Source organism: Miniopterus natalensis, chromosome 18 (genome assembly GCF_054644295.1).
Source record: "Miniopterus natalensis isolate mMinNat1 chromosome 18, mMinNat1.hap1, whole genome shotgun sequence".
Classification (NCBI taxonomy): domain Eukaryota; kingdom Metazoa; phylum Chordata; class Mammalia; order Chiroptera; family Miniopteridae; genus Miniopterus; species Miniopterus natalensis.
The window spans coordinates 16,882,289-17,164,842 of record NC_142098.1 but is presented as its reverse complement, the minus strand read 5'-3'; the positions used below and the strand labels follow the sequence as shown (position 1 = coordinate 17,164,842).

The 282,554-nt window shown below is 48.3% G+C and overlaps 11 protein-coding genes across 14 annotated transcripts; 5 read left to right on the top strand and 6 right to left on the bottom strand.

Moving 5' to 3' along the window:
- The first annotated feature begins 24,281 nt into the window (after positions 1–24,281).
- MLYCD (malonyl-CoA decarboxylase) lies at positions 24,282–37,445 on the top strand. The gene is made up of 5 exons (XM_087826869.1): positions 24,282–24,821; positions 31,278–31,390; positions 32,385–32,541; positions 34,070–34,219; positions 36,281–37,445. Exons 1-5 carry the CDS (start codon positions 24,282–24,284, stop codon positions 36,812–36,814), a joined length of 1,494 nt encoding a protein of 497 aa, XP_087682995.1. The 3' UTR covers positions 36,815–37,445.
- Positions 37,446–64,122: 26,677 nt separating this feature from the next.
- On the top strand, positions 64,123–69,507 carry OSGIN1 (oxidative stress induced growth inhibitor 1). Its single transcript, XM_087826871.1, has 5 exons — positions 64,123–64,189; positions 65,357–65,493; positions 66,353–66,544; positions 66,793–66,884; positions 68,449–69,507. The coding sequence occupies exons 1-5, from the start codon at positions 64,123–64,125 to the stop codon at positions 69,395–69,397; spliced, it is 1,437 nt and encodes a 478-aa protein (XP_087682997.1). The 3' UTR covers positions 69,398–69,507.
- Positions 69,508–70,951: 1,444 nt separating this feature from the next.
- On the top strand, positions 70,952–99,148 carry NECAB2 (N-terminal EF-hand calcium binding protein 2). Of its 2 annotated transcripts, XM_016197525.2 has the most exons (13): positions 70,952–71,185; positions 73,679–73,703; positions 79,142–79,250; positions 81,525–81,550; positions 81,678–81,775; positions 87,713–87,849; positions 91,145–91,263; positions 91,469–91,548; positions 94,575–94,628; positions 95,226–95,338; positions 97,072–97,149; positions 97,703–97,794; positions 98,554–99,148. In XM_016197525.2, exons 1-13 carry the CDS (start codon positions 70,952–70,954, stop codon positions 98,580–98,582), a joined length of 1,194 nt encoding a protein of 397 aa, XP_016053011.2. In that variant the 3' UTR covers positions 98,583–99,148. The 2 variants fall into 2 exon arrangements, with proteins under 2 accessions (XP_016053011.2, XP_087683651.1); XM_087827525.1 differs by lacking the exon at positions 97,703–97,794.
- A 4,405-nt stretch (positions 99,149–103,553) lies between these two features.
- On the bottom strand, positions 103,554–124,827 carry SLC38A8 (solute carrier family 38 member 8). Its single transcript, XM_016197038.2, has 11 exons — positions 123,811–124,827; positions 123,248–123,432; positions 119,567–119,765; positions 115,921–116,062; positions 114,985–115,086; positions 111,528–111,585; positions 108,826–108,940; positions 107,337–107,484; positions 106,730–106,938; positions 105,211–105,262; positions 103,554–103,819 (listed from the first exon to the last, which is right to left on the bottom strand). The coding sequence occupies exons 2-11, from the start codon at positions 123,428–123,430 to the stop codon at positions 103,726–103,728; spliced, it is 1,302 nt and encodes a 433-aa protein (XP_016052524.2). The 5' UTR covers positions 123,431–123,432; positions 123,811–124,827; the 3' UTR covers positions 103,554–103,725.
- A 4,649-nt stretch (positions 124,828–129,476) lies between these two features.
- Positions 129,477–179,475, bottom strand: MBTPS1 (membrane bound transcription factor peptidase, site 1). Its single transcript, XM_087827230.1, has 23 exons — positions 179,330–179,475; positions 167,395–167,880; positions 166,418–166,675; positions 163,195–163,398; positions 162,557–162,667; positions 162,002–162,111; positions 160,582–160,698; positions 160,048–160,115; positions 156,880–156,982; positions 155,047–155,198; positions 152,637–152,798; positions 148,187–148,331; positions 145,016–145,204; positions 144,296–144,468; positions 142,781–142,896; positions 142,088–142,244; positions 141,515–141,639; positions 140,769–140,846; positions 137,944–138,084; positions 135,897–136,028; positions 134,343–134,469; positions 131,108–131,238; positions 129,477–130,359 (listed from the first exon to the last, which is right to left on the bottom strand). The coding sequence occupies exons 2-23, from the start codon at positions 167,561–167,563 to the stop codon at positions 130,163–130,165; spliced, it is 3,165 nt and encodes a 1,054-aa protein (XP_087683356.1). The 5' UTR covers positions 167,564–167,880; positions 179,330–179,475; the 3' UTR covers positions 129,477–130,162.
- A 1,481-nt stretch (positions 179,476–180,956) lies between these two features.
- Positions 180,957–196,948, bottom strand: HSDL1 (hydroxysteroid dehydrogenase like 1). 2 transcript variants are annotated; one of them, XM_016197061.2, is made up of 5 exons: positions 196,886–196,948; positions 186,779–187,004; positions 185,663–186,108; positions 185,226–185,453; positions 180,957–183,702 (listed from the first exon to the last, which is right to left on the bottom strand). In XM_016197061.2, the coding sequence occupies exons 2-5, from the start codon at positions 186,996–186,998 to the stop codon at positions 183,604–183,606; spliced, it is 993 nt and encodes a 330-aa protein (XP_016052547.1). In that variant the 5' UTR covers positions 186,999–187,004; positions 196,886–196,948; the 3' UTR covers positions 180,957–183,603. The 2 variants fall into 2 exon arrangements, with proteins under 2 accessions (XP_016052547.1, XP_016052539.1); XM_016197053.2 differs by lacking the exon at positions 196,886–196,948 and adding an exon at positions 191,193–191,375.
- A 288-nt stretch (positions 196,949–197,236) lies between these two features.
- DNAAF1 (dynein axonemal assembly factor 1) lies at positions 197,237–216,903 on the top strand. 2 transcript variants are annotated; one of them, XM_087826861.1, is made up of 12 exons: positions 197,237–197,372; positions 199,390–199,525; positions 199,984–200,075; positions 201,651–201,872; positions 201,998–202,164; positions 205,257–205,378; positions 207,697–207,863; positions 210,154–210,420; positions 212,780–212,889; positions 214,514–214,570; positions 215,487–215,850; positions 216,707–216,903. In XM_087826861.1, the coding sequence occupies exons 1-12, from the start codon at positions 197,237–197,239 to the stop codon at positions 216,808–216,810; spliced, it is 1,944 nt and encodes a 647-aa protein (XP_087682987.1). In that variant the 3' UTR covers positions 216,811–216,903. The 2 variants fall into 2 exon arrangements, with proteins under 2 accessions (XP_087682987.1, XP_087682986.1); XM_087826860.1 differs by having other exon boundaries at positions 215,484–215,850.
- Positions 216,904–217,561: 658 nt separating this feature from the next.
- LOC107524990 (TATA box-binding protein-associated factor RNA polymerase I subunit C) lies at positions 217,562–224,281 on the bottom strand. Its single transcript, XM_087826859.1, has 13 exons — positions 224,144–224,281; positions 222,959–223,040; positions 222,643–222,740; positions 222,478–222,567; positions 222,301–222,374; positions 221,425–221,663; positions 220,965–221,282; positions 220,810–220,881; positions 220,507–220,642; positions 220,213–220,356; positions 219,346–219,520; positions 219,120–219,257; positions 217,562–219,042 (listed from the first exon to the last, which is right to left on the bottom strand). The coding sequence occupies exons 11-13, from the start codon at positions 219,476–219,478 to the stop codon at positions 217,940–217,942; spliced, it is 1,374 nt and encodes a 457-aa protein (XP_087682985.1). The 5' UTR covers positions 219,479–219,520; positions 220,213–220,356; positions 220,507–220,642; positions 220,810–220,881; positions 220,965–221,282; positions 221,425–221,663; positions 222,301–222,374; positions 222,478–222,567; positions 222,643–222,740; positions 222,959–223,040; positions 224,144–224,281; the 3' UTR covers positions 217,562–217,939.
- On the bottom strand, positions 219,617–224,281 carry LOC148091019 (TATA box-binding protein-associated factor RNA polymerase I subunit C-like). The gene is made up of 10 exons (XM_087827401.1): positions 224,144–224,281; positions 222,959–223,040; positions 222,643–222,740; positions 222,478–222,567; positions 222,301–222,374; positions 221,443–221,663; positions 220,965–221,082; positions 220,507–220,642; positions 220,213–220,356; positions 219,617–219,736 (listed from the first exon to the last, which is right to left on the bottom strand). The coding sequence occupies exons 1-10, from the start codon at positions 224,279–224,281 to the stop codon at positions 219,617–219,619; spliced, it is 1,221 nt and encodes a 406-aa protein (XP_087683527.1).
- Positions 224,282–229,619: 5,338 nt separating this feature from the next.
- On the top strand, positions 229,620–234,634 carry ADAD2 (adenosine deaminase domain containing 2). Its single transcript, XM_016197546.2, has 10 exons — positions 229,620–230,073; positions 232,080–232,220; positions 232,566–232,616; positions 232,707–232,832; positions 232,927–233,077; positions 233,163–233,330; positions 233,455–233,699; positions 233,800–234,043; positions 234,327–234,447; positions 234,530–234,634. The coding sequence occupies exons 1-10, from the start codon at positions 229,620–229,622 to the stop codon at positions 234,632–234,634; spliced, it is 1,806 nt and encodes a 601-aa protein (XP_016053032.2).
- Positions 234,635–245,270: 10,636 nt separating this feature from the next.
- KCNG4 (potassium voltage-gated channel modifier subfamily G member 4) lies at positions 245,271–257,593 on the bottom strand. The gene is made up of 2 exons (XM_016197939.2): positions 256,716–257,593; positions 245,271–246,047 (listed from the first exon to the last, which is right to left on the bottom strand). The coding sequence occupies exons 1-2, from the start codon at positions 257,463–257,465 to the stop codon at positions 245,271–245,273; spliced, it is 1,527 nt and encodes a 508-aa protein (XP_016053425.2). The 5' UTR covers positions 257,466–257,593.
- Between the last annotated feature and the right edge of the window lie 24,961 nt (positions 257,594–282,554).

Below are 282,554 nucleotides of genomic sequence, written 5' to 3'. Positions count from 1 at the left end.
CCCCAGCCCAGGCTGCTTCCCTGCCAGCCACATTGCTGATCCCAGGGCACTCCCAACAGATGACTGACTGCATATCGGCCCCTTCCCAGAGTCAGTGTCCCAGGGGTTCCAATCTGCCATAGACGCCCTTCCCCATCACCTCCCCTCACACAGCCACACTTCCACTGCCACCACCATCCCTTATCCTTCACACACATCACGCACCATGGACATTTCTTTCTTTAAAGCCATGTAATCTGAACTATTTCCTACATACAGACAAAAAGAGAAAACAAGATAATGAATGCCTGTGCGCCCCCACACAGCTTTATCAAGTCTTAGCCAAATGTCACATTTGCTCAAATCTGTTTGGTTTTTTCCCTTCCCCGATTTGGCTGAGGTCTCCCAAGTGCCCGCCTCCAGTCCCTTCCCACCCGTCTCTCTCCTGAGGTCCTTCCATCATCAGTTTGGTGCTTCTCCTTCATGTGTATGTTTTTATACTTTTCGTACATATTTCTGCATCCATGAACAATATATGCTATGGTTTTTAGATTGTAATTTTATATATATTATCATCCAGACTGTATCATTTTACAGCTTGCTATTTCAGCTCCATGTTGTTTGTGAAATGCATCCGTGTAGATATACATGGTTCTAGCGCATTCAGTTCGCCTTATGTTTCATATTCCATTGCATTTTAATATACCCTCTAGGTTTTGTTCTTTCTCCTGTGGATGGAGATTTAAGTTGTATCAAATTGTTCCTCTTTACAAGCAGTGCTGCGATTATAGTCCTCACCCACGGCCCCTTGAGCACCCATAACAATGTAACAATGGTGTATTTTCCTACCAGGGAATACACCTTGGGTGGGGGCATTTAGCAGGCACCCACCTTCTGAATCTCAGACAAAGCCCATGGCTCAGAGTTTGGGCCCCATGAGGTAGATCCCCATTCTCGCTGCCTTCTCCACCTCTTACTTCCTATCACCCAGCTCCTGATACAGCTCCTGTAGCAGTCAGGTTTTGCTGCAGTAATGCCGTGTAATAAACAATCCCAGGTGCCGGGGACTTACAGGCATTTATTTCCCTTTCATGCATCAGCAGGTGGGCTAGGCTCAGCTCTGTTCTGGCCGTGGGCAGGGTTTCCATATACATCATGTATCTTTTTATTCCTGAAGGCCATGCTCTTCTTGAAAGTTGAGGGCACATGAGGCCAACCTAAACCACAAAAGCACATATAAATACATACTCTGGTGCAGTTGGCATATATTATGCCTGCTCATATTCCATTGGCTAAAGCAAGTCACATGACTAAGCCCTAAGTCAGCAGAGGGGAGTTGACTCTACCTACAATGATGTCTTGGCAAGGGCAGGAGGGAATAGTAGAATTGTGTACAAATAATGCCATTTACCACAGGCACTGACCTTCGACTACTTCCTATGTTCCTCCTGCCACACACACACACTCACACTCTCTTTCAGTCACAGCCTCTTCCTCCCCGGTTACCTCCTGCCCACTCCCCCCATTCCTGCCAGTTGTTTCCAGGGCTGAATGGGGTTGGGGAGTGATGAGCCAGACACATGCCTGGTGCACTGATAAATAAGGAAACAGAGGCAAGTCAGTCAGGGTTCTCCAGAAAAACACAACCAGTAGCAGATACATATATATACGTACTTATCATGAGGACTTGGCTCAAGCAGTTATAGAGGCTAAGAAGTCCCATATACTGCCATCTACCAGCTAGAGACTCAGGAGAGCCTGTGGTGTAGTTCAGTCCAAGTCCAAAGGTCTAAGAACCAAGGGAGCCAATGGTATAAATCCTAGAATGAGGGTAGAAGATGAGATGAGATGTCCCAGCTAAACCAGTGAGGGAGGAAAAAAGGAGTGAATTCTTCTTTCTTCCTCCTTTTGTTCTATTTAGGACCTCAAGGGGTTAGCTGATGCCCACCCACATTGGAGAGGGACATCTATTTTACTGAGTCCAGTGATTCAAATGCTGATCTTATCACAGACACACCCAGAAATCATGTTGAATCTGGGCACCCCATGGCCAGTCAAGTTGACACAAAATTAATCATCACATGTTCCTCTTGCCTTATGATATGGAACCAGAGTTATTTACTATGGATTGGAAAGGAGTCTGTCTTCTGCAGGAAGTGGAACATGAGCTATGAATTCCACTCTGAATTATCAAGGAGCCACAGGCTCCCACTCCCACAGAGCTGTGACAAGTGTACGATAGCTCATACACCTTCCCATTTAGCTAGTTAACCCACAAGACACCGGTTCGCCAGTGCATACTCAGGGGCTGTGGTTTGTTTAATTAAACAGTAAGAGAATGGTATAGAAATCAATACTCAGTTCCATTCTCAAAAGCCAGAGACACCCAGATTCCATATAGGTCATTCATGCTTTGGATTAACATGCTCCCAAATCATAAGCCAAGTAGCCACCTTTTTCAACACCCTTTGCCCTCTTCATTTAGTCCTGGCTGGGAAAAAACAGGAGCCATTAGCTGCATTATTCAGAGTTAGGAAATCGATGATGGGCCAATCATTGATAGACACATACTGCTAAGCAGACTGGAAAAATTACATGAGGTCTTTAGGGGAAGGATGGCTGTGTTCTCTAAAGCCATGGCTGTACAATTTCAGCTTTCAATTTCCTATGACATATTCACCAAGATTTATGGGGCTTTTGTAATATCTAATTGGGATTGGTAACAAGACCCTTGCTTTCACTCTGTGGAACGTTTTAAGCATTCATCAAATTTAGATGAAAACGAAAGAAGAAATAAAATTGCACCCAATCCTAGAAATTATAGGGGAGGGACCTCAGAGTAATTGAAGGCTGACCTCATACTATATATAAATTGTTTCCTTCAGTCCTCATATTGTTATCTCCACCTCACAGGTGATGGAACTGGTGTTCAGAAAGATGAACTAACTTGACCAATGTCATTCAGCTAAACAGTGGTGAAACGGAGATTTAAAAAGACAGCTAATTAGGAAGGACACTCCCCTTTCATTGGGCTTTATCCCAGATTCTCTCAAAGTCCACAAATTTTAGTGATGTCAATAGGATGTTCATAGAACGCGAGGGGCAACATTAATGGGGAAGATCAGGGACTCAGTAACGTAATAATATGATTTGCATTAGGAATAACTGCCTCTCCAGTGAGACAATCCCCTCCCTGCATCTGGACCCAGTACCTTTTTCATTATAGCCAAAGGGTTGCACTTACTTTATGGCCCCCACATCCCATTGCTGTTATCGAGGTACCTAAACCTCTCGGGATTCTTCATATGAACTTCTCTTAAGCTAGGTCTCCTTTGTCCTATATTTGTGGGGGTTGGGGGTATATAAGACTAATTCTTAGCATTTACCTCATTGGATTTATTCTAGTTATTCTCCGACCCTCCTTTCAATCTGTTAAGATTTTTCAAATCTTAATTCTATCATCCAGTATAAGGGCCATCTCTTTTCCTTCTCATCTCCAAATCTGATAAATACGCCTTCTGTTTCATCTGAGATGGGCAGACAGATACATGTACACGTGAAAATGAGCTGTCAGCCTCATCTCCTACACAATGCACCAGCACTGTGCCACGAAGGTCAGAGTCCTGCCGAAGTTTGTAATTCCTTCCAGCACCTCCTAACCTGTGGTGGTGCAAAGCTTCTATCCATCTACGTATCAAAGACCCTCCCTATAGCCTGTGTTATAATCCTGGCTGGGAAGCCCCACGAAGGCAGGGACCACATCAGGTTTTGCTCACCTGTGGGTCCTCAAAACGCAGCCTGTGCGACTATACATACAAATAAGTGTTGAATGAATGAATGAATGAATGAATGGGTGAAGGCGTGCCACTACATTGTCACTCCTCAGTCTCTACCCATGATGTACATCCCAGCAGATTAGTCTCTTAGGATGTAGCCAATTCTGTTGGGTTTCTAGAGTGGTGGCTCTTGAATGTGGCAGTTGCCGCCACCCGGAGGGTGCTCTGGAAGTTTGGGGGTGGTTTCTGGTTGTCACAATGCCTGGCATGAACAGTAGCCTTCAAAGAGATGCTAGATATCCTACAGTGCGTGGGGCAGTCAAGAAAAGGCTTTCCAAGTCCTTTGAGACCTTCTGTTATCTTGATGGGCATTCACAAAGGTGGATGCTTTTGTTGATATGTAAACACAAGGCATCTTTTACAGTTTTAATATGCATAAAATACACTAATTTCCATTCTCAGGTGAATGAGTACCAAGAGGAGCAATAGAGATACAGTGGAGGCCTTCAGGGAACTGTCACTCTGGTTAAGGAACTGTGTAATGAGAGTACATAAGAGGCACTCTGACCCCTCCCAGTGGAAAGGAAGTGATGATAGAACGTGGAGGGATGAGTAGGAGTCAGCTAGGTGCAAGGGGAAAGAGAGTGGATCAGGCAGAGGAGGCATCATGTGTAAAGGCCCTGTGGCAAGTAGGCATTTAAGTAACATTGTTTTCCATTCTATCTTCTGTTGCTGTTTTCTGTCCATATGTGACTCTCATGTTGGATTGAAAGTTTCTTGAATCTAAGACTGTATCCTCTAAGCACCTTGCACAGTAACCAAAGCCCAGTACATGCTCCCCAACAAAGTGTTAGTTTCACTGATTGGAAGTCAGTAGATACTATAAAGACCAAACCATACTTTGGGGGAGGGTCCCAGGTTCCCTTGCATAACCTCCTGCTTCTCTAGTCTGTTGAATCCTTTCTTTGGACCTCAGTTTCCTCTTCCATAAAATACAAGCACTAGGTCAGCTGATCAGAAAGGCCTTTCCTGCAATAGCAAGTAGACCTCATTGCTCATTGCCTAGAGTTTCCTGAAACATATAGATCTGTGCCTTGATTGAGAGTGAACACAACTTTTGTGACATTTGAATACAAATTAAAATGCGATCAGACACAGCTCTCTCTCTGGAATGGAGCTGACTGTTCGAGAGGGGGGCACAGGGAAAGGCGTAACCAGCCACTGAGGCCACTCTGCCGGTGGTCAGCTCTGGGGCTTCGTCTTCTGCTTCTCAGTCCCTCTGTGGAAACTGGAGGGCTTTCTCAGGTTCAGAAGGAGCTGCAGAGGGGCCAGGAGAATGTTCTGGGGGTTCTTTGTGCCGCCCCACAGGTTTTCAAATGCTTGTCACGGCCTTATCATAACGAGAAGGCTTTTCTGGAGATCTCTGCATTAATTATCATCATTGGAGAGACATTATCTATATTTACATAATAGCTTCCCAGGTTTTGCTGGTTCCGAGTCAAGCTAACAAATCTGCAGCTATTACGGAACACAAATTGCTCTGGTATGTTTTAAATTCTGCAAATGAAAAACTGTCTGGAGAGGTGGCTAGAACCCAGGGCTATTAGTGTCTAATAATTTGTTAATGTTGGAGACACCCAAAGATACTGTTTAAAATGTTTGCCTTAATGCCTTAAGTGAAAAAAGAAAGGCATGTGAAGAAACCATAATCAGGTTAGGCATATTTATATAATAGCATATTTTTACAAAACATAAAAGGCTCCTGTTATGACGTTAAAAGGGACAACTAACGCTGCATCCTTATTTTTACCACGTAATTGCTGTCTTGGAGACTAATGATCAACTGATTGTGGTTTAGTTATGGAGGGACGGAGGTGGGGAGGCCTGGATTGGGAGGGAAGGGGTTGGGTTGAAAGACACCTGGTTGGGAGTGTGCTGAGCATCGGGCCGCTCCACCCCACCCCGTGCACCTGTCTTGGTGGCGTCTTGTAAGCTCCCAACTTGATGAAACGTTACGAGAACTCATGCTAACCGGGTTCAGGGAGGCTTGTGTGGTGATGGGTAACAATGCACCGTTTGCTGCCCACAACCCTTCTCTTCCTCTAGAGAGGGCAGCTCCCCTAGGCCAGTGATTCTCAACCTGGGTGCCTCAAGAATTTTTAACACATGCACTACCTGACTCTTTAGTCAGGGGCACTGACTGCTTTTCCCATAGATTGTCATTAAAAAATGACAACAGTCAACACAACAATAGCCGTTTGGTGTGAGTGAATCAAAATTATAGCCATTTTTTTGTGAGATTGGCAAAAAATATATTTTTTTGGTTTGTCACAGAATTTTAGTAATTTATGTGTGGCGTGAGATGAAAGGGTTGACAATCTAGGGCAGTGGTTCTCACATCTGGGCATGCCTCAGAACCAAGTGGAGGCTTGTTAAGGCAGATTCTTACTCAGTGCCTCCGAGGCAGCCCTGGATTCCCATGGACGCTGCCCTGCCGCTGCCGCTCTGGGGACCACACTTTTGAGGACCAGTGATGTGGAAATTGCTTCCCTGTGACCTAAAATGAGCTTTTCTATGACTGTTCTCCAGTCTGAATAAATGAAGACGCCCCTCTGTTGCTCATGGTAAAATGTGACCCTGGGAGCTAGGAGTGGAGTGGTCTCTTCCTGTGAGAGCTGGCGGGACAGTGAAGAGGAAATAGTAAGAGCTTAGGATTGCATCGCCAGACAATTCAGGATGCACAGCTAAATTTCAATTTCAGATAAATAATGAATAATGTTTTAGGATGAATATGTCCCAATATTGCATGAGGCATACTCATCCTAAAAAAGCATTTGTTTTTTATCTGAAATTCAGATTCAATTACATGGCCTGTATTTATTTTTTTAATCCTCACTTGATATTTTCCCATTGCTTTTCAGAGACGGGGGAACCAGGAGGGGGTGGGGGGAGACAGAGAAACATCGATCCATTGCGTCCCACACTCACCCTGACCGGGACTGGGACCCAGCCTGCAACCCAGGCACATGCCCTTGGCTGGCATCGCACCTGGGACCCTTCCATTCAAGGGTCAACACTCTAACCATGGGGCCACCCTGGCCAGGGCTATTTTTAAGTTTCTGAGGAACCTCCATACTGTTTTCCATGGTGACTGTACCAATTTACCTTGTCACCAGCAGTGTGCAAGGGTTCCCTTTTCTCCACATCCTTGCTAATGCCTGTTATAATTTTTTATAATAGCGGTTCTAACAGGTGTGAGGTGATATTTTACTGTGGTTTTGATTTGCATTTTCCTGCTGATTAGTGATTTTGATGTTTCTATTGACCATTTGTATGTCTTCTCTGGAAAAATGTCTTTTCAGTTCCTCTGCCCATTTCTTAATTGATTATTTGTTTATTGTTCATTCTTTTTAATTGCTGAGTGGTATTCCATTGTCTGAATATGTCACTTTTTTTTAAATTATCCTTTTGTTGATGGACATTTGGGTTTCCAGTTTGAGGCTATTCTGAATAAAGCTATGGAGACATTTGTGTACTTGTCTTTGTGTAAAATGTTTTCATTTCTCTGCAGTAAAATTCTAGAAGTGGAATTGTTAGGTTGTAGGGTAGGAGAATGTTTAGTTTTAAAAGAAACTTCTAGATCTTTTTTCTAAAGAGTTTTGCCATGAAACTGTATTGTGAGCATTGAATTCCTGTTAGGGTGACAAAAGTCCTCTGATTGTGAGGCTACACATCAGAATCTCTGAGGTCCTTTCAAGTTTGGGTTCTGTGCTTCTCTTGCAATGCCTTGTCACTGTTTTAACACGATTCTCCAGGTAATTAGGTGCACAGAAGGTTGCTGAGTTGGCAAATCCTCCCTCTTCCCAAAACATCTACAGAGGATTAGAAATAAAAGGCAAGAACCCTCACCACAGTGTTTTATGTTTTTAAGCTTTACCGAAGTATAATTGGCAAACAGAAATTGTATACATTTAAAATATGCAACCTGATGTTTCGATATACATACACATTGTGAAATGATCACCACAATCAAGCTAATTAACATATCCATCACCGCACAAAGTTGCCATTTTCTTTGTGTGTGTGTCAAGAACACAAATTCTACCCTCTTAGCACATTTCAAGTATACAATAAGTATTTTTAACCATTAATACACTTAATTACCGTAGTTTGGGAGGGGGCATGAAGCTGGTGAACTCCCGTTTGATGCCATCAGCTCAGGCTTAGAGAGCAGCCTGTGTGAAGGGCCTTTCCAGTCATGTCACCTAGAAGCCTGCAGGTAATCGATAACCCACAAGAAAGCCTCAGCTGATGCAGTCACTCTGTCCTGGAGATCTTTATAAACAGGAAAACAACCTTGAAAACAAAGAACATGTGTAGTGGCTCCTCAGATTTTTTTAAATTTGAAAATGACCATAAATAACCCAAATAGCCATAAACAAAAAAGGGGAGCATTTTTTGGCTCACATCATGGAAGGTAGGCAGGCTGAAGAGGGAACTCAAACTAGGGTATCAGGCCTCCTGTGTTTTTAGGCACACTGCCTTCCCTGGTGGTGCAGGCTTACAACCCCAGGCTCAGGTTTAGCAACCCCAGGGGAAAGGGAGCTTCTCTTTCCTAATATTCCAATAAAACCCTAGAAGTGAGTCTCACTGTCCTGGCCTGGGTCATGTGCTCACCTCTGGATCACATTGACTGGTGTCAGTTGCACAAAAACACCTGCTGAGAGTAAAAGGGGGTGATTACTCCAAATAAAATCAAGGCGTGATGGCGGGAAGGAGGAGTGGACACTGGGTCAGGAAAGCACACCCCTTTCTCAGTGTACCAGCTGTTAACACCAGTAGCTGTTAGCTGGTGAGCATCAAAGCCGTGAGGATTAACAAGACCTTGAAAAGCCAAACATTCAGGACATGAAGACAAGCCCCCCCAATTTTTTTCAGTAATATGTAAAATCAGACAATAGTCTAGTACTTTATAAAATTTTACTGCATGTCATTATAAATATACAAAAGTCTCTTTTGAGATTTCTTAGTAAAAGGCAAAACTGACACATGCCGTTGGGGAAATGCTTGTTCTGCTGCTGTGGTAGAAATGAGTAAAATAATATAAAGAAAAGTGCAGAAAGTAAAATCCATCCTTTTGTCAGCATTGCCATTGCAAAAGGCATAGAAAACACTGAAGATCTGAACAAACTAGAATTAAATGTATCTTGTGTGGGAGTTTTCTATACAATTGAATGAGAGCACAGATATATATTTTTTAAACTTGTAGTTAATAGTATTTGTTAGATTTTGTTTCAAAAAAGAAATACACAACAGGCCACTTTTTGTAAGTCATTAAATGAAAAATGTACCAGGGCATATATATTCTCAATAGTATATTACTTCTTTTAAAAGAATATTTTATGGCCCTCGCCAGTGTGGCTCAGTTGGTTGGGCACCGTCCCATGCACCAAAAGGTTGCTAGTTTGACTCCTGGCTAGGACACATTCTGGGGCACATGTAGGAGGCAGCCAATTGGTGGTCCCCTCTCATATCGATGTTTCTCTCTCCTCCCTTCCTCTCTCCCTAAAAATCAATTAAAAAAAATTTTTTTTTTTTTAATCCACACTTGAGGATATTTTTCCATTGCTTTTCAGAGAGAGTAGAAGGGGGAGAAAAAGAGAGAGAGAGAAACATCAATGTGAGAGAGAGACATCGATTGGTTGCCTCCTTTACATGCCCCAACCAGGGCCAGGGATCGAGCCCATAACGGAGGTACATGGTCTTGGCTGGAATCAAACCTGAGACCCCTCAGTCCGTGGGCTGATGCTTTAAGAGCAAAACCAGCTAGGGCAATTTAAAAATTTTTTAAAAGAATATTTTATGGAAAAGCTAAGTATAACTAGTGATGGAATAGAAGAGAGAGCTCAGACGTGTGTGTGTGTAAAAATTTCACATACAATAAAGGTAGCACCACAGATTAGTGGGGAAAAGTAGATTGTTTAATAGATGACCTAAGGAAACCCCACTAAGACAAGATTTCCACATAACACTTTACATAAAAGTGGCCTCCAATGAATTAAAGAGTTAAAAGTAGAAGATGAAACTATAAAGCTAATAGGAGAAATTTAGGAAAATATCTTTGTGAGCCAGGACAGAGGAAGAAATTCTCAAAACACATTTCAGAGCATCAACCATAAAGCAACAAAGCGAATTTGACTACATCAAAATGAAGGCTTTTTCAGAAATAAAGGACACCATGAATAAAGTTGCTTTAAAAAGGGGGACAGGGTGGGAGAAGGCATTTACAGTGTTTCAGATGGGCAAAGGCTTAATATCTAGCCCAGACTTTTCCCTAGAAATACAATGCAAGCCACTTATGCAATTTTAAATTTTCTAGCAGCCACTTTTAAAAATAAATTAATTTTGATAATATATATTATTTAACCTGATCTATCCAGAATTACCACTTTGACATGCAGTTAGTTAAAAAATTATTAATGCAAATTTTACTTTCTGCTTTTCATACTGAGCCTTCTAAATTCTAAGTGTATTTTATACTCTTCAGCGCATTTCAGGCGGGACCAGCCACATTTCAAGCACTTGGTAGCCAGATGTGCTTAGGAGCAACCATACTGGACAGCACAGTCACAGACTGTTCACAGGAACCCCGAAAATCAGTAGGAACAGAGAGTAATCCCAGTGGGAAAAGGACAAAAGGCATCAACAGGCAACTTGTGAAAGAGGAAACCCGAAAAGCTCACAAGCATCTGTAAAGATGTTGGAATCAAAACAATGAGGGAGCATTTTATATGTGTCCGACTGAACTGGAAGGCTCGGCAGTGCCGGTGTTGGTGAGGCTGCGGGCACCGGCTCCTGTCCCGTGGGCAGGAGAGGATGGCACAGCTGTCCTGGGCAGGAGGAACCAGCGCTCAGGCTGCACATGCCCGGAGACCCAGCGGCGCTCCTCGGGGTCTGTATTTCAGGGAAGGGCTCATACAGCTTTATAAAGGGCAGGTACAGAGGTGGCCAAAGTATTATTTTGTTATGGTGGCCAGGAGTCAGAGGCAAGCTGGATGTCCATCGAGGGGGAGAGAGAAAATACAGGTTTCCTACCGGGGCCTGGAGTTAGAAGGGATAGTTTAGATGCACGCACAGCGGTATGAATGAATTTAAAAACAGATGCTCAGTGGAGAAGTAATGAGATAGAATACCATTTATGTACATTAAAAACACATCACACACAGCAACAAGATATATTTTTCAAGGGCACATACCCCAAACCTCACATTAAACGCAGGAGAATTTCTTGGTGGACTAGAGAAGTGGCCATGACCTGTGGGGGATACAGGGGGTAATTTTTTTGTTTAATGAGAGATCTTGGGCAGGCCAATGATGATGGTGTGGTATGAACTGAGAGGTATGTTTTACCCAATCATCTCTGCTCAAGGTCAACAAAGGAGACAGGGAAGAGAGGCAAAGGAGAGGAAAAGAAATTGAAGTCAGAAGTGCACCGTGCATCAGTGCCACTAGAGGGCGCTGGCGCAGTCACCCTGAAACCCAGAGCTCACAGCAAGCGGGGAGCAACCTTACAGACGCGGAGTACCTGTGCCAGAGGCCATAGAAGGGTTGCGGAACTTAAAAGTATAACACTTTTTAAAAAACAAAATGACAAATGTGTAAATTTTCTGAGATTTTCTGTCATGATAGGTAGCTTTGAAGAATATATAATGCAGCAAATAATTTCAAAAGAGTAGATGTATCAACCTGGCACCTAAAGATGCCATTCTTTTTAAAGTTTTTTTAAATTAACTTTATTGGGAAGATATTGGTTAATAAAATTCTATAGGTTTCAAGCGTACAATTCTATAGTACATTGTCTGTATATTGCATTGTATGTTTACCACCCAAAGTGAGATCTCCTTCTGTCACCACATATCTGGCCCCTTTCACCCTCTGCTACCTCCTTCCCCCCTTCCCTTTGGTAACCACTGTACTGTTATCTGAGTTTATGAGTTTTTCTCTGTCTTGTTTGTTCATTTGCGGCTTTGAGTTTTAGATCCCACATATGAGTGAAATTATATGGTTCTTGATCTGACTTATTTTTCTTAGCATGATATTCTCAAGATCCATCCATGTTAAATGTAACAAAGGATGTGAAGGACCTATACTCTGAAGACTGCAAGACATTGTTAAAAGAAACTGAAGAAAATACAAATAAATGGAAAGAATTAATATAGTTCAAATGACCATATTACCCAAAGCAATATACAGATTTAATGCCATCCCCGTCAGAATCCTAATGGCTTTTTAAAAAAGAAATAGAACAAAAAATTATCAGAATTGTATGGAACCACAAAAGACCCCAAATAGCCAAAGCAATACTGAGAAAAAAGAATGAAGCTGAAGGTGTCACACTCCCTGACTTCAAATTATACTACAAAGCAACAATAATCAGAACAGCATGATACTGCTCTGGCCAGGGTGGCTCAGTGGTGGAGCACACTGACGGGTCATGGTTTCGATTCCCAGTCAAGGGCATGTACCTGGGTTGCAGGTTCATTCCCCAGCTCTGGTCAAGGCGCATGCAGGAGGCAGCCAATAGATGTCTCTCTCTCTCTTTCTCTCCCCCACCCCATTCTAAAAAAAGAAAAAATCAATGGCCCTGGCAGGTATGGCTTGGTTGGAACGTTGTCCCATGCACCAGAAAAAAAAAATCAATGGAAAAAATATCCTCAAGTGAGGATTAACAAAAAACAAACAAAAAACAGCATGATATTGGCAGAAAAGCAGACACACAGACCAGAAAAATGGAACAGAATTAAGATTCTATTATTAATACAGATGAGAATGGGGTTGCTCTTCTAAAGAAACTCCTATGGGGAAATTTTTCACCATGTTGCTTTTTTTTGCAAAAAACCAAAACACTTTAATATATCACCTATAAAAGTGCTCATAGCTGTGTGCCAAAAGAGCTTGAAAATAAATCATTCTAATTATTTATAAAATTTCTCAAAAAGTTTTATTGGCTTTTGAATTCACTTGTTAAAAATATCAAAAGAAGTAAGTACCTTTCAATTAGTTTTCAATAACAACATCAAGATCAGGAAGCATGGAAATTTACTAGCCAGATGCCAACAGAAATTTTTGCATAATTGGTGATTGGGATTGAAAAATAAACATCATCATCATCTTACATAAAGATCTGATGCTGTTGTAATAACCTGGTTATTATTTAACAGGAAAGAAGGAAAGGAAAGACTAGATATAGGCATGCCATTTATACAGCTTTGCCGAAAGCTGCATTTAACATTCTCCAAATCTGTTCCGCACTAATCGATGGGGACTGGACAATAGGCCCATGTCCAGTAAGGTCTGAGTGATGGAAGGTGCCTACCTGTCTGTCATACCTGGGAACAAATCAGTGGCCAGGATGAGCATGGCCACTGCAAGCATGCAAAACCCGAATAAACTTCCAAACAAAGGAAGTTGGCTTGCTGTCTCTCCCTGCCCCCCACGCTCACAGCCACCAGGCCCTCTTGGGACTCCTGCTGCGTGGGGCTGTGCTCCCCTGCGCCACGAGGTGCGTGGCCATGTTGGACTCCACACATGGACTGATGGCTTTAATGAGCTGGGATGCTGAGTCACACCCAGCTGCAACGTGGAGCGGAGGCCCTGGACACTGACCCTCCTTTTGGCTCTGCTGGACTCCCAGCTGCCCCTCTTTCAGGACCAGCTTGGGGGAAATGGGACTTTGGAACATGAGGTGTGTAACCATGCCAATGAAGCTTTTTCCACATCCCATCTTCCTATGGGGCTTCTGAAAATGCTTATTTTAGCAGTACCCCAGGAACATCACTCCCACTCGTGTCTGGGAAATCTGGCCCATTAATTCCTCCTGCAACAGATCCACGAATCTTTGTGTGGAATATTTTTAAGTTATGATAGTCTTTCAAATGATCTATTAAAATCTACTGAACCTTAGAATCAGGTCCTTAAATTGTGATATCAAAAAGTGTTAAAGTGCCCTGGCCAGTTTGGCTCAGTAGTGTCAGCCTGCAAACCAAAGGGTCACGGGTTTGATCCACAGTCAAGGGCATGTACCTGGATTGCAGGTTCAATCCCTGGCCCTGGTCGGGGCATATGTGGGAGGCAACCAGTCAATGTGTCTCTCTCACATCGATGTCTCCCTCCCTCCTTCCCTCCCTCCCTCCCTCCCTCCCTCCCTCTTTCTCTCCCTCCATATCTCTCTCTCTCTCTCTCTCTCTCTCTCTCCCCCCCCCTCTCCCCCCCCCGTTCCCCCCCTTCCATCCCTTCCACTCTCTCAAAAGCAATGGGAAAAATATCTTCAGTGAGGATTAACAACAACAACAAAAAGATTAGAGAGTTTAAAATGTAATGAAGCATATTCAATCTTTCACTCTAATTTAAAAAATTAATAATACAAATAATTTTAATGATAACAAAAGAATTTTGTACTGTTGATACATTTAACCTTAAAAATGCATTTTGAAATATTTTTATGTCCTATTTTATCCTTTTAAACTTTTATGTTTTTATTTGCTTATAATATACAGGATACATCTGTGCAGTACAAATTTTTTTTACCGATGGGTGTGTATGATCAAAAATGTTTGGAGACCGTGTCAATTTCCTATGGCTGCTGAGACAAATTATCGTAACCTTAGTGGTTTAAAACAACACGTAACTGTTGTTTTACAATTCTGGAGGTCAGAAGTCCAAAATGGGTCTCACTGGGCTAAAATCAAGGTGTCAGCAGGGCTGGGTTTCTTCTGGAGGCTTCAGGAAAGAATCACTTCCTTTTTTCAGCTTTGAGAAGTGACTCCATCCCCTCTCCCCGATCTTGATCTCCACACTGCTTCCATCACCACATCTCCTCCTCTGACTTTGAGTCTCTTACCTCCTGTTTATGAGAACCCTGTAATGACACTGGGCACACCTGGTTAACCCAGGGTCATCTCCCCATCTCAACGTCCTTAATTCAACCACATCTGCAAAGTCCCCTTTTTCATGTAAGGAAACATTCACAGGTTCTGTGGAGTAGCATGTGGACATCTTTAGAGGTGAGCTGTGCATTGAGGGGCACGTGACCTTCTCTTCAGCTAACGCATGTGATAGTTCTTTTGTCACATTTCTGCCCTTTTGATTAAAAGTAATAAACCACCTCTTGTTTAGGTAAGGTTGGGATGATGATTTATTTTGCTTTCTACTGGGTCAGCTAGACCAAGGTTCAGATCACGATTCAGGCACGTGCTCAGTCCCTGAATGATCTGGGCGATTTTCCTAGCCTCTCTGATCCTGAGCTCTCCTCTCTTTAAAACTGAGAAACTAAGCCAGACTTTGCAGAGTGGCTGGGAGAGCTAAAGGCTACAGCATATACATTGCTTGCACAAGGCTACTGCTGTTTCTCTCCCTCTTCCAGTTAGAATATCTGTCCATGCAATTCTTCATGCAGGGAACAAGCCTCAGCCATAAAGATGCAGAAAAGTGACAGCAAATTGAGTCGAAGAGTGAATGCCATTTTGCTACAGTTTCTGGATTTCTGGGTTCATCTAGGGATTAAGAAACACAGTTTCTTTCATTCACAGCTTCCTCAAAACAGTGCTAGGCATGACAATGAAAGTCAACTTAGAATGAAACACTTGACATGGCAATGGGTGTCAAAATAATTTCCTTAAAAACAAAGATCTTCCTAATTTTACAGCATTGTGCTTTGACAGTCTTCCAAATTCTTGGAACATGAACAAAATTGGCCTGTATTTGTCCTACAAAGTGCCTCAGTTCTCTTCTGAGATCTCTTAAGACAGTGTGTGGTGGAGAAACCCTTTCATAGGTGGACATCCTTTCAAAGGAAACATTTTCATTTTCTTGTTCTAGAAAGTGAGGCTTGTCAAATCTCATTTTCCAGCCAAAGACCTTTTCTGTCATGCAGCAACATCCTCCTCTGCTGGAACTTGTAGGTTTTGCTACAGCATTTATTAATAAAAATTGAATAGGAGATGCATTTTGCATCCAAATGGGTGGCTCTTAAATTTTCACGTGTTAAGAATCTTTTGAGGTGCTATGTTTTTTGTTGTTTTGTTTTTAATTGAATTTATTGGTTAATAAGATTATATAGGTTTCAGGTGTGAAATTCTATAATATGTATATTGTACTGTGTTTACCACCCCAAATCAGGTCTCCTTCCATCAGCATTTATACCCCCATACTGTCTTCTACCTCCCTCCACCCCCCTTTCCAAGGTGCTGTTTTTTAATAGAGATTTTTATATCCTGTGCCCGTCTCCTAAGATTTAGAGTAAGTGTAAAGTAGGGCACAGATACACATTTAAAGCCCCCTTGACCACCGCCTCCTTCTGTCCATTATTCTGAAGCATGTGAACCTCCCCAGGAAATTTTCACTGAACTCTAAAATGATGCAGCAAAAGTTGGGAGATTTTCAAGCTCAGGAAATCTGTATTTTCTCAGCTTCATTGAAGTATCATTGATATATATAAAAACTGTACATATTTAGTGCATACAATTTGATGAGTTTGGACATATGCATACAGCAATGAAACCGTCACAATCAAGGTAATAAACATATCCACCACCTCAAGTACTTGCTTGTGTCCCTTTGGTTTTTTTATTGTTTGTTTGCTTGTTTTGGTTTTATTTTGTTTTCATTGTTTCCTTTTTGTTTTAAGAACACTTAACATGAGGCCTACCCTCTTAAATTTTGAAGTGCGCAGTACGCTGTTCTAACTATGGGCACGATGTTGTACAGCAAGCACATCTCTAAAACTCATCTTGCAAAACTGAAACTTTAAGTCGTCTCCTCATTTCCTCTTCTCATTTTCTGGCAACCATCAGCCTATTGTCTGCTTCTATCAGCTTGATTATTTTAAGTAGTTCCTATCATGGAACCAGGCAGTATTTGTCTTTCTGTGTCTGGTTTGTTTAACTTAGCATAATGTCCTCCAGGCCCATCCATGTTGCTGCAAATGGAAGGATTTCCTTCTCGTTTAAGGCTGAGTAATATTTAATTGTACATACACACCAACACGGACATTCGGGTTCTTTCCATACCTTGGCTATTATGAATACAGCTGCAATGAACATAGGAGTGCAGATATCTCTTTGAGATCCTAATTTCAATTTTTTTTGGAAACATACCCAGAAGTGAGATTGGTAGATCATATGATAGTTTTATTTTTAATTTTTTAAGGAAGTTTCCTATTTTCCATAGCAGCCGCATTCCCACCGACAGTGCAAAAGGGTTCCAGTTTCTTCACACCCTCACTGACACTTGTTAACAACTCTGGTCTTTTCTATAATAGCCATCCGAAGTGTGTGAGGTGGTATCTCATTGTGGTTTTGACTTGTATTTCTCTGATAACTAGTGATGTTGAGCACTTTTTCATATAACTTTTGGTCATCCATATGTCTTTGGAGAAATGTCTATTCAAGTCCTTTGATCATTTTAAAAATCAGGTTATTTAGGGTTTTTTGCTATTGAGTTGTAGGAGTTTCTTATATATTTTGGATATTAACTCCTTGTCTGACATATGGTTTACAGATATTTTCTCCCATTCCCCAGGTTCACTTTTCACTCTGTTGATTGTTTCTCTGCTGTGCAGAACCTTTTCAGTTTGATGTAGTCCCACTTGTTTATTTTTGCTTTTTGGCCTGCTCTTTTGGTCTCGTATCCATGAAATCATCGCTAAGACCACTGTCGAGAAGCTTTTCCCCTGTTTTCTTCTAGGAGATCAAGTTTCAGGTCTTACATTTGAGTCTCATCCATTTTCATTTGCCTTTTTCGTATGGGTCTCTCTCTTCATGAAGGCGGACAGGAAAAAGAGAAGGGAGAGAGATGGAAAATAACAACAGCAATCATCAGAACAGCTGTGCGAGTTCCCTACAGCTGCCGGAACAAGTGACCACAACCTGGTGGTTTACAGCAACAGAAACATTCTCGCTCAGTTCCGGAGGCCAGAAACCGCGGGGGGTGTTCAGGGAGCTGAAAGTAAGAGTTGCGGGGGTAAGAAGGGGCCAGATCACACTGGGCTTTGTGAAGTCACTGTTTCCTCCAGGTCCAGGGTTCCAGCTGTTTAACAGATGGACGGACAGTATTCCCACAGTCAGTGCAGCCTCTGTGGACACTCCACTTTCGTGCGACTCCAAACACACTAATTCTAGCTTCACCCCTTCTTACTCCCTAGAAGCTTTTCAGAATGCAGGTGGGAGCTTTGGGATGATTACCATGTGGACGACTTCAAACCCACCGTTTTTGTGGGGCTACAGTGTGCAGACCTTACGGGTCCATGCCATGGTTTTCACAGAGATAGACATCTGTGTAAGCCTCTCAGATAAAAATACAGAACCTTCCCGACACCCCGGGAGGCTCCCTTCCCAGTGAATACACCCCGCCCCCAGAGGTAAGCACTGTTCTTTTATTGCCATAGGTGATTTGTCCCTCACCTGTCATTTCATATAAATGGAGCATACAGTGCACAGCCGTGGTGTCTGGCTTCTTTGGCTCATTATTGCGTTTATTAGAGTCATCAGTGCTGTCGCTTGCATCAGTAACTCGTTCCTTAGTGCTGAGTAGTAGGTCCCATCGTATGATTATGCCACAGTTATTATTTCCTGTTACTTTCATCGTTCTCTGTTAGGTGTGGACATCTGGGCTGTTTACAGTTTGTGCTGGTGTAAAAATACATATTTCTAATTTTTAAATTTCTAATTAAAAAAATCAAATATTTCTCATTTTAAAAGTTTTAAATCATCTGCAAACAGCCATATTTTAACTTTTAAGAGTAACAAGTTATTTGGGACACAACTCACAACCTCCCCAAACCCAAAATGCTATAGCTTCAAACCACCGCTGAGAACTCTACTTAGGGTGACAGAGGGGGTTGAGAAGCGTCGAGCAAGAGAGTGATGCAGTGGTTTAGAATTCCAGAACGATGCCTTCAGTGGCTGGCCACCACCAGTCCTGGGGCTGAACCGATGGCCTTGTGTAAGGCAGCCCTGAAAACACACAGGATATCATCGAGAAAAGAGAAAGCCCGCTACCGTTCGTTTGCTCGCTTTGCTTTTTACTCCTGCCATTTCTCATCCCATTTTGGAAAAGCCTACAACCTTCACCTCAAGGAGCAGATCTGTTTCGTTTTGCCCTGTGTCTGTCAGAATTGACATTGAGTCAGCTGACTAGTGTCCTGTCCCTGTCCCGTGGTGACAGTACTTTGCCTCCATCTCCACGGCCATGCCCTGGAGGACAGCATGGAGCAGAGAGCTCTCGCTGCCTGCAGCCTGTGCCGGTGCCTCCTGGGAAGAGGAGATGTAATGAGAAATGTTGGTTTCACCAGAGAAACCTAAGCTGAAAGGGTAGGCAAGGAGTTGGCTTAGGCTCGGAGGGTGGAGAAGTGTGTAATGGGGAAGCTTTGGGGATGTCACTGGAGCCATCTGCAGCTCCTCCCGCCGCCTTCAGAAGGGAGGGGCACTGTCAGCACTGCACCCATTTACAGTGAGCAAGTGGTGACTCTCGGATTTGAACGCAGGAACGAAAACTCAGTGTCTCTCTCTCAACCACTTACCTACCACTTTGCATTGCAGAACCAGGAAGGGGCAAGAATGGAATATATTTCTCATACTTTCCCTCGTGCCACCAAAATGCCAGCCCTTTGAGGTGGAGTTGTGTGGTTTTGTTTGTTTCTGGTGAGGAAACTAAATCTCAGAGAGGTTAAGTAACTTGCCTGGAGTCTCACAGTTAATAAGCCACAGAACCTTCATTCCGACCCTTTCCTGCCTGATACAGAAGCTTGTTTGCTCTACAATAACACAAGCTCGCTCCCCTCAACACAGTTGTCCCATGGTCATACCCACCACATATCTAAAAGGACTGTGGGCTTACCAGAAAGAAACTGACCTTTGAGTAACCAGTCACAAGCATGGCAGTGTATTACATGGACTATGGAATTAGACTGCCTGGGCAACCTTGGACAAGTTACTTTACCTCTCTGTGCCTCAGTTTACTATCAGTAAAAATGCAGATAAAAATAGAATGTACTTCTCAGAGTTGCTGTGAGGGTCGAAGGAATGAGTTTATGTGAAGTGCACAGGATAATGTCTGGCACCTAGCACGTACAGTATCAAGTATTTGCTATTCTTATTAATAAAGACCAGAGTTTGATACAAAACATACTTTCCCCATTGCATTTCCTTTGGAAGCAAACCTTGGAAGGTATGTATATAAGTTTCCTATGGCTGCTATAATAAATGACCACAAACTTAGTGGCTTAAAACAACATAGATTTATTCCCTTATAGTCTGGAGGTCAGAAATCCACCCTGAGTCTCACAGGATATAATCACACAGGCTGGTTCCTTCTGGAGGCTCCAGAGGACATTTTGTTTCCCTGCCTTTTTCAGCCTCTAGAGACCACTTGCATCCCTTGGCCTGTGGCTCCTCCCTCCATCTTCAGGTCTCTCCCTCTGCTTCTAACTCTTCTGCCTCCCTCTTCCACCTGCATAACTCAGGATGCTCTCCCCGTCTCAAGGCCAGCTTCTCGGCAACCATAATTCCATCTGCAGCCTTACCCCCTCCTTACCATGTAACCTAGCATTCACAGGTTCCAGGGATTCAGACACGGACATACTTGAGGGGACCACAGACTGGTCTCTAGGAGTTCCTTCATCCCAGTCTCCACTCAACTTCTCTTTGCTTGGGCCTCCCCATCACAGTCCTGAGTCCTTCCCACCAGTACCCAGCAGCCCCTTATTCCTGCACCCCTTCCGACAGCAGGGAGTACTCAGAGGCATCGGAATGAAGCATCTACAAGTCCTCCCACTTGCTGACATTGACCACCTTTCTCAGCTTGACAGCGAGGAATGTGTTAAAGACTCCAGGGGGTGCCGACTCCACATCCAGTCACTGTAATTCTGCTGCTCTCCCTACTGGGTCCAACAACGTGTTTTTAAATTGCAGCAAAATTATAACACATTCCCAACCATTCAGCAAGTATACATTAAGCAGCTACTATGTACCAACTACTGGGTTAGGCAATAGTTATCTTAAGATAAATGAGGCAGACTCTGCCTTCACAGAGCTCAGCACTGGAGGCAGGGAGAGGGGAGGAAGGCAGACATAAATAAAAGACAAAGTGATTGGAAACAGTTTTCCATTACTTAGTAAAGTGCAGCCTGCGGCCCAGCATTTGACCCAGTGTTTAAACCTGAATATACATTAGAATCACCTAAAGTTTCACTTTTAAAAATCCCAATGCCTGGGCCCCACTCCAGACCAATTAAATCAGAACCTCTGGGTTGTGCCCCAGGCATCAGTATTTTTTAAAGCTCCCAGGTGACTTTGGTGTGCAGGCAGTGTGAAAACCAGTGCCAGCAGTGTGCCCCAGGAGTTCTGATTTCATTGGACCGGGTGCAGTCTGGACATGGAATATTTTAAACACTCCACCATGTGATTCTAAAGTGCAGGAAAGCTTGAGAATCACTGGTCTAGAGCAGTGGTTCTCAACAGTGGGCAGGTTGCTTTGCCGCCCACCGAACATTTGGCAATGTCTACAGACATTTTTGGTTGTTGCAAATGGGGTATGCTGCTAAATATCTCACAATGCACAGGGCAGCCCCCATCACAAAGAATAATCTATCCCCGCATGTCTAGTGTGTCAAGGTTGAGAAACTGGTCTAGAGAGACCCTTGCATGTGTACCCCAGGACCAAAAGACATGTCTAAGGATGCTTGGAGTAGCACTGTAATAGCAAAAACCAACCAACCTGGCCTTGGCTGATGTGCTCAGAGGTTAGAGCATCGGCCTGCACACTGAAGGTCTCGGGTTCGATTCTCAGTCAAGGGCACGTCATTCCTGGGTTGCAGGTTTGATCCCGGGCCTCAGTTGGGGCATATGTGGGAAGCAACCAATCGATGTGCCTCTTTCACATTGATGTTTCTCTCTCTCTCCCCGCTTCTCCCTCCCTCCCTTCCACTCTCTCTAAAAATCAATGGAAAAAACATCCTTGGGTGAGGGTTAACAACAACAAAAACCAACCTGATATAACCCAAACGAAGAGATAAATCTACATTAGCATTGTATATTCATACAAGAGATGACTTCATTGAACTATTGGTGGGGAAAGACACACAAACACACCAGTGAGAACAGAAACTTCCCTGGGGGTAGGAGGGAGTCCCCAGGAATTGTGACTGCATTTTCAGCTAGTTCAGTGAGTTCATGAGTCTCTTTTTTTTCTAGGTTTCTTGTTAGTTTGACATTTCATGGGAAAATTTATCCCATTTGGTCTTTTTAAGCAATGTGGGCAACTCCAGCAAAGAAAAAAAATCAGTATGTATGAAAGTATTTCCTGCAGTATGATTATAAATATATATTAAACCAAAAAAATTAGAAACCATGTAAATATCCAGACATGGCAAAGTGATTAAGAGATTATGGTACATTAACTCAGTCGAATGTTATGCAGCCATTAAAAAGGATAATTATAAAGGTGATTCAGAAACATGAGAAATATTTGTGATATGATGGGAAGTGAAAACAACAGGAAATAAACAGCACAAATACAGTGATTACAACTTGGAAAAATATGTTGGTCTGTGGGCAAATACTGGAAGGATTTGCAGAAATAAAAATTGTCATAATTAAGATACTTGAATTTTGGATAAGTTTTCCCCAAGATTTTCTGTAACACTATTTTTTTTAATACTTAAAGTAGACATTTCTTGGGACAACTGCCCAGAACATGGTGCCTGCACCCAAAAGGATGACTCCCTCTCAGCCCTGCTTGGTCCATATGACCCTGTATCCCAGCCTGGGTACCTGATGCAAGCTGGACCTATCAGATTCTCTCTACTGATTGGCTAGAGAGATACTAATCCCTCTGGGGCAGTCTTTTTTTTTTTTTTAAGACAAAATTTACATAACAAAATTCACCATTTTAGCCATTTAAAAGTGTACAGTTCAGTGTTTTTTAGTACATTCACAATATGGTGCAATCTTCACCACTATCTAATTCCAGCACATTTTCATCACCAAAAAAACTCCATAGCTATTATCAGTCACTTCCAAATCTCCCCTTCCCAAGTGCTAGGCAACCATTAATCTATTTTCTGTCTATAGATTTGCCTATTCTAGATAGTTCATATATATGGAATAATACAATATGTGGTCTTTGTTACCCAGCTTCTTTCACTTGGCATGTTTTCAAGATTCATCCACGTTGTAACATGTATCAGTATTTCATTCCTTTTTATGGCTGAATAATATTCCATGGTATAGATATGCAGCTTTTGGGTTGCCCCATTCATCAGTTCATTGCCATTTGGGTGGTTTCTGCTTCTTGGCTATTATGAATAATGCTGCTGTGAAAACTCATTTACAAGATTTCCGTTGAACATATGTTTACAGTTCTCTTGAGTACCTAGGAGTGGAATGACTGGGCCATATGGTAACTGCTTAACTTTTCAGGGTACTGCGGGAATGATCTCCAGAGTGACCGCACCATTTACATCCCCCCAGCAGTGTATGAGAATTCCATCTCCTCAGCACCCTCACCAACACTTACTTCCCTTTTAAAAAATGGGTATTGCCAGGCCTTCTCAGAGAGGCCTTCCCTGATGACCCTGTTCACAGTGGGAAGTCCACCCCGGCCCTGCCCTGATACGATTCCGCCCGTTATTTCCCTCATAGAACTTACCACGATGTTTAGTTATGTTATTGTCTGTCTCCTCCATTAGACCGTAAACCCCACGGGGCACTATTAGGTCTGTCTGGTTAATTATTTTATCGCCGTGCCTGAAGTAGGACCTAGCACATACCCAGCGGTTGATAAACATTCTGTTGAACGAATGAATGAACGAAAGAACCAACACTAAGGGGGAAGAACCCGGCAGGGAAGCGGTGCTCGGGCCCCATTTGCCACATCCATGAGCAGCGCTCCGGCAGGCGGCCCGACGCTGGGTCCCAAGCCCAGGAGAGGGGAGGGCTGCCGCTCCGGGAGTCACTTTTATAATCAGACCCTGACGACGAACTGAGGGCGCCTAGGCTGCCTCGTCAGAGGCGACCGCCGCGAACACGCAGATTCCCGACGCCGCCCCGGCCACGCTGGGGCAGGATCTCTGGGACTCGCGGGTAGGAATCTGCACGCGTAACACGTTCCGCGGGTGACTGATGCGCCTTGAAGTTAGAGAGCTAAGCATTAGAGAATAGACGGCGCACGCGGCGGGGGACGAGGAGAGGCGAGGCTGAGACGGTGACTTCGGGTGACCAGGCAACAGGTCGGTGGAAAGAGGCTGGAAGCCGCTGCCAGCCCCGCCTCCGGGGCCCGGACCTTTGGTCTCACTTGGCCTCTGGCCGCGCTCCGCCCCGCCCCCGCCCCACCAGCCCCGCCGCCGCACCCTCCGATTGGCCACCGTCCCGCCCGTCCCCGGGCCTCGGCCAATGGGGCTGGCGCGCGCCGGAAGCCGGAAGCGCGGCATCAGTGGCGGCGGCGTCACCTGGGCAGCTGCCGCCAGGCGCCATGCGAGGCTTCGGGCCAGGTCTGGCGGCGCGGCGACTTCTCCCGCTGCGGCTACCCCCGCGGCCGCAGCGGCCGCCCGGATCCCGGCTGTCGAGCGGGCCGGCGGCGGTGGGCGCCCTGGAGCGGGCCATGGACGAGCTGCTGCGCCGCGCCGTGCCCGCCACGCCGGCCTACGAGCTGCGGGAGAAGACGCCGGCGCCAGCCGAGGGCCAGTGCGCGGACTTCGTGAGCTTCTACGGCGGCCTGGCCGAGGCGGCCGAGCGCGCCGAGTTGCTGGGCCGCCTGGCGCAGGGCTTCGGCGTGGACCACAGCCAGGTGGCCGAGCAGAGCGCCGGTGTGCTCCAGCTGCGCCAGCAGTCGCGGGAGGCGGCCGTGCTGCTGCAGGCGGAGGACCGGCTGCGCTACGCCCTGGTGCCGCGCTACCGCGGCCTCTTCCACCACATCAGCAAGCTGGACGGCGGCGTGCGCTTCCTGGTGCAGCTGCGGGCCGACCTGCTCGAGGCGCAGGCCCTCAAGCTGGTGGAGGGGCCGCACGTCCGGGTAAGGCCCCGCCCGGGCCGCCCCGAGCCCCTGGCAGCGGGGACAGCCCGGGTTGCGCCCCCGCCTTGCTCCCAGGCCTGCGGGCCCTTGGCAGCCCCTATATAGTCCTCACTGCCCCAAACATTCCGCTTTCCCTGCCTGAAGCTGGGCACACTTCACTTTGAGTTACAGACTCCAACCTCCCTCCACTTCCTTCCCACGCTTTCTGAATCCTTAGCTCCCTCTAGTCATGTCTTGCTCCAGTCCTTACTGTGTAGTGTTTATTAGATAAGGCCATCGCCTCCTTTTAAGAGACTGTCATGCCTCATTCATGGTTAGTATGCTTCATAAAGACTTATTATTTTAGCCGAGAGGTTTCATCTATGTGGTATACTTGAACGAGTACCAAAATGAGCACCAGGGAGCCTTTCTGAAAACCTGGATTGTGTCAGCAAAAGTTAATTGTGCACCCATTACGTGTAAGCCATTTTCCTAAGAAGTCCTGTGAAATGCACAGAGATGACTAGAACTTGAAGCCTCCACTGTCTTAAGAGTCTGATGACTTCTGGAACTTGATTCTTACTGCATAGGAGTCGAGTGACTTAGGTAGAAGGTCACCTGTCTCGGAATGAAATTATCCACCCTTCCATCCATCCTTCAACATGCGGCTGTCAGTCCAGTGTTTATCTTGTGTGAGGCAGGCTCTAGGCTCCCAGGTCACTTGTCCGGGAGCTTCTGTTCTAGAATGAGAAGAGTGCTTTTCATACACTTGCTCATTTGGTCCTCTGCAAGCCATGGGGAACTGCTATAGGTGAGGTGATGAAAGCTTGTTGAGGTCCAGTGCAGTGCCCGGAGCACAGAGCTAGCGAGAGAGCCACAACTCAAGCCAGGCTCCATGTCTCTACAGTTGTGTACTTCATCACTACCCAGTGACCCTCGGAGTTGACCATTTAACTGGAGCTAAAATGGATTTGTCTTAGAATTTGCCTTTTTCTCTAAAGTGGAGGGCAGATAAAACCCAGTTTATTTAGTTTCTCTAGTTGTGACTGTGTATTTACTCTGAGACTGTGCAAGCTCCTGTCTTACCAGCAATCCCATTCCCCATCTTTCTCTAAAACCACAGTCAGCCTTTACTCCCTTGTTGAAAAGTCATCAAGCCACACATGCCAGAAGGATCACATTTAGTGTCTTTCATTTGGTATTTATGGTGCACACCAAACCATCCTGGACAACGTTTCCTCTTTACTCGCCATTACTCTCCTCCATAGACTCACTCACCTCTTCAGCCAAGCTGACTCTTGGATGAAAAGTTCCTAAACCCATGTTCCCTGTGTTATTCCTGCTTGGGAGTCCTGGTAGCATAGGAGCTGCCTCCATCCTTAGGTCATTCACTCAACTTTTCCAGCCACTCCAGCTCAAAGTGGTCTTATCCACTTTTGAGCTTGATAGCATGCATTGTTATCTGCACCCCTTGCTTGGATTTTATACATAAGCCACAGAATTTAGTGTTTGAAATGTATTCTTTTCCCTACCCCCAACTAAATGATCAGCTCCTTGAAAACTGGGAAGCTTGTCTTAAATTTCTGGAAGCATTAAGATAGACTCCTGGGTACCCTGCTCTAAGACAAAGTCAGCACACTAATCATTCCCATTTGTCTTGATGTCAAAGCGCTCCACTCACAGTTTTGAGCCTAGAAGGAAGCCCAGAGGGCTTGGGAGGTTTCTGCACAGCTGAGAGAGACATCAGACATTCAGACTGCCCTTGGTAGATTTCAGCATGCATTGGCCCTGGGTGGTTTCTAATGCCTCTGACAGTTCTAAATCTCTGATTCTCTGACACTACTGAATGCATCCCCTTGCTCTTGCCCACACAAGAAAACAGTTATCATGCAGTGGAGAAGGAACATTGTGGCAGCTGAAAGCTGTGACATTGAGACTTGACTTGGAAGAGAAGAGCTTGCCCCAGGGAAGTCCAGAGCTACCAGCAACACCAGGTCCTCAGATGTTCAGGGTTCCTTTGTTTTTTTAACCAAGTTGTCCACACATGGGAGGGAAGAAAACATATACCAGGCAAAAAGCCACATGCAATAAAGATATATTTTGAACAAAGGGTAAATAATGATAGCTTGACCTTTGCTTCTGCACATGGTCTGGACACATCAGGTTCAGAAGCCTTTTCTAGTTTCTATCGTGCCTCCGTTTACCTAAAAATCCTATTCTTTTATCTAGTATGTCTGTTAGTAGCCAAAACTGGTGATTCCCTTCTCCTTTGCTCTTCATAGTTACATAAAATTTCTAAAAATCCCTATCATTGAAATCATTCAGAGAGTAGTTTTTTTTAATCCATAAAAATTGTCACTGGGATCTGATATTGTAATCTATCACCAGAGTCAATGTCCATCGTGATTCCCTTCTAGATCATTCTGGATTTTGTATCCAAGTTAAAGAGGTGATGCAGCTAGAACTTTTTACTTTCAGGAATTCAGTATTAGAAACCACCAGAAGTTTGGCATGTGAAGCTTTAGGGCAGGAGTCCCAGACCCTCAGGGGCCTGTGATGCCGTGACCCTGGGGGAATGGGGAGCTCCTCTGCAGTTGTCCCAGATGTCAGCACCACTTACTGTGTGCACACAACAGACACCCTGTCACACAGGCATGCTACTTGCCTGGCCCCTGCTGACCTTAGGACTTGCTAGGTAAAGTCAAGTGAACATGCACTGGTTTACATGAGGTGCTGTGGGCTCGGTCCTGAGCATTTACCCTGGAGTGGATTCACTCCATTGCATACCTGGCATGGGTTCTTGTTTACTGGAGCCCGTAAGGTGCAAAGATGCTTTAAAATAACCAGCAATGTGAGGCCAAACAGGATGCTGATTCTCAGTGCCTTTGACCAGACAGTGAGCATAGTGGAAGCAGCACTGGGTGGGGAGACAAGGCAGGTTCCCATTCCTGTCTTTGCCATCCACTGGTTAGAGGCATGATTTCAGGTGACTTTAGCAAGTCACTTAACTCCCTGGGCCCGTTGGTTCTGCACTGAGGTGAGAAATTCAGCTGATGGTATGCTCAAGGTCAACCAGCTTCTCTTCTAAGAAATGCCCTGAGGGATATGGAGCTTTGCTAAAAATCTGTTTTACAAGTGGGGGTAGGTTTGTCAAGACCTTGGCTCTGACCAAGGGTTGTGATTTTTGGAAATGTGGGAAAAATCCAGAAGACTGACACTTCCATTTCAAGTATTGCCAGGCATGAGGCCAGGTGGGTCTGTGTCTTTCCTTGGAGAGTGTAAGTCAGACAGGTTTCTTTTTTCTTCTATGGGGATCTTAATCCTTTTTGATAAGAAGTTCAGAGTCAGGTTCACATCTCTGCTGGGAGGATACAAGGGCTACGTTGAAGGAAGTGTTTACAGCCTGGCAAAGGTCAAATATGTGTTGTTTTTTTTGACATAGCTAAACGGATGCCTCCTGAACACAATGCCCTGTGAATTTGTAGGTGTGCACCCAGCTCTGCTTATGGGGTGTGAGGGTGTGTGTGGAACATGGGGAGGGGAGTATGTGGTTCTGTGTGTGTTGGTTTATAGGCTTTTTGTTTTTTCCCCAGAGACATTCGCAAAGGCCCATTTGGGTTGAAGAGTTAGGTTTCTTAGATAAAATCCCCAATGAAACTGAACTGAAGCCCATTATAGCAGGTCTGAGTGCAGTTCAGCGATCTGTGGGCACTAGGGGGAAACTGGCATTTAGAAAATGAAAGGGTTTCTTGATGGGTGATTTAAACATAGAAATTATGGCGAAATGAGAGGTGTGCAAGCCTGAACAGAAGCATGGGTGGAACGTAAAAGAAGGGACTGAACTTGTGTCAGACACGGTCAGCATCCTCACTGTTGCAGCGCCCAACCCAGGTAGACTCTGTCATACAACCTTGTTTGGCGGCTTGTCTTGCTTTTAAGATAGTCTAGTGGTTCTTGTTGATTCTACTAAATTCTGTGCTTAGCTAGACTGAAAAAGAACTTATTTGTAGATAGGAAAGTGGGCCCCAGCCGCCTGGGGGAGGCAGCAACTTGCATGAGTTGGAATTGTACCTAAAATGTCGTTAACTTCAGCATGATGACACTTTCCTATAGCTTTCAGCTCCCTTCCCCAGGGCTTCCAAGCAATGAAAAGTAACTCTTCTTCACATACCAAAGAATGAGGAGGTCTTGAGAGCCAACAGTTTCAGAGGAGAGTGTGAAGACAGCTTTTTCTCTGCTGAAATAGAGTTGGCTGGCCTTCTGAACGGTGTCATCCGATAACTAGAATTGGCAGTACAGAGAAACTGAGACCTAGCACTGACTTTGGCATCGCCACAGTATTCCCAGCAGTTGTGTTTCTGAGCCTTGGATTGTTGCTAAATGATTGCAGGATTAATGAGCAGAAAGCATAAGTGAGTTCTTTCCCTCCTGCTCCCTGTGAGCCAGTATCCTTGCTGCATGGGGTGGCTCATTCCAGCCTGAACAGCTTCTTGTCGTGTCAGAGCTGAGCAGTGGAGACTTGTGACCTTTAACCCAGATTCCCAGTTCTTGTGACCAGTGTCACATTTTATAGCTGTCAATAGCCCAAAATAGAATAAAGAGACTTTTAGACGGGGAGCTTTCATCAGCCAAATCTTTTCTTTAATAATTAATACTGAATTAATACTGAAACTAGATAGTTCCAGCTTTTTCTATTATGAATGTAATAGGGATGCCAGTACATCTTACATGTACCTGGACTAATCCATTTCTAACCATTTTGTACAGAGGTCCCAACCTGGGGTCCAAGAACCCCTGGGGATGAGTCCGTAGATATATTTCAAAGGGTCTGTGAACCCCAGGAAATTGTATGAAAATTTTAATTAATGTGTTTGCATTTTTCTGGGGAGAAGGTCCCTGGTTTTTAGCACATACTCAAGAGAATGTGAAGACCCCAGGAAGATTAAGAACCATTGTAGTCAAATAGCAAATGACACCTCATAGCCTCCTTTCCTGCTACTTCCTAATCCCCACCCCAGCATTTCTTCTCTTTTCATTTGATATCAATCTATTAGCCATCTTCCACATGGAAGGCCCCACTAGATGCTTTGAGAACTAGAGGAATTAATTAGAAATGACCTATGCCCTTACAGAGCTTAGAGCCAAGCAAAGGAGGCTAGATTATGGAATCAATCGAGAGTTAAAAGGAATTGCAAAGGTAATCCAGTCCAGCTGCCTATCAGATGCTTAAATCCTTTTTTTAAAAATCCTCAACCGAGGATATGTTTTTATTTATTTTTGTAGAGAGTGGAAGAGAGAGAGACATCTATGTGAGAGAGAAACGTTGATCTGTTGCCTCCTGTGCATGCCCCAAACAGGGACTGAACCTTCAACCTAGGTATGTGCCCTGACTGGGAATCGAACTCACAACCTTTTAGTGTATGGGATGATACTCCAACCAACTGAGCCTCTGGGCCAGGGCACTTAAATCCTTTTCAAAACAGCTTCACCAAGTAGTTGTCGACCCTGTGCTTGGTCACTGTCATGGGGAGATTCACACACTCCTAGGATGACATCTGTGGACAGCCCTAGGTATTCAAAAGCTCTTTAAGTTCAGTCTGAGTCTGACTCTGTCTCTCTCAGTCAGTCCTAGATTTAGCCCCTTTCCTCGCCACTCTGGCTATGAGAAAGCTTACTGCTGCTACATGTTCAGTGTGGTCACAGCAGGCTAAACTGAGAAGGGTCTGCTCCTGTCCCTTTCTTACGCACCGCTTGTTCTGTTCTTGCTTGGAAGGTTTCAGTCCAAATTATTTTTGATGGTAAAGTTGACTCAGACTCTTCAGAAATAGATATAAGTAAGTGAAGTGAAATTAGACTAATTTCATCACATCTGAATGCATGGATTGCCAGATATAATATTATTTTATGTGCTATTAAGGGAGGAAAAAAAAATGCTACCTGTTAAATTGTGACCCACTGTCATTTGAAAGATGCATCCTGACCTCAAAGATGTTAAAATATGAAAATGCTCACCTTAGAGTTGATGAACTATGGTACCTGGGCTCAGTACCTGCTTCTCCTAGGAAACGAGGAATGATGTTTTGGCTGAACTATCAAAAACCGTTCCTGGGGGCATGGGGGATTTGAGCTCTGTGCTGCCTGAGTTAGCACTTCCTTTATGGAACCATTCATTGTTCTAGTAACTATGTTTTTAGTTGTGTTCATTTCAGTGAATGAATTGGGACATATTATTTGATTTGGGAAACTTAATTCAAGTTGAACACTCTCATTCAGATATCTTACAGATTGAAGTAGTAGAGTCTAAAGGAAGCTCTGAATTCTGTGTAACTTGGTTGAGGTAAGAGTTCAGTCGCATTGTCTCAGGAAAGGCTGTCTAGAGAAGCATCTTGCACAGTCTCCTTTGATCTTATATTTTCGTGTTTTAACTCACTGGGCTGGTGACGATGCAGAAGAGCTGACACTTTCTCTTCTTTCCAGGAGATGAATGGAGTGCTGAAAAGCATGCTCACAGAGTGGTTTTCTTCAGGGTTCCTAAACCTAGAGCGGGTGACCTGGCATTCACCATGTGAAGTACTTCAGAAAATCAGTGAGTAAGTATTCAGGTTTTCATATTTCTTATATCTTAGCTGAAAGCCAGTCTCCATTCACATGCATGTTTTGTCCCAAGCCTGATAAGACCCAAACACAACATTCACAAATGTCGTGGCCGTCCCAGCAGGTGATGTCGAGATCACGGAGGAGGGAAGTGCACACATAGAAACTGGTTATCCTCCCAGCAAACCTTCATGCGAGGTCTCATTTATATTCCCATATTTAAAGCACATGGCCCCACTTTTTCCCAAGACCTCATTATCAGAGCTGTATGAATCCACTGGACCAAGTGTTTGCATTAGTAATCCAAACAGCATCTATCTCATCATTAAAATTTCTCCCTTGGATAAAATCTCTAAATTAACTATCACGCCTAATTCCAGCATGCCCAAGACACAGTCAAATTCAGGCTAGCACATCACAGTTCTCACAAAAGGGGAGAGCTCTTCCCGCCTCAGGATCTTCACACTCCTTGCTGTCTTACGTAATCCGAGGTTGGGGAAATGTACTGTCTGAAGTGTAACTGACTGGAGGGGCTGCTGCCATTGCACGTGCTGAAAACAAAACAGTGGTCGCCTGAGGTTGCCAGCCAGATGGAACCAAGGAATGGTGTTTGTAACATTGACTTCAAACTGCAGAGATTCAAAGGAAATAAAAGACATAGAATGTTCAATGACTAAGCATCTGGTTAGTTTCTGTGTTACAATCTGCTGCACAACTACTTCCCAAGGGCCTCGCAAACTAGTTTTAGGACCGGGTATTAAAAATTAGAGCATAATTTTGTGTGTAAAATGGTCGTTAATTGTAGTTCCTTTTAGTCACTGCTGTTTCACATTAAAATGATTTTCTTTAAATTTTCCTGAAGAGGCAATTTAAGCTGTATTTAAGGGATTTATTTGACTTTAGTGAATAATATAAATCAGAATCAGCAAAGGTTATTTAACTTGTAAATTGAACATTTGTCTTACTTACCTCGTTACAATCTTCTGTCAGGTCTGAGGCTGTGCACCCTGTAAAGAATTGGATGGACATGAAACAACGTGTCGGACCATATAGAAGATGTTACTTCTTTTCTCACTGTTCCACCCCCGGGGAGCCCCTGGTGGTTTTGCATGTGGCACTGACAAGTGACATCTCCAGCAACATTCAGGTACCTGCGGATGGGCAGTTCAGGACAAGGCAGGTGTCCTGCAGAGCCTCTTAAGGTTTTTAAACTTGGTTTTATGCCTTTTTTTCAAAAGCTTAGGCTTTTGTGGATTTTTTAATTGGCTACATAAAGCCTCTAATTTTGTAGCTACAGAATGTAGATGTGTAGTATGTACATGGCTTTGAAATGAGGAGAGTATTCATCGGGGTCTACTGACTTTGAGCTGAGAAAGGGGGACGTCTATGACAGAACATCTTTGTGAGGTAGAAAGAGCTGCGAGGGCAGAAGAGAAGGAAGCATGCATGGTTCAGCTTTTCAGCATTTGTTAAGTGCCTCTGGGTAGTTTTAAACAACATGTGATTGAAAAAGAGACTCAGTGCTGTGTCCCTGATACAGGCCCAGAGCTCTGCCCTGTGTGAGTGGAGGTGTAGGAGGGAGGCCTGGCACAGCCCAGGAGGTGTCACTGCCTCTGCTTTACCATCTACCCCACTTTCCTTATGACAGCAGTTCTGACCCTTTCAGGAGTCACAGAAAAGACCCTTTGAGCATCTTAAGGAGATGAAAGCCAAGGATGTTTTCCCCAGGGGCATATGTGCAGAACGCACATTCCGTCCACCATTTCAGAAAGTTTATGGACTCTCAGACCTCATCGTGGGTTCTGGGCGAGCCACCCCAACCTCAGGAATCAAATGTAGCTGGCATTTCATCAACTTGGGCTTTCTCATTGTTGGAGGGAGTGTCAAGGTTAGACCAGGCAGCTTAAAGAGTAGCCTAAATGTGTTCAGAAGCAAGCTGGTGGGCCTTTATCAAAGCCAACTGAAAGGTAACCACCCACTATTCCACTATTCCACTGTTGTCAAGTGACCCACAGAATATTAAGGTTTTGAAAACCCCGCAGTCAAAACTTAGAGCTAATAAAAGCAGACTTGGCAAGTCTTAGCTCAGATTGCTTCGTGGCTGTGTTTTCACTGAGGAAAAACAAGAATGGGGCACAAAATCAAAAAGGTACATAGAAAAGCCAGGAAAAGGTAAGTTTCCTAAAAGAAAAATTATGTAGGACTCGCTGGTCTCTTGAGAAATCAAAAACATTGTAGTTCAGAGCAGAGAAAAGGAGTTGAAGTAAATAAAGTGGGGAGCAAGCAGGCCTTTACAGAGAGAGGAGCCATGTGGCCTACACAGAGGGTCGAGAGTTCTCTCTGGGAGTTGAAGGGGCGTAGATCAGTCACGTTTCAGTTTGCACAAAGGCCTGAAAAAGACAAAAAGGATATAAATTGCTCTTCAACAAAGTTTGCATGAGATTTCCAAAGAGAGATGACACAACACTGAGCGCGCACCTCAGGGAAGTTGTGAGTTGCCACCTTCAGGGAGATTTCAGACCAGGCCAACCAGTGTTCAGTCTTCATAGCCTGGTCCTTGAATGGAGGGGATGCAGGTCTCTTTCCTCTCGCACCCTGTGAGGATTTTCTTATGGGTGAGATGCAGGGTGTGAGAGCATCCAGGCCCATTCACCACCGTCCTTTGTGTTTTGCAGTCCATAGTGAAGGAGGGTCCTCCCTCGGAAACGGAGGAGAAGAACAGGATCGCCGCAGCCATGTTTTATTCCATCAGCCTGACCCAGCAAGGCCTGCAGGGCGTGGAGCTGGGGACCTTCCTCATAAAGCGCGTGGTGAAGGAGCTTCAGGTGAGCGCGGCACCCGCCGGGGTGGTGTGGCTTGGAGACCCCCTCTTACCCTGCTGCGGTGCAGTTGGTAGCCAGGTCTCGGGACTGGTGATGGGCAGGTGATGAAGATCGAGCTGGGAGGAGGGAGGAGGGGTTAGAAAAGGGCTCCAGGCACTTCCCAGGAGCCCTGAGACCACTCAAGGGAGGAGCAGAAGGGTCAGGAAACTAGCCTCTCCCACTGGCCACAAATGCACATGTGTTCTGCGGACATCAGTGTTCTGATTTGCATATGTTGTCGCTGCATAATCTTGAGGAGGGCCACCTTCCATTCTCACCTGTCCCAGTTTGGATGATACATTTTATGTCATTCTAGCCACACCTGACCGTCCCCCCACCCCCTCACCCGTACTCTCCAGGCTTCTGGCCCCTGACGTTTCATCAGCCTGGGCTTTCTCATTGTTTGAGGGAGTGTCAAGGTTAGACCAGGAAGCTTAAGAAAGACTGGATTTATAAAATACATTTGTAACTTCCTTCTCTTTAACCATCCTATAGCATCGGTGTACAGGTTCACTCCAGGTCCAGGCTTTTTAAAACTATCTCATAAGAGGCTAGGGTAAACTATAATGAGTAGAATCTAATTATTAGTAAAATAATTAGATTGTTAATAATTGCCTCTGAGAGTGGTGTTCTCTGCTTTGGGTAGTTTCAACACAGCTGTAGCTAAAGCTTTTCCTTAGAGAGTGACGGAGTGGAATTAAAATATTTATGTGCTTTGTATTAAATTCACAATCAATTTTAAACCTGAGGACTTGGGACTCAGGGGCGTATCAGCTTCATTAGAATCACTCTCTGCCACCTTCCCCAGAGGTGGCAGGAAGCCATATCTAATTAATATCAGTCTCTTCCTGTTTCCTCCTTCTCTGCTGAAGGTGTAAATGACTGGGGCAGGGAGAGGGTGGCTCTGCTGAGGGTAAGACAGGGGAGCAGAACCCGGGGTTCGGGGCACTCACCCACAGGCTCTGTTTGTCAGTCAGTCAGAGTTAGCCCTTTGGCCCAGGAGTCATCCTGACAGTTGGCTGCTCACCCACCACTTGGCTCCGTGCCGGAAAGTCATCAGAGGCCATCTCGAGGAAGCGTAGTCCTCCTGCACAGTGGCAAACACTAAGACAACACGGTGCAGGAACATCGTCAGGAAAGCAATGGTGTAGGTTCGTCTTTTGACATTATCCTGTTGTTAAAATTGTGTGCATTTTAATGAGAATGAGGAAATGGCCATGCTCTAAGTTCACAAGGCATGATATAAATAAAAGTCTCACCTGTGTAAAGATTGACCAGAGAAAGGCCAGAAGGAGTTACACTATCAAACTGTTGAGAGTGGTTATCTCAGAGAGGCGGAGTGTTAAGGTTTTCTTTGCTTCTGTCATAAATCTTTTAAAATTTTTTCTATAGTGAGCACATATATTACATTTATAAACCAAAAGTACTGGATTTTTAAAATTGAGCATTAAGATCTGTGTGATTTGAATAATAATGATTGATCTTTATCAGCCGATGTGGAGAAAGACCCATTATCTCCCCTTCTATCCCATCCTCTGCACCCACTGTGGTGTAGCTGGGCAATCAGTTACTTACTCAACAAACAGTCATTGGGTACTTGTGTGCCAAGCACCAAACCAGATTGTGTGGCTACAGAGATGTCCATGGGAGGAGAATGGTGTGCCAGAAAGACAAGATCTATAGTCAGAAGACTGCATACCAAGTCCTACTTCGCAGCAGCCCAGCCTTGATTTCCAGCAAGTCCCCCAACTTGCCACCATGATCAGTGGTACAGATGGAGACAGGCTTGCCTTGGGGCTCAGGATGCCTCCAGGACCTGGCACACATCAGATTCTTAATAAATGTTCCTTGAAAGAAGAAAATTAATGCATATCAAATATCACTTTGTAAGCTACACAGCATACACAGGTTAATGATACGTAAATGATAAATGGACAGGTGTTTCTGAATCAGTGACACCTGCTGAATTCTCTGTGTGTGTGTGTTTTCTCCACCTTCCTTCCCCCACCCCACCATGCCTTACAGAAAGAGTTTCCTCACCTTGGGACATTTTCAAGTCTGTCTCCTATACCTGGCTTCACCAAATGGCTCCTGGGGCTTCTGAACTCACAAGCAAAGGATCATGGGAGGAATGAATTATTTACAGATTCTGAGTGTAAAGAAATCTCTGAGATCACAGGGGGCCCCATTAATGAGACCCTCAAGGTCTTTCTCAGCAGCAACGAATGGGTGAAGTCTGAAAAGCTGGTCAAGGCGCTCCAGGCCCCCCTGATGAGGCTCTGTGCCTGGTACCTGTATGGAGAGAAGCACCGAGGCTACGCCCTAAACCCTGTGGCAAACTTCCACCTGCAGAACGGGGCTGTGATGTGGCGCATCAACTGGATGGCCGACCTCAGCCTCAAGGGCGTCACTGGCTCGTGCAGCCTGATGGTCAACTACCGGTACTACCTAGAGGAAACGGCCACCAACAGCACCACCTACCTCAGCTCAAAGAACATCAAAGCTTCTGAGCAGGTCCTCAACCTGGTGGCCCAGTTCCAGAAGAACAGCAAACTGTAAACCTTTCCTGAATGGGTTGGAGAGTGATGTATCTAAAGGGAACTCTCTTAGTAAAGCAAAGTCACAAAGTCACAGTGTTCTCTTGCCCTCAGCAGGGTTATACTGGCAGGCTGGGCCCTAACTTCTGTGGTGCAAGGAAAGGTGCAGGCCCTGACTGTGTGACAGTGGCAGGTACAGGTGGACACAGACTGGGGGGGATGCAGTGCTCTCCAAAAGATTCTCTTGTTGCCTTTGGCTTGGCTCCCTGCCTAGGGTTGGTGCTATGGCACCTGTGTCCTCAGGAAGCTTTAGAGCCCTTGCTGGCTGTCATCCCAGGTAGATTAGTCAGCCTCACCAGGACTCAGGCAGGCAGTCCAGGCGAGAACAGATTTTTCTTTAAGCTTGAACATAATTTGGCCATGGTGACTTCAGCCATTGCTCTCCACTCATTGCAAAGGGATAGAGGGCTATGCTACATTTTACTAATTATATTTTGGAGATCACAAATGTATGGGAAGGTTCATGACTTTGTTGTTGCTTAGGGCTTAAATTCAGTTATGGACTTTTAAATGTATAGTGATTCAAGTTCATAATGAACTTAATAGTAAAGAACAAGTTTGTTCTGTGAGGCATTAAACACATGGTTATTTAAGGTCGCGTGGTGGTTGTCTTTGAGATCTGAGACCTCACAAGCTGGAATCAGCTCTGAAGTGTCAGCTGCGCCTCTGGTCCTCAGCCAGCCTGTTGGCATCCGTGGGCGCTCCATGAAGAAGGCCTGGAGTGTGTGGCCTCCATCAGAGATGAAGGGAGAAGTAATACTATGGTTATGGGAAGAAGGCGGGCAGGTGTGTGTCTCTGTGTGTCTGTGTCCGCAGTGTTTGCACAGTTCTCAGACAGGTCGCCTTGCCTTCCTTTTCATTTTCCACACTCGTCCCCTGATCCTTCTCTGTCATCTTCTGTGACTTGTTGCCTGATGACAGTCAGCATGGCAGTAGTCACTGCTAGAACTTGTGCTTTTCTGAATCCTGGTCAAAGCTGTCTCATGTTTCTGTGCATTGCTTTGAGCTAATTCTGAAAGCCTGTGTGTTCAAGAGTTACTTGCAGGACCCTGGCCAGCAGTCCTTTTATCCTGTTGGGCCCCCTTTTAAAGACAGAATTCCTCATGGTGGTGATGGGGCCTGCCAATGTCCCAGGCCCTTTGGGTATCTATAACCACTACTGTGCAGAGCTTGCACCTGTGTCAGTCACCTCCCCAGGCTCCAAGATCAGCTGCTTCTCTGTGTCAGGCATGCCATAGAGAAGGTGAGTGGATATGGATAGTGCTGTGGTCTGAATGTTTGTGTGTGTGTGTCTCTCCTCCCCCCCCCAATTTACATGTTGAAATTCTAACCCCCAGAGGTGGTAGTGTTAGTGGGTAGGACCTTTGGGAGATGTTTAGGTCATAAGGGTGGAATCCTCATGAATGGGGGTAGTGCCCTTATTAAAGAGACCCCACAGAGCTCCCTCACCCCTCCACCATGTGAGGATACAAGAAGTCTGCAATCCAGGAGAGGGTCCTCACCCAACCATGCTGGCACTTTGATCTCTAATTTCCAGCCTCCAGAACTGTAAGCAATAAGTTTCTGCTACTTATAAGCCACCCCAGTCTGTGGTATTTTATAGCAGCCTGAACGGACTGAGATTAATGGATATGGATGGGTAAGGATGGATGGGTCTCCCTTCCCTGTACCTCAGTCCAAATCGCTGAAGGGAAAGAGCTTACGATGCCTCTATTACACCGCACTGAGCTGAAATTCCCCTGCCTCGTGAATGTTGCAGGAAACCCCTCATTGCTTACTTCTCACAGCCTCTGAAAGCAGAAGGTCTAACTGGCCTGGTTCCCACTTCCTCTGAGGGATTAGACTGTCCAGCTGTACATACGTCGTCCTTTGCACAATGATCACAGCAGAGCAGGAGTCAAAATCAGACAGCGGCTGGTTTGAAGGCAACAAAGAAAGGTTCCTCACTGGATCTTACACCCAGTGTTGGGAATTTATACCCTCCAGGAGACCCCTGCCTATGGCCCAGATGACGTCCCAGGGGTGACCCAGTAGCTATGGTGTACGCGCTGCCTCCAGGCCTGGTTTCCATCCCACTTGCTCTTAGCAGATCCTGGCAATCACTGCGACCACAGTATCGTCTTCCGGAAAATGCCCCACAGTGTGACGGGCTCTCAGTAGGTGCTCAATAAGCTGTCATTAGTAGTTTTCGTAGCTCCCTGGATTCAAAGCTGAACCCATATTCAGACATATTCTATAATTCAGACAGACCCCAGATCTTTATCCATTCAAGGGAGTTTCCCTTAAGGCTCTGCCGGAAAATGGGATAATTCTGATTCAAGGGGTGCTAATGGACTTGGGGCTGACCTGCTGTGGCTTGTTCATGGGTCCCTTTTTGTTCTGAAAGGCAGTGCATGGCAAAATGGCATAATGATTGATGCTACCAGTTTTGGCTCCAGCCAGTGCCCAGTTCAAATCCCAGCCCTACCAATTCCCAACTGGGTGGTCTGGGGCAAGCCGCCTATTCTCGCTTTGCCTCCATTTTCCCATCTGTAAATGTGGGTAACCATAGCACCTACCACCTCGGGGGCTGCTGAGAGGCTCAAAGGAGACAACATACACAAGCATTTAAAGCGCACAGTTACTGTCCTTATCACAAAGGTTCATACATCTAGACTTGGAACTACTGTTGCACTTACCTTAACATAGGTTCCCGAATCTATCACCTTATTTGGCAGTTAAGAGTGTTTGGCAGTTTTCGGGCTTCTGTTCACAGCTCTACAAGGTGACTAAGTGGAGTAACTCACTCAGGAATTCCTACCCTGCACACTGCATGAGTGCTTGAGGCATCCTAAGCACCCCTGATAACAAAGCAGCACCCCACTTCCAGTTGGGGAGCCCCAGACTAAGCAGCATGGCCTCAGCTCTCCCAGGTGGTACCTTGTCCAACAAGCCCCCAACAGCTTGGCCTCATTGTCTGGAGTCACTCTGGCGCCTGCTTTCCCCACCCCTTTTCCTCCATCTCCCCTACTTCTCTCCCAGAGCTGCATCTTCCCTGCATCCAGATGCAACTAAGGGCTGTGTAGCTCTGCCCTCTCTTGGTCATCTGAGGGCATAACACCTGCAAGAAGGGCCCACTTCTTGTTCTGTATGTGGCTTAAAAGGAGGTGGGGGTATCTTTTTAACATTTTGCATCAGCTTGTTCTGGACTTTGTTTGAAATTAAGCATAAGGTACACTTAAGACTTAAATGGAGCAAACATCTGATTTTTAATTGGATTCGAAGACGTTCATTGGAATGTGAAATCCATTTTTACCCATTCTTAGATAGAAACAAAAGCCACCCAGTGGTTTCTATTCATCACAGAACATTCCGAATTATTTGCAGTTTAGCAAAATCAATAGAAGTGAATCCAGGTCTCTTTCTCGCCTTTGTTTTTTTAAATTTTTTTCTGAACTACATTTGCATTTCTCGAATAGCTATTACTTAATCATCCAGGAGAGAAGAAAGAAACAGCATTTACTATCAGATGTTCTCCACACTGGCACCTGAGGGTGTGTTTCTCACTAACAGATGAGGAAACTGAGGCTCAGAGAGGGCTGAGCATCTGGCAAGGGTGGACCAGCTCCAGAGTGTACTTTTCCACTGCACTGACCTGCCTCCCAACCAGACAGCCCAGGCAAAGCTGCAGAGGAGGAGCCCAGAGGGCCTGGCTCAGGAGCTCCTGCTCTTACAGAGCTGCTGTGTGACCTAAGACCTATCAGGGAAGTTTCCTTCAAACACAAAATTTCTTTTTAATTAAGAAATTAAAAACCCATACTTCTTTGCAGTCTCACTCACACCTCTCCCAAACTAGATAGTGTCCCCAAGCACCTCCCTCCCCAGGTTAAGTGGGGCTGCCTGAATGGAATGCTGATGTTGCTGGCTCCCTCCTGGGATTGTGAGGGGATTTGAGGAGACAGGCAGATCTGGAGTCTAGCGTGGTGCCTGCCACACAGCAGCTGGCTCCCCGGGTGGTGACAGTGCCCTGGCTGGACAGACAAGGAGCCTGCAAATACCCCTGCTGCCTTGGGTCACTGTCACTCGGGGTCAGACACTCATTCTGGTGCTAAAAACTGTTGAGCCTAAACAACTGGATCCAGAATCAGCTGTCATCGTGTGTGCTGTGCACCCACTTGCCACTAGGTGGCAGTGTTGTCTCTTCCTTTCCTGAACTCGGAGCTTAACCTAAGTTCTTCGCAGGTACAAACCAACCCTGGTATTAAACCTGTACCCAGATCCTGCGCATCAGGCTCCCCATTCTCTCACGGGCATGGATCTGGGGCTGCCCACCCAAGCCTGCTGCTCTCCTGCCTTTAATGGACCTTCCCCAAAGGTTCCTGGGGGCTCCCCAGTCATGGACTCAAAAGGTCCTCAGAAGACTTTTGAAGGAACAAGAATTGTAAAAGGATGAAATGAGATGATCACTTTGTCCAAAAGCCACCAGAGTAGCACACGTCTCACAAGGGAAGCACTTGGAAGGATCATGTCTCTGGACACACGGTGAACTTTTCCCTTGGGCTTCTAAGGCAGGTTCTTCAGATATGTTCTCTAGAGCCCAGCAATAAGTACGAGGACCAGAAGGAAAGCCACCTGCAGGCAGAACTCAGAACCTAGCATCCTGGCCAGAGGAAGTGCCCTTGATGGCCAGGAGGTGGCTGCTTCCCAGTGTGACCTGGTAACTGCTTAGCACAGTGATGTTGGGGGACTGGCCAGGCCCTGTGCCTTCCAGAGCGACACAAATACTTTATTAAGCTTTCACTTAAAAATCGTATTTGTAACTTTTTAGCTGCAGCCAAAACAATCTACTTATCAGTGTGACATATCAGATATCAGCACATTGGCACCACCAACCTGTTAGCTGGTGGTCCTAGCTCATCTCAGCTTCATTAAACCCTGAGAATACCCCAGCTTCTCCCAAAAATCTGTTGAGTTGAAGCACCTTGAGAGAACTGTCTAAATCTATAATAATTTGCAACTTTTTATCAGCGTGACTCAGGATTCTCTAATGTGCGACCACAGACACAGATAAGCTTCTCAGAACAAGCACCGGACATCCCAAGCCCCTCGTTTCCAATGTTTGCTTTTTAAAACAACCGTGTTGCTAAAAGTTAAGACTTTTACCCAAGATCTCAGGACCATGCAGCCCCCGCCCTCCAATGAAGGAGCTGAGAGCTGAACTTCTGAAGAGGAGTGTGATGTATTAAAGACAACAATAATACCAGTCCTGGTCTTAGACCGAGGCAGGGCCCACACTTTAGAGGGCCTTACGCACCACACACACAGAAGAGAAATTGATTAGCAAACACATGGCACCTTTGTCCCTCCAAACTAAACCTCCACCTGTGCACTGACATCAGTTGAGCCCAGAGAAACACTTTCCACGTGCCTTGCTTTCTGTCCTTGAATCGAAGGCCAGTGTGCCCAAACATGGGGGAGGTGGTGGGCTGTGCTGCCATCAGGCACCACCAGAGAGCGACCCTGCTTCAGAGCAGAGGGAGGATTTAAGTGGTGGGAGAGATTAGGTGAGAGGGAAGACACATCCATTCAGTTGCAGGTCCTTCCTTTCCATGAGAGGAAACCCAAGAGATTCTTGCAGGACCCAGCGTAGCTTCCCACGGCCGGTACAGTTTATGAACTATGTATGCCTGTACTTTACTACTCATGCAGACTCACCAGCCCATCCACAGAACCCCAGACAAGATTCTATTCTGACGACCTTCGGACGCAGAGAAACTATAACTTTTATCGTTGTTTTCAATTTTCTCATTACAAAGGACTGCTTGTTATGGTAGAGGCTTGGACATATTTTATTTAAACCCAGACATGGGTTCTAATCCTGACATCATTACTTGTGAGCTGTGTGGCCATTCCTGAATTTACAATAAGTAAATGTATTCATTTTAGTTTATAAAACAGACATAAGCCAGTAAAATAATTATTTAAATTTAGAATTTTTTATACTGGTACTCCAAGTGAGATGTTTTTGTTTATTAAAAGCCTCTGCAGCTGCTGGGGGGAAACATTTGGCAATGTTGAATGAGATGATTTGCAGGCCCTTCTTAATGGCAGTGGTGACCCTGGCACCTGGGCAGCCTCCCTGCACGGGGCTATTCTCACCTCTGCCCTCGGGGCAGCTACCAGCTCTGCCTCCTTTTGGAATGCTCTGTGATCTTGCTTCTCCTTGGCAGCTCCCTCCAGAAAGCTGCAGTAAATAAAGGCACAGGTGTGAGGCCGCCTGTCTGAGGTGCCCAGGGCACATATGCCTGGCATCCTAGGTGCACTCCCACAGGACAGATGAGGAGAGTGTGTCTTACAGAGCTTCAGACCTTGGCCCCAGGCCATGCTGCAAGCAGGTGTTGGCGCTGGCTGACCCTAGTAACACCTGCCCCCAGACCAGAGTTTTGAAGCATCCAATTGTAGGGCCTCTCACCTGGCAACCTTGGGCTCACCTTGACAAGATGTGCCCATTTTTAGGCTATCCCCACTGAGGCTGCAAGTGCTCTGGTGGAGCCACTGCAGAAGGAGGGACCTGGGCCTCTCCAGGCACCTAGGGCAGAGCCTCTGTGAGCCGTCCCCCTACTCAGCCCCCAGCCAGACTAGGGCAGGACTTTGTGATGCAACAAACAGGCCAGGCTGGCCCTCTTGTCGTCCCCCCTCCCCCACTTTCCTGTTGCTACATCCAAGTTGGGGGCGGGGGGCCAAGGGAGGGCCAGCTTCACTGTCCCTGTTGCTCTCCATCTACACTGGTCACCTGTCAGCCCCACAGCCCCCAGCCTGTGTGTCATCAGGTAAGGAAGGGGGCTGGAGGCATGGAAGGACAGGGCCTTCTCCAGGGGAGCCTTGGGTTCTGGTGTGGGAGCCTGACCGGGCCAGAGAGGAGGAGGGTCTCCAGAGGGCTGGTCCTCTGGCCTGGGAGTGGAGAGGGTTAAGCATGTGTGCCGTAGAGTCAGGGAGCCTGGGTGGGAGTCCCAGCTCCTCGCTGGCTGTTCTGCGATCTTGGGAAAGTGCTATGACCCCTGAGCCTCAGTCTTCCCAGTAGTAAAATGGGCTAATTCTGGTTCCTTCCCCTCACCTGCAACTCTGTGCTTCAGTGTGGGCCTCTAGTCCTGCAGAGGAGATGCAGACCTGGCAGATGCCCAAGCCCCTCCCCCCCACCTGCAGTCTCGCTGAGCTCCCCATTCTCAAAGGCTCACTCCTTACCTTTGCTCACGCTGTTTCCCCAGTCTGGGTTTGTCTGTTCACACCTGGATTAGCCCTCTTCCTGTCAGGTTACTGCAGCCCCACTCCCACCCCTCCCAACCCTTGTCCTCTGCTCCCCCTAAACCCTTGACCTTTGCTCCCCCTGAGCCCTTGACCTCTGCTCTCCCTGAGCCCTTGACCTCTGCTCCCCCTGAGCCCTTGACCTCTGCTCCCTCTGAACCTTGACCTCTGCCACCCCTCCCCTTCTCAGCTGCTCTGCCAAGGTTGAGCTCCTCTGGGTTCTGAGCCCAGTCCTACCACTTATGGGGGCGAGGGGTGGGGGTGGCAGATGACCTTGGGAAGGAAGCTGCGACACCCTGTGATGTAATGCATGTGACATGCTAAGCTCTGTGGGCAGGGTGAATGCTCCATACATAAATGGTGCCCCCATTTCTCACCCCTGGCCTTGTGGCACCCCCCCCAATACCTTTTCAGGGAGCAGCATGCCCCCTTGAACACAGATTCACCCCGGAGTGGGGCGCCCCACCCATAAATGGTAGAACGTCACTCCCTTGTGATCTGTTTTCCTGCTTTAAATGGCCTCCAAGGTTGACAGCAAAGCTCCTGGGGTGCCAGGCCGCAGCCACGGCAGATACAGTCAAGCAGAGCCAGGCTGCACTCCACATGCTGTCCTGTGTCCCCTGACCTTGGGCAAACTCAAAGCCAGGCTCGGAGGGGGAAGAGGCACCTGCTGCCTCGCTGCAGGGAGCCTCATGAGGGGCTCATTCTCTGCTCGAGCATGCACATGCCTCCCGACTCCCAGGGCAGGAGCAGGGTACATAGCTGGGCAGGAACCACACTTAAGCCCAAACCTGAAACTTGGAAGAAAAGCTAATCCTAAACAAAACACCTTTCAGTCAGGTTTTAATCTCCCTGCAATCCTTCCTGTAGGAGTGTCCTGGGGCTGCCACAATAAAAGACTACAAATGGGGGGCCTAAAACAACAGACATGTATTCTCTCTCTTCTGGAGGCCAGAAGCCCTAAATCAAGGTGTCTGCACCCTTCCTGCCTCTTTCAGCTCCTGGAGGCTCTAGGCATCCCTTGGCTTATGGCTACGCCACTCCAGTCTCTGCCTCCTTCCTCAGGTAGCCTTCCCTGTTTCAGATCTCCCCTCTTATAAGGACCCTTAACTTGATTTTGTCTGCAAAGACTCTTTTTCTCAATAAGGTCACATTCACAGGTTCCTGGGATTAGGACTTTGGCATATCTTTCAGGGGCCACCCTTGAAGCCCACTATTCTCTATCTCCTCTCTCCAAGATATGATGGTGTCTGAACACCAACTTGGAGACGCATGGGGTTTGCATTGTGACAGTCATGTGGATAAGCTTACACTCTTGATGAAAAGTTCCTATTACATGCTCCCGCCGCTTCCCAAGCCACTTGACATTAGAAAGGGGGAGGTGGTTGGAAGAACAGACTTCTGGGATATCAGAGATGGAAAGTCCCGTGGAGAGAACCCAGGCCGGCTCTGCCAACACTGCCTCCCCTAGGAGGCAGCCTCCCTCTCCCCCAGTTACTCTTGCAGAAAATGTGCCAACTGCTAGCTGGGGTCGCAGGCTTCCTCATCTGTCTTTCATTTGCCTTTTGCTTTCCACACTTCCCTCCCCTGATCGGTGAGCTCCCCAGGCAGTGGGCACTGCACTGTGTTCTATCTCGGGCACAGAGCACTAGCCCCACTGGCTGGATGAATGAAATGGGACCTGCCCAATCAGTGGCCAGAAAGAAGCACAGCTCCACCCTCCTGGCTCCCACTCCAGTGTTCTCCTGGGCCTCCTCTGGAAGGAAAGCCTCTGACACTGTGTCACCAGGGACAGAAAGGCCAGTCCCAGAGAAAGGAGCCCAGGAGACTGTGGTCCTAGTGTTGTCTTGCTTAAGGAATGCTAGTGGCTCAATTCATGCAGTGGTATTTATTGAGCACCTACTATGTGTCAGGCCCTATACTAGGCTTGAGATGCACTAGAGAACAGAACAGAAAACAGCCTACCCTCTGGGAACTTGCATCCCAGTGTGGGGATTCAGACAAACAAATGAACAAGTAAGCATGCAGTATGCAAAGTGATGGTAATGGCCATGTAGAAACACAGCTGGCTGAGGAGGGTAGGAGATACTGTTTTATATGGGGTGTTCTGGCCACTGAGAATTCATTTGAGCAAAAACCTGAATGAATGGAGGACTGAGTCACCTGGTAGTCTGAGGGAAGAGCAGTGCAGGCCCAGGGAATAGCACGTGGAACAGCCCTGTGGTGGGAGTGTTTGGGGACAGCGAGGGGCCCAGGAGGCCCAGGATGGGAGGGTTCAGACCAGACAGGTTTATACCCTGGGTGAGAGGTAAGTCAGCGCAGGACTAGGGACGCCACCTGGCTTCCTGTGATCATGCCAGCTGCTGTGTGGAGAGTGGACTGTGGTTAGGAGGCTTGGCAGCAATCTGGGACCAATCATGGCAGCAGCAAGTATGGTGCAGGGGGGGTCAATTTCCAAATACATTTGCAGATCGAGTTGGTGGGGTCTGCTATAGGTTTGGGTGTGAATGAAGAGGAGTCGAGGTTGACTCTTTGAGCAGCTGGAAGGAAGAGTGATTCCGGGGGGCCAACTTTGGCACCCAGAGAGGGGCAGGCTTCCTGGTGCAAGAAGTGGAGGCACCAGGCAGGTCCTGCCTCCAAGATTCCCCTTCTCCTGGCTGCACCTTCCCTCTGCTAGTCGCTGCCTGCCCCGAGCCAGCAGGTCAGGCCAGTGAGTCAGGCAGCCACCCAAGGCTCAGCCCCACCCAGTGCCTGCAGAGCTCAGAGGATCATGCAGAGGGGCACCGTGTCCCTGAGCACCTGGGGCACCTCCCCACTGCCCTCAGAGCCCCAGCAAAGCCCCTGGGGCCCCTGCACATAGCCTGGGGCTACTCTCCAGCTCCTTCCTACTCGGAGCAGGAGGTGGCAGGCTGGGGCACTGGAAGCCTGCAGGGATGGGCAGGCACACTGAGCCCTCTTTCCAGGGATGTGGTCATAGTGCTAGAGACACAGAAGCTCCCAATTAGGGGCCTGGACAGGATCCAGACCCTGGGCCTCTGCCAATTGCAGACTCTTCCAAATCGGGTTGTGTGCAGGGAGAGGTAGAATGGAAAAGACCCAGAACCCCAAGCCAGTTGACTTGGTTTCTAGGCCTGGCTCTGTCTCCTGGGGTCCTCCAATAATAATAATAATAATAATAATAATAATAATAATAATAATAAATAATAATAATAATGCAGCTAGTATTTCTGCAGAGCTTACCATGTACCAGGCACAGTGCTCAGTGTGATACGTCGTTCTCAATCCTGTGCAGTGGTTCCTACTTTCATCCCCATTTTCCCCATGAGCAAACAGGCCCAGATCAGATCAGTCCCATGCCTCAGGTCACACAGCTGGGAAGTGGCTCCTGAGGCAAGTTCCTCCCCACACTGCCTATCAAAGCCCTCCCTGTGTGGTTGGTCCTCTGCCCACCTTTTGAACATCCCCCAGCCTTCATCCCAGAGCTTGGACCCCTTGGCCCCACTGCGATCTCCCACACACCAGCCCTTCCAGCCCCAGGGCCTTTGTGCTCTGCCTGAAATGCTCTTCCAGTGACTGCCTTCTCACACATCCTTCAGGTCTCAGTGGAAATGTCACTTCTTCAGAGGTGATCCCTGACAACCCCAAACCCCAATCCAGACCCCTTCCTGCTTCTCCCACGCCCGTCATTCAGTGCAGCCCTTCCGGGGCTGGGAATGCAGCAGTGAACAGGAGAGCGGGCCCCTCCTCACCCCTGGGGGGGGGGGGGGGGGAAGCGGACTCCGCCCCCTTCTGACGTCTGTGTCCACTCGAGACTATGGTGCACCTTTCATATCATTATGTAAAGAATGGCTGCAAAGTGTTCCGTTTACAAATCTGCCAGAACCTATTTAATGAGCATCTTAATGATTGGTATTTGCGTTGTGTTAGTCTCGGCTCTTCTAAGCAGTGCTATAATGAGTAACTTTAGACAGACATCCATCATTTTGCATGGGTGCGAGTCTGTCTCTAAGACAAACTCACAAGGCATTGCCAGGTCCAAGGTCATGTGCCTTGGTGTCATGACAGATGAGGCCACGTGGCCTCCCAACAGGGCATTCCAACCGCCACACCTACCCGCCACGCCTGGGGTGCAGTCGCTTTTACTGAGTACCTTTCTGTCCTCAAGAGCTCGCCATGCCCCCAGGGATTTCTGGTTCTGGTCTCAGATTGATTTCTTCCTATGACATCTTATGTAGAAAGTGGATAAGTTAAGAAAGATGGAAGTGAGTGTCTGCTCTGTTGTTCCCCACCCCCGGGACACCACCTTTGGTTACCCAACAAAGGAACAAGGAGAGCCACTGAGTCACTGATAGCACTACAGGAAGCCAGACCTTCTCGGCTGCAGGGACAAGGGGAGTGAGAACAAGAGGTGGGAAGAGGGAGAGAGGGAAACACTCACTCAGGGGCTATCAGAGACATCGCCATGGAGGCAGAGGGGTTCAGGCCCAGGGACCCTCCTCTCTGAGTAGGAGTCTGAAAGGAGCAGAGAGCATCTGTGTGATCCTTTTATAGCAAGTTCAAGAGCAGGAGGCACTAATCTGTGAGGACAAAAATCAGGCCAAGAGCTGGGCATTTCTATGCCTGGACCATGGTCACACAAGCACAGGCATCTGCAAAAATTCACCAGGCTGCATGTTTAAGATGCATGTGCTCTACCACATGGAGGTCACACCTCACGTGTCCCCTAGACTCAGCCTCGCTGATTCATTTACTGCACATCTGTCAAGGCCTCCTGTGTGCCGGGCACCCTGCTTGGCTGTGCAGACATGGCTAGGAGGAGAAGCCCCCATTCCTGCCCTGCCCTGAAGGCTTCTCCACCACAGTGCAAGCCCAGTTTACTCAGAGAGCCCCAGCAAAGATGGCTTAGAGGAGACAGGTGGATATGGACCTAAGGACATCTTAGAAAACAAGGAGGCTGTCCCTGAGAGGGCAATGGAGGGACATGTGCTCCAGGCAGAAAGGACAGTTCGTGCAGAAGGACAGAAATGACGTGTGTTCGTTCGTGGGCCTTCGCCACGCCTGGAATGTGAGGTTCAAGGTGGAAGGAGGCCAGAGATACGGCTGGGCGATAAGCAGGACTGGTGGTGGAGGCCGGTGGTGCTGCTGGGTTTGAATGTTGTCCTGAAGGCAGGGGCTGCCTTGGAAGCCTGGAGGGGGCGCAGCCAGGAGGAGGGGGTGCCCCACACTGGGCCACCGAGTGCAGTTTCTCATAAACTCGTACACTCGCCTTCCCTGCGACCTCGCAGTCCTGCTTCTAGGCATTTACTCCAAATAAAGGAGAGCGGATGTCCACACAAAACGAAAAAGACGGAAGCAGCCAAACAGCCAGGAAATGGATAAACAAGCTTTGGTGCTGGCAGGCAGCGGCCTCCGTTTAGTAAGAAGGGGGGAGCAGTGCTGACCCCACACTGCGCCGTGGGGTCCCAGGGCCACGATGTGGAGCAAAAACCCCAACAGGGAGCATTCTGAGTGATCCCATTGAAGACAACATCAAAAGCAGGCAACACTAACGTATGGGGATCTAAGTCAGAAAAGAGGGATGTGCTCTACTCTGCGTCTGTCACAAGTTGATGATGCTAATGCAGGCGAGAGGTGAAGGCCTCAGGGATGGCATGGGTGGAGGGATGTGAAGGGTGAGGGAGCAATAGGACTTCGTGCCCCATTGTGTATGGGCCCCCTCCTGAGGAACGATGCGTTCAGCTATCGAGTCCCAGGCACCCAGTGCGGACGGTGCTAAGGAAAATGCCCAACACGGCACTCTGGGCTGGGTGGGTGTTGGGAGGCCCGGAGAGGAGGAGTCCTTGGGTGCTCACCCAAGGCCAACGTAGGACCAGTGTGGCTCCCATCTCAGGGCCTCGGTGGAACTTGGTGCCTAGCAGGAGCTCAGAACCTGAAGGAATGAGTGAGTGAATGAGCAAATGAATGAATGAGGGAAGGTCAGGGCCAGACTCCCGGCAAATTCTTTGGCTGTGAGGCATTTCTTGTCCTGAAAATGACCGGCCGGCGGACCCACTCCCGCGCCTCTGAATGAAGCCAGGGCCACCTTCATGGCTTGAGGCTCTCAGAAGGGCCCCACGCTGGACTTAATGCTCAGCTGTTGCTGCTCCACTCTCTCAATCATTGTTGACCAAGGGGCGCCGCATTTTCATTTGCACTGCGCCTGCATATTCTGTAGCCTGTCCGGGGTTTGGTCCAGGGAGAGGGGCCTCGGGTAGGGTGTAGGATGCCGGGACTGAACCAGAACAGCTCTGGGGGGTAGGGATTGGGGGAGGCAGGCAGTCACACACACAGGGAGTCACACCGTTGCTGGGGACAGTGGGAGGTCCAGGGTATAGTTGTGGTAGCGTCAGGGAAGGAGACCCACAAGGACCATAAGGACCATTCCTGCCAGAGGCCAGGCTCCTCTCCTCCCCATGCGGTCCCCGAGGAGGCACCAGCACAGGGAGTGAAGGGACATTTGCTGTCAGCAGGCCCATGGCCCACAGCTTCCTGCAGAGTGGTAGGCTGGGGCTGGGCTTCGGAAGCTTGGCCTGTGTCACCCCAGACAGAGACCTTTCTGCTCCTGAAGCCACACACACCAGTTCCAGAGTAAGGAAGAGGGAGCTTAGGGAGGTGGCTGTCCCGCCCAGGACAGGCCACACAGACTCAGGGCAGAGAGAGCCTCTGGGCATCTCTGGACTTAGGAAAGAGGAGAGACCACACCCATGTGCCCTTCACCTTTATCCCTGTGTCACACTCTACTCACTGGAACTGTGACCTCTCCTGTCTGCCCCCACACACCCCAATACACACACACATGCACATACATACACACGCTCAAACAGACACACATACACAAACACACATACACACACACACATATACACACAGAGCATCCTGGAATCTGGCCTATCCCAAATGGAGCACCTTCCTGGGGACAGGAAGTGATCATGGCCTTGATGCTTTCCTGGGACAGCTGCCATGGTCCCTGAACCACCCTTGCCCTTTTCCTGCCCACCATCTTTTCAAGTTGCAAGTCTGAACCTGTCACTTTCCTCTGGCATCTTCCCTTTGCTCTTGGGAGAAAGACCAAACTCCTTCCTCAGCCACCAAGTCCTCGGTGGTCTGGTTGCGGTCAGCCTCTCCAGCCTCAGGCGCACGCCCCTTTCCATTTCTCAAAGACTCCCACCAACTCCAAGGCCTTTGCATCTGCTATAGGCCTTGCCTGAAGGTCTTTTCTAGCCAAGTCAATCCTTACCCATCCTCCATTCCCAGCCCAGTTGTCTCCCTCAGGACGGCTTTTCCCAACATGACCAGATTGGTCAGTTAGTGACAGTACATTATGCATGTGCTTTTTTGTTCATCTCCCCCATATCATCATCTCCTTGAGGGAAAGACCTGTGTCTTTTCCTCCACCGCCGTATGCCCCCCCTCTTAGCACAGTGCCTGATGCATAAATTCCTGCTTATTGAGTCACTGAAGCGGGGAACTTTGAGCTCCCTCCCCACAGGTCACAGCCATTTCAAGTGGGGAGCAGCAGGAGGCTGAATTCCAAAGCATATTCCTCTGTGTGACCCTGGATGAACCACTTCCCCTCACTGGACCTCAGCTTCTCCACCTGGGAAATGGGGCATTGGGCTCCTAAGACATCTCCCTCCAAGCACAGACGACCTTGTGCCCAGGATTCTGGGCCAGACCATTCTGGAAATGTCTAGGCTCTGAGTAGGCCACAGAGATCCCCGAGTGAGCACAGAGCAGGGGAAGATCTGACCCTGTCTGCTGGCTGGGAGACAGGACTGCCCACCCTGACCATGTGGAGGGAGGAGGCTGGGGGTGCTAGAATGAGGAAGAGAGCCACGGTGGCCTGGAGTCGGGTCTGGAACCCGATGGCTAGAGGTGGACATGCCTGTCCCTGCACAGACTTGTGAGAGAGTGGAGCTAGGCCCAGCCTGATGATGTTTGGCCTCGGATTCCACCATTCAAACGTCATTGCCTGTATTGCAGGAACTGTCCTGAGATGGGGATGGCCGGGGACCCCTGCTCGTGCAGCAGACATCTCAGCAACTCTTCTCTCCACGCCCCAACAGCGGGACTGCTCCTCCACCTCCACCCTTGCCCTAAACACGAGAGCCTCTGAGGCCCTGCCCGGGCCTGACTGTGTCCCCTGGCAGCACCCCAGCACTGCAGGGGGGGCAGCAGTGGGGGTCAGCTGGCAGGCTGCCCGGCATGTCAGAGAAGTCAGCCTAGGGCCCCAGGGCCTGTCAGGCCGTGCTGGGTGCAGCCCATCGAGCAAGGCGGGGCCCTTGTCTATTCGACAGGCAGCCCCGTCCCAGCCATCTCCTCAGCCGGCGCTCATCACAGTGCCTGGGGCCAGCAGGGGACTACCCTCTCTGAAAACGTACAAGCGGCATTTGGCCATGGCAGGAAGCTTGGAAATACAGATAAGGAACAATCCCTGTTATCTTACTATCCAGTGATGCTGTTGATGAAGATAGTGGTGGTGAAGATGGTGGTGAAGATGGCGTGAAGATGATGATGGCAGCACCTAACCAGAAGCCAGCTGTGGTTCAGTTTGGTCTCAACTCAAGGTGTGTCAGGGGAGACCAACTAGGTCCCATTTCCTCAGAAACCAAAACCACTCACAGAAAAGGCTCTGTCTTGAGTTAGGGAAGGAATTGGGCAAAATCGGGAAGATAGGCCGCGGGGAGTCGCGCCAACCCACTGCCTAGCTCCGGCCCTTGCTGTCCCCTCCTTTTCTCGTCTCTACACATGCTAATGGCACCGCCTGCCTCTGGGGGCGGTGTGAAGGTTGGCCTCACACAGAGCCCTGCCCGGGCCTGGCCCTGGCTTAGGATGCAGCGGCCGTAGTTTTCGTGATTGCCCTTTCCCCGTCTCTGCTCTCCCGCTCACCCGCTCTCTGCCGGCTGTCCCAGTCCTCCCTCCCTCCCTGGGCGCCTGCCCTGTCACCTTGGCCCCGAGCCAGTGGAGCCTCTAAGCTGCTTTGCAAGGTCCTCACGGGGTCTGCCTGTGGCCCAGGCAGCTCCAGAGTCAAAACCCAAAGGGGGAAGTCACCGCCCGGGAGGGTGCGGCCGCCCAGCACTGCGGGGCTCCATGGAGGAGCAGCACTGCTCCCCCACAGGCGGGCGTGAGGCCCACACAGGATGTCGGGAGGGCGCCCATGAGGAGGCCCTTCAGGTCAGCCTGAGGGCAGTCGGGAGCCCCTGGAGGTGGTCCAGCAGGGAGTGCAGGGTTTGCTTTGCTGTTTGCAAGTTTGTAAGAGACTCTGGAGGCACATAGGGCCTCTGTAGAAAAGGGCGGGGCCCTGGAATCCTGCTGCCCATGTCCATAGGACCCAAAACCTCTCCAAAGCCCTCTGCTCAGGACTTCACTGCTGGACAGGTGCTCTTCCCCACTGGCGCTGGTCTCCTGTCATGTTGCTGGGAAAGGTCTAGCTTACTGGACACTAAATTAGCTCACCGAGACCCTGACCCTACCTGCCCAAAAAGTCAAGGCCTGGGTTTGTGAAACTGGGTAATAGCGGCAAACAGTGCTCTTTTTTTAGCAGAACTTAAGGCAAATAAACAAAGCAATGCCCCGCCTCCTGAGGCCAAGGGGCAACAGTCACATGCCAAAGAAAAAGTAGGTCAGCAGCCCCAGGGCTGCTCCTGGCCTCTCTGTTGAGGGCAATGAACTTGGAGTAGAAAGGACTACATACCTCTTAGAAGGGCCTGGAAGCAGAGGCTGATCAGACACGCCCTGGCAGCCCGGAGCCTGCAGGCCTGCTCATGCTGCAAAACCACCTCAGAGTACTGAGTGGCCTGGGACCAGCCCTTGGAGGAATCACAGGTCCAGGAAAGGGCTCTGTCTTCGACCTCGACCGATTCAAAATTGTCATCAAAGATTTAAATATATGGAAGGCATGCCAATCCATATGCATATGATAAAGAGCCAAGACGGGGCCATTCATGGTGAAAAATGTTTTCAGTGTCTATCGGGGAAGTCTGAAAGCAACAAGAGTGATTCATTCATTCAAGTAATATTTGATGAGTCCTAGGCACTAGGCTAGGCATCGGCGATACATCAGTGAACCAACAGGACACAGAAAATCCGTGTCTCAGATTGTTTTTACTTATGATGATGATGATTGTTTATTATACAAAGATAATGGAAATTAGAATTTTAAAAACCCATCTAAGATTCCTGGGCCCCGGCAATCATTCTAGTTTTTTCCTAATTCCAGATCCTGCCCACAGGTCCACACATCAAGCACAGCGTCCCATAACTTCACAGTCTGCTTCCCTCATTTCCATCATAAAGCGTTTCCACCTTGACACTCTGCCACTGCCATTTCCAAAGGCTGCAGAATAGTCCTGCCTGAGCATCCACCACATTTACTGAACGGGTTTCAGTCGCCCAGTTGGTGGAGTGGATGGTTCGTTGGGCCTCTCAGGGGACCCCCGTCAGGCCTGCAGGGGCAGGCCTGGTGGTCTGGCCTGGCTCTTCTGGAGACATTTCTCTGTTAGACCTCGTGGCTGTACCTGCAGCAGCATCGAGAATGTGGTTTACAAAGAGAAGGGCCACTGCAGTGGAAGGGGCTCATGTACTGGGCACCGCCATGGCCCATGGGTTTCTCCCTGTATCTCAGTTCATCTTCCAACAGTCACAAGAACAGAGGCTCCCAGCCCCCTGCACATGGGAATTGCCAGTGAAACCCCATGTCCACCCGCATCCCAGACCAGTGATGTCAAAATCTCTGGGACCGAAGCCTGGGAGTTAATGTATCTTCACATTCTCCCCCAAGTGATTGTGTGTGCAGCTGGGATGAGAAGCACTGCTCTGCCATTATCTGTACCTCGTATAAGAAAATGGAAGCTCAGAGAGGTTAAGTCACTTGCCCAGAGTCACAAAGCTGAAGGTGATGGAGCTAGAATCCCAGTCTGTCTGACTTGAAAGTGGATGCTTTTTACACCCCTGGCTAGACTGTTGTCCATCTGACTGTGGGACAGGTACACTCTCAGCAAAAGCTTTCCCCTGGTTTTTAAGAAAAAAACGAGGGAATCCAGAAACAGGAGAATGTGGCTGGAGTCTCCCCAAACTCACCCCTGTGCAGACGCTCCTCCCAGGCCTACCCCACACTCCCCCTCTACCCCCTGACCTCCCCAGTCTCCCCCTGGGTGGGGAGGGAGGGAGGCAGGGCACAGGCCTGCCCCAGCATTGACACTGCCTCCCTGGCGTCTGCGGTGACTCCCTGAGACATGAGGCCCTGCTGAACCCTGGCAGCTCACACCACTGTCCTGGAGCTGTGTCCACGGGCAGGCTAAAGTCTGCATCTCCAGTCCCACCTCATTGCCATGTGGCCTTGGCCAAGTCCCTCCAGTTTCTTCATCTGCAAACTAAACTTGATATTGAAAATATTTGCCCACTCTCCGCTGTCAGGAAGATCAATGAGATAAGACGAGTAGCAAGGCCCTGTGAGCGGCGAGGCACAGGGCAAATATTAGTTCTCCCGTCGTGCCCTGGAAGGGCCTGGTCTCGTGAGGCCAGGGTGCTGTGCGGAGCCTGGTCACGGTCCCAGGTCACCCATGTAACGTGACTTGAGGCCGCATCTTGCACTCTCAGGGCCTCAGTTTCCTCACTTGTGGATGGGGGGATAAGAACACCGTGCCTTTCTCACTGAACTGGGGTATGGATCAGATGTATGGGTCCCTGAAAAGCCTTCCTGTGCGGGCACCTCGTAAAGGGGTGGCCACGGGGATAGGTGGGCCCTTCAGGAGAGTCCCTGGGGGGCGCCGTTGCACCTGAGACAGGATGGAGCTTTGTGCCTTTGTTAGTTCCTTGTCTGCCTTTTTCTGGAGGTTCCTGGAGTCTTCGGCAGCGGCTCTGGGTTCGAGCCCCAGCACTGCTGCTCATGCTGTGTGACCTCAGGCTCAAGACTGGTTCCTGAGCCCCAGCTGTGTGTAAGGAAACCTCTGTCCACAGCGCCCAGCTCCTGGAGGTGCCCAGCAAGTGGCAGAGGTGTGCGAGCCACCGCGAGGGAGAAGAGACGAGAACAGGAGGGAGGAGGGGGCTGGCGTGGTTCCTTGGAATGCTCTGGGGTTTCTTAGGAGAGAGGAAAGGTGGTTTTGATATGGGGCCAGAGGACGCCCAGAGAAGCACCCTGAGGCTACCCTACCTCTCCTCCACTGCTCCCCAGCTCCCGGGCACCTGCAGGAGGCTTGGAGGAAGCCTGGAGGGTGTGGGGAGGGGGCGGCCATGCCGAGGCTGAGCTCCCCCCACACCACGTGCTGGTCCCTTCCCTCAGCTGCGCTGATCAGCTGTCACCACCTTGCAAGCCCCACAATGGCAATACCAGTGCACAGATAGGGCAACTGAGGCTCAGAAGGGAAGCAGCTCTCCCAAGTCACACTGCCCGGCCCCTTGCAGTGCTCCTGTGTGACCAACCGTTCAGGTCACTCAGGACTGAGGGGCTTCCTGGAACACGGGGCAGGGTTTTCAGTGCTAACCCTGGGCATGTCCCAATCTGCACAAGCAGCCAGCCGCGGGTGCCAACGTCCTGTGGAAACCTAATGAGAGTGGAATGTGTAAATAAATATCCCAGTAGCTGCGCTAAACAAAGGAAAAGAAATGGATGACGTCCATCGTGATAATATATCTTATCTAAGCCAAGATGTCTAAAAAATTTTCAGGGGGGAAATGAGGGGGTGTTCCTAATAATCTCAACAATAACAAATTTTTTGAAAAAGAAGCAACCTATTAATGCATAAATAAGTGGAACAACAAAAAATAAAATAAAAATATTTTCATTTCAACATGTGATCCATGTAAAAGCTATTAATGAGATATTTTTACCTTCTCTCTCTTTTTTTAAAATATATCTTTACTAATTTTAGAGAGAGGAAGAGAGAGAGAGAGAGATAGGAACATCAATGATGAGAGAGTCATTGATTGGCTGCCTCCTGCACACCCCCAACTGGGGATGGAGCCTACAACCCAGGCATGTGCCCTGATCGGGAATCGAACCACGATCTCCTGGATCGTAGGTCAGTGCTCAACCACTGAGTCACACTGGCCAGGCTCTCATACTAACTCTTTGAAATCTAGTGTGTATTAACACAGCTAGATTGCCAAATAAAATACAGGCTGCCCAGGTAACTTGGGATTTCAGATAAATAATGAAAAAAAATTTTAGTGTAAGTATATCTCAAATATTGCATGGGACATACTCATACCAAAAGTTTATTTCTTGTTTATCTGAAATTCCAAGTTACCTGGGCCCCTGTGTTTTATTTACTGCATCTGCCACCCTACTTTCATCACATCTGAATTTAGAGGCTCACATTTTAGGTGCTTAATAGCCACTTGAACTCACGGTGGAGAAGGGGACAGGGCTGGTCTAGAGGAATTGGGGCACCCAAAGGAGTCCAAGAGCACAGGTTCTCCCAAAATCATCTTGCAAAGGACCCATCTTACTCCCTCCCTCTCTGTGGCCCCCTCTGTAACCATCATCCTTTGTCTGCCTGTGACATTATCTGTCTTTGTCTTAGTCAAGATTTCCTGGAATTCAATACATTCTATTTCTGCTAATCTCCTGGCCAGTAAACAGGTGACAGGGAAGAAAGTCCACATCTCACCCACAATTCTCCATATCAGCAAATTTTCAAAATCCGGAAAATGAGTCAGGGTCAGTGGGGGTGGCAGGGCAGGTTTGGGAGAAAATACCGGGCCAGACCCAGGAGATGAGGATCCCAGGAGCCCTCTCCTTCCTGGGTTCTCCCCTCTGGACCTCCATCCCCAGGCTTCCCGAAGCCTCAACCTCCCCTTCCGATGGGAGTCTCTGACCCTGGGATGTCTCTCTTTGCCTCAGTTTACACATCTAAAGCACTGGGAAGTTGCCAACCAGAACCCTGGGATGGGGAAGTGAAGCCCACAAGGCGGCTACTGGGGAAAGATGAAGCCTGCACAAGAGGTATGTCCCTAAGCTGCACTCCTGACTTCCACAGGGCTCCCCATGTGGTCAGAACCCCCACTAATCCTGGTCTGTGTAGGGTGTGGGTTCAGAGTGTCAAAGAGAGTTGGTAACAAGGCCATGGCTGGAACAGAGCCCCAGAGAGGTAGACCACCAGCTCAAGGTCACACAGCACACCCCAGCAGAGGTGAGGCCTGGAGCAGTGGGCTTCCCTCTGCCCCCACCCCACCCCGACACGCTACATGAACCCAGGGATCACTGCTTCCCAGGACCCCGGGAGGAAAGGACTGTGAGTGCCATTTTCCCCTGGATAACACGAGGCTCCAAGGAGGCGGTGCCTCACCCGAGCTCACCTGACTCCCACCCACCACACCTGACGCACGCCAGATGCTGCCCATCCTGGACCAGTCATGTGATTTGTGGGGCCCAGAGCAAAATGAAAATGTGAGACCAATTGTTTAAAAAATATTAAGGATTTTAAGGTGATGACAGCAGAGCATTAAACCAAGTGCAGGGCCCTTTTGAGGGTGAGGTTCCTGGACAAAAGGTACATACCTAGGAGCCCCCAGGGGACAGGGCAGGAGAAGAGTGGGGCCCAGGTTAGGCCTGGCTCTGTGCTGGCCACCTTCCCTCTCACCTCCCCAGCCTCTGAGACCCTTGGCCGTGAGCCCAGCGGTGCCTGACCTCTTCCCTAAGCCCTGGACCACCCTTCTCACCCCAGCAGCTCATGCTGCCCCCAAAACCTCTGTGAGCTCACCCCTGTCCGCCATCCCTTCCCTGTGCCAGCACCCCACTCCGCTAGAGCACTCTCTCTCTCTCTGCAGGTCCCAGCAGGTCTCTGCATCCTTAGAGATGCCCCACCCACTGTCCCCAAAAGAGCCCTGCAGTCGGACATGGTGCCCTGTGACCACGAGCGCCAGGACTAGGAGAGAGAGATGACCTCTGGCACAAAATGCAAGGGGCACCAAGGCACTCCAATAATCAAGGCACACGTTCATGCAATATATATATTTTTTTGTTAATCCTCACCGGAGGATATTTTTTCCATTGCTTTCAGAGAAAGTAGAAGGGAAGGAGGGAGGGAGGAGAGAGAAACATCTGTGTGAGAAGGACATGTGGACTGGTTGCCTCCCACATGCACCCTCACGGTGATGGGGGGTTGTCACGAATCAGAGACCCTTTGGTGCACAGGCCGACACTCTAACCACTGAGAACACTAACCAGGGCCTCATGCATTATTTTTAAAAATCAAAAGTAATGCCAAAATCCAGGGTGAGTAAAATAGTAAAGTTCTAAACAAAGACAGCACCCGTGTTCTGATTTTCTGTGTCAGGCTTCCCTGTGGCTCAGCACAGCTCTGTTACAGACACTGTCTTCATTTGAAATTTTAATATTTGTTTATCCTAGAATTTTTTTGCATTAATTTTGATTTTTTTAAAAATTATCTTCACATTTTCTTGATCTCTCAGGGTTTTGGGCACCCCCTTAAGTTTTACATGCAAGGTGAGTGCTCCACTTGCCACCCACGGGCCCCAGCAGGGAAGTCCCCAAATAAGAGGATGACACACGGGGGACAATCACATGGGTAATGAAAGTAACAGCCAATATACAAGCACTGAGGTCCATGGGCCAAATACCATCCCAGCTCCATCCCTGCCTTCCTTCTGAAGCACCTACTGTGTGCTGAGCACTCTTCGAGACACGGGAGAAAACACAGTTACACTTCCCTACCCACACAGAACTCACATCCTGGTCTGGGGGAGAGACAATAAAATAAATAAGAATCAGCAAAATGTGAGGTGTGCCCTGCTACATGCTAAGGAAAAAAGATACTGCAGAAAAAAGGGTAGACCCGGGGAGCAGGCTTCATGGTTTAGGCTGGTAACCAAGCATGAGGTCATTTAAATGCCACTCCCACCCCAAGTGCAACGCTGTTCCTTGACCCCATTTTTCAGATGAGGAAGCTGAGGCAGCTTGCCCAGGAAGTGGCAGAGCTGGGTTCTTAGCCTGGGCCGCTTGGCGCCAGAGGGCATTTCTGGGGGGCTCGGGGACGGAGTGGAGACACCAGTGGAGCCAGGTGGGGTGAGGGAACGGAACTCCTTCTCCGCTTAAAGGTGCAGCCTCTACGCTGGGCAGATGTCTCCTCCCTGCTAAGGGGAAAGGCCAGGTTGGCCTGTTCAGGGGTCCCTGGTTCTTCCATTCACTAACTGAGCCCCATGGGTGGGGTCACCCCGAGTCCCTCTGCCACACAGGCCGCCCTGTGGGGGACCCCTTTAAGGCTGGCCCTGGGGCAGGCAGGGTGACTGCCAAGTTCATTCATCCAGGGGGCCCTGCTGACTCACGCTTATGAAAGTGATTTTCCTGGCCCCGCCCACCGCCCGCCTCTTCCCAACCCTTGAAATACCCAGCCTGTGCCCTGGCCTCTCACAGCCTCTAGGATCCCCAAGGGGTAATGGGCGTCCTCGCTCGGCGGGCTCTGAGTGTCTACCAGGCCAAGCTCACGGGTCTCCCTTGTCCCCCGACCCCCGAAGGTCAGGTGAGTGGGCTGGGCAAGGCATGGGGGTGGGACACGGTGGTATGGCCTGGGCAGGGGTGGCCAGCAGGGCCCTGGAGCCAGGCAAGGGAGCTCCCAGGTGGTCCTGAGAGGAGGCCCCGTCGGCATGATTCTCCCCCCACTGCCAGGTTCCTCTTCCTGGCTGTGCCCATCTCCAGGTGCCTGGCAACCTCAGCCGGACGACTGCCCAGCTGCCCGCGGTTGGAGCTCACCCTGCCCATGTGATGCTGCTCTTGGCAGGAAAGAGAGAGGTGTGGCCAACTCCAGGCCCGCTGCCCAGGGTCTTGAGGCCATTGGGTTTTGAAGCCAGACTGGGTGCTTCCCTTGGGGGTCCTGCCTGTCCTGTTCAAGTGGGGCAGAGCCCCCCAGCCCCCACCCCTGTGCCCAAGCACAGCCCCACCTCACGGATCCCAGGGACTTGACTTCTTGCCAAAGGCTGGGGTGCTGAGATCAGGGAGTCTGGGGAACCTCAGAGCTCTTGGAGCTCCAGGTCAGGGAGGCTCAGTTGACAGAGCTCCTCTTCATTCTCCCCCTGCCACAGCCTCATGTCACCTCTTTGGTGGCACTGACAGGTGTCAAGGGGCTGGATTTGTGCTTGTGGGCATGATCTTTGACATTCCTGGGTGACCCAGGCAAGCAACCACCTTCATCCTGCCCTCCAATCCTCTCCCTGGTTAAGAAAACCCACCTGGAGGAGCTGCTGTCATGTGGGTCGAAGTCACCAGAGCTAAGGGCCACCAGAGGCGCTCAATACATGCAGCCATGCAGGTGTCCCAGAGACTAAGGGCAGCTTGAAGCTAAATGACCTCAGAAGTGCCAACACTACAAACAAAGGAAACACTTTGAAAGTGCAATTATTTCCATTGTGTTTATGCTTATCTGCTTTTGTGAATTTGAATAAGTTCTTAATGTTAACTTCTTTTAAATGACATTTGCTCTCTTCAACTAGAGGGACTTAAACAAAAAGTTAACATTAAAAACTAACTGCTTTAGCTCCACAAAACTAAGGAGCGTAAAAGAAATGAAAACAGTAAAACTTGCAGATGATCTGTTGTGAGCTGGCAGTGTGCCTTCCTCCGAGGTTATGAGAGCTTTAAGCTGCACAGGACTTTGAGATGTCTGTATCACTGCACAGGAAATGGCCTTTCCGGTCAGCCCTGGGCGGTGACCTCCCGTCTGTGACATCCAAAAGCTTCTGGGAGTGAGCACTGGACTTGGAGTCCAAAGCTCTGATGGTAATGGGGTGCCTGCACCTCCTGTGAAGCATGACAAGGGGCCATCAACTCCTCACTTGTGATCAGAGGATTCAAAGAGACAAAGGAGGTGAGGGCGTGCCTGGGGTGGGCATGCCAGGGGCGCTAGGAGCAGGTTGGCATACTCATTTGGGGGGGATATGGGTGTCTAGGTGATCTCAGGGCATGAGAATTAAACTCTAATTCTATCACCCACTGGCTCTGGGACCTTGAGGATGTAGCTTCACCTCCCCAAGCCTCAGTTTTCTCATCTGTAAAGTGGGTTACCATGAAGATTGAAGGAGCTAATGCATTGGGAGCATTTAGCAAGGACGTCACATGCATCCCCTTTGCTGTTGTTCCTGGGGGTAGGGGCTATTTGAAGGTCCCAGGAGAAAGTGAGAGAAAGAACTCAGGGAACCACAGTCCTATTCTCCTGGTGGTAACTGAGAAACCTCCCAGCTGGGAACATGGGCCCCTGGCCTCCCTCCCCAGCACCAGCGCTAGGACAGAGCAGTAGGGCAAGCAGGGACAGATGCGCATGCTATACCTTCAGCTGCGCTGGGAGGGGCCTCTGGCAGGAGCTGTCACACCTTGCCACACTGCACTCTGGAAAAAAGTGGCCTGGGCTCAATCCAGCTTGTGCAAGCCAGGGCAAAACTCCTCATACACCGTACAGGGCTGTAAGCAGCTTGCTGGGCCTCAGTTTCCCTATCTGTAACATGGGAGTGATTGTAAGAGTACTTATAACAGCCTAGTTAAATAGAAATCAAATTAGTTAATGTCCATAGTGTTTAGAACATACTTGGCACCTAGCCAACTCCACCGACAGAGATGTTAGCCTGCTGTTTTGAAAGTGGTGGTGGCGCACCCCACATTCTCTCCTCGGGCACACAGCACAGGCCCCTGCAGGAACCAGGTGTGGAGACCGTGCACCATGATGTCAGCTGGATGCCACCTTTTGTCTCCCCAGGGAGACGCGGGGGGGGGGCAGGAGGCTCACCCAGACTGGAGAGGGAGGCTCCCCATGGCCCTCGTTCCCAGCTGAGGTGAGGCAACTTGGGTCTTACCTGGGGACAGGCTGAGTGGCAACAGTTAGCCCTGGGTTTAAAATTCTGCCGCATGCCACTGAAACTTGTCCAGCCTAAGCCCTTATTGACACGTCTGTTAAATGTGATAGCAGCATTGACTGTACTTTCTGCATGTGGTCAGTGTGATGAGGGCTTGAAAAAAGTGTGTTAAATGCCCAGTAGACAGCAAGTGTAAACGCCTACCCGATCCTCACACTCACATGAGTGTTGCTTGTGGCCCTCAGGACGTCAGGGCTACGGACAGTGGGTAAGGCAGGGCCCTGTTCAAGGGGTTGGGGGATGTGGAGAAGGTGGGTGCAGACTCCCTTGCACCTACAGTCCTAAGGAGATTTGGGTCCCTTTGAGTGATTTTGGCCTGTGGCCAGCAGGGGGTGCTGATGCTCCAGAAATGAGCTGGTTTATAGGCATGTTCCCCAAAACAAATCACTCCAGGCTTCCAAAGTTCCCCCAAGTCCCCATGTTCTGGCTCAGCTCCTAGGACAGGCAATGAGCTCAGGTCTTTCCCTAGTGGCAGATTCGCTGCAAGCAGGTGCTTCGCATGCACGATCTCAACGTGTCCCCAACAGCCGTACACTAGTCCCATTTTACAGATGAGGAAACTGAACCCCAGGGAAGACCCAAAATGGGCCCATGGTCACTGGCTAGGAAGCACCTTGCTAAGGCAGGGTGATGGCTCCAAAGTTCACCAGACTACACCCAAGAACTGACGGTAGATTGCAGGCTGGCACTATGGCCGGCACAGAAGGGCTGGGCAGGGACTGCCCTACAGGCTGGGCAGAGGAGGCCTCCTGGAAGGTGGGTAATAGGCTTCGGGTATTGTTACTGCCCCACTGGTGAGATGGGGAGAGTGGATTGAGGCTCAGAGAGACAGGTGACCAGGCTGGGGACCCTGCAGAACTAGGGGAGGGGGAAGGGCCTGACTGGAACGGAGCAGGTATGAGGAAGCAAGGAGAGAGCAGAGTGGCGTCTTTACGTGCCTCAGGGAGGACCTTGGACTCAACCCGGAGGGCAGCGGGAGGACACCCTATACTACCCCTGGGAAGGGACCACATGACACCCAAGGCTCACCCTTCCTTCCCTGTGCCTGCAGGTCAGCTGCCAGTGCCAAGCCCCCCACCAGCTGCAGCCATGAGCAACTGGAGGAAGGACCACCTCGGTGCCAGCAGCTCAGAGCCCCTCAAGGTCATCATTGTCGGTGAGTGCTGCCCTGGCAGGGGAGGGGCTGCACTGAGCTCTCCAGGGTGCCCCAAGGGTCAGAGGTCAGGAGCCAGGCAGGGCCAGACCTGGCCTTTTTAAAGTACTTTATTTATTTTTACAATTGTTGTCTTTAACATTGATCACTGAGCATTCACTGTGTGCCCAGTGCTATGCTTTCAATTTATGCAATATCATTCCACGTAATCCTTCTAAGGTCCCTTGAGGCCGGAGCAGCAGAGGGGTGGGTGTCTGGTCCTAAGTCTTGGGGTCCTGTGCTCTCCCTGTACCTGGCACCATGCTGGGTGCCGAGTGAGGGGGTGCACACTGAAACATGTGGTCCTGTCCTCAGGTCTGCAAAAATGGGGGACAGATCACCCCCCATGCAAACATCAGGCTGAGCCACAGGAAATGTGCTCGTTTTTTCTGTAAGTCCAACCAGTTGAGCATCAGCAAGTTCATGCGGTTGGTCCTTTCATAGTGTTCTACGTATGGGTACTATATGTAGCACAAGATCACAAAGAGGGGGGAAGATAAGAATAGAAGCCACATCAGGACGTTAATTGCCTAAGGAATGCCACAGATAAGCTGTGCGATTCATTCAGATTTGGGGGTAGGAGGCCACGGATGGCTTAGCACCCCTCCTGAGCATCCAGGATCCCCGAAGCTCACCCCGTTCCCAAGCATGTAGAAATCTGTACTATAATATTTCACTCGTCCACCTGACCAACCAGACTGTCAGCTCTGGAAGGTCAGGACTAGTTCTTCGTTATCTCAGACTCTCAGTGGTGTTGCTGTGTGACCACATCTCTGTGCCCCAGCTTCCTTCAGTATAAAAGGAGGAAAAGAGTAGCATGTACCTCGCTGAAGGCATTGGGAGGGCTCAGTGGAATACAGGCCCTTCAGGGGCCTGGTATAGCAGCAGCTTCTGTCAGTTTTTTATTATTTTATTACTAAATTATTATCCAGTAAGCACTGAGTAAATGTCAGCAGCTATCACCACAACTTTATTGTTGCTTAAATAGTACAGCTCCTGGCACCTAGTAGGCTTGCAACAACTGTTCATTAAGAGTAATTCAATAAACAAGTCAGATCAGACCAAGCCCTAGCCAGCAGTGATATCTTCCACCCCAAAGCTCTGCCCTCTGACCCCGCCCTCTCTCCCCAGGCAATGGGCCCTCCGGCATCTGTTTGTCCTACCTGCTTTCTGGCTACACCCCCTACGTGAAGCAGGGTGCCGTCCACCCACATCCCCTGCTGCAGAGGAAGCTCTCCGAGGCACCAGGGGTCTCCATCCTGGACCAGGTGGGCCAGAGCTCCGGGGTGGGGGTGGGGTGTACCCCTCTGGAGAAACTCCCAGTTTTCCCAGGGCAAAAAGTGAATTATGCATTTGTTAGACACAAGCCCGAACACAGAACATGAGAGGCCACAAAATCAGCCATGAGACCTGCAAATGCCACATCAGCTTGTTTCACCTCCCCTAGACCATTGGTCCTAAACTGCAGACAATTTTGCTCTCCAGGGGACACCTGGCAATATCTGTAGACAATGTCAGTTGTCACAACTGGAGGGATGCTACTACTGGCTTAGGGGGTGGAGGCCGGGGATGCTGTTAGACATCCTACAATGCATAGGACAGCGCCAACCACAAAGAATGATCCAGCCCAAGTGTCAGGAGTGCCAGGGCTGAAAAACTCTCCCTAGGTTTTCCAGTTCTATTGCCTCCTGTCCAGCAGGGCTTACAGAGTTTCCCTCCTTGCTCCCTGCCCCTTCCTGGAGGTCACTCATCGTCCACCTCCCCCTTCAGGCAGCATCCATTTTCCAGGCTACCAACCCCCCCTCGAGTTGGCGGATGAGGAACTAAGCCAGCATTTGTTCTAGATCAGCATTTTCCAAAATGCTTTCTATAGAATACTAGTTCCTCAGTATAATAAGCAGAGAGAATTTTCCTACTCCTGTATATCTGAGAGACACTGCATTTGGCAAAATTAAACAGATAAATGATAGCTGCAGGACTTGTCAGAGCCTTTATTATACCATTGTGTATTATGTCCTGAGAGGCAGCATTTCCCAGCTTATCTGACCACCCTGATACTATAGTGGGAATGCAGAACTGGGCAACCTTCCTCTGGTGACCCCTCTGACCTATGCCACCCCCTCCTAGGACCTGGATTACCTGTCTGAAGGCCTCGAAGGCCGGTGCCAAAGCCCTGTGGCCCTGCTCTTTGATGCCCTCCTGCGCCCAGACACAGACTTTGGGGGAAACATGGAATCCGTCCTCACCTGGAAGCTCCAGAAGGAGAGAGCCATCCCCCACGTGGTCCTGGGCCGGAACCTGCCTGGGGGAGCCTGGCATGTAAGTGGGACCAGGAGGGGTGCAAGGGGATTTGGGCCAAATCTGCATGAATCCTGGGGAGACCCTCCCTAACTCAGGGTTAGGGCTGTTTCGTTTCCCAGTTTTCTGATTGCCTTTCCCTCTTCCCCTCCTCACCCTCTCTCTCCCTCTCCCCTTTCTCTGAGTGAGCTCAGGCCTCCCGTGTCCTCTAGCCCAAGAGGGTTGGGGGCTGGCAGAGGCCTGGACCAAAGGACCCCTTTTCCACACAGTCCATTGAAGGCTCCATGGTGACCCTGAGCCAAGGCCAGTGGATGGGGCTCCCGGACCTGGAGGTCAAGGACTGGATGCGTAGGAAGCGAAGGTGAGGCAGCCCTGGAAAGCGCAGGCCCGCCCCCCACATTGAGCCCAGGAGCCCCAGGTAAAGGGGCTTCATGGATTATCTAGTTTGCCCTCCCCTTACGCCAGGGTGTGTGTGTTTTAGGGAGGAGACTGAGGCTCCAACGGGGGAGGGACTTGTGCAGAACCACACAGGAAGTGATCAGCAGAGCTGGGTTCACCCCAGGCCTCCTTGTCCAGTGCTCTCTTCCCCTCTCACATGACCCCCTGACTTGTCCTTCCTATAGCATCCCAGCCTCCAAAGAGGGGGGCGACAGCTGTCCCCTGCCCCCACACCTTGCCCCATGTTCCCCAGCCCTCTGGCCTCCCTGTTGCCCCTTCCACAATTCTGAGCCTGGCCTGGAACAATCTCTTTCCTTCTAAGTCAGCTAAAAGGATACACGTCCTTTATTTATTATTATTTTTAATGCTCTTGCATTAAGAGCACAACCACACTATAGAAAACTGAAAAGGAAAGCCAGCTCACCCCAACCCCACACTTCTACCTACTGCTGTCACCGAGGACACAGCACTCTCACCCAGCAGGCACCCCGCCTGTCTAGGATTCACTGTCTGTCTCTTTTTGACATTTTGTCCCTGCAGATTTGGTAGGAAAACATCCAACACATAGTGATGTCTTAAGAGACAGGAACTTAAATTTCACTTGTAGACATACTTTCATTTCCCACTTTTAAAATTTAACATTATATCATAGATTTTCATGTGGCAATCACTGCATTTGCAGCCATCCTTTTACATGGCCACGTAATATTCCCCAGGGAGTGGAAGCATCTCCACTGAATACTTCCTATGTGCAGGGCCTTGTGCTTAGATGTTGGAGTAAAAAAACCAGACAGATGCTCTCCCTGCCCTCGAGGTGCTTCCCCAGTTCCTAAGCCACTGCCCAGTCATGGAGCTTTCATTCCTTCTGTTGTGCCATTTTTATAAGTAACACCAAGGTAGCATCTTCTTAGGACAGTTATTTAAAGCAGAGAAGGGGAATGAGAAACCCCAGGAACCAATTCCAGAGTTCTAGTTTCAGTAGCAGACTCGGAGCTGGGTTGGCTGGAGTGGCCCTGGGGGAGGTGTTGGCGTGTCACTTAGGATTCTTGTTAGGGGTTCATCTCTAACAACACGTCCACAGTTGAGGAAAATAACTCCCCTAAGGGCTCACAGGTAGATACAGGGAGGAGCTGAGAGGATGCCAAGCCTGCACCTCAACCACCAGCCACACTGGCCTGCGATCATTGATTGCCCTGGAGGGGGAGGTGAGGAAGCTGAGGGAGAGAGTTTGAGGAAACAGCTCACCAGGGGCGGAGTGAGGATACAAACCCAGGCCATCTGCCTCTGGAGGCAACCCCACTCTAATAAGATACTCTGATCAGCTCCATTTTACAGAAGAGGAGACTGAGGCTCCAGAGGCTAGTGGGGGCACAGCCTTAGTCGGCTCCAGGGCCTGTGTAAGCCTGGTCATTCCTTGTCCCACCCGAGCGAGCCCCCCCACCCCAGTCCACTGTCTGTCACTCACCCTTCCGTGTTCTTCCCCCTAGAGGTCTTCGTAATAGCCGCGCCACGGCCGGGGACATCGCCCTCTACTACAGGGACTACGTGAACAAGAAGGGCCTGGGCCACAATTTTGTGTCTGGCGCTGTGGTCACAGCTGTGGAGTGGGGGGTCCCTGAGCCCAGTGGTTCTGAGGCCCAAGACCCCAGCCCCCTCTTCCAGGTGAGCGGCTTCCTGACTGCCGAGGACCAGAGCCAGCAGCCCTTCTCCCTGTGTGCCCGCAATGTGGTCCTGGCCACAGGCACGTCGGACAGCCCGGCCCGGCTGGGCATCCCCGGGGAGACCCTGCCCTTCGTCCACCATGAGCTGTCGGCCCTGGAGGTGGCCACAAGGACAGGCACAGTGACTCCAGACTCGGACCCTGTCCTCATCATCGGCGCAGGGCTGTCGGCGGCCGACGCCGTCCTCTATGCCCGCCACTACAACATCCCCGTGATCCATGCCTTCCGCCGGCCTGTGGACGACCCCGGCCTGGTCTTCAACCAGCTGCCCAAGATGCTGTACCCTGAGTACCACAAGGTGCACCAGATGATGCGGGAGCAGTCCATCCTGTCGCCCAGCCCCTACGAGGGCTACCGCAGCCTCCCCGAGCACCAGCTGCTCCTCTTCACCGAGGACCGCCAGGCCCTGTTCCAGGACCCCAAGGGCCTCCAGAAGGTCTTCGGCATCTCGCTGGTGCTGGTCCTCATTGGCTCCTACCCCGACCTCTCCTTCCTCCCTGGGGCAGGCACCGACCTCACTGTGGATCCTGACCAGCCGCTAAGCGCTAAGAGAAACCCCATCGACGTGGAGCCCTTCACCTACCAGAGCACGCAGCAGGAGGGGCTGTACGCCGTGGGGCCGCTGGCGGGGGACAACTTTGTGCGGTTTGTGCAGGGCGGGGCCCTGGCCGTGGCTAGCTCTCTGCTGAGAAAGGAGGCCAGGAAACCGCCTTAGCACTGGGCCTGGCATCCTCACACCCAGGCCCTAAAGAGGAGGGAGATCACCACAGCTCTGCTGGACACAAGATGCCCCAGTGAGGGAAGGGGGCCTCTCCTGGCAGGAGACAGGAGTGGCCATGGGCTCATGCAACAGGCCTCTCAGATGAAGAGGAGTGGGGAACCCAGGCTTTCCAGACTCAGACCAGTGTGCTGGGTGGGACAGTGGCCAAGACCTGCAACTTGGGGTGAAAGGTGCCAGTGTGAGCGGTATCACCAGGGCCAGCTGAGTGCTGAGCCAGGAGGACTCCAGGCCCGCTCCTTCCAAAATCAGGTCCCAAATAAAACCAGCACCTGCCTCTACTCATGTGTCTCAGAATTCTGTGCTTGGGGAACAGCCTGGTGCCCAGGAGCCTGCTCTAGCAGTTGGGGGGAAGCATGGAGCCATATGGGAGGAGGTCCTTGGGCTGCAGTTTGGGAGACAAAGGTTGGTGGCCCAAGTGTGGCAGAAGTGAAGGCAGTGTGTTAAGAGAGGTGAGGAGAGGGTGTGTGTGAGGAATGGGGTGCTAGGGATACTTTCCAAGCCCCCCCCCACTCTCCCTTGCAGCGCCTCACGCTTACCATGCTTCCTTCACCTGCCACAGGGCCTTTGCACAGGCAGGTCTGTAACCCACTTTCCCCTCCTTTGTTTAACCCTTCCTCTTTCCACTCAGCATAAGAATTACTTCCTCTAAGCAGCATTTTCTGATAAAAACCCCTCCATGGGCACCAGGGCAAATTACCAGCTCATGGCCCAAGGTGCCATCGCTTCATAGCAGTTCCGTTTTAATGGTTCATTTATTTGTGGAATCTATCCAGCATCTGGCTCTGCCCACTCCCATGTAAGCTCCAGGAGGCCAAGATCCCCCATCCTTTTTGCCCATTATTGGGACCCAAGGCCTAGCACCCAGCTTCGAGTGTGAGGGGAAGAGGGTGTTCTGGGGCACACACTGGATCGGGGCGGGGAGGTCTGAGGAAGCCTCATGCCAACAGAAGGGTGCCCCCGGGAGTGGTGGTGGAAGCCCTGCGAGTGGGCACCGGTCCCGGCAGGCGGAGCCGGCAGAGGGCGCTCCGGGCTCGTCAGACCGGGCGCGCGGGCCCTGCAGCGGCGCCGAGGGCCGGGCCGGGGGACATTGGGGGGAGGGGGCACGGGAGTCCTTCGAGGGGAAAAACCCCAGGGACCCCCCTCCCGCAGCCAAACCCCCACCAGCCCCGCGCCTCCTGGGAAGCCCCCTCCCAGGCCGGCCGGTTCAGCCCCCAGCTCAGCCCCCGCGGGCAGCCCCCTCCCGCCGCGCCCGGCGCCAGGGGAGGGGAGTCGGACACGGGGCACGTGGCTCGGGGTCCGGGCGGAGCCCACGCCCCTCCCCGCCTGTCCCCGGGCGCCGGCCCGTCCCCGCGCCGGCCGCAGCCGCGGGGGCAGAGGGAGGGAGGGCGGGGCGGCGCCGGCGGAGCCGGGGAGGGGTCGCGGGGGGCGGGCCCGGGCGGGAGGGCGGGGGTCGGCGGGCTGCCGGGCGGCGGCGGCGGGCGCGGCGCGATGTGCGAGCGGGCGGCGCGCCTGTGCAGGGCCGGCGCGCACAGGCTGCTCCGCGAGCCGCCGCCGCAGGGCCGGGCGCTGGGCGGGCTGCTGCGCTGGGTGGGCGCCAGGATGGGCGAGCCCCGGGTGCCGCTGGTCCCCGCCGCCCCCGCCGGCCCCGCCGGCCCCGCCGCGGACCCCGGCCCGCGTCCGGGCCCCGCCTCGCCGCGCGGGGGCACCGCTGTCATCCTGGACGTGAGTACGCGCGGGCCGGGGCCCCAAGCCCCCCTCCCACGGGGAGTCCCCAGCACTGCTCTCCTTCGTCGCCTCCGGGACCCGCGAGGCCCCCTTCCCCCTGTTCAGGGGGCTCCCCGCTGCGCCCATCCCCCTCGGCAGCGCGGAGCAGGTCCCGCACCCCGCGCCCCTGGGTCCCAGGGCGCCAGCCCCCAGCCCCTGGGTCCGGTCGGTCTCCGTCCCGGTCCTGTTTCGTCCCGGGTCTAGTCTCGTCCCTGGACCAGGACGAACCCCCTCTTTCAGCCCCCTCCCTCAGCTTCTCGGGATTCCCACCTTCAGGGAGCCGGGATCCTGGAGCCCCCTCCACCGCCCCCCCATACTTTTATCTTGGCCAAATGCCCATCTTCCCCCAGCCCTGCACACCGCCCTTCACCCCCATTCCTCCCCAGGAGGGAGCCCCTGGCCCCCCCACCCCTCCTCTCCACCCTGGCTCCCTGCCTGAGTTGCTACTTCCCTGAGCCCACCTTTCTCTTCCTCGCTAGACCCCAGCCCTTGTAGTCTCATCCCCAACGAAAGGCCCTTTCACCCCGCCGCCCCCTCTTTGAAAGCAGAGCCCCCTCACTCCCCACCCACCTCTCTTGCCTCTCCTTTCCCTAGAGGTGGAACCATCCCAGGGGCACTGAGCCGGGACCCCTCCGAGCTCCCCCATCACCACCCGGTGCCGCTCCCAGTCCCCGCTGTCCATTCCCTTCCCCACCCCACCCCGTCCTCTCTGGAGCTCAGACTGCCCACCTCTGGGAAGCCCCCCACCGCCGCCTCCCCTGGTGGGAGGGAGAGCCTGCGGGGTGGGTGGCACCTGGGGGACTTGCCCTGCGGAGCCCCAGGAGAAGGTGCAGGAGGGGCTTCTTCCCGCCACCCCAGGCCCCCGGGATAGACAGCATGGGGCCGGCTGTGCCTGTCGGGGTGAGGGCCCCTGGCTGGGCGGTGGGGGTGTTTTGAGTGTGTGTGGTGGGTTTCTGGGAGGGGTGTGTGTGTATATGTGTGTGTGCACGCGCGGGCACAGGAGCCACACATCCCTGTGAGTGTCAAGAGCCTGGATTTCCTCTCCCCTTTCCTGGAGCCCACAGCTGGCTCTGGGCAGGGAGGGGAAGGGGAAGTTTGCGGGGAGTGCTTGCAGTCCTGGCGCCCCCAAACACGCACTCACACGTGGCACAGCCCGACACACACTGGACCGTCTCTCTCAAGACCTCAGCCCAGTTTAAGGCTGAAGTCACTGGCCCGCCCTTGCAGGGAAGCTTCACCCAGCCCCTCCTGATGGTCTCCTCTAACCCTGCAGGAGGCGGGCTCCAGGGTCCTCAGCGCTGCGTGAGGGCCCCGAGCCTCCATTTTCTTGTCTGTGAAATGGATTGATGCGGAGGTGGGGGCGTAGTGCGCATGTAGACTCCTGGAGACATATTATGTGGTCATGTCGTTCACTTAACACTCAGGCCCAGAGCAGGCACCTGAGGGTGGGACCCCAGCCTCAAGGAACCTGGGGAGCCCAAGCTGAGGCTTTGAGGAGGGCCTGGGGTGCATTGATAACTGCTCCCCTTTCTGCCCCAGCCACGGTGGCTCCTGCCCAGTAGCCTGGACTCAGGGTTCAGCTAAGGAAGGGGGGTGATGTCTGAGAAGCCCTCCTGAGCTGCTGCTTCAGTTTGTCACAGCCCCAGGTGCCTGATAATGGGTGCCTGCCCCATTGCTTGGAGGCGGGGGTGGGGGTGGGGGTGGTGAGCATCTGTCCTTTTTTCAAGGGAAGGACCAGAGGTGGGATGGTCAGAGGTGCTGGTGCCTCCTCCCCCTCCCATCAGCATGGCTTCCCTCGCCCCAAAATACCAGGAGGGGGAGTTATCTGGCCTCCAAGCTCAGGCTGGGGTTGTGGGGTGGGGGCATGGGCTGTCCCCTCCCCATTCCTGCCTGATGCAGCAACTGGTTTTCTGGGCTCCTGTCAGCCTGCTTCTGGTCACTCCTGCACCCCAAAGTCCCGTCCAGTTGTCCAGCCTCGAGCCTCAAGGTTCCCATAGCCTCCGTTCAGACTTAACCCAACCTCCGTGGAGGGGTCTGAGGGTGTAAGGCCTGTGGCTGCGTCCACGGGACACAGATTCTGAGTGTGCGACTAGTGCGACAGTGGGTGAAGCCCCGTGGACTGATGGCTCTGGGAGTGCACCCCAAGCATGTGGCCAGTGTGAGCCAGAGTGTCCGTCCACTCGCGAGCGAATGTCTCCGTCAGCATGGCTGTGGGAGGCTGGCGGCGCGGAAGGGAGAGTGGGCGCTGCTTCCGCCAGGGTGGCTGGGAGGGCCTCTGCCTGCAGGCCCCCCTCCCCCGCCAGCCCCAGGGCTTCCCTCCCTGGGGAGGGAGAACGAGGGGGCTCAGTTTCCCAGGCCACCTGGGGAGGAGTGGGATCTCTGCCGGGTCAGGAGCCGCTGGAGGGCGCCTGCTCCTCTCCAGGGCTGACAACCACCCTCTCTTCTCTGCAGATTTTCCGCCGCGCGGACAAAAATGGTGAGTTCCCCTCCCATGCTGGCCCCTGAATGAGGGGTAGGGACTGGACGACCTTGAGCCTAAAGGTTAAAGAGTATAGGTTTCTGAAGTCTGAAGGCCACGCCCTTGCTCTACTCTGTGCCTCAGTTTCCCCTCTGTGCAGTGGGACTCCCTTAGTTCCTACATAGCTGGGATGCCAGGAGGATTCTGTGAGTTGATGTCTGTGATGCCAAGATGTCTTGCTCATGGTAGATGCTTGGTGGGCTGGACCTGGGCAGCCCAGGTGGGGGCCACCCTTTAAGGAAGCCCCCAGCAGCACTTTAGGCCCTTCACAGGGCCTGGCACACTTGCTTCTCCCAGTGGCCTCACGCAGTTGGTGCTGCATCCTGTGTTCTGTCAACTCTGTAGCGGCCCAGAGAGGTTAAGTGATTTGCCCAGGGTAGCCCAGCTGCGTGAAGGTAGTTGAGGCTCTGCCGCAGACGCCCACCCCTTCCCCCACATCCCACAGCCTCCCCAACAACGTGAGCTGGGCATTGTTTTGCCACAGGACGCTTGACACGCCCCTCGGGCCGCTTGGAAAGGCTCCGCTCTGCACGTGGATAACCACGTGTGCCGAGGCGCACCTGAGCCTCGCAGGTGGAACAGCGGTACAGCTTCCTATAAACACAGTGGCCCCTCGGTTTTCGAACGTCTCCGTGGACGAGCATTTCGGGTTACAAGCGCCGTACACCCAGAAGGAAATGCTTCGGTTTTCGAACAGGCCTCCAGAGCCGAACATGCCACGCGGCTTCCGCTGAGGGCAAGATCCTGAGGCCCAGCTGTCGGCTGTGGATCCCTTGGTTTTTGAACATTTCAGACCTCAAACGGTCTCCGGAATGGGTTACATTAGAAAACCGAGGTGCCACTGTACTGTAGTCGTTATTCTCGGGCCCAGCACGACTCTACAGGCCCAGGGCTCAGTTTCCCCATCTGTAAAGTGGGGTGATAACACTTAACCTGTCTGCTTCCCTAGGCTGTTGGGAAAATGGAGATGTGGGGATAGATGTTTTTAGAGAAAATTAAACAGTGCTCAGTGTTTATTTGCTCATTTGAAAAAATGCTGATTAAGGATCAAGGCCTGTGCTGGGGAAAAGTGGGGACCAGATGGTGTCTGCCCCTCAAGGCCCCGAAGCATCAGATCCCAGCCCCTCCTTCGTAGGCTGGAGTTCAAGGTAGCAGCTCTAGCCTGGGTCTCAGCACCCCTTCTCCCCATCCCTGGGAGTTTCTGTTGACCTGCCCCTGTAGTGTTGGGGGTGGAACTGAGGCCTTGGGGGATGGGAGGTAGTGCACAGGCCAGGGCTGGAAGTCAGTGTCCAGGGGTCTCCACCTCTTGCCCCCCATCCCTGGGAGCGATGGCCCCTCCCAGGCCTCTTGGGACAGAAGACCATCAGAGCAATTCCATATGGAGCAAGGAGAAAGGAAGGGGATGGGGGGGGCAGTTCAGTGGGGCTTGGGAAATGGTGGTGGCATCGCGGCCTGAACAAGAGATTAGAGAAGGGGCTTAAGGGGCTTGTCCCTGTCGTGGGCCTGGCGCCCAGCACACAGGAGATGCTGGGTAAATGCCTGTAGATTTAGGTGATGAATTTATTCATGGGCGAGAGTGCGGCTGTGTAGCCCTGGGGTGCAGCAGTGTGTCTGGCTCGGTCTCCATGCGTGCTGTGGGAGTGTGTGCGTCCAAGTGGACGTGGGGTTGTGCATGTGTGCATGCGTAGTGGGTGGCACCCTGGTCTCCAGGCACAGATGGGCTTTCGTCTCCATTGCTTGTTCCCAGTCAGAGGCCATGCATGGTTCCGCCCCCTGAGCACAGCTGCGGGACCCTCAGCTTCACTCCTGCAGCCCCCACAGAGGCCCAGCCCGCTCCTCCTCTGGGGCCTCGAGTTTTTCTATCCACTGCTAAGTGGCCGTGGGGGGTTGTCACCAAGGTTAATGTGTATGGGATGTGGAGCCTATGGGAGGGAGGCGTGGCCCCTCCTCTGTCACAGAGGATGTCTTTGTGACTTCAGGCCAGCCCCAAACTCTCATGCCTCGGTTTCCCCATCTGTAAGTGCAGATGATGAAACTAGTCCCCAGCTGAGGGCTGTCATGAGGATGGAGAGCGGAGCTCTGGCTCACTGTGGGGGATCAGTGAGCCCTGAACCAGCTGAGGAGTATCCAGCACCTTGGCAAATGGCCTTGGTTTGTCAGCAGGTGTCTACAGGCCGGTGCAGGCTGCCCACGGCCATAGCACCTAAGCATGAAGACTCGTGGGCCTCCTCATGTGGTCTTCACTCTGCTCTTAGTGGGATAGGAAGCACCGTCCCCCTTAATACAGATGACAGTAGCAAGGGTTCCAGAGGGCAAGTGGCAGGCTGCAGAGCCTCAGTTGGGGAGGGGCCAGTAGGTTTGGATTTAGCCCAGCACAAATTGAAAATGTGTGGGCGGGGATGGGAGTAGTGTGCTCATAAGGGTGAGTGTGGGTGTAGATGCAGATAGAGACACACAAAGGCACGTACACACACTTGTTGAACACAGGTGGATGCTGGCCCTCCCTGGGCATCCACCGGAGTAAGATGCCAGGGGCAGAAGATGGAGTGTGGTCTCAAGCTGGGCCCTGGGCTGAGGGTTGGAAGGGAATAGGCCTGAGGATTACAGGAGCATGGGCTCTGTCTGGCGCATCCTGGTGGCTCCAGGACAGAGACTTCTTCACAGAGATGGAGTCTGGGCAGAGCTCCGAGGGGCAGCCTGGGGTATGAAACCCAGAGGGTGGAGGGCGGCAGGTGCCAGACCGCATTTCTCTGCAGGGACGCAGACTTCTGGCATTTGAAAGGTCGCTGTGGCAAGAGGCTGAGCTCATGCTAATTAGTGAAGACACCTGCAGATGGCCCGCTGGGTGGAGGTGCCAGGCCCATTGGTTTAATTGGGCCGGGGCCTGGGTTGGAGAGATTGCGTCCCTCATTAGCTGATCTGGGTTCATTAGGGCTGCGGTGGGATAGTCAAGGTAAATGTCAGCTGGGAGGGCTTTGTGCTCGGAGGCCTGGCGGGCCTCTCCCTGCCTGCGCTCCTGAGTGCAGACTGGACGGAGGCACCAGACAGGCAGGGAGACTCCCAGCCGTGCTCGTGACAGACATGACTAATTAATCGGAGCCACTTCCACCGCCGCCGGACTTAGCCTCAGTGTTTCCATGTCGCCCTGTCGCTGGAGGCCTCACCACAAGCCCCTGCCCCACGTTGGTGAGAGCCAGGACTCAGGACCCAGATGGCCTGGGTTTGAGCTCCAGCTGTGGGACTTGGGCATATCCCTTAACTGTTCTGTGCCTCAGTTTATGGCTCTGTAAAATGGGGGTGATGGTACTTCCGCTGAAGACTGAATTAGTACGCAGTAAGAGCCCCACATGTCTGTCCTGATTCTGCACATGGTTGCTGGGCTTTTTTGTTTTGTTTTTAAATGTGTCTTTATTGATTACAGAGAGAGGATGGGAGAAAGAGAGAGAGATCAATGGTGAGTCACTGATCGGCTGCCTCCTGCACGCCCCACACCAGGGATTGAGCCTGCAACCCGGGCTTGTGCCCTGACGGAGAATCGAACCGTGATCTCCTGGATCATAGGTCGATGCTCAGCCACTGAGCCATGCCGGCCGGGCTCTGGTTGCTGGTTTTTATCACCAATCTTACCAAACAGAACTTGGGAAATCTCCCCTTGCCCAGACGACAGAGAGCCGCAGCTTAGAGTTGATGCGTTTCACAGCTGGTATCTGGTGTTGAGTACGTTTTGTAGTTGGTTTCTGGGTCTTCTGTGTGGGTGTTTGGAGGATCTCTTATTTTTGGAAAGTTGCAAACTCATTCTCCCTCTGGAACGCTGACACCTGCACCCCGATGGTGGAGGCATCCTGGGACCCAGCCCCCAAAGCAGCCTGTGCGCTCACATGTCAGTACTCTCTCTCCCCTTGCCCCTGATACTGGATGACAGGTGGAGGGCAGTCAAGACAGGGTGCGAGGGTCTCCGTCCCCTGAGCTTGTCCTTTAGCCCTACTTTGAGCCCACGCAGAGCTGCCGGGGGCAGAGATAGAAGCTCCAGAGTTTTTAACATGTAAGAATGACTTTGCTCTGGGCTCAAGTAGGCAGGTTGTGACCTGTGCAGGGGCAATTTCCTGAAGGAATTGAGGGCCTCAGATCCAGCCTGCCCTCCACTCGCTCGCAACCCACGTGCCCTAACGCTGGGCCACGTCCCCCACCCCCAACCAGGAAAGGGCATCTCTTTCTAATCCACACAGAGGTGCCGTGTGGACTGGCTGGAAGTCACGGAAGGGGGTTCTGCATGGAGGGGCTGGGAGAAGTGTCGTTGGCTTGCCACTCGCCCTGACTCCCACTGCCGCCCGTGGCCAGGGCTCCTTTAAGACGAGCAGGACGGGCTGTGAGGTGACTGAGAGGGGTGAAGGCCGCGGAGGGGTGGAGACCAGCTTGCGGAGTTTGCTCAGCAGCTGGGCCCGGGTGGGAGGAGCTGAGGGTGGAAGCCTGAGGACTGTTTCCTGGAGTCGCTGGGGTTCTGCTGTGAGCCTCCCCCTCAGTGGCCCCTCTGCCCCCAAGAAGGCGTCCCTGCCAGATGCTGGTGCCAGGGCGACTGCAAGTGGAGAGAGAGGCGATGGAGGGAAGGAGGAGGGAGGGGCAGGTGGCATGCCTCAGCTGTGGTGCTCCTCTTCCAGAGCCCCACCCCCTCCCCATTCCAGAGCCACAGCCCCCAGCCCCAAGCAGGGCGGGCCAGCGCTGGGCCCAGGTCAGGTACCTCCTCGCTCCTGGTTTGGCATCTTTAAGGCCCTATCTGTGGCATGGTGAGAACTCCGTGCCAACTGTTGGTAACCGTCACACGTCAGACCATTTGCAGGTTTGGGCCTGAAGCTTGCCGAGTGGATGGGGCACAGTGGAGAGGGTTCCTTCTTCTCCCAAAATCGGGATGTGGGGACTGGCGTTGAAGGTAATTTAAGTGTGGGGAGATTACCCGGGTATTTGGAAGGGGGAGAGAGAGTGGTCATCAGACTGCCTGGCTTTGGACCTGCCTCTTCCCACTGTAGCTCTACTGTAAATAGCGCCTGCCCCAGGTGGTCAGGTGGATCAGATGAGAAAATATTCCTTGGCAGGGAGCAGGTGCTCTCTGTTTGTTAAATAAATACCTGCAGAGCGAGTCCCAGCAGACTAGCTACTTCTTGTGTTTGTTGGTTTGAGGATTATTTCTAAATAGGTGTTGGTATTGGTTTATTGGTTTGGGAATTTGCTGAATGAGTCAGTAATTCTCTGTGAACTGGAGTTTACTGGTTAATTTGGGAATTAGCTGGGTGGGCAGAGATTTGCTGGATGGGGTTTATCTGTTAGTTGGGGAATTGTCTGGATTTGGGGATGTCCCGTCGCTCAGACACCAGCTGCTCTCTTCCTTCGTCCCTTCTTTGCAGACGATGGGAAGTTGTCCTTGGAGGAATTCCAGCTCTTCTTTGCAGATGGTGTCCTCAACGAGACAGAACTGGAGGATCTCTTCCACACGATCGACTCTGACAACACCAAGTGAGCTGAGTCCCGGGCGCTGGAGCAGCGCACCCTGTGGGTCCAGGAGGAGGCACCTCTCTTCTCCCCCAGGGGTCATTCCCCTGTCCACTCCCCTGGAGGGGCAGGGGCCCTGCAGTCCCTCAACTCATTAATCCAGAAGTCAGAGGCCCCGCCGGCTGGGGCGATCCCGGGAGTGGGCAGATTGCTACTGCGTTGGCAAGTGGTCTTTTCTGAGCACACATGGCTAAGCAGAGAGAGACCCTAGATTTTGTAGAATATACACTGGATGGTGAAGGGACATTGATGGTCACGTCACCCTTCTGCTGACTCAGCCCAGTTCTCACCCAGCGCCTGGTACTTTTCCAGGCCCCAAAACTAACGCTGTCATCCTGACCTCACCAGATCCCATCTGAAACCAAACTAACCATATGCTAATCCTAACTCTCTTTTCTTTTAATTAGTTTACTTTCAATATTATTTTGTATGGTTTCAGGTGTACAGCATAGTGGTTAGACAATCATATAGTTCAGAGTGTTTGCCCCAATATTTCCAGTACCCACCTGGCACCATCCATAGTTATTGCAATATTATCAACTACATTCCCTGTGCTTTTTTTCCCCATAACTCTACTTCTTAATCTGAACACCACTTCTAACTCTATCTAATTAAACCTTTTCGTCAACTCAAGCATAACCCTAACCCACAGCTCAGAATTAACCAAAAACTCTTGCCCTAGCCCATCCTTGAATCAAGAGCAAATTCCATTCATGTGTACCCCAACCCTGCCCCAACCTTAATTCCACCTTTTCTCTTTCCTTGGGGTTCCCCAAGCAGGATGAGCCCCCTTCAGCCCACACTTTGGGGTGAGGTTCCTGGGGGGCTGCGTGGGGCAGATTTGATAAGTTGGGGTCTCCTGAGACAGGCTAGAGATGGTTGGAACAAGGAGCTGCCCCCAGGCTCATCTGCGAGGGACCCAGCACAGTGGTGGCCTGGAGCAGAGGTTGGGGCTGAGAGTGTCCTGGAGGCGGGGTACGGGGGGGGGGGGGGGCAGGTGTCAAGGTCCAGGGAAGCCACTTGAAACAAGCAGCTTCCTAGTGCAGACTCCAGAGAACGGCTTTGTGTCTGGATCCAGGCGAGGTTTCTGAGGCGTTCCTGCAGCCCCTGGGGAGCTTTGAAAGGGCTGAGGCTCGTTGGGTATCCCTTTCATTTGGTGCTTTTGTGTTGGGCCAGCTGGGTGGGGGGAGAGAGGTGCAGGTGTGAGCATTTAACCATGAGAGTGGTGACTGGGGAGCAGGGAGGACTCGCTGTTGACGAGGCCAGAATTCTCAAGACCTTTAGGAGAATTTTCTCCAGCATTCCCCAGAGTGGGAGCTGTAAACATTCGCTCCTGGGGATGCTAAGTAGGCTTTCTGTCCAAAACAGTTCACGCGGATCGGAAAGATCAGTGAAATGCTAATTTAAGCACAATTAAGCAGGCCTCCTTTCTGCAGGGCTTGTCGGAACCTTTCCTATGACATGCAAGTTAGGGAACCTCCAGGACAGCTTGCAAAGCCTCTGAACCCGATTTAATTGGCTATAGGAGCTTTTTCCCAGAAGCATCTGGTTGAACCTGGGTTGGGTGGAGCACACACTATTCTAGGCCAGTCCTCTCTCAGTGAAGGACCTGGAGCCCAGAAAGAGAAGGTTTCAGAACCTGCAGATGCTTGGGTCCCTGGGCGCCCACTGGGCACACTCCTCTGTCGCACCTGTGTTCCAAGGCTGCTCTACTGTCTGCGCCTGCGCGGCTGGTGCTGGTGCTCAGCCTCCTTCCAGGAAGGACAGGACCCTTCTCCATCCAGGCTGTAGGAAGGGCGTGCAGACCCTGGGCTAGGGTGAGAACAAGGGCCCTGGCCCAGGCCCCAGCAGGCAGGAATGCCTGGGGCCCGGTGTCACCTGAGAGTTGTTTTAGTCATGTCCCCCATTCCTTTCCCCTCCCTTTTCCTGGGCCTTGCCTTAGCCACATTTGTGGTCCCATCTGCTCATGATGCAGTCAGCAGACTTTGGGAGAGGAAACGGGGTGGGTGGGGTGGTGAGGGGGTCAGACAGACAGAGGTGCATACCATCCCTGCTCGGTCCTTTGGAGGGGTCGGTGCCACTTCCCCGCTGCACCCTCATCTGTGAAGTGGGGCTCATGGTGCCAGAGCATGGAATGAAGAGAGAGTACCAGCTGCATGGGCCATGCACGCTGTGGAGGGAGGGCAGGGGGATGGGACAGGCCAGCTTCTGAGTCCCCCTTGTTCTTTCTGTCTGCAGCCACGTGGACACCAAGGAGCTGTGTGGTAGGTACCCAGCTAGGCTATGCAGGGACCAAGAGGTGTGGGGAGATGGAATGGGGGACACAGATAGGATTGGGGAGAGGGGCAGAATCCTCCTATGACCGCTGACCTTTGCTCCCTCCTCCCCCAGACTACTTTGTGGACCACATGGGGGACTATGAGGACGTCTTGGCCTCCCTGGAGACCTTGAATCATTCTGTCCTGAAGGCCATGGGCTACACCAAGAAGGTCAGTAGGTGTGGGTGGTCCCGGGGGTCCAAGCTTTGTTTCAGATTTTTTCTGGGGCATCCATATCCAGCGGTGCCTGGATTTGTGATGACAAGTGTTGGGTGGGGCTGGCTCTGGGGTGGGCTTTGCTTCAGACACCTAGAGGGAGCTGTGCCCGAAGCAAAACTGTGAAGTGAGTAGAGCAGCTTGGTGAATGGCCTGCCCACCCAGTGTCTTGTATCAGGTTTGGAGGGTGAGACCCTTTCCCAGAATTGAGCGTGGCCCTGGGGTGGAGTCCTGCAAAGGGAGCAGCAGGCAGCCCCAGTCCTTCGGGTCCTCGGACAAGTTCGCAAGCCTGATCTGAGCCCTTCTCCCGCAGGGTTATGATAGGGGGAGGGGCGGAGGAGGGGCGGGTTCACCCATGTGACCTTGACCGAGGAATCCGAGGAATTGGAGGGTGTCTGCTATGAGAACACGAGTCCAGGCCTGAAGCTGTGAGCTGGGCAGTGGAACCATTAGGAAGCAGTTCAGGGACTCCCTGTGTGTCCCGGGGAGAGGCCTCTGATGTGGCTCCGCCTGCAGAGCTCTCCTCATTTGTGTTTTATGACCTGGAGGGGATCAGAAGGCAGGGAGATGGGCCAGGTTGGGGGTGCGCCTTCTCCATTGTAGCTCAGATGGGTGTAAGCTTCCCCCAAGCTTCGTTTCCCGCGTCTGAGTCTGTTCCCCCACTGGGCTGGTGGCTTGCAGAGGGGACAGGCGGTGTGTTCTTTCTGGAAGAGGCACAGTAAATTTCCAGACGACCTACGAGGGCCAGGATTAAATGCTCAGGTTAATCCTCACAGTAACCCAATGGGGGGCTGCTCTCACTTCCCCCATTGCGTAGCTATGGAAACAGAGGCTCAGAAGAGTGAACCCTACAGAGTCGTAGCCAGACAGCCATAACTGCTGGCTGAAACAAGAGGGGAAACTGAGTCAGAGACCTGCCAGGAGGTATTGAGCACAGCTTGGGACTTCAGGCCCGCCCAGGGTGACTAGAGTGTCAGTCAGTCAGGAGTAGGAGCAGCCTCTTGGGCACACTGACCAGAGCACACTGACCAAGGCAGGCAGGGAGGGAGCTGGGAGCGGGTCATGCTTTGAGCGACACCTACACACCCAAGAGCTTGCAGCGACCTGTGGGAGCTCAGAAAAGGCCAGCCCCATCTGCTGGGTGAGGACAGGGATCCAGGCTGATAAAGTCAGCCAGACCTGACTGAAGGACCCGGAGCCAGTCACTTCCTTTTCTGAGCCTCAGTTTCACCATCTGTGGAATGGGAGCATTGACTTTGTAGGATCCCTATGAGGACTGAATGAAGTAAGGACTCTAAGCTGCTTAGCATAGGGCCTAGCACAGAGCAAAGGTGACTAGTTTTTGTGATTAGGCTCCTGTTGTATGCCCAGGCAAAGGTAAGACCAGTTCTGTACATCTTTTCAAATGCTTCTCAGTTACTGCTCTGCAGTATATTAGACAATTCCTTTCTTCCCATGCCCCTAGATGGCTGAGCCCAACCCTGAGCCTCCACTACCCATATTCCCAGTGTCACGCCATTTTGAGTCTTGGTGTTTTAAAGTCTCTTTTAATAACACTTAAAACCGACTCCCCTTCGTTGTTCGTCCTGTAGACTTTGATATTTAAAAGTATCAAAGTGGGTGGTGGGTTACAGTGGAGCATGGGAAGACCCCAGGCTCTAGAATCTGCCACCCAGACAAGGATGTCAGCCCCAGGCCTGCTCCTGACAGTCTGCGTGAGGTGCACCGTATGCCCACATGGGGCTCCTCGTGATCGGAACCTCTGTGAGCCTCAGTTTTCTCACCTTTGAATGGGGCCACCGCTCAGCAGTGTTGTCGCTGCCGTTGATAATATTCGTAGTGGCTTCTTGGTCTTTGGGCATCACTCAGGGATGGGACCTCAGGCTCCACTCGGGAGAGGGTTTTACCGTCTGCGTGTGCGGTGTGGCCAGGGTGGGAGATTTCACTCTCAGAAATCACGCACTTTTGCTCGGTGCAGCCTTTGGAGCGTTTTTAATGATGGTGGTGACAGCAGGTTGTTGCCGTGGTGACTGGCATTTCTTTGTCTTGCGTATTTTCTAACCAGATTTGTGTGTAGAAATGCAGCCCATTGATTATTCCAGATGCATCTCTTGCATCCGTGATTTTAGTCGATACGCTTGCTTTTGCTGCTGGGCGATCAAGCATCGGCTGTGAACTACGGCAGTTCCCGTCTTCATTTCTGATGTGTCCCTCCTCTTCCTCCATCGTGTAGTGTCCTCTCGCATTTGCCCGAGGTCCTAAAATGTCGTAACGGTGCTAAGTCAGGCGTCCTTGTTTTGCTTCTGATTTTCAAGTGCCTCTCTCTAGCATGTCTCCACTAATTACAATATTAACACCGGCTCTTATTTTAGGATCCCCTTCAGCCTGTTCAGAAATTATTTTTGCATTCCCTTTGTTAAATTTTGTCTTCGGAGGTGGTGGTGAACTTTTTCAAATGCCTTTGTGGTCTTTAAAAATGCTCGTCTGAGCCTCCTGAAGCTGTTGACAGGGTGGATCCTATTATTAGGCCGCCCCCTCGAGCAGCCCTGGCTTCCTGGGGAGGCCGCCGGGCCGCGGAGCCACTCCAGCCGAGCGCTCTGCCTGCCTCTGTCGGGACCTGAGAACCGGTGATAGTTCGGGAATGGATTGTAGTGGCTTTGAATATTTTCTGTGTGTGAGTCAGTTTCTCTAACAGAATTATTTTTCTGGTTAAAAAGTAGAATTTATCTCTGAGGCTCAGGTCAAGGTACTGAACAGGGGAGGGGATTATTGTAATAGTTAAGGTCAATCCTAGTTTTAAATTTTTTACTTTTGATGGCCATCTTAGTATAGTTTTCAAAACTATCACGGACACGATCAGTTTTATGATCAGTTATGCGTCGTGGGTTCTTAGGATTTAAAAAAAAATCCAAAACATTGACGCAAAACGGGCACTTCATGCAGATTAAGTTGAGTAACACATCTGTTATAGCTCAGTTCTTGTTTTAACGTTTGTCCTATTTTGCCACATTTAAAAAACTTACATTTGACAGAGTTTCCCCGGGTTTCATTAGTCGTTTTAATAACCAGCCCCGATGCATGTATTTAAATTGCACAATGCTTTCTACTGTGCTCACAGTTTTTAGCATTATTGCCTCCCCTCCCGTGTCCTTAGGCTTGTTGCTGTTTTCGCATGTGAAATGCTTTCCTCATTATTTCTTACCCCTCGCGTGGAATCCTTTCTCACTTACATTCTACCTGGAATGTGATCCTGCAGCTCACCTGGTTCCTCTCAAATTTGGTGGCAGAATCTTCGCACAGACTTAAAGTCTTTGGTTTGCAGGTGCCTCCAGCTGGGTCTCATTTAGTGAGATCTGGGGCTGGGGCTTTACAAGGGGAAATCAGGCTGCTTTTCTTTGTTAGGATCTGTCTGGTCTGACGACTGCCCTCATCTTTTACGCTTCCTTCGTCTCTGACCTTTTACCTTCCGATGATCTGCCTTGTTTATAGCATCGATGATGATTTTGAAGGTGAACATTCTAGTTTTCATTTCACTAGTGACTTCTAAAACATACGTTGTTAATGTTTATAATTCTTAAAAAACTTTTTTAATCCCCACCTGAAGATATGTTTTTATTGATTTTTAGAGAGTGGCGGGGGCAGGGGGGAGAAACATAGATCAGTTGCCTCCCGTATGTGTCCTGTTTGGGGATCGAACCTGGAACCTAGCCATGTGTCCTGACTGGAGATGGGACCCACAACCTTTTGGTGTATGGGACGACTCTCCAATCAACTGAGCCACCTGGCCAGGACTATAATTCTGTTTTTAAACCTAGCTAATAAAAATACTTCCTGTTCTCTTTTGTGGAATTAAAGAGTTTTTTTTGTTATTTTTCCAGACTTTCACACTCCATTGACTTAATCCAGTATAATTAAAATTTAATGGCTAGTGATTAATGCTTTTACTTCCTGACTTCTGTAACCTCATTGCTTCATTTGGGCGATCACCACCGCTTCCACTTTCCCATTCCAGAATTCTCTCACTCAGCCTAGGTGCCTGGGGAGAAATTCCTAGGCATTCTTTGCAGGGAAGGTGCTCATCTGATAGAAGTTCATAGATTTGCAGATTTCTGGGTATCTCCCTATTACACTGCAAACAAGGAACTTGTCCACGTGATGCAAAATTCCTAGATCTGGCCCTTTCCCTGTGGATTCTGCGGAGCTGGTCTCAGCCGAGGCGGAGATATTGGAGGAAATGTAAGAGCTGCGTTTTTACTCCTTTGAAAATAGCTTGTCTTTTTGGAATTCAACTAACCAGTTACACTTATTGACCCCTGACCAGACACACCCTCAGTCACTGATCGGGGTGCTTCTAACCCACCTCCTTTAGCTGATTTTCCCGCCTGACGGCTTCTAGCAGCCTTTCTCTTTGTTTACACTTTTTACCATGGGTCCTGTTCATTTTCGGCCACTCGTTTGTCCAGAGCCCATTGATCACTGGATTTGTGTGAGTTCACTTGTCTGCCAGGAAGGTAATCGATCTTTGCAGTGCGCCGGGCTACCAGGAGCTCCCATACTTTCCGCCCCGGATTCGTCCTGTTGGGGCCTCTCCCCGGCGCGCCTAGTCCGGCGGGCACTCCTCTTCCCCGCTCCCCGCCCTGCCTCTGTTTCTCCTTTGTGTGATTATTGTTAGTTATGGATGGATGGTTAGTTAGTGATGGATGGTTTCGTGCGCTTCCCTTGTTTCTCTTTGCCGTGTGGAGACCGGGCAGGATCCTGGGTCCCCTGGGGCGGGTGGCTCTGGACGGTCAGGCTGGCGGAGGAGGCGGGGAGCAGCGCAGGGTTCTGGGGACCAGCGTCTCCCAACACGACGTCATTTTGGTTGTTACCGTCCCCGGGTGACCCGGCTGAGCCAGGGCGCCCTCCCTTCCGCTCTAAAGCCTTTTCCGGTCAAAAGAAACTCAGCCGGTTCCGGGAACCTTACGAAGTGTCTTTGCTGCAGGCTCTTAACAAAAGGGGAGAGTCCGCCTCACACCTCAGAGCAAAACTGGCGGAAAATTCTCTTCATCTTTTCCCCAGAGTTGTCTCCTGGCGGCCTCTGTCTCCCCCCTCAGTTTCCCCGGGTTTCCCTCGCCCTTCCCTCTGAGCACTGAGTCAGGCTCGTTCTTTGGGGGCGAGTGTAAGCTCTGTGGGTGCTTTCGCTTCTCACCTGTCATTTCTCTTAGAGCCGCGTGAAGGCCCCGGAGCCCAGAGGGTCCTCCTCGGGGGAGGAGGGGGAGAGGAGGCTGGGAGGTCATCCTTCCTACACGTCATCCCTGTCAGCAACATCAGGAACAACCCCACTAACCACCGTCACCACCACCACCGTCACCGTCACCACCACCGTCACCATTACCATTCCATCATCATCACCATCATTACCACTGTTGTCACCACCATCACCACCACCATCACCACCACCATTACCAGCAGCATTGCCACTGTCACTATCACCGTCATCACCACCATCACCACCATCTTCATTAATGTCACCACCACCACCATCACATCACCATCTTGATCATAGCAGCTACTGTTTGAGTATTTGCTACGAGACAGGCCCTGTGCTGAGCATTTTATAAACATTTTGTCATTTAATCCTCACTGTGACCTTGTAAGATAGCTGCTACGGTGACTGCTGGGACGGCTGTAGAGGCCACAGAGCTAGCAAGTGGCGAAGCCAGGGCTCAGACCTGGGTCTCGCAGTGCACAGCCCCTGCCTTGATCCAGGAGCCGAAGGCAGTAGTGGAGCGGGGTTCCCTCTTCCCACTATAAAGCCAAGACATGGACCCCAGGTGTCCCCACAACTCTGCCAGATCCCACACCCAAGTTCCCCCCCTTTAACCCTTTGCGCCCCTTCTCTTCTCCCCACAGGTGTATGAGGGAGGAAGCAACGTGGACCAGTTTGTGACCCGCTTCCTCCTGAAGGAGACGGCCAGTCAGATCCAGTCGCTGCTGAGCTCTGTGGAGAGTGCGGTGGAGGCCATTGAAGAGCAGACCAGCCAGATCCGGTGCGTCCAGGGGACCTTGCAGGGTCACACGGGGGTGTGCCGTGACGCGCCCACTTGCTACTTGGGGTAGGGATGTTTGTGTACTGGAGAGCTGGGTGGCCTTGGGCAAGCCGCTGTACCTCTCTGTGCCTCTATTTCCACAGCTGTAAAATGGGGACAGTTATATACTCACCTCCTGAGTGCTTGTGAGAACGGGATGCGATCATCTGTGCTTAGAAGAACGCCTGGTGTGCGTGCGGCACATCCGCACAATGCACACGTACAGTGACGGCTCTTTCCTGGACTCTAGCCAGTTTGCCACATCCCCGCATCGCTCACATCGTTGTTTACCCAGGACCGTTCTGTTGCTTGACTTCTGTTGTTGTTGTTAATCCTTGCCCAAGGATATTTTTCCTTTGATTTTTAGAGTGGGAGAAAGGGGGAGAGAGAAACATCGATCTGGGAGAGACACGTTAGTTGGTTGCCTTCTGCACGTGGGACTGAACCTACAACCCAGGTACGTGCCCTTGACCGGAAATCGAACCCATGACCCTTTGGTGCAGGGTGTCCATGCTCTAGCCACTGAGCCACACCAGCCGGGGCTGCGTCACTTATTTTTGAAAATGGGAAATAAATTTTGGAAACTGTACGTGGTTACCATAATTAGAAAACAGGCGTCACGTGCTGTGAACGAAGTCACTGTAAAACAGTCCCTTTTGTCAGCTGGAATCCCGAGGCCTACTCCCTCTTTGTGAGGGACTGGGACACCCTCCCAAGGCATTGAGAACAGAGTGGCGCCCCATCCCTTTCTCAGAATTAGAAGAGAAGTGAAATGGAGCGATTTTCTCACCGTGTTGTTTAGTGTTATTTAAGGCCTTGTTTGCATGCATTTGAAGCCATAGAAAAGCTTCTGGGTTCCCCCCTCTTTGCTGGGGACACTGTGGAGGTGGTGAGCCTGGTGTCTAGAGAGGAACAGTTCTCCTTCTGGCTTGGCAGCGCCAGTTCTGGGGGGCCAAGAGCCCTCGCGTTTACTGTCCCAAGGTGTTCTCTTTGCCTGTTCTTTCCAGAACAGCTAATGTACCCAGCGTAAAGGGGAAACAAAGACATCCAGAAAGACAGGAGCAAAAGCCAGGTGTCTGGGCTCAAGATTACTGATCCTTGGACTTCTGTGTGTCTGCAGGTTTCTCAGGCAGAGGCCTGGCCTGGCAGAGTGTGGGCTGCTGTGAAGTCGGGGTTGGAGTGTGTGATTTTTTTTTTTTTGGTTGGTGAGGGGCTGGTCCCAGTTAGATGTGGTTGCAAAGCTGCTCAATGATACTGTTCCTAAAATGTGTTTGCTTTGAGCACCTGCAGCCAGATCGCCTGGGAAGTGGGAAGCACAGGCTCCTGGGGCCCCAGCCATGCCCACGGGATTGGGATCCCTGGGAGCTGAGCCCAGAACTCTGCATTGGTGATTGGTCCTGTGATTCTGAGGGTCCCCAAAGTTAGCCATAGTTCTGGAAGCTGACACCGAGATTTCCTTCCTTTTTTGTCACTATCCTGATTAAAAATTTGGCTGGTTTTGCCCTGGCCGGTTTGGCTGAGTGGTTAGAGCATCAGCCCAGGGACCAAAGGGTCGCAGATTCGACGCACAGTCAAGGGCATGTACCGCAGTTGCAGGCACGTGTGGGAGGCAACCAATCAATGTGTCTCTCTCACATCCATGTCTCTCTGCCCTTCCCTCCTTCCCTCCCACGCTCTCTAAAAATCAATGGAAAAATTTCGAGCCTAGGACTAAAAAATATATAAATAAAATAAAACTTGCTGTTTTTATCCTGCTATAGAACAGATAAGACAGCTGCAATTTTTGTAGCCCATCTCCTGCACTTTGCTCGTTTCATCACCCCCACCCCCACATTGGGACCTTACTTTGGGATGTTGGTGGTGGGGATGATACGTCTCGGAGACACATCTGCTCCACACTCACTCTCATCTCAAACCACCCCAACTCTCAGCTTTTTCGGTTCCCCCAGGCTGCAAGTCCCCTTAGGCCACCCTGTTTCCCAGCCCCCAGGGATGTCATGGTCCAGGCACAAGCCTCTGGTTCAAACCCCGCCCGCCACCCCAGGGACTCCCGCTGCTGCCGTTCAGGGTCTGAGGGCCACATTTAATTTGCTGCTTGTTTGTAGAGCTGCCAGGATTGACACGTCAGAGACTCTGCCAGTCTTTCTGGTTCTGCGGGGAAGTGGGGTTTGCCCTCTGCACAGGGGGCTTGTGAGCTTGCAGGTTCACAAATACCAGAATGCACATGGCAGCGCTGCCCAAAGGTGGAAGAGCGTGGGGACCGCGTGTGTCGACATGGCACACGGGAGTGTTTGTGTGTGTTGTATGTGGACATGCATGTCAGTGCGTGTTTGTGTGCCTATGCTGAGTTTTCCAGCATTTCTTTGCATGTAGGTGTTCAGACATTCACCGAGCATTGGTGGAGTCTCTGCTGTTGTGCCAGGCACTTGGCGAGCTGTGTGTGCCTGTCTGCCAGGGCTGTGCACGTGTGGGCACATCAGTGTGCATGGTGGGGTGGGGACAGGTGATCAGACCTGGCCCCTCTCTCTAGGACCTGGACCTAGCTGGGGTCAGGATCACAGGTGTCACTGTCCTCTCATATGCCTACTCGCAACCACGTCTTTTTTTTTTTTTTAAATCCTCACCTGAGGATATTTTTTCCATTGTTTTTCAGAGAGAGTGGAAGGGGGAGAGAGAGAGAGAAACATTGATGTGAGAGATACACGTTGATTGGTTGCCTCCCACACACACCCCAACTGGGGCTGGGGATCAAGCCTGCAACTGAGGTATATGCCCTTGGCCAGAATCGAACCCGGGACCGTTCAGTCCTCAGGCCAGTGCTCTAACTACTGAGCCAAACCGGCTAGGGCTCAACCAACGTCTTAAGGCTCCCTTTTCAGACAGAGTACAGACCCAGCCCCCCAACCCCACAGGGCACCAAACTGGCTCCTAGTGTAGCAGGCAGGGGTGGGGAGGGAAACTGTGAGCCATTGGGTGGGGGCAGGGGCTTGGAACTGAACCTGCTGGAAACAGGGCCTGGGATGAGTTCAGATCCTGACTCGGCCCCTCAGGCTGCATGGTTGTGGCCAAGTCGCCCACCTGTGGGCCTGGTTTCCTCCTCTAGGAAACAAAGGCCGTGAGGCCCACTTCACAGGACAGGCTCCATGGAGTAAACTGCACGTCAGCCCACCGTGGGTGCTCAGTGTTTGCCAAAGCTGCCACAGAGGGCCAGGGCCCTGCGCCCTCTCTCACAGTGTTTCTCCCACTTCCACTGCAGCCAGAACCATGGCAGATCCGGCCCTGGCATGGTGCAGACCTGGTATGGAAGCCCCCCTGTCCCCTACACCCCCAGCCACAAGCTTATGGCCACGGAACAAGAGAGGAGCGTGCATTCTGGTGAGAGCATGTGGTGGCCCAGGCTGGGGGGCATTGCGTGGGGGTCCTGGGAGGAGTTCTGGCAGTGGCCCAGATGGCGCCTGGGCCTCCGAGTGGGGCTGGAACTGTGAGGGAGGGGGCAGGTTGGGCCCCTGGGGAGGCTGGAGGTTCCCCTCCCCGAGGCCTGGCCCTGCCCAACATCAGTGTCTCTGTTCCTCTTTCCCAGTGACCTCAGACCCCAAGGAGGAGGGCCTGGAAGCCCAGATCAGCCGTTTAGCAGAGCTAATAGGACGGCTGGAGAGCAAGGTAAGGTCGCTGAGCCCCCACGTCCATCCCTCTCCTCTCCCCAGTCCTCAGGGAGGGCTGGGTTAGGCTGGGAGTTGGGGCCAGAAGTCAGGGAGCCTTGGAAAGGTCTCACCCAGGGGAGTGTGGAAATGGGGACCATGATGTGGACAGACCCTGGAACTGTGTCCATTGTACAGGCTTAAGGAGAGGAACCTGGGGGAAGAAGGAGCTGTGAGGGAGGGGCGGCCGGCCAGGAGGGGCATCTCAAGGGCAGATAGTAGTCGGCAGCATCATGGATGACAAGGGGACAGAGCTTCGAGGGGCTGTAAGGGGGCCTGGGCAGGGAGAGCCAAGACACAGCATGACGGTGAGGGGTGGGGACGTCCCAGGAGACCTGAGTGGCCAGCAGCGTGCAGTCTTTTAAGTTCCACATGGCACGTCCACAGATCATAGAAGATGACCCAGCCTTTAGGGAATCATGTTTTCAGGGACTGGCTCATGACCCAGTAGGTACTCACCGGAAGGCTGTCTCAGTTTCCCGGGGCTGCCGTTACACTAACCATACTCAGGCGGGGGGCTTTAACATTCATTCCCTCCCTGCTCAAGGCTAGAAGTCTGAGATGAGGCTGTGGGCAGGGCCGCTTTCTTCTGAGGCCTCTTTGTCTTGTAGACAGCTGTCTTCCCTGTCTCCTCACATGGTGTTCCCTCTGTGTCTGTGTCCTAATCTCCGCCTCTTCTAAGGATATCTCCAGTCATACTGGATTAGGGCCCACCCCTGTGACCTCATTTTAACTGAAATACCTCTTCAGAGGCCCCATTGGCCCTTCAATTGGGGGAAGACACAATTCAGCCTATACAGGTTGCCTTAAGGTTTACCACAGGACTCAGGTATCAGACTGGCCTGCTTGAATCCTGGCCGTACCACTTAATAGCTGTGTGATCTCAGGCCAGTGACTTACCCTCTCTTAGCCTCAGAAACCTCCTCTAATAGAGAAAAAAATCAGAATAGTACCCCTCACAGGGTGGTTGTGAGGTGTAAATAAAATGATCTCTTAATGGCTTAGCACAGAGCCTGCTGTGAAGTTAGCATTTAACATTAGCAATGTTCACAATTATTACTAGACATTCTGGTGCTAAAAACTATACAGATGCACACACCATACCCGGCTACCTACAACCAAGTATCTCAGAGCCCTGGGTTACAGCAATTTTACATTTCTCCAACTTTTCTGAATTTCTTACATCTTTTGCAAAAGGGCAAAAAAAAAAAAAAAAGTCCTTTGATGGGTTTGGGGGTTGGTTCTGAGGTATTCGTGGGGGCAGGGGGAGGCCATGGGGACGGGAGGCCAGGCCAAGACTGGGGGCAGTTGGAGGGGAGGGGCAGGCATCCCACCTGCGGGGCTGAGGCCCAGGTGGGATCTACTCCCCCTAGAGCGGCTGGTGGGTGGGAGCGGTTCTGTGGACCCGGTGGCCCGGTTGTCATAACAACTCCACGGGCGCCCTCAGGGGGAGGCTCTTTGAAGTTTATTTTTAGCGCCCCGGTCGCCTTAACAACGAGCTGACTGGTAACCGAGGAGCACCTGGGTGTCCTGGAGACGGGGCGGGACCCTACTTGCTGGCCTCGGATTGGCCCAGGCCCGGAGCAGGGGCCAATCCAGGGCCCTCGCTGGGCCCCGCCCTCTGTGGGCCAACCTGAGCCGCTCCAGGCTCTACCTGCTGGGCCTGGAGCCCAGAGCGCTGGGGCTGCCAGCCTGGGAGAGGGTCGGGAGGGCCTGGGAGACCCTGCACGTCCCCCACCCTCCCCTCCTCCTCCTCCGTGTGGCCCTGCCAGCGGAGAGCAGCCATGAGAACCAGTTACAACCCCTGCCCTCTAGGAGCCCACTTGCATGGTTGTAGAACAGAGGAAACAGACTTGGCCCTGGCAGCACACCCTGGCTGCTTACCTAGCAGGTTTACACTGTTTCCTGGGAACGTCACTACCCCTCCAGGCCCAGTGGTGTAATTTACAGGGTCTAGTGCAAAATGAGCATGCAGGGCCCCTTGTTCAATTATTAATTTTAAGGTGGTGACTGCACAGGTCACAGGCCAACAGATCTACCAGTCTATTTCTTTAAAAACCAGTGATGGGCCACATGCGTGCTCTATGCGAGAGGAAAGACCTGGGTGTGTGATCGCCCCAGGGACACAGGCTGGACAGGAATAGGTGTGAGGTGGCATTTATTGGGGTGCCCAAGTTAAAGGGAGAACCAGGATTCTGTGTCAGGAGGAGAGGGGCCCCAAGTTCAAACCCAGGCTCAGCATCTAACCAGCTTTTGTGGCCTTTGCTGTCTGCTGAAACAGTGCCCACTGAGCGTGCATGAGATGCTGGGGCCTGTTCTGGACACCAGCACACGGTCATAAACAGTGCACTGGCTCCTGCTCTCCTGGGGCAGCACCTACCTCAGAGAGTCTGGAAAGTTACATAAAATGCATATATAAATCATTTAGCCCAGGGCCTGTGGAAGGCCAGTGAAAACAGATACCCCATTCAGACCCTTAGATTCAAGGGGTGTTGGGTTGAGATTGGGGGTGATTTGTAAGTTGGTGAGGAATCTCAGGGCAGTTATGGCAAAAGCCCAGCATCTTGAATTTAGGATTCTTGAATCTCAATTGCTGCCCCTCCCAGGACGCCCCCCCACCCCCACCCCGGCGCCAAGAAAAAATGGAGCCACCTTCACGGCTTCTGCAGTAGGTCGGCTTGGTCTCTGTGGCTCCCAGGGCCCCTAGATGCCAGGGCCAGAAGGGATCTCTGCCACTTCCTATGATTGGTCTCCCAGCCTGGCTTCCTGGGTCCCCCCTGAGCCAGCACTGTGCATGGAAGGTGGACTGAGGCCTGGCCCCTGGGAGCTCCCACTAGCTTCGGGTACTTCCGAGCCCCTGGGACCTTGGTGTAGAGGGGCTGGAGCTCAGTGGTGGCCCTAGGTACTCTGGTGTCATTGTGGTGGTCCTGGAGGCCTCCCTGATGGAGGTGGCTTTTGTCTCCATCACTTTATGCTTTGTTGTTTCAGGCCCTCTGGTTTGACCTGCAGCAGCGCCTCTCAGATGAAGAAGGGACCAACATGGTGAGGCCTCCCTTCCCTTCTGGTGGCCCCATCCCTGCTTGAGCCCAGGACTCAAGATGCAGGTGGCACAATGGCCCTGCCACCCCATCCCAGGGACCACCCTGTGGGCAGATGTAGCCCCAGCACTTGGTCACCCTCACCTTCCACAGTGTTCTTTGAGACACCAGGGCTTTGATAAAAAAGATTGGCCTGGAACCAAGTGATCAACAGGACAGTGACATCAAAACACTCATTCGATCAGAACTGAGTTTTGCTTGTCACTGATTTGTTGTGTCTCAGCCCTAAATGCCTTGCGGGCAGCTCTGGACCTCTGTAGAGCCTTTTAAACACCCTTGTCTGTTTTTCAGCATTTGTGGGGCTACTACCTGCATTGGGCTGTTTAAGTTCTTGTTCTCTTTTAGCCAGTATTCATGTGTACAAATGAAGTGTGTACACCGTTTGTTTTTTTTAATATTTTTATTTTGACCAAATTGTCCTGTCCTCTCTGGAGGGAGGTCTGGGGAGGCTGGGTCTTGGGCTGTACGCATGGGGCTGTGCGCATGGGGAAGAGAGCTGTCAGGGAGTCTGAAGGGGCTCACTCACTCTGTGGCCCCACAGCATCTGCAGCTGGTCCGGCAGGAGATGGCCGTGTGCCCTGAGCAGCTGAGCGAGTTCCTGGACTCCCTGCGACAGTACCTGCGGGGCACCGCTGGAGCCAGGAACTGCTTCCAGTGAGTGAGCTGCTGGGCTGGGTGGTAGTGCAGAGCTCTGAGGAGTGGAGCGGCTGCACGTGCACTGAGGCCTGAGCAGAATCGGAGCAAGGGCAGTGTGGGTGCCCTGTGTGGAGGAGGAGCAAGGGCGCTGTGTTTAAGAAGGAAGCTGCTGTTGTGTCTGGACAAAGGGGCGGGGACGAGGGTGAGGGCCAGGGCTGGCGGGCAGGGCCCACTCACCTGTGCCCTGCTCATCTGGAGTACAGTGGACCGTACTGGAGGTGTGTAAGCAGGAGTGAGACACGGTCTGGTATCCTTTTTGTGCAGGAGGAGGCCAGAGTGAGGCCCTGTGGTCACCCAGGGAGGGGGCTTGGCCTGGGGGGATATGGTTAGAGCTGGGATCTGTTTTTGACGACAGCTGGCTGACCTGCTGGCGGCTGGGAGAAGGTTGTGGAAAGAGGAGACAAGGCAGAATCTGAGATTGTCTGGCTTCAGAAACTTGATCAAGGCTGGTGTTGTGTACTGACCTAGAGGAGTCAGGGAGGTCAGGCATGCTGGTGTAGGGGAGTCACACAGGCCATTTGGGCCACATTAAATTTGAGATGCCAGGCAAGGTACCACCATAGGAGTGTGCAGATCCTGGCAGAGGCCGGGCTGGGGAGTGGTGGGTGTGCAGATGGCACCTAAAGCCATACCAGCTGCATACTTACTGCAGGGGAGAAAGGGGACCAGGGCTAGGTGGAGTGGAGTGGTGAGGGGCCCAGCCCCCCTCCTCTGCACACGGGCATACTCAGTAGGGCTTCACACTGTTCTCCCTATACCCTATGCCTGCTTGCTGTCTTCCTTCCCTTTCAGACCCCCCCCCCAAAAAAAACAATCTGCCTTTTCCCATGAGCAAATGCAGTCACCACAATTGCTTTCATCTTGCTGCAGTTACCAAACTGCTCCAAGTGACCTTTGTCACAGAGAAAGCGCCTTCTGGATCTGGCAGAGGGCCATGGCTATATCTGATTAGAGGGCGGCACGCATCCCCAATCCCTCATCCTCTCATCGAATTACGAGCCCTCAGCTCCACCTGTAATTTTAGCTGGAGCATAATGAACTAATGATACTATTAGCGGCCTTGTTTCCCTGCTTCTATCCTGATGGCAAAACCTGGAACTGCCTGTAATTATACAGCAGCCGCCACCCATGACAGAGCTCCCCTCGAGGACTGCTCGGGGTTCTGTTCTGCTGAGCACGTGAAAAGAGAAGCAGCTGGGAGAGCGGGCAGGAGGCCAGAGTGGGCAGCGTTAGAGATGATGTAACTTGGAGGTCAGCCCTCAGTCCCCCAGGTCTGCCACATTCTTGGAAGCACCCCTTTGCTTCCTGTTAGCCCCAATCCTATTTAAAACAAGGTGAGTGGCCTGCTGCCGTCACACAGGTAATGCAGGAGTGACCTGGGACCAGCAGGACCACTGACCCAGGGCGAGGCCCTGCCCCAGCCTCAGTTGGCCAATTCTGACTCACAGGATAGTTTTAAGGATTAGATGAGATGATGATTATGAAGGAGACAGTGACAAGAGAAAATGAATATTCAGCCTTTAAAATACTTCATAATAATTCATTCAACAAACATGTATTGGCTACTGTCTGGGGCCTGGCCTTGCTCTGGGGGCACCCTGTCCAGATTCGTTTGAGGGCAGTGGTGACAGAAGGGATGGGGGAACCCAGTGTGGGCAGGACCACTCACTGACCCGTCCCTCCCCTTGCAGCATCGCCGCTGGGAGGCTCTCGGACGGCTTCACCTTCGTGGTATACGAGTTCTGGGAGACAGAGGAGGAATGGAAGAGGTAAGCATGGCCATGTCCACTCACGCCAGGCCTGCAGCAGTTGGTGGGGTGATGGAAATCGGGGAGGTGGGGCTGCCCCAGCCCCTTTCCGTGTCCCAGATGGTGTGAGAGGGAATGAGGGGGAAGAGAGGGGAGGGTAATAATGTGCCCAGGTTCCAGCAGCATCCACCACCCAGAATGCTGGCCTCATGGGCAGATGTGCCCTGGAGCCAGTGGGAAGCATGTCTCAGCTTGGAGTGTGAGCCTGATCCCACTCAGCTGGGCCCTGAATCCAGGGCCCTGGCCTTGAGGGCTGAGGCCGCTCTTGTTTGAAAACTGCATAAAAATCCAGAAAAGTTATCTCACTAGGGACTCTCACTGGGAGGCAAGAAATAGGCCGTTCTTCCCCCCAAACCTGCCACTCACTCTCAGGGGCCCCAGCGATCACCTCCCTGGGGCCTGACCACCTTACCTTCATATGCTGGCACTGAGCCCCTAGCTTGGCTGACTGGTGGTTAAGCCTCCACCACAGCCTGAGCACCCAAGGGCCCACCGGTGTCTCCCTGGGTTACAGGCACCTGCAGAGCCCCGTGTGCAAGGCGTTCCGGCACGTCAAGGTGGACACACTGAGCCAGCCAGAGGCCCTCTCCAGGATCTCAGTGCCAGGTAGAGGGTGGTAGGAAGAGGCCTGGAGCAGCAGGGGGGTGCCACCAGTCCCTGGTTCCCCACAGGAGCAGCCACCACCGCCAGGCACAGATGGCTGAGTTGAAGGAAGGACAAGGCCCCAATCTTCCAATGACCCTTTATTTTGCTTCCTTAGCTGCCAGGAACTATAGTCCCCAAGTGAGTGCTCAACATCAGTGCCAGGTGTGCAGACAGGGTCCTAGAGCTGAGGGGGCTGGGGCCAGAGTGTCAGGACAGGGCCAAAGACACATGTTGGCCCTACAACCTCAGAACAACAGGAAGGGTTGCAGGAACAAGGCATAAGACAAGACCAAAGGCGAGGTCATGGGGAAGGTGGGCCCAGAGCCCGTGTGTAGGGAGTCTGTTCCAGTGGCCCAGAAAGTGCCCCCCAGTCCAGAGCAGGCCCCCACCCGTACACAGCCCAACTGACATCCCCTCCCCAGGGATGATTCACCACCAGGATAGCCAGCAAGCACCTGTGCACCCCACAAAGAGCCCAAAGCCTTGCTTTGTGTGCCCCCCCAGCCTCCTCTCTGCACTGGAGACCAGCCTGGGACACACAGGGTTGGCCCTGGATGAAGGAAGGGATATGCTGGCAGGGCTGCTCTCCTGCCCTGAGCACGTGTGTTTCAAGGGTGCAGGGGAGGTCTGCGCCTCACTGCAGCCCCCATGGGGAAGCGGCTACCGGTCCCCAACAACCTTCTCTGCTTCACATGTCTCTCTCTCCTGCCCCATCACTAGCTGCCTGGTGCACGGTGGGCCGAGACTGACCAGCTCCCCAACGCCCTACGGATGATCCTGGCACCCTGCTCTCTCTCCTTATGAAGGACATCCCTTCTTTTCTAGAAACTTTGGTATATGAGCTGTCTTTTTCATATACTTCCAAACAAGAATGTATTTTCCCACTGTTAGACATGAAGGCGAACCCCCTTCCCCAGCATCCCCACACCTCCCACCCTTGTTGGCAGAGCAGCTCTGAGCTGCTGCGGCCCTGCTGAAGCCAGAGCCTGTGGTGATGGTGACAGGGAGGGTTCCTGGAGCCAGCTCCCTTACCCGAATCCAATGGCCATGCATGTCCAGCCCCCACCACACCCACCTACTCTGGCCTCAGCAAGACTCACTCCGCCACAGGCACCCCACCTCTCCCTCCATCTCCCCCATTCCTGTCTACATTCCTCTACCTGATAGGAGCCAAGACCCTGTAGTGCCCAACTAGGCCTGTGCCAAGTCTGCACGCGGCAGTAGAGCCCACATAGCCAGTGCCACATTAGGCAAACAGCTGCCGCAACAAGCACCAAATAAACTCCAGTTGGAAACAGTCGCATGGCCTGTGTTTCTACTTCCCATTCTCTAGCTGATAACAGCCAGAGGAGTGACGCTGTCGGGATGCATGGGGCCCCTTATTAGCCATGAAACCTGGACCAAGTCACCCAGGGCCTCAGTTTTCTTAGCTGAGAAATAGAGGTAATAATCAACGCAGTGCATGTTTTGATAAATAAGTTTGTTCCTCTTACAAACCTCAGGGTTCTCAAGACCACACTCAGTTTCAGTAATTCACTGGAAGGACTCATCGAAGCCATGATGCTTGTGGTCACGGGTCATGGCAGCGAAAGGGTACCGACCAAAAGCAGCAAAGGGAAGAGGCAGGCGCACGAGTCAGGTCCAGGAGATCCCAGGTGCAGGGCCCAAAGCTGTCCCCTCCCAGTGGAGTGGTACAGAAAGCACTTCTGTCCCAGCACTAATGGGTGACATTTTGCACAAAGTATTGCCAACCAGGGACACTCACCAGAACCTCGATGATGAGAGTTTTCATTGGGGTTGGTCATGTAGACACAGCTGACCTTGACCTCCAGTTCCTCTGAAGGTCGGGCTGATACCTTAAGGCCCAGGGTCCTAGAGGTCACCTCCCAGGAGCTGAGCACAAAGGCCAGACCTCTGGGCACAGTTCGTCTTCCTGCACACCTGTCAAGGAGCTCTTCCAACAGGACAGGAGACAAGCCCCTGGACGTGAAATAATAGTTAAGTACTATTCTGGAACCATTGTGACATCCCCCCTTCTATTTCCCTGTCCTGGTTACCAGGAAAGATGTCATACACAAAAATCTCAAGGGACAAAGAAGGCGAGAGCCTTGGGTACCTCTCCTAAGGTACAATGGGGGGGGGGGGCAGTGGGGGACATTTACTAAGAGCAGTAGTACATGAGGGAGGAGGAGACAGGCCCTAAAACAGGGTAGCTGTGTTGGCCCAGTGGGAGCCCTGGGTAGGCTGGACCCAGGTTGTGCGTCTTTCTACCTCCTGCTCTGAGCCTGGAGCAGCCAGCCTGTGAAACGTGGCAGTTTACGCCATCAAACTGGGCGAGGTTCTGCCCACACTGCCCTGCCTCCTCCGGCTGCCTAGAACCTTGACGTTCCTGCTCACCAAGGCAGATCCCTCCAGCCTTGGTCCTGCCACTTGTGCAATACCAGTAAAACAATGTGGGCTTGTAGGAAGAGTAAAACGCACATTCAGGTTCCAGCTGTGCATCTCTGGGCCTGCTTTCCTTGCAGCCAGCCTCTCAGAACCTCTTCCTCGTCTGTAAAGTGGGGAGAAGACCCCTACTTTGAAGATCAGGAACTGCCTGGCTCATGAGACCACTGCACGGGGTCCTGCTGAGGCATCAGCAAGCTCACCCAGCCCACCTCACCCCAAAGCTGGTACTGTTTACATCAGCCCAGCTATTTAAAAAGTACTCTTTACAGGGGCTGAGACTCTTTGGGGTGCAGCTGAGGAACACCACCAGCTGGTGTTACACTTCTGCCACACATCACACCGCCTGCCTGAGCTCCCCCCACATTGTAGCCTCTCTGCTGACTGCAGCCCACAAGCAACTTAGGGCCTCCTTGATTCTGAGTGGGTGGAAACGAGCTCTGAAGAGAACAAATTTCAACCTTAAAAGGTAGGAGAGCTCCCACTTAATGTATACTACAGAGGCAGGCACTAGGAAGGCGCTGTCTCACTCAGTGCTGCCTGTGCCATCCTGTGATCGGCTGGTGGGGAAATGAACACAGAGAGGGCAAGTAACTCACCAGAGGTCACACAGCAAGTAGCACCACTTATATCCAAACCCAGAGCTATCACCCTCCAGCCATGTGTCCTGACCCCTGCGCCACACAGCATAGATACGTGGGGAAAAACAGCTCCAGGTTAATACATTAAAATCCCAGTCAGTTTCCTCTAACAGTTAAAAGGCAGAATTACTGTATGACTCAGCTGTTCCACTCCTGGGTATGTCTGTATGTACTAAGCCCAAAAGAATTGAAAAGACATATTGAAGCAAATGCGCACAAATGTTCATGACAGCACGATTCTCAATGGCCAAAAGGCTGAAACAACCCAAATGCCTACCAACTGGTGATGGAGAAACAAAATGTGCTCCATCCACACAATGGAATACTATTCAGCCATGAAAAGGAAGGAAGCTCTGACACGTTGCAACGTGGATGAGCCTTGAAAACATTATTCTGAATGAAAGGAGCCAGTCACAATGGACATTATATGATCCCATTCATACAAAACGTCTAGAGTAGTTAAACTGACAGAAACAGAGGGACTCTTGGTTGCCGGAGGCTGGGGAAAGAGGAAGTGGGGAGTGACTGCTAATGGGTACGTGGCTTCTTTGGGATGGTGAAAATGTTTTGGGACCAGATGCAGGTGGTGGTTACACAACACTGAGAATACACTAAATGCCACTGGATGGTGCACTAAAATGGTCATGCTTTTTCTCATCTGTGACTCTCTGTGAATGGTCCCAGCACAGCCCCAGCCTTCCTGGCCAGCACCCCGGCACTTGTAGGAAACACACGGGGTACAACTAATAAATGACTGACTACCCATTCTCACTGCCAGCACCTGGGTGATAAATGCCCCATTAAAGCAATTCTGCCCCGACACATGTCCTTGTCCAAGAGGACGTCATGGCCACTAAACACAGGCTCTGGCAGATGAAGTGGGGCTGGGCGCAAGGGTCCTGTTTCCCTCTCACTGGGTCAGAGTCTACACCTGCAACCACAACTCCTCGCCTCCACCAGCAGCCAGGGTGGAGGAGGGAAGAGGGCCCATCCCTGCCCGTGGACTCAGGCACACCGGTTCCCACCCCCTTGGCCACTCCAGGAGTGGAGTGAGAAGTGGAAAGGAAATGGAAGAGGGAATATAACCAAAATCGGCCCCAATTCTAACTTTCTACCTCTCAGGACAGGCAGCCTTGATTTTTCCAAGCCTCAGTTGCCTCACCTGTAAAATGGACTATTTGAAAGCATTATAGTAAGTCAAAGAAGCCAGACACAAAGGCCACATAGTGTATGAACCCATTTACAGGAGATGCTAAGAAGATAAATCCACAGAGACAGAGCAAATTAGTGGTTACAGGGACTGAGGGGAGGGGGAATGGGGAGTGACTGCAGACAGGTGCAGGGTTTCTTTGGGGGTGATGGACTGGAATTCCATACTGGTGATGGCTATACAACTCTGTGTGTTGACTAACGCCCACTAAACTATACACTTTAAAAGGGTGAATTTTTTGGTATTTGAATTCTGTCTCAAAAAAGATAATAATGCAGGTGCACAAGCTGGAAAAAACAAAAACCAGTTCTATCACCACCAACCTCACACATAACAAAGAGAACCTACCCTGAGGGAAATGTCCTGGAGACTTCAGCTCCCCTGGCACCACTGGCTTCTACCAGACGTCTGAGGTGGAGGAAGAATGGCCTGAATCGAGAAACATGCAGGACGTCCTGGGCCTGTGCAGGGTCAGTGCCAGCAAGCACAGCAACATGGGGGAGCAGCTGGACCCCTGTGCACCTCTCCACCCCCATCTCTTCTCCCCTACCCTGGCCCCAGGGCAGACCCTTGCTCCCTCATTTTTAGCCGCAGGTGGGACTCCTCGTTGCAGAGTTGGTTTGGGGTTGGGAGGGTACTATGGAGAGAACAGTCTGCTTGGCTTCCAGGCTATTCGGGTCCAGCCAGTGGAGGGAACGGGGGCTCTCTTCAGGGTACCCCCATTGGATCATGGGCCAGGTGCAAGGTGTGTGGCATTCATCTTGGGCGTCGCCTGGTCATGGGCAGGATTTCTGCATTCCCTGTGCCCAGGCTGAGGATCAGCCTGAGTCTCCCTCCATCCCCAATGGATACCCCCTGAAATCCCTTCTGGGGCTCTCATCCACTGCGCACTACCCTCACCCTCACCCCATATCTTTGATCCCGGCACCCCACAGCAGGGCTCTCGGGATCTCGGGCCCATGAGTTGAACTATGTATCCCAGAAATATTAAGTTCAATCCCAACCTCTGGAACCTGTGGATGTAACCTTATTTGGAAACAGGATCTTTGCACACCCTAATTGAGTAACGATGAGGTCATACTGAATCAGGGTGGGTGCTAATCCAATGACTGTGTCCTTACAAGAGGAGAGAAAGTTGGACACAGACACAGACGGAAGAAGGCTATGTAGAGATGAGAGCAGAGACTTAGAGAGCTGCATCTACAAGCCAAGGAACACCAAGGATTCCTGGCAATCCCAGGAGCTGGAAGAGGCAGGAAGGATCCTCCCCTGCAGCCTTCAGAGGGAGTGTGGCCCTGCTTGCACCTTGACCTCTGACTCCTAGCCTCCAAGACTATGAGAATAAAATCTGCTATTTTAAGCCAGCAGCCTGTGATCATTTGTTAGGGCTGCCCCAGGACACTAAAGCTCTCCCCTCACCATTGGACCAGAGACCCTTTGAACGAGCAGAAGCTCCAGTGAGCAGCCTGAGAAGGCAGAGGTATTAGTTTCTCCAGCATCTTTATGATGGGATTACACTGGCCTCACGACTGGGACCAGGGAGCCCCACCAGGGTGACCCATGGAGGCCCCCCTCCTGCCCAGGCATGGCTGCCCCTCACAAGAGCTCCAAGACAGCTTCCACTGTGCTCTGCCCGAAGATGAAGGTGCCGATGAGCACAGACACCACTCCCCAGGCCTCCAAGCAGCACCTGCCAAGTCAACAAATCCATGTCAGCACGCATATTTCTGGAGTTCTGCACAGATAAGCCAAGCACACGCAGAAAACGTATTTGAAGCCCAATAGCCACCGGTTTGGAAAGTCAGGGTACCCTTCCTTCTGGAGGGATGGGTTCCTGAAACAGCAGGAGAGAAAGTCCCCAAGGCAATTTAAAAATCTCCAGCTGTTATTTCATAACCTCATTCCTGTCCAATATTTTATCAAAGCCGAAGAAATGGGAGGAAGGATTCACTAGTTCCAGGCTCCCTTTCCATCCCTGTTCCTTTTGGGGTGGGGGGAAGAAGTCCCGAAAATAAGGGGGAAGGAGAAAGCCCTAAGTCACACACGATCAGGGCAGTGGTGAGACGAGCATGCAGGAGGCAGAGGTGGCTGGAACTGGCAGCCATCAAGGCCACGTCTCCAGCTTCATAATGTAACCAAAAGACGGTGCAACAGTGAGACAAGAACAATGATAATAAGATTCCCACAAAATGACAGGGCCACCAGAGATATTTCTGGCCCCATTAACAAAGGCCACAAGGGTCCGTTGTCATGGAAAGACCATCTTTCGTCAAGCAGCATCTCAGAGAGGCAATTTGGTGCCATAAACATCCACCCATCTGAAGTGGGGAGAGCAGGGTGACTGTGACCGGGGGCTACAGGGCTCCTCAAAGCAGCTCTGATGGATCAGAAGGCCCTAAAGCAGCTCTAGAATTAAAAATATCTTGAAAGCCTATCACTAAACTATTGTGGGCTAGGATCAGGCACAGAACAAAAGCAGCAGGACTTCAAAGAGTGCTACAGGAACAAGCTGTGCAGGGGCCCTCAGACAATTGGGAGCCAGCTCTGAGCCCAAGGCAGGGTTAGAGACACCCAGAAAAAAATTTCTCAACCCAGAAGGGAACCATGCTAAGCCTGCCACTGCAGGAAAGCCAAGCTTGGGTAGTGGGAGACAGAAGTGCTGGCTGCAGGTGGGACCCAAGTCCTTGGCTGCTGTAACTTAAGAGCATCTGTAATTGGCTGAATGGTGGTCCCCCAAACTCACATCTACCTAGAACCTGTGAATGTGACCTTATTTGGAAATAGGGCGTTTATCAGGAGGACACCAAATCCACATAAAGCTCCAACCACAGACCATAACCTTCAGAGCCAAAGGGAGGGCCAGGCACAGACTGAAAGATAACAGGCCATGGTGCTGCTGGCCTGGGTTCGAGTCCCGGCTCAGACTCCCTCTCACTGTGTGCACACACCCCTACTCCTGTGGCCAGCAGTTTTCTCATCTGGAGGATGACAGGATCTCCAGAGCCCCTACTGCGTTCACATTCCCTTCACTCAGAGCCCCTTAGAACACCCACATTGCCACCCTCACCGGGAGACACTTACTTGGCTCGCGGCCCTATTGGTTCGGTGCTGATGGCGCAGATGAGGCACAGACCTGCAGAGGAGACGGGGCCACCCAGCTCTTCATTATGGAGCCGGAGCTCTCGAGCTCAGTCAACACCCAGCAGGGACCCAAGAGGCCAGCGAGACCTTTGCTCAGGTGGCCCCTGGCTCACCCTGCTCATGGTGAGGTAGTGTACTGTGGCGACCAAGGGCCTGATGTGACTCAGCATCTCCCTGAAACCTTGGCCTCTCGGAGCCTGCCTTACAGGTGACAATGACAGCATACCTGCATGCCAGGGTCTCTGTGATGAGACACTCAGGGCCAGACTCGAGCCCATGCCTGGGATGAGCCCAACAGCTGGCAGCTGCCATTCTCTTGCCTTTCCTTTCCCTCTTTCTTCGTTTTTTCAATAATTGTGCTGGGATTTGAAGCCAGACAGCACTGCTTAAAGCTCCATGGCATGTCCCCTACCCCAACCCTGTCCCAGCCAGTCCTTCCCAGCACGAGAAACAGCTGGAGCTAGTGGCACCACCCAGACCCCAAATGAGCATGACTGAGGCAGCAGTTGGACCAGGAGGCCAAAGGAGGAGGCGCTCTGACCTCAACAATCATCTGAAAGTGCTTCCCAGGGGCAGAGCGGAGCTGGGTGTCCCCCCGAGACCAGCACCCCCTTGTAGGGACTCCTTCTTGTAGGCAGAAGGCTCTTCAAAGGTGACGAAAGCGTGGCCCTGAGGCCTTGGCCTCCGCCGTTTCCCAGTACCCACAACCCTGCGGACACTCTGATATTCACTAACATTGGCAAGGTTCCCTAAGACATTGTTAGAAACCGTGTCTGCCTCCCAGGTCGGGGACAAAGTGGGATGAAGATTTCATGGGGTGCCTTTGAACCATATGAATTTCATGTAATTGAACACTTTTTTTTTTTAAATCCTCACCCAAGGATATTTTTTCCATTATTGCTTTTCAGAGAGAGTGGAACGGAGAGAGAGAAACATCGATGTGAGAGAGACACGCCAACTGGTTGCCTCCCACACGTGCCCCGACCGGGGCTGGGGATTCATCCCGCAGCTGAGCTACGTGCCCTTGGCTGGAACAGAACCCAAGACTCTTCAGTCCTCAGGTGGGTACTCTAACCACTGAGCCAAACCGGCTAAGACACTGGAAACACTTTTTAAAAAATGAAACAAAATCCTGCAGCGTGTGGTGGCAGCGGGAGGTGGGGAACGCTGTGCGGCTGACTCGGGCCTGCTACGCACCTGCCACGCCAGCAGGAGGCCCCAGGCCTCGCCCTGTCTGGGGTGGGGAGCTCCCTTCAGGTGCACCCATCGAGGCACAGAGATGTTTAATGAGGGAAGGTCTGCAAAGCCCCCGCCCACACCTGGCCAGTAAACAGGGCCGGGACCATCCTACCTACATGAGCTCCCACTTTCAGACCCCTGATCCCCGCCATAGGGACTCCCTGCTGAGAGGGGCATGAAAGGATAAGCAGGCAGGAGACCTGGGAAGCGGGCGCCTCACCTGGGAAGATGAAGATGAAGAAGGAACTGACGCCGCCGATGATGCCGATGATCTTGCTGAGGTCCGGCACGAACAGGGTCATGGCGAGCGTCACAGCGACCCACAGGACGGTCAGCAGCATCCGGACCCCCATCCCCGAGGGGTCGGCCAGGGCCCTGGGCCCACACGCCTGACCACAGCTCCTCCTCCAGAAATCCTGCATCACCGACCTGGAGGCCATGCCAGCACAGGCACACACAGGCTCCCGGGGCTCCAGCCCTTGCACCTGCCTGCCATTGGGCACCCTAGAGCCCCCTCCCCTTTGCCGTGCACACCAGAGGTTTACTCCCCAGGCACTGCGCTAGCCCTCAGGCAGTGCATGCCAGGCAGCCAATAGTGAGGGGCCACATGGTGGGTCGTCAAGGGCGGGCTTGAGACCAGGCTCCAGTCCTGACACTACCACCTGGTGACGCTGGGCCAGTTACCTAATTATCTGCCCCGTCTACTCTATGAAGCGGAGATGATGGCCGTCCCCACAGCACACCAGCTAGCAGTGCCTGGCACATACTAACCCATGATACATGTCGGTGCCCTGTGCTGAAGAGTGTCCCCACCAAGCCAGCCTCACCTCCCCAGGAAGAGCACAATGGGGTAGGCGGTCACAATGGAGACGGCAAAGAGGATTCGGGCAATGACGATGACCCCGTCGTTCCCCGGGTAGGACATCAAGATGTCTGCAGAAACTGCTGCCCCGAAGGTCAGGAAGCCATAAACACCTGGGAGGTAGGAAGGGTGGCAGCCAGGGAGCTGATTAGGAAACACTGTGCCCCATCCCGATTCTGATACACCCAGCTTCTACCACCTCTGAGGTTTTCCCTAAGAGCCGATAGAAGGTTCTAGAAGAGTTCTCTGCTCTGCCATTTCCCAAAACTTTCCTGTCTTCAGCCTATGTGATACTCTTTTTCTAACTCAAAAGTCCCACTGGGCAAACTATTGCTAATTCTTCTTTCAAATAGCCCACCAGGGGCCTGTTCATGGAATGGGCACTGCTGGGAAGCACACAGCGCTCTGAAAACTGTATCAACTGTATCAGTGCCTTCCATGCACTATCATCCCACTCCAATAGCACTTAGAGAAAGCAGTTGGCAGTGCACCTATTTTCCTGATGGGGGAAACCAAGACCCAGGTGTCAACAATTGCCAGAATCACGCAGACAACTAGTTAGCACAGAACCAGGTCCAGCGCACCAGGCCCCTTGCCTGCCACCCAAAGCTCTCTCTCTCACATCCCAGTCACTGGCCCTGTCCTGAGACACCCATCTCTGGCTGAGAGTTGTGGCTCATTGTGGTCCCATGATCCTGCAGGCCTTGGACTTGAACCATCTGGATGTGACTCTCAATGGCTGGGTCATGAACCTCCAATCCAGGGGCCACAGACTGACAGGGACCTGAGAGGTCACCCAGCAAGTTTCTTGAAACCATGGTGTCCAAGGCACCTGACACATTCTCTGTAGCCCCAAGAGTTCCCAAGTCAGTGGCCTCAATAGGCAACAAAAGAGCAAGCCTCTGAGCTGCAGGAAGGTGCCCAGAAGTCAGCCTGAGCCTGGGGCCTGGGCTGTGCCGTGGGCATGCTGTGTGACCTTGGGCACATCACAGCCCCTCTCTGAACCACACTTGCATCACCTTTAAAGACCCTTCTGCCTACAGCACAGGTTTGTGAGCACCCAAATCCATTGAATCCATGAGAGCACTTTGTAAATTGCTACCCAGATGTAATGCTATGATGACCACCATCATTATCACTGTCCTATCAGACAGCGGTGGGCAGCGGGCACGGAGCAGGGGCGTTGGAGACAGCCGGGCCAGGATTAGGGTCATAGCTATACTATATATAGTTTGGAGACCTTGGCCAAACCATGGAAGCCCTCTGAACCTCAGTTTCTTCATCTCTGAAATGGGGACTTTCCTATGGTGTGTTAAGGATTAAAAGAACAAAGACATTCAAACTGCATAGGACTGTGCCCAGCACACTGCAAGCTCTCTATAAATAGTCATTATTTTTCCCATTTCTCCTGCCGATCCCTACACAGTCCCTCAGTGCTCCAGGTAGGGCCTTACCTATCAGCGAGTAGACAAGGCAGCAGGCCAGCAAGGACAGCAAGGAGACCAGGGCCCAGTGGGACAGGCTCTGGTTGCGCATGCTGCAGTAGATGGAGACAGCGGCTTCATGACACTGGAAGACAGAGGCGGGTACAGTGGGGCAGCTGGGCATTAGATTCACCTAGAACAATCTACAAAGCATCAGTGTCCCAAAATATAGGAAACCACCCAAATGTCCACCAGTTGTAAAAGGCATAAGTAAATCGCCAGATATTCATATGGTGGAATATTACATGGCAATGAAAAAAGATGAACACACCACACCTCAACAAGAAAGAGCCTCAACAGCGCTAATGTTTTCAATGGAAGCCAGACACATGTTATGTGAAGTTCGAATTACAAGCCAAACAAGCCTGCACAGGGGCCATCCTGTGCATTGTAGGATGTTGAACAGCATCCCTGGTCTCGACCCACTAGATACCAGGAACATCTGCCCATTTGGGAGGGGCTGGAGGGCACGGGCCTCGGTCCTGATTGCAGCCGCTGTGGCAGCAGCCAGCCCAGGGTGAGCTCACAGTACCTTCTAGGACAACTAGCCTTGGGGTACCAATGTATCTTTCACTTGCTGCCCCCAGACTTCTGAGGTGGGCCATAACTCAGCCATGAAAAGGAACGGAGCACTGACACACACTGCAGCGTGGATGAAGCTAAGAACACGATGCTGAGTGAGAGAAGCCGGCACAAAGGACCGCGCACCGTAGGACTCCATTCATACGAACCGCCCACAACAGGCAGAGACAGCGAGGAGACTCGTGGTTGCCAGGGGCTGAGGGAGGGACGAGGGGCTGGGAGTGACTGGCAACAGGTACAGGGTTCCTCGGGGGTGATGACATGGTCTAAAATGGACTGTGGCAATGGTTGCACAGCTCTGTGGATGTAACAAACACCACTGGATGTTGTACTTTAGGTGGGTGAAATGCATGCTATGTGAGCTCCATCTCAATAAAGCTATTTTAAAAAACAACAGAGAAGTCCAGAGTGTGGCCAGAGTGGCTGGGAGCGGAGCCTGCACTCCACCTCTGCTCCCCTAGGCCCCTCTTACCAACTCTGTGCAGGCTGGTGGGGGGTACCCCACTGCTACATGTGGGGGCAGTGTTGGAACCAAGTCAGAGCTCCTAAGAGGTGGCCTCCCCTTGGCCGCACAGCCCCTGCAGCCTTGCCCCACTCCTCACCCCACTTCCCATCACCATCCACATCTACTCTCCGCCACCCAGATCTCTGATTCCCCAAGCCAGACCCTGGCAGCCCCGCTGCTGGCCTCAGCCCCACCCCACCCCCACCCTGCAATTCACATCTTTTCCCAACTCCCCATATTGCATCTGTGTTCCTAGAAACGTCAGCCAGGCCTCGGTTGCTAGGAGAATGGGATGAGGGAGCCGAGGCAAAGGTGAGGGGGACACCCCTGGTAAGCGTCTGAAAAGCAGCCCCCAGTACGAGTTTGTCACACCATATGGTGCTCAGGCGCTAGAGAGAGGGAATGTTAAGCCACATCCAGACAAAGAGTTGACAGCAAAATCACCGCTTTAGATCTTTCAAAATATTGGGTGTGCATGAAAAATGTGAGAAATTCCTATAAACGGCTTGCTAAGCCCAGAAGCTATGCCATCAATTCATTTATAAGGAAGAGAAATGGAAATGTTTCAGGATTTTTTTCAAAAATGTTTCTCAAAGAAAATGCAAGATGAAGAACAGAAACGGGAGCTAGCTGATGGATAAAGGCAGACAAAACTCAAGGTAAGAAGCTGAGATACCCCACTCCTGAACCAGTTCCCCCTCTGAACCTAATTTTGCTTTGGGGCGGTTTTGTTATTGGTGTGGTGGGTAGGTTTTTAGGAGACAGGCAAATCTTTCCTGAAATAAACAGTGAAAGAATGGAGTCAGCTGCCACCTGCTAGGAGCCTGGAAAACCTGGAGAGAGATCGGAAGGCAGGGAACAGAGCCCACACCCTCCACTGTACCTCCAGCACCCCGTGGGGCACCCACCTAGCAGAGCCTTTCCAGCTCCGCAGGCCCACCAGGCACGCTCTCCCCCCCTCCCCCCCGTGCTGTCCTCTCCAGCTGGACTGCCCTCCCCTCGCCTCGCCGCCTCCCACACACTCTTCAAGAGGCCTTTCAGAAGTCAGTGCCTGAACCCCCCCAGGACCGTATCAGAAGCCCCTCAGCTGGACAGCCCATTCTCACGCCAAGACTTTCTATCAGAAATTCTGTGTATTCTGCCCCATGCCCCCGCCACGCAGCCACCTGCACACCTTCCAGACGCCCTTGCCTCCAAGCCTCTGAAGTAGGATCCTTCCTTTCCAAGGCCCCTGGGGGAGAACCCACTAGGCATTCTGCCTGAGGAAGTGGGCAGCTCTAGGTGTCCAGGCCTGGTGAGGATTTCACAGAGGGGCAGGTGCTGAATCCCCACACTCTACCCTGGACCCAACAAGGATGCTGCTGCTGTTGGCTGCTAGAGGCAACAGGGTTCCCAAGTTCAGTGGCAATTCACCCCCTACTGAGCCCAGATTCCAACACACATGCACAGCCTCAGAAGACAGCCCATCGCATCCTGGAACAAGTCTTCAAACCTCTCCTGCCAGGGAGGCCACAGTCTCCCAAGGGAGCAGGGAGTCACCAGAGCCTGAAAATGCCACTCTCTTCAACACTGACACTAAGATTACCTGAAATCCAAAGCAGATGGTGGGGAAGACACTAAATACGGAGACCCAGGAGGCAGGACTGCAAATAGATGAGAACAGGTGTTTATTACAAGAAGTTAAATTCAAAACAACCTTCAACCTGAAGACAAGTTTTAAACAGTACCAGGAAGATGTAACTAAGCATGACTATAAAATGAATTTTTTGCCCAACTGGTTTTGCTCAGTGGCTGATCGTCAATCCATGAACCAGGAGGTCACCGGTTTGATTCCCAGTCAGGGCACATGTCCAGGTTGGAGGTTCAATTCCCCAGTAGGGGGTGTACAGGAGGCAGCCAATCGATGATGTTTCTCTCTCATCGATGTCTCTATCCCTCACCCTTCCTTTCTAAAATCAATAAAAATATGCATATATTAAAAATGTATTTTTAATTATTGCATCCACTACCAGGTTTGGGGAGATGGGAAAGGATGCACGTTAGATGTTGCACTTCCTAGTTACATTTGTGCTGACATTTTGGTAACTTGACATTCTCTGTGCCGGAAGAACTTGGAAAGGGCATGACTAGCAGGACCTTCCTCTGAGGCTGCCTGTTCCCAGTGAGGTTAGGGGCTGGGGAGCACAGGCAGTCTCCATCAAACAGACCCTAACAGTGCAGGGATGGTCTGACCTCTGCCCAAGCTGCCAAAAAGGACAGATGTGTGCATGGGGCCGAATTTTCAGGATGGTGGCCCTCCAGCTTCCTTTAACAAGCAGCTCTAGGTACAAAGAACCCAGCACCTTTAGGGGCATATAGTGAAGTGGGGTGCAAACAACACCTGCTACAGAATCAGGGTTTCCTGGTTGTACCAGAATAATGGCCCCCAAAGAGGCCCATGTCCCAATCCCAGGAACCTGTGAATATGTGAGCTGACATGATAGAAGGGAGTCTGCAGACATGAGTAAGATAAGGACTCTGAGATGTGGAGATTATCCTGGATCACCTGGCCCAACATAGCGCACGAATCCCTGAAATCAGCTTTTCCTGGCTTGGGCTCAGGAAGCTATGACTATGGAGGTGGGGTCAGAGAGAAGGAATGTTGCTGGCTTTAAAGATGGAGGCACGGCCATAAGCCACGGAGTAGGGGTGTCCCCTAGAAGCTGGGAAAGGCCAGGAGACAGATTCTTGCCTAGAGCTTCCAAAAGGAACACAGCCCTGCCAACACCTTGATTTTAGCCCAGCGAGGCCCATTTTGGAATTCTGACCCCCCAAGTTGTGAGAGAGTAAATGCATGTTGTTTTAAGCCCCCAGGTTGGTGGTAATTTGTTACAGCAGCCACTGGACACATGCACAGTGGTGTCTCCAGCTCTGTGCTGCCTACTGGCTGATTCCTAACTCTGGATGGGGCTCACGGCGCCTCCCCATCAGGCTGGGCCTCCCTGACTTTCTTCAACAGCCCTGTCCCCTGGCGCCAGACTTCCTATTCACAGCCAGGAGCAGATTGCCCATGTCTGCACTGCTCCACCAGCCTGCCTGCGTCCTCTGGGCCCACACTGCAGCCCTGTGGAAGAGACAGTTTGAGCTCCAGCCTCAGGTTCAGTCCCCAGAGCACAGGACTCCCCTCCCCTGAGTCCAGCCAGACTGCAGATCAGCAGTGAGTCCAGCCCTCTCCTCATTGGTTCTTCCTTTTCTAAGAGATTGTCCATCAGCATGAACAGGGGCTGGGGCCTCTGTCCCTCTTATCCCCTGCCTATTCCTCTGCTCCCCTGATCAGAAGTACTCCTTCTTGCCTCCTTTCCTTTCTCCTGAACCCAATCCACCCTGGCCTTCACCTCTCTCCTGCCCTGACCAACTAATGCCACCAGGCTCCAAATCGATGCCCAGGGCTCAGTCCCCCGTGAGCCAGGAGCAGCATTTAGCAACAATCACACCAACCTTCCTGACATTTTGTTCACTGACACCTGAGACCTACCTTGTATTGTCCTCTATCCTGGTTGAATAGTGTCCTGTCAGGACGATCCTCTCTGTCTTACCCACCCTAGGAAATGGCACTGCCAGCCTTCCTGGTGCTCAGGCCCAAATTACATCCACGTGGCAAACTCAGGATGAAGCCTATAAATGTAATTAGCTAAATTAAGATAAGGTCATAGAGTAGGTTGGGTGCTAATGCAACGACCGGTGTCCTTATAGGAAGAGAAAAGAGACACCCAGGGCGAGGCGTGACGCTGGAGGCAGAGACTGGAGTGATGCATCATCCTGCAGCCAAGGATCACTGACAACTCCCAGGAGCTGGTAGAGGCAGGAAGGATCCTCCCCTAGAGCCTGCAGAGGGAGCTCGGCCCTGCTCACCCCTCGATTTTGGACTTCTGGCCTCCAGAACTGAGACACGATACATTGCTGCTGTGTTAAGCCACCAGGTTTGTGGTCATTTGTCACAGCAGCTCCAGGAAGCTAACACATCTGACTCCACAGCCCTCCTGCCCCCTGACCACCTCCTGCTGGACAGAGCACTGTGGGTTCCCAGTACAGTCCTTGCCAGGCTCCTCACCTTAAATGCCATCTCTGAGCTGACACCAACATTTCTCCCTCCAGCCCAGGCCATTCTCTCTCTCTCTCGCTGAACTCCGGACACACAGGTCTGACAAGCTACCTGGCATCTTCATTCAGATGTTCAAAGCCGACTCCAACTTCACCCCCCCCACCCTCCCTCAGCCACCTGCTCCTCTCTGTCCTATCCACCCTAGGAAACAGCACCGCCAGCCTTCCTGGTGCTCAGGCCCAAAGCTCAGAGTCACCCTGAACTCCTCTCCCCCACTCTACTTCCCATCTGTCAGCCAGGAGGGGCCACATGATTTGCAGGGCCCAGTGCAAAATGAACATGCCGGAACCCTGTTCCACAATGATTAACCAGGTTGGGGTGGTGACAGCAGGGCGTTAAACCAAGTGTGAGGCCCTTCTGAGCGCAGGGCCCTGGGTGACTTCATAGCTCACATGCCTATGGAGCTGGGCTGTCACCAGCAGATCTGATTTCAAGCCCCTGCTGTGCTCAAAACCCTGCAGTGGCTGCCCAGCAAAACCCAGTCCTCACTGAGGCTCCGGGTCCCCACAGGACACCCTCGCCCCACCCCCACTCTTGGCCTTGCTCAGGCTGTAGGGCCACACTGGCCTCTGCTCCCCCGTTCCCTCTGCCTAGGCACCGGCATCATGCTGGCCAGTTCTGCTGCCTCCAGGCTGTGGGGCCACTTCTACAAAAGACTAGGAGCCCCAGGGTGGTGAGGCGCTTAGTGTTTTGTGTCCTTTGGCCTGTCTCTGGTCCTAACAACAGCTATGTCCATTCTGAAGGGGGCAAGGGGCCTTTGCTGGGCTTTAGGGCATCAAGAATGCCAAAGATTTCACAGAGAGGAGCGGGCTCTGTGCACACCTCGGGGGAGGAGTATCCTACCTTCAGGACCCCCTGCAGCACCCCAGGAAGCCATGGAAGGCTGTTCCCTCAGACTCACCTCAGCACAGGGAGGGGCTCACGAGGAAGACCCTGGGGCCCAAGGTAATACTGCACCATGATGACCAGGGCCAGGTAGCAGGAGGCCAGGGTGCCTAGGAAGCTAACACACATGCATGACCATAAACACAGAGCGGAGTGAATGCCAGCTCTGCCCACACTAGCAAGGTGTCGGGCAAAGTTCCCACGGCTCTGAGCCTTGCTTTCCCTATCAGCACAGTGGGGACAGCGGGAAGACCACTTCAGGCAGGACTGTTCTCAGGCCCAGAGTTCAGATCGGTGGAGTTCCTAAGCGGGCCACACCTGTGAGGCTGTGATGGCCACTGGGATCCCCATCTCTCCAAGGACAGCCACACAGCTGCTCAGACGTGGCATCTAAGTCAGGGCACCGACTTAGGGGAGGAGGACCCCTGACTCAGCTGGGGTGTGTGTGCAAAAGAGACTACGGAGGGTTGGGGGCACCTAGGGGGTTCAAGTCCTCTACCCACTGTCTCTCTATTTCCAAGATAAAAAGTCCATTGTTACTCTGAACACACAGGGAAAACATAGGTTCCAAATTTGTATAATACTTTTGCCAGACTTAATTTTTTCAAAAATATACGTAAAGCCACAGACCACAATGTGAAAACATGTGTGTGTACGTCTGTGTCTCTGTGCCTGTGTATATGCATGCGTGGGCATATAAAGTCTGCAATAATGAAATAAAACATCAGCAGCAGGTTATGTCATTATGGTAGTTGTCTTTTGGGGTTCTCTATATTTTCTATCACACATATATGTTACTTGTGTAATTTTTAACTTCTGCCCCCTTCTAATAGAAAGGCCAGTGCTAACAGCTCCCCTGCCAGAGGAGGACAGGAACCCGCCCCCCCCAAATGTCAACTATGGTGGGGACCCAAAGCTTCTGCCCTACCAGGAGCCCTGCAGCTCCCCGTACCTCGTGGTTTTCTGGAAGCTGATCTCCCTCGGGGCAGACAGGGGCAGGATGACCAGCATGGAGAGCAGGGTCAAGGTGAAGCGCTGGTCGGTGTACCAGGGCTGCGGGGCTGGCGGCGTTCCAGGCAGGAGGAAGTCACATACTGCAGGAAGGCAGAAGGAGGCGGGGGCCACAGTGAGCCCCGCACGGCTCTCACCCAGCTGTCAGAGTCCTGGCCCCAGGCTCCCAGCTCTCAGTCCCTGGCAGTGTTTGCCATGGGCACTAAGTCAGCCCTGTGAGTCTAAAGGGATGGGACAAGCGTGACGGGAACCCTGTCACAAGCCACCACGAATTTGGCTGCAGGAATTCATTCAACAGATGTTCACTGAGCTCCTTCTGCCAGCCAGGCACTGCTCTTCGGCTGGAATCCAGCAACAAGTGAGACAAAAAGACCTACCCTTGAGGTACCTGGGCGCTTATGTTCTTGTAAAAGATCCATTTTGCTTCTGCTCAGGAGCTCAGTGGGTGTGTGGGGTCTAGCTGGGGCCTGGAGTGGCCTTTTGGTGAGGGTGCTGGAGTCACTGTTCTGTCACTGCTGCACAAAAAACGACCCCCAAACAGTGGCCTGGAGCAACCACTTGATTACCTGCCATGAACAGGATGTGAAGAATTGGGGCAGGGCTGAGCTGGCTACTTCTGCTCCATGTGGTACTGGTGGGGGTCACTAGGGGGTATCTAGTTGGTGGGAGGGCTAGTCTGGAGGGTTCTCGATGGTTCTCCCCACACCAGGTGCATGGTGGGGATGCCTGGGCTCAACTGGGCCTTCCTGCAGCCTTGGGGCCTCTCTGTATGGACCCCCACCAGTGGTCTAGCCCAGCTGGGGGCTCCCAGAGACCCAGGTGGAAATTGCCCATCCTCTTGAAGGCCAGCCCTGGAACTGGCATGGTATCACATCTACCATACTCTGATTCAGGGGAGGGGACACATCCCACCCACCTCTCAGTGGAAGGCACACCAAAGAACCTGGGACCATCTCACTTCGCCACAGTAAGATGGAGAATTTGAAGTTGGTATCAGAGGCAAGACAGGTGGGGGGAGGGGGATGGCGGCAAAGGGAAGATGGCTTGAGGCCGGAGCCCGTGGGCTGAAGCGGCCCCTCCAGACCCACTGGGGGTGGCTGAGAGCTGAGTACTTGCACTGCCCTTTCTTTGTTCTCACCAAATGCTCAATAAAGCCAGCCATGCAAAGAAACAAATGCCTTATGAGAACAGCTTGTTTCTACTGAAATGACGCAAGGGACAGTCTCACATAACGGTCATTGCACAGAGGCACCCATGTGGGAGGGGGAGGCAGGCATTCTGGACCAGAGATGCCAAGAGAATGCACACACCAAAGCTGCACAGGGACCTGGGTGCAAGTAGTGTCCGCATAGGTGGGGTGCAAGCCCTCCATCCCTCTGATCTCCTGCAGCCAGGACACCCAGCTCTGACATCAGGGTTACACTGGCTCCTTCCCAAACCCGCACATTCTAGGACATTCCTCGACGTCCTCAGTGCCAACCACTTATAGTCAATGCATCTGTACCCAGTACATTCAGTGACTTCCCCAACCTCCATGTAGCCCTCCTCCGGGAAGCCTGGACTGGCCTACAGAAGGACATCCCTGAACACCTAACAGCTGCAGCTGCTGGGTGCAGTGTTCTAGAACTGTCCATCAGAAACACACAGGCAAGGCTCTCTCCTCCCGGTCAGCCCCGCACAGCCAGGGTGGCCTGGATCTCCTCGGCGCGCCACACCCGAGCCTGCGCGCAGCTTCGGAGTCCTCCTCACACAGCAGTATGGCCGGGTGACCGGAGGTGAAACTGACGTGACCCCGAGTTGCCACTTGGAAGCAGGGCATTTTGTGCCCATTTACCCATCGCAGGTTCAGATCTACCGACCCCAATGCTTTATGGGATAAGAGTGCTGCCCAAAACAGAAGTCTTAAAATTCAATACCCCAGAGCCAGGGGCCTTTTCCTTCATGGTTAACATGACAGAGAACAAACCAAAGAAACAGCAAAATGGTGGGGCGCAATCTAACCACATCATTAGTTACATTCCAATTAGAAGTCTGTCTGAGATCACAAGATGATAAAAAAGCAAGGCCCGACCACATGCTATCTATGAGAAATGCACTTTGAAACCCAAGCCACAGTTAGGTTCACAGGGAATGAACGGAAGAGAAATACAGCACAAACACTGAGCTGACGGCAGAGGACTGTCTGTGTTTATAGCAGAGCAGGGTGATTTAGTGACAAAGTGTCACCAGAGACAAAAAGGGATATTTCATAATAATAAAAGGATAATTCGTGGGTGGGTGCCTAATGACAAAGCTGCAAGAATCATGGGCAAAAATGGACAGAATTAAAGACAGAAATAGATAAATCTGCAATCACAGCTGGCAATTTTTAAATATATATATTTTAAAATATGTTTTTATTGATTTCAGAGAGAGGAAGGGAAAGATAGATAGAAACATCAATGATGAGAGAGTCATTGATCGGCTGCCTCTTGCACACCCTCTGCTGAGGATCGAGCCCACAGCCCGGGCATGTGCCCTGACTGGAAATTGAACAGCGATCTCCTAGTTCATGGGCTGACACTCAACCACTGAGAAATACTGGCCAGGCTCACAGTTGGCAATTTTAACACGCCAAAAATCAGCAAGGCTCTGGAAGATCTGATCAAAGCTGTGGACCACTGTGACCAGATGGAGAATTCTAGAACACTGCACCCAGCAGCTACAGAGGCACATCCTTTCAGAGCGCGTAAAATGTTCACCAAGACAGAAATGTGGGAGCCCATAGACAAGTCTCAAATGCCAAAAATGGAGATCACAGAGTGTGTTCTCTGACCACTTATACAATTAACCTTTAAAAGACGGCATTTAAAAGACAGCATCATACAAACTCCATATATTTTCCAGGATCAACTGTACAAATAATGGTTTCTTTCCTTTTGCCTGTAAAAAAGAATGTATATGCTTAGGTTTCTGGGTATTTAACCTTTAAAAGACGGCATTTAAATTCCGTCAGCATTTAAATTCGGCCAGCGGGACCCACTCCTTGCCGGGAACTAAAGTTCCCTTTCAGCGGACAAAGGTTAAGGTAGAACCCAAAAAAGGATCTAAAAAACTCCCGAATAATTAGAACTCAAACCATACAATGCTAAACATCAAAGAAGAAATCACAGCAAAATTTAACAACTGTTTTGAATGGAACAAAAATGAAAATAGGACATATCAAAATTGGTGGGATGCAGCAAAAAGCCGTGCTCAGAGGGAAATTGTTAGTGGGGAACTAGAGGCCGAGGTGCATGGGGTTTAGAGTCTCCGATGTCCCAAAACTCTAAGTGTTATTGGTTCTCTCTCATAGGGCTTCTTTGCAGCGGACCCCATTGGACATCCCAGCCACAGCCTCCCCTCCCCCCATGACTCTTTACTGTGCTGGCAATTACTAATTCCAAGCCTCCCTTCCCCAGGACGTTAGGAACTCAGGGGTGGTCTTGGTCTCCACTGTCCCTCCAGGGTCCAGCTCAGTGTCCATGTCCTGTTCATCAACCAGGAGCCAAAGGGGCATAAAGAGCACTGAATCCTGAGGCCACCCAGCCACCAGCACAAATACTTACGCTTCTCCAGCTGGTCCCCGATCACCCTGAGGAAGGCCACGGAGATCATGAGCAGGTTGACGATGAAGCAGGCCTCACACAGCTTCCCGATGGCAGGTCCACACAGCTCTGCAACCACACCCTGGTAGGTGACCTTGCCACTGATGGAGGCAGCATAGCCCAGGATGACCAGCCCACTGGTCAGGAAGACCAAGGAGACCTGCAGAGCAGGACTGTGGGCCAGGGTGTTGCCACAGGCCACCACCCCAGCCAGCTGCCCCCAGAGACTTCAATATGGCTCCCTCCACTGGGCCTCTCACCTGCAGAGGTCCTGGCTGCCTACGGCCTGGGGCCCCTGCCCTGAAACCAGAGTTACAGAGCAGGTGGACTGTCAAGGCCTCACTGGCTGTCAGTCTGTTTATCTGGGATTCATACCATTCTGCCCAGTTGGACAAATGAGGCATTAGAAACCCCGAGTCTAAATGACAGTGCTAAAATTGCATAGGCTTTATGCATAAAAGCGTATCACCTGATGAGGTACAACGTACCTCTATCAAGATACAGAACATTCTACCACAACCCTCATGTACCCTCCTGTCCTTTCCTGGTCACTTTCTGCCCCCATCCTGTCCCCAGAAGATACCACTGATCTAGTATTTTTCTATTTTGATATATTTTCGTATCTGGCTTCTTCCACTCAGTATCACATCAGTGAGATCCAGCCACACTGGGTGGTCAGTTGTTCCTCCTATTTTTGCCGAGTGCCACTCCACTGTACGGATATAGTCACATTGCTTCTTCCAGTCTGCTGCTGACACACATCTGGGTTGCTCTTAGTTTCTGGCTACCATGAATAAAGTGCTGAGCCCTCTAGAACAAGTCATTTTGAGCATGTACATTTTGTCATCCTGGACACACATTCAGGAGAATTGCTGGGTCAGAGAGTAGACGTGTTTTTAACTCTAGAAATTTCCACACTGATTTCCAAAGTGTCTGTGCCCCTGGACACCCCCATCGATGAGTGGGAGCCCCCTTTACTGCATGGGGCTAACTGGTTTTGAGCCTCTCCAGGACCGACAGCTACCTGTCCCCAAATTGAACTTGGTCTCCAGGCCTCAACACCCCTGCCATGGTTCTGGGGAAAAGAATGATGCATGAGCTCGGGGATGCTCGGCCAAGATGCCTGGGGGAAGCTAGGATGGCCGTCTTCAGACACCACTCACAGCCCTGGACAAGCAGATTTGTTCTGCATTAGTCCAGAAGCCACAACTACAGCTGCTGAAGAGAAGCATCTAATTGAGCGGTGTGAGAGGAACTCAAAAGTTCAGAGTCAGGAAGAACGCATGGCCCAGTCCAGCCGCTGAGCCTTTGCCCATGCTGGTTCCTCCACATGCAACGCCCTCCCGCCTCCACCACTTCCCCTCCCTGGGGGGCGGGGGGAACGCCTACTCTTCTTTCCCCTTCCTCTCCAGGTCATTTCCTCCAGGAAGCCTCCCTGACACTTCACCCCAAGGTGGACTCAGCCCCCCATCCCCGGCTCTGCTAGGACGGTGGCTTTTTGGGTGCACCTGTGCTGAATAGTGGTCCCCAGAAGACAAGTCCACACTGTCATCTCCAGCACCTGTGCAAGAGACTTACTGGGCAGTCTCTGCAGATGTAATTAAATAAAAAGGGGTCTTTGCAGGTGTAACTAAGGACCTTGAGATGAGGCCATCCTGGATCATCTGGATGACCCTGAAATCCAATGACAAGTGCCTTATAAGAAACAGAAGAGAAGACATAAAGAGAAATCTCTGCGATGATGGAACAGAGGTTGGAGTGATGTGGCCACCAGCCAAGGGACACCTGGGGCCACCAGAAGCTGGTAGAGGCAGGAAGGATACTCCCTTAGAGTCTCGGGAGAGAGCAGAGCCCAGCTGACACCTTAATTTCAGACTTCTATGTCCAGGATGCTGAGAAGATACATTTCTGTTGTTTTAAGCCACTCAGTTTGTGGTCCTTGGTCTAGCAGCCCAAGGACACACTTACAACTGAACATATATTACAGGGTCTCCAACATCTCTCACCCACAGCCTCTAGGTTCTGTGAAGACTGGGCTTGTATCCATTTTTGCTTACCATTTAGCCCCCAGAGAAGAGTCCGGCACATAGCAGGAACTAAGGACATATTTGTGGATGAAGGGAAGGGAGGTGGGGACAGAGGGAGCCTCTGCCAGTGAGGCTTTCTCAAGAGGGACCCTGGCAGGATAGCAAAGAGCCCTTATTGTCCCACGCCCAGGCTCTGCCTCTGCAGCTTCTAAGACAGGGTCAAGTTCATTAAATTTCAGTAATCCTCCAATGCTAATGGGGTCATGAGAGACCTACAACCCCGCACCAAGGACCTCCTGGTAGTGGTGATGTTTAAATGTTCCCCCAGTCTGAGTCGGTGCCTTGTAAAGGAGAAGGGCAGAAGTCTGGCCGGCTAAGAGGAGGGGAGTGGCAGGGAGGGGCAGCGTGCTCATTACCAGCCCGATTCCTTCCCTTGTGCCGGGTTTCCATTTATTCACATCTTTAGACCACAATGTGCCAGCAATGCCAGCAGCTGTGTCACTTGGAGCTTGTCAGAAAAGCAGTCTCAGACCCACCCTGAATCAGCATCTGCATTTCAGCAAGGTGCCCAGGAGCTGCTGCCCGAGTGTGGGGACTGGAGGCCCCTAGCTCTGCCTCACAGCGCTGCCTGCCACCCTCGACTGGCCACCTCTATGCCTGACCATGTCCCCTGCCCTGTAGCCTCAGGGCCTATCATGAACTCCAATGGCTGGAGAGGGAAGCTTCTTATTCATGGTCTGAAAGGGCAGCCTTTCTGCTGCATGCATCCAAACACAGCTACGTCCGCCCCTTTTGTGCATCTGGACAAGTTCTTCCATTTCCACTGGGGCTCAGCTCAACGTCACCTTTTGAGAGAGGCCTTCTCTGACCACCCCACTGTCATATGACCGTCCTGACACTACCCAACGTCTGAAATATCTTATTTGACTTCTTGTCTCCAGACTTGTGGCCTACAAACAGTTAGATGGGGTTATCAGCTGGCTGCCATGAAAAAGTGTTTGAGATGCCTGCCAAAGAGCTCACCACAAAACACAGGGCTCCTATCAGCCAGGAAAAAGAATCTTTGCAAATAAAATACAGCTGTGCTAATCAGTGGTTCTCCTCTGCTACAGAGGCTCAGCCCTGGGGTTCCTGGACAGGAAATTCAGGATGGAGCAAGCCCCTAGAAGTGGCTGCCTGCCTCTGACATGGCAGAGGGCCTGGCCCAGCCTGGGGTGGGGGGTGTCCCAGCTGGTCCTGGTCCTGACCTGATCCACACATGGCCTGAAGCTTTAGTCACGGATCTGAGACCAGCAGGCAAGTGAAGTCAATTAGCCAGGCGGTTGCTCAGAGGCCACATGTTCTCAGCGCTTTCCCAGCTGAAAAGTCAGGTTGATTGGATCCAGGTGTTGTGCCAAGACCCCCCCCCCCACCCCACCCCCAGCCCTGGCTGGCAGCAGACCAGGCAGGTAGAGGGTGTTCTCTGCCCAGGTCTACAGTTATCTTCTCCCTTCATGAGTTTAGAGGGCAGGAAATCAAACCCCACACACGCGCGTTACTAAGACAGGCAGCTCTGCAGACACACTGCCGAGGATCCTGCCCCGGGAACCCCCCAACACCCTCCGCAGGGGCTTACCAGCTCTATGAGGAAGGCGGCGCCCACCCCACTGGCCTTGTGGAAGGCCCAGGGGAAGCTGAGCAGGCCGGCCCCCAGCGCCGATTTCAGAAGGATGAAGGCTGCGCCCAGTGCGGACAGACCTGAGCTGGCGGCCGCAGGCTTTTCCAAAAGGCCTCTGCTTCCAGGGGCCTGTCGCTCCATGGCTAGAAGCAGCAGTGGGGTGGAGAGAGGGGACAGTTTTCGAGCTTTCTTCCCAGTTCACAGATGGTATCATTCTCTGGCTGCAACAGGTCTCCCCCCCAGTTGTCAGAGCTACCACATCTCCCTCTTCCTGTGCCTCAGCTCTCTCTTTACCTTATGCACGCATTGGCCCATCACTTCTGGTCCTCATGGCTTTCCACCCCAAGAAATGTCACTCCCTCCTCCTCTCCCTCCCCCTCTAGCTTTCTAGCCCTTTATCCCCACTCCTGCTCTCCCACCGGACCCCTCCTGCGCTTTTCTTCCAAACCTCCAACTCCTTCCTCCCCATGGCTGCCTTCACCCCTCCACTTCCCCACCCCTCCAACAGCCCTAGTCCTTACCACCAAATGCAGACTTCAAGGTGACAGTCCTTGGCTACCGGGGATGAACAGGGACTCAGGCTTGCTCCAGGTGGTTCAGATGCATTTCAAGGGCCCGGAGGGGCGGAAGAAGGAAGATTCTAGCTCTGCTGGGGTGGGTAATGAATGAGTCACGAATTAAGGGAGTCCTAAAGAGCATGTGTTTGGGTCATGTCCCAAAACCTAGGGGAACAGTGATATGAAGTCAGAGCCATCTGCCCCAAGAATTTGCAGCTTCTGAGACTTCTGGCCTGAGAAGTCTTAAGACTCCCTCCGCTCCCCAACCCCAGCACAGGCGCCTCCCCGGGGGTGGGTCTTTCCCGGACTGCAGGAGTTTGAAAGGGAGTTCAGCTGGGAGAGATCAAGGGGGTACACCTGATCTCATAAACTGACCTAGGTCAGTTTCTCCAATGCCTCCTCCTTCCATGCCTGTCTGAGACCCCAAGTCTGAGGGATGGGGGTAGAAACAGCTTGGAGCTCAGCGTCTGCCACTTCTTAGCAACATCTCTACAAGCCTAGTTTCCCATCTGCACCAGGGGGTCTGTATACTCGCTTCGCAGTGGGGTACAGGAAACTGTAGACCAAGGCACATGAAGGCCCAGGCAGGCAGCAGGTACTCTGTGGAGAAGCTTCCCAATTCAACGCACACAGAATCACCTGGGGGTATTGTAAAACGCAGATTCCTATTCATTCCTGCACGAGAGGTATTGAGAGTTCACGTTTCTCACAAGCTATTGGAGGCAGGTGCTGCTGGGGCCCGGACCACACTTCGAATAGAGACCGCTGATCCAACCCTACATGTTGTCCACTAAGATGGTAGAGTATAAAAAATGCTCTTGTTCTGGAAAATGCAGGCCCAGGAAGGTCAGATCTTGAATTCAGATGTGACTGTCTATCCCTGGCACTCAGGCTCAAAGCCCCTCCAGGGTGTTAAAACACAGATTGCAGGGCCCCATCCCTAGTGTTTCTGATTCAGTGGGTCTGAGGTGGGGTCTGAGAACCACCTTTGCTAACCAGCTCCCAGATGGTGCTGATACTGCTGGGGCAGGGTCCCCACTGCTCCGTTAACCATTTTCAATGCCCAGAACCTCACCCGATCAGCCCCACACATTTTCTCCACGTGGTTTCTAACAGTCTCAATCTCTTGACTTTGTTACCTCCTTGCGGCCCACTCTCTTCATACCTTTGAGGGCTCTGCAGAGCAGGTGGCCAATAAGCGCTTGACCTGCAGTGGGGCCAGCCTTCCACCATGCACCAGTGAGAAGGAAGCAGGATTATGGCCTAGGAGCTCAGGTGGGCGACGTCTCTGGTAGCATTTACACTGACACCACGGGAACAGTGCTCACTGTGAACCAGCGCTCACCCAATCCCAAGGGGCTGCTGCCATATTTGCACAGAGCAGGAACTGGAGAAGCCAGTGGTTCAAAAGGTCACCACTGGCTAGGTGGTTCAGTTGGCTGGAGCATCATCTTGTACACCAAAAGGTTGTAGGTTCAATTCCCAGTCAGGGCACATGCCTGGGTTGTAGGTTCAATCTCCAGTGAGGGGCATGCAGGAGGCAGCCGACTTATACTTCACTCTTGCATCAATGTTTCTCTCTCTTTCTCCCTCTCTTTCCCTTCCCGTCTCTCTAAAAAATATAAAAAATCAATTTAAAAAAAAGGTCATCACTGGCAAGTGACAGGACTGGGATTCAGCCCTGTGTTATCTCAAAGTCTGCAATGTCATGTTGTCTCCCACAGCATGCCCTGACTCTGACAGTGTCCTGGAGAGGAAGTGCTAAATGAGTGAGTGAGTGAGTGAATAGATGGCGGGATGTGTAAACAGACTCTAGAAAAGAGAGAAAGGAACGTCAAATGTTTTCCCCAACATGTTAATCTCCTGAGTCTGCCATCACAAATTGTCACAACAGAAATTTATTCTGATTGGTGGAGGTTGGAAGTCTGAAGTCAAGGTATCAGCAGTGCGGCACTCCTTCCAAATGCTCTAGGGAAGGGACCTTCCTGTCTCCTCCAGCTTCTGGTGGCTCCAGATGTTTCTTAGCTTGTGGCCACATTACACCAACCTCTGCCTGTCTTCCCCTGGCCTTCTCCCTGTGTCTATGTCCTCTCCTCTTCTTATAAGGACAGTGGCCATTAGATTTAGGCCCCCTTAGATATTCCAGGATGAGCTCATCTCAGTATCCTTAATTATACCTGCAAAGACCCCTTTTCACATTCACAGGCTCTGGGTGGGGCACAAACATCTTTTAGGGGTCACCATTCAGGGCACTATACCCCACATACCTGGGATCTGTGTTCTCATTCAGTCAGTCATTTGACAAACATGAATTGATTTGAGCACCTACTGCATGCCAGGCTCTGGGAATTCAGAGGTGAAACAGAAAGTTCTGGAGGAGGGGAAAGACCACGGGCAGACCAAAACTAGACAAATAAACACGGTCTAATGGGAGATGAAGTGCCTCACTAGACTCCAGGAGGGAGGGAAGTCTGGAGGAGCTTCTTGGAAGAGGTGCTGGGAGCTGAGACGTCTATGCACCTTTGGTGAAAGGTGGCCAGGGAAGACATTCAGGGGAGTGGGGAATCCCTGATCAAAGGCTCAGCCCGGGGGATGAGCCAATGTTCCCAGGAAGTCTGAGGTGTTCTGGGGTCGAGGTGCTCTGGATAGAGGCCCAGGTTGGGGATCCTGGGAAAGGACTTTCTTACTGCACTGGGGTCTGAAGCTGGTGTGGGGCATGGCAGGGGGGGAGAGGCTGTGGGGCAGCAGGTGGAGCCCATGCAGCAACTAGGTAGGTGTAGCTCTCCCAGGCCTTCTAAAGCAGCCCCATCATCTGCTTTCTCCCAAAGCTACCCCTGAGGCAGGGAGAAAGTGCAGCAGGCTTTGGCTTTGTACTCCTTAATCTCAGCTCCTGTGCCTCCCTGACCCTGCCTGGGTCCCTCATTAGCTGCCCATTAACGTGCATGACTTAGAAATTGGCCACTGGGCTGTGAAATTCCACTCAATGAGAAAACTTCTTAATTCCGAGGGGCTTTGATATGCTCTCTCTGCCAGCATCCCAGGGCTGGGTGACCTTTTCCTAGCAGCAGAGAGGCACCCTGTGGGGGCCCATCTGTGTGGGTGGTGGGCACTCTGGTGCACAGGAAGGCAGTGAAATGGCACACAGGTACCACTGAGGATGACACTGGTGGTGGCTTAGCCTAGAACTGCACTTGGGGGCCCATCTCCTGTGTCATCCTACCAGGCGAGCACCTGTAATTAAGGGTTGATCCTGTGGTCCCTCCTCTCCTACTCCACAGAGTATGATAGGTCACGAGACAGGTTAGAAAGTTCCAGGAGAAAGTGACCTCAGCTTGTTTCCCAAGAAGTGTGAAAGTTCTAGAAGACAGATGAAGGCAGGTCTCAGGAGCCAGAGTGCCTGGGACTGAAAGGTGACCTCGTCACTCCCTGATTGTGATCTGGGCCTCAGTGGAGTCACCTGTGAAATGGGGTGATAACAACTAATACCCTACAAAGCTGTTAGGAGGATTCAATGAGATCGGCCCACGGTCCAGAAGTAAGCAGCGAGTACTAGCTGTTGAAACAAGGGCACATCAAATTCCACTTCTGGCATTCATGTGTTTCCCCCTCTGCCCAATTCTGAGCTTCTAGAACAGTGTCCTGACCCATGAAACTCTTTCTTCCAACTGCCAATGCGGACCCACCCTCAGGGCTGAAGATGAGGTTGGTCGGGGGCAGCCGGGCTTCCAATTTCTGTAAAGCTCCCAGGACATGCTAACGTGCTGTGAACTGCAGTTCCGAGCAGCTAGGAACCCTGTCTGACTGCCCTGTCCCTGAGCCTGCAGCCCCCTCTTTTCTCTGCAGCTTTCTGCCTGGGCTTGGCCCACAGAAGGCAACCTAATAAAATGCTGGGTGGAGTGAACCAGAGGCTGAAGGGGTAAAGACTCAAGGCCCTCAAATGACAAGAGCTGTGGTCCTCTAAAGGCAGCTCTACCTGTGGCAGTTTACCAGGAGAGACCCAAGTCCTCGTGCAAGAAACCTGTGACAGCTCAGGGACAGAGAAACCCAGCCTAGTCTGCTGAACAATGGCCCCTAGCAAACAGTGCACAAGCCTGTCATTCTGATACATGGAAGCGACACTCAGATCCACAGCCCATCTCTAAGGACAGCAGGCTGTGAACCTAAATGCCTAGGTTCTCAGGGGTACTTGGGACGGGAGAGCTTTGTGGGGCCCTCAGCAATTTCTCCAAAGGCTCACGGCAATAGCAGCCAAAAGGTGCATTTAATGGTACAAGTTCACCAACGTGACCTGCCAAGGAGAACCCATCACAAGAGAGTTAGGTCTTAGTGGCTGCTCCCTCATCCCTTGGCCTGGGGCTTTTTCTTTCCAGAACTTCATCAGCACTCTGATCCCACATGGCCTCAGCCCACCTCCTTTCCAGTCAGTCCTTCCTCACCTGTGACATAATGGTTGATGTTCAGCCAGTCAGCATAGAGAAAACAGACTGGTCAGGCAGGGGTTAAAAATGAACAGGCTGTCTTGGATTGGTTTCTTAGAAATGACACCTAGTAGATAAAATGGACTTCATCAAAATGAAAAACTTTATGCTTCAAAGGATACCATCAGGAAAGTGAAAGAGACAGCGGAATGAAAGAAAATACAAGTCATGCATCTTGGTAAGAGACTTGTAGCTAGAACATATAAAGAACTCTTCTGAGTCAATAATAAAAGGACAGCCCAATTAAAGAACAGGCAAAAGCTCTGAATAGACATTTCTCCAAAGAAGATATACAAATGGCCAAGAAGCACAAGAAAAGATGCTCAACATCATGTCTTTAGGAAAATGCAAATCAAAGCCACAATGAGATACCACTTCACACCACTAGGATGGCCAGAACAAAAAAGATGGACAGTAACCAGTGCTGGCGAGGGTGTGGAGAAACTGGAACCCTCAGACACGGCTGGTGAAAGTATAAAATGAGGCAGCCACTTTGGAAACAAAGAGTTGAGCAATTCCTCAAAAACATAGACACAGGAGCTATATGATTTTACTCCTAGGTCTCTTCCCAACAGAAAAGAACACTTATGTCTACACAAAAATTTGTACACAAAGGCTCAGAGTAGCATTCTTCACAAGAGCCAAAATGTGGAAACAATTCAAATGTCCATCCACTGAGAAACGGACAAACAAAACGAGGCCGATCCAGTCAGTGCAGTATTATTCCACCATAGAAAAAGAGCAAAATACTGACCTGCTACAACGTGAATGAGTCTTGAAAAGAGGCTAAGTGAAAGCAGCCAGTCACAAAAGGCCACGTATTGTATGGTTCCATTTATATGAAATGTTCAGAATAGGCAAATCCACAGGGAGTAAATCAGTGGTGGCTATGGATTATGGGGGAGGGAATAGAGGATGACTTGCTAACAGGGTTTCTTTCAGGGGTGGTGAAAATGTTCTGGAATTATGGGGGTGATGGCTGCATGACCCTGTGAATATACTAAAAAACACTGAATTGTACATTTTAAAATGGAGATTTTTATAGTATGTGAATTACATCTCAACAGAAATGAACAGGCTGATACAGAACCCATTCCAAGTTGTCCTCAAAGAGAAAAGGGACAGGTGGAAACAAAGCTGGTGACACAACTCTTTTTAGCTTCATACAGGTAATGCATATTTATTGAAAATTTTCTTCACCGACAATGGTGAAATCAAGACCGGAAATTACAAAACATGATGGCAGTTGAGACTTATAAAAATAAAGCAAAGGTCTATGTTTCACAGGTCTGTGCAATCTGCCTTCAAATCTCAGTCTGTCCTTTCATCAAAAAGGAGATCATGGAATCTGTGTTATTCCTCATGATGGAATAGTAAAAAATTGCATTCCATTGACCAAAAAAATAGCTTTGCTTCCAAATAGCACGTCTTTAAAGTGACTTTTCCCAACAATAAATATAGAAAACACCCTTAACGAGTGTATCTTAGCTTGGTCAGAGTTGTGTTGCTGTTTTAAAAGTACATCTCCCTCTCAGGCTGGAGGCCCCAGACAGCTTCTGTTCTCCGAGTCTTTGGTGCACGCAGCGGCTAGGTGAAGTCTGCCTGAGGCTGATCCACGGAGCCCCTCCTGCAGGACCCTGGCCAAAGGTCATGTCGAGATGCACATGAGTCGCCGTGCATCACAGGCGAGACCCACTGAGAATGGCCTCTCAGGTCCCCAGTTAAAGACTCAGACCCTTTAAGCAGGCAGCCCCTCTGGAAACGTCCCAGCTCTGCCTGCCCGCCAAGGCTGTCAGGAAAGGCTCTCTCTGGCTCTCTCAGTCAGCGGTCTGACGTCATCACACAGAAGGGGTCTTTGGTGGGTGAACCTGCTGCATAAGCTGTGGGCGCTTCACCCTGGGTTTCCTGCGCTTCGGCCTGCTTTTGGCCTTGTTGATTTGTACCACAAAGAAGGCGAGGACCACCATGGCTCCCAGGAAGGCAAAGACAGGGATGGTCTGGCCCACCTCCTGGTTGTAGCGGCCAGGCATGATCCCTGCAAGAGGACAGTGGTGAGCGATCAGGAACATCACAGCCTCTTCTCCCAGGAGTGGCAGGCTCATCAGAAACGAAATGCTAACTAATTACATTAGCTGGGCTTGCAGGGCAAACAATTTTTAAACCTTAGCTAAAGTAACCCAAGCCACTGGTAGAGAATGAATGAGAGCGACGTGCAGTTGCGTTCTCAGTTTGGCAGCTTCTGTGCGCGAGTGTGCGTGTGTATGCATGTGTGTGCATGTGCGTGCGTATGTGTGTGTGGGGGGGGTGCAGTGAGCTCTTTGTTCCTCCTCCCTGCACTCACCTCAGACAGAGATCAGGACTGGCCTTTCTCCTGTCACAGACCATCTACAACAGGGCTGCCCAGAGCTGCTTTTTCTTCAAAAACAATGAAAGATGGAGAAGTATGGATGCTGGGTAAGGGGGGTGCTCCCTTCCCAGCTGAGTGGAAGAGCGAGGAGGCCAGGTAGGAAATGAAGGACGACTGGCTGTGCCCCCAGCCTCCTAAGAAAGCCTTCCACAGATGGGACACGCGGTCAGACACTAAGAGGGCCGCTCGGGAACCCGGCTTTATGTCAGAATGACTCTGTAATGCTGGGGTTTGTACCATGAGGAGAGCCAGGACCACCATGGCTCTCGGACAGCAAAGATGGGGACCATCTGGCCCAGAATGTGGGAAGGGAGGGAGAGCCTTTGAACAAACTGCAGTGTTATGTAGCACAATAAAAAAGCACCCAAGAACTGACCTCCAGGAATGTCCCAGGCACCACTTTCTCCAGGAGACAAGGGCCTCACTTGGGGGCGATTCGATCGAAAGTTGGGTAATACCACTTTGTCCAGGTCGATGGAGAGTAACTTCTGATGTTTCCATAGATTACTTCAGGAAAATGGATGAAAACAAAATAAAAATAAGTGTACTAGCCTAGAAAGCTTAGCCAATACCTAAGAAACAGGAAGTGATTTAAAGAGAAATGTAGAATGAGGTCCATCTACACCTACATCTATCTAAATGCAACTGTGTAACAGGTGTGGCGACAACTTCCAGGTGGAGACAGAAATGTCAAAATCAAGTCCACACCCAGGGCATTTTAATATCTGAGCAGAGATCAGTTCCGCTGGGTTTATAACACTGCCACCTGGGAAATTCACCAAGCCCTGGGAGAGGAAACGATGCGTTAACCTCTGAAAGGAGCTCACAGACCGCAGGAGCTGAAGGGGCCGCAGGCTGGGCCTAAGGCACGTGGAGGTCTCTGTCTGGAAATACTGAGCGGTGGAGCTGCTTTCTGATGAATGAAACCAACACAGCAAAGGTGGCTATGCTGGTGCCCAGGCACATGCTGTCTCTGCCCTCAAGGGCACCACCATCAGGAGGGAGAGTAAGGCAGACACAAAGGAAGCCAGGAGTTGAGAGAGGCAAATGGTGAGGAAACATGTGCTCTGTGAAATGTGTTGGACTCGTTAGAGCCATGCTATTATTAATTCTGAAATCGGAGGGACTTTTTCAGGCCAATACAACTTAGACTTGAAGAACAGAGAGGCTGATATGCTGCAAAGAGCAGTAGAGAGCTTGGGAGGACACCCAGATATAAGAGCAAAGAATGCAAATGGAAAAATGTGAAAACTGTTCCGCCCAAAGTGAGGGAACAAAATTAAATACGTTTGCGAATTATGAATTCCCCATTTTCCTGCTTCTTATTCATTTGGAAATGGCTGGCCTCTCTCTTACTTTGGCCAAGTGAAAGCAAAGATGTTCAGTTCCATCGGCAATCAAGGTGAAGGTCAGCAGGAAGCCGGGTGGCACTATGTCTGTGGAGAGGATTTCTGTGTAGGAAAGAGATAAACTACTATCGTGTACTTCCATCTGGGTGCCTGCCTGGAAAATGCCAACAAGTATTACAACCTGTTTTACTTTGTATGATTTAACTTTCCATTTCGGGTTCAATCAGTCTGAAAATTAAGCTGACAATGTTAAATTATAGAATCGATGACATTTAAGCTTTATGACTCCGCAGCTGAACGTATATGAGGCTATATTTTAATTCTAATAGGTGATATCCTGTTCTGGAATTTAATTATCTGGTGATGGCACTTTCTAGTTAGGCAACTGTGGTAACAGTACATGACATTATCATCGAGAATTTCAGAGTGTTCTGATGGAAAAACAGAAGGCACAGCCTCACCCAGGGGTTCCCAGTGGGTGTGACACTCCTGCAACAGCTCTAAGAACCCGATGCTCAACAAAGACACCGAGAAAATGAGCCTGTGTTTCAGAGATGGACCAGAAACTGGCTCTCAGCACTGATGACAGATACCCTGACCTTTCAAAGGCTGTCGGCAGCTGTCTGACATTGTCTCAAATCTCTTCAGAGACGCAGAATACAGACCTAGGTTTAGGTCTCTGAGGACTGAGAATAATATTCAACAAGATGTAAAATGTGAGATAAAGGCGAAGCCTTGTGGGTGTATGAGGAAGAAATTCCTTAGCGTGACAGTAAAAATCAAATTCTCGGAGCTGTACTTTATCAACACCCTTGATGGGCCAGGTTGGCATTTGATGGATTATCTGATGTGGACGGGCAGAGACCAAGGATGCTGTTACCTATTTCTCAGAGTCCTGAACCATGGAGAATAATTGGGTTTTGGGAATTTTAGCCAATGACTGTCCAATGAGTATGAATTGCTGATCATGGCTGGAATTGAAGTCTGGTCTGAATGCGAGATAATGGTGGGTTATAAATAGATGACATGCAAAAATGGAATCTTTTCAGAAAATTTAAAAAGACAGTATGTTAACTGGAATGGAAAAGTACTTGGTAATTAAAGTTTCAGGAAGAAAACTGCTGATGGGAAGACAACGTGATGATGCTACAATCCCACTGTTTTCTATTGAGTGTGTTTAACGAGGACATATGGTCAGGGAGTGGTGCATCCAGTGCTGCTGTTCATGACAAAGGGAGAGCAGGAAGGCTCCAAGGCCTCCAGGCAGGTCTCCTCTTATTCACAGCACAGATGGTGGCCCCCTGTCCCCTGCCACATGCTCCCTAGCCACATCAACACTAGTCTACACTGAGACCCAAGCAAAGTGGGCAGCCTGGTCAGGAAGAGAAGGCTCCCTAGAGGGGAGCCTGCAGCCTGAAGGCTATGGGAGGCTTAAGCCACCAATGTGTGTGCAGTGTATTGCTGGTAAGGGAAGAGTTTCTCACAGCACTGCTCGAAGGAGAGGGAGGAGAGAGCTACCCCACAGCTGTGCCTGGCACGTGGGCCCTGCTTCACTGTGCAGAAACCCCATCAGGAAAAGCCCCCATTCTCCCTGACAGAGCAGGGCACTGTCCATGGATCACTTAAATTTTGACTCCCAAAAAGAAATGATGCAATTTAGAAGGTCAAGTTTGACAGTAAGATGGAGAAGCAGAGAGAGCAGCAACATCTGGGCACCGCATACAGAAATACATCAACAATGATCCTGTCGAGGCAGGAGGCCACTGTACCAGGCATAGGGAGAAGGGCATGGGGAGAAAAGGAGAAGGGCACAGACACACATTTGGGCCAGGCTACAACCAAGGACCGGATCTACCCCGAGCAGTCCCAGCCCCCGAGGTATGACAGAAGAAAGGGCCCGTTTATGTTTCAGAATTAGTGTTGCAAACTGGGAGCACTCAGCCCCCAAACCCCAAACCCCAAACCCAAGGAGTCAGAGCTTCTGTTCAAATGACGTCACCATCGGATCACAGCTTTTTAAGCAAGAGTCAGCCAAACCTAATGAAATGCTAATTACTCGAAGTGCTTCTTTATGCAGAATACCGCCAGAGAGCAGAATCCAAAGGTCAATATGGGGGCTCATTAATTTAAATAATCACCACAAAGCGACAAGCTAGATGTGATTATCTGGTAATAATGCCAGTAAAATTCCATTCTCTTATTTTTTAAAAAGTAATGAGTCGTAAACCCTGCAGAAGAGGAAAAGCACAGGAAGACACTAACCTGGGAGCTGTCTCGTTTAAAGGCTGTGGCTTGGCCCAGGACAGGTGTGGACAGGCCGGCAGAGCCCGAGGCTCCGGGCCTCCCAAATGGGCCTCCAGGACCTTGGAATACCGGTGCAGGTGGTTCCCTGGGCGGTGCCAACCAACAGCAGGGAATGATCGGTGTTGTGGAGATCAAGAGGAAAGATGAAGCTTCATTAGTTATCTGCTTTCCTGCCAACAGGCCAACTGTGTGCTCTGTTAACCTGTCTTCCAGGTGCTTCAGCAGTGAAACCGGACGCTGCCACCCCAGTGATGTGTTCTCACTGCTGAAGGGGAGTGAACAGAATAGCCATTCCCTTTAAAGTGGCCACAGGGCCTGGCCGGGCGTGGCTCAGCGGTTGAGCGTCAACCTGGGATTCAGGCGATCAGGATTCGATTCCCGGTCAGGGCACAGGCCCGGTTGCGGGCTTGATCCATGACTCTCTCATCATTGATGTTTCTGTCTCTCTCTCTCCCTCTCCTTTCCTCTCTCTGAAATCAATAAAGATATATTTTAAAAAAATAAAAAATAATAATAAAGTGGCCACAGGTATGCGGGGCAGCGGCTGGGCAACTGTTACTGACTGTAGTTACGTATACCAGGCTATACTTGAGGAATCTAACCTACAGATACACTTCATGGAAAATTCTCTCTTTTTTGAAGTATTTAATTCACAGGTTAAAAAAAAAATCTGCGTTTTCAGACTTCAAAATTTCTTCTACCTGTGCTGTCCAATACTGTGGCCACTAGCTACATATGGCTATTGAGCAACTGAAATGGAGTGTCACAAGTTAATAATGTTGTGGTTGTACTAGGCTATTTTATTGAAGTGAGTTTCACTTGTTTCCTTTTTACCTTTTAATGTGGCCACTGGTAAATTCAGGATTACGTCTGTGGCTCACATTACACTTCTGTGGACAGCGCTGCGAGGATCACAACATTCAGGCCACAGGAGCATGCAGATCAGCCCTGCCTGCCCTACACCACGCGGGTGAGGCCACAGGTCCCAAAGAACCTTCTCTTCAGGCTTCACTGCATAACCCCCGGTGGCCTAGAGCAGTTACTTGAATTTCCTCAGCTGTTTCTTCACTGGTGAGCTGGAAAGAATACTATCTATTTTCACAGGATTCTGAGAGGACCTAGTGAGGGAATCTGTGTAAAGCACCCACCCCGGTGCCTGCTACCTAGTGAGAGCTCAAAAATGTTGGCTGTTCCTCCCTGGGGTGGAACCAGGGTCTTCATCTGTCAGAGTGGGACAATAAACATTAACTCGGAGCGGTGTGAAGACTTAGGAATGACTGTGGGAAAGCACGTGACACCTGCAGCCCTCAGTACATGTCCATCCTGTTCACAAGAGAATGGCCCTGTCTGTGGGTTAGAACCACTGGCCACTATTCCACCAGCACTCACTAAGAAAAACCACCAGAGGCACTGCTAACTGGCTCCATTTTCCTGCAGGTATGACCATTTCCTGAAGTAGCCTGAGCCAGGCTTCACCCATCCTCCTCACTGAACGCCTGTGGGCCCACTCACCTTCCATCCTCTCTGGAGGGGCCAAGCCCGCCCCGCTGGGAGGGCGCTGCCGGTTCCCAGAATGACTGAGGCTGGGAGGTGTCACCCCATACGACGTGTACTGAAGGAGCGCATCCAGGAGCCAAAAGCAGTCTGTGGGTTCAACAAGCATGCTGCTTAGGAGTTACATTTTTTAAAATAGGAATTTCTACAGGAAAATAAAAGTTAGCCCCCAATATGGGGGGGGGGGGGAGTCAAGGAATGGGGAGGTGAGATTAGATCAAAATAAACCCCTATTCTTGAGAAATGTGCATTCTCCATGGTCCAGGCCAGCCATAGAGAACAGCAAGAAACACGACCTGGCTGTGGGCTTTACCCTGGTCCCAGAGCCTGGGTAGGGCAGTAATACTGGGCATTGCTTTAGACAAGCTGTTGGAACACCACTGGGCTCTGGGCTCCTCACAGCTCATTCAGAGATGGTGAGACTACATGACACCCACTGAGAGAAGAATCACCCAGAGTCGGAGCTCCAGGCAGAGGAGAGGAGAGCAGGGTGCTGAAGCTTCTGTCAATGCCTGAAGGCTATCCTGGGGGAAGGATCTTGATTTATGCAGTGACAGCAGAGCCAGGACCACCCTGTACACTCCACAGGGAAGTGGGTTCAGGGTTAACACAAGTGCAGTCTAGTACTATGGGCTGCCCTCTGAGTTGGTGGGCCCCAAACACCAAGTTTAAAAGCAGAAAATGCTCAGTGATTCTGGGAGACACCACAGGGAGTCTAGGTACCTATCACAGAGCCATGTGGATGGCCCTTTTCCATCAGGAGACTGAGATGCTGCTCTATCTCTACTGGGATCACCACTTCTACACTGTATTCCCCATAGCTGCCACTCCAAGTCCCATCAACACCAGTCTGGACCAGAAGAGACTCACAAGATGACACCATACCAGGAAGCACTTCTCACACTGAAGAATGCTTCTGGTGGAGTGCTTAGAGCCCTGGAGGTCCTCTACGCTGCTACCTGTAGTTTAAGGACCTGGACAGTCCTCTCAGGTATTTAAAATTCTAATAAGAGTCTTACCAGGAGATTGTAGGTCTTAAGGGAAAAAAAAAAATCTCGGTGGAAATAAAACATTGATCTTCTTTCAACTGTGACTTTAACCTTCACTTTTGATTTTAAAAAGACCAATCCAATTCTAAGGATTAACATCAAATGCTAGGAGTTTAGTCAACTTCAAGTAAGAGGAGAGGTGCACCAAACAACTCCCAATTCATGCTCCGTGCCTCGTTCTTTCCAGCTAAGCCTGTTCAGTGTGACAACGCAACTTCCCCCTCTCCCTTCACCCAGTTCTCCAGGGAGTCAGAAGACTGGGTTTTAGTTTTGGTTTTGTCATACGACCAGGCAAAAAGAGGTAACACTTTCACCATTCTGCTTCCTCCTTAATAAAAAGAGAAAAACTGTGTCCAAGCTCGAAACCCCCAAATTTGGAGGACACATCAAGAGATACTGAAAAAGAGGAGGGTTGCTAAGGACTATCTCCCTACCTCTCTGCAACCAACCCACCCACCCTCCCACTGATGAACCCGAATGCCCCTCACTGGTGAAGGCTCATAACAGCCAAAACGCCCTCATCTGGAGGAAAGCCAAGTGCTGGTCCTTCAGGAAAGTGTGGGTAGGACATGAGAGAGGCACCTGAATAGCAGTGCCAGTGACATACAGACCCCAAAGGGGGAGCCGAGCGGGGCAGGCCAGGTAAACTAGAAAAAGGTCTCTCCACTGAAACACGGTGGTCCTGGCACCTGCTGGCCCCAGGACAACAAACGTGGAGGGGAAGACAGCAGAAGCAGTAAACGAGTTTCATTTTGCTTATTAAATGCATCCAATCAAAATAGTCTAATCAATCAAAGCAGTAGGAACTTCCCTAGCCGCACCTGGCTCTCACGAGCAAGTTTCTGTTAATTTACCAGCATCTCATCGATGGCTTTCCAGGGACAAGGGGGAGAGAGGATTTGAATATTAAAGTCACAAAGCACAATCTACTTTCCAGCCACACCACCAGTTCTCACCCTTCTGTCGGTGACTGTCATCTAAGCAATTGGAGTCTCCGTATAACACAATCCGGCCTCCACCCTCAGCTGGAATCTGATAAAGTCCCAAAATGGGCACGTTTTCAACAACCGCTGTCTCCTGCTTTAAAACCTCCAATCCTGAAACAATACAAGAAAAACAGCAATGATAATTTTTATTGAGGAATAAATTATTTTCCAGTTGCCACTTAACTTGACATGTGACAAAGAAATCAAAGAAAAATCCACTCTTCAATCACAGGAGTGCAAACTTTTAGCACAGAAAAACAAGGCCCTAAGTGACATTAATTTGAGTTTTAGCAAAATTCACTTATATGTGTGTATATATAATATTTCCACACCCATCCTCTTTCATTTTCACTTGAAATGGTGGTAATAGTATTTATAATTTTAAAGGTTTCACTTTTTCCTTTTTAAATTAAAAACACAAACTTTTGTCCCATCTGATGATGAAAGGCTTATATCCTTGGACTGAATCCACTAGGGGCAGCTGGCCGGGGCAGCTCTTGCTAAACACATAAGTACCTCTATAGATATAGTCATAGATACTGATATCTAGTCTCGCGTCTTATTATTCAGAGCTAGGACAAACATAACTAATTTTTAAAATATATGCCGACATTTAAAATTTCGATTTAAGATGTTTGTTATATTAATCTCACAAATACATATGTTCCAGAGCAGAGCCTTCTTACCTCTGCCCAAACAGATGGCACAATTCACAATGTTTAATGAATCGAGTCAAAAATGCATAAATGCCACAGGCAGCAATTGCCAGTGACATCGCCATATAATCTAGGAGTCTCTAGCCCTGAAGCAAATGTGTTCCCGGGCACTAAATGACACGTCTTCATCAGAACCCAGTACTGATCATGTTGGTAACACCAAAATGTCTGTGGCTACAAAATGCAGCATTTCTTGCTCTATGTTACGTGTAATTCCACTAGGAACTAATGGAAGAGAAAAGCAAGGTATTTTCGGTGGGGAGGGAGAGACAGAGCAATAAAACATGAAACGAGGCCTCATGGTTTGGACACAGTTTTGTTTCTGACCATAAGGTATTTTGTGATCCAGCATAACCCAGATTTTCAAATTCCTTTTGTACCCCAAGATTATTCAACTTAAAGCCTGTGTGAAAATAAAAATCCCCTTAAAAAGAATTTCAAGGTAATTTTTTGTTGTTCTTGTTAATCATCACCCGAGGATATCTTTTCCATTGATTTTTTAGAGGGTGGAAGGGAAGAGGGGGGAGGGGGAGGGAGAGAGAGAAGCATCGATGTGAGACACATCAACTGGCTGCCTCCCACATGCACACCGGCCAGGGCCTGCAACCTAGCTACAAGCCCTTGACCAGAATTGAACCCATGACCCTTCAGTCTGAGGGCAGATGCTCCTAATCACTGAGCCAAACAAACTAGGGCTCAAGGTAATTTTTATTTTCAGGTTAGCAAAACCCCAAAATAAAGTATGTACGCTTAACTCTACTTTTGATTCCTCTCCCAACAAAACAAGGCCTAGCAGCCAGCCACAAGACCACTTTGGTCATCCCTGTTGGGCCCCTACCAGAAATGGCAGTGCCCTGTGAGAAACGGATTTCAAAAAAATCACTAACCCACAGTAAACTGTGCCAGTGACTCAGGAGACATGATTACTTATGTGCTTAAAGTTAAAATATAACCCTATGAACACAGATCTATTGATTGACCTTGCCTTGATGAACGGAAAAAACCCTTCCAGGTAATACAAAAATAAATTCTACCTTCCAGTTGCAAATAATATGAGAAATCCTTCCTGTCTTTTCATCATTTTCAACTAATGAAACTGTCCCTACCTTCTAATTACAGAAAATGGCAAACTTTACAATGAAGGGGCTTTCAATTCTGGAATTAAAAAAAATATCAACTTGCATGAGAAAATGAATCCCTCCTGTAAATTTCCATAAGCCTGTGCTGTGGGGCGCAGAATAGTCTCAAACTCTTGGCAAAGGTGAGAGAGGTACACGGTGCAAAATCCCAGCTCTGGAGTGCGGGGCTGCAGGAAGACATCAGGGCAGGTGATGGCTTCCCACCTTTGGGAAGGGCAGAGGCAGCCCCAGGTTGCTCTGGCTCCTCCCAGCTCCCCAGATTTGCTCAAGGCACTCAGCACAGTGTCCCAGATACTAATGCACGGGGAACTGCAGCGTTTGCCTTCTTGGGTGATGCCTGGCTGCAGTTAAAGAAAAAAAACTGAAAGAGAAGACCTTTTTTCCCTTCAAATTCTCAAGAGAATTTTAGGAGAGGACCTTGTAATTAATATTCACCTTCATACAATTAAGAACATCAAAACATGGTCACATTTTTCTAAATTTTAGTAATCTAGCAAAACAATTTACAAATAGGAACAAAAACTTTAAGCAACTTTAAAGGTAGTTTTAAAGAATACCTACATATATTCAACAGCTCCTCTCCTGTAGGAAATTTGATTTATTTTGCAGTGGTCAGTATACACATATATTCACATTATCAACAAGGGGCTGTCTTATCTACCTTTGCATCTCCCAGAGCCGCTACCTGGAAGTCTTGCCTAAAGTAGGTACCACAGAAAATAATTATAAAAACCATACAAAACTGCTAATGGGCAGATTTCTTTTTGGGGTAAGGAAAATGTTCTGGAAGTAGACAGTGGTGATGAATGCACAACTGTGTGAATACACTAAAAATCACTGAATTGTACACTTTAAAAGGGTAAATTATATGCAACAAAACTGTTATTTAAAAGAAAAGAAGAAAGAAGGAAACTAAAAAGCATGTATTCACATTCCTTACCTTGGTCTTTAAAAGTCTGTGTTATCACTATGCCATCTTCTGGAAATTTAGCGATGCTGCACCCGGATGCATAATACACTAGAAAACAGTTGTTCAAAGTTATGAGAACACAGAAACACAGGACGTTTTATCAACAGCTACTTATTTACCTAAAATGCATTCTTTAGACATCCTATGTTTTCTAAAATGTTTTTTAATCTTAGGAGAGGAGTTGCTATTATTGCCTGCTCACAGTTAAACTACAATGAATGGCCTCAAAATTGAAGTGAAAAAATACTATTAATATAAGGTTTGGGGATAGATGTCAGATGTCATAGCTGTCATAGATGCGCAACAACTTAGTCAGGAAGAGCAGAATCAGTAACAACAGTGCTCAAGATACTGTTCTAGAAATTAGCTCCCCAAACTAATCTGTGGGGAAACTTCTTATATGAGATTTACAAAGTTATTTCATAAACAGAATTGCATAAATAATCAGGAACCTATGAGGTATTCCCTATTTGGGAACATACAGGATATAGAGCACCTTACAGGTGGCACTAAAACTAGAGATGCTTGCAGAAAATATTTCATTTTGAACATTTGGACAGAACTAGAGTGGTTAACACCCAACTCTCCAGATGTTCTCTGTGAAGATACCGAAGATTCCAGAGAGCCTAGCTTCTTTAGGAATCACACCCTCTCTCTGAAACTTAAGATTCTCCCGGAATAATGTGCCCTATTAAAACATAAACACAGAGCCTTACTGTCATGGCTCGCGAGGGTAAAATCCCCTTCATATAGGCCATCGCTGAACCCCATATTCCAGACAGACAGAAGTTCATTCAGAGCTGGGATATTGGCTCCTCCGGTGTCCGGCATCCACCACTGCCTGTGAAAGTGACAAACTGTATTACAAGGCGACATATTCATAATACATTGGGAATCCTTGATTGGTAACTAAATTACTAGAAGGCTTCTTTAAATAACAGGTCCTTCGGTGCATTTAGATTTGTATAGATTCAGTAATAGAGCGATAGAAGAATGTAAAAGAACTAAACAGAAATTTAAAGCTCAAGTATCTACAATCAAGAAGGAGCAACAATGAAGCCTTTTAATTAATACCTGGAATCAATGAGCATTTTACTTGCTTCACAAGCAGCTTTCAAGAACATCCCTACTACGTGAAGAGAAAGCTTTCTCTAACCAAGCATCTGAACCTGTCTCTTACAGATGAAAAGACTACTAATGAGCCAAATAGGCCCTTTAAGTACTTGCTAAGTAGAACTTAATTCCCAAAAAGTCAAATTTCTTAACCAAATACCAATTCATAGCAGTACCTCGTGTTTTCATCGTAAAACTTGACTTTTCTCATAACGGACGTGTTGTACCAATCACTGAAGACAATGAGTGAAAGGCCATTGTCCACATCCCGCCGCAGTTTGGCGACCTCCTCGGGAAAGTACTCTTCTTCACTGTCCACCATGAGCAAAGTTCCTGAGGGACAAAATGCCAAGCTCTGAGAAATTCCACCTCTGAACAAAAGGACGTCACTATTTCCGACAGAGTTTTACTGGCATCCATACTTCAAATTATTGACTTGTAATATTTTGGTTTGTGCCCCCTGAACCACTTTAGAAGAGTGTGAGCAAGGATCAGGGCCCTACGGTACACAGACGCCTGCTAGCTGTGGCCTTTTGTTTCATCTGTGATGCCCAATACAAAGATATTTCACTTACTGGAGAAGAAGCAAAACACAGTGCTAGAGCTTCTTTTAATTATAAATAAATAAATAAATAAAACAAATGCTTCTGACAGTGTTGCATTTTAGCTGAACATTACCACCATCACCACTAAGTAGGAATGCCCACTGCTCTGCTTGGCGCCATGTTCCGGTCTCCACTGGGACCAGGAGACCCCGTACATGCCCTCTTTGCTGGCCTCTCATCTGAACCATGAGTCACCTTTCAAACTTTTCACAAACACCCGACAGAGAGGAAAGAACACCTGGCTAGCACTTTGTTGTTGCTCACCATACTGATTAGCGTCAAAGCACGTGAAGGGGGAGCCGAGGACTTCGACAAAGTAGCCCATGCTTCTCAAGTGTTGGTACATGTCCCTGAAGTTGGTGTGGATGTGGTCGCCATTCCTGAAAAAGAGCAAGTCCCAGCACTAAAATGATCAATCTCCAGTCGTAATAAGGCTACCTAGTCACAGGTTAATTCCTGCAACCTGTCATCTCTGCAGGAGCACAGCTCCATCCTCAGCAGAGGCCTGGGGAGTCCGGCCCACTGGCACAGCAGTCAGCAGTCCCATTTTCAGACCAGTTGGGCTGGCATGTTAAATGGGTAACAGGGAATCGTGCTCATGGCACAGGCTCAAAGGGATAAAATGACAAGAAAATGGCAAAAGAAATGCACTGAGGCATCACTTTAGGTGGCACACATGTAACTGGTTAGCAACCACCAACATCTGACACAGTCAGCAGGGGAATGCAGACATGCTGGACCAAGCCACGCAGGGCAAATGAACTAAGAGTAACAAAGTTAACATGACATCACTACTACCAATCACCTTTCCATCCTTTCTCCTCACCATGCTCATTTTCCTGCTTTGTACTCTGTGAGCTGCCTACCCAAATACCCAAAGGGACGCCTAGGGGTCATTCTACCTGCCACCCCCCACCTCACAGCCCATCACAGCCGGTCAGAGCCCGCCTCCTCTGCAGGGCTGAACACATGAGTGCCTCTCTGGGCCCATGGCCATTACTCTATCAACTTCTCACTTCTTATTTACCTCCCTCGGTCTGAGCGCCTCCAATCTGCCTTTCAGAGACATCTTTATAAAGTACAGAACTGACCTTGTACGTGTCCTGCTCAAATCTTTCAATCCTCGTTGCTCACCATATTCAGGGTGAAGTCCAAGCTCCTTTACTTACACTAAAGCAGAAATGAGCTTAGCATATGGGCAGGAGTCAGCCCAGCTGCCCTGGAGGAGCAAGGGGACAGGGCCTAGAGGCTTGAGGACACACCGGGAAGTCTGGCACATGAAGTCTGGATAGGCAGCCACAGAGTTTTAAGCAACTCGTGATAGGATTTATGTTTTTATGTGACCAGGCTTGCTGCATGGACAATGGGATTTAGGGGAGCAAGAATGGCAGCAGTCACTCATCAGGAGGCAACCGATGCCATCCAGGCAAGAGATGACGATGGCCTGAACAAGAGCGGGAGCTGAGGTGGCGGCCAGACAGGGCAGGAGTCAGGACATGTTCTGGAGGGAGGACTACAAGGATTTGCTGAGTGATTCAACAGAAGAAATGAGGGAAAGAGAGAGATTAAGGATGAGTTCAAGGTTTTTACCGCACAATTGTGCAAATCTGAAGGGAGACGCGCAGGGTGCCCTAAGAGCATAACAAGGACCTGCAAAGTCTGGGGGTTCAGGCAGTACAGGCTCAGTGAGGAGCAACGTCTGCTTCCTGCAGGGACAGTGACCCTAGTCCTGCTGTGGAAGGCCTGGGGTGACGAGCGTCGTGTCTGGTGGCTGCTTACCAGTCCAAAGGGTCATTCTTCATTCTCAGATTGTCCCTGGGGAAGTAGCCAGGCGGGTAGCGGAGGTTGTGGTACTGGTCCCAAAGAACTCTCTTGCTTCGAGGGGGAGCAGGAATTATCTTCACCTTAATTGGGAGCTTCACTGTTGAGGTCTGTTCCGCACCATTTTTTGACTGAAAAAAATAAGCAAAACTTAAAGCGCGCCTTTTGCTCAGAAGAAACTTTCAGGTTTGGGGGTTTATTGAAAAAGATGATTCTACTTATCAATTGAACCCTAACAATTTGAACACAAGAATCTCCAATAACAAATGTAGAAAGGAACCTTCATGTATCACAAATAATTCCATTCAAAACCTTAAGTTTGAGACTTAACATTTAAATAACCTTGTTCCTGAAAACACTAGTACTACATACGATTAACCCCACATCCCCTTTTAGAGAACACATATTTTCTGCAATCATGCCGAGTTTGAAATCTGGCACAAAATAGTCCTATCTGCTGTTGCTCAGCAACAAAATCGAAGGCACCATCACTCATTACTCAGCTGGCTTTTTAAACTCCAGCTGCTCTACAGGCACTGAAATCAGTGATCACAGCCTTCAAGCCTAATCACACCAGCTGCTTCAAATCCGAGACCCCTGGCATTCAGCCTGTCCCTCCCTCCTGGCAGGTGAGGGTGAAAGGTCAAGAAAAGCAAGCCCCTGCCTGCATGCACTTACTTCCACCTCCGCTGGGGAAGCCACAGTGATCATGACCTGCCCCTGTGCAATGCCTTCCCAGGAAGCTGCTTTCTTGGTGACAGAAATGGAAATGGCCAGGTAGCCTGACCAAGGCCATAACACTGAGGAGTAAGAGAAAGCCACTTCAATGTTGTCTCCATTCTGTGGCAAATAGGGCTGCCAGTCAGGCTGTAGGAGAAAAACAAGCCAAGGCTAAGGTGAAATGCTCAATTCCTAAATTACCCACAGCAGTTTTTGAGAAATACTTTACCTTTTAAATAAGGCAAAATGAAATTTATACACAGACACTAAGCAACTATAGCCAAAGTAGCCTATGGAATGTCTAGAACATAAAGCCACTAAAAAGTGTAGAATCCACTATTTCTGACAGCCTCCAGATTAATGAGAAATTTCCCCCCAAGCTTAAAAAAACAAAAAGGGACACATAGTTTGATGTACAACTTTTATCTGATGGAGAACTTAAATGAAAACTCTCAGGTTTGAGGTTAAAACCCAATTAGCTGTATGCTTAAAGAGTCACATTAAATGAAAGGGATCAAATAACAAAATGACATAGATGCAATCTGTCCCCAAATCCTGAAGCCAGTGATTGGGCATGTGGAGGTTTAGGGGACGCCCAGAAAGAGCTGGCTTGCTGTCAGGACCCTTTCAGATTCTTCCAGGTTTAAGGGAAGCAAAAAAGGAAGCATGAGAGGAGACCATCTGGAAGAAACATAAGTTAGCTCTTATAGCATTCCAATTTTTCAGTATTTCAATAACCAATATTTCAAACTAACCTAAATTACTCATTTCCCTCACAAGCCAGACAGCAACAATATACTTACTCCCAAAATGAGTCAGCATATTAAAAAAAAATCTGAAAAAGGAGAAAAATATTTGTAGGATAAAGCATCCAAATAATGAAAAAGGAAAGGGATTTTTAATAAATGCTCTTGAGATCACTGGTTAGCAATTGAGAAAAAAAGTTAATTTTCATTTATCTCTTATATCACATATCAAATTAACACAAATTTAAAATTTACGTATTTATCAAGCACAAAAGAAGTCAGTAGAAAATGAAATTGAGATTTTATTATATCTGTGGAGAAATAAATTTCTAATTTTTGAAACAAAAGAAATCACAAAAGACCAAAATTCAATTACATGAAAATGTGAAACTTTTATAGAACTCTCACTCCAAAATAAAAACCACCACTAATATTAAAGAGAAAATTAAGCAATAATCTGTGGAAACTTTTTGCATAAAATACAACAATGGTTAATTTCTCTATGATATAAATATCTTGCTCCAATGGATAGGGAAAATCTAAATTTCAGGACAAAAATGGGCCAAGGCAATAAAAAGCTAATTCACACAAGAGAAAATACAACTAGTATTTTCCAGGTTTGTTACCTGGAGATATTCACCTCACAAATAACTGAAGTGCACAATAAACAAGGTACCCATTTTACCCCCTCTAAATTTAAAGTTAAAAGATGAATCACTTAGAAACAAACCAAATGGACATTAAATGCAATGAGATCTATCCACACAATGGACTATTATTCAGCTATAAAAAGGAATGAAGCACTAATACATGGCTATGACACGGACAAACCTTAAAAACATCATGCTAGGTGAAAGAGGCCAGTCACAAAGACCACATATTGTAGATTCCATTTAAATGAACTGTCTAGAATGTTACACACAAGAGATACAAAGTGTATCAGCGACTTCTGGGGACTGGGGGGGTGTGAAAAGGGGGAAGGAGAATGGGGTGTGACTGCAAATAGGTATTTCTTTTTGGGGTGCATCACTATTTAAGAATACACTAAAAACTGAATTGCACAGTTTAAAAGAGTAAATTTTACGTATGTGAACTTTATCTCATTTAAAAATATACATATTTTTATTGATTTTTAGAGAGAGGAAGGGAGAAGGAGAAAGAGAAATATCGATACGAGAGAGAAACACTGATCTGTTGCCTCAAGCACGCACCCCAACTGGGGATAGAGCCTGCAACTTGGGCATGTGCCCTGACTGGGAATCGAACTGGCAACCTCTTGGTGCACAGGATGACACTCAACCAACTGAGTCTTACTGGCCAGGGCTATCTCATTTTTTAAAAACCGCATGGCATTAAGGTACCACCCAGTGCAGGTGTGGTGGAGACAGCGCCGTCTGCAATCACCAGCAGCAGTCTGAGTCTGAGATGGTGTAACTTCCCCTGGAAAGAATTTGGTAGTATGTACCAAGAGCGATAATAATGTCCTCTACATTCCAATCCAGGGAGTTGACGTTAGGAAATAATTCAGAAGAAAATCACATATGCAATGATATTCAGTGAAATGTTTATATTTGAAAACCACCTATTTTTTGTTCATGCAAGGGGAAAGAGTGAGCAAATTATGATTTGATAGTCCTATGTAATACTGAACAACCATTAAAAAGTACATTGGTACTTGTATACATTTTAAAATGTTTCAACATAATGAAAACTGAAAAAAAAAAAAAAAAACCAACAGACTAAATTTTTGCCTACTGCACAATGTTAACAAAAAATATGTATTTCAGATAAGGGCTGGCAAAGAATATTTAAAAAATAGTGGCTATCACCACTATGTTGTGCACCTGAAACTAATAAAAATGACACTGAATGCAAACAGTAACTAAAAAAGAAAAAGAAACTGGCTGGTATGCAAAATTTAAAAAAATAACGGCTATGTTAGTGTGCTGGGGCTAGAAGTAATTTATCTGTTCTCTTTCCCTATTCTGTTACTGTTGTGACAATGTTTATGCAGTAAGTATTAAAAAAACTATAAAAGCAAAATTCAAGAAAGACCATACCGTCTAGACCCTAAGGCCTACTTGTGCTCATTAAAGAATAAAACAACTACAAGTGAGCCTTTAATTATAGGTGGGAAATAATAAAGGATCAAATGTAATTAGTCAATTCAGGAGCCAAACTCAAGATGTCAACAAACGTGTTCCACTAATTTACCCCTGACTTATGTGTAAAAGACTTAGGGGAAAATAAATGACTGCTTCTAATACCCTGGCACCCCAGGCAAGAGGAGAGAACCTTTCCTGTTTTAATTTCAGGAGAAAGCGCTAAGGCACAAAAGTCTGGGCAAGGTCCAAGCTCACTACAAGCCAGAGAGCAGTTTCACCTTGTCCACAATTCTTCCTGTGACACCCATGCCGTTGAGGATGGTTACATTGACGATGGTTGGCATTCCTCCATAGTAGATGGGCTGGGAGCAGTAGGGCCACATGTAGGGACACTCAGTCAGATCTATGTAGCTGGGGCTCAAACTGAAACAAAGAATACAGTGTTAGAGTAGAGCCTATTAGGAAACAGCACTGAAGCGACACAACCATGCAAGAAGAGTTGACATGGTGGATGTGAGCCTTAGAAGGGCCTCAGCAGACATCTGGGAACTGGGCTTTGAAATGTTCCCTGTGCTGAGAAGGCCACTGGGCCAGCCTGCCCAGACTGACTGCACAAACAACGGGATGGTGCATAACACCTCCTTCCTTCTCCAAGTCTGAAACTTTGGTGGCTGTGGCTGGCAGAGAATGAGGATGTGACCAGCCCCAGTGAATGCCTTGGACTCAGAGTCTCAAATCACTGGGCAAAGACGAACTTTTAAATAAATGCAGCTGTGACAAATGGGTGGTCACTTGGAAAAAGTTGAAATTAGATCCATACCTCACACCACACACAAGAATAACCCCAAATGGATCGGGGAGTCTCAAGTAAATAAAAGAAAGCAAACAAGTATTAGGAGAAAACCTGGGTGAATTTCTTTTTCACCCCAGGACAGAAAAAGGCTTTCTGTGATTCAAAATCCAAGGGCAACAACAACAAACTAATAAAGTCGGCTATTAAAAAACCCTGCATGGCAAAACACTTCACACAAAATCAAAAGACAACTGACAAACTGGGAAAAACATCTGCAAACATATCACCAACAAAAGGTTACTAACCTAATGTATAAAAAACCTTTAACAGCTGAGAGACAAAAACCCCAGAGAAAAATGGGGAAAAAATAAATACACACTTAACAAGGAAGGTATAAATATGGCCATTAACCACATACGAAAGAGCTCAAACTCACTTATAACTAGAGAAGAAATGCAAATTATAACAATATTGAGAGACCATTTCTCACTGATCAGATGGGTAGAATGCAACCAGCATTACAGACACTGTGCTGGTGAGGTTCTGGGAAACAGGCACTCATGCTTCGCTGGGGAACACACACAAACACAGCCCTCTGGGGGGAATGGAGTGACACCTTACAAAGTTCCTGGACCCAGCTATCCCACATCTAGGAATTTTCTCTGAAGACACACCTTCAACAAAACTAAAATACTAGGCACAAGGTTATTCAAAGCAAGAGGCAAAACACTGGAAACAATCTAAATGCCCAAATATAAATAAGTGGGTGAATAAACAATGGAACATCCACACTAGGAAGCTGCAAAAAGAAGAAGGACCTCTATGAATTAATACAGAGCGATTTCCAGGATGCTGTTAAGCGAGAAAAGCCAAGTGCAAAAGAATATTTGTAGTAATGCTATCCTTCATGTAAGAAAGGGGATATAAGAACACGAAGTGGGCAAAAGTAGGTTTGCAATTATGAGTACGCAAAACAGTCTATTCACATATTATTGATTATTGTATTATTTTCTATATGAACCGTAAACCTACTTTTGTCCACCTCTGTATACATGTATATTTGTGCAAGAAGAAATACAAGAAAGGTAAAACAACAACTGAGACTATTACCCACAGGGATGGGTGGGGACAGTGTGGAGAGAATGGGGGAGTGGGAATGGGGACAGAGGAATGAGGGGCAGTGACACTTCCCCAGGTTACATTCGTGTGCAGTTCTGACTTTACAGCCATGGTAGTAATTCACATATCCAATACATAACTAGTTGAAATGAACCAGAAGATGGGGGAAATCCAAAAAGAGACACAAGCACTAACAGAGAAACTTAACTGTGTTAAAGCTGAATAGCAAAATCACACTGATGGGGTAGAGGGAAAGAAGAATTAGCCTCACTTTGGAAAACAATATGACTTCTGTAAAGCTAAGGATAAAAAAGAACTACACATAAATACTATACTCTGGTTAGTAAACTTGATTTTGTAAGGGCACGGGTTAGCAGTTCTAAAACTACTCAATATGCACATACTAGGACTGAGCCAGTGAGTAAACATACTGTGGGTCACGAGAGCCAGGTTTCTTGCTGTTGGAGAAGTTTTATGAACAAGGAGAGAGGAGACTAGACTGAGAACCTGGTGTTGGGTGTGATCAGGAGACAGGTGAACTCATCATGTTTTTAGCATTTCTACAGATAGATAGATTGAGAAATAGGTACAGATGTGTGAGTACATACAGACATTTCCTAGCTCTGTCTGCTGAAAAGACCTAGAAACAACTATGAGCACAGCTGCGAGGAGCACACATAGTGTGCAGGTCTCGGTTTCTAAATACCACTCTCCAATTAAAGGACCCAGGCTGCTTGGAGAGAGATCTGAGACCGAGGCTGGACATGGAAATGCTACATTGCCAAAAAGTGAGAAAAGTACTCAAAAAGTGATGGAGACATCTAAAGACACAGGAGCCAACTAGAAGGCACTCCCAATAGCCAGATCTGGGACAATTTGATCAACAAAATGAACAAAGATATTATTGGATTGCCACTGAGTCAAATTAACATCCGTGTTTCTATACTGATATAAATAATGGGATAAATAAATAAATGGGAGAGAAAAGATAGCTCTTCCTTACAGTAGAATTCCAATTAATGAATGAGAGGAACAGAAAGTCACCATGGGGCAATCCCCACAGTAATAATCACTGCAGGCAACAACCATCAATGGACGTTCAAACCAGTGAGTGAAAGTATGTTAAGAAACAAAATCATCTGAAGTGCATCCCCACAAGTGACACTTAGCAGTTACAAAGGGACAAACAGTAACTACAGTGGAGAGACCTGGCAGACATCACCTAAGGTGGGCACCATGAGCCATGCTGCTCAGACCTCCTGTTGCTGAAGCATAGCTATGACACCTCCAGCTGCTACCCCTGCAGACCCTCCACCCCCTCTGTGTCAAGGCCCCGCTTCCTCCGGGCTTCTCCTAGCCAATGACTGCGATACATGGGTATGGTACTAGGGCAGGCCCATCCCTGTGGGACACAGGCTCCTCTAACGGGTGACTTTGGTTCAAGGATTCCCCATCAGGAGAAACAGTTTTAGACCTGTGCTGCAGTCTGAGGGTCTTCCTCTGCAATTCTCCTTCCTCCCACCTCTTTTCACAGGCATCAGGTCAGCATGGCAGTCCTAAGACTCTTCCTGCCTATTCCTGCCTCCTTCCCTTTATCCATCATAGGCCCCCCACTCCCACCCCAACAGATCTCTTGGACAGCTAACCCCATCTTGGGGTCTGCTTCCTGAAGGGCCTGGACTGAAACATCACCTAAATTAAATGATGCAAATGAACTCCACCAGAGGAAGAAAACTGCAGAAGTGTCCCTCACTGGAGGAGACCAAGGGGACGTGACAACTAAATACAATGTGGGATGCTAGACTGGATCCTGGGCCAGGAAAAGGACAGGGGTGGGACAATGGGCGAAAATTGAATACAGTCACAGATTAATCAATGGTAATGCATCTATTAATTTCCAGGTTTTGAGGCTTGTACTACAGGGTGAGGCACAAGTAGGTTTACAGTTGTCCATATGGAAAATACGATAGTTAATAAATAATATAAGAATAAACTGTGTTTCACATACACAACTGTAAACTTAACTTTTTCTCACCCCTGTATGATTGTGTAAGATGTTAACATTAGGGAGAGCTGGGTGAAGGACTTATGGATCCTCATGTATTATTTCTGGAACTTTGTTGTAAATCTAAAATCATTTTAAAATTTAAAAACTTCTTACCAAAAACACATAACTTCAAGCTAATCATGAAAAAACAACAAATAAACCCACATCAAGAACAGTCTCTATGTAAGTAGCCTGCACTCCCAAAGGAGTCAGAGTCATGAGTGACAAGACAGAAGAACTGTCAAAGGCTAGAGGAAACCAAGAAGATATGACAATGACAACTAAACACAATGTGGGGCCTGGATCCCAGACTTAACGAAGAACATGAGGGGAAAACTGGCGAACTGTGAACAAAGCCTGCAGATTAATGACAGGACACCATGAGTGCTCATTTCTTAGTTTTGACAGTGAAATTATGGTCATCTAAGATGCTGGCATTAGAGGAAGCTCAGCAAAGGATATATGAGAACTCTCCATACTATCTTTGCAAATTTCTGCAAACCTAAGATTATTCCAAAAGAAAGTTTTAATAGGGAATAATTTAAAACCATTCATATTAAAAATAACAGGAAATCAGGAAAAGGAAAGCAGTTAAAGTTCTGCCAGCCAGGACCGAGTAGAAGCAGCAGAGTGAAGCTCCTTATGGGGCCCTGAGTGCTGTGTGATCAGTGATTTGTTACTATTTGAAGGCTCATATTTTGTGCAGGGGGAAAAACACCCTGGGAACCCAGCAAAGAGAAAGGCCTATTCAAAAGAAAAACATACTGACCTCGCCTGTGGTTTGTAACTGTTGAGGATCTGGTAGGCTCTGAGGAGATCCAGCTTGCCATGGCCTTGCTCAAACATATTGACACCAGGAAGCCTCCGGGCTGATGCAATCAGGGCCTGCTTCATACTCGCTGGATTCACCAGTTCACGTTTCTGGACTGTGCTGAGGGGGAAATCATGTATTTGCTCATTTTCTCGTAAAAAGAGTGAAAACCTGATTATTTCTAACCTGCAAATGTGAAAATGTGCCCTCCAATCTCGTTTCATCTGCAATGAAAGCTTCTTTGGTAGGGCCCGTGCCAAAATGAGGATGAATGGGGCTCACTTCTGCACCAGACTTGGGAGTGACCAGTGATTAGCCTTCTACATGGCTTGTGAGAACAGTGACTCACCGGGCTAGTACTTGTTTATACTTAATGGACCAGAAAAACATTTTTCCAACTAACTTGACCTTACAGGTTGTAGGAGGCAAGAATAGTTAAGAGGTACTGTTTCCTCATGGGAAGCCAGGAGGAAAGAGAAGCTAGGACATGACCTAGCTGAGAAAAGGAAAACATACGGGTCCTGGAAAGAAAAGTCAATGTAGGACAGGCAGGAGGCATAGCATCTGAGTGAAGTCCACCACCTCCATGGCGAAACCCTGCCTTTTTTGTTTTGGAAGCCACTGGGCGATGCATCACCCTGGTGGATAAAGCCTGATAGGACCGTGCAGACCTGAGGCCACCCTGAGTGTTTCATTATCAGGATGCACCTGGACAAACTTGAATACTCAGCTCTATTTGGCTAGGAACTTAGTGACACTGAGGCAGCATCAACCTCTTAAGAATGCCAGCACTAAAACATTCATTGTTGTATACCTATGTTCTATAAACACAAGTAAATTTTAAGCTCTAAATGCAGGGAAGAAAATCCAATAAGCAAAAAAGAAACACTCTCCTAAGTTCCTAAATCTTTTTCTGTAATGGTGGTCTTGGAGTATAGATAGGCTTTAACAGGTTTAGAGGGGAAATCTGACATAACGAGGAGAGGAAAGAAAGCAGGGCCGATTCTCAACAATAAAAGAACTGTTGAAAGCAAGTGAAAGTTCAACCATCTTCCCCTCTTCTGGCTCATAAAGCAAGACCAAAGGTTAGGCTCTAGTTCTTGACCGGGCACTGAAGGCTGGAAGCTGAGGAGTGCTTCCTTGTTGCTTGGTATCTGTTCAGAGCTATTTGTCAGGCAGTAAAAATATTTCTGAAATATCACAGTGGCATTTTTATCTGCTGCAGGAAGATGAGGAAAGTGGAAGATTTCCTTGACACTGAAAATGTCTGTACTTAGAGGTACCACCGGGTATGGAAAGCACACCCTCCTCATCTCCCCACTCACTTGACAGGAGGCAGATTTGATGGATTTAACAGTGGAGCCTGAAACCACATTCCTGCTATCATGCAAGTGGGAGACGTAAACCAGTACTTTTTCTTTCACAACCAACAAAAGGGGAAACAAGAATCCTAGCTGGCAAATACAGAAGCCCAAGTGAGCCAGGTAACTCCACAGTCTACATTTCCTTCCTTCTTCTTTCACTGCATATTACCCGGGGGTGAGAAAAACAACTGGAACAGAGAGATGTTTCCAACAGGCATATGGTTATTCTCTAAGGAACACTCTCGCCAACATCAACAATTTCAAGAATGTGGCTCTGAACTATAGGGGAAGGATGGGAAAAGGAGGAAAGAGGAAACACCAACCTTTATGGGGGATTATTAATAAAACACATCTCTGGCACTAGAAACGAAAATCAACATAAATTCACTTGCTTTTAAAGAGATTTTAAATATAAAAACACAATCACTTGCCTGATTTAATTTTAAAATTAACATAAAGTATAACTTTGAAAAATGTAGTTTTATCACAACATAAATGCTCAACTAAAGTCTCACCTAGATAGAAAGTTTTGGGGAGGGGGTTAAAATATAAAATAAGTGCTAGCTCTTAAGACTTCTTTTTGTAATTTTGACAGTGAGGCACCATGGTCTATTTGACTAAGAGCACATGAGAATCAATTCCAGCAGACTATCTATGAGAACTTTCAGTTTCATTAACTGCAAAATTAAGGGTTGATCACTAAACCTAAAACTGCTATTAAAAACAAAACAAAATCCTAACAAAATCAGACCTCAAACATAAAAAAAGTAACAGGTATTGTGTCCTTATAAGTATTGCTCTATGGTTTAGAGTTTACAGAGCATTCCCTCGTACGTCTACTAGCTCTCATAAGATTCCTCTATCAAAGAATAAACCTTGTTGTGGAGATGAAGAAATAGATGGAACAAGGTCACATGATGTGCTCCAACATTCCAAGCTGATGACAAGCAAGATTCAGCTCCTGGTCTGCTGGCACCACCTTCTCTCTGCTAGGCAACACTCACCTTACTAGCAAGGTGACAGCACCAGCGACCACCGGAGAAGCCACGCTGGTCCCTGAGAGGGCCCGGCACCCCCCTTTCATACCGGAGCCCCTCACTCCAGCACCATAGGTAACGATATCAGGTTTCACACGGCCATAGCCTCCTGGTAGCTCCTATAAATAAAAGCAGGTTGGTTTCCACCACAGCACACACACTGGCACACAGAACAGAAATATGGGTCATTTAAATATAGTGTAACCTCAGTAAGGTACTAGTTTTAGTCTGAAATTCGCTGCAACACAGAAAACAAGCTTAAATCATAATGTAGAAAATACAATTATTTTCGGAGTGTTTTAGAATAGCCAATATAATAGTAATGCCATAAAGCAAAAAAAAAGTGATTATTTTAAATTGTTAGCATGTAACATTAGAACCTGAAAACTGATTATCTCTACATAACTTAAAACTTAGCAATACCTTAGAAAAATAAGAATATTAATATTAAAAATTAGAAAAATAAAAATTTTCTTCATAAGGAAAAAAGTACATAACATAACTGAAGATTTTAATTTTCCACCAGACAAGAAAGAAGAAACCATTCAGAATGATAAGTAACTGTACAAGTAACAGATAAGATTTTAACTGAATACCCTGAAATTTCCTGGAAGCTGAGGCAAAATGAGAATTACAATAGGATTTTATGTTCTGTAAAAAGAAGTAATTCAACTGAAGTAAAAATACCTTTCATGGTAATCAAACATAAATGGACTATGCCTGCAGCAATGTGGGACACTGCGTAAAGAAATCTTCAACTATAGCTCCATAGATGATTCAGAAACATTTGAAGGGCATGACAATGCAATATAATTCTGTGGAAGCATTTATAAGGGAGCCAGAGAGACATCAACTGGTGGAGGTGTTGTTTTGGAGTATTTAGCAGTACAAAGAAAGTGCTGAGGGACTGCAGATGGAACAGGTGGAAAAACCTCCCTGGCACTGACTTTCTCAGGGTGGGATCCATCAGACTGGCAACAACCGAACATCATCAAGAAGAAGGGATCTGAGTGCGCACAACATGGACCCACTCTGGGGCCAACTGGGGCCGACTGGGGCCAGGAGAGGTGATATTGTGGAGGGAGAAGGCTATCCCACAAAGTGGCGCCAGCGCGGACGAGGCCACAATGTTCTCAGGAGGGCTTCCCAAGACCTCAAAGCTTGGCACCCTTGAGTGAGAGCACCCAAGAGGTGATGCAACCCTGAAGACTGAGAGGGGCATGCAAGAGTGCCCACCGCTGCCCGAGGGAGCATCCAACCTTGCCTCTGCCTCTGTTCTGCTGGGCAGAGGAGGGTGAATTAGCTGCATGATTAAACCCAGAGCAACTGAGTCAACTAACTTGCTGCAGTTATTTCCATGTTGTCCAGCTAAATACAATTATTTCTGTGTTAGCAGAGTTGATATTAAATTCTTCTTATTTGCTTCTCTTGCTTCTTAAGGCCAAAAAAATCATCTCATGCAGCACCACAGAGGACTGCTCCCCTTCTAGTTAGGACAAGTGGGCATGAATCCAGTTGACCTAAAAAGTGAGTCACTGAGAAGTTTAAAAGGAGTGGGACCAGGAAATACCACTCAGAACCGGTCCCTGCTGATGCACCATAGTCAGGTGGCAGACGTCAAAGGGACCAGATCTCCTGTCCTCGTAGTCGGGCAAGTACCCACAGACCTGGCTATGCCATCCATGCATGTGAGGCTCGGGCTTACAAGCTGCTTTTCTATCTGCGCACCTACAAATACACCCAAAGGCTTGTAGACAAATGGTTCCTTTAGGCACATTTGACCAATGAAAATAAGCCTACCCAGGTAGTCATTCCCCTTGAAGAGAAGCGGGCGATGTTATCCTCAAAGTCAATGCCACCTACTCCAATCACATCCATTTGATCAGCAGGATTATTCAGAGTGCTAAATTGAGGCACAAAAACACAAGGAAAGAGAAATAATTTCAAATGAATAATTTAAATAAGGGTAAATCCTCCCAGAAAAATTGATGACAGTATTAGGTTTTTCTGTGACAAGACATGCAGCTGGGATGGACTGCTGCTTCTTACAGTGGTCCTGTGGAGGGCTATGCTCGCAGCCATCCTCATGCTGGCTCAAATAATTTCCTCGCACCTGAACGCCCTTTCTTACTTTCCCTCCCTGTCAACTTACCGTACTTTGGTCCAAGACTTACTTTTCCCCTCACTACCTCCAGGCTTGAAGGAATCCTCCTTCTCCAACTTGACAAGACTTAACACAATGACAAGTTATCACCTACTTATACATCCTCACATCACTTTCAAACTATTCCAAGCGTATTCATCATGCCTCCCCAGTTAGATCCCACATTTCCCTGGGAAGGACCTGTAATCACATGTTTGCATCTGCCATGGTCAGGAAGTTAGCTTTCAACTGATCGTTTGCAGGGTGTTCCACCTTCCTTACCGGGAACTATGGAAACAACTATTACTACTCCGTAATCTTGAGCTCCTCAAAGGGAAGATGCAAAGAAAAAACCATGTAATTCTCTTCACTACTTCAAGTGTCCTAGATCAGCAAAGAAATTACAGTGAAGTTGAAAATGACAAAAATGTTTAAACTATAAAATCAAGATGCAGCTAAACTATTTGAAAGTATAAAACAACCAGTTATGAAACTGCATTTCTGAACTTTATCTATTACATTTTGGTAGCTCTGCTACCAAAAAAGTGATCTCTGACAATTCAATAACCAAAACTGATTCCAAGTGGCTTAACTAAAATTAGTAGGAAGATTCTAGAGCATGTGCTTTAAACCAACTATTGAGTCAACCCTGGTACTGGTACTGCCTTCTTAGCCCACCGGCCACTGACATGCTACCAGGCGGTTGGTTCAGAGGCACCAAGAGCAGTTTATTGGCTGATACTAAAAATTTATAAATTTCTGTGAGATCAAGGGGTGAAGCTTAGAATAGAAATCAGACAAAACTTCCCACTATAGTTGATGCAAAAAAAAGCCACCCTCTACCTGTCAATCCCTATAATACTTAGTGTGCTTTAAACCCTTAAAATATAAGGGAAAGAATCAAGAAATCTTTGTTGGTGGTGAAAAAGGGAAGCTGCACCTTCAGACGCCCTGCAACTTGAAGTTTAAGTGTCCAGAGTTCAGGACCCTGAGAGAGCTCACAGCAAGGGGTATCTGGAGATATAAGCATTATTTCCAGTGACTGGCAGCTCAATACCTACAATAAGTGACTCAGCAACTTGGGTATATTACTGTCACCAAACAACTCGGTGCCCAAACAGTGAGCCAGAACCGCACAAGCTATGCCACACTGATTACATGCCATTCCCGGCACTACAGAGCAGCACTACACAGCAACACTAAAATGCCGGATCTCTGTGCAACTCTATGGACAGGTACACTGAGTCTGACACAGGGCCCTCCTCTCCAGGGTTCTCCTCTAATACACTGAAAATGAACAACTCTTTGATTGGAAGCCACTGGGTGTGACTACCCAGAGAAGTCACAGGATTTCAGAGGAGCAACTAGTGTGTAGCAAAGCAGTCAGAATGGCAGGTGGTGTGAGTCCAGAGGTGTGAACAGAAGAAAGGCAAGCTAGGAGGATTGGCAGCAGGGACAGGTGACAGACAATGGGATAAACATGGTCTCCACAGGGAGACCCAGGAGGAGACCGGATCTGAGGAGATGTACATGCAATAGTGGAAAATAATGCCGAGCCAACAGCTTCAGACTACAGTTGGCAAACGATGGCAGTAGGCCACAACAGGCCCACCACCTGTTCTTGTAAATAAAGTTTTACTGGAACACAACTATGCCCATTTGCTTACACATTCCAAGGCTGCCTTCACACTCCAAGGCCATTGTGTAGTTGTAACACCACATGGCCCACAAAGCCTAAGTATTTACTATCTGATTTACTGACAACATGCATGGTTTTTGGCCTATAAAGACACTGTCTTCATATGTTCAGCCTAATGCTATGCCCTCAACCCTTTGCACAAGCTCAGCCAGTCCTCAAGGCCACCTGTTCTCCCCAGCATGCACTCCCAGGGATGCGAGTGGGAGACACAGTGAGTGTTTCTGAAGCACAAGTACACATCTTCGCTGTGTGCACCACAGACACACACGTGTGAAAGAGAACACACACATTCGTCTCTATTTCTCTACAGGGTATGACACACTGAGGGCACATTCTGTATTTTCTCTTTTTCCTTTGTGGTGACCTCAAACTCTTTATCACTGCTCAGAACCACACCCACCCTGGGTACCCAATAAAGGAGGGTGACAAATCCTATTGCAAAAGCATTTCAGCACAAGAGATTATTTATATGCATCATCTAGAGAATAAAACTGGAGCAATAGATAGATATACAATGGGATCTCTAACCCAAGTCTGTTGCCTGTGATTCAGTAACTAATGTTCCGCATCTCACCACGCCAGCAGAGCACAAAGGAACATTTCCGTGACACTGCTTCTGCTTCCCCCATCTGAGCCCTCTTGTCAATCCCCAAAGCACCATCTGTGGCTATTATGTCGCTGTTTCTCATGTTAGTTTCACTGTGTTGATTCCTCATCTTTCTTAAAAAGGCAGGCTCCTCATCTACCTCCTCACCCCTCTGCCTCGTACTGAGTGGGTCTCAATAAATACTGCAGAATCCATTTATTTCTAACAGAATGACTTTCCTGATTCTGAAAAAAACAAAACAAAAAGTAGCATAAAAACTTTAGGCCTCCAAGTTTCTATTTATAGCAAAGTAAAAAAGAAACAGAAACAAGGTTGTCCTTGAGTTGACAACTGCTAAAGCAGGTGGTGGGAACCTGAGGTTCATTATGCAACCTGTTTTTTGGTATGTTGAAAATTTCCATATACAGTTTTAGACAGATATAAACAGATATAAATACAGAAACAGACAGACAACAGTTTTTCAGTTATTTCAGGGGGAAAAAAATCACCTCTAGGTTCATCCCTATTGGGGATACTTACCCATAAAGAGGCCCATCATTGCCAATAGCAGAAACCATGATTACGTTGTTAGCCGTTAATTCCCAAACCTACAAAATTAGCAAACATTTATTTATGGAAGTATACCACTTTTAAACAATCAACAGGTAACTGTCAAAAATAACCACAACTTTGAAGAACAGTCCTGAAAAAGAAGGATTTCCCCTGAAAATGTAGCACTAGACCCTTATAGGCATTAATGTGTTTGGTAACTGGTATGTTCAGAGATGATAAAAGCCAGGATATAGGACTCTGTAGCACAGGGAGCAGACGCTGGCTTTCCATGCATGGTCAGAAAACATGGGCTATGTGTTTACATGAGAAGGAATCAACAAGGCACCATGTGCTACTTCCAATGCAAGTCACTGAAGCTCACGTCATCAGCTATCTGTCCTTACAAAGCAGTCACCTCGTGGGTGGCAAGCCACCAGTACACTAGGGATGAAGCACTTGAAGTTGGGCATGTGGAAAGGAGCTGTCACCAAACGCAGCGTTCTGTGCAGTGACACAACCAACCTTGTCGACGAAGGGATGGTCCATGAAGTCGGGGCCACCGATGCTGAGGTTGAGCACATCAATCTTCTTTAAGATGGCATAGTTGAAGGCGTCCAGGAACCAGGATGTGTAGGACACCTGGTTAATGTTAAGACAGTCCTTCAAGTGTTTCAGTGAAAGTCTCAAAGTACAATAGTGTTTTTAATTTTAAGGGTAAAGTATAAACTCTTAGCAGCATGAACAATCAACTTAAATTTCAGAAGTAAATCCCAAGAATAAATAATGCCCTGAAATGTAAACTACTAAATCCAGGAACTCTAAGTCCCTGGAGGGAGCTGGACTTCAGCAGGAGAGCGTGTTCTGAGGGCACCTATCCCTCCAGGTCTAAGGTGCAGCTCCCTTCCTTAAAGTGTACTTCCGAGGCAAAATTCCAAACTTCTAACTACCTGTCGTATAAAAGATTTATCCTAAGACACTTGTATTAGGTCAAATTTGTTAAACTAAATAATTTAATGTCTTTGTCTAATAATCTTTATTGCTAAATAGGCTGAAGGATAAACGGAATCAATAAAAGTTATTTCATAGAATTATTTCTTTGATGTTCAATTTCTCCTTGTTTCTAGAAAGAAGTTAAATTACTTTGTGTATCACTATTTAGGTGTTTCTATAAAATAGAAAATTACACTTACAATAGAAATAAAATGAGTATAATAATTAAGAATCATGTTTTTTAAAGGTTTTTAAAAATAAGACTACATATTTGTATTTGCTTGTATGTGCTAAAGAAATTCTAGGGGTGGTAGTGTAAGAAATTAAGAAACTCTCACATGAGAGACCACTGGATGGGGACAGGGTTGGGAGAATTACCCTATGTTCCCTTTTACATAAAGACATAAAACTATATTTCCTAACAGAAATTAAATTTTAAAAATAAATATTAGGACTCTCGCCCTTTTCTATAGTTTCCAAATGAAGAGCATGGGAAAAGGCTCATAAATCCACATTACTCAACACGATGCTAGATGTGGGGCTATAAAGGTGACCCTCAGATGGTCACAGTCCAGCAGGAATGGCAAACACACAAACATGCAATTATTCTCTCACACAGAAAGTACAAGAAATGTGCTCCAGACATGGTGGCACAGGAACCTCAGCCAGACCCAAAGGAGAGGAAGAAAGAGGCAGTCAAGGAATCGCTATGTGCAGTTGCCCCAGAGCAAGGTCTTCAGGACTCAAGTGAGGTGGATGAAGGGGATGGTGGCAGAAGGGCAAAGCCATACAGAAGGGACAGTGGAGAGACAGCATGGCATACGTGGGACATCAGCAGCAGCTTAGCTCGCTGATGATGTGTGCTGCATTTAAACCAGTATGTAATTTCTAGAGTTTTAATTTTTACATTTTAATATCAATTCTTTAAGTTTCAGGAGTCCTCAACACCTACCTGGTTGTTGGTGAAGACCCTGAAAATATGCAGTTCGGCATCTGGAGCAAAACCCTGGCATTCCCTCATGCTGGCTATCACACCTGCCACAAAAGTGCCGTGGCCCAGCCCTGTTGTCCATAAGAAAAAAACAGATAAAACTGCTGGTAACCTGTGCCAACAGTTCATACAGCATTTCAAACCACCAATCAAACAGGCTCATTCTCCAAGTCTTAGTATAGAATCTCTGCTCCTCTACTGTCTTCCACTCAGAGCCTACGCCATACCTGTTCCACTTCTGGGTCTAGACACTCCAGCTCCCTCCCAAGCAGGGAACTTCTCCTCCACCAGGTATCCCCCCCTCTCCTCAAACACTACCTCCCAACATCCTGAGACATTTAGAAAAGTTTCTGCCAAAAAGCACAGTAACAACTTGAATTTGTCTGAATAACTATTGCACATGAACTGTTTAATCACTGACACACAGAAAAAATATGGGGGATGGGAGTCATGTATGAAGTCCATATATAACCAGAAAATGCCCCACTTGTGGGCTCACCACTGTGCTGTCCCTACCGTCGTCCAGCGTTCGCTCGTTGGTCCAGTTGGTTCTCTCCTTCACATTTTTGAAGTGGGGATGCTTCTCACTCAGCCCAGTGTCAAAAACAGCAACCCTCACATTAGCACCTTATCCCAAAAAGAAAGCAAGCACCATCTGGTTTGAGAAATCGTCTTTTTGAATTTTTGTCTATAAAACGCATCCCTCCCTGGGACCATGGAGAACGTGTCACCAAGGGCCAAAGCTGGCCCAGTGAGCACAAGGTAGGCCAGATGCCTCAGGCCCTGGCTGAGCTAAGACTAAGAAAAAGGGACAGCTGGGGAATGCCATCATCTGCTGTTAAACAAGGCTTGAGGATAAACAGAAAATCTCTCTGGACACTTCTCAACTGTCACCAATGCTCAGGAATGAACCACTTCTCCACAATCCTCCACTGATGATGGATTTCCCCCTTCTGGTAATTTCCTCCAGGTCAGCATCAGCAACAGATGCCCAGCACAACAGAAGTCAAAGACAAGGGGCAGTCAACTATATCCAGCTCAATAAATAATGAGAAGCATATGTGCCTGAGGCCACCTGGCTTCAGCGCTAGGCGCTCAAGAAAGGGGCTCCTGGACACCAGACCCTATGCTGCCTCCAGGTTCATAGCACACACCTGTATATCCCATCTGCCAAAGCACGTCTGCCTGCAGTGTCTGGGCAACCTGGCGAGGGATGGCTCTTAGCAACCGTCGACTCGAATGTCTTCCTGTAGCATGCCAGAACCCAGAGCCCAGGGAGAGACTGGCTCTTCGCAGGGGACGGGATGACTGCCACTTCTGGCTCCATCGAGTTTCATTACAGGGCACTATGGGGTCAGCTAGAGCCAAAAAGGAAAAGCAATGAAATGACACAATACTTGTCAGAGAAAACAATCATTCTGAACAACAATGATGACCTTCTGAAATCCTGTTTGAAGGAAAATGGGATTCTCTCCCTTTGCTAGGAGGTTTTTCTCAATGCAGTTATATTTATAGCCTATTATTGGCCATCGTATGGTTCCCAAATAGTTTTTACCTGGAATTTTCTAATCAATGTCGGGCAGAAATACTGATAAAATAATCATTTTTTTAAGCAACGGAGTCAAATTGTGATACTAATTGTGTAAAACTAAAGACTTTTCATCAGCAACTTGTTCTCACTGAACAAGGGAGGAAAGTTGAAGAGAATGGCCACTACTCAATTGTCAAGTTTTACAGCACTGGATTTCTGTGACAGGAAAAAGCCACATTACCCCATTACACCCATCTCTGGCCAAACATCAATAGGACCTTTTTCGACTGTATATTTCTCTATATTCTCAATATGCTTATCTACTAGAATGCCACCTTTCAAAAAGCAACAGAACTACAAAGGAGTCAGGGGCATTTCTGAGGGTGACGGAACTATGTTATATCTTGATTTTGTTGCTGGGTACCTGACTGTACACTTTCATCAAAACTTGCTGAACTGTGCACTAAAAAGCACAAATTTTACTATCTGTAAATATCTTACTTTGTTTTTAAAATTGAGAAAGCAAAAGAAATATCACCAGAGTTGCCCCTTTGCCTTTCAAAGACCATGCTATCATGAAGAAAAAAATGTATTTCAACTCAGTTTTAAAACAAGCAAATCTGTAATACTGCTGAAATTCTGTTTCTAGAGCAAGTTACTATAATTTTTATTCTGGTCTTACCAGGCTATACCCATGAAAGTAGAGGAAACGGGAAAAATATATGGTCACGTCAATTCCATTAAGTAATTATTTGTACAGTCCAACTGAAATTATTCTGTACTGGACTTCCTGTGTTGATTCTGTTAAGTCAACAGCATGGGACAATACTGGAGGTACTCACTGAAGAATAATATTTAGAACAAGGGAGGGGCCTGTTCTCCTTTATACCTTAAGTCCTGAACTTAGTTCTGGCTTCACTCTTTCAAAGCAATTTAGAAAAACTGAAGAATATTCAAAGAAAAGCAATTAAAATGGTGAGGGACTTGAAATCATGTCATATGAATAAGTGTTGAAGGAACTGGAGATTTTTATTATCCTGGAGAGAGGCAATTCTCAAGGAGTACACCATGGTGTGGCTCAGCGGTTGAGCACTGACCTATGATCTAGGAGACTGTAGTTTAATTCCTGGTCAGGGCATATGTCCTGGTTTCAAGCTCGATCTCCCAGTGGGGGACATGCAGGAGTCAGCCAAAGACTCTCATCATTGATATTTCTATTTCTCTCTCTCCCTTCCTCTCTCTGAAATCAATAAAGATGTATTTAAAAAAAAGAGGGGGACACCATGGATATCTTCAAAATACATCTTTAAGTACTATCTGATAGAAAACAGGTTAGCTCTGTCTTAGGGATCATCGTATAGAGCCAGGGATGCGATCCAGAATCAGACAGGTGTCAACCTAAAATAAAGCAAAGCCTTCTAACAACAGAGCCACAGAAATAATTAACATTTAATGTCTACTTACAATACCCTAAAACCTGCTGAGCTCTCTTCACACCCACTATTTCATTTCATCTTCGTATGAACCCTATGAAGTAGGTAGCATTGTCTCCATTTTTCAGATAAAAAAGTTGAAACTTAAAAACTGGTTACTGCACAAAGTCACAAGTAACACCGAGAGAGACTGGGCCCACGGGGAAGTAAATTATCTCCTAAGTCAAGGACAGTGAAGCACAGCATTAGACAGCCACGGTGAAGAGTGCATAAAGAAGCCCCACCCAGAGATTCTATGATTAAAGTGCTAAAATTGAGCATTTCCACATTTCCTAAAATATTCTGCAGCTTTTTAAAATAAAAAAAAAAGAAACAACATATGCTATTTGGCTAACTGTACAAGGTTTGAGTTGTTTTTATCTTCCTGGATTGCTCTGCAGCTAGTGCTGTTTAAAGAGAAAAGGCAACACGAAACATCTGGACTAGTAGAAAGAGCTCTGAAGAAGTCAGACACCTAACTGTAGAGCTGACTGAGAAGTGGCCAGTCACACTATGCAAATTAGTTAGCCCTCTCCCCTGTGTGTTCATTTCAAACCTCAGAGGCTCTCAGGCCTAGTATATAACAAAGGAACAAAAGCAAAATTTTACTTATTTTTACTTCCAATGAAAGAAATAATAGAACTAGATATTTGTTACCTCAGTTTATAATACGGGAAAAAAAACGTTTCTTTGCTAACACATGCTTTGGAAAATATTATGTAATAAATAGGCAATTAAATTTTGAGGATAAACTCGATCTTGACAAGCCCAAGTTGTAAAGATGTAGGAAAGAATAAGCCCTCAATCTGAAAGGCAATAAAAGAATTTTTTCCATCTTCACACCTGCACAGCTTAGGACGGAAATAAGCCCAACTGAGGCAGGATCGTGCATGGTCAGGAGGCTCTGAAAAAGCCAAATGAAACTCAAGAAGAAGACATTTTCAAGATGCCATGAAAACATACTGACAGAAGCAAAATGCAAGCAACCATCTTTACTTCAGAGTGCAAAGGGACATCATGGCCTCAATGTCTGAAGACTGGGACGAACCTAGGTGAAACCACTCCCAACAGAAACAAAATCACTATCATCCTCTACTGTAAACTTTGATTTTTCCTATCAGAACAGCATGAAGCCTCTTTTTTGTTTTTTAAATTCTTGCCAAGAAAATGTTCACAATTGAGGAAACTAGAGGAAAGGACACCGGTGTCCACCGTGCTATTTTTCAACTATTCTGCCAGTTTGAGGGTTTTCAAAATGAAGTTGAGGGTCGGGTATGGGGGTGGTGGAGCACAACATGGTGAATATGTGCATTCTCTCTCTAAGTCCAAGTGAAACAGAAATTGACACAAGTCAGCCTGGATCTCAGTACTCACACTCCGCATACTTGAGGGAACGAAAGACTTTCCGTTGGGGTGTTACCCGTTTGATGTTTGGATGATCTTCAAGTGTTAACAGCCCCGCTCTCTGTTTTTCTTTTATCTGAATCACCTCAAAATCACTAGGGTAGTCACTGGATGGATTATTTCGAGGAATAATTCTCCAGTTGTTTATTTCACTGCTCTTCAGGGCACTTGAAATAAATGAATTTCTAGCTTTGGCTGTAAAGTATCCATTGAAAGCCACAATATATTCTGAAATCAATGACCACAAATAAAAGTAAGAATTTATGTACATAGATAACATAAGATTATGTCTAATCTAACATTTCCCTAGTAAAAAACTTACATATCTTAAAACCCACAGTGAAAAGAACAGTAAACAAAAAGACTTGGTTTAAACGCTCTAGACTGCAGTTTCCGGAACTTTGAATTAAAATGATCTGTATGAATCCCCTGATCACAGATCACATTACTCAAAATGAGATACCTGTGCTATTTTTTAAAAAGCAAATATTAACAGAAGTTTGAATATACAGTGAAGAAATACATGTAAGTTTTTCAAACAAGCAAAAGGAATTCAGAGAAGTGAGGCTCAATTTTACTTTACTGAAAACAGTAACAAAATCTGGCGATTATTTGCTAGTGAGCACATCTGCTCACTTGTACCTCAGAACATAAACATTAGCATCTCCAAATTCCCCACCCTCCCCAGCTACAACAGCATCTGTTCCACGGAATCGAGTTTTAGGGAAAGAATTCAGAATGTCAATTTCCTTGCTTCATATACGCTAACTACACTGGGAAAAGAAACTTCAGAGTTAACATCCAAGTGCTATGCACTCACCCCATTTGAAATTTATTGTGAAAAAAGTGGGAAATGTTTTTTTGGTACAAGCTAACATTTAAAGTAAGTTTGAAATAAATTTAAAAAACATGGAGGGAGTCCCTAACATTTAAATTAATATAATTACCATATTCCACAACTGTTGAGGAGAATTCCACCTTCAACGTCAGATGGGAACAGCCAGGACACGGGGCCTTTTCAAAAGATCTCTTTTCCAGTCTGTCACCCAGATGTTTCTTCCCACAGAGCAAAACCACTAGCAGAGGCAGCCAGATGTTGACAAGCTTCATGGTCATAAGTGAATATGGTCATAAAATCACATAAATTCAAATCACACTTTTTTCTTCCTTGATTATAAGTTAATTTTTGTTTCAACTAAAAGCTGAAACATTACTGATCAGCCATTTTACAGTCTTGTCCAATGTAAATAAAAGTTAAATTTCATGGCCTTTCGTGATTTGGCCTGAAAAACGGCTTTCATTTCTTTCTTCGTTTCTTCTCCATCTTGGACATTAGGCTTCTGTCACTCTAGACCAGACAAGTGAGTCCTACACTCCATTGGCACCACAGAACCAAAGTCCAAGAGGGATGAGCAATCACTCTGTGAGCCAATCTACAAAACAAAACAAGCACAGAGACATTAGTAGCACACTGACAGACTAGGATTTAGTTATAGGTACAATTTAGATGAGAGGGTCGGAAAGGTATCCTAGCTGTAAGATAAGATAAATGTATGACACAACGACAAGACATCGTATCATTTCACTTCTAGTTACTCCTTATCTCTTTCAGTTTCAAAACTGCGAAAGAATACAATAAATGTGAAAAATGCAGAAAATTAAGGGTAAGAACTAACACTAGGAATATTAAGCATACTGGCCCTGGGCATCCTGGCCACCAAAAAGAAGGGGGAATCACGATACTTTGCTTAGCATCCTGTACTTTGCTTCTATTTAAGATTCTATATTTTCCTATTATTTGAAACTCTTCAACGGGCATTTTCCCAATCAACACTTTAATTTCCCATAAATTTCAGTAATTTTTCAGGCAAAAGCTTGGTATATACACCCTTACTTTCCAGTGTAAAATTAATACCTAAGAACAAACCAATTTCCATTCAAGCCATGTACTTTAACACCTTCTTTAAGAGACACTGTGCTTTAAAATTAGTCAAGCTACACTTTTTCAGATTTTGATATATTTCCTGCCAATTCTATGAAAAGAGCATTGAAGAGGTTTTACTGCCATTAAATTGCCCCAATTTAAAGACATTTAACTGGCTAAATATATTATAAAACCAGGTTATCTCTTTACTGGAAGTGATATGAGAGGACAAGTTTATAAGGTAAGCTGAAGCCAAAGAAAAATGTTATTTGAGTACTAAATTACACGTGGGCACAGATATGTTTCAAAATATCTGAATGGATCAAAAAAAGATCATTCTTCACGGTGAAAAATAGAGCAGCAGTAAAAAACAATGTTGGCTGTGGCATGCCCAGAAAAATCAGTTGCACAGATGACACTAGAAACATAAATAATCCAGCAAGAGGAAGACGGATGAATAAGATGAGAAAGGCCTTCTATTGCCACTTGTTTCTAAAACAAAACCACTTAGGACAACAAGTTAGCCCCCTTTCAAAAGAGGTCTGCGAAGCTGTTAAGCCCATCTTCTAGCAGACACTGGTGATTTAGAGCAGCAAGGAGTTTGTAGTTTCTGGGACTATCCATATGTGCTTCTATAAACAGGAAAACACTGAGTAAGGGGTGAGAGTCTAACAAATTTTGCTAAGTTTAATAATTAGGATTTCCACTGCTGTAATAACAAACGATCCTGAAAAGGTCTATCTCTGGAACTAAAGATTAAGTTTGGTGACACGGAGCTCATCAAATAGAAATGAAACTTTAAAAGTTATTTCCCATATCAACAGTTAGAACAATGAGAATGCCAACCGTAAGAACAAAGACATTAAAAACTGACAATAACCCTGACTGGTGTTGCTCAATGGTTAGAGCATCAGCCTGCACACTGAAGGGTCAAGGGTTCAAGGGCATGTACCTGGGTGGCAGGTTCATTAGATCTGGCATGCAGGAGTCAACCAACTGATGTGTCTCTCTCACATCGATGTTTCTTTCTTCCTCCCTCCCTCCCTCTCTCTCTAAAAATCAATGGAAAAATATCCTTGGGTGAGGATTAACAACAACAAACACACAACAGATAAGAAAAGAAAGACCAAAGAAAAGAATCAAGGGACAGCAAAAGCCACTCCAACAAGTTTTAGAGCAATCTGCTTGAGAGTAAGCCGCAATTTTTTTGGTTCATACTTGATACTTGCAGCGATGGAGTATCACAGAATATAACTACATGAAATATATGCTTTACCTGATTATATTACTGGTCAAAGACAAAGCTAATCATTGGTGATAAAAGTGCTCATGTCATATTAAATTATAGTTAAAAGATTTAAATGGGTCTCTCACTTAAATAAACAAATCTCTTAAAACTCTTCTGCCCCAAGCTAAAGAATCTATGACATATTTGGGATACATAAAACACAAATATTAGTGAGTGATACTAGTGAGTAAATCTTAGACCTGTGTCAGATCCACTTTAATTAAACCTTTTCCCCCAAAATTCAATGTAGCCTACATAGAAGAGATGGCTGATGTTCTCTGAGACAGGAGCCTGACTTTAAAAGAAAGAAACAAAAAGAAAGGTTGGGGGAGGGGGTGTTAAAATTTAAAATATCTAAGATAATAGGCTTCTGGAAAATAGGACATTGCAACATCATAAGACATTCTACCTTAATTTATTCATTAACTCATACAAGTTTATAGTGTGCTAAGCAAGTTTAAGACACACCACCAGATACTGCAGAATAAACAAGTATTGTTAGTGAGGCACGGTCCTCCACATGTGACCCAGCAAATAGGCAGACCATAACTGCAAACAGCTAAACATGGCACAGGAAAGGAAAGTGCCAAAGGACAGTGCCAGGGACACTGTATTGAGGTTCTTCCTGGTATAAAGAGGAGGCTTATGTTGATGAAGTAGATGGCAGCTGGCTCTCACGGAATCTGAGCTGGTGGGGCTGGAAGCAGGGAAATAAGGAAAGGGGCATCCAAAGCAGAGCTCCATCATAGAAAACACAGGCCATGCACAGAATCAACAAGCTATCTGTGTGAGGGGGGAGGCAATGAGATGCCAGTCTGAAGAAGCTGAAAGATGGGGGTCAAGGACCTCAAGCAGGTACGAAGTCTGAGAAGAACATCCAGCAAACAACTGGAAATATAGACCCTCTCCATCCAATGGAGTGAAGTGCACCAGAGCCAGGTGGGACTGTTGAGCAATTTTGTTCACTCACCCAACTCATTAACTGAGCAACTCTAAAGAGCCGGGCACTGTTCCAGATGGTAGGAACAGAACAGTGAACACCATGAACAGAAACCAATCTCATGGAGCTGACCTTCCAGTGTGGGGAGATGGGCAATATACAAGATCATTAAAACATACAGTACTAAGCTAATGGTAAATACTGTACTGTATTTTAAAGGAGAAAAAAGAAAGAAGGGGATATGACATGTCAGGGAAAGGGCTGAACTTTTAGACAGAGTGCTGATGGAAGCAGGAAGCTTGTCAAGCCCTGTACACAAAGAGAACTGCAGGTACTAGGACAAGCAAGTGCAAAAGCCCCGAGGCAAGGAACATGCCTGACTTGTGTGAAGACAGGCAGTGAGGCCAGTGTGGTTGGAGCAGTGTGAAGGACGGGGAATCAGAAGATGAGGTGAGGTGACAGGGAGGCAGACTAGGGAGGGCCTTATGGGTCAGAAAAAGGCCTCCGCTTTCCCCGTGAATGGGAAGGGAGTGCAGGATCAGAGCAGAGAAGCGACACAGGCAGGAGCATGGAACCAATTGGAAGAGTCCTGTAAAGATGGTGGCTTGGGCTAGCGTGGGGCAGGAGAGGTGATGAAGGTGGTCACATTACAGATGTGACAGCAGAGGTGTCAGAATCTGCTGTGACAACTAGGTGTGGAAGGTGTGCAAGTAAGGAGCCAAGGACAACACCAAGGCCTCTTACCCTTAACTGAAGCTGAGATGGAGAAAGCTGCAGGAAAGCTAGTTTGGGAAACACTAGCAGGAGGAGGTGAGTTCTGAACATGTGAAATTTTGGGAGCATTAGAGTTGGGAAGGCACAGCTCTGGGCACAAGGGAACAGGGAGAAGGAAAAAAATTCCACGAAAAAAACTCTGTACATGAAGGGTGGCCAAATGAAAGAGAGCACTGATTTAGTCATTAAAGGGTCACTGACCCCTTCCCCAAAAGGGCCACATGAGTCTGCTCTAGTCTCCAAACCCACCATTGGTTGGAAAATATCAAGTAAGAAAAACCTGATGGCAATAAACGATAGGGCTGGGAATGACAGGGACAAAGAGACACCTTTTGTTCAGATCTGGCTGATGTGCTTATGTCTGTTAAAGGTGAACTAAAGGTGAACTAAAATCTGGGTTCTAAGAAGACACTCTTCAAAGACCCATAGATCATAAATTATAACAGATCCTGAGGTTTCTACGGCTTCCCCATCCCAGAATAGGAAGGCTGCAAAATATAAACTTGCTTTGAGGAAAACAAGAAACGCCATGGGGAGCCAGAGCATGGGCACCGGGGTCGCAACACTGGCCACTAACAACCGACTTCTGTGCCTGTGGCCTGTTTGTTTTAAAGATGGCCGGTGCCCACTGACTCCTCTACGGGGCCTTTAAAGGCACAGACTGCACTTTCCCATATCTAAAACATCTATCCGCAGGTGTCTACAAGGGATCCTTCTTGGCTCTTATATAGAATGCAAATCTGGTGAGCACTCTCCCCAAGGTGGGCTCACCATCTAGTGGCAAGCAGATAAGCAGCAACAAGCGTAAGATAAGCAGAGTATGTAAACAGAGACACATACATATACACACATGAAAAGAAAAACACTTTTTAAAAAGACAGAATTCTAACTTTTCCTTTTCTTCCCTTTCCAAATAATTCAGCTGAGGACAAGAAGGCAGGCGCTGGTGGAAGAGCCACAGTGGCCCAGTGTGGGGCAATGGAGTCTGAGAGGGTCAGAAAGGTGTGTGTGGGGGGGAGAGGCCCCTGTAAGGGGTGCCAGAGCCTGAACGGAGTGATGGCAGCAACAGAGGGAAACTGATTTAATCAAATAAATATTTTACAGGTAATGGGAGGCAGCTTTCTCACTGTCAGAGAATAAAGTCACAAATATAAAAAGGGAAGAAACTTGAATGAACCATGCAGGATCAGACTGAACATGGAAGTATTGGTGTGAACTCAAGGTTTTCAATATATAGACAGATGTAGAAATAAATACATGCAAATGTGTGTATGCATGTGTACACACACACATACATTTTCTAACTTTGTCTACTGAAAGGACATGGGAGCAGTGACATCCCAAGAGAAGGAAGCCCAGCTAGTGCCCAGAGCTGGTCTTCTAATACCATTCTCCACTAAAAGAAACTAGACTCTCTGGAGAATGTACCTTCTCTCTGGAGAAGGAGCTAGTTCCAGGCTGGGCAGGTTAAGAACAGAGAAGTCTGGAACATCTTATTCTTGCTTGAGGGGAGAAAGTGCTCAAAGAATTATGGGGATATGTCAAAGGAATGCAGAGGCCAGCTTGGAATAATCTGAGCATCAAAATAAATAATGAATGTAACAGATCCTAATCCACTGAGTAAAACAGGAAAACACAAGTCTACCGTGACATATAGAAATAAAATAATTTGAGCCCTGGCCAGTGTGGTTCAGCTGGCTGAGTGTCATCCCATGCACCGAGAGGTAGCCAGTTTGATTCTAGTTCGGGGCACATGCCCAGGTTGCAGGCTCAATCCCCACTAGGGGGTACGCAGGAGGAGCCAACTGACGTTTCTCTTTCATCAACGTTTCTTTCTCTCGCTCCCTTTCCCTTCCTCCTGTTTCTAAAATCAATAAAAACATTAAAAAATAATAAACTAAAATAAATTGAAAGTTTAAAGAATAAGATATTTACACAGACTCAGAATGCCTCCCAACAAAATTCTGATTTACAAACGGAAAAAGGGTAACTTAATGTGGACAAGCTTCATAAAATTAACCAGCAATGGGACACACAGAACCGGGGCCATAGAACAGATGCACTGAAGAGCCTGGCATCCCCCATGGGGTTCCTCCCAAAGATGCACAACCTGAACTGCATCATGAGTGTCAGAACCCAAACGGAGGGACAGTCTTCAAAATAACTGGCCTAGAATTTTCCTAAGTACCAAGGTAATGAAAGCCAAGGAATGGTTTAGATATGGCTCCAGATTGAAGGAAACTCAAGAGACATGACCCCTAACTGCAACTGAAGATTCAGAAATGGGTCCCTTTGCTGTGTGGATGTTATTGGGACAAAAGGCAAAACCTGAATGGGGCCTGCCAGTGATTAGATAGCAGTGCTATATCAAGGCTAATTTCCTGATTTTGAAGGCTGTGCTATGATTATGTAAGAAGGTCCAAGCAATTTGCAGGTAATGCCCACTAGAGTATCTGGAGATAATGGGCACCATGCCTGCAACTTAATTTCAAATGGTTCAAAGAGAAAAAAAGGTTTTATACTGTTCTTGGAACCTTTCTGGTAGGTTCAAATTGTCCAAAATACACAAATAAATAAATCCTATATTTAGTCTCGGGTGCTAGGAATGCACTGAGAAGGGTGGGAGTACTGAATTTTTGTTAATCTTCACCTGAGGATATTTTTCCACTGATTTTTAGAGAGTAAAAGAGAGGGAGGGGAAGAGAGAGAAACATCGATGTGAGAGAGACACTTCAACTGGCACATGCCCTGACCGGGGCCGAGACCTGAAACTGCACCCAGGTCAGTGCCTTTGACCAGGAATCGAACCCGTGCACCAAAGCTGGCCAATGTTCCAACCACTGAGCCACACTCGCCAGGATCAGGAGTAATTGAATTTTGACACATAGGACGTGCACTTGAAAGCCTCTTATATTAGGCTCACTGTGTGCATAACCAGACTATATACCATGTCAAAGAGATTTACACACATCAACCTTTATATTGAATGACATCCTAACAGATGGGATTGAGCTAGTCAAAATGAAATTAAAAGTAATTCTCATTCTAAGGAATTGAGAGAACTCCTGAAAAGATAAGCACTCACCTGAGTTGCAGGCTTGATCCCTGCCCAGGTTGGGGCACATGTGGGAGGCAACCAATAGATATGTCTCTCTCACATGGATGTTTCTCTCTCCCCCCCGCCCCCTTCCAATCTCTCTAAAAATCAATGGAAAAAATATCCTTGGGTGATGATTAACCTCAACCACCACAAAAAATTAGCCTCAGAGTTTCTATAATTTACATTATAAAACTCAAGTAACATTCTGACACATATAAGTTGAGGCACTCAGTATAAAATACAAATCACGTTTAAGAATTCAACCCAATGAGTGCTCTCATATGTTGCGAGTGAATGTAAAAAAAATTCTTACAAACAAACTTTTAGAATGGTAATTTGCCAATGTGTATTCAAAAGCCTTAAAAACAAATGTGAAAAAATGTTGGTCTAATAAATCCAGTAAAAACAACAAAAAGGAACACTTACGAGCTATTCTAAGTAATCTGCATGTGTTAACTCATTTAATTCTCACAACAACCTGTTACTACCCTCAATCTCAGATGAGAAAACTGAGGCCCAAGGTAGCTCAGAACCTTGCCTGGAGCCACATGGCCAGTAAGTGGGAAAGCTGGGCTAGGAACTTGGGAAGTCTGGCTCCAGAGGCCACACTCTTAAGAGGTAGGCTACACTGCTTTTCTAAAATCTCCCCTAGAAATTCATTCCATATATGTGTGAATCTGAAAGCATACAATGATTTATGTCCAAGGATTATAACTGGGAATAATAAGAAACCATCTAAAAGTATAATAGGGGACTAGCTAAATAATTATGGTTCATCCATACTATGGAATGCTATGCAGCAATTCAGTTATGTCCCTTTGGAAAGCTGAATAATGATCCCCAAAAGATGTCCACACCCTCATCCCCAGGACCTACCTGTAAATGTCACTTTATATGACCAAAGGGACTTTGCTGGTATAATGAAACTAAGGATTTCAGGATGGGGAGATTAACCTGTCTTATCCAGGTGGGGCCAACGTAATTACAAGAGTCTTCATAAAAGGAAGGCAGGAGCTCTGAGCTGGTAGATGTGATGACGGAAGCATGAGGCTGAAGTAATATGAGGAAGAGGTTAGGAGCCAAGGAATGCCGCTGCCTCCAGAAACTGAAAAAGAGATGAAGCCCTGCTGACACCCTGACGTTAGCCTAGTGAGACTGATTTCAGACTACTGACCTCCAGAACTGTAAGATATTAAATTTGTGTTAAGATACTAAATTGGTAGAAATCTGTTACAGCAGCAACAGGAAAATAATTTATTTCCCAAAGAATACGGGCAAACACTCAAGAAACGTTAAGTAAAACAGTTCATATACAGTGTGGTCCACATTTTGATTTATATATATGTATCTATGTGCACAGGAAAAAAAGAACATGAAAAGATGTCAACCAAAGTGGTAATAATGGTTCTACATTTCAATAGTATGATTACAGGTAGTTATTTTCTTCTTGATCCTATTTATTTACATTTTTACAGAGTGTATGGTACACTTTATAATGAGATAAAACACATATTACTTAAATACCTTATAAACCTTTTAAAATAAATGTATAGAAAAATATTTTCTGGTAAGACAGTGACACAAAGATTCAAAATATTAAAATTTTAACTTTATATGTAATACAGTAGAGCTTAAAAGGGATCTACTGCCTACAAATTGTTAAATCTGTGTCTACCTCCTAAAGTAAGGCTAAGCTTTTAGCTAGTTCACTCTGAACAGGCTTATAATCTGCAGTATCATTTACACATAGGGGCCTAATTAGGGCTGTTACTGAATCCCACTAAGTGTTTACTGGATTTAATATCTATCAATTCTTTACATAGAAGACCTGGTTATCTTTCCATACAGAGGTAAGCTCTAAAATGGTATTTACATAATTATGGGTTTCCATAATTAAGTATAATTATGCCTCTAACAGAGGTATAATCAAAATATATTGGACATCAAATACTGAATGTAAACAACCAGTTCAAATAACACATGCCAAGAATAAGATTTAATGACACATTTGTAAAAGGAAGACAAAGTAGAGGAAATGTATTACTTGGGCAACCAACTAGTCTTGCTGACGGCTAATATTCCTTACAACTCTGAGATTCTTCCACTTTGCATTATGAAAGAATATCACTACAATTATAATTCTGGGTATAGCTAAAGTACATCTGAAATTATTTCTTTGCAAATAATTAAAAAACACAATTCAGGTGAGAGGAAATTACTTGTATCACCTGATAGTCATCTAATTATGCAGATATGCCTTGCTTTTTAAAAACCTTTACTGAAATAGCTCCAGAGAACACTGAATTGTGTTTAGGCCATGAAAGGGTGTCATTCGGTTCAATTAGAATTTGGCTATAAAATACCACTTCCGTAACTAACTGCATAGTTGGCTGTATTAGCATTGTTTAATAGGCTAGCATTTAAATGATGCCAGGCCACACTATCTTTAAAAATGTGTTCTTATGCCTGATTGAACCGGTTCCTCCTGGCACATTCTGTCCATTAGTAGGGTTTTTTTGGGGGGGGGGGGAGTAGGGGAGACACATATAATTCAGCCCAGAATCAATAGTGCCAAAGTTAAAAAATCTTGGTCTGCGCTCTCTTTCATTGCCTATTCTTTCACACACGTTGCTCCCGTCTCCTATTCTCTCTGTCCTGCAGCTCTCTAGTACCTGCTAGCCACATATGAGGCACCTCTAAACTCAGTCCTTTCCTCATTTTACTTAAAACTCATTTCCTAAAGCAAAAAGGCATTGTCAAGATTAATAAATCTAGTTAACAGATTCCTGCAGCACACCGAAACTGATGAGGAAAACAAAGAAAGAAAAATCATCTTAAGTCTCCTTTAACTACCTCCTAACCTGTGTCAGGCAAAACGAGGAAGAGGCCAAGGTACCCTACCCAAACACTGAGTTCAAGGTCTACCCTCCCGTTCTTAATATTTCTAGTCACCCAGAGTTAGAGTTCTCAAGTTTTTCCAATATAACCAACGCCTCAACTCTCTCCTAGTGCAAACCGGCAGTTGCAAATCTCTGCCCTCTCCCCCACATAAAAACACCCCTGCTTAAAGCACTAATGGGAGCTACATGCAGTTCACCTGTCTTCAGCCTTCCTAACTTTCGTTACTTTAATTATTCGTGTCACAAAAATAAAGAGGCAGCAAGGCAAAAAATATCTACCACCAGAATGATAGAAAATGGAATCAAAGAATACGTGAATTTGAATGCTAAAAACCTCTTGACTAGAAGAGATCCCATGGGTGCTTCAAAGGCTCTGCAAGCACTCTCTTAGAATTTCTCTTTTTTCATAGATACAAGCAACTCTTGATTATGACAGATGCTTGGGGAATGCAATGGAGAGAACTAGTAGTCAAGAGTCACACCCCCTAGCCCCCCCCCCCCTTCCAATGAAGGGCTCTGGCCATCTGCAACATACATGGGAACATAAAATAAAATAAAATCTTATTTGCAAAAGGTGTTCTGTATGAATAAATAAACAAAATGTTTTATAACCATTAAACAGAATATTATTGGGCCATAAAAAGGAATGGTGATACATGCTACAACATGGATGAACGTTGAAAACATTATGCTAAATTAAAGAAGCCAGACACAAAGGGCCACATAAGATTCCACCTGAATCTATTTAATATTTGGAAAAGACAAATCTAGCAAAACAGAAAGATTAGCGGTGATCTGGGGCTGGGGTTAGAAATAGGTAGTGACTACAAATGGGCACCAGAGATCTTTTGGAGGTGAAAGAAATGTTCTAAAAGTGGATTGTTGTGATGATTGCTGCACAATTCTAAATTTGACTTTTTTTTAAAGTCACTGAATAAGTACTTTAAAACAGGTGAATTTCACGGTATGTAAATTTTACCTTAACAAAGCTCTTACATTAAAAAAACTATACCCACACACAAACATATATATAAAATGGTTGCTGCAGGTAAAAAAAAGTTGGGAAGAATCACTGTTCTCTAGTCTCTCGTTTTTATACATATGCAAAATAAGACCTTGAAGTCAGAGAGCTACTTAGTAGCGTAGTTATGACTAAAGGGCCATAAAAAACTAAATTCTCCAGAGTTCACCTCAGATCTTATGCCACTCTATCCCACTTGGAAGTGTCTTAAAGTATAAATGTAAATACTGAACAACTTGCACACACAAATAGGCCAAGATACTCAGTGGCTCTAACAAAAACAAGGGGTAAACATCTTAATAAAAATGATGTTGTTCTGTAACAGTCTTAAGAAGCACATCACGACAGGGAAAGGCAAAACTTTAAGATCCTACAGGTCTGAAAGCATTCTGGTTCCGAGAGTAAACCCAAGAGCCTCAGGGGCCCAACTTGCCGACGAGTCTCTCACTCTGCTTTTCTGCAAATCAGCGGAGCAGTGTGTAGACTCCGCTAGGGCAAAGAACTGAGGTCATTTAAAATCTGATACCAGAACCCTTCTGGGAGCATATCTAGCACTATGGGCATGTTCGGAGGCTGAGGCTCAGAGCTGGGGATAGTGTTTCACTCCGTTAAAGCTTGTTTCACATAAAGAAAATGAAAAATGAAATTCAGCCAGCTATCACACCGTGTAAACCCGCAGAAAAGGCCGGGCAGAGAGACTAGCCGTTCAAGTCCAGGCCGGGTCTGGCGAGCTGAGGGGACTGTTAATTCCCTACCGCCCTGCACGCCGCGTAACCGGCGCCTCTAAACGCTCCGGTCGAGGGTCGCAGGGAGGGCCCAGCCACCACCGGCGCAGACCCCCCACCCTCCGGGCCTCGGAGGCACATCTAAACGGGCCGGCAGCCGCGCAGACCGGGAGAGGAGCGGCGCCTACGGGACCGGGCCGCCTGACGTACCTGCTGCTGCCTCAAGCTTGGGTCCGGGGGGCGCAGGATAACGGCGACCCCGGGGCGAACACGCCTCTGGTCTCCATTCCGGGCTGTTTACTACCAACTCTCGCGAGACTGCAGCATCAAGACGCGGAGACCGACGGCTGGGAACGCCAGCCCCGGCAGCCGCGCGTATCCTGCGTGGGGCCTGCGTGCGCGCTCTTGACGCCCAGTGCCGCCCGGCCCCAGCCGGGAGGACCGACGCCAGTCTCGCGACGTTTGAGGCCTTGGGGAGGGGGCGGGGCTGTAACCAATGGGGCGTGGCTGTCTCGCTGGAACCTACATGGTGCTGGGAGGAACCCACGGTAGGAGCGGCCCGGCGTGGGATGCGCTGGGCTTTGGGTCGGGATCTTGGAGGAAAGGCACTGGCACGAAAGCGTCCTTGTTGGCCCATGTCCTGCGCAGAACAAACCTGGCGGAACGGCCCCCGTGGCCAGCATTTGCTATAAACGCCTGAAGCTGTACTCCTGCTCACTGCCCGAGCGGGAGCCGGGCTCGGACGGCACCCCCACGCACCCACTCTGCAAACCTCTACCCATTTCACCCACGTGGCAGCCGAGACGCTGGAGAGTGGGTCAACCTGTGAGTCAGTCACCTGACTCCCACCCTGACAGGCGAAACTCCTGCCCCAAATCTTGTCTGCACCACTCCTGCCCCCTCTCCGCCTAGCCAGGACCACTAGTACCAATTGTTACCCTTTTTGAAGAAACAGGGATCAAAAGTGGGTGATTTAGATACTAGGGATCACAGACTGTTTTCTGTCTAAATGCTAAACTGGCCTGCACTTGGCACTGGGCACAACTGGGGGACTGAAAACGTTTTAGGTATGCTAATGAAAAATGATGTGCTATGTAGTCAGATAAAACTGCTTTATGTCTTGTTTGAACTTTCCACCGCAGCATGATAATGCTGAATGGGGCCAATATGACCAAAAGAATCACAGCGCTTCATCTTCCCTTTAACAAACTGATTTAATATAGTGGATAGAGAATCACCTGCGAGCTTTGTGATCTTGGGCAAACTGTACCTCTGTTCTTTTTACCTCACCTTCCTCATCCAAAAAAGATACTAATACCTACCTCATAGGAGGAGGGTTAAATAAAACATACAGAGCTTGAGTCATACATGTTCAATAAACAGTGGTGGTTACCTCTAGACCAGTCCACACCTAAGTACCCCCCTCCCCCCATTTGAGATCCTCAAAGTTAAGCGCACACTCCCTGCTGCCACCATTAATGCACCTGATCTTAAACTTAACTGCTCTAATTTGGGGTAAACGGATCTTGTCCAGGGTTCTTTTAACAGCCCTTTGCTATTGAATACACAACCCAACTGTTAGGGGCTGAGATAAGCTAGTGAACTGCAAACATCCTTGTCATGTGACATTGAAGCCCCAAAATAGGGAAGAGAGGAATGCTGCCAGCTCCTGAGAACCCTATAAACTGAAGGGAGCCTGGACATGAGACAGATGGCTGGGAAATCTACCAAGAAGGGCGGAGAGCCACAGGATCCTGGTGTCCTGGTTTTCCACCACTCCAGGTTCTATAATAACTTCCTACACCCATGCTTCATGTGTGTAATAAAGCATTCACAATTCCATGGAAGGTAAATCTTTATTCAAACTAAATACATTTTAAAGAACAACAGCTTAGCCAATACTGAGACAGAGACATGGAGAGACTGTACTTGATTTCAGAGGGCACACAATGTCAAAGATGGAGGATACCACCTAAACCCTCTGGTTCCCAAATGTGACAAGATTTAAAATGACGTGAGGTTAAAACAGAGCAAAACAAGAAGACTCCTACTGAGCTATCTCTCCTTGCTGTCTCCCTGTTCTTCCCACTCTTTCTTGACCCCACTACAACCTACCTTTCATCCCCACCAATCAATGAAATGGCACCAATCAATGATCATGGCAAAACTGCCAGTGATCGCCACGTTGCCAAAATCAACGATCAAAATCAACCTTCATCTTACCCAATCTGGAGAATGAGATGAAGAAATCAACTTAGTTTTTTCAAAAGACATGCTTATGTACAATTTTCTTGCTGAATTACCAGCTCTTAATGAAGTGCATCCACAGGTGTTCAAAGTTTTTGCAATTTTTAAATCATTGTTCTATGGGGGGGGAGATGAATCTCTCATTCCAGACAACCTATTTACAAATATATGGAGCAAAACCTCTTCCAAAGGAAGCAGCAACCACTTTCATTGTTAAATTTTCAGTTCACAGATTGTTCAAAGGGTCTTATTTCCCACATTCTTAATAAGAAACCCCATCTACAGTGGCGCAATTATGACTCTAAAATGAGCTCTGGAAAAAGGTATTTTATGAAAGACAAAACCTAACGAAGATTCTTGGCTTTGACCTTTCACTAACTTTGCACCAAAGAGCTTATTTATATATGTTCTACCAAGTAGGGAATTTTAAAACATCACTGACATGGTTTACGTATTCTCATCATGTAACAGTGTTTCAATACCTAATCTATAAGACATTGCTGTCCCACATAACACCTTAGGTAGAAATATGGTATTTTTTACATAAAGTTGCTACTACTTATTACATGTCAAAGTTCAGGTCAATGTGGCATGAAGTCAATTTTTTTCTAGTCTTAATAACTATAAAATAATTGTTGGGTGAGGGAAAATGCCAAAGGCTTCTAAGTTAACTCCATCAGAACCTTCAGTGCTATGTAGTGCCGCTAGTGTGTACGTTTCCACTGAACTGTCTTACTCTTATGTGATGAAGGCCTGATCTGTAAGTGGAAGAGCTTCTGAACTGAGTCCAAATCACATCTGGAAATGCTGAGGCAATGTCACTGGCAAAATTGTGGGTATAACATCAAAGCAGGCTTAGGCCTACTCATAATGGAACATTATCTCAGGAGAAAACAATTCCATAAAAGTCCTGGTTTCCAGTTTACTAGCTTCTGCATCAGTGTCCCAGTATTAAACTCCAAGTTTTTACTTTGCACATATTGTCATATTCATAGTGATTTACAACTGCCAAAGCACTAGGTATGTAGTCCTCAAAATGTTCATCTTTATAGGACCTGAACCAAAAACATTTCACAGTAGGTTTCAATGTTAGCCCATATTGTGGGGGGTTGTACATAATTATCTTCACACTAATAAAAGTATTCACTATAATGCATAAATTAATTACAAGAACTAACTTATTTCAACAGATACAATACATATCACACATATTTGTCCACATTTTAACTACTATTCCATAAATACTTGTTTATACCAATAATCTACTGGAATGTAATGTTACATAGAAAAGTGTATGAAAACCAGATATAACAAGCTCTAAAGGGCTAAATTTCAGTTATAAAATGGGTCATAGGCTGAGAAATCACTACTTGTCCACAATAATTCTAAATCAAGAGATTACTGACAATCACTACGTGTCCAAATCTAGGAATGAATTCATTCCATGGTAGATTAAAAAAAACCACAGAATGTTGTAAGTAATATTATACACGGCAAGCCTATAGCTCAAAAGTGGGTAAGCTCCTTTAGTATGAAGAGGAATAATCTAGAATTTTAATACCCTGTAAGGTTCCACATTAAACCATCTAAACAAAAAAAAAATTTTTTTAAGTAACTTACCCATAACGTTCCCCAGATGCACACAACATCCATACATATATGGTTCTCTAATGAATTACCAGTTGAAAGCAGCATTTTCATACATGGATAGTCAAACAGAGCTATACAATATTAACACACACAGAGTTCTAATGCTAATCATACCAACAATCTTATAAAATAACACTTAGAGTCTTTCCTGATGAACATTTGGAAACCAATACTATAATTCATCTACTGAAATAATTTCCCTTAAAAAGCAACATCTGAAATTATAAGAAGTGACAAGTCCTGTTACAAGTATATTTCAGTATCAGATTGCTGTAGCTCCTAGAACAACATAAATCACTCAACTTTTGAAGAGCTTAGGGAAAAAAGCATCGAAATTTAGGTTTCCTCAATCAGTTCTTGTGCACGCCTCAAGTCATTATTTACTCTGTGCCATCCATGTGGCCCTTGAGGTTTTTCCACAGCATTCTCTAAAGTATTATGTTTGCTTTGCAAATGATGAGCCAATAGTATGCTAAATAAGCAGTAATAAAAGAAAATACAGAAGATAAATTAAATGTGTTCTTCCAAATGTCAGAATACTGTAGGTTCCCATGAGTTGACAAAACTTCCCAAACCATCATCCAGTTTCATGGTTTGCAGGATAAGGCCTCCTTTCGTAAAGAACGATTGAGAATATTTGCTCCCCACACCCAGAGCCACTCAGGCATATACTGTGCAAAAAGAAACTAAAAATGAAAGAGAAAAAGGTTATAAGATTAGAACCCAAAGCCAATGGCACTGAATGTACAGATCAGCATCTGATTTAATCCAACAAATATCACTGATCATTTAAATACAAAGATGGAAAAAGACCTTAGGTGCTACTGTACTTAGCACATACTTTTGCATAAGACCCTTATGTTAGACCTATGGGAAGAAACATTACCACCACCTAGCCACCCCCTTTGTCTAACTTTTGTCTAATAGGGATGGACAGACCTACATGTAGTAATAGGATTCCATCTTTAAGTGATATGAATAATATGTTAATTTGCTTAATTTGGTTAAGAATTACAAACTCCTTCCAGAAGAAAGGCAGCCGAAATAGATAAAGGCATGCATGGTTAGTACTATGTGAGAAAACAGGAGAGGGAGAGAGAGATAGAAACATTAATGATGAGAGAGTCATTGATCAAACCCGCAACCCGGGCATATGCCCTGACCGGAAATCGAACCCTGATCGCCTGGATCCCAGGTCGACGCTCAACCGCTGAGCCACGCCCGGCCGGGCTAAAATGTTGGTGTTTTATAAATGCAGTCAAAATATCTACTGCATCTAAACATGAATCTTTATTTTATCTTCACTTCTCGGGAAACTTCACGGTCAGTGGCTTTGAAAATTATTTTAGGTTTCTCTGCTTTTCTCCAGTAATTAAGGACCTGGAAATAACCGCTTAAATAAAACTACTTCTTATTAAAGAAACTTTTAGCCAAAACTTTTGACAAAAGCAAAAATTCACTGTTGATTTACTTATCTATTTATTTGGTATTGGTAAAGTTGATAATCTTTATTGCAGAGTCCCCAAAATACCTGCTGGTAACTTAAGAAAACTACATATTAAAGGAAAAAGAATTCTAAACTAGGGTACATCCACTTACTATGCCAGATAAAGAGACACATGTCTTTTATAATAAATCATTATGAGTTCTCTAATACTTAGAATCAAATTTTCAAATATTTAGCAAAGTTACTCTTTAAAATACTCAAGACCCAAGTCTTTGTCATGCCTGAAGAATAAACTTTAAAAAAAAAAATTCTTTGCTTCCTAAACAAGTAAGTCCAAGAATATACTGAGATTACTGAGATATGTGACAACTATGTTACATAAAATATAGACCTATTTTGTGGTTTTATGACTTTGGATCACCCTGTTGACTTAGAGTCCTCTCAAGCATTACTAGAATATTTTTACTCTGAAATTCCCATCTAAGTTCTTAATATTTTTATACTGCTACCATCTACTTATATTAAAGGAGCATATTTCATCTCTCTGGTGTCAAGAAGACTGAATTTTTTAATGTTCTTAATATAATAATTCCACAAAAGAAAATTCAGTGTCTTAACCAGAACTATTAAGAGTGTCCGGTTTAAGAATCAAAATTTGCAATTCTCATCTTTCAGCCTTAGGCTTCAGTAAGATTCCCATGTATCATTTAGAAAGGTTTAAGATGCACTAACCTAATTACAAGAGTGAATGCATGCTATTACCTGGATAGAATGGGACCAGTATCCTGTGGTCCTTTTCGAAATGCCAAGGGTAGAAACGGCATGATGTGCATATACTTTTGGTGAAGGCACCAGCCACGGGCACTTGTGCAGAAAGCTGCCAGGGGCAGTCATGCTGGTAGCCACGTAAAACGGGATTAGACTCTGTACAAAGATTCCTTTGGGAGCATATTCATACTGCAACGCCCTGCTGAAGTGGTCTAAATAAGCCTGTGAAAATGGAGTGGAGGAAAAGGCTTTTAATGTTCTGGAACTTGAAAGGAAATTCAGAAGATGAAGCTTGCTTATTACCATTTCAGGAAAAAAATACAGCATAAGCAAACATGAGTTGCTGACAAAGAGCTCAACAAAGTGGGCCAGCCCATTGTAACAAATGTCCCATTGCATTATGATTTCATTTCTGATCAAGAATACATTACCTTAGAAGCAGAAAAGGCAGCCAGCTGAGGAGTTGGTTTGCAGCAGGAGCCAGAGGAGATAGTGACGACAGCGCCTTTCTTCCTCTCCACCATCCCCGGTAACACTATGTGGACCATCAAACTAGCAGCAGCAATGTTCACATTGATGATGTCCCAGAGTTTGTCCTCGGACACCTGAGTAAAATACTGAGGGTAGGGATAAAACACGCCCACGTTATTTACCAAGATGCCAATGTCTTTGTCTTTCAAGGCTTCTCGAATTGGGTCGTAGATCTCCCGGCCGTTGCTGAAGTCGGCCACTATGATATCGGTTTCCACTTTGTAGGTGTCAGCGATGTCTTTAGCAACCATCTGCAACTTCTCTTGGTTCCGACTAATCAAGATGATATTGAGACCACGGCTTGCTAACTCTTCTGCATAGGCTCTTCCAATCCCATCTGTTGCACCTACAATATATAACCAGGAAAAGTGAGCATACTCATTTCATGGTGAGATCTTTAAAATGAACCTTAAGTACCCCATTTCAAATTTCTGGGCTTTAATCAAAGAAAGAATCGCACTAGAAGTAAAGCGAGTTCTAATACTGATCAGTCAAGCATGTCATTATGTGAATGATACATACTAGTCAAACACTCTCCCAGACACCCCAACAGGTAGACAAAGAGTTGTTTTACATTCACCACATTGATGATGAGGCTTAGTAGGAAACTGTTTTCAAACATATATCTGGCTTGAATAAATGCCAGGAGATACTTTCCTGGGAAACGATACATTAAAATGATATTTAAAATAAGGAAAGCATTTCTGAAAGTGGTGAGTTTGTACGGACAATTTCAAAACATAGAGCAAAAAGGAAAGCAAGGTGTAGGAAGGTGAGGCTGGAGCAATACTGAGAATAAGAAAGAGCAGTCAGGACAAAAATCAAAGGAAAATTCTTCCAAGTTGATAGTAATAAGAAAATGTGAACATAATCATAACAGAAGTAATGTTTTATTTTTTATCAGCAAGTTCTCATATAATCTAGTAACTCCTTGAATAATACACACAACTTAAAATACAAACAGGAAAGATTAATTCTATTTTAAATTAGACAAGAATTGAAATCCCATTTCTTACCACTCACGACAGCCCATCTTCCATATTGCTTGATCAGATCTGCTCTGCTCACCAGGCGAGGGACAAAGTGCAGCCTAATCAGGCTGTAAAAGTCACAGATGACGGTGATACTTTTTCTGGCTGTATACCAGGCTCCAACCAAGGCTAGAGCTTCCATGTAGCAATTGCACGACCTGGCGATTTCCCTATACAAGAGGTAGAAGTTGTCGACGGCAGCCATGGCAGCCTGCAGGAAAGGGAAAGAGAGGCGTTCTTTGCTCAGTAAGTTAAAGGAACATGCATAGTCTGAGTGAAGAAAACCATCTGAGGAAATGAGAACTGAATAATTTTGCATTCATATAATAGTAATAGTTCAAATTCATATAGCCCATGGATCCAGGAAATTTACAATCTCATTAACATTTGTAGTTTATAAAGTTCTTTTCTTCCAAGGAGATTAGCCAACGCAACTACCAAGAGTTACCAAATGCCTACTAAAATTCAGGCACTGTGCTACATGTTGTGGATACAGAGATAAACACAATATGCTGTGCCCTAAAAAAGCTCCAAGCTCAGTATAATGACTGCAGAGACTTTAATTCATGTAACAGATGAGAGGGATGTTTATTTCTTTGCTTCATTCATAATGAGCAGGTGCAGAGGGCTTACTGCCCATGTAGACACAAAGTAGAAACAGAATATTAAGTACATGGCCTTGGCTGCAAAGAGCTTACAATCCATTTGAGACAAAACTAAGCTGTGACAAACTTTCACATAAATAGTATCCATAAACGTATATTTAAAAAGAAATACTCCCCAAACTTGAATGGTTTTCTCAAATGACAATGGGGTAAGCACTCCTCCATCTTACCAGGTTAATTTGCACCCCACTATCTCTGACTGGCACCTTATGTTTGAGGAAAGAAAAGTCCAGCCTGGCTGGGCGTGGCTCAGCGGCTGAGTATCGATCTAGGATCCAGGAGATCGGGGTTCGATTCCCGGTCGGGGCACATGCCCGGGTTGCGGGCTAGGCAGCCGATCAATGACTCTCTCATCATTGATGTTCCTGTCTCTCTCTCCCCCTCCTTTCCTCTCTCTGAAATCAATAAAGATATATTTAAAAAAAGAAAAAGAAAAAGTCCAATATAACTCTTTTAAGTATCCACATAGCAAACATTTACTAAGCACCTACTATATTCCATGTACTGTGACAGTTGCTAAGGAGTCAAAGATGAATTAAATCACTGTACCTCGGAGAAAAGACAGACATTTAACAAAACAGTTTTAAATGCCAGATGAACTAGTGCACATGTGCCTGCAATCAGAGACAACCCTTCAGGGGTAGACAAAGACGAACATGACCAAGGCTGATGAGCTTCATCCTATACTGGGCCTGGGGGCCGCTGACCCAACTGTGCACTATCGAAAAGGGACAAAATATCAAACAGACCAGAATAGACTACAATTAAACTACAGAGGGCTGAGATACACAAGAACAAGGATATAGTGTTTATTATATAAAAGAAAAATTGATTTTAAGCCAACATATATGTACATAAAACTTCTGAGATTAGTTTCCTTTATAGAAATCCCATAAAAAAGAAAAAAAAAATCCCGAAACTAAGAAAATACCCAAAAATAGCAAAACTTGACAACATAAGCTTAAGGAAGAACGAGTAAATTCCCTCTACGCTACCACAATATGGGCTCAACCAGTTCTCAACTAAGCTGGAGGAAATACCACAAATGAAATAAGTTTATATAAGAATGACACCACATTGTGATTAAAAGGAACACAAAATAATTAAAAACTATTAAATATACATTATATGTTGAATATTAACACTTCTAGTCCTAATTACAAATCAACAAAACATACAAAGGAAACATGATAGAAAACTGAATAGATAGGCAGTAGGATTCTTAAATGCCTCACAATAAGGATATAATCTCTTATCAAATAAAACGTTTTACATTGCTACCATGTTACTAATTAAGTAGATATGGCATTAAGTAAGTTAAAAATGTTTTTTTCTAATAACAACATAGAAAATGACTGAAGTTGGGCCACCTTATTTCCAATAGGTAAAATGCTATATACTAGGGATGTGTTCATAGAAACTTACCTCCTACAATAAGAATGCCAAGATTGATCATGAAGAGAAAACATTATAAGTTTTATTAAGTGCACAAACCAAATACTTAAAAACAATTAAGTCTCCTTTGGGGTAAATTTTCTTCATGGACCCCTGGCTAAGATTTCCTAAAATACGAAGTACCAAGATCAATGAAGCTTGGACTGAAGATGCCTTTCTTTTCCTGATCAATCTGCCAAACAAACAGGCAATAATACTCCTTGTTGCTCTCAAATCCTCTGAAATACATTTAAAGTTAGGATCATTTGTCTCGAAACTGTTTATTCTTTTTCTGCTGTGCATGCATGCCTCTCAAAGTTCCCAGACAGTAGAGAGGAGGGAATGACGTGCCACCCCTTTTCAAGGGTTCCTTGCTCTGCCATCTCAATACACAGCTAAGTCCCTGCTGAGGCAGGTAGCTGACTGGATGTGCCCCTGACCTGGCATGGAGGTCCTGAATAGTATTAACAGCAAGATTCCCAAATAAATAACCAAAACATGAATTTCTTCTAAGAAAGAACATAAAAACTGAGATTCCATGTTAAACCATCCTAAGTTGGGAGTTCCTGAAATAACGTTTTAAAGAGTACAAATACAGCTCCGTGAGAGGAAAAAGTAAATGCAAAAATAATCACTTTTATGCACTAGTACTTTTCAAACAAAATTAGAAATAACAAAACTATGACATAAAAACTAAATACTTGAAATATTAAATCTTTTCTTCTAAATAACAGGTGGGAGTATATCTAAGATGTTAAAGCAATGTTTTCAGTGAAAAATTAAATACCACATATCAAAATCTAATGGGTTATAACCACAGCAATACTGTGGGGAAGGCAATTGTACAAAGTGTATATGACAAGGTTCTAGCTAAACAGGAAGAGGTCTGATATGCCTCAGGGAATGACCTCATACTAATGCGAAACTCAATTTCTCCCACTCAAATACAATTTTTTCAAGAATTTGAAAGATGCCTGACTACAAAGGAGTCTCACAATTTTTCTGCTCTAGTCATTAACTACCCTGGTTTTCCTCTTACCTTCTCTGCCAGTTCTGGGCCTTCTTAAGGCTCAGTCTCTTTTTAAGGCCAATCTGTGAACAAAACCAACACAAAACACATTCCTTTCTTTTGCCCTCATAGCTCATCTGGGAAAATTTTATATAAAACTAAGATGAAAGATTTTTAAAATTAAGAAAACATAAAAAGTCTTATGTCATAAATTCCTGTATGTGTGTGTACACACGAGCGCAGCAAAGCATTTCCTCATCTAATAATAAGAAAGGCACCAAAAGCACCTGTCTGGTGAAAGGCCTGGCTGGAATGGCAACCTGTTTCTGCACCTTTTTTCTTAAGGAACATTTCATCAAATGGGACAAACCTGTTCAAATAGCTCAGAGAGAGATGGTGGTCGGCAGACACCGGGCGCTCAGGACACAATCTGCAGGAAGAGGCCGCAGCCCAGAGGCGGAGGAGGCAGACATGGCCATCCTCCCCCTATCTCCCGGTGTCCACCTGGACTTTCCCCTGGGCCCTATCTTTCTCTTTGCAAACCACCTTCCTGTGTCCCACCTGCAGGGCACCTGAACTTCCACACACAGCCGCCACCTGGCATCTCTATTCCAATTCCTGGCAGAGGTTCTGACTGGCCCCCTGAGCTCCGGCATCCAGCACTTATCTAATCAGCTGGCAGAGGTGCAGGGAGGAAGTATCCTGTGGTATTTGGAACAGCATTTGAATGGGGTCAGGTGCTGTAAGAATGAAGAAATGAAAAGAAACTCTGGTACACCTTTTCCCTCTCCTTCTGCCCCAGACACTGCGTTATAATTTCTGTTTCTGAACCACCCCCGGGACTTCCTCTAGGGCTGAGGCCAAATCTTACTCCTCTGTTTCTCCAGTACCTTCCATAACCCCTGACATAGAGCAGGAGCTCAACAGATGCTTCTTGCATTAAACTATACTACCCAGTCTCTGCTCAGCCCCCAGGCTGTTTTTCCCACCTAGATCTCAGTCTCCACACACCATCTTGTTCCCCCACTCCAGAGGGTACTACCAAACAAACTACTTTGATCCTTTACAGAAAGAAAAACCTCATGTGCAAAATCCACCAGGGACCTCCTGCTAAGGTCCAGCAGGAGAGATGCAACAACATGGGGTGAATTGAGAACAGTGCTGTCAAGGGGATTCAACCCGACTGGCCCCGCTTCTGAACACTACCTATTCAATTCCCCTTCACCATCTTGGGCAGGGAGAGAATACCATTACCATATTTTAACATTATAGTTCCACCATAGACAAATACCTTAAACATCTATTATCATTGTTATATTTTTTAAACATCACAGAGAATCAGAGGGCTGACAGCGTTCTAGGTCTGGTCTTCAGCCCTTAGGAAGAAGCCGATGGGGCTTGCTGTGGAAGTCAGCTGGCAGTAGTGGAGGTGGCTGTAGTAACGTGGGCACGAAGTGAGGAGTCCTGAACCCTGGTCCATCCAAATGGGGAGGAAGCAAGGCTGCATTGAGAGCACCTGGCTTTGTGATTGATTCCTTGCTGCTCCTCAGACACACCATTTTCACACATCTGTTCACACCGTGATGGACCAAAATGGAAAATAACAGGAAATTATAAACTCCTTATATTCCCTCACTCTTCTTCCCCACCCTTAAGTACATGATGGGAAAAAAATGTCTTTTTAATTAAAGAAGAAATCAGGACTTCCCCCAAAGCCACTAAATTCCAGGAAAGCTCATGGAAACAGTTTTAAAAGAGTATATTACACATCTAAGTCTAGAAGCTGACCACGATATATACGAGCTACATTTAACTTGCTTTGGGGGTTTGACTAGTTAATTTCTCTGTGGATAGGTTATTAGTCTAAAACTTAGGGAAATCCATTATTTAGAAGGCAACACTAAATCACGGTAAAGTTCTGGTCCCTGTACAACCTACTTTAAAAGTTATTATAGAGCTTTGTTTTCTTGCCTCTACAGAAAACTAAAACATCAAGAGAAACAGTAAAACAGTAAGGAAAATCATGAGTAGGAAAATAGTAAGTCAGTACAGGTCCCCAAATAGAAAAGCAATGGTCCCTACTATCTGTGAGGCATTTTCTACTTGGATAAGGTGGTACTCATCAGGGCTAGTTCATCGAACACTCAAAGGTCTCTTAAGGAAACTGTGCACTTCGGGTGTTTATGATGTCAATGCAGGTTTATCTTTGGTGAAAAGGTGCCATTCTCATAAGTGATACTGATAATGGGGGAGGCTCTGCATGTGTGGGAGAAGGGGCATAGGAAAAACCTCTATGCCTTCCTCTCGATTTTATTGTAAACCTAAAACTGCTCCAAAAAAGTCTTAAAAAACCTTAAAAAAACCTTGAAGATAACATTACAACTATAAAAGTATCATGGGAAAATTATGGTCAAAGCTATAAGGAGCAAAGTCACCTCCTCAAAGCACAACTGCTGTGGCCTGTAACACTCTCCTGACCTACAGTTTAGCTGACTCAAGCAAATCTACTACAGGCACACCTCAGAAACATTGTGGGTTCAGTTCCACCATATGCCTATATAAAAATCTTCAGGCATCAAGAGTTCTGGGGAAAGTGTCCGGGCTGAAACACAGACATCACCAGGCTATCCAAATAAATGACACCTGGGAGAATGGTAAAAGAACATAAGACAGATTGGCCAAAATAGGGAGAAGACAAAGCAAGGTGTTGTGGTCATCTGAATAATGGCCCTCCAAGATGCCCACAGCCTAATTCTCAAACCTCATAAATATGCCACTTTATGTAGCAACGGGGACTCTGCAGGTGTGATTAAGTTAAGGATCCTGAGATGGGGAGATTATCCTGTATTATCCGGGTGGGTCTAATGTGACCACACTTACCCTTATTAAAGGGAGGAAGATGGAGAGAGGTGTCACAGGTCAAGGAATGCAGGCACCTCTATAAGGGGGCAAAGGCAAGGAAATGGATTCTCCCCTGGAGCCTACGAAGTGACACAGCCCTGTTGACACCTTGACTTTAGCCCAGTGAGACTGATTTCAGACTTCTGGCCTCCAGAACTGTAAGAGAACAAATCTGTGTTGTTTTAAGCCACGAAATTTGCAGTTGTTACAGCAGCCATAGAAAATTAAGATGGATGGATGGACAGACGGATGGACCAACAGTCAGTCTAATTTTTAGGACAGTAAAGAGACAAGTTGAAAATCCTCTAACACCCTTTAACCCAAAATCTGCAAGTGTATTCAGGAGCCAGAAAGTAGCCTCAGAAATTCCTCTGATCTTCAATTGACTGGGGCAGACCTGAGGTGGTCGTCACCATCCTCATCAACAGCCGGCATTTTAAAACTTTTCAGTAAGGCGCCAGGGCTTGGACTTTATTTTCATTAACTTTTTAAAAATAGGAATCTTACTTCCTTCACACAGTCTGAATCTGCCTTGCTCTCAGCACTCAAATTTCATCTGTCCTTCTAAGAGCAGCTCAAGTCCCATTCCTTCTCCACAGTTCCACCCCAGCACTCACGGACAAGCACCAATGACACGCCAGGCCCTGAGGGTAAACCGGAGGCCAACACACCTCTTCCCTTTCCTTCCTAGTTCATGTTGGGGAATCCCAACTCTGAGTTCCCCTCCCTCTCTTACCCACATGGCACCCACCACACTGCTCTGCATTCTTCTTGTGTTTAACTTGTCTCTACCTTGGTTCTCCACCTAGAGCACAGGCCTCTTGAGGGCAGGAAATTAACTTTTCTGTAATTTAAAAAAATTGAACAATACACACAGAAGTTGTAAAGCATTATGCACAGTTCAAAGAACAATAAAACTCCCACACAGTTACCCTGCTTCACAAATAAAGCCAGTCACAGAAGCCTTGTTTGCCTCTTCCCTCATCACATTCTCTTCTGCCATCCTGCAGGGAACCTCCCTCCTAAATTCTGGCATGACCATGTCCTTGGTTTTGTTTGTTTGTTTTTTTAATAGTTGTATCCCAGTGTGGATTCTGAAATAATTGTACTGTATTCCATTTTGCCAGGTTTTGAACTTTATATAAAGGAATCATACTGCATGTATTCTTTGGTGACTTGTTTCTTTCACTCAATATTGTTTTCGAGACTCATCCGTACTCCTGAAGCTGTAGGTTACACTTTCACTGCTGCACACTATCTCATAGTACAAATACACTATATTCATATATCCATTCTACTGCTGATGGGCATTTGGGTTGTTTTGTTGGTTTATACTTTACAATTATAATCAGTGGTGCCACAGACATTTTTATGCACATCTCCTGGGCACGTGTGTAAGTTTCTCAAAGAGATAAACCTAAGAGTCAAATTGCTAGGCCATAAGACACCCATGTATTCAGTAGACACTGCCAAAGTGGCTGAACCAATCTGCACACCCTTCAATAGCAAGTGTGAGTTCACGCTGCCTCTTTCTCAATGGCTGGCAATGTCTAACAGTTCACCTTCTGCCCATAGGGTATTGTGAAATGAGATCTTACTATGGTTTTAATTTACATTTCCTGATTACTAATAAGGCTGACTGGCATTCTTCTAATGATTATGTGCTGTGTCTTATTTATGAAATGCCTATTCCTAACTTTTGCTTTATTTATACTGTGTCTTTTTGTTTCAGAATTGTAAGAATTCTTTCTATATTCTAGATACCAGTTCTCAGTATGTTTTGTCTCTTTATAGTGCACTCAATAAACTGAATGTCTTAATTTTAATGTAGTCAAATTTATCAATCTGTATGGTTTGTGCTTATGTTTTATTTCAGAAATCCTGTCTTAGCCCCAGGTTATAAAGATATTTTTCTATATTACTTTCTAAAAGTTTTCCCAGTTTTGTTTTTTGGATTTAAGTCTTTAATCCTCCTGAGGCTTTGTGAAGGTGTGAGGCTGGGATCAGATTCATCTTTAATATTCCTCCTCTGGACCTGGCATGGTACTATGTATACAATATTTATTTAATAAATAGAAATAATTACTGCTTTGTATTCGAAGCTCAAATTTCACTCTTGAGGAGAAAAAAAAAAACTTAAGAAGCTTCTCAAATTTTGTGTTAGCACTTTGACAAAGTTATTATTGATGTATCATGACTTTTTGGAATTTCCTTACCATCTTTTGCCAATTTTTAGTAGACTGCTAAACTGAATTAATGGGAAGCTGAGTAGAAGCTGAGTTAAGTGCTCATCCAAGATCCAATACTCCTCAGTTTCAGATTTCCATTTGTGAAGTAAGAATCAAAATTAACAGCATTTATTCCTAGGTATATACCTAAGATAACTAAAAACTTAACGCTCACACAAAAACTTGCCATGTTCATAGCAGCACTATTCACAATAGCTAAAAAGTGAAAACCCAAATGTCCAGCAAGAGATGAACAGATAAACCAAATGTGGTCTATCCACACAACAGATAAAAAGCATGAAGTGCTGACACACACTACAACCTGGACAAGCCTTGAAAACATGATGCTGAATGAAAGAAGCCAGACAGAAAAGGCCAAATCATGATTCCATTTATATGAAATGTCCAGAACAGGCAAATCCACAGAGACAGGAAGTAGATTAGGGTTGCCAGGGGACAGTGAGTGGAAACCAGGGAGTGACTGCTAATGGGGTGGGATTTCTTTGAGAGATGGAATGTTCTGGAATTAAATAGTGGTGATGGCTGCACACTGAATATTCTTCTATGAAAAGTATACTTTTAAGTGGCTAAAATGGTAAATTTATGCTATGTAACTTTTACCTCAATTAAAAAACAATACCATGCCCCTAGACTATTACTGTAGTGATTAAAACCACACACTGAAAAGACTTCCTGGATTCAAATCTGGGATCCCCATGTAAAAGCTGTGTATCTTGGGTGAGGAAGTTAAGTTACTTCACCTCTGAGCTTTCCTTACATCACCTATAAACATGGGGATAATAGTTCCCACCTAAGATTATAATGAGAATTAAATGAGGCCATACACATAAAGCACTTAGAACAGTGACTGGGACACAAGTGATCAATTAACCTTAGCTATTATTCATTATAATTCAGTGTTCAATGTTAGCTATTGGCTATTTGTGGTGAGTTAAAACTGAGAGCTGGCTTTATGCAAAAGACTCTAAGTGCTTTATTCCCATCAGCTCACTTATTCTCTCATCAACCTTATAAGGCAGTGTTATAATCCTCCCCAGTTTACAGATGGGAAAACAGGTTTACAGAGGTAAAGTGACATACCCAGGACCCCGCAGCTAAGAAGTGGACGGTGGGAATTCAGATCAAGGTCTAAGTCCAGACTCTGGCTGACAGCCCCATTGAGGGACCCCCAGGTGGGCCTCCTGCTGGCATCACCAAGGGCCGCGGGGCTTGCTGGGCAGTGTCTGGGCTGCACGACCCTTTGCACCGGGGCAGCCTCACTAGTCTCCAGAACCCCTCCCCTCCAGCACCTGTCAGCACCGACGCTTCGGGACCTGGTGGTGCCCTTTCTTCGAGCGCTACCTTATTCTGAATTACTTCTAATTCATAACAAAGACGAAAACAAATCCCACTCAAACCAAATCCTTTGGTAATGAGAATAAAGAAGAACGGACAAGGGATGACTTTTCAGAGCTTCACGGCGAGCACTCGGGTCGGGGTCTGGGGGAGCGGTGGGCCCCGCGCTGGGGGTGGGTGGGGCCCTAGAGCGGACGGGTCCTGGGGGGAGGGGACGGGCCCAGCAGAGAGCGACCTCCGGGGTGCAACGCCCGGACGGAGTTGGGGAAGGGCGTTGTGGGGTTGGGGACACGGGTCTGGAGGGTGAGGTGCTGGGGCCGAGGGTCTAAGGTAAGGAAGGGAAGAAGGAGTCCGAGGTGCGGACAGCGCAGAGGAACACCGGTCCCGGGGGGCGTGGTGGGGTGCGAAGGGAGAAGCGGGCCAAGGCCCCGCAGACGCCAAGGCGCACGAGGCGGTCCTGGGGCCCCGGGTCGGGCACGGAGGGGGGGGTGCGCCATACCTGCACAGGTGGCGCAGTCTCCGAGCCGCTCCCACCGGACCCTCGTGACCGCCGCCCCCGTCGCCGCCGCCGCAGCTGCCGCGGGCCGCCTTCCCACGTGATTCGCGCAGGCTCCGGAGGGGGCGGGGCCATGGCGAGGCCCGCCCCTGGCGTCCGGAAGTGCCGGTCTGTCCGAGTGCGCGTGTGCACTGGTTGCCGTGGAGACCAAGGAGGCGTTAGGCTGCCAACGACGCCGGCGCGAGTGCGGGCGGGGCAGGAAAGCCGCACCTCCCCGGAGCGGCTGGCGCTGCAGCGACCCCGCGAAACGGGGCTGCCCTTTGCTACCGGGTGTTCGGTGTTTCCAGAGCAAACATGCACCCCGAGGTCTTGGAGCCCCCGGCGGAAGAGGGAGAGAAACCGGACTGCGAGCGGGAGCCGGGTGTGGTGCCCAGCGTGGAGGAGTCTGCGGGCGACCGCGGGAACGCAGGCCAGGGGGACCGCAAGGAAGGTGCTGACCACCGCCCCAGGGAGGCGGGGGAGGCGACGGGCTGCGCCCAACCCCGCGTACCTGATCTTCACAGCCAGCACTAGCAATAATAGTAGTAATAGCGGCCCACACTGATTAAAGGACGCCTGCCAAGCGCTCACCGCATTTGAGCCATACACCCGCCCTCTGCGTTAGGCACTCCTCTCCCCATTTAATACAGATGAGGAAACTGAGACTGAAAAGGTTCTAGAACTTGCTTCAAACAGATTACCCTCAGCCAGTCAATAACAGAACAGACTCGGAGCCCAAGTCCTTAGCCAACACTCCGTTTCTCTCCCCGCCCAACCTTTTTATGTTTCGAATGTATCCCATTATTGCTATCACCATTTAAGATCAAAAGATGCCGGAGCGGGACATCTTAATTGGATTCACAGTGTCCAGTCCAGTGCCTGACTCATGCTGAGAGGGTGAAGGAAGAGCTGGCAGGTCTGGGGTTAGCAGGTGACTCCTTGCCAGTTTCCCAGAATGGGCACAGAAAGCAGGTTTTCAGCCTCTGCTCCCACTTAGCTTGGGGCCCTAAGGAAAACCTATTAGTGACTAGATAAAGAAACTACTTGATTTGTGTTTCATTTTTTGAACCTAGTTCAGCCAATATATCTTGAGCGTCAACTGTCCAGGCAAGCCCTGCCTGAAGAGCTGTTGAAAAGCTCTGGGGAAAGCTCCATAGAGATTGAAGCTCTGCAACTGGCCAGCTTTATGGCTGTTGGCCCAGAGCTTAACCTCTCTGTGGAGCAGTGTCCTTGTCTGCAAGCAGGGATATTGTATAGGGATAATTAGAGTTTCTGTCATACAGTGGGCCATTAATAAATCATAGCTCTTGTTATTATTATGTATTTTGGGCACCTATTCTTTATTTCGCAAACCTTTGTCTGGTGCTCCTTGTAGCTGAGCATTGTACGCAGTGGGAAGTGGAGAAGTGTAAGACCCAGCCCCACACATGGAGGGTAGAGTTCCATTCGACAGACTTCACAAACACACAGCAGAAGCCAGCGATCCTTAAGGTTAAGTGTGTTTGAATTGGCCAATTAAAAAAATTTAGGTGCATTGGAATGTGCTCATTGCCACTATTTTTGTTTGGTTTTGTGTTTTCTTTTGAGAACTTTTTAAAAAGGAACAGAGAACCTTATACCGAACACTCATGTATCACCACTAAGAACTGAAAATAATTAACATTTTTATCATATTCACTTGAAGTCTTTTTTAATTAAGTAAATAAAACATTTCAGATGATTTGTATTAAATTTATTGGGGTGACATTGGTTAATAGGATCATATAGGTTTCACATGCACAGTTCTATGATACATGATCTGCATATTGCATCGTGTGCCCACCACCCAAAGTCAAATCATCTTCTGTCACCATGCATTTCAGATCAATGTGATGTTCCCCACCTCACCCCCAATTCTAGTCCCATTCCTTTCTCCCCCCAAAAATGTATACACACTTTTAATAATTATTAATTCCAATGGGTTAAATCTGAAAAGAAACGTCAATTGATATGTATGTGTGTGTATAATGTTTTTAAACAATGCATAGCATTGGTTTGTGTTTTTAATTTATATAAATGGTATCCTGTGTTTATTATGAAACTTGCTTTTTTCACTCTATGTGTGTTTCTGAGAATTAGCCACATTAGTGATGTAGCTCCAATACATTATTTTCCAAGGCAGAATAATAATCTATTGTTTTATTTAACTAGTTCCTATGGATGGACATTTGCACTGTTAACAGTTTTTGGCTGTTACAAATAATGCATAAATGAATATTTTTGTCCATGTTTCCTTATGCACCTATATGAGAGCTTTTACAGAGGACCTACTGAGAAGCAAAATTTCCTTACTTCTTTAAAAATTGTTATACATTTAAAGAGTACTGGTGTTCTATACTATAAGCAGACAGTTATTAATCAAGTTGAAATTGGGTACACTTTTAAATACATTTCTTGATCTCCATAGAACCAATCTCTTATTTTCACAGAAATTAATGATCCTAAGGAATCATGTGCGGGTCCTTCGGACACATCCTACAAAAGTGAGCAGAAACAGAGTGGTGATAGCAGGTCAGACGGTTGCTTAGCACACCAAAGAAGTGACAAAGAAGATGATGGCCCCAGGTACGTGGGCACGGTGCTGCCAATTATAGCACACATTTTACCAAGTAAGGGAGATGGTATAATCACCCCATTGTACAGATAAGAAAATGAGGCTCGTGAAGATTAAATAGCCCAGTGTCTGTAGTGGTGGAGTCAGGGCAGCCTGCCTCTGTGGCACAACTAACCACAACCAATCAAACTTTAATGCCGAACCTGGAGAAAAACACCAGTAGTTCTTGATTACACTATCAAAAGTATTTTTATTAGATTATACATTTCAATTTTTAAGAATGCTGAAAGTAACAATATTGGATGAGGCCTTGAAAGCTATACAAAAAAAAAATAAAGAACTTAAAATAGTTATCAGGCATATAGGGTGTTGTGGATTTGAGGGAAGGAATGAATGTGGTAAAGAATTTTTGGAATATATTTCAGAGCTGACAAACTCAGATTTCTTGTTCATGTTTTTCAATGTTTAGAATGACTAAACATTTCCTACAGAAACTCTGCAAGCAACACAAGCTTTATATTACCCCAGCATTGAATGACACGCTGTACTTACACTTTAAAGGTAAGGATCTAAGTAAAGGAGTTGTCTCAGTCAGGCAGAAAGACTCTGGTGGCATTAAAAAAGTACTTCCAGGGATCATCTGGAGTTCTCAGATTATATTTAAGTAGAAAGTTCAGAGTTTAGTGGAGATTTATGGAAAAGCAATAGTATTTCTTTGAAGAAAAAGTCTCACCTTAGCGCTTATAAGAGCTTATAAAGGGGCCACTGGCTCTGTGGATACAAGGGAAACACATTGGTATCTTCTATTTAAGTTTTCCAAAGACTTAATAATTTTTCAAGTCAGAAGCTAGTTGTAAATGCTTCGGGCTTGGAAGAGATATGTTGTGAAGGGTTGAGGACTGGCATAGAAAACAAAGGATGAGGGTCATGGGGTGCCTCTCAGAACAGAGAGGTATAAATAGTGGCATCCCCAAGGACTCAGGGTTGGTGTCTAGTATCTTATATAAATTAAGTTCAGGTTCAGAGACAGGGATATTCCTTGCAATGATAAAGAGTGGTAACTCCCAAGGGATGGTCCACCTGCCTCATCAGCCCTCTGTGTTATTTGGTAAATAGTTACTGAGGGCCTCCTGTGTGCCTGGCATTGCTCAGTGCTAGAGACACAGAGATAGATGGGCAAGGGTGCCTTTGGTGTCCTGGGGAATGGTGCAGCCACTGTGAGGAGCACTGGGCCAGGGAGGTTCATGAACAGCTCTAGCAGCACAAATGCCGTAAGAGTTTGGAAAGACTCCCAACTAGCCTCCTCACCTCCACATTGTCACCTCCAAAATTCTCCACCACTGTCCTTGTGTAGCAGTGATAAGATGACTTAGGAGGGCAGATCTAAGGGGATCAATATTTAAGAGGCAGAAGAAGAGGACCCAGTAGGTGAGACCAAGTAGAAAGAGTCAGAGAGGCAGACCAGCTGGGTGAGAGATGTGTCCATTATCTACTGCGGTGGAACAGCTTATCCCCAAACTTAGCAACTTAAATTCATCATCTCACACTGTTTACAGGGCCAGGAATCTGGGAATGACTTCGCTGAGTGGTTCTGGCTCCAAGTTTCTCATGAGGTTGCAGTCAAGCTGTTGACTGTTTTGCTAACCTTCAATTTGGCTCATAAAGCTGAAAAATGAATGAAAACAAGACCCACAGTTTGCACTAGCTTCAGGCTTAGCTTCATCCTGGGGCTCATAATGTATCTTCATGAGGTTCACTCTCTCTCCTCTTCTTGGCCCTGCTTTCCTCTGATTCATTTCAGACAAGCCATCTCTCACCTTCACGCACTCTTAGCCATGAAGGGAAGGTAGCTGGCCACTCCAACATAAAGACTGCCTTTTTCCAGTGGAGCCAGCCACCCTCCCCAGGATTCACCCAAGTTGGCCCCACCTGTCTAAGCATGACCAGCCCAGAATGAATCGTTGTGACTCTGAGAGCCATGGGGTAGTGTCAAAGAGGGATGTTCCTCAAAGCAGAGTAGCAGTACCGTCACTTGAGGAAGGGGGTGTGGATGCTAGGCAGGTAGGCAGAAACAAGGGTGACTCCTGTGTCTCTTATGTGCACGGAGGAGCTTAATCGACATCCCCTTCTCCCTAGGTTTCGATCGCATCGAGAACTTGGAAGAGTACACAGGGCTGCGTTGTCTCTGGCTGGAGTCCAATGGAATACAGAAAATCGAGAACCTGGATGCCCAAACCGAATTGCGTTGCCTCTTCTTGCAAGTGAACTTGCTTCATAAAATCGAGAACCTAGAACCTCTGCAGAAACTGGATGCTCTCAACCTCAGCAACAATTACATCAAGACCATTGAAAACCTCTGTGAGAATGCCCCACTTGGGGTCTTTTTAAATGCCATTATGTCCACTGCTTTACCTGGGGGAGGTTCTAAAATTTTATGTTATGTTATACCTTTGTTGTTTACTTCTGCTGACCTCACCTTCCAGCCTGTCTGCCTGTCCTGAACACGCTCCAGATAGCCCACAATCACTTAGAGACGGTGGAAGACATTCAGCATCTGAAGGAGTGTTTGAAACTTTGCGTTCTTGACCTTTCCCACAATAGGCTGAGTGACCCCGAGATCTTGAGCATCCTGGAGAGCATGCCTGATTTGGTAAAACACACAAAACTTGCCTATTTTAATGTTCTTTAGATATGAAATCTCTTCTCTCCTTCCTTCTCTCCCTCCTTTCACACTCTTTCCCTCTTTGTATTTTTAGCTGGAGTATCTTAAATGCCAGATGCTAGATCATTTCACCCACAAATATTTTAGTGTGTATCTCTGACAGATAAGGGCCTTTTTTTTTTTAGCACAAAGTATACTGTTATATCTAAAATATTGTAATACAGTAGTGCCTCGGTTTTCTAATGTACTGCGTTCCAGAAGACCGTTTGAGTTCTGAAATGTTCGAAAACCGAGGGATCCACAGCCCACAGCTAGGCCTCAGGATCTTGCCCTCAGCGGAAGCCGCGTGGCCTTTTGAAAACGAAAGCATTTACTTCCAGGTTTACGGCATTCGTAACCCGAAATGTTTGTCAACAGAGATGTTCGAAAACCGAGGTACCATTGTAACTATATTTAATATGTAGGCCATGTTCAATTTTTCCCATTTGTCTCAAAAAAATGCATTTTGACCATTGGTTTGTTCAAATCCAAACCAGATCCACGCATCACATTTGGATTATTTTTGTCTCTCAGACCTCCTGATCTCTCACTGTCCCCTCCCCCCACCCACTCCATTACTCTATCAAAGAAACTGTATCCTTCCCCTGCAGTGTGCCACACCCTGGACTTGGTTGATTGCACCCTCATGGTGTTGTTTAACATGTTCTGCTGTACCCAGTATTTCTTGCAAAGTGATCATGGAGCCAGAGGCTTCATCAGATCCAGGTTCAATATTTAACTTTGAGGTATGCCATTGCATCACATCATGGGACATGTAATACGTGGTGGCCTCTCTTTTTGTAACTTTAACATTAATGAGTGAGTGCAGGTCTCGTCAGCCTGGCCGAGCCATTATGAAGTCCCCACAGCTCTTTCCCGCAGTTGTTTTGGCAGCCACCGATGGGCATTGCCCGGGTGCACTATTTCATCGGGAGTCGTGTGATGGCCATTTTCTGCTTACCTTACCCCTTCTGCATTTCTTAGCTGGAACGCTTCTGCAAAGAAGCACTTTCCCTCATCAACTAGTGGTTCCCTAAAACCACGCAGTTCATACAGGAAAGGCCAGGGGAAAATGTCGGCTTCTTTTCATTTGTTTATCAATTTTCAGAGAAGCAAGTCTAGCAACAGTTCATGGAGACAATGAAGTGTTTTTCTTTTTCAGTATCGTTATGAACTCATGGATTTATATATACAGTGTTTGGTATGATTTAACCCTTGCTGTCATTTTAATTTTGGATGCTCCAATGGTCCCATCTTCTGGCCTGTGACAACCCATCCAGGTGGCATTGTGTCCTTTTGACTCACCCTCAGTGGCCTTTGATGGCTTCCTTGATTTTTAGAGTGGATGTGTTGTCGTGTGTACTAGGAAACATATTTAAAACAGCACAGAAAGCCCTCGAGTTTACTGTTTACTGCTTAGGTCATGATAAGTAAGGAAAAGGAGAGCCTACTGAAGGAAAAATAGCTCAAGAATAACCTGGGGAGGAGACTATTAAGAAGGGCCAGGTTGGCATTGCTAGCACGTGGCAATAATATAAAGCTGTATTATATCATAATACTTTCTTTTTCTTGCTTAGCTGCCATAACAGATTACCATGGGCTTGGAGGCTCAAACAAAAATTTATTTTCTCATAATTCTAGTAGTTAGAAGTCCAAGATGAAGGTGTCAGCAGGGCTAGTTTCATTTTGAGCCTTTCTCTTTGGTCGTCTTCTCCCTGTAGGACACAAGATCTTTCCTCTGTGCATGTCTGTGTCCCAGTCTCTTCTTTTTATAAGGATACCAATCATATTGGATGAGGGTCTGTCCCTGTGACCTCATTTAATCTTAATTGACCTCTTTATTATTATTATTATTTTACTTTAAATTTTAAATAAACCACCAGAACTGAAACTACTGACTGTCATTTCCCTAAAATAGGGAAATCAATCTAAAACACATCAAAAGATAGCAGTTTGAAAGGGTGGTGACAGCAGGCATTTGGTATCTTTTAAAAACCTTCAGGCTGCAGGAAACATGTGACCAAGAGTGTTATGATTATCCATTATAGTTTCATCAGTATCTGTACCAATTTAGGTGACAATTAATCGACCTCTTTGAAGGCCCCGTTCTCCAAATACAGTCACATTCCAAGGTGCTGGGGGCTCGGACTTCAATACAGCATGCCCATAACAAAATGTAGTTTTGTTACGATTGCTTTAGAGTTTGTTTGATGACTGCTTTAAAATTCTCCACACCGCACGCACCCCTTTAGGGCCTGCGCCTGGAGCACACCGCTCCCGCCACCCCAGCCCCGCAGGACAGGCCACTTGAAAATGCAGGGAGCGTGAGGGTGGAGCTGGGGGAAGTCTAAACCGACCAGTTCGCAGTGTGCTTATGTTCTCCAATAGCAACAGCCACTTTAGATATGAAAGTATTCAGTCAGCTTAAACGGCTCACTCCCGTCTCCTTGCCTGTTCACTTTCTTTCCGTTTCACCGGCAGAAGAGGAGGTGGCGGCATTTAAAGATGGGGGAAGGCGGGTTGCCTCACTGCGTGTTTCTTTCCCTTTTGTGGTCCCAGCATGACATCTAGGAGACCCGTGGGCCTCGCAGGAAATACTCGGGCACTTCCCGCCCCTTCCCCTGAGTCACTGCTCTTTATCCGTCCAGCCGCTGTGTCCTTTTCTTAAAATGGGTCCTGGCCGGGAAGGGGGGAAAACAGGCAATTAGGCTGAGATCAATTTTCGTTGGAGAGATTGTGTGAGCAAAACTAATGTGAACATCAGCTCTCGGAAAAGGGCTCGGGAAATGTTTTACACTCTTGTTCTGGCAGGACAGTGAGACTGAGGATCTGAAGTTCGAGAAGAGAAAGGGCCGCCCTGGTATCAGGACAGTTCTGATGGCACAAAAACAGTGACGCCCTCTGGCTTCGCTAATGACGTCCTCAGGATCTGACGCTGGCACTTCCTTTTTGTTTATTTATTCTTAGAGCACAGTACATATGAAATATTTAAACCACAGCCATTTTTAACAGCTAATTTGGTTCTGCCTATTTGCTTACAGCGTGTCCTGAATTTGATGGGAAACCCAGTTATTAGGCACATCCCTAACTACCGAAGGACAGTCACTATCCGACTAAAACACTTAACATTCCTGGATGATAGACCAGTTTTTCCAAAGGACAGGTAAGGAAGAGATCACATTTTAATACGTAATAGTTGAGCACGCTTACTAAACTTTTAAAAAATTCTGATTTTTGAGCATTTTCACCCATCATTAAATTCTTTGGAAATAGGTTGAATGGCTACATAATTTTTCATAATAGAAAATTCTCTAATTTTGAGCATTTATTCATAGGTGTTTTTTTATAATCCTTTGATAAATATTGTATATAAGTCTCTGACCTCATTGCTGATTATTTCCTTAGGGTGGAATTCAAGGAGTTCTATAATTGGATCAAAAAATGTGGTCTGAACCTTTTTAAAGGTGCTTATACATGATGTCCCCCAAAAATGGGTATACACTTTAACAGCTGATTTCTATTACATTTTGAAAATGAAATGTATTTTAATAAACACTGGCTTTATAATTATAACAAACTGGCTTTATAATTATTCAAAGTGTGTATATACTTTTTTGGGACACCTTGTATTCTCTAATTGTTTCCTAGAAAGTTTGTAACAATTTATAGCTTCACCAGACATTGCCATGTAAAGTAAATCTTTGCCAGGCGACTTGATGAGTGAAGATGGCGTATCCTGTTAAATTTGTATTTTTGGATAACTGACGAGGTTGGTTACATTTGCCATCTTTGTCAGACATTTATGTTCCCTCCTCTATGAATATTCCACTCACAACTTCCTCCCAGCTTCCTTTATTCTGGGAGGGATTTTTCTTACTGATTCATAAGAGCTCTTTTTATATTAAGAACAATAAATCCGGGACTGCCATGTGCATTGTCACATTACTTTTATCTGTGTTTTTAATTGAGATCACTGTTCATTCTAACTTTGAATAAAACCTCAGTCACATGGACAGCTTGAAGGCAAGCACAATCTAAGTTTTGAATGATACAACATTTAATAAATGTAACTGGTACTATGTTTTTGAACTCACAAATTTAAGTCAAACTAACAAATACTTCAAGTAGAAGTGAGAGCCTCCACTCCAATTAGATGAGAAAACAAGAAGACCTGCTTCTGGGAAGTTGGGCAGAGATGCACACAGTTTCCCAGGCCCCCACCCTGGGGGGGATGGGAGACAGCAAGCGCGGCCTGTGTGCTGACTTGAAAACCCAGCTCAGCAGCCAAGAGTTATGTCCCCTGAGGTGGGCTTGCTAACCTCCCAAGCTTCATGTTCCTCATCTGGAAAGTGGGGACAATACCGACCACAGGGTCCTTGTGAGTAACACGTGGGTCTTGAGCAGGTAACGGGAGCATAGGAGTGAGCCAATGAGCTCAGCTATTGCTGAGGCTCTGAGCCCCACCCTGAAGTAGCGCTGACCAGCGGGGAGTGTAAACTGACACGAGGCGAACCCTTCACAGGGAGACCCATCACCTGTGCAGTGTAGCACGACTCCAGGTCAGGAGTCACATTCACCTGGGTTCGAATCCTGATGCCGCCTGGTCCATGCCGGGCACTTGCTCTTCTCTCTGCCTGGGGTGCGCATCACAGGTGTTGGCAGGTGCCTGCTCACCTGTGGTCTTATTAAGATCTCCATGACCCAGCACCCTATCTAAGTAGCACCCTTTCCTCCTGGTGTCTCTTCAGCCTGATTCTTTTCTTAGGACACAGTAGCCTCTGACATGCTGGTCGCCTTGTTTAGGGCCTGTCTTTCCCCACAAAAGGGAAGCTCTAACAGAGAGCAGAGTCATCTCCTATGTTACCTGCTGTAACCCCAGCCCCTAGAACAGTTCACCCATTTAATGTGTACAATTTGGTGGTTTTTAGTATATTCACATAGTTGTGCAACCACCACCATAATCAATTCTAGAATAATTCCATTCCCCTAAGAAGGAGCCCTTACTTATTAGTCACTCCCAACCAACCGAGCCACACCAGCCAGGGCAAACTGCCCGTCTTTAAATTGTGTTGTCTTTGTATTAATGAGGTGTACATTTCTTTATATATTCTAGGTACAAGTCCCTTATCAGGTATATGATTTGCAAATATCTTCTCATATTCTGTAGGTTGTCTTTTTACTTTATTTGTGGTATTTGCATTGCAAACACTTTAATGTTGATGGAGACCAATATCTCTCTTTTTTCTTTTGTGACTTATGCTTTTGGTATCACATCTAGAAGGCTTGCAATCCATTTGACTTTAAAGATTAAAATGTACATCTGTTAACTTCTGTCCTTGTGGCCACATGTCCTGTGTGGCTTTGGTTTGCCTGGGGAAAAAGAACAGGTTTGATCAAGCAGTATATGTTTTGAATTTACCTTTAACCTGTGAAAATGGAAACCTCCATGATTTCTCTTCTTGTTTAAATCCTTCTAAACAGAGCTTGTGCAGAGGCCTGGGCGAGGGGAGGGTATGAGGCGGAGAAAGAGGAGAGACGGCAGTGGGAGAGCAGAGAACGGAAGAAGATCACAGACAGCGTCGAGGCCTTGGCCATGATCAAGCGGCGGGCTGCGGAGAGGAAGCGGCAGAAGGAAAGACAAGAGAGAGGTAGGCGTCGGCCCAGATGGCGTCCAGGGCTCTGTTTCGGTTAGAAACCCATGCTGCTGACCTCGTGGTCTTCCATCTCTGGGATTTAGGGGGTGGGGGGAAGCTTGGACCATGTACTCACAGACCTGCTGATCCATCTGCACTTGGCTTCCCCCACCTCCCAGGGGCAATGAAGACCCCCAGCATTTAGTGCAGTTTCAAACCACTTTCAGTGATTAAAACTCAATCTGTTAAAATAGCCTCAGTTTTCCAAATTAAATGATATATTCATTTTCTGTGACAGCCATAACTAATTGCCACACATTTATGGGCTTACCCAACACAAATTTATTATCTTAGCACAGTTCTGGAGGTCAGAAGTCTGACATGGGCCTCACTGGGCTAAAATCAAGGTGGGGCAAGGTGGTCCTGCGCTTGAGGAGCTTGGTAGGGAGCTGCAGCCCCCATGTTGGACAGAGACCTTGTTGTAAATCACCATGGAAAAGCATGGAGGCCCTTGACCTTTTTTAAAACTGAGATGGAATTCACGTAACAAAAAATTAACCATTTAAAAAAAATTTTATTGATTGATTGATTTTAGAGACAGAGAGAGAGGAAGAAGGGGAGAGAGGGAAAGAGAGACAGAGAGAGACAGAGAGAAACATCAATTTGTTGTTCCACTTATTTATGCATTCATTGGTTGCTTCTTGTACATGCCCTGACTGGAAATCGAACCTGCAACCTTGGTGTAGTGGGATGATGCTCTAATCAGCAGAGTAACCCAATCAGGGCCAAAATTAACTGTTTTTAAATGGCACTTAGTACAGTCACAATGTTGCACAACGAGCACCTCTCTCTAGTTCCAAAACATTTTATTAACCCCAGAATAAAACCCTGAACCCATTAGTAGTGACTCCCCACCCCACGCCCTTCCCCAGCCCCTGACAACCACCAATGTTTCCAGACATTTCATATGCACAAAACCATACAGTATGTAGCCTTTTGCATCTGGCTTCTTTCACTCAGCATGATGTTCCTGAGGTCCCTGCACATTGTAGCGTGATCAGTGCTTCATTCCTTTTTATGGCTTGACCTTGACAATTCAGTTCTGTCAACTCTGAAGGGTAGCTGCACTGCCTCCCCTGTAGCACAGATCATTTTCCCTCTGTTTAGCTGGATGATTGTATTAAACCTGCTAGACCCTTGAAAGATTCAGGATCATCCTATTTCTAGCTTGGCACAACTAGGGCAGGCCGGGAAAATGTTCTTGGCCCCCACAGACCCTGTTCTGAGATCTTGGAGTCTCTCTCCCTGCCTTGTTCTCTCACTCTCTCCCCATTTCAAGACTCTATCCACTCCCAGGTTTGGTATAAATGAAACCCTCCTTGCCCCACCTAACCTACAGCCCCTAGTCCAGGACTCAGAGCCCCCAGCCCACGCCCAAGGCCAGCATTTGGTAGAGGCTTCTAGTGAGTCAGTCCTGGGTCTATCCTAGTCCAACCCCAACTTGAGCCAGCAGGATCCTGGGGATGGTGCTCAGGGCACCCTAATAAGTAAGAAACCCCTTCCATGTCCTATATCCAGTAGAAAAGCAAGAGTCTCCACACATGTTTCTAAAGGACATGTATTGGTTTTCACCTAATTACAAAATGTGAATACATTACATGCAGAAAAGCACAAGGAACAACATAATTGCAGCAAGAACCACTCAGTATTTAGTGTGGGTAGTTCCTGGCTTTTCCCCAGGCATGTAACACATATGTGTTTTAGAGAAAAATGGTATAATTACATTGCTTCCTGCCTACTCTTTTGCATTAGTATAATATTTCTTCCATAAAATAGACTTTCTCCCATAGCATGTTTTCTTTTCTCAGCTTTGTATTTGGATATTTTTAAAAATTTTCAGAAAAGCTTAAGGGATGGTGTCAGATGATTTTTAACATTTACACACACACACACACACACACACACTTTCCTGTTCTGCTGAACCATTTGAAAATGAAGGCAGACATCGTGGCCCTCAAACCCATGTACTTCTGCGTACATCTCCTAAGAACCTCCTGCATTGCTTTCTTAATGGCTGTGTCCTGTTCCATTAGATGGATGAGCTAAGTGATCCCTCTCATGGACATTTACCTCTGTTTATTTAGCAATATAAAAAGCAATGAACACCGTGAGGGCAATTCTTTACTGGTCCCAGACAGTTCCCTGGGCTCAGTCTCAGCAGTTCATTGCATGTCCCCAAGAGACATGCAGACACCCTGTCCTCCCAGGACATTTCCCAGTTCACCTCCGGACTTCTCTTGTCCAGGGGAGGTGCCCGCACCAGATGAAAATGAGAACATGGATGTCAATGAGGAAGGGAAGGAAGAGCCTCATGAAGATGGAGAAAGGCAGCAAAAAATGGAGCTGTTTGTCAAGGAATGCTTCGAGGCCAAGGATGAGCTCTTCCCAGAAAAGTCGAGTTTCTTAGAGGAGCTGCCTACTCATGTTAATTCAGAGGTTGAAGACCAGGATCCAGGAGGGCTGCTCCCAGCTGAGGCCCCCGAGCCAGCAACCCTGGGAGCTACCTGGGAAGGTAATGTTGTTATAGGACACCAGAAACACCAGAAAAGGTCATCGGACGGTTGAAGGGAGAGTGCTGTCCCCTCCTCAGTCCTTGTCATGCTTGTGAGAAGGAATTCAGATGAGTAACACACAGCAGTGTTTCACTAAAGCAAGCTAACTTATTAAGGAAGCAAGGCAAGCTAATTTATCAAAATACACCTGGCATAAAGCAGAGGTGGGCACTCAGCTAACCTGAGTGTGAACCTGGTGGGGGTTCAGGGGGTTTTATACCCTTCTGTCTACAGGTTTCAAGGTTCCTCTGCCAGGTATCTTGGGCACAGACTAGATTTCAAGGTAGATTTTACTTTGTTGTGGATTTCCCAGAATTTATGAGAACATCTGGCAAGTCCCAAGACTTCTGAATTCTTTTTTCAGTGAGTGAGATAAACTCCCCTGTCCCCCTTTCCCCCAAACAGCTGACTTCTTTGTTTAGTGGGTGAGATAAAACTCCCCCTTCTTTCCTTGCCCCTTGCCCCCTCCTGCCTTAGCAGTTCCAGGGTGATTTAAGCTAAGTATTCTCTGGTTGGGGAGGAGAGGTATTAACCATTTGCTCTCAAGTGTCCTTGGTTGGGGAAGATAAGGTCTTGCTGTAAGCTGGCTGCAAGCTGCCCAAAATGTTTGGCCTTGTTTAATTTTCTTGTCTCAGTTTCCCTATTCCACTTACCCAGGAAGTTTCCTAGCTTCTTGCTATCTGTTACAGTGTGATCAGAACAACACAGATGCAGGCTCAGGGCAGCACTCCAGGAATCGCAGCCTCGGAGTCATGCATCCACGGAGCCAGGGGCAGTTTTCCCCTGCTGGTTGCTGTTTCTATAAGATGAAGTACACACATTGTCTCGCTATCTAGAGCAGTGCTGCTCATAGAAATATAACAGAGGCACATTAAACAATGTAAAAGAATGGGTGAAACACCAACAATATAGTTTATTTCATCCACTACGTCTAAAATATAGTAATTTAAATCAATATAAAATTATTGATGAGATACTTTACCTTTGGGGAGCACTACATCTTCAAATCCACTATGTTTTTGACACTTAAACAGTACATTGTAATTCAGATGCTAACTTTTCAACAGTTAAAGTAAAATGAAGTCCTACTAAAAGAAGCAAGTTGTTTTATACTGCTTCAGCTTTTAAATTTGATTAAAAACAAAAATAAAAATTCAGTTCCTCAGGAGTGCTGGCCACATTTCAAGCTCTCAGCAGCCATATGTGGCTCTGGCTACCATAGTAGATGATGCAGATGTAGAAAAAGGTACCCCTGGCAGGTTCTAGCCATGGTCCTAGGGTCCTGCTGACTAACAGATAAACGTAAGACACCATCCTATTGCTGTGTTGTCAGTAAGGATGAGCCAGACCTGGAACGTCTATGGGCACCAGTGAAGGCCACAGCTTCCCAGGCTGCCTTGTTCAGCCTTCTCAGCAACTTTATGAGCCAGGTGCTATGATCATTACTGCATTTTTTTGAGTTGGAAACTGAGGCTCAGAGAGGTGAAGTAACTTGCTCCAAGTCGCAAAGCAAGTAAACGGTGGAGCCATGTTGTGGGCCTGGGGTCGTCCACAGCAGCAACCACGGAAGCCCTCTGCCTGCTGCCTGTTTTGTCTTAAACTCGTGCCCCAAAGTGGCTCTTTGAATCACACTGTTCATACCAGTACTCAGGGTGGACGCATTGAACCTACGTGTAATGAGAAAAGATGGGCCATTAATCTTTAATGTAGTAACTGAAGCCATGAGACAGATGAGAAAGCAGAGAACAGGGCCCAAGAATACAGCCTTGGGGAGTTTGAAAAGTGGGGCCATGGAGGAAGAAGAGGAGGAACCCCCCCTGGATTCCATATTCATCCCCAAGCAACCTTGAACCATTTAACAGGTCTCTCTAACGCTCAGTGGGCGGTCCAAGAGGGCGGTGGGTTCGGCCCTCCCAGACAGAGGTATGACATGAACCCCCAGCTTGCCTGTTCTCCAGCTCCCCAGTTGGCCTTTGACGCTGTTGCCTTTCTCAGTCTCCTTGCCCATCGATCACGCCTTTTCCAAGGTGCCTGCGTGCTCTGCATTGACTCCTGGCTGGCACTTCCATCTCATCCGAGTCATCTCCAGGCTCTGGCCGAGGCAGCTCTCTCCTTTTCCCTTCCCTTTCCTTTCTTTTTACACATAACCCTATCCTAATCTGGGGATTCTCACAGCTGCTGTCACAGGGGCTGGTCTTTCAGACCAAGCATTTGTCCTTCCTCTGCTCTTGGAATCCACCTTGACCTTGGCCTTGTCTATCTGACCTCTGCATATAAAACTAACTCCAAGATGAATACCTCTTTGTCGTTGTTCCTTAGAATCAGCTCCCCAGGTTGTGGCCACTGAGAGTGCATCAGGTACAGAACCTGGTGCAGGTGAAGATTTGGAAACCATTGTGCTGAAGACAGAGGAGAAGCTCTTCATCAATGTATGTAAACAGTCACATGTGGAGAAAAGTATCTGTTTTAAAACAGATGATCAGATAGGACCCTTCAAAACCCTCACTCCCCTAAGTGTGGTCCTTGGATCAGCAGGTTTAGCATCCCCTGGGAACTGGTTATAGTGCAGAATCCCAGGCCCCACCCAGACCTACTGATCCAAATCTGCATTTTAATAAGATCTCCCCTCGGGGGTTCATATGTGTGCACATTCAAGACTGAGAAGTGCTGGCCCAGGTGATTTCCCTTGAACTGTGTCTATAAAACTCTTGATTTGTTTTCCCCAAAGAAGTTACACTGCTAAGCCACTGTCCAGCTAGCCTTATACATAATGGTCGAGAAAGTTACATTTTGTCATCAGAGCCTCTAATCTCCTATGGACAGCTGCCCAGCAAACGGCTGATGCCATCTTCCTGTCCTATGGCTGCTCCAGCTTCCTGACGTGGCTGTCCAGTGTCTGGCTCCCTGACCCATGTTCAGTGCGGAGCAGCCTCATGAACCCTCTCCTTCCTGAAGCTGAATTCTGTTTTGATAAGTCTTAAATGTGTTAGCCCAAGGAATGAACACCATGAAAACTCACACATTTTGTCACCTCCCCCAGAAACGAGTTTGGTGGGGTGAGGAGTGGGGAGGCATTTCTCAAACCTTTAGCCTCACACTTAGTGGGCAGCTGGTGCTCACTCTGCTCACCTGGAAGGAGAGCCCTGAGTTCCTTCTGTTTAAACCCATGGGCACAACTTTGCCCCCTACCCACTCTCTTGATAAACTTCTAAACTGTTTCATCTCTAACCTCACAATTTCATGTGGCTCAATAAGACAAACTGAGTGGGTTTCTAGTTTTCTGGGCCTATGTATATTAAGAAACAAAACTAGGAGATTAATCTCTAGCATTTGAGAACCGACTGTATACAGGGCAACTCATAGCTAACACTTACTGTTCTTACTCTTGTATTGATGGATTTACCCTTCCAATAATTCTGAGAGGCAGGTCCTATTCCCATCCCCATTTTACAGACAAGGAAATTGAAGAACAGAGAGGTTAAGTAACTTGCCCGTGGCTACACAGCTAGGCAACAGTGGAGGAGGAAGACCAACGCAGGCAGTCTGACTCCTCAGTTCATGAATCTAACACACGGTGCTGCCTGCCTTGTGCTGGTGCTTGTCATGGTGCTGGATCGGTTTTTAGAGATTAAGACATCAAAACACAACATGAAACACAAAAGCCCTTCTAGTTGGGGAGGTCCAAAATATACTCACTTTACACCACAGAGTCCTGAGACTAATTTGTACATAGAAGGTGCATTTGGTTTGGGCCCCATCAAGTCCCCCCCCCCCCCCAGATAACCTTGTGTATCTCTAATGACAAAATCAAATGGAGAAAGGTGTGGAAATTCTTCAAACATGTCACACCTTGCAAATCTCATTTGTTGATCAGATCCAGATACTTGAAGTAGCCACATGTGTGTGTTTTGTGAGTGTGCATGGGCTATCTGAGCGGTTTGGGTCATGCACATGACTTGGGCTCACTGGACTGTGTGGCTGCACCTGTCTCACCTACCCAGCATTCAGAGTGTGCATGCCCTCCTGGTGACATGGGATCATTTGCTATTTCAGGACCTACCTGACTTGGAAGATGTTGATACAGGCGAATCTTTGGAAGAACAGGGCAAGGTAATAACACAGTTTTTCCCCACATCAGCATAATTCCACTTCCACTTCCAGTCTTGTCATTTACAAAGTATATCAGCTTAATTCGAAAGTAAAATGCTCTTTGTGCTTAAAGCACTGCACATCCCCTGTATTTTCACCTTTCAAAAGGAAAGGCAACTGTTGGCTGTTGCTCACTTCCTTAAGGTTTTATGATTAACCACTGGGGCTTTCTTGAATAAATTTTACCACTGATTTTTAATAACTATGTATTCACATAAATACCTGACATGTTTCTGCCCTCCTGATATATTTATATGTCCATCTTATATACATTTGTACTATAGCAATACATAGAGAGGGGAGGAAAGAGGGGGGAGGAAGAAGTGTATGAGGCACAATGGGGAGGTCTCCCAATCTGACCTGACCCTCCTCCCTCCAGCATTACTGAGAACCTGTGTGTGCCAGACCCCGACCCTAAGGGAGACAAAAGGATAAGACACAATCTGTGCAGGACCTCATCACTGAGAAAGGGACCAGACATGAGACCACAGTTCCTATGGGGCCTGACCTCCAGGTGGCCGGGTCAGGTGCATGCCAGCCAGAGGCCAAGGCTCAGAGATGAGCCCATTCAGGGCCCTGGGAGGGTGTGGGTGTAGCCAGAACAGAGTGGGCAATGTGGAGACCCAACAGAGGGTGAGAAAGAAATGTGGACACCATTGTAGAGCTCACCACGACTTTGGGGCTCAGAAATGGCTGGCTAAGGGTGTCCATCCGGAGGCCCAACTTTCCAAGGGGGAGTGCTCTGCTCCCTTGGCACTTTCTTGTACATGGCAATAGAATATTTTGTGCGGGATAGCAGTGGAATTAGTATTGTGCATTTTAGAGTGACTACTGTGGAAGCAGAAATGTTCAAAGACATCTTTTTTTAAAACAGAAGATGTGCTTTCCAAAGATTACAACCATCTCGAGCTTGAATGATGACAGTGACCCTGAGCTGGACTACACCTCACTCCCAGTGCTGGAAAACACATCTACACATACCCTTTCAAACATATTCGCAATCTCCAAGGACACCTCCAGGAAAGTCGAGACGCCCTTTACACACATATTTAAAGAAGCAACAGAGAGGGAGTTGGAGACCCAAAGTAGGGACACCAAGTCCCCACGCCCACTGATTCAGGAGCTCAACAGCAATGAGCCTTCGGGCAAACCACCAACACCCCCCACCTGCAAAAAGGATGTGGCACCACCCCCTTCCAGTGAGGACGGGTACGGTGACCTACTTTCAGCCTCTCCTCCAGGTAATGCCACCCTGCTCTCCAAGCACAGGGGCCAACAGCTTTGACAGTGGGGAAATGAACAGCTGACCACCCCAACCCTGCAGGAGATGGCCAACTAGGCCTTTGGCCCAACAATCCCATGTTCTTGGAGAAGGTCGCTCATGACTGAACATGGAGGTGGCTGTGACCACGCTCCTAACTTTATGCCTCTTTGAAGCTGCCACTTTCTGGTCACTCACCTGTCTGAGAAGCAGCCAAGCCAAAGCATTCCCGGGTGGGTGGCATCTCCGGGCTACTTAGGACCGTGCAGATCTTGGCAATCTTGTTCAGCAGGTGTAGATGGGGCTAGGGAGCCTATATTTTCACCCCCTTCCTCACCATCTAGATCCTCAGCCTTTCCAGACAAAGGCTTCTAAGGGAGGGAGGGGACTGGTGACACCACAGCTGGGAATGTGGGAACAGCAGGCTGATTGTGGCCCCTCCACAGTGAAGGTCCAGAATCAGGATACAGGACATGTGAGACGGGAGGTTCACCAGGCAGAGACAGTGTCCAGAGCAGCTGGCTGGGTGGGACAGATGAGGCCACAATCTGACATATCAGCCTGGACTGGTGATGGGGGCCTGAGCCTGTGACCAGGGAGATGTACTACGGGGGAAGCTGGCTAGTACTTATTGATCACAAGCAAACTGGTGGGTATTTGTTCAGCAACTGTCATGGGAACACAAATCAGGGAATCTTGAACCTGGACAGTTCCTGCTTTTGACACCCTCGGTAGCCAGGTTTCTCTCTGAACACCAGCTTGCATGGCTGACTCCAGGCCTGTATGCGGGCATGGCCATACTTCCCAAGAATACTGAGCCACCTTCTTTCCTCTAGGAAACAGCACTGGGAAGGATGCAGTGTGGTCTGAGAGGGAGCCTGAGGAGCCCGCAGTGCCTGAGGTGGGAGACCAGGAAGATATTGAATTTGGCTTGGACTGAACCACAAGGAGGCCCCACTGCCCTTGGACTAACGGAGCCAGTGTCTGGGTGCAGGTCACCCTCATGCTTGGCCCCCTTTCCTGCAATTCCTGAGAGTGCTCTGGGGCCTTGGCTGCAACGTGTACCCATCGCACAACTCATCCCCTACGCTCTCAGCTCTTGCAAATGTCGGGCAGCACTGTGTTCCTTGTTCTGAGAGTATAACCCACTTACCCCGGTTATTTGTGATTTAAATTGTATAACCGTCAATGTCTCCTTTGAACACTATAAACATTTTAGTAGTCATGTGAGATAATGTTGATTATTTAGTATCTGTGCGAGTCCTATATGAGCCATTTCATCAGGTACCCTGAGATAAGACCATTCCTCTCTCCATGTGGAATTAGAAATCTAGACCAGATCAGTGTCCTGTGACATTTCAGGTAGGTGTTTTCCACAGGGGAGCAGAATCTTCCACCAGCTACAGAACTTAGAGGAAGTGAACTTTATGTATTAGATATCAAAAGCAACATAAGTGAGCACCTCCCAGTCCTAGAAACTTCACCATTCAAAACCATGCTCAAGTGACAAGTTTATTCAATCCCTAAAGGTGAGTCCAAAGCATCTCCCTCTACAAAACATCAGCTCATGGCAGAAATTGCTTAACACACACACACTAGCCCACAGCAGCTGCTGACACCCACAAGCAGCCCCTCAGTGTCTCGTTTCACTGTCATCAATCATGGTGAGGAGCTGGCACTGTTGCCCTGTGACTGGGGGACACGGACAGGACACAGCTTGCATGAGGTGGAGCCCATGGCCTTAATGGAGCCCCTGCTTCAAGCACAGCACTGCCTCCTGGAGGGCGTCTTGACAACACACCTTCAGGACAGGGGCCTTGTCAACCTGCCTCTGAAATACCTTCAGGCAAAAGAACAAACTACAGGAGAAACTGCTATTTTGTTGTTCCTATTTGTCTGACTTGGCTCCAAATCACTTTTGAATGTCTCCCAGTCACAGTGGCCCTCAGGAAGCAGGAAGTCTGAGCCCTGAGACTGTTCCTCTTCATTCCCTAAGTTTCAGTCACAAAAGGCATACCTGGTCCAGGACTAAGGGCTTCCCAGAGGTGGGGAGCAGCTTCCCTGGGCCCTCAGAAGCCCATGCGGGGCTTTTTCCGGTATGGCTGAGAGCCAGAGAGGACAGTTGCCTGCTGCCTGGAGGGGGTGGCCCAGATGCTGGAGGTCTGGGAAGAGGGCACAGTGGCACCTCCTGGGGTGTCCCTGTGGGGTGGCAGCTCAGTTGTGCAGTCCTGGAAGGTCTGCTGCCTGGAGGGGGTGGCCTGGATATTGGAGGTCTGGGAGGGTGGTGTGAAGGCACCTCCTGGGGTGTCCTCATGGGGTGGCAGCTCAGCTGTGCAGTTCCGGAGGGTCCGCTGCCTGGAAGGGGTGGCCCGGATGCTGGAGGTCTGAGAGGGAGGCACAGAGGCACCTTCTGGAGTGTTCCCTTCAAGGGGTAGCTTAGCCATATAGTCCCGGAGGGTCTGCTGCCGCTCTGAGGGGATGCCCTGGGCCCACAGACCCTGGGTTAACTCCTGGGAGGGCAAGGTCACTGGGGGCTGAGGCCTGGACACAGGGGATATCCGGTCTGGGCTTTGAGGGGGGCTGGTGGCACCTGAGAGGTCCAGGCGGCTGCTGAGGGAGGAGAAGGTACTGGACAGCTGCATCCGACGCTTGTGCCGCTTGGGCTGCTTCCCAGGCCCTGAGGTCCTGCCCTGCTGCCGCTCCCACCAGGCAGCCGCTGGGTCTTCCCAGGCTGCCTCCAAGCGCTTACTGAGCTCATCCTTGGGGCCCGGCTCCGGGCCTGGGGGTGGCTCTGCCGTGAGGAGCGAGCCCAGGTCCCTCTGCTGCAGTAGCCGCCCTTTGGCCATGGCTGCCCGGAGACCCTCTGACACTTTCCCCTCAACTTTCTGCTGCTCCTTGAAGTCCAGCAGACGGCGATGGGAAAAGGTGGGTGCGGCCCACACAGGGGGAGCCAGCGGCATCTTCAGCAGGGCCTTCAGCCACCTGCGGCAGCAAGCAGTGGCCTGGGGGCTCCAGGAAGCCGTTGTGGCATGGAAGTTAGGCTCAGGGTCACCTGGGGGCCTGGGGTCTTTCTGGAGGTGGAAGTGCTGGTGGAAGACATCTCCAGCTGCCGAGAGTTGGAAGAGCGACAGGACTGGTGGGGAGGAAGAGGGTAGGATGGTGGCAGCCAGACCTAGAGACAAGAATGACAGTGACTCCAAGGCCTGGCAGAGGTGCAGCTCCAAAACTCCCTTCCTCACCCCAACAAACCTATTGTTGGTGCTTGTAGACGTTCCTGCAGCTGCCACTGACTCTTGGGCTCCAGCAGAGGGAATGCGGAGAGGGAGTCGCTCCTGGAAGGGAGAGACTGGGGGGGCCCTGCCAGCCGGGGCGCGGAGACACCCTCCCCTGGAAGGAGGACAGACGGCTGAGCTCCTGTCTGGGCTCCAGCCCTGCCCATCTTCCGCACGCTTCCTGCCCTCACCCGGACCCTCACCTGTGATGTGCAGCAGCTGCAGCTGCCCGCCCTGGCCTCCGAGGAGCAGCGGCCTCGGGCAGCCGGGGTGGGGTGGAGGCAGCAGCTGGGCCAGCAGGGGAGCAGAGGGGAGGCTGTGGTCCCATTTCAGCATGGGCACCAAGGGGAGGCGTTCATCCACCAGGTAGAGTGAGAACTGGGGGCACAAGCAGAAACCAGACAGAAGGGATGTGACTGAGATGGGGGGAAGGGTCTGATGAGGTATGTTTCTCTGAGTGGGCCCATTTGGCTCTCAGGATGACTGGAAATCCGAGTGGTCACGCACACTGACTGGCCCTGACCACTTCTCCACCTTCATGTGCCCAGCCCCACACAGGAGGCGCTTCCCAAGTGGGCAGCACCATCTTTCATCCTGATGGCCACAACTGGGAGAAGGGATCTCAGGAGAGGTGTGGAGGAGTTTTGCCACATAGAAAGCCCCCTGGCTTTCACCCAGCCTTCTCTTGACTCTCCAGACCTTGGAATTTATGCTTGAGACACACCTACTAATACCCTGGGAGGGGGGAGGTGGCATGGTGTGGGGGCAGGCCCTCAGGAACTCTCAGACCTCTTCCGTTTTCCTGAGCACACGGGGGTTGCCTGGCTTTGCAGACTGCTCCCCTACTCCATGCCTTTCCTCCTCACCTGGTTCTTCTCCATTGGCACCTTAAAGCCCCGCTCAGATGTCAACCCTGTGAGGCCCTACCCACCCACCAGTTAGCATGTTTCGGCCACAGACTCTTCAGGGTGTTGTGATTCTTATCTCACCTGCAGTTAGTTGTCCCAGGACCCTCTCTAGTAACTGGCTGAGGCAGTGCACAAGGGATAGGAGGGGGAAGGTATCCCTACCTGGGTACAGATGAGATGGAGTGTGGGCTGCAGAGAATCAGGGCCGCACTCCCCCAGGTACTGGGTTAGCAGGATACGTTCTCCTTTCTGGCACGATGCTTCTGCACCCCCACGGAAAAGCAGCAAACCACAGCCTGGTGGGCCCTGGGGGAGAAAGCCAGGTCAGCCCTCCCATGGTCTGAGGTTTGGGACATCACCAATCTGTTGGATTCCCTGGGGAGGTCTCCCATGCCAGCCCCCACCCCGTGTATCTGTTGCCCTACTGCTGAGCCTGTGACAATCCCTATCCCTCACCTGAGTGTCGATAATTTTCACTCCAGTGCGATCACCCACAGTCAGAACCCGAGGGTGGGCGGTAAAGTCGGCCCAACGCCAAGGAGAGGGGTCCCGAAACACAAGGGTCTCAGCATCTTTGTATATTTTCCGAAGCCTTAGGGAGACAGGGAAGTCATGGGTGGATGGGTGATGGGCTGGGGTGGGGGGGGTGGGGAATGCAGGATAACCTGGCCCTGGGTCCAGGACATATGTGCAAAGTATGGACTACAGTTCAGGGGGAGCCACTTGTGGGGTGGAAGGTTTTCAGGAAAGGGCCATTACCCGTCCTGGGGTGTCCACAGACAGACGGCTCCTGAACGGCTGCAGACAACCAGTTCCCCAGGCAGGTGAGGGCTATAGGGCACAAGTGTGATTAATGCTGAGCCACTCCCTTCTCCCATGCCTCCTTGCCACCCAGCCTGATTCAGCCCCCTTACCTGAGGTTGATCCCTGTGGCTCCCTTCTTGACCTGCAGCACCTGGAGAGGGGCTGGCTGCCCCTGCTTACTGACCTTCCATAGGGCACAGTGGTAGTCAGAGCGGACAGCCAACAGGGCTGAGGAAGGGATGGAAAGTGCCAGGGTCAGGGTTAGGCAGCAAGTCAGTGAGCAAGGGAGGGAAGCACCTAAAGGGTCTTACATTCTCCCTGCACAGTGCAAGTCACCACCTGCCGGACAGGTCCTCGGAGCTGGATGTGGCCAGGGTTCCCAAGGATCCGAGGGTTACCACCTGGGGTCAGACGGACCTCTTGGAAATCTGGGCCTCTTGCTAAGGATTAGTGCATTAGCTCTGGTCACTGCAAGGCCCCCCAACTTCCTGCCCTTCCCCTGGACCATGCCAAGAGCACCTCCTCCAACAGAGGGAGCTGGCTGGGATCCTGCCCAGCGAGAAAGGATACACAGCCTGTCCAATGCACCTCCTGCAGGGTACACCAGCTGTCTGACCCGGGGCGTCCTTCCAGGCAGCCAGGCCAATGCGCCTCCGGTGAAAGCATCATCTAGGAGCAGCTGCTCCCATCGCATCGCCAGCTCCTCATGTAACAGCTCTCCCAGGAGGTTTGACACTGATTTGCCCAGGATCGGGTCCCCAAGGATGGAGAACCGGCGCTGTCGGTGGCTGAAGTAAGCCCAGGGACACCTGGGGACAAGAGGATGGCAGAAGGATCAGGCTGTAGCAGTGATGAGGAGAAGGACTGGGTACCATCCCCAGAGAGGTCAGGTGCAGTAGACACATTTTTAATTTACCTAGAATTTCTTCCTGTAGGAACCATCCCACCCTATTCCCATGTCCAGGGACAGTCACATAGCCCAGACCAGGACACTCGAGTACTCCATTACCCTGGCCACAGTGATTGGTTCACAGATGGGCATGACATCCAAGCCAACCAGCTACACCCTCCCTGGGACTTCTGATAATGCCTCAGGAAAAGTCACTGGCTCTTTCCTTGGAATCACGAGCCATCTTGCTGCAGTTGGAAACTGCCTAGGAATTAAGCCAGGCAGAGGCAAGTGGATGAGGCGATAAAGAGACAGAGCTCTATTCTAAACATTATTTAAAAACTTGGATGCAGCCATGCCTGTAGCCCGTGGGTTTAAATTCCCCTATCCCCTTAGGCTAGTGGAGCTGGGAGTTTTATATGAGTAACATGACTCATGACTGCACGGGGTGTGGAGCAATTGTGATTGAAACCTGGGTCCATTCATGTGTGGTTCTTTCTATATCCCCACCATCAGCTAGGTCTAGCCCCGCCCATCCTTTCTCACTAGCCACTTGCCCCCAGGGCTGGTGTCCACCGAGGTCCTGGAGTATCCTCTTCACACTGACCACTGTCTTCTTCTTAGAGTAACTCTGCATGGAAAGGCCTTGTCAAGCTTGCACACTCTAGGGCTCACTCACCCTAATGTGAGACGTGAAATGGGAGCCCCTCTCCTGGCTGACCAGGGTAACTTACCCGTGTTCCCTCCAGTTTGAAATTCTCCAGCATCAGTTTCCCCAGGGATGCAAAGGCTATGTCCCCATGGTCCCACAGGAACCGGCTGAACTATGGGGGGAGAGGACACCAGGTCACTAAGCACAGCCCCAGCCACACAGCACTGTCCATTGTGGGGCCACTCACCTGTTCAGTAACATCCAGCACAGCTTGGGGCTGTCTCCGGAACTTAGGACCTCCCCGGAAAAGCAGGTCCTGTGCAGTCAGGCCGGGGTCCCAGGGATCTGAGAGAAAAGTGAGGTTGGGGAAGGGGTCTGTCCCGTGGACTAGGAAGGGCCCAGAAGTGGGGCCACGTGTCCCAGGTGACTGGAAGTACCCAAGGACCTTGGGGGTGGAGGGCATTAGCAGGGAGAGGGAAAGCCTCAGGAAGAAGGGAGGGGTGGAGGACAGAAGTGACAGGGGAGCTGCTAGGGAGGTGGCCCCGGAGGACCAAAACCCTTACCAGGACCAGGAGGCAGCAAGGGAAGGGGCCCAGGGGTGTCCGGCTCCCAGAGCAGGCTCTTGGCCAAGTGTGGCGCCCCACTCTGTGGAAACACAACCATGATGATGATATAACAGTGAGCGCACTCCTGGGAGAGGCTATTAACTCATTCAGTCCTCACAAGGGGCCTATTGGTATGATGATCATCATCACTTTACTGATAAAGAAATGCAGGCACAGGGAGGCTGTCACTTGTCCCAGGTGACAGCCAGTAAAGGGAAGGGCTGGGTTTGAACCCAAAAAGCCTGACTCCAGTCTGTGCCTTTGACCTCCAGGCTGCACTGTCTCTCAAAGGAGTCCCCAGCACTATTACTGGCTGACCTGAATCCTACTTGATTCTCACTCTACTCAGGACATCTCATGGTAACTCACTTGGGGCACCCACAGGCCACTCCACTCCCCACTGTAGCACCGGGAATGGCTCAGCTCAAGCGCACAGGGCATGGGAGAGTTGGCAAGCCAGGCTCCCTGAGGGGCTCAATCTGACTTAAGCCCTTCCTCGTCAAGGAAGCCTCACTGTTTCCCTCCCCAAGCCCCCACCATCTCTTAATTTTCTCACCCACTTATCTCTGTCTGGAGTAAGTCTTAGCCACCCTGCCTCCAAGTAGCAGCCAGATGGCTTAGGCGTCCAGGGAAAGAGTCCATGTTCTTCCTGTCCCAGAAGGTCTCTCCTCCCCTCCCTGCCTCATTCCCTCTGTGCTGTTCAGCATACTTTTGGTTTTGCTCAAAGCTATTATTACACTTTGCAATAATTTTGTCCTTTGGACTGTTCATTTGTCTATTCTCAATGTAATTCTAAGTTCCACAGGGGCAGGGATAGTATCCTACTTATTCATGTTGGATTCCCAGGGCCTAATGAGGTCTCTGGTACATTGTAGGGGCTATTCAATGAGTATTTGTTGAACAAATAGAGAAAGGAAAGTCTGGGGGAGAGAGGTAGGAAAGAGAGAGCCAACAGTTCTCACTCAGTAAACCCTCTATGGATGGTAGGTCGTCCTATGGACCCCAAAGGAGGAGATTCTGACTCAGCCTGTGTCTTAGCAGACACACCACTCTGCACTCCTGCCAACTGGTGTAAATGCTAGAAGCAAGGGCCAAGTGAAGGTACCCACCCAGGAGGCGCCAGGGCTCTCCAACCATCCTCACCTTGGAGTTCTGGGCCAGGGACTCTGGCAGGGTCAGTGCATCTCTCCAGCTGCACATGAAGGACATGTCAGGGACATCGCTCAGACCAAGGGGGCCGGTCATAAACAACGTGGGGCGGAGGGAGCTGGGGAAGTCCATCCTGGAAGACAAGAACGAAATGTCACACTGGCCTCAGAAGTCTGAATCTGACCAATAGCCTCCAGGGTTCCTGGTGAGTGAAAAGTGCCCTCAGAGGAGTATACTTTCTTTAGCGAAGCAGTTAATAAATAGCAAATGAGTATGTAGCCTACTGTCAGATAAGTGCTACATTAAAACCAACTAACCACCTTGGTGTGGCTCAGTTGGTTGGGCATCATCCTGTCAACCTAAAGGTTGCCGGTTTGATTCCTGGTCAAGGGCACATGCCTGGGTTGTGGGCTCGATCCCCAGTAGGTGGTATGCAGGCAGGAGGCAGCCGATCGATAGATGTTACACTCTCACATCATCGATGTTTCTCTCACTCTCTCACTCTCCCTTCCTCTCTCCAAAAATCAATAAACTATTAAAAAAATAAAACCCACTAACCAACCATGAGGGAGGGGATGGCGATGGAACAAGGGTGTGGTTTTAGTGACAGTAGCTAGGGAAAGCTTCGTTGAGAAGGTGGCATTTGGCACAGCCTGAACCTAATGAGGGAGAGAACCTCAAATAGGAAGAGAGTTCCTGGCAGAATAAATAGCAAGTACAAAAGTCCTGGGGCAGGAAGTGTTTGAGAAACAATTAAGAGGCCATAGAATGAACAAGGAGAAGAGTGATAGGGGATAAAGTCAGACAGGTGGCAAGGCGTCAGCTTCTATCATCGCTCTTAGGTATTATAATAACATATTTGAAGACTACACACGCCCTATACTCCAGGTTACACTCTCAATATTAACTCAAGTTCACCAAAGGCAGAGACTGAGTCTTATTTGTCTGTCAAGAACAGTACCTTCCAGAAAATACTCTGTGTGTTGAATAAAAATAAATTTAGTGAAAGGGCTTTGTTAAATACAAAGTGCTCTAGAAGTAGTGGCATCACTCTTCTTTATTAACATCAAAAATAATAGCAGTGCTACCTTAGGGCAAACATCTGCCAGACATGGTACTACATGTTTTATTCTTCTATTTTTCTCTATTTTGGAGTTCAGGAAACTGAGGCTCAGGCAAGAGCCACTTGCCCCAGGCCAACAGTTTGATCCCCCATCCAATTCAAAGTCCAAGTTCTGCACCACTACTCTCCTGTGCATCCAAAATCAAACACTAGCATTAGGGTCTTCGTAAGCACAGATCTTTTCCCTTGGAACTGCCACTGCATTTTTTCAGTTTATTCTGTAAGCTCCATGCATCCATGTACCCTCATGACGATGCAAAATACCCGTCACACAGTAAATGCCAGTAAATGCCAGTAAATACCCGTTGAATGAATACGTTTCTCCAGCACATCAGCCTCATTCTAATTGGGGCTTATATGTTAGTCTAATCTCGTCCACTAGGCTGCAAGCTCCCTGAGGGCCAGGACTGTATCTGATTCATTGCTGAGCTACTGGTGTCTGGCTGTTGCTGTCACTCTCTTTTCCATAACCAGAGAGGGCAGTGGCAGGAATCAGAGAGATGCTCAGTGAGAGCCCTTACAGAAAACACGCTGGCTTCCATAGGACTGGCTGTACCGACTGCAAGTTAAGGAGCAACCAAGCCTCCCAGAGGTGGCTGCATCCCTGATAAACCAGCACACACACAGTCTCTAGCTCGTCTCTTGTTCCTGGGCTCCAATCACTGACCTCCTCTAGGTTCTTCCCTAGTATGTTTCTTTTCACCATGGGGCCTCTGCACACTCTCTCTCTGCTTAAAATTAGTGCCAGTGCCCTTCCTACCCACCTACAAAAATCCTACTCATTCTTCAAATTTCAAGTCAGGAAGTCTCTCCCAGCTCCCCCAACCCTATCCTCCCACAGCACCCTGCCTGCTTCCTCCAGCACACGCGGGCTGTGTGTAACTACATATCTAAAGATGAAGCTGTTTGGCTAAAGGCTGCTCTCATAGTCCCCCATGGGAAAGAGACTTTATTTATCCCCAGTGCCTTGGTATTTGCTACATGGTAACAATCAGTACCAGTAAACTGAAGGCACAAATCCAGGAGTAAAAGAACGGGCAGGGAAAGGAACCTGACAGCCTCAAACGAACCCAAGGAGGCAGTCTGAGAGCGCGGGCGGAGCCTACGACCTCAGGAAAGCCCCTAGACGAGGCAGCCTCAACTTCCCACCTCACCAGTGGCTCTCCAGGTCCCTTCAAACCTCCAAGGCAGCACTGCCGCCACGCGGGGCCCAGCAAAATGTGAGCCTGTCCCAGGGGATGGGTGAGGGGACCCGGACGGGCCCTCCCCTCATACACCTGCTCGGCCCCGTCCTCCCCCTCCTCCTGGCCGCAGAATTTCAACAGCAGGGAACTGTCAACAAGCGCTGTCTGCCAGACGGCTGCTGCCACGCTTTACACTTGCAGGGTCTTCCCCACTCCACCGGCTAGAGGCTAATAACCCACTTTGCAGATGGGTAACTTGTCCCAAAGCCACACAGCTCGGGGCTGGTGGAACCGCGCGGAGGGCGGACCCCACTCTCTCGGCTCCGGATGGCGACTGCACTCACGTGGTCCAGACCTCGCCCTGCTCGTCTGGGAAATGGGCTTCCCCGTGGCGCTCGCCCGAGCCTCGTGACACGAAAGAGCCCGAAAGCAGCACCCTAGCTCCGGCGACCCTCGCAGGATCCGACCCGCAGCAGCAACTAACGGTCTTCCGGGCCGGGACGGAAGAGCTCCCTTCGAGGCCAGAAGTCCCGCCTCCCCGCCGGGCCTCACGGGCGCCCTAGAGCGCCACCTCCCGGGCGGAGGGGGAATGGGCGTGCAGGCGGTGCCCTGGGTAGTAGAAATAGGGAATTAAATCCCAGTAGGGAAAGCCACGTTGAGGGCAGTTCTAATTCCATCTCTGCTTAACTAACTTCCGATTTCGCAGGTTTCTTGTGAGTATTAAATGAATTCATTCAAAAAACACTTACTGAGCACCTACTATGAGCCGGCCACTGTAGGAATCTTAATGGTTGTCTTTATAGTCTGTGAAGCAGGTTTTGCAAGTAGGGGTACAGATAGCCCTGGGAGTCATTTGGAGAGCGTTTTTCATAAATCAGATAATCTCGGTCTGCATCTCCATGGTTGTGGTGAAAATGTATTGGAAGGATATTTAAACTTGTGACTAAAAAAAATGGGGATAGTTTTTCAAAATTTTACAGGTATGTAGGGGAAAAAAATTGAGGACGATTTTTATTAGTTTCCTTTTGCTGCTGTAACAAATTACCACAAATTTAGTGGCTTAAACCAGTACAATATTGTACCGTTCTGGAGGTCAGAAGCCTGAAATGGGTCTCTTTGGGCTAAATTTATGGTGTCAGCAGGACTGTGTTCCTTGCTGGAGGCTCCAGGGTAGAATCAGTTTTTTTGCCTTTTCTTTTCCAGCTTCTGCAAGCTGTCTGCATTCCTTGGTTCATGGCTCCCATCTATCTTCAAAGTCAGCAATGGCCAGTTGAGGCTTTCTCATGATCCCATATTTGATTCTGACTCATCTGTCTTCTTCTCCCCCATTTAAGGACCCTGGTGATTACATTGACCCTACCCAGATAATCCAGGATAATTTCCTTATCTTAAATTTAGCTGATTAAAAACCTTAATTCCATCTGTAACCTTAATTCCCTCCTGCCATATGACATAATATATTTATAGGCTGTGGGGATCAGATCTTGGACATCTTTGAGGGACCATTATTTCACTTACCATTCTTAAGAGACACCCATCCAACTTCTGCACTGGGAAGCCAAGTCCATTTCTTCCTTTCGTCCTTCTTTCCTTTCTCTAAACAAGCTGTTATGTTTCCTTTTGTTACTTACATATACTTAACATGCAGTAAAGTCCACAAGTCTTAAGTGTACAGCTCATTGAGTTTTTACATACATTATAAACCCACATAACCACTACCCAGCTCAAGACAGAGAGCATTTCCATTACCACAGAAAATTCCCTGGGGCCACTTCCCAGTCAATAACCCCTTCAAGAAGTAACTTCTTTTATCACCATAGATTAATTTTGCCAGTTCAAGAACTTAATATAAATACAATCATGCAGAAATTACTCCTTTTAGTCTGGCTTTTTTTCATTCAACATTCCTATGAGATGTACCCAAGTTGTGCATATAATGGTAGTTTCTTTTTTTAATTACTGCCATTGTATGAATATATTGCCATTTGTTCATACAATTTCCTGTTGGTGATGTTTCTGGGTTTGGAAACTATTCAAATCTCTTTGGACAGCCATCAATTCCATTTCTGAACACCTGCGGTGCTGGTGTTCTATCTCCTAGGCCTAATTCTGCTCTCTGAACTACACCCCAAAAACAGAATTGTTCTTCCTGGTGCCAATCCCTGAACTGTTTGGAGGTTGAATCTACTCTGCCCCCCCCCACCTCTGCTCTCCCCAAGTCATACATTCCTGGTTCCACCAATTGTCTCTCATTTGCCTCAGCACCCACACACCCTGGTTAGCACTGTCAGACCCAAGGCTGACAATCTGCAGCGGTGACAATGCGACAACTCTTACAGACTATGAACTGAGTTACTGGTCCTGTTTTCCCGTTCACTGGCTCCTATAAGACTCAGCTAAATTTTCGGCCTCCTTCAAGCAATTATGTGTTGCATCATAGCAGGCCATACATAAATTGTCTTCATCTCCAATTTCACCTGATTTTTCTTATTTCTCCTTCATCCCTAGCCCTCATCTTCAAGGAGTATTGTCCGTGGCATTTTTATGAGCCAACTCAACACCCCCTTTTGAAAGAGAAAAGGGCAGGGTACCAAATGTTTAATTTGGGCTAGAGAGCACTTCCGGTTGGCTTCAGGAAGGTGTACAGTTTACGGTTTGCCAATGTAGGTGCTAAAGAGGCTGTGGGGCTGCCTCCATTGAGAATGCCTTCATTGATCTGATGAGGTCCTCCAGGCTCAGCTCAGTGGCTCGGGGCGAGCGGCTGCGGTGGCCTTGGTTGCGGGGCATTCTTGCACAGGAGCCAGGCGGGACGCTGGATTCATGTTCTGCAGACCCTTCCCCAGTCTTCACTGCCCCAGGACCACCCCAGGGCGGAGCGTACCCCCACCCGCCCGGAGATGCCCTGCGGGAAACGGAATATTGGCCAGGTGATCACTCTGCGCACATCCAGGCTGCGCATGTCCAGGAGACTGGCCTTCCCGTTGGTTGGGAGCACTGTCTGCCCCAGCTCTGCGGACTCTCATTGGCCAGCATCCTGCGGGGGGGCGGGACTGGCCTCGAGCACGCCCTAGCTGTACCACGTGCTCCCCACGTGGGAGCTCCTGGCTGGTATAAAAGGGCACGCGAGCGGCAAAATCGGCCCTGTGTACTCTCTTCGCCAGTCATGGCTTCCCCGGCCGGCACGGCACCAGGCGCAGACGACAGTGGCCGCAGGAAGCTCCGCCTGGCAGCTTCATTGCAGATGAGCCCCAGGCGTCCTTCTGCCAGCCGGGGCCAAGACCTGTGGGAGCCTCCGCCTGGCCCCAGCATGGAGGACAATGAGGGGGGTGGGCAGGCCCTGGCCCTGGCCTCGGCTGCGGGGGACGGTGGGCCCTTGGTGGGAGCCGGAGTTGGAGTACTGGGGACAGCTCAGACACGGGAAGACTTGGGGGGACAGATGGGAAGTTCCCCGAGGGTCTCTGTCCCATCTGCAGGCCCCGCTGGGGACTTAAGGAAGGCGGCCAGACAGCTGGGCCTGCAGCTGAAAGATCTGCCGCCTGGCCAGGCCGTGGCCTTGCTCACTCAGTACGCGGCCAATCTGGGAGTCTCCCTGATCTTCCGAGAGGACCAGACAGCAGGTGAGGCCCGGCCTGGGAGGGCAGCATGGCCCAGGCTAACTCCAGATGAAGCAGGGGGGACCTGAGGGAGACACCCCCCCCATCTCCCACCACCCCACACCCGCTGTGAGCAGCATGGTGCTAGGACTACCAGCTATATTGAATATATAACCGGCAGGTCCAGGCAGGGTGAACATTATTTCCTTCTGAAGAGTGTGGAGCTTAAAGAATATACCTCAAGCTACCTAACCTTTAAAGCACGATTTTTTTTGAAGGCCAATTACATGCAATTACAGTCGCCATTCCTGTATTTGGAGATAGCCAAGTTAGGGCCAGCCCCGATTTAAATAAGGGGAACACTGTATAGAAATATAATCATTACTGTCATTTTCTGTTCCTCAGTGCATCGGCCTACTCCTGAATCAAACAGACACACAGAACAATACACCAGGTCCCAAGTTCAGGTTCCCAAGCTTAAGCCAGTGCATCCTTAGTTTCTAAGGAGATAGCAAAAGAATCATTCCTCAGATTATTGGGACCTTTTGTAAAACTAAGAGAACCCCCGAATGAATAGCTCAGAAAGAGAAAATGTATTAAAAGTGTATCTGGGATTTGTTTTGATCAGGTATGGTAGGACAGCAGGCAAGGAAATGATTGTCATGAAAGAAGTAAATACAGATCCCTAGAAATGTGAGGCACAGCTCACTACACAGGGTTACGTGGGAAGGGATCAGGATGGGTCAGGAGGCAGAAGAGGGAGGGGAAGGGCAAGGCCCAGAGCCTTTATTGGAGTTTTCTCTGGAAGGAATGGTCGAGGCAATGTAGGTATACTAGGTAAGCTTAGGATTGAGTAAGGAGGCAAGACTTTAAGTTTAGGGGCTCTAGGGGTGGTCCCTAGTTGTCTAGTATCTGGCCCTGGAGTGACTTAGAGTATGAGGAATACTGGCTTGAGTGAGAGTTTGATGGTTGGGGTGTGAGGTCCTGAAGACATTGATGTTTTTGAGGAGTCAGGGCCAGTTTTGCAGAACGTCCTTGTACTGGGGTTTGTCCGTTTTCTCAGGCTTGGGTTCAAGCTATGCATTGTTGGCAGATGCACGTGGGCCCTACATCCCACTGAGGCCTGTGATTTGTTTGTCCTACCGCTGGCAGTGTTAGCTGGGAGGGCCTGACTAGGGTAGTGTCCAACAGGTATCTTCACTTTCCCCTTTGTGCTTAATCAGTCATGGCGGGGAAAGAGGGGGTAGCATCTGGTAATAGTGTGAATATCTTGTTCCCTATAATATAGTCACTTATTTTTAATGATTGTTGCCAGATTTGGTTACTACTGTGCTGGCTGCTGCATATTGGTTTTCTGATGCCAGCCTTCCTTCTGTAGCCACCAGTTGCATTCTTGATGCGCTTTTAAAGTAGGTGAATCCGAGTGGTAGTAAGCAGTGCTGAGATGGGAGCTGTCTTCTAAAACAGCAGCCCGTGTGGGAACAATTTAGCAAGTACCAGCAACTACTATGAACTGAAATAAGTTTATGCCCTTTGACCAAGTGATCCTAGTTGTAGGATTTTCATGTCACTTTTGTGTCCTAAGTAACACCTGAAATGATAGTGTTTGGTAGTTGAAACTTTAAAACATAGAAGACAGCTAGAGCCCTGTGACTCTGGAAAAGCAGTGGGTGCCATGTACTCAGGGCCACCATCCTGAGAACAGCTCGGCCCTGGATTTGGGTCCTGGCTTTACCTGGCACACTGCCTGCCCTTGGTGTGTCCCTACGTAAAACGGGGTCCTACAGAGAGGCTTGTGAGGATTCTCTGAGTGATGATGGCCCAGCACACAAAGGCATACGCTGTGCCTGGTGGTACAGGAGTCGGCAGTCTGTCTCCTTATCCTTCTGGCTCTCCCGGGTGTCCAATGTCAGGAGGAAGCACAGCTGAGAGCTGCTGCTCAGGTGGGGCAAATGTCGGGACCCTCCTAGAAAGGGCCCATGATGGACATGAAATGCAGGGCATCACTTCACAGCCTCCTCCTTCCCTAGACCCCTGCTTCCCCTTCTCTGTGTGCGTGGAACTGGATGGGGTGGCCTGCCCTGTGGGCATTGCCAGCAGCAAGAAGGAGGCCAAACAGCAGGCGGCTCTCTCTGCCCTCAACTACATCCAGAGTCAGCTGGAGAGCCCAGGTAAGGGGGCAGGTAACCCAGGTGGCAGAGCCCCAGCTGGGGGGGGGGCGCTGAAACCCTGTGCTCATGCTCATGTGTGTGGGTAGGGTCAGTTGCTGCCAAGACCATCTGGGCATTAGGACCAGGCCTGTAGGGAACTGGGGAGGGGAATGTGAACTGATCCTTGCCCTACTGTCCTTTGAAGCCTGCCCATCCCAGGGGTAGGGACTGCTAGAGGGGCAGCAGGAACTAGCTTCTGGAAGATGATTCCACCCAACAGTGGGACCTCTTGGCTTCCTGAAGGACAAAGGACAGGAGGGCACACCATAGCACCCATTGAGACCCATACCCTTGTCTCTCTTCCAGAGTGCACAAAGACCCCCAGCAGGCCTCCACCACCCAGCGACCTGAGTGCAGGTAGGTGTGCCCCTGTTGACCCGACCCCTGTGGTGAGGGGAGGGGCATGGCCTGTGGTGCTCCCACCTCTGCCCTCTCCCCCATGTGCAGAGAACATCCTGACCCACGAGCAGCGCTGCGCAGCTGTGGTCAGCGCTGCCTTTGACCGCCTGGTGAATGACACCTCACCGTACTGGGCCTGTAAGGGGACTGTGGCTGCCGTCATCCTGGAGAAAGGTAGGGGTTGCCCTGCCACCGCCCCACCTCAGAACGCCCCCATGGGCCCCTGGCCTTACTTACGCTAGGCTGTCTCTGCTTTCTTCCCTTGCAGAGGTCCCAGGAGCCAGGAGCCATACCAAGGAGATCTATGAGCTGGTGGCACTGGGCACTGGCAACAGCAGCTGTGCTGGCTGGCTGGAGTTCTCAGGCCAGCAGCTCCATGACTGCCATGGTCTGGTCATTGCCCGCCGGGCCCTTCTGAGGTGACGAGTGGGCTGGGTGGGACTCTGTGGTAGCCCTGGCCAGGATATGGCATCTCCCAGTTACTCCTTTACTTGTCTCTCTCAGATTCTTGTACCGGCAGCTCTTGCTGGCAATCCAGGGCGGCCCCAAGGGCAGGGAGCAGTCTGTGCTGACCCCACAGCCTGGGTCCGGGTTCCCCTTTGCCCTCAAGCCCCGGATCTTCATACACTTTTACATCAGCAACACCCCCAAGGGAGCTGCTCATGACATCTAGTATGTGGGGAGGCCCTGTGACATCTCTTGGTGTGATGGATTGGGAAGGGCAGTGTTGGGTGGGTTCAGATGAGTGGTCCTGGCTCTGGTGTCCAAGGTCCTGTTTCCTCCCCTGCCTCTACAGCCTCCCACCACCGCCGCTCCCACGGTCCTTCGAGAGCAGTCTCCTGCACAGTGCCCCCTTCCGCCTGCAGGCCCACATCCGAGGGGAGCTAAAGCCTGTGTGCTACATGTCCCCCACCATCCGGGACACCCACGTGGGCTGCCTCTCAGCCAGTGACAAGCTGTCACGCTGGACTGTGCTGGGGCTGGGTGGTGCCCTGTTGGCCCACTTCTTGCCTCCCCTCTATGCTACCAGCCTTGTCCTGGGTGAGGACCCCGAGGGGCATGAGGGTGGAAGGTGGGCTCTGGGTGGTCTGTGGGAGAGGGTGGTGACTCAGACCTTGTCATGTGCCTTCTGCTTCCACAGCCGACCCCTGCCACGACCCCCCCACTCTGAGCAGTGCCATCCACACCCGGCCCAACCTAGATAGGGTCTCGGGGTCATGCCTGCCACCTCCCTACACCCGTACCACACTACACCTGTTTTCGGGGCCCCCTGTGGCTGCTTTGAACCCCACCTCCAACACCTGCCATGACCTGAGCCTCAACTGGAGCCTGGGAGATCCTGATGTTGAGGTTGTGGATGTGACTACCGGGCGTGTGAAAGCCGAGTGAGAAGGGCCTATGGGTGGAATGCTGATTGGGCCTGGTGGTGAGGGATCCCCATCTCCCTGCCCATGGGATAAGAGCATGCATCTAGTCACCAGCTTGGGTTCTAATCCCAGTCAAGCTTCTTACAGCAATGTGACCATGCTGTCACTTCTGTCACCCACCAGTGGCACCCCATGACACCCCCTGAGATGGTCACAGTGTGAAAGGAGATGGTATGAGGGGCGTGGTGCAGACCTGTTCATTCAGTCCATCTTTTCCTTCCTCTGTCCTCTCCATCTCCAGTGCTGCCCGTGGGCCTCCCTCCCGCCTCTGCAAGGCAGCCTTTCTCCGGGCCTTCCACCAGGTTGCCCAAGCTCTCGGGAAGTCCCAACTCCTGGCCTTAAAAACCTATGAGGAGGCCAAGGTCAGCTCCTTCCCTTCCCCCAGCCCTTTTTCTTGCCCTGAGCAAGCACCCTTTCTTTACTGCCTCTCATCTGCTACCCTAGGCTGGGCCCTACCAGGAAGCTCGCCAGCAGCTGTCTCTCCTCCTGGAACAGCAGGGCCTGGGGGCTTGGCCCTCGAAGCCATTGGTGGGCAAATTCAGAAACTGAAACAGACTTCCATGGGCTGAGGTCTCTGAGTTGAGCTGGACTCCACTGGAGGAGTGCTGTTTCTGGGGAGCGGGGAGGGATGGTTGGGGGAGAATGGTGGGTACATAGGGTGAAGTTGGGATTTGAGGGAAGGGCCTGCTGACATGGCAGAGCCATGGGGGCTGCTACAGATTTGAGCTCAAATAAAAAAGCTGTTTCTGGTCCTTCCATGCGTCGTTGGCTCTTTGGGGGAGAGGGGTAGCCTGGAGCCCTTTTATTTGTGAGGAGAGAAGCCCACTCCAGGGCTGGATCTCAGCCGGATCCCCTCCTCACAGACCTACTTGATTACTGTACCAGCCTTGGCTCCTCTCTGCCTTCCAGCTGTGTGTTCCAGGGGAGGCTGAGGCTGTGTCATGTTGGGTCCGTACTGTTGGCAGCAGGTGTGGGAACATATCCTCTTTAGGTGTGATGGAGGCTCCAAACTCCTTTCCCTTCCCAGGGCTCGGCCTGGGACAAGTGGTAGAGAAGGGAGGTGCCTACTCTTGGGTCCCCCTGCCTCCGGTTGAGCATGCTCCGTGGGTGTGAGCATCCCGTGTGGAAGGGTGCCTGGATGGAGTGGGCATTGTAGTCCCCAGTCAGGAGGGGAGACGGGGCCCTGCGCACACCGCAGCCCCAGTCCCTGCCCTTAGGTCCTTTGGGTTTCTGCAAGTGGGTAGGCCTGGAGCCCTGCGTGTGTACTGGGGTGAATAGTGTCCGCCCCCAATTCACATTTCCTTGAATCCTGTAAAAGTAGCCTTACTTAGAAACAAGGTTTTTGCAGATGTAATTAGTTAAGACGAGGTCATGCTGGATTAGGGTGGGCCCTGAATCCAATGACGGACCCTTAGAAGAAGGGACACACAGACACACGACAACTATGTGAAGAGGGAGGCAGAGAGGGAAGTGATACTGCCAAAAGCCAAGGAATGCCTGGAGACGCATAAGCTGGGACAGGCGTGGAATGGTTTTTTCCTAGTCGCCAGAAGTAACCAGTTCTGCCAGCACCTTGACTTCAGACTTCTGGCCTCCAGGGCTGTGAGGGTCTCCAGTTTGCGGTACCTTGTATGGCAGCTCGGGGAAATGAAGCCTCCTGCCAACTCTGCACGATAGCTGCGTTTGCAGGTGAGGAAACTCACAGGTGAAGCTGGGTAGCTCCCTGAGAGCACATGGGGTCATGTGGAGCTGTAGTTCCTGTGCAGGCGTCTGCTTCCCAGTCCTTCCATCCCGGTCCCTGCCTCTGCTGCTGCTGGATTTGCTTCTGTGACCTTGGGAAAAACTCCCAACCTCTCTTATAAAATGAAAGCTGGGTGATGTGATTCCTGAAGCTCCCTCCTGGCTTTGATGTTCTCACCTCTGCTCTTTCCTAAGGGCCACCAGAGGTGGGAGATGCAGAGGTTGAGAAAGTGGCTGGAGGGAGGGCAGGGGAGGGGAGTCCGGGCAGGCAGAGCAAGACAGGTGGTCAGGAATGCGCATGTGCAAAGGCCTGGAGGGGGGTCAGAGGGAGGGAAGTTTGAACCAGGAGGAAGGGTCTCAAAACGCAGGTAAGCACTGATTTTTTTTTTTAAGAAAATAGCTAATTATTTACTGTTAGGTTGTTTCTTTTTAAACAACTTCTAAGGCCAACTTTGAAATGATGATTTCTTGTGGTTATTTTTTTCAGGGATGGAGAGGATTTTTATAACACCCAAGACTATTGATCAGCCCACCTATTACACATTATTTTCCCCAGGAGATAATTTAAGTTGATTTACTTTTTGGCTGCAGTGGTGACTACAACCAAATCTAGAAATATAACAGCCATTCAAACTGCAGTTTTATGCAATGAACCTTTTGATATTCATTAATCACATAATCAGTGGGTAAACAAGTTTTTCAAAATGACATAAACTCTGCTGTGTTCTGCCAAGGAAGTTATATTTGTCCCCATGTTGCATAAATCTGCCCATCCAATCCTCTCCTCCCAAGACAGTCCCCATTACACAATATTCGCTCAGTTCCTTTGACTCAGCTTATTTATTACTGCGGAGTGATGATGAACACTGCTTTAGAAATGGAGAGTCTGTTAGTGTCTTCTTGGCCTAATCCCCTCTGGGTGAAGTTTCGCCAACACTGGCATATTTAAATCAGGAGGGGATGTAATCTGACCGGGCACAACTCAAACTCTGCTTCCTCCAGGAAGCTTTTGCCATCACTCCCCTGCTCCATTCCCTGCAGCTCTGAGCTCTGGGGATCTTTCCTGGACCCTGGGCACCTGCTGCACCATGTGGGCCTTCTGCTTTGTGTGGTCCTCACCACTGAGCAGAACTGTGGACCTAGGAGCCCCAGGGGACACTCCATTTTTCCAAGCCTCAGTTTTCCCATCTAGCAAATGGGAGTCGGTCACAAATGTGTAGCCCGCAGCATTATGGGCAGGTGAGCTGGTAGGTGGGCCGAGCACTGTTCCTGGCCCTTGGCAGTCCTCAGTCAGTGACTGCCATCAGTCCTGTCTGCTCTCAGCTCCAAGCAGCAGACCCCTTGTTTGTTTGTCTTCATTCCCTCCTGTGGGATCTCCCACGTCGAAGATAACCAGCAGGCAAGCATTGAATGGAAAAGTAATCATTTATAGGATCTCCTCCTTACAGGAGGGGGTTAAAGCGGGAAAATAGTAACTCTCTTCTAAACTACGGTTTTTAGAAGACATTTTGAAATTTTCCATTTTATTGCAGCCCTTTTTTCTCTGCCCTATAGAAGCAGTCAGTAAGACCTAGAGAAAACTTAAGAGTCTAGAGAAAGGGGGCCTGCTCTATAAATTGTCACTCTGCTGCATGGTTCAGTGGTGAAATGACAGTTTAAAAAACACTGGGTACTCCCTGGCCAGATAGCTCAGTTGGTTAGAGCATTGTCTCCATACGCCAAGGTTGCGGGTTCAATCCCCAGTCAGGACACATAAGAGCCAACCAATGAATGCATAAAGAAGTGGAACTACAAATTGATTCTCTCTTCCACCCCCTCCCCCCCGCTCTCCCTCTCTCTCTTTCTTCCTCTCCCTCTCTCTCTTTCTAAAATACAAAAACAAAAACCATTGGGTACGTGCTAAGATGCTGTGACAAAGCCATATACTTTGGCTTTCGTTAGAATTTATTCTTCCCAACAGTTCAGAGGTGATCAGCCCTTGGATGACTGTCTACCATCCTCACCTCAAGAGAAGGTGGCCTCCTCTTGAAGGACATGGCCCAGAGGTTCCCCATATCTCTCTGCTCACATGCCCATCAGTCCAAACTTAGTTTTACACCACACCTAGCTGCACCCAATGGCTGGGAAATGGGTATCTAGCTACAATTTGGTGGGTTCTATTACTAAAAGGATGTAGGCACGAATGGTATTGGCAGCGGTCAGTGGTCTTTCCCACGTGGAGCTGGGAAGGACCGATAGGCTCTGCCTCTTGAGGAAGGGCCAAGCACTACAGGGAGCATCACACAACTAGGAGGGGAGCACAAGCAGACTCCACACAGGCTGCATGTTCAGCACCACATTAGAGAGCCCTGCCCTCTGTCCCCTGTTTGTCCCTGACCTTACCTCCTTCACCACTCCATCAATTCCCCTACTCAAGATGCGGTGTACCCCATGCCATCCTTTGAAGGACCAAGCCCATTCCTGCCTCAGGACCTTTGCACCTGTGTTTCCTTCTTTCCCAAAGCATTTCCTCCAGAGATCCCCATGCCTCACTCCCTTCACTCTTTCAGGACTTGCTCAAATGCCATAGCTTAGAAAGGCCTCCGAGGTCACCCTTTACAAAATTGCAACCCCTCACCCTGGCAATCCCACCCCTCCCCTGCTTTATACCTTGTCTGTTTTGTTCTCTGCTGAACCCCCAGTGCCTGGAACAGTGTTTAGCATGATAAAGGCTTGTTGATGAATGAAGAATAAATTTGGAAAAAAATCAGCATGCCCTGCTGTCACTGCAGGGGCCTGGCAGCCCAGCAGGTCACATCCTTGACACCCCATCCCCTTTCCACAGCCTCACCCATGCCCAGGTTGCTCCTCTGACTCCCTAGATTTATCTTGCTGGCTTATCCTAGCACTCTCCAGGGTGAGCCTGGAGTTGGTTAATTTATCTTCTAAAGATCCCAGTGTCTTTCGCTCAGACACAGGAATTAAGTAAATGTGAACGTTTGTGCATGCATCTGAGAAGTTTGATGGGGAGGCAGCCAACTTCCTTGTGGACGAGGCTGTCAGCCTGGCTGCTCTCCGCCTTGCCCCTGGGTCTGAGATGGTGACTGGCACACAGGAGGCACTAAGTAAGATGAGAGGAAAGGAACCTTCCTGGGGAGGGAGAGGCACTTGCACTTGCTGCCCACCTACTGTGTGCCAGTCCCTGCCACTGAAGGTAGAAATGGGCTGGGGGCAGAGGCTGGTGACTTTCAGACACGTTTATAGGACTGAAAAGCAGTTCTGGGTCATCATGAAAAGGAAATATCTCATTGCCTAGAGCAGGTGTCTGCTGATGAGACATCACATGTGGACGTTGGCCCTGCTCTGGGTGAGGTGGTAATGGGTTCGGGTGCATGTTTTCCCCATAGAGATTTGCTGCTGTGCTTTGGGTGCAGATTCTTGTTCCCAGAGTGGCAGATCACCGGCTGGAACGCCAGGCTCCTCACCCCGCCAGGGCTGGCGGCCAGGGGATGTCTGGCCCAAAGACGCCTTTGGAAGCCTCTACAGGAACTCTGTGGGGTGCAGGTAGAAGGGTGGACCAACTGCTGTGACACACAACCCCCCAGTTTCAGTGGCTTACATAGAAGGCTTTCTCTTGCTTGTACAATCCATCGATGCAGGTGATCAGCATGCAGAAGTTCAGGACACAGCTGCTTCCATCTTGCAGCTCCATTGCTCTTAGGGCAGGGCCAGCAAACTTCTTCTGCAAAGTGTAGGAGTAAACAGCTCCAGCGTGAAGGCCATAACAGTGTCTCTATTGCGTGACTCACCCTACCGTTATAGCCCAAAGGCTCCATAGACAGTATCTGAATGAATGGGCCTGGCTGTGTCTCAATAAAACTTTACTTAATAATAACAGGCATGGGGCCAGATGTAGCTTACTAAACCGTGCCTTGGAACTTTGAGTATTCCTTGAGTCTGCAAGCAACTTGCAGGGCGGGGGGCGGGAGGGAGAGTGTAGAGGATCATGCAGGGGGTGTTTCCACCACATTCCAATGGCCGGAACTTCAGCCCTGCCTCCCCCTGCCGGCAGGGAGACTGGAAGAGGAACCAGATGTCGGCAAATCCATTGTAACCTCAGAAGCCTTTTCAAATTCAGCACCCCTGTGCCCCCAGTGTGATTACTCCCACTCTGCCCTCTTCCTTCCTAGGACTTACCACAAGCTCTGCTTGTCCTGTTTATTTCCTTCTTGACTTATTTGTGGTCTGCCTTCGGATCTCCCCTCCTGCCGTCCACCCAGGCCCACAGGAGCATCTGTCTCACTTACTACTGTCTCCACTGAGCTAGAACAACGTCTGGCACATGGCTTAAGAAATACTGCTCCAGAACCCAACAACTGCCTCTCCTGACTTCTGACTTGGCGGTGGCCCCCGGGGGGGTGACCCCGAACCCTGCCTCCCCTCACTTGGGGGACCCTCCCACCTCTCCTGAGATGAGACCGGCCCCAATATACCAGAGAAGCCACACCACTTCTTGATATTGTTTAATGTTTCTCTCTGAGTTGGGGGTTGGGGGTGGCAGGCATAGCTCCGACAGCTTAGTTAGGAAGGCGCCAGGTGAAACTGCTGAGCTTTCCAGGGGATCTTATTTCAAGCTGGTCATTGGCAGAGTACCAGGGAAGCCTTCGGAGCAGCAAGATTAGCTAATTTTAGCTCAGGGCACCCAAATCTGTTCCCTTTTCCTCGGCTTTGTCCTCCGTAGAGCAAAGGTGAGTTATGACAGTCACATTCTCCATGTGTCATCTAGGGCAGGCTGTGCAGAGGCAGGGCTGGGCTCTGTGCAGCCTCAACCAAGGTTGCTTCACACAACCGAGGAGCCACAGGGTCCGTGGAGACAGCCAGCGACATCCCTTAGTTTCAGTCTCTTTTTAACCGACTTTGTGTTCCTGGGGGCGCCCCTTGGTTAGATGTCAAATGCTGGACGAGACAGGTGCTGGACAAGGATCGGGAGGCAGCGCTGAGGGCACTGGATTAGCAGTCCTGGCTTTGCCACCCTTGGCTGTGTGACTTGCCACATTAAGTCCCCTTCCTGGGCCTCTGTGTCCACAACTGTAAAACGGGCAGGTTGGGTCTGGTGACCCTAAAGGTACTTCTAGCTCTAAGAATCTATGAGGTAGGCATTCCTGAGTTGGCAGGGCTGGGGAAGAACAATGGAGGGTCCCCTCCTGGTGGCAGGTGGAAAGAGATCACCTGCTCTGAGTCTCAGGGACTAGTTCACCTTCAAGGTGGACACTCTCTACTCCTCACAGAGGCGGCCTGAGGTGACCTGCGCACGCCCGGCCATCAGTCATGTTCTATCTGGCCCGCACAGGAACAGAAGTTAATTTTGTTTCTTATTTGAATACCTTTGGGCCCAGCCAGCACTTCCCAGCTCTCCTTCCCTTTCTCTCTCTCCGCGCCTCTGCCAGTGTTTCCTGGGGTTACCTCCTAAACAAAGGGCTCATATGTCACTGGAGAGAGCATGGTATCCCCAGATGTGACACCTGGAGAGGGACACAACCTCACGATGCAGTGTCTGCCCGGGAATGCACAGCCTCAACCTAAGCACAAGAAGGCAAGGGACAGCGCTATTACAAAGGAGCGTGTCTATGCATCCAAATTCCAATGTCATCTACGTCAAAGAAAGGCTCAGATCACAGGAGAGCAAAGAGATAGAACAAGCGAATGCAATATCTGATCCTACGTTGGACCCCGTCCTAGAAAGGAAAGGTTACAAAGGATATTATTAAGTCAGCTGACAAAATTGGAACAGACAGTAAACTAGATGAAACTATTGCATCCAGTTAAATGTGCTGACGTAGATCACTGCATGTGGTTTTATAAGAGAATATCCTCACTCTTAGGATCTACACACTGAAGTGTTCTGGGTTTTCCTGGGCTCTCCATCTGCTTTACCTTAGAGCTTCCTATCCTTTGATTTTGAGGGAGAATCATGGATTCCTTCGAGAATCTGATAAAATCTCTGGACACTGCCCTTGGAAACAACGTCACACACACATTCTTTGTTGCATGGCATCTCCAGAGGTCACAGACCCTCATGGAAACTCTCAGCTGAGAATCCTCGGACTGGTGGTCTGCTGATAGGCCTTCAGTTACCACGTCCTGAAGTTCTGAAAGCAAAGGGCATGACATAGCCAACTTCTTCTCACATGGTCCAAAAAAATGTGCTAGAGCCAAATTTATATAATAAAAAAGAGAGAGAGCAAATGGCAAAGCAAATGAGGCACCATGTTTTAAAAGGAAGTGTATTCAAGTGTTCTATGTACTATTTTTGTTCTTGCAACATTTTTGTGTGTGAGTTTAACATCTTTTTCCAAATAAGATGCTAAAAATTCACTTGCCTGGTGCCTAAATATCATTCAATAAGTGATACCCCTTATTAGCATTTCAATGCAAAGAAGATCAGGCATAAATTTTAATGCTGCTGAGAGGGGCAGGCAGCTGGACCCAAACAGCCACGTAGCCCGGTGCTGGCGGGCACAGGCCAGGGTGGGGTGAGGAGCCCAGGTGGGGTGGGTAGGAACGTGGCAGGCAGCTGATGGACAGAGATCTCACTGAACTCCTATTTAAAATTGAACTACTTGCTGATTTTTGCTAAGGGAACAATTCTATGGATAGTCAGGGACCATGGTCTGTTTTTCCTTCTCACCTCTCTCCTTGTTTCTTACCTGCCCCTCCATGGTATAAATTATTACAATAAATTCTACTTTCCAGAATCATAGATTGTCCATGTTGGGAGGGACTTCAACCACCATCTCATCTACACTTTCCATGGGATGGGTGAGAAAAGGAAGACCCAGTGAATTCAATTCCCAGGTCCACTGCTGTACAATGAAGGAAGGGTGAGAGTTGGTACCCGAGATATCCCAGGACAACCCTATTTACTCTGCTTAGGAAAGCATGGCAGAGTATTGTTATAATATTATCTAGAATATTTTCTTTGAGGGTTTGGGTACTGTTTCAGATGAGCCTAAGAGCTGTAGTATGATGTACTACAAAGAATGTACTGCTGGGAACTAGAATACTTGGATCTAACTAAATGAACTGGCTCTGTGGCCTCAGGCAGGTGGCTTTCCCTCTCTGAGCCTTGGTCTCCCCATCTTAATATGCAGGAGTTGATTACTTAAGAACTTTTTATCCTTTGTGGGATCATGACTTCCTTTGAGGGTATGACTAAATCAATGGACCCCTTTTCAAAGCTGTGCACTTAGAAATGGATAATCTCCAGAGGTTCAGAGACCCTCTCATGGAAACTCTCTGCTTAAACTGTCTTCTGATGGGCCTTCCAATTACTAATTTCTCAAATCCTAAAAACCATCAAAATAGAGTCAGTTGGTGGAGCCCCGCTTGCATTGCATTGAAGAATTAACCCATTCATCCATGAGTCACTTTTGGGGCTCAACTCTGTCTGGCTAGAAAGATATTGAAACAACACTTTAAAGTTACCACTTGGAGATGCATCTACAATACAACATGAAAATGGCTTGAAGTAAAGGCGATTTGCAATTTGCCCACAGCTGGAAAATTTTCCCTTTGCCCACAGTCATGAACCCACTGGTCTCAGATAAAACAAGCCCTTCTGAGAATCACAAGACTCCTTCCAGCCCATAGGGATGAAGAGACTGCCTAGCAACTCGCTTGCTATCCCTATGTCATCCAATCAGCATGCTCCACGAGGCTAGCCTAGTCTCCGAGAACACTACTGGGGAGAAAAAATAGACCATTTAATTAAAGCCCCACATGTGAGCAATTGATTCCAATTTTCCACTTCTAATTTAGTAAAGGATTTCTACTGGGTGTGTACTAAGAAACCATAGAACCTCATAATGTTGGTGATGGGTTCATCTATTTTTCTTTTAGTCCCTGCACATTTTTGTTGATGCCTAGTATGTAACAGAGGAAAGTGGAGATGCCTGGGTAGAATCCAGGCCCAGCCACAGGCAGAGCTGGAGTGAGAAGTGGCCGAATCACTCATGGGAAGTGCCATCAAGACCTCTCCCAGGTATGCTTTGCTAGGAAACAACAGCCAAGATGCCACAACTTGGCATTACCATGTACAGTTACTAACTCGCAGGAGGTGGGCCCTCGTATCTCACCTGCATTGCTCAATTGTTCTCTGTTCCAAACTGTTTTTCCCACATCCCATCTGATCACCATCGCCATCCACCCCTGCAGTCCACTTGCACCACTTCTCCCTCCAGCATCTCCCACATCTCCTTTCCATCTAGCAAAACTTCTAAATCTTCTGCACAGCTCCCACAGCCTGCCACCTTCTCACCTCAACCCACCTTTCCAGCTTTGTCTCCCAAGCATCCCTCCAGACTCAACCCTTCCTGTGTCTCTGTGAAGAACCTCGGTGAGTTGAATGCTCAGAATTCATTGCTTTTTCCTCTCTGGTCTCAGTGTGCACTGCTTTGATCTCAAATGACTTGGTCCTACATCTGCCTCCTACGCTGGATGCAAAGGGCCAAATTTTGTTAGTGGATGAATAGATAAATAAATAGACATATTTAAATATAAGCTGAGGATGTCTAGCCTCTGGCATCAAAGGCTTGGTCCAGGGAGCTGGTGAGGGGCAGATCCTAAGGCTGCCCTTGTTTCTGCACTGAAGCTACACTGTGTCCATGGTGGCTTAGCTGAGGGTGGAAAGCCTAGGTCCCCATAGTGCTGGAGGAATTAGCAGCAGGAACAGTCCTCTCAAGGAACAAAGTAGAGCCCTGCAAGAGTTAGCCTCTGTCAAGGGCAAGCACTGGATAATTGGAGAATGTTCCACCAGGAGTCCAGTTGGCCAAGGATCTTGCTGTGCTGGCAAATGGCACTCCTGCTCAGATCCCAGACAACTCAGGAAGGATGGCAGGCTTGCAGCCACTGTGCAGTTTAACACAAAGAGGCCAGTTCTGCCTTCTTGGATAAGAGCTTCCAGAGCTGGGGGAAGGTGGCTACATCAGGAAAACCATCGGTGGAGGTGAGCAGAAGGATGGGTTTGCAGTCACTGGACCCTCCACTCCAGTTCCTGGTGCTGAGGTGGTCCAGGAAAGAGGAATGGAATTCCCTTTGGGGAGGAATGGAATTTTGTAGGCTCAGTTCTGCAGGAGTCTGGAACCCAGCTTGGGATGCTGAAGACTCTGCTGGGAAGGAAATGAGAATGGACACTGACTTAACCCAGCAAACCTAGATGTGCTCAGGGCTGGGCAGGGAGAGAAGGAAAGACAGGTGACACGGATAAGGTCAGTCTGGATTGTGGTGGCCAGGAGGGTCAGGCATCACCACCACCCCTAGTTTTGGCCTTGAACCCCTCCTAGCTTCAGGAGCTGTTCCTGAGCTCTAGAAACGTTTACCACCATATGGTCTATGCCTCCTGTCCTGGCGCCCAGGTCAGCCGAGCGCAGTGGGTTAAAGTCCTGCCCTTTTCACGAGCGGGCCCGAGTTAAACGTATTTGATGGGGGAGGGGGGCCCCTCCAGGATCAGGTCGTCCACATCCTTGAGGAGTTCGTGCTCACTGGCCGTGGTGGCGTTTTGCAGGCGGCGCAGGCGGGCCTGGAGCTGCTCCTGTTCCTTCTTGAGCTCCAGGTAGGAGTGCGAGAAGGTGTGGAAGATGGACGTGGCCGGGAAGGCCATGATGAGGATGCCGCTCAGGATGCTGCTGAGGGCCACCACCTGGCCCGGCACGCTGCGCGGGACCATGTCTCCGTAGCCCACGGTCGTCATGGAGATGATGGCCCACCAGTAGGAGGCCGGGATGCTGGTGAACTCCAGGACCCGCCCGGACTCATTCTCGGCCACGTAGACCAGAGGGGAGAAGAGGGTGATGGCCACGGCGAGGAAGAGCAGGAGCAGGCCGAACTCGCGCGTGCAGCGGCGCACGGTGAGGCCGAGCGTCTGCAGCCCCAGCGAGTGGCGCGCCAGGCGCATCACGTAGAGGATGCGCAGCGCGCGCAGCACGCGCAGCACCAGCCCCACCTTCTCCAGGTAGGAGGAGCCCCCGCCCGGCCGCGGCTCGTCCTCGCGCGGCTCCTCCTCCGACACCGCCAGCGACACGTAATAGGGGGACAGGGCCAGGATGTCGATGATGTTCAGGGGCCCTTGGAAGAACTGGCACTTGTTCCGGGCCTGGACGAACCGCAGGCAGAACTCCAGGGAGAACCACGCCACGCAGACCGTCTCCACGATGAAGATGTAGTAGCACTTCTGGGAGCACTCGCCCTGGAGAGGCAACGAAACGCAGGGTAGAGCCGAGGGGCCGCAGCGCTGGGAGGGGGGAATAGCCCTGCCGAAGAGCGAGTGCGCATATCTGCATCGATAGTGATAGCGATAGGTATGTGTGGGATATTGACACAGATATCGGTTCCACAGATAGATGCTACAAATTAAATATGTTCTCTATATATTCTATATGTACTAATACTCTCTCTTTATTCTATGTATTATCTATCTCAACCGAGCCGTGCTGTAGACTCTTAGTTGCCCACCAAAGCCCCCTTTTTTACGTAGTTATCAAGTTGGGGCTGCTCAGCTAGAACAGAGACTGTCTTTTCAATCTCCCTCACAGCTAGGTGTTGCCAGCTAACCAAGCCCCCACCTTGGAATGTAAACAAGCCATGCATGCCACCCTCTGGTTCCAGAGCTTAAGATGTTGGTGTGAATTCCTGCACACTCTTCCTCCCCCGGAGCCAGGACAACCCGTTTGGCCCCGCCACCCAGCTGGGAGCCAGCGGATTGGACCAGTGCCCCAGGGGAAGATGGAGCATCAGGGTAGGAAAAAAATCTGGGTCTCGGAATGAGAGCTGCCCACTCACCTTGATCCCCCTTTGTGAGAAAAATTAACTTCTACTTTGTTTAAAGCCATTCTGTCTTGGGGCCTCTTTGTTAGAGCAGCCAACCTTCATCTTTCCCAGTATAAGCCCCTCTTGTGCACCACGCACGGCCTTAGTGCTGTTGCTTAAGTCCCACAGTGATGCTGTCAGCAGGAAGCACAACCTCATTTAATGGCCCAGGGCTTTGTTCCGAGCAGTGAAATGGCTTGCCTGAGCTTACTTACATCCCTCATTCATTCACCCAACAAAAATGTCGAAAGGGTTCACCTTGCGCCAGGCTCTGATCTGGGCTCTTAGTGGGATAAAAGTACTAGAGAAGCAAGTGTTGTTTCTGGGGTTTTGGAGGCTGGTGGCGCAGAGAAAGGGTCCCTAGAATGGCCCTGTGACATGGATTGCAACTGTTTACACGGTTGTTTGGGAGATTCCCACCTAGGTGGGGCTGTTGGGAATTCACTGTTGTGTCATTCACACACCCTGCCTCCGGCTTCTAACAGTCCCGCCAGCCCCTCTGCTACTCAAGGTGTGGTCCTCCAGCCAGAAGCATCCACCTCCCCTGGGAGCTTGTTAGAAACACAGAATCTTGGGCACTATCCCATCTATGAGAAATCAGAATCTGCATTTTAACAAGACCCCCAAGCAATTTGTATGCACGTTAAATTTGAGAGATGCTGGTCCTTTGCAGTGGTTCCCAGCCTTGGCTGCACATCAGAATTGCCTGGGGAGCTTTGAAAAAAATCCTGATGCCTGGGCTGGGACCTCAGAGATGCTGTATAATTGATCTACGTTTGAGCGTGAGTGGTAGGATTTTCCAGAAGCCCCATAGATGATTCTAATGTGAAGCCATAGTTGAGAACCTGACTAAATATTATATATATATATTTTTTTATTTTTATTTATGATGGATGAGTAAACGAATGACTGAAGCCAGCTGCTTGAGTGAAAAGCAAAATGTTGACAACCGTAGTTTTCTTTGGATTAAAAGCTCTGAAGTGGAAAAAGAAATTATTTCCAGTGCCTGGGCCCATAGGAACACTAAATTGAAGTGTCCTTTATGTCTGGCCGCTGGAGAAAGAGAAATAGGCTGGTCTGTTCTGATCTCTGTCTGCTTGTCCAGGTCTGGGCAGCTTTCTCTCTTGACTTGTATCTGATCTACCAAACGGGTGGGAGGTGGTGCGAGTGTTGTTGAGGGTGTGGGGTCCAGAGTATCTGTGACCCAGGTTCAAATCTCTCACTTCCACTTACTCAGGTGTGTCATTTAGGCCCTCTGTACTTTCAGTTCTCTGCCCTGGAAGTTGTGATGAATGGAAATGATGCATGTAAAGTAGGCAGCAGGCTGTGCCACCTGCAGGCACCCTATCTTATCTTTATGAGTTGAGTGACTGGTCACCGACCAGGTGAATTCTACAGGAACCTGAGGAAATTCTCCAACACATCAGGAGGTCTTTGCCACAACTGCCCAGGTTTGCTTTAGGATCCTGGAAGGCTTGGGAGTTTAGGATCCTGAATCATCAGTCCTGCTACAGATTTGCTGTGTGACCAAGCAGCAGTCACGGCCCCTCTCTGTGTTCCGGTTTCCAACGAAGAGTTTGGAACAGAATCAGTATTTCTCAAAGCTGAATTAGAACCCCCAGGGTGCTTGTTACAAATGCAAATTCTTGGGCCCCCATCACAAATTCAAAACCCTGGGTTGGGGGCCAGGAATCTGTATTTTGGCAAACCCCTCTGTTGACTGAGAGGCACCTGGATGTTTTTTAAACTCTGGGCCAGATTCTCCCTACAAAGCCCCTTTCATCGCTGACATTCTGGGAGTTTTCCTCCTGGCTTAAGGGCCCGTGGTAGCTGGGAATAACTGTTCCAGGCCAGTGACCCAATAGCTCAGGAAGGTGACTCCCGAGAAGGCTCCGTGGGTCCTTCCTCTGCCTCTGGCGCGGGTGTTTGGATATTCAAGGCATGTGCCAGCCACTTCCTTCCTGCGGCCTGGCCCAGGCTGTGCTGGCCACCTCCCCGCACTGCAGCAAGCTCTGGCTCTGCCGAGTCACGCCCTGCATTGCCGCTCCGCTCCGCATCCTTAAACCAACCTCCCAGCCCTGGACCCAGAGAAATGCCCCGTTAGCAGCCAGTGTTGGGGCAGCAGGGATTTATGGGGCTCCAGCTAAGGAAATAATTCCCAGGCCAGGCAATATTTGAAGAAAAATACAAAGGAAAGAAATGTTACTTTTTTCTCTCCAAGGAAGTTTCCAGTTTTTTTGGTTTTTGTTTTTTCATTTTAGAGAGAGAGGAAGGGAGAGGGAGAGAGAGAGAGAAACATCGATGCGAGAGTGAAACATCGATTTGCTGCCTCCTGATTCCTTCTGCACGCCTCCTACACTGGGGATCTAACTCGCAACCCAGGCACGTGCCCTGACACGGAATTGAACCAGCAACCTTTTGGTGCCCTGGATGACGCCCAACCAACTGAACCACAGAGGCCATGGCTCCGGTTGTTTTTTTGTAGGTGGGGCGAACAACTCATCCTGGACTGCCCAGAACTTTCTGGATTTGAGCACAGAAAGTCCCATGTCACCAGAACCCCCTCCGTCCAGGGCAAACCAAAGTGGCCAGTCACCCTCTAGGTGGCCTGGTCCCCAGCAGGAGTGAGGCGTGTTCCGCTTCCCCCATGCAGCGAGAAGGAACGTGAGTCAGCCTGAGAAGGCCGGAGGTGTGAGCGATGCAGCCGCATGGACGGGGCTCACAGACAGGATGTGGGCCGGCCAAGCCAGATGGATATCTCCATTTATGTGAAGTTCAAGAACAGGCAAAGCTCACCTAGGGTGGGCAACATCACCCGAATAGTAGCTGCCTCTGGGTGGGGAGGGATTGACAGTGAAGGGACGTAAGAGAATGTTTTGGGGTAATGGGGCTATCAAATTGTTACATCCTACAGCTAAAGACATTGTGCATTTCAGTGCATATAAACTTTACTTGTAAAACTGTAAAATAATAAAATGAAGGCTAATAAGCAACCGGGAGTAGGGAAGGGATGGAGAGAGAACAAAATTGGCAGATGTGGACAATTGTGGAAGCTGAGTCATGGGTACTTGGGGTGCATTATATTATTCTGTTTACTTTGTAATTACCTGAAATTTTCCATCACGAAAAGTTAAAAAACAAACAAACAAAAAAACAAAACAGGCCAGAAATCAAAACCACAGTGAGATACCACGCCACACTCACTAGATGGCTAGGATTCTAAAGTCAAACTGTAACAAGTGTTGGCGAGGGTGGGAAGAAATTAGAACCCCCTAAACATTGCTGGCGAGAATGTAAAACGATACAGCTGCTGTGGCAGCGGGTTGGTGGTTCCTCAAAAAGTTACGCACACATTTGCTATCTGGCCCACCAATTCTGCCGCTAGGTACACACTCGAAGGAACTGAAAACAGGCGTCCACACAAAGACTTGTACGTGAACATCCATAGCAGCATTATTCATAACAGCCCCAAAGTGGAAACAACCTAAATGTCCATCAGCTGAAGAAGGAATGCACAAAATGTTGTGTATTCGTACAATGGAATATTATTCAGCCACAAAAAAGGTGAAGTACTGATCATGCTTTAACAGGGGCAAACCTTGAGCCCCTTGTGCTCAGTGTAAGAAGCCAGACACAGAAAGCCAGATATTGATTGTATAGTTGCATTTATAGCAAATGTCCAGGACAGGCAAATCCATGGAGGCAGAAAGTACCTTTGTACCTTTGCCTGGATCTGGGGGGATGGGGAGTACCTGGTAGTGTGTGCAGGGCTCCTCTTTGGGGTGGTGAAAATGTTCTGAAATTAGACAGTGGTGATGATTGCACAACTGTATACTAAAACCCACTCGTTTGTGCACTTTAAAAGGATGAACATTACAGTGTGTGAATTATATCTTAATAAAAAAGAAACTAGGGTCCGAGTCTGAAGGGGCTGAGTCAGTCCTGGGCGAGGAGGCAGCGAGCGGGGGTCCCGCAGCCGTACCCCTACTTCTTAGTTCCAAAGTAGAGCTGCTCTGAAGGGCTCTGGGGCCAGAGGGTGTGCAGGGCTTTCTGAGGGCAAAGCCACTGTCCCTGGGGGTCCATCTGGGCAGGCTGCCCAGCAGACTGCTACAGGATCAGCGAGGACCAGTTCTAGAAGTTCCATCTGGGAGGAAACTCTTGACCTTGGAGCTTTCCCCTCACTCTTCTGTCTCTCACAGCAATGCCTGCCAGCTCCCCCTTGGGGATATGGCCAGATTCAGCCACTTCTCACCTCCTCTTTAGCTCAGTGCTGGTCCCACAGCTCTATTCAGCAGCTCAGGCCTCCCTCCCTCCCTCCTGCCTGCCTGTGATTTCTCCCATTTGTGCCTCTGGCCCTTGCCTCAAGTCTGGGCTGATTCCTCTGACACTTTTCTGGGCCTGGCCATGCTGATTCATTCCTCTCCCTGACTTCTCCTTTTCTCTTTGCCATCTCTTGCCTCCTTTATGAACTTTCCACAACCTGCTTCTTACTCCCCCTTTGCCTTGAGTCAAAGGCCCCCTCCCCAGATCTTCCCCTTTCCCCCCTCCTCCCAGCTGCCCACACTCCCCACGCCTGGGACAGGGGCCCTGAGAGCGTGTGGAGCTAAGCAAATGGGGACTACGAACTGGGCACAGAGGTGGGGAGCGTGACTAGGCAGGAGGAGCAGCGTGAACGACAGACTCAGAAAGGTGGGCCCCATCCAGAAAACAGGGAATGCTTCCTGTTGGCCAGGACATAGGGACACTTAGCTGGGGAGAAAACCCCAAAACCGAAAAACCAGGTTAAGAAGAATTCCCTGGAGCAATTACCTAATGTCACCAAACACAAAGAAGCTCCAGAGAGCAGGCAATTCTTTTTGGAGCTAGGGAGGGGAAGCTGGCTCCAGCACGAGGCTTTTTATTAAAAGGCAGGAGGTAGTGCCTGGCCAGTGTGGCTCAAGTGGTTGAGCATCAACTCAAGAACCAAGAGGTCACCAGTTCAATTCCCAGTCAAGGCACATGCCTGGGTTGTGGGCTTGATCTCCGGTGGGGGCCATGCAGGAGGCAGCAGATCGATGTTTCTCTCTCATCAATGTTTCTATCTCTCTTGCTTCCTTTCTCTCACTCTAAAAATCAATGAAAACATTCTTTAAAAAAGGCAGGAGGTAGAAATTGCACCCCAAAGTTGAGCTGCACCCACATGAGGAGGGCACTGGCCATATTCCCAAGGCGGAGCTGGCAGGCATTGCTCTGAGAGACAGGAGGAGGCGGAAGAATCTCCAAGGTCAAGAATTGGGCTCTGAGTCCCTCCCAGATGGAACTTCTAGAACCGGCCCTCACTGAACCTGCAGCAGTCTGCCAGCTCCCCTTTGGGGATATGGCCAGATTCAGCCACTTCTCACCTCCTCTTCAGCTCAATGCTGGTCCCACAGCTCCACTGAGTAGCTCAGGCCTCCCTGCTCCTTCCTCCTGCCTGCCTATGATTTCCCTCATTTGTGCCTCTGGGCAGCCTGCTGCAGGTTCAAGGGGTCCCAAATAGTTCTACCTGGTCTTTTAAAAATCTGTGTTCTCCTTCCCCAGCCCTGGTTCTTAGCAAAATTCCTAAGCCACAGTACAGGATGTGAGGGACAGTGAGAAGCAGAGGCCCCACTGTCTCATCCTAAGCTCCACCATGGTTCTGTGACCCTGGGCACTGGGCACAGTTGCAATCAGTGTGTGCATCAAGCAAACCCTAGGACAGGAACATAATCTAAGGTGAGAGGAGAAATGAGCAAAGGCTGCCAGAGAGGTAGAGAGAGCAGGTTTGTGCCTATCACCACTGAGTCCCCAGCCCAGAGTAGGCCCTCAGGGAAGATCAATTGATTGCGTGAAGGATGGTAACTGGCACTGGAAACTGGGAAGACATTTGAGTCAACTGGCCGCCGACTTTGCTGCTGCCATTTGGGTTCTGTGGAGCTGGGAGAGAAGTTGATGAGCAAAGCAGATGAGCAGGTGGAAGGGGTGTGAGCTGAGTCCCAAAGGGTGGGTAAAAACAGCAAGGCTCACTCTGTGCCAGCGCATGATAAATAGGCTCCTTCAATCCTATTTGATAGGTGAGAAAACAGAGGCCCAGAGAAGTAGAGCGACTCCTCCAAGGACAGAGCCAGGGACGCCAGAGCTGGGATTTGAACCCAGGACTAGCAAACAGAGATGCTGGCTCCTTTCCATGATGAGATACTGCCTGTCTGCAGCTACTGGGGCATTTCAGTAAGAGTAACAAGGAAGAGAGAGGTCAAGAGAGGAGGCATGAGAGTTCTCCAAGGTTCACCCTGGAGGTGACCTTTCAGCTCCCCCAGAGGGAGGGAAAGTGCTCTGACCAGCAGAGCCGCGGGGCAAGGGCTGAGACCATGTGACCATGTGGAAGGGCACTGGAAATGAAGGACAGATTGACAATCTTTGCACAGGGGCTGGGCAGAGGGAAGCAAAGAACCTGGGAAACTGCAGCATCCATCGCCAAATGGATGGATAAACAAATTGTGGAACATAATTCAGCCACAAAAAGGAGTGAGGTACTGACACATGCTACAGCATGGAAGAACCTTGAAAATATTATGCTGAGTGAATGAAGCCAGAAACAAAAGACCACGTATTTTGTGATTCCATGTATATGAAATATCTGGAATAGGGAAATCCATGGAGACAGAAAGCAGATTGGTGGTTGCCAGGGCTGGGGATAGGGTGGAGATGGGGGGTAGAGGGGTGGGGAGTGACTGCCTAATGGGCACAGGGTTTTCTTTCGGAATTTGACAGAGGAGTTGGCTGCACAACATTGTGAATGCACTAAATTACCAGTGAATTAATGGTTCACTTTAAGATGGTTCATTTTATGTTATATGAATTTCACCCCAATTTTAAAAATGGAGCAGGGATGCTCAGAATATAAGATCCAAAAAGGTAAAAAATTTGTCTTATCTGCAACGCCTGGAAGAATGTACTTAGTAGTCACTCAGCAACTGGTGTTGAATGAGTAAATAAAAGCATAAATGTTGCGATCTCCTGTTACCTGGTACCGAGTAAGTGAATAGTGATGATGACAACTGCCATTTATTGAGCACTTATGTGTCAGCATTGTTCCAACTGCTTACACAAATAACTCACCGTAACCCCTTGAAGAAAGGGCTAATGGCACCCCCATTTTACAGATGAGGAAACTGAGGCCCAACAAGGTTGACTTTTCTGAGATCAATGAGTTCATAAAGCGGGAATGCCAAGATTCAATCTCAGAGTGTCTGCAGTCTGCACCATCACGCCAGACAGAGAAGCGCTTCAGAAGGCCTGGCTGCCTCCAAGAGGTAACATTACTGTGAAGTTTTACACATTCAAGGCACTCCTGGGTTTATTGAGCAGCTATTCTGTGCCATGCACTATGCCAGGCCAGACATCTCTGCCTTCTTGGGCTGTCGTTCAGTGGGCATCCCAGCTCCATTTTCAGATGAGGCTGAGGGTCTGGACTACAGGCAGAGTGGCCCAGCATTGGAAGGTGGTTTTAGAGGCAAGCCAAGGTGAGCGCAAATCCTGGCTCTGCCACGTACTGTGAGCCTAAGAAAGTGATCAAACTTCCCTGAGCCTCAGTTTTCTCATCTGTAAAATAGGGGCAGCCATAGTATCCACTTTCCAAAGCTGCTGCAAAGACTCTGTTCTGTCAAATGCTGGCCTCCTGAGGGGTGCCTAATAAGCCTTGTTCTGTCATCCCTTCTGTCTGAATGCTTCTGGAGGTGCTTAGGCACTTGGCTTGTCCTTTCTGTCTATATTGCCTCCTCCCTCCTCCATTTTAATTTGCAATTTCGGGCGTGGACCTTTCAGCCCAAGTGCTAAGTCTACTCCAACGGATGTTGTGAGAAGTTAGAAAAAAAAAGGAAAAGGGAGACTGCTTTCTTCGGGTGTCTTCTAACTCTCCAACCCAGCAGTACACTTCCTTCGAGTCTGATGGATGGGTTCTGTGGGTCCTAGCCCCGGGGTGTTTGTCCCCACAGGTGGCATAAATTCATCTTTGTGGATGGTGCCAGGGCCCCTGGGGACCGCTGGGACCCCCTACCTCACTGCGCGGCCTGCCCCAGAAGCAGCCGGCCAGCGTGGAGAGCATCCGCAGCCAGTTCGCTGAGTCGCTGCTTTCAGACTGACATCCCTGGGGGCAAAAATGAAATGCCAGGCATGTGTGGCAGGGAGAGAACATCATTTTTTTTATGTAAATGTAAGGACATGATCCTGAAAGAACAAGACAGCCCTGTCCTCAGTGTCCTGGCTCTCTAAATTATTATTATTATCGAAACAGGGAAATAGGCACATTGTTTTGAGGGTCGTGCCTCCCAGCCTCTCTGGGCAGCATATAGAAAGGCAGTTCCGCACGGTGACACCCCTCGCAGCCCAGGAGCAGAAGTGGCAACCTGATTGCTCAGTTCAGACTTGGGGCTGCCTGGTTCTGCAGCCTCTTGCCCACCTCTGATTTCATTTTCTGGGTTTCCATTAAACCAAGCTTGGGTTCCTACCCTGGTGTGACCCTTGTCCCTCTGCACAGCCTAAGTCCTAGCTCCCTGGAAATCCCTAAGAGGAACGGGCTGGTGGAAATCCAGGGTTCCTCCTGAGCTACTGGGATCAAGGGCACCCTCTGGGAATGGGGGACAAAGGCTGTTTATTTTGTCCTAATCTTTTTACTGCAGTGCCCACATGTGAATATTTCTGTGAACGAGCAGGATCTTAAATCACATGATGTCATGCTGAAGAATTAAAAAATGCCTGCGATTGGAGCTATAGTCCTCTATGGGGAAAAAGCTGTTTGAAAGTCTAACATTTCGGTTGGTTTGCTTTAGGGCAAAACATTTATAAGTTGGATAAGATACATTTTATTAAATGATTGTTGAGAGTCTACTCTGTGTGAGGAAGCTACTGGTTCTCCATCTAAGTCCTTTCTATCTGGGAAGTTCTCTGATCCTACCATATTGCCCTGGAATATATCTTTAAGGGAAGGGAACTTAACTTCTACTGACAATGGTTATGGATCATATACAGAGTGCACTGTCTTATGTATGTGTTTCCTTTATGGGTTCCCTCCATCTACTCTAATGTAAGTTCTCCCTCCATCTACTGTAATATAAGTTAGGGTGATGGTGAGCCATGGAAGAATATAGAGCAGGGCAGGAGCAACATTTTAAGTTAGGAAACAACCCAGGTCTCAGTTTGAAGCTCTCCAATAACCTTCCCAACAAACCTTAGATTCTTATCTCATTTCTCAGATCATCTGACCCCTGGGGGGCTTGGGATTCTCCATAGCTCTTGGAAAGAGAGTGCAGGAGTAGGCAAGAAAACTTTTTGCTTTGGCCTCCTGGGGCAGTCACTGAGAAGTTAGCTTATCTCTCTGTTCCCCATTCAGTAACTGACCAAGAAGCTCAGGAGTAAAGTAAGAAGCAGGACAACTTAGGACAGAGCATCCGTGCCACCATTGGCATATTTATTCTGTAACTTTGAGCAAACTAAATGTCCTGTGCCTCAGTTTCTTCATCTGAAAATGGAGTTGGGATGCCCACTGAGTGATGGCCCAAGAAGGCAGGGATGTCTAGCCTGGCATAGCGCATGGCACAGAATAGCTGCTCAGTAAGCCCATGAGTGCCTTGAATGTGTGAAACTTCATAGCAGTGTTACCCATTCTATGGAGAAGGAAGCTGAGACTCAGAGAAATGAAACAATTTGCCAGTGGTCACAGAGCCAGGAGCCGTGAGGCTGGACCTGCCAGGCCCACTAAGAACAGGGGTGGCTTTGTCACTGTCCAGGGTCCACTATCAGAGGCAGGGTCACCTCATGACTTTCATGGGCCCAAGCAAGGTACTTTGGCCTTCATTTGCCCCCTCCTCCAAAAACATATTTAAAATTCTTTCTTACGACTGAGCTGATCTAAAAATGAATATAACCCATGCTGGACAATATTCATTTCTTTCCTTCTTGTTTTCAAAGACATTTAAACGTTTTTCACGAGCCTTATGTGGGCCTTGGGTACTGTGTCCGACGGAGAAATGGACCCTGATCTGAAGCCACTTACCTTGTCCTCCTCAGCCCTCATGTCGGGCATGGTGCTGACACAGAGGCTGACCGCTGTGGTGGCCACGAAGAGGATGGACAGACAAGCAAAGACCTTGCCGGGCAGCCCCGACTGCGGGTTTTCCACCATCTCCCGCAGCCAGTGCATGAAGAGCCCCCAGCGCGAGGTGGCGGCGGTGGGGCCACAGGCCTCCCTCTGGCGGTGCAGGGCCTCCTCGCGGCGCTGCTCCGACAGCTCCTCCAGCTTCTTCAGCAGCTTCCGCAGGCAGCACTTCTCCAGGTTGGCTTCCTCGATGCCCCAGTAGGTCAGCTCCTCCTGGAAGGACAGCACGCACATCTCCCGCAGCAGCGCCAGCTTGCCGGCCGCCAGGAAGCTCACGATCATCCCGAAAGCGCTGGGGCTCCTGTCGAAGAAGAACTCCTGGTTGTCCTCGTCGTAATCGTCGCAGAGCTGCGCGATCTCCTCCTGATTCCGGCAGAACTTGAGCTTGCTCAGGCGGCTCAGGGGAAACTCGTCCAGGGTGCTCCAGGGAAGCACATACCTCCTGCCCCCAACGTTCACCAGGATCTCCTTCTTCAGGTCCGCCGTCGGGGAGGCGTCCAGCGCGCCCACCTTCCGGGCCCTGCGGTAGTAAAGGCCCTTGATGGACGGTGGCTCCTCGGAGCCAGGCAAGAGCTGGCTCAAAGGGCTGCAGGAGCCGGAGTGATGGTGTCGGGGATGCAGGCCCCTGACTCTGGAAGCTATGGGCATGGCCGTAGATGTCCTGGCACCCAAAGGGAAAAGAGCAAGAGAGCGGGAGAAATCAGTCACAGGGCAGAGTCCTAGTTGTTACAGACATTTTCTCACGCTTGCTTCCCTGCAACGGCATTATTCATTCTTTCAATCTTTCATCTAACACAGATTTATTGGGCACCTACTATGCACTTGGGATCTGTCAGTAAACAAAAGGAGACAATGCCATCCCTTCCCGGTGAAACACATACTTATCTCTCAGAAGAATCTCCCTGGAACATGCACTACGTGAACTGGGACTTGGGGAGCTGGGTCCTGAGCTGGACAAGCCAGAACGGTGCCACTTCCAGGCTGTGTGATCTCAGGAATGTACCTTAACCTCTCTGGTCTCAGCATCATTCATTCCATGACAACACTGTACCAACGCCGCAAGGTACAGTTGGTAAAAGTAGAGCATAAGTGTGTAAGAGGTTCTCAAGTTCACTGCCAGGTTCCAGCCCCTTATGGATTGCCAGCACAGGTGGATTATTCAGCCACTCTAAGCCCTTTGCTTCATCTATGCAGCTGGGGTAGTTCGAGTGCCCATCTCATGGGGCACAATGAGGGTTATATGCAGTAATATACAGGGAGTGTATATTAAGAACACTTCTAGATGCTTCTGACAAGCCAGGCACCTTGTACATGCTTCCCTACATTAACTCACCTCAACAACCCCATGAGGCAGACATTATTATTTCCATTTTACACATGAGGAAACAGAGGCACAGAAGGTTAAGTAAGGAGGAATGTGACCATGGCTAGCATGGCATCTGACTCTCAGGAGAAGCTCCACAGCAGTCACCTTGTCCCTCTTGTTTGCTTTCTCGTTTGGAGGACTTTAATCCCCACGATGGAACTCCTCCATGTTCATGGGTGCTTGTCGCAGCCACTCTTGCTGTGTGACCTTGAGCCAGTTAATCCCCCTCTCTGGGCCTGGGTCTTATCATCTGCAAAATGAGGGGGCCTCTAATGCTCTCTCCATTTCAGACCTATTTGGGATGCTTGATTTAGAACAGAGTTTTAGATTTGGCCCATGCCTTTGAAAAAATCACCTCCATAATTGCTATCCTTAGCATCCTGCAACCATTTCCTATGCTATTCATTGTAGCCAGAGCTGTTTCCAGAGCATCTATAACCTTACATTCCAAGATGCACTCCAATCAAGAGAAACACTCTGCCGCTGAATGGAAATAAAAGTTCCTCTCAATTTCAGAGCCAGTTGGGTTCCGGCAGACAGCGAAGAGTTGAATCACAGCCTATGCATTTCACACTTGCTCCCCACACAACATTAGGTCATTCTGCATGCATTACTTCGTTTGCAACCCATGGCCTGAAGAAGATGAGCGGCCTGCAGAGAGAAGAGTATTCTGAAATCCAGGGACCCCTTCCCAAGCGTTTTCATTTCCCCATTGCAAAAACCAAGACCCAGAGAGCTGAAGGGACTCATCCAAGGTCACACAATGATTCCAATCCCAACCCAGGACTCTATCTCCCAACCTGGGACTCTTTCTAGAACCCTCAAAACTGTACTTTTGGCATTCATGGCATAACCCTAACTTTGCAATCCACTGCCTCAGTCTACCCCCCCCCAAAAAAAAAAAAAAACAGCCAGCACACAAAGCTCCTTCCAGAGTATGGGAAACTGGTCACCCGAAACAGCACTTTGGACCAGGATGTTTCACCCGTCCCGCCAACACCCACCCCTGCAGCAAACAGTAACTTCTTCCCCCAAAGTTGAACTCACCCTCCTGTCTCAGGGAGCCAGTTTCCAGCTGTTTCTCTGCCTGGCAAGAGGAGCCCATGTCTCGATGTCCTGGGAAGAGACAGGTTCGTGGTGGAAATGAAGGGAAAGAAAAGAAAATCTCAAACACGGCAGTTTCTGGCAGAGTTAGTTTCCAACCTTTCTTCCCTCGTCTCCTCCAGAAACCCGAAGTCCATTCATTCTGCATCTCTCTCCAGAAGCTGCAGAACAGCCCCGGGGGGGGGGGAGGGAGTGGGGGGGGGATTTTTAAGAGGACCCAGACGCCCCTTTCCCCATGAGAGGTAAGAGTCTGAGGGGCTCGTGCTCCGAGGGAGCTGGTCCAGCTGTCCTGCTTCGGCTGCGGGCTCTGCACTCCGCGTCCCACCGGACAGCCAGTGTGGCCTGCGAGGGGCGGGGGTGGGGGTGGAGATGGGAAGGGCTTACGAATAATCTCTCTATCAGCCAGGCAGCAGGCAGGAGCCGCCGCTGCTCTGCCAGCCGCCTGGAAAGCAAGGAGAGCTCCCTCCCCTCCCCTCCAAGGAGGAGCAGAGCTCGGAAGGAGCAGAGGGCAACTTGGGGCCGGGGCATCTGCAGCTGCTTGTCCCTGGCACCCTGGAGGCTCCTTGGGGTGTGCTGATGATGGGCAGGTGCTCAGCTAGAGGCTGCGGGGGGAACTTTTGGCTGTTTTGAACCATCCCTGGTCTGGGACAGGTTCAAAGAAGCCCAGCCTCCTACCACTGGGTGGGAGTTCTAGAGGATGCATGATGGACTGGGAAGAGGTGTGAGCCTGGAATCACATATACCTGTATCCCCGGCTCCAATGTGAAATGGCTGGGTGACCTTGGGCAGGTGACTTAGCACCTCTGAGCCTCATTTTTCTAGGGTCTGGGTCCTAGCCTCGGCTCTGCACTACCTTGCTGTGTGTCCTTGGTCAGTCACTGCACCTTTCTGAGCCTCAGGTTTCTCACTGGTCAAGTGAGGACAGTCAAAGAAGTGACGGCTGAAATTGCAAAACCATCTTCTCATGTAGGTGCTCAATGTACATTGGCTCTTCTTAATTTTCTTAAGAGGTTCTGAGGCCCAGTCTCTTGGCTTCCAAAGGTAAGTTATCATTATTAGCTTTGCTTTGCTGACAAGGTCTGGAGGCCTAGGGAAGAGGCTTGCCCAAGGTCACCTTGCTGGTTGGAATCTGCACTTAAAGAGACTTTGAGTTCTGATGTAAGGATCTGGGAGTGAGGAAGGTCTGAGCTTGAGCCTTGCAGAGCCTCCTGGAGAGGGTAGCAGGAGCTGCTGGCCTCAGTGGGCTCTCTGTGGCCTGGGCTATCAGGACAAGTCGACACAAGATCAGAGCAGCTGATCAAATGGAGGTGGTCTTGGGCAGTGGCTTTCAAATAGGACTGCTTGAAACCCGAGGGCTCTGCAAAAATGACTGAAGGACCAGAATGGGGGGGTGACAAAATGGAGGTCACAGGGATGCGACTCCCTGCCTCACTATGCCAGCTCCACTCTGATCAGTTTTTTATAGTAAGTCTATAAGTGTAACTCAAGTAAATGCTGTGGCCCCACAGGCCCAGTCTCCACACTCGGCCCACTCAAAGAGACCCCAGGGCACCTGTTAGTGATGGAGCTGCTCTTCCCACTTCCTCTGACTCCCCAATTTTCTCAGACCCCTCAGCTGCTTTAATACCTCTCATTGACTAGACTCCAAAATGATCTTTCCAGCTCATGTTCCCCCCACACCCTGTCCTCCCACGTTTCTCAGCTCTTTATTATTTATCTCGACTTTACCTCTGGCTAAATTTCCTCCAACCTGTCCCCTTGCCTCTCGGTTCTCTTTGGATCTGGAGTGCATGGGCTCAAATCAAGAATTTACCACTTCCCTGCTGGGTGACCTTCAGCAAGTTTCTTAACCTCTCTGTGCCTTGTGAAATGAAGATGATAGAATGTACCTATTGATTTATTATGAGTATGGAACAAATCAATTTATATTTATAAGGTATTTAGAAGAGTGTCTGGGATGAAGTAAGTCCCAATTAATTGCTTGCTGTTATTATGAATATTATCTTACAAATTCAATTCATACAAGAAAAATTTTGTTTGAAGAAAGGAGTCTGCTGTGTGTTTTTTTGTGTTTTTTTTTTAAGTGTTTTAAAAGTTGAGAGGTGCTGAAAAGTTGAGAGGTGCTGATCTAGTACAAACCCCTGATAATTCATAGAGGAACTGAGACCCAGAGAAGGGGGAAAATTGTCTGCGCTCTCGTGGCCAGTCAATAGCAGGCCAAGCTCAGTTAAGATTCACAGCCCAGTGATCTTTCCACAGCCCCAATGCCTTCTATCAGCACTGTCACTTTGCCCTAGCTGTAGGACCTTTGACTTTAGCCTGGTGTCACACCATCAACCCCTGACCCAAGCATTCACTGAGTCCTTCCACAGGGCTTAGTAAAGTTCCAATCACCTTTTAGGTTAAGGTCACTGTCTTCCTATGTTCCTCCCTTTTGTGTGTACTTGACGTCAGCTAACCAGGGAAAGGAGCCCAGCCCCTGGCCTTTTCCAGCATCCTGGGAGTCCAGGATACAAGACAGCCCATGCCAGCCCATCCTTGCTCTCTTTTGAAGGACTGTTGCCTGCCATGCATTTCTGATAAAAGGCTGGGCCACAATGACCATGTATGTTTCCTAAGGCTGTTATAACGAAACACACAAATGTATCATCTTGCAGTTCTAGAGGCCAGAAGTCCAAAATGGGACTTAAAAGACTAAAATCAATGTGTGGTCAAGGCTGCATTCCCGTTGGAGGCTCTAAGGGAGAATCCACTTCTAGCTCTTAGGGGCTGCCCACATTCTTTGGCTTGTGGCTGCATCACTCTAACTTCTGCTTCTGTCTTCACCTCTCCTTCTCTGACCCTCTTGCCTCTCTCTTAAAAGAACCCTGGTGATTACATTGAGTTCACTGTATAATACAGGATAATCTCTGAATTGTAAAATCCTTAATTTAACCACATCTGCAAAGTTCCTTTTGCCATATCCGTAACATATTTGCAGGTTCCAGGGATTAAGATTTGGACATCTTTTTGCCCAATGATTCCCATTTTGGCCTCCAGAACTGTAAGATAATAAATGTGTGCTGTTTTAAGCTGCTAAATTTGTGGTATTTATTACAGCAGTGATTCAAGTCCTGACTGGGTATGGTCAGGCAGGTCACACACCAACCATCAGAGATGCTTGCAATTTGTTGAGGAGAAGGTCTGTCTTGTTTATATAGCTAGGCCTCCCAACACCTGCTTGTAGAAGTTGGGATCCATCCATATATCCAACAAACATTTATTAAGCATCCACTCTACTGTGGCTGTTGTTCACTGGCTGTGACCTTGGGCAAGTCACCTTTCCTCTATGTGCCTCAGGAACAATGGCATAATTAATGATGGTGCTTACTGTGAATGAGTTAATGCAAGGGAAGCACTGATGTCAGTGCCTGGCACCTAGTGAATGTTAAATTAGAAATTACTGTTTTCATTGTCGCTATTATTTATTATTATAGGAGCTCAAGTATCCTGCAACAGAGAAGAGAGGAACTGGAATAGATCCCAGGGTGCCGTGAGTGAGCAGAGGAGGCAATAAATGATGGTGTACTGTTAAATGATAACAATTGGCTTTCTGGGACAGGAAAAAAAGTTCTAATGGTAGTGTTTGCCAATTACTATGGTGTAAATACTCCCATCACAACCAGTTTTGTGCTAACAACAAAATATCCCTGAATGCTGAGCAGGGAAGAGATGCTAGTGATTGGCTCTTGTAAGCCTGTGCCAGGTGGCTCCATATGTTACTGCACACCAGGGAAGCCAAGGCAGTGCTTCCCAAGGCAGGACCCTGGGTAAACCTTGATGTGTGGGTAGCAGATACATGAAGGAAGAGAGCAAAAATGCTGGAGGGAATAAAAAAATGATAGGCTTCTCTATCTTGCTAAGAACTGTGGGCTTTACATTGGCCTGGGAGAGCCGTTGGTGATTAAAGCTGTAGTTCTCTACCCTGGAACCTTCTAGCATCATCCTGGGAACTTTTTAAACACACACACACACACACACACACACACACACACACACACACACACACAAAACCCTCTAATGACTGGCCACATTTAGTTCAGTGAAATTAGATTGGGGTTTGGGGACCCACACGTAGGATTGCTTTGAAATTTCCCCAGGTGATTCTAACATGCAGCTGGGTTGGGAAAGGGTGCTTGAACTCAGGAATGACATGACCAGTTATGCTTTTTCCAGAGCTCACTTTAGCTCTCTCAGACATTGCTAGAGGCAGTGTCAATTGGTACAACCCTTTCAAAGGGCAGTTTGGCACTGTTGATCCATATACGACATGCAGATGCCCCCTGGTTCACAATAACATGTCTAGGAATTTATTCTACAGATGTGCTTATGCGTGTGCACAAAGACATGTGTGTGTATAAACACATTCACTGCAGCATTGTTTGTGATGGCAGCAGATTGTAAATGACCAAAATATCCCTCAGTAGGGGGCTATTTGAATAAAGGTTGGTCATAAAGGCTAGAGAAAGCTGTTAAAAAGGAGCAGGGAGTCTATATATACTGACACGGAAGGACCAGCAAGATGCATGGAGTGCAAGGTGCAGAAGAGATCACACTGAATGCGCTGGTTTGTGTAAAAATAGATGGGAGGGTGTGAGTGTGCGCATGTGCACGAGAGCGTGTAAAATATTCATGTCTGAAAAATGTGTAAAAAACTAGAAACTGTGGTTGCCTCTGGGGAGGGAAACCAAGGAGTTTTGGGAAGGGGTGAGAGGAAGAGGGAAATTTCCTTTTCTCTTTCATTTTATATTGTTTAATTTTTTAAAAAACTGAGGCATGTATTGATTCAAAACTTTTTTAAGTTAAATTAAAGGCATCCTGGTATCAGTGCAGAGGTGGAGCCAGTCTTGAGGGAAGAAATGATTTATCACACCTGGCTGGAGGTGATATGGGTGTGAACAAGGCAGTGACTGTGCGGTTAGAGGGGAGGTTGGGAATGAAGCCAAATAGACATAAGGAACCACATGGAAGGTGCTAGATAAACAACAGTTGGTGGACCCTGCCCTGCATTCAGTGTTTTGGACTTAACCATGCCCCATCAGGGAGATTTGGTTAGCAGCCAAGGCCACAGACTCCACTGGAGTGACCAGATCGCTGTCCTTGGGCCACTTGGGTCATTTAGTATGACCTCATTGGGGAAACCAAGGCAGCTCAGTAATTTTTATCATGGATTAGAAGTAAAAGCACACTTGGATTATTTACCACTGAGGGTCCCAAAGCCAAGGTTCCTCCAGGAGCCAGGGGGTTGTAGCAAAACAGCGAACCCAAACCCCTGACTCACAAAGGTGGGATATGGGTCCAGTGTTGTGGGATGTTTACATTTTGAAAGAAGAGTTGCAATCCTGATTTCATGCTAAATCTCTCAAGTTCTAAATGTTGCCAACTAACTCAAATTTATAAGGCACTGTGGGGCTGAACATGTGCATTCCTGATGACCCAGGAATTTCGCTCCTAGGTGTACACCCACGAGAAATGTGCACATAGGTGCCTCAAAAGGCGCTGTTAGAACACTGACCACAGCACTGCTTCCTAAGAGCCACAAATCGGAATGCCCACTAATGGGAGAATCGGTAAATAAATTGTGTATATTCACACAATGGAATATTATTCAGTAGTGAGAATGCATGCAACGACATGGAAGAATCTCATAGTCCTGTTGAGTGAAAGAAGCCAGACACAAAAGAGCAGATACATGACTCCATTGATGTGCAATTTAAAAACTGGCAAAGCTAATCTATGGGGATAAAAGGCAGGAAAACAATTACCTTTGGGGGTGCAGAGTGGGTTCTGGGGGTTGGTCATGATGTTTGATCTGTTTCATCTCGAGGCTGATTACGCAATGTGTTGAATTTGTGGAAGTGACGTGTACTTTAGTATGTATGCTGTATTTAAAATTTTAAAGTAAGTTGTTGTTTTGTTTTAAACAGTCAATGCCGTGGAGGTCCAAGTAAGATGTATCAGAGGTCTGGATTCAGTCTTGGGCTCCTGGTTATGGTCAGGTTGTCCCAGTGAATGGCTTTGAAGTGGCCAGGCTTTCAGAGCTGCCCCAGCCTGGAACCTCTGTTTTTTGTCAGTCACCGTCGAAGCCTGCGGTTACACTAAGCCCTGTGTCTTTCCCTGGACCATGCCTCCCTCGCTCCCTCCTGGAAGCCCGAGGACAGAGGAAAGTGAGAGGGGGAGGTTTGCCCTACCATCTTCCATTTCCTTTCTACCTTATTTTTCTAGAAGGGAGGAGAGAGATGGTCCAACCACTTACATGTGCTTCAGCTTTCAGTTTGAAAATATTGCTCAAGATGTAATTATCCCAGTGTAAGATGCAAGCTCTTTCTGAAAGTGTGCCTGTCTTCGGGGCAGTTCGCAGAAGTTGTGAACTGTCAGGGACAGCCTCTGCTGCAAAGGGATGCGTTGTGTTTGAAGGTCTGGCAGCTGAGCTCTGGAAGCCGAGTCCCTTTGTTGGAGGAGGGATCGCCTTCTAAGGAGACCAGCATTTTATATTCTGACTAGGGGAATTTCAGAGTGAACCACACACTGGAATCTCAGCACCCCTCACCCCCAAGGTGCTTGTAGCTTTTCATTATGACATTTTTTTATTTTATTTTATTTTTTTGTTTTGTTTTTTTATGACATTTTTTAAACAAGCAGAAAAATCACAGGACTAGTACGCTGAACATCACTATTCACTGCTTAGGCTCATAATTACTAGCATTTTGTCATGTATAAAGGTACATGAATGTACATATTTTTTCTGAAACATATCAGTAAACTGCAGACACTGTGACAATTCTTCAGCAGGGACATCCAGAAAAATAAAGATAATTCTCTACATAGCCACAAATCCATTATCACATGTAACACGATTAACAATATTTCCCTAATATCCTCTAATACCCTGTCCATAATCAAATTTTCCTGTCTCCAAAATATCTTTTATAGTTGTTTTTCAAAAACCAAGATCCAAATAAGGACCACATATGACATTTGGTGATTATGCTTTTTTACTCTCCAACAGCCCTCTGTCCCCTCCCAGCACTTTCTCTCCCCACCTCCGCCCAATGGCATTGACTTTGAAAGAGGTCAGGCCAGCAGTCTCGTAGATCGTTCCTCCTTCTAGGTTTATTCCGCTGTTCCCAGGTTCCCCTCTCCCCTCTGTTTCTGGAAATTAGGTCTAAAGTATTGAATACACTCGAGTTAAACAGTCTGGACAAGGATGCTTCATAGGTGGGGGTGCTGGGGGCTCAGGATGCTTGGCTGTCCTCAGGGCACGACCCTCACACGGGCGGCTGGCTTACGGTGGCCACAGCAGATGTGCTGTTTTAAAGGAACACTTTCCCTTCGCAATCAGCAAGCACGAGTGGGAGTTGGAGCAGCGACACTGACAAAGGCCTTGGGGCCGAAGGGCAGTGCAGGAACGAGGGCTGAAGTGTCCAGGGCGGGGCACATCAGGGGAGCAGGGCATGTGGCCAGCTCGGAAGGACAGTCCGAGGTTAGGCTAGAAAAGGAAGCAGGGGTCAGGCAGAGCATGGCTTTGAAGGCTGGCTTGTGCCCTTAGATATTATTTGAAAGCATCACAGACATTGAAAGAACCCAAAAAGAATGTGACCGAGTCTGACATACCTCAGGGAGGGTACATCTAGGGCGGGATTCAAAGAGCAGATGAAGCCCTGGCTGGTTGCTCAGTGGTTAGAGCGTCAGCCTGAGGACTGAAGGGTCTCAGGTTGGATTCGGGTCGGGCCACGTGCCTTGGGTGCAGGCTCGATCCCTGGCCTCGGTCAGGGGCGCATGCGGGAGGCAACCAATTGAAGTGCCTCTCTCACATCGATGTTTCTCTCTCTCTCTCTCTCTCTCTTTCTCTCTCTCTCTCTCCCTTTCACTCTCTCTGAAAAGCAATGGGGAAAATATCCTCAGGGAGGATTAAAAACAACAACAAACAAAGAGCAGATGCAGGGACCTTGGCTAAGAGACCATGAAAAGAGCGTGTGAGGGAGATGGTAAGGACTGGAAAGGGGTGGGGGGTGCGGGCATGTTTCAGGAGAAGCGTGAGGAGTGGATGGGAGTGGGTGGTTAGAAGGTGGGGTGCAGGGAGTGAAGGAGCTGGGGAAGGCTATGGTGACCCCAAGATCTCTGGTTTATGTGGCAGAGCAGAAAGAGGGGCAGTGACCTAGATGGGAAGCAAGGGAGGAGGAGAGGTTTGGGGAAAGATGAGGCCCCCCCGCTGCAGGTGTTTGGGAATCTGAGTCTGGAGCCCAGAGCAGACCTCAAACCTGAGCCTCTCATTTTTATTATTCAGTTTCTTGGGGTGACCATGGTTAATGAAACGCTGTAGGTTTCAGGTGTACAGTATGTCCTTTCAGTGCCACTCTGTAGCCTGGACTAACAGCTGCCCGGGAGTTATTTATATTCAGCTCTCTAAGGAGTCGTGCCTTGGTGCGATTCATTTGACTAGTCGTTAGGGCCCAGATTCTGAAGCGAGCCTGTGCCCTCGCAAATTCGTATCTGGTGCAGATGGGTGGACTTTCTGTTCGGAAAGACTCTCCCACAGCATGGTTTTGCTGCCCCGCAGAACACTCGCCAGGTTTGCATGTCCCTCTGCAGTCTTATCCCGACTTCCTTTGGTGCCTGGAAACGCTGGGTCCTCAGCGCTTCTTGGACCAGCTTTGCCATCCTGTCGCCTCCCTCATTACTGAATGCGTACATAGGTTTTGACATGTGTTCATTCCATATTGGTATGAGAGGTATTTTTTAAAACTTCGAAAATTATATTTTGATGCCATTTTCTGGCTAAACATGCCTCCTGGAGACCCAGGTAGGGAAGTACTATCATACGGTCAGTCCCCATTTCCAAGTACCAAATTCTGTTCCAGGAATTTTGTTGCTATGAAACAAACCATCCTGAACTTAGTGGCATAAAATAATGATCACTTACTATGAATTTAAAAAAAGAATCATGGATTCTGTGGGATAGGAATGTGAGCAGGGCACAGCAAGGAGCACTTGTGTCTGCTCCATGATGTCTGGGGCTTCTGCTGGGAGACCCAGAAGCTGGGGTTGCTCAAACATCTGGGGCTAGAGGAGCCACTTCCAAGATAGCCTCTTCAGTCACATGCCTGGCACAGTGGCAGGGGTGGAAGAAGGTTGAGCTCAGCTGGGCAGGTTGGCCGGAGCGCCTCTAGCTGGCCTCTCAGGATGGTGGCCTGAGCAGGTGGTTGGACTCATCACGGGTGGCTTATGCTCCTGCAAGCCAAGTAGGAGCTGCATGGTCTTTTATGACCCAACCTCAAAAGCGACATGGTTTCCCTTCTGCTGCACCCTATTGGTCAAAGCAGTCAGAGCCTGCCCGCACTCAAAGGGGGGAGATACAGCCCCACCTCGCATGGGTAGAGGGTCAGAGAGTTTGGGGCCACGTTAAAGCAGCCACTTCTCCTTTACAATTCCCCTCCTCTTTGGTCATTTCTGATGACTTATAACAACCCACATCTTGTAATAAACCATGAGGCTTTGTCAGAACCGGGGGAAGGGCAGACCTTCAAATCCAATCTTTGTTTCCAGTTTTGACTGTCATCCTTGGGATTTTTATCAGTCATAATATCTTCTTTTCCTTGGTCCCTCCAATTTTGGGGGTGGAGCTTCCCCTAACATATCGCCATGGAGCAAACACAACAGAAAATATGCCTGTTGACCTGAGAGAATGTTCATGCATATTTGGTAAGCGAAGAAAGCAAAGTAAAAATAACAGAGGAATATCTGTAAAGGGGCTAAGTGATTATCTCTGAATGGAGTGTTTAAGCATGATTTCTATTTTGTTTTTGCGTATATATACTTCCCTCTTTTATACAAAGCTCAACTATCATGTAGAGACTAAGCTTTCAGGCTCTGAAGTCAGTCAGAAATGGCAGTTCTTTCAGCATCTAGCTTTGTAACCTTGAGCAAATTACTTGGACTTCCTGAAACTCAGTTTCCTCATCTGTAAAATGGAGCTAAGAATAGGCCAATAATACCTCCCTCAAAGGTGGGATTGTTGTAAAGGTTAAATAAGACAATACATGTAAAACACTTAGCATAGTGTTTAGAAAGTAAGCAGTCAAGATTAGGGATTATTCTTAATGGTATTATTAATAACTTTAAAAAAATGTTTGTTTCTAATATTCTGACGATAGCATCTTGTGTGTGTGTGTGTGTGTGTGTGTGTGTGTGTGTGTGTGTGTGTGTGTGTGATCAGGAATTTAAACCCAGCTTTCTTGCTAGAAAAATATCGTAATTTACTTTCACGCCTTTTAAAAGCTGTTTGTTCCAGATATATTCTGCCTTTATGAAGATTTTGAAAATCTAGGGCAGTGATTTTCCTTAGAGGGGAGTGAGAAGGTCACCAAGAAAGTGTGCTGTCCTATAGATCTTCAATCTTCTAGAGTAAGCATTTAATCAGGCAAGACTGAGAAGCTAAAAGCAATAGAATAATTGACCTGATTTTTTTTTTTTTTTTTTTTATGCAGAAGTTTCATTCTCTGCCGGAGCACAAAAACACTTCTTATCCTAAAAGAAAATGTTTGATTTGTTTTGCTGGCAGCAGAACTTTTTGTTTTCTTTTTTTCTTTTTTTTTAAATTTTTTTGCGCTCAACACCTTTGTTAGCTAAAAATTAGGAAGGACAGACAGGACCATCAGCTGGGTATTTAGAGCAACCTTGATGAGGTAACAGTGGTAGAGACGTGGGGTGATGGTCTCGTCTTCGCAGCCACAGCGGAAGCTGTGTCATGGGAGCAGGGCTGGCCTGGGGCTGAGGAGGGGGCTCCGATCCAGCTGGACTGCAGAGTGTACAGTGGGGGCCAGACCTGGAAGTTTGTCAGTGATGCTCCTGACGTAACGGCTGGCATGGAATGGGCAGACAGTAAGCATTGGATGGATGGATGGATGGATGGATGGATGGATGGATGGATGGATGGATGGATGGATGGATGGATAAAGAAGGGAATTGAATGGAATGGGAGACACTTTCCTGACCTCTGATCTCCTGGGGACTGTGCCTGGAAGCTATGACCAGAATCCAAAGGAAAGGGCACTATTTGTTCATTTCTCTGCATCCCATGTGGGACTTACCTGGCTAATGACCAGAATAGTTATTAATGACCTACCATCTCTCCCTTGGGAATATGAGGCTGAGGTTATAGAAAATAAGATTTATTTTCTTCTAAATAATTTTCCACATTTTCTCCAATGAACATGTGTTGTTTTCATATATTTGTACAAAATTTATGTCTTTATAAAAATAAAAATAAAAATCCAAATGCTCCCTCTCCTCAACAAAGAATTGCAGTTTCCATCTTGTGGTGCATATTTTTTGACACTTTTCATGGTAAATGCTTGATGGCCTGCTGTGTTCTTTTCATCATGACCTCAGTTAGTCCTCCCAACAACTTTGAGACGGAGGCTCTTCATATTGTCTTTTACAGATGAGGAAACAGAAGATCAGAGAGGTTAAGCAACTGGCCTAAGGTCACACAGCAGTGAGGGGAGGGGTGTGGGTCTAACACCTGAGTCCATGCCCTTAAACACCTTGCCATACATCCTTGTAAATATAATGTAGCAAAATTGATTTGAAAATACATTTTTTGTGATCTGTAAGGTGAATTCTTTTTTTTTTCTTTTTTCTTTTTTTATGAGTAAAGGCGAAGATGACAGTCAGCTGAGAGGTGCAGAGCACCTGATAACTTATGTTTCCTGTGGCTGAAAAGATGGCAGAGGTGAGACCACCGGCCCAGAGGGGCTTTCTGAAACCTACTGGAAACTAGGCTTTTTCTATTTTAATCTTTATTGACCTCAGAGAGAAGAAAGGAGAGGGAGAGAGAGAAACATCAATGATGAGAGAGTCATTGATTGGCTGCCTCCTGCACACCCCCACCTGGGGATCGAGCCCGCAGCCCGGGCATGGGCCCTGACTGGGAATCGAACCACGATCTCCTGGATCCTAGGTCGATGCTCAGCTGCTGAGCCACACCGGATCGGGTGAAAACTAAGCTTTTATGATCATGGAAAACACAGCTCTGGTGGATCAAAAGGACCCCTGTGTATTGTGTATGCTCAAAGTATGAAAATAGACATACCAGTGGGCTTTGGGGGCTGGGAAGACCAGGATGGCCACCTTGTCCAGGCCCTCCTCTCCCCGGAACACCAGGCTGTCCTCTGTCACCCTGAGGCACCTGTCAGAGGACCTCTCTCCTTTGCCCCTGTTTGCCATATCAGCCCTGGTGTACTTTGTGGCCCCTCCAGCAAAGCACTTGATGTCACAGGGTGCCCTTGGGCAGAGCTCTCTCTAGTGGCAGAGAATGCAAGTGGTGAAGAAAGGATGGAAACTTCTAGCAAGGTGTGCATGAGGATGGAAACCTCTCAGCCACGACCCCGCTGCCCTGGCTCCGAGTTCCAGCTCCAACCGCTCAAGTGCGCCGAGGAGACTAAAAGGCAGAGGAGCGACACTTCCTAACATCCCGAGCCCCGGTGTCCAGCCCGTCCTCTCTTTGTCACTAGCAGCTCCTTTCCAGAGAGTCACAATCATTTGGATACCTTCGGGTTCTGTTCTTCAAGCTATGAGGACAGAATTTAATTTCTCTGTAGTGGGAGTTTAATTGCTTTCTGTGGCACCTCCTTACTCTAACTGCAGGTGTCAAGGGCTTTGAAGATTAAAGTATGAAAAGAAATTAATTATTTAAAGAAAGGCATTTGAACTTGAGACAGAATAAATCTAGATTAAAATCCAGGAGGTCCAAATTGTCGAGTACTGGTGGCCTGCTCTTCATTCTAGAGGAAAGACCAGCAGCGTCCCAAGTCACAAACGTGCACCACACGTCTCGCTCTAACTTGGTTCGGTAGGTCTCTGATATGAGTGTATCACTCTAATCTTACAGATAAGGATGCCAAGGCCCAGAGAGGTTGAGTGCCTGGCCCAGGGTCACGCAGCTTCAAAAAAACCAGAGCAAGAATTTGAGCCCAAGTTCAAAGTCTCTATGACTTTTAGGTCCACTGTTCGTCTGTGGCTGGTTCAGTAGAATTAATATATTTGTTCGTGTAGAAAATATTCGATGAGGCTCTCTGTGGCTCTGGCTTTTCCTATTAATGATGTATTGATTTGAGGCTGAGGACCATTTGCAAATGTATTTAGAAAGAAAAATAAGCCCCATAGTGTTGAGGGGGGCACCTAAGCTGTCAGAAATTACACAGAACGTTAGCTATTGCTTTGGGCAGAATACGGGCTATTAGTTACGGAATCCATTGATGATAACAGCTCTATAATGAGGCAATCGGATGGGTTCCCACAGCCTAATTCTGATCCTCGTGTATGCCAAGGAGCCAGATTTCCATTGTAGCGCATTATCATCAAGCCTGATTGTCTTCCTGCCTCACAGTTATTGAACGCCTGGGGTTGATGTAATTTTAGAGGATGGGACGGTAACTGTCGCTTAATGGGGTAGAATTTGCAATTGTGGCTAAGCACTGGGTAATTGGACAGGCCCCAGCTCAGCCTCCGTCGCCTTGTCATCCCGATGGGAAAAGAGCAGTGTCTCCAACATAGCAGTGTTGTTGGGATGGCCTGCTGCGTGCCTCCTGGGTTCATAGCAAGCAATCAGTAAAACATCCACCGCTGTTATTGTTACAAAGGGTAGTGGGCTGCGCGCGGGCGTGCATGTGTGCATGCACATGTGTGTGTTTTAAGGCCATGAGAATGGCTAGAAAACAGAAATGAGACGCCAGAGACCTGATTTCTTATTTCAATGCATCGCATTGGTGACTTGGAAATCCTGTGCAAGTTGTTTATTTTCTTTGAGACTCAGTTTCCCCATCTATAAAATGGGTTTAACATAGATTAGCTATAAACTTCCTGTTTCTATATGGAGCAGTTTTCAACCTTTTTCATCTCATGGCACTCATAAACTAATTACTAAAATTCTACAGCACACCAAAAAATATACTATGTTTTTTGCTGATTTGACCAAAAAAAGGTATAATTTTGATTCCTTCATACCAGATAGCTATTGTTGTGTTGGCCGTTGTCATCTTTTAAATTTTATTTGACAGTCTAAGGAAAAAGAGGCCAATGTCCCTGACTAAATAGTCAGGTACTGCATATTTTAAGAGCTCTTGAGCACACCAGTTAAAAATCGCTGGTATAGCCCGGCCGGGCGTGGCTCAGCGGTTGAGCATCGACCTAGGATCCAGGCGATCGGGGTTTGATTCCCGGTCAGGGCACATGCCCGGGTTGGGGGCTAGCCGATCAGTGACTCTCATCATTGATGTTTCTATCTCTGTCTCTCCCTCTCCTTTCCTCTCAAATCAATAAAGATATATATATTTTTTTAAATCACTGGTATAAGGCATTCTTAGTGTCTGTAATTCTTTTCCATCTCATGCAGATGGCAAAACCTCACCTATGGGGAAAGAGCTGGTCACAAGCATAGGTTGGCTGGATGGGAATTGGAGACAACAGCGATTGGTGGGAGTTGTGAACTGAACCTCCTTTGAAGGGGTCACCAATACTCAGGAAACACTGAATGCTGCCATGTAGGAGAGCAGGCTCCACACTGCCAGATTCCCTCTTTGTTTAAGAGAAGCTGGGAATATAGATTTTTATATAAAACTTTGCAATTTTAAAATGTTAGCAGCTAGTTAAGAACAAAGCTGTCTGAGTGCCAGATCCAGACATGGTCCACATCTGTGGCCTCTGAACCAACCATATCTCCAAGGCCAGCATCATTCCCAGGCAAGATCACCCTGAGGGCTGGGTGATCTTTTATTTTAACATTTTCTTTTAACATTAAGACCCATATAGTTTTGATAGCATCAAGGAGGAAGTGGAAAAGGCCCCTGTTCTTGAAGTAATTTTATATGTTTTTAGCTCCCTGAGCTCAACGTGGTTGGTTACATCATCCTGCAGAGCCGCTCTTCCAGGCAACTGAAAGGTCGTGGTGCCCCTAAATCTCCCTCAGACACCTGAACTCCACTCTTTGGGCTGGAGGTTCTGCCCTCTTTAGACCCAGGCAGGGTCTCCCACCTTAGTCTGTTACCAGACATTTTTTCATAGTGCTGATGAGTTTCAGAGTCCTTTGGGATGCTTTAAAATATACATATATATATATGTATATATATGTGTGTGTGTATATATATACACACACACATATGTATTAAAATTTATAAATTACATAAATTAAAATGTGCATAACATAAAATTTACCATTTTTAAGTGTACAGTTTTATAGCATTAAGTACATTTACATTGTTGTGCCACCATTATCACCATTCATCTCCAGACTTTTTTTTCGCTTGCAAAGCTGAAACTCTGTCTAATTTTTCCCTCTTCCCAGCCCCTGGCAACCACCATTCTACTTTCTGTCTCTGTCTCTATCTCATGTGAGTGGAGTCGCACCGTAGTTGACATTTTGTCACTGGCTTATTTCACTTAGCGTGTGTCTTCAAGTTTTATTTGTGTTGTAGCGTGTATTAGAATTTCCTTCCTTTTTAAGGCTGAATGATAGTCTATTGTGTGTACAGGTCACATTTTGTTTATCCCTTCACTCATCAATGGGCAGTTGGGTTGCTTCGACCTTTTGGCTATGGTGAATAATGCTGCTATAAACATGGCTACGCAAATCTCGCTTTCAGTTCTTTTGGATATACCCAGAAGTGGAACTACTGGAACATATGGTAGTTCCATTTTTAATTTTTTAAGGAACAACCATACTGTCTTCCATAGCAGCTGCAATGTTTTCCATTATTTCTAGCAATCCACAAGGTTCCAATTTTTCTGGTTGGTTCCATCTTCACCAATACTTGTTACTTTCTGGTTTTGCTTTCGTAATGGGTATAGTGGGGTACTTTTTTTAGGGCTCAAATAAGGGGAAGAGAGAGAGAAGAGGAGGTACCTGGGAGATACAAAGTCCTTGAGAAGAAGCAGCATAAACCACTCTGTCACATGAAGCAAGTGCTCCAGAGCTGCCCTGTCCAATAAGTGCAACTAAAATTCCATTTCCTCTGTTGTACCAGTGCATTTCAAGTGCTCAGTAGCCACATGTAGTGGCAGGTGGCTGCCCTATTGGACAGTGCAGATCTAGAACATTCCATCATCACAGTGCTGCTACGGAGTTTACAAAATGCATGCATACAAATATATCTCACTTTGATGTTTGAGGCTCCAATACTGGCCCTGTTTACAGGCAAGAAAACTGAGGCCTCGAGGACGCAGTGACTTGATCTGTCATACAGCCTCTGAGTGGCAGAACTGGAAGCAGAGTCCCCTGGATCCCTGGTCCAGTGTCCCATGTCCCCTTCCTCTCACCCCAAGTTCACATGGAACATGAAGAGCAGGTGGGGAGCTGGGTGGAGGAAATTGATTATAAAGGGTACCAGGCTCACAACATTTCCCAGAATTCTTTTTAAAGATGAGGACCTTGTGTGTTTATTTCCCATGTGCTCTGCTAATATTTCTTGTCTAGTGGTTTATTAAAAGTAATGGACCAGATGCTCCAAGGATTATCTCGCCCTCATTGCCTGGGGGCTGACAGCCTTTGGCTTTAATCAGCTTTCTAACTGCAGTGGGCCCAGGAGATTCCACGACCCACTGTAGCCAATTCTCTCTTCTTCCACAGTAATATAATGTCATCTGGGCGCACGGCCATGCAGAATAAAGACTACATTTCCCAGCCTCCATTGCAGCTAGGTGTGGCCATGTGACCAAGTTCTGGCCAATGGGATGTTATCGGATGGTCAAAGGTGGCAGCATTTAGGGATCTATTTTAAGAGATGACTGGCAGGCATATGCCCCCTGTCGTCCCTTCCTCCTGTATCCCTTTCTTCATACTGTTGTCTGTAGCTGTCACTGCGTATCTTGAGGACAAGGTCAAATGTTAGGCATGAAGGAGTGGAGCTGAGCCACCATGTAGCCCTGAACTGCTAATGTTTGGCTTTTTATGTGAAAGTCAACCAAGCTGCCATCCTATTTAAGTCACTGTTATTTTGGGTCGCTTATTTGCAGGCAAACCCAAGCCTAGCTGATAAGCCAGGTAAAGACAGTGGCCAACTCTATGTCAGGCTCACTCTATAAACCACTGACCCTCAGAACAACCCTAATAAATTAGGGATTCTCAACTGGAAATGATTTTGCCTCCAAGGGGATATGGGCAACGCCTGGGGACATTTCTGATGATCCTGACCAAGGCGAGGGCGTGTGCGTGAGTGTGTGTGTGCTACTGATATCTAGTGGGCCGAGGCCAGAGATGCTGCTAAACACCCTACTATGCACAGGACAGCCCCCACCACAAGAATTATCTGATTCCAAATGTCAGTAGTATTGAGGTTGTAAAGCTTTTTGTTTTGTTTTGTTGCTAATAAGAAAATTGAAGTCAAAGGGCATAAGTCGTTTGCCTCTGGTGTCACAGCTTGTAAGTGGCAGTCACGATTCAAACCCAGGCCGTCTCTGTATGGAGATGGGGGCTGGTGTGCACATGAGATAAGGCATGGGAAGCATCCAATGTGCCCCCCAAACATCCTGCACGTTTCCACCTCTCTCTAGGAGTCCAGCAGTTCCTGGCTCTGCCACTCACTAGGAGAGTGACCTTGAGCGGTCACCTCCCTTATGGGCATCCCAGTGTCTTTTCTACCGTATGAATGGGGGGTGGTAAAGTCCACATGCCTGTGGAGAGTGTCAGTGAGCCCGGCACAGCACGGCACTGACCAATTAGAATGGACTTGAGCAATAGCGTCCCAGAGGACCTGGTCCTCCAGGGTGAACCCTTTGGTTGCCATACCATGGGGAATGACTGGGAGGGATCATAAAGGCTGGGTGGGGGACACTTGGAGATGGGGAGGAAGGGACTATATGCTTATTGGTATGGGAAGATTTCAATACATCAGCGACCTGCATGGCCATTCTGGTAGACATCGGCCACATTTCAGCCTGGGCAGATATAGAAATTGCTCAGGCCTGGAGGGAACCTGGCCTCGTTTGGGAAAATGCCTCTGAAGAGCCAGTCTCCTTTAATCTCCAAGTTATCACACCCACTGTGGGTTTAAAGAAATTAAAACACATCCACCATTCAGATGAAAGGCTAAGGGTGAGTGGTGATGCCTGAGGAGCTCCACCTAAGACCAGGAGCTTTGCTGTAGCACTCATTTAGTTCCCGCAGCTGTCCTGGGAGACAGGCTTATTATTTGCCCCCCATTTTACAGATGAAGAAACAAAGACCTGGAGAGACTTGATACCACTTTCAGGGTTTTTCAGCCAGTAAGTGAACTCGGGAGTTCACTTACCACCCCATTAGGGGGCATGGGGAAGAACTGGCCTTAAAGTTCATTAGGCTCACTAATATTGCTCTGTTGGCCTCAGCACCTAAAGTTCACCAGGGAAGAGACAGACCCATTGTATTTGTTTCCTGCCGACTTTCACCTTGACTCCAGGGACCTGCCAGCCCTATTTCCACTCCTTGACTGAGGCCCTAAATCAGCACCAGCCCTAGGATCTTTGTGCCCCTCCCTCCTCCACACTCCCTGGCAGGGCTGAGCTGCCTCTAGATTAGGGAGGTGATTAGGGAGGTGATAATGATTTGACATCTCAGGCTAGGGATTTAATTGGTCCCCCAGCTCAGCTGGAAAAATTTCCTTCCTCTAATAGCTGTTTTATCTTTTAGCCCCTGCCACCACTTTAATTACATTTAGTTCTCAGCAGATGCTAAAAGGAGAGAGAATTTAAAAAAAAAAAAAGTCACCCAGCCGGGCATGGCTCAGTGGTTGAGCATTGATCTGGGATCTAGGAGATAGAGGTTCAATTCCCAGTCAGGGCACATGCCCGGGTTGCGGGCTCGATCCCCAGCAGGGGCGTGCAAGAGGCAGCTGATCAATGACTCTCTCATCATTGATGTTTCTCTCTCTCTCCCTCTCCCTTCCTCTCTCTGAAATCAATAACGATGTATTTATTTTATTTTATTTTAAATTTTTATTTTTGTTTGAAGTATTATAGATGTCCCTTTTTCTCCCCAATTTAAAAAATTTTTAAGTCAAGATGCTGGGATCCGGGTGATTTCCTTTCTAGACCGTTTGGGAGAAAATTGCTGTTACCGCTTGCCCTCGGAATCATCAGCTTTCACCCAGAGACTGAAAGGTGTCCTCTGAGGCCATTTGAAATGAACAACGAGGAGCTCAGAAGCTTCATCTTCTCAATGGTCATAAAAGCTGGGTTTTATGGGGTGTTACATCCTCTAGCCTCCTATTTCTCTTAGCAGACCATCAGTCCCCTTGGTGAAAATGGTGCCCTAGGACAATTCACGCCTCCACTAAGTGGTTAATGGCACATGAGACCGTTTCACAGCTTAAAACAGAATAAAGTTCACCTTTGGCAAAAGGACACCACCATCATGACACTGGGCTCTGTGGGTATCAGCAGCTCACAGGGTGAAAGCTATTTTTTCTTTTCGTTTTCATTTTTGTTTTTCACTTTTAACATAAACTTGACTTTAATAAAATGAAAGGCTTTTTTACATTTTGCTTTTAATATAAATTATAAATGTAATTTTTAAAACTTGGCCTTAGTAAAATGGGAAAAACCACAAGTGGAAACAACATATGATTCAAAAACAGTATCAAGAGACAACATAACACATTCATACAACTATTTCATGACTGGTGTGTTATCACAGAGCACAGTCTTCCAAATGCAGCTTCTTAGGGTTGGGACGAACACAATAGGCCTTGACATTTCCTCGCCTGATGTTACAGCTTAGCCATATGAATTCCAGAATAAGAAACTGTCAGTGCTAAGCAGAAGTTTCTCTCAGTCGATGTTTACCAGTGTGAAGGGTCTTGATGAAAGGGGACAGGCCCGGGTGAGAAAGCCTGATCAGAATCAAGGGCAACAGCAGTGATAACTTGAGTCTAGTGAGCACTCAGAAGCCAGCCACTGTGCCAAGTGCTTTCCAGGCACTGTTTGCCCTGACCTTCCCAACAACCCAAAGTAAGAGATATTATTGTTGTCCCATTTTACAGATGAGGACATTGAGGTCTGGAGGGTCAAACAACTTCCCCACAAATATGCTCTCTGCCATTACTTTTCTCTGTGGCCTTCCTTAGTGGAACTTTTATATGGCTATAAAATGTAGTGGTCAGACTTTGACCTTGACTGCTCCCAGGCAGAATATAGCCTGCAGGAGTGTTTTGAGTTAATCTTCACAGTGTTTTGAGTTGGCCCTCTACCCAACAGTCCTTGTCACAGGCTGGAGAGGCTCACAAACTCCAGAGGTAGGCTCTATTATGGAGAGGTAGACCAGTAAGCTTCGAGAGATGAATAAAGGGATTGGGATTTTATTCTAAAGGTAGCAGAGGTCCACTAGAGCAGAGGCCTGCTGGGACAGGCTAACGCTCAATTGAGCTCTGGCTGGCCGCAGCAGGGTGAGAGGAAGGAGCAAGGATGGGGATGGGACAGTGAGCGTAAGGGCCTTTGCCACACCCATGTGAGAGGGAAGGGGGCTGGGACCCGGTAATAAGAGTGGGTGGTAGCCTGGCCAGGCATGGCTCAGAGGTTGAGCATCGACCTAGGATCCAGGAGATGGCAGTTCGATTCCCGGTCAGGGCACATGCCCGGGTTGTGGGCTCGATCCGCAGTCGGGGGCATGCAAGAGGCAGTTGATCAATGACTCTCTCATCATTGATGTTTCTCTCTCTCTCCCTCTCCTTTCCCCTCTCTGAAATCAATAAAGACATATTTAAAAAAAAAAAAATATGTAGAGTGAGTACCACTGGAGGAAAGTGATGTGATCTATGAGTGACTCCAAGCCTCCTTCCCAACTCCATCTTTTTTTCCTTAGTGGTGACTCCTTCCCAACTTCATCTTTTCTTCCTTAGTGGTGTATCATTTTCTTTTCTTTTTTTTTTGAATTTATCTTTATTGTTGAAAGTATTACAGGTGTCCCATTTTGCCTCCCCAATTGACCCCCTCCACCTCGCTCCCACCCCCTCCCCAGGCCTTCACCCCATCATTTTCTATGTCCATGGGTTATGCATATATGCATATAACTTCTTTGATTAATCTCTTCCCACCCTCCACCCCCCTTCCCCCTTCCCTCTGAAATATGATTGTCTGTTACATGCGTCAATGTCTCTGGATCTATTTAGTTCATCAGATTCTTTTGTTCATTAGCTTCTTCTTAAAGAAGACCCTTCAACATTTCCTGTAGTGCTGGTCTGGTGGTGATGAACTCCTTTAGCTTTTCCTTGTCTGAGAAGCTCTTTTTATGACCTTCAATTCTAAATGATAGCTTTGCTGGGTAGAGCAATCTTGGTTGTAGTTCCATGTTTTCATCACTTTGACTATTTTTTGCCACTCCCTTCTGACCTGCAAAGTTTCTGTTGAGAAATCAGCTGACAGTTGTATGGGTGCTCCCTTGTAGGTAACTAACTGCTTTTCTCTTGCTGCTTTTAAGATTCTCTCTTTGTTTCTAACCTTTCACATTTTAATTATGATGTGTCTTGCTGTGAGCTTCTTTGGGTTCCTCTTGTTTGGGACCCTATGTGCTTCCTGGACTTGTAAGTCTATTTCTTTCCCCAGGTAGGGGAAGTTTTCTGTAATTAGTTTTTCAAATAGGTTTTCAATTTCTTGCTCTCTTTCCTCTCCTTCTGGACCCCAATAATACAAATGTTGGGCCTCTTGAAGTTGTCTCAGAGGCTCCTTATGCTATCTTCATATTTCTGGATTCTTTTTTCTTTTTGCTCTTCTGGTTGGGTGTTTTTTATTTCTTCATGTTCCAAATTGCTGATTTGATTCTCAGCGTCCTCTACTCTACTGTTGATTCCATGTAAATTATTCTTCATTTCAGTTCATGTAGCATCAATTTTCTCAATTGTTTTTGTCACACTCTTACTAATATCCTTGAGCATCCTTATAACCATTATTCTGAACTCTGTATCTTTTAGCTTGCTTGGCTCTATTTCATTTAGTTCCTTTTCTAGAGATTTCTTCTGTTCTTTCCTTTGTGACATGTTTCTTTGCCTCCACATTTGGCTGCTTCCAGGTGTTTGTTTCTGTGTATTAGGTAGAGCTGCTATGTCTCCTGGAATTTGTAGGGTGGCTTTGTGTAGTAGGTGTTCTGTAGGGTCCAGTGGCTCAGTCTCCCCAGTCACCTGAGCTGGGCCTTCTAGGTGCTCCCCTGTGTGGGCTGTGTGACTGTCCTGTTGTAGTTGAGCCTTGGTTGCTGTTGGTGTCCCTGGGAGGAACTGACCCCCAGGCCAATCAGCTGTGAGGACCAGCTGCAACTACAGCCAAAGAGCTGCTGTGCTGGAGACACCCCTATGGAGCAGGATTTACTTCAGTGGAGCTTTGGTGTTCACCAAGTGCGCCCCTTGAGTGTGTCACTCATGGATGTGGCAGGGTTGTAATCCAGCGTGGTCGAGTCTGGCCACCAGGTGCACTGTCTCTGGGGCTTCCCAGGAGGTGCAAAGTCAGCCTGTGCCAGTGCCTTGCCCAGGGCCCCCCAGCACGAGCTACACAGCAAACCGTAGTTGTCTGCTCCTTGTGCTGGGCTTGGTGTTGTCCAACCAATGCAGCTGCAGCTAGTGCCAGGCCTGGGCCGCTTGTCAAGCCGTATGGGGCCCGCTGCTGCTTGTTTGAGAGATTTTAGGAAAGTCCTAAGCATAAGGCTTGAGAGGCCACTTGCACAGAAAAGCCCCTGGAAATGGCCCGGATGAGCCTGGAGGTGGGGAGGGGCGGGGCCTCCGGGAATCACGGGGCGGGGCCAAAGGGGTGAGCCTGGTGCTGGCGACTCAAATATGGTGCCTGCCTGCTGGCTGTGAGGGGAGGACTCGCCACAGGAGCCACGGCCTCCGCCAGCTCTTCTGCCTGGGAGGAAGCCGCCCCTCCACCTCTCGCCCCGACTTCAGGCAGGTTAGTTCCTCCCCGAATGTCCCAGGTCCTTTCAGGCTGCTGCCCGGCGCTGGGCTCAGAGGGAGCGCGTCCGAGTGAGTCCGAGTGAGTCCGTGCTCCGGCCTTTTAAGAGGAGCTGCCTGAGACTCCAGTGGTGTATTATTTTCTTATTGGTGCTGTAACAAATTACACAAAATTAACAGCTTAAAACAACACAAATTTATTATCTTAGAGTTCTGGAGGTCATAAACCTGAAAAGGGTCTCACTGGGCTAAAATCGAGGTGTCAGCTGGACTGGGTTCCTTCTGGAGGCTCTAGGGGAGAATCTGTTTCTTTGTCTTTTGGGG

What these genes read in the sequence shown, in the direction of transcription:
- ADAD2 (XM_016197546.2), top strand. Translation starts at nt 229,620, where the DNA reads ATGGCTTCCCCGGCCGGCACGGCACCAGGCGCAGACGACAGTGGCCGC. An exon ending in TGCTACCAGCCTTGTCCTGG is followed by an intron (nt 233,700 to 233,799) that starts GTGAGGACCCCG and finishes CTGCTTCCACAG; the next exon opens with CCGACCCCTGCCACGACCCC. An exon ending in ACCGGGCGTGTGAAAGCCGA is followed by an intron (nt 234,044 to 234,326) that starts GTGAGAAGGGCC and finishes CTCCATCTCCAG; the next exon opens with TGCTGCCCGTGGGCCTCCCT.
- NECAB2 (XM_016197525.2), top strand. Translation starts at nt 70,952, where the DNA reads ATGTGCGAGCGGGCGGCGCGCCTGTGCAGGGCCGGCGCGCACAGGCTG. An exon ending in CCATGGGCTACACCAAGAAG is followed by an intron (nt 81,776 to 87,712) that starts GTCAGTAGGTGT and finishes TTCTCCCCACAG; the next exon opens with GTGTATGAGGGAGGAAGCAA. An exon ending in GGAGCCAGGAACTGCTTCCA is followed by an intron (nt 95,339 to 97,071) that starts GTGAGTGAGCTG and finishes CTCCCCTTGCAG; the next exon opens with CATCGCCGCTGGGAGGCTCT.
- DNAAF1 (XM_087826860.1), top strand. Translation starts at nt 197,237, where the DNA reads ATGCACCCCGAGGTCTTGGAGCCCCCGGCGGAAGAGGGAGAGAAACCG. An exon ending in CAAGACCATTGAAAACCTCT is followed by an intron (nt 201,873 to 201,997) that starts GTGAGAATGCCC and finishes CTCACCTTCCAG; the next exon opens with CCTGTCTGCCTGTCCTGAAC. An exon ending in CCTGGGAGCTACCTGGGAAG is followed by an intron (nt 210,421 to 212,779) that starts GTAATGTTGTTA and finishes GTTGTTCCTTAG; the next exon opens with AATCAGCTCCCCAGGTTGTG.
- MLYCD (XM_087826869.1), top strand. Translation starts at nt 24,282, where the DNA reads ATGCGAGGCTTCGGGCCAGGTCTGGCGGCGCGGCGACTTCTCCCGCTG. An exon ending in GTACTTCAGAAAATCAGTGA is followed by an intron (nt 31,391 to 32,384) that starts GTAAGTATTCAG and finishes ATCTTCTGTCAG; the next exon opens with GTCTGAGGCTGTGCACCCTG. An exon ending in GCGTGGTGAAGGAGCTTCAG is followed by an intron (nt 34,220 to 36,280) that starts GTGAGCGCGGCA and finishes CATGCCTTACAG; the next exon opens with AAAGAGTTTCCTCACCTTGG.
- KCNG4 (XM_016197939.2), bottom strand. Translation starts at nt 257,465, where the DNA reads ATGCCCATAGCTTCCAGAGTCAGGGGCCTGCATCCCCGACACCATCAC. An exon ending in TGAGGGCTGAGGAGGACAAG is followed by an intron (nt 246,048 to 256,715) that starts GTAAGTGGCTTC and finishes TTGCCTCTCCAG; the next exon opens with GGCGAGTGCTCCCAGAAGTG.
- HSDL1 (XM_016197053.2), bottom strand. An exon ending in CTGCCTTTTCTGCTTCTAAG is followed by an intron (nt 185,454 to 185,662) that starts GTAATGTATTCT and finishes CCATTTTCACAG; the next exon opens with GCTTATTTAGACCACTTCAG. An exon ending in ACTGGTCCCATTCTATCCAG is followed by an intron (nt 183,703 to 185,225) that starts GTAATAGCATGC and finishes TTTCATTTTTAG; the next exon opens with TTTCTTTTTGCACAGTATAT.
- LOC148091019 (XM_087827401.1), bottom strand. Translation starts at nt 224,281, where the DNA reads ATGGACTTCCCCAGCTCCCTCCGCCCCACGTTGTTTATGACCGGCCCC. An exon ending in CTTGCTGCCTCCTGGTCCTG is followed by an intron (nt 222,741 to 222,958) that starts GTAAGGGTTTTG and finishes CTTTTCTCTCAG; the next exon opens with ATCCCTGGGACCCCGGCCTG. An exon ending in GCCACAGGGATCAACCTCAG is followed by an intron (nt 220,643 to 220,964) that starts GTAAGGGGGCTG and finishes TGTCTCCCTAAG; the next exon opens with GCTTCGGAAAATATACAAAG.
- SLC38A8 (XM_016197038.2), bottom strand. Translation starts at nt 123,430, where the DNA reads ATGGAGCGACAGGCCCCTGGAAGCAGAGGCCTTTTGGAAAAGCCTGCG. An exon ending in AGCTTCCAGAAAACCACGAG is followed by an intron (nt 115,087 to 115,920) that starts GTACGGGGAGCT and finishes CATGTGTGTTAG; the next exon opens with CTTCCTAGGCACCCTGGCCT. An exon ending in CCATCTGCTTTGGATTTCAG is followed by an intron (nt 108,941 to 111,527) that starts GTAATCTTAGTG and finishes TCTGTCTTCCAG; the next exon opens with TGTCATGAAGCCGCTGTCTC.
- LOC107524990 (XM_087826859.1), bottom strand. Translation starts at nt 219,478, where the DNA reads ATGCTGAAATGGGACCACAGCCTCCCCTCTGCTCCCCTGCTGGCCCAG. An exon ending in GCAGCTGCTGCACATCACAG is followed by an intron (nt 219,258 to 219,345) that starts GTGAGGGTCCGG and finishes TCCTCCTTCCAG; the next exon opens with GGGAGGGTGTCTCCGCGCCC. An exon ending in TCTACAAGCACCAACAATAG is followed by an intron (nt 219,043 to 219,119) that starts GTTTGTTGGGGT and finishes TCTTGTCTCTAG; the next exon opens with GTCTGGCTGCCACCATCCTA.
- OSGIN1 (XM_087826871.1), top strand. Translation starts at nt 64,123, where the DNA reads ATGAGCAACTGGAGGAAGGACCACCTCGGTGCCAGCAGCTCAGAGCCC. An exon ending in GGGTCTCCATCCTGGACCAG is followed by an intron (nt 65,494 to 66,352) that starts GTGGGCCAGAGC and finishes ACCCCCTCCTAG; the next exon opens with GACCTGGATTACCTGTCTGA. An exon ending in TGGATGCGTAGGAAGCGAAG is followed by an intron (nt 66,885 to 68,448) that starts GTGAGGCAGCCC and finishes TCTTCCCCCTAG; the next exon opens with AGGTCTTCGTAATAGCCGCG.
- MBTPS1 (XM_087827230.1), bottom strand. Translation starts at nt 167,563, where the DNA reads ATGACCATGAAGCTTGTCAACATCTGGCTGCCTCTGCTAGTGGTTTTG. An exon ending in TTCCCTCAAGTATGCGGAGT is followed by an intron (nt 163,399 to 166,417) that starts GTGAGTACTGAG and finishes TTTTGGCTCTAG; the next exon opens with CTGACCCCATAGTGCCCTGT. An exon ending in TGACAGTCACCGACAGAAGG is followed by an intron (nt 136,029 to 137,943) that starts GTGAGAACTGGT and finishes TTGAACCCACAG; the next exon opens with ACTGCTTTTGGCTCCTGGAT.